At 33.2% G+C, this 288,358-nt stretch overlaps 10 protein-coding genes, 7 non-coding genes and 2 pseudogenes across 29 annotated transcripts; 5 read left to right on the top strand and 14 right to left on the bottom strand.

Moving 5' to 3' along the window:
- Positions 1–2,589: 2,589 nt before the first annotated feature.
- Positions 2,590–23,557, bottom strand: LOC148616809 (uncharacterized). 2 transcript variants are annotated; one of them, XM_088583895.1, is made up of 7 exons: positions 23,382–23,557; positions 10,325–11,815; positions 8,560–8,641; positions 7,404–7,608; positions 5,756–5,900; positions 4,773–4,894; positions 2,590–4,236 (listed from the first exon to the last, which is right to left on the bottom strand). In XM_088583895.1, the coding sequence occupies exons 1-7, from the start codon at positions 23,461–23,463 to the stop codon at positions 3,979–3,981; spliced, it is 2,385 nt and encodes a 794-aa protein (XP_088440021.1). In that variant the 5' UTR covers positions 23,464–23,557; the 3' UTR covers positions 2,590–3,978. The 2 variants fall into 2 exon arrangements, with proteins under 2 accessions (XP_088440021.1, XP_088440022.1); XM_088583896.1 differs by lacking the exon at positions 23,382–23,557 and adding an exon at positions 17,874–18,013.
- Positions 23,558–25,843: 2,286 nt separating this feature from the next.
- On the top strand, positions 25,844–46,282 carry LOC148616808 (lysosomal alpha-glucosidase-like; annotated as a pseudogene). Its single transcript, XR_015922301.1, has 20 exons — positions 25,844–26,032; positions 26,967–27,361; positions 27,740–27,888; positions 30,018–30,186; positions 32,123–32,219; positions 33,060–33,304; positions 34,007–34,138; positions 35,375–35,479; positions 35,972–36,085; positions 36,809–36,893; positions 37,658–37,772; positions 38,069–38,202; positions 39,128–39,279; positions 39,658–39,809; positions 41,368–41,452; positions 41,776–41,951; positions 42,224–42,312; positions 44,390–44,439; positions 45,076–45,222; positions 46,170–46,282. The product of XR_015922301.1 is annotated as a lysosomal alpha-glucosidase-like (transcript).
- Positions 46,283–48,909: 2,627 nt separating this feature from the next.
- LOC148616807 (CD151 antigen-like) lies at positions 48,910–70,113 on the bottom strand. Of its 2 annotated transcripts, none has more exons than XM_088583893.1 (7): positions 69,880–70,113; positions 58,611–58,850; positions 58,191–58,265; positions 57,384–57,488; positions 53,546–53,659; positions 52,420–52,503; positions 48,910–51,022 (listed from the first exon to the last, which is right to left on the bottom strand). In XM_088583893.1, exons 1-7 carry the CDS (start codon positions 69,943–69,945, stop codon positions 50,960–50,962), a joined length of 747 nt encoding a protein of 248 aa, XP_088440019.1. In that variant the 5' UTR covers positions 69,946–70,113; the 3' UTR covers positions 48,910–50,959. The 2 variants fall into 2 exon arrangements, with proteins under 2 accessions (XP_088440019.1, XP_088440020.1); XM_088583894.1 differs by having other exon boundaries at positions 48,910–50,792.
- A 157-nt stretch (positions 70,114–70,270) lies between these two features.
- Positions 70,271–76,756, top strand: LOC148616806 (uncharacterized). 4 transcript variants are annotated; one of them, XM_088583888.1, is made up of 3 exons: positions 70,271–70,446; positions 73,523–74,525; positions 75,980–76,756. In XM_088583888.1, exons 2-3 carry the CDS (start codon positions 73,577–73,579, stop codon positions 76,159–76,161), a joined length of 1,131 nt encoding a protein of 376 aa, XP_088440014.1. In that variant the 5' UTR covers positions 70,271–70,446; positions 73,523–73,576; the 3' UTR covers positions 76,162–76,756. The 4 variants fall into 4 exon arrangements, with proteins under 4 accessions (XP_088440014.1, XP_088440016.1, XP_088440017.1 ...); XM_088583890.1 differs by lacking the exon at positions 70,271–70,446 and adding an exon at positions 72,224–72,438; XM_088583891.1 differs by lacking the exon at positions 70,271–70,446 and adding an exon at positions 72,224–72,443.
- Positions 76,265–80,303, bottom strand: LOC148616805 (uncharacterized). The gene is made up of 3 exons (XM_088583892.1): positions 79,863–80,303; positions 77,254–77,430; positions 76,265–76,992 (listed from the first exon to the last, which is right to left on the bottom strand). Exons 1-3 carry the CDS (start codon positions 80,236–80,238, stop codon positions 76,760–76,762), a joined length of 786 nt encoding a protein of 261 aa, XP_088440018.1. The 5' UTR covers positions 80,239–80,303; the 3' UTR covers positions 76,265–76,759.
- A 25,193-nt stretch (positions 80,304–105,496) lies between these two features.
- On the top strand, positions 105,497–105,603 carry LOC148616804 (U6 spliceosomal RNA). The gene has a single exon (XR_015922891.1). It is a non-coding gene; the product is annotated as a U6 spliceosomal RNA (small nuclear RNA).
- Positions 105,604–110,079: 4,476 nt separating this feature from the next.
- Positions 110,080–117,816, bottom strand: LOC148616803 (macrophage mannose receptor 1-like). The gene is made up of 3 exons (XM_088583886.1): positions 114,624–117,816; positions 112,153–112,329; positions 110,080–110,618 (listed from the first exon to the last, which is right to left on the bottom strand). Exons 1-3 carry the CDS (start codon positions 114,940–114,942, stop codon positions 110,377–110,379), a joined length of 738 nt encoding a protein of 245 aa, XP_088440012.1. The 5' UTR covers positions 114,943–117,816; the 3' UTR covers positions 110,080–110,376.
- A 146-nt stretch (positions 117,817–117,962) lies between these two features.
- LOC148616802 (serine hydrolase BPHL-like) lies at positions 117,963–126,895 on the bottom strand. Of its 2 annotated transcripts, XM_088583884.1 has the most exons (8): positions 126,725–126,894; positions 126,172–126,228; positions 125,295–125,395; positions 124,460–124,626; positions 122,221–122,374; positions 121,712–121,843; positions 120,837–120,960; positions 117,963–120,145 (listed from the first exon to the last, which is right to left on the bottom strand). In XM_088583884.1, the coding sequence occupies exons 1-8, from the start codon at positions 126,853–126,855 to the stop codon at positions 120,055–120,057; spliced, it is 957 nt and encodes a 318-aa protein (XP_088440010.1). In that variant the 5' UTR covers positions 126,856–126,894; the 3' UTR covers positions 117,963–120,054. The 2 variants fall into 2 exon arrangements, with proteins under 2 accessions (XP_088440010.1, XP_088440011.1); XM_088583885.1 differs by lacking the exon at positions 117,963–120,145 and having other exon boundaries at positions 120,833–120,960; positions 126,725–126,895.
- Positions 126,896–126,911: 16 nt separating this feature from the next.
- On the top strand, positions 126,912–203,159 carry LOC148616800 (5-oxoprolinase-like). 6 transcript variants are annotated; one of them, XR_015922299.1, is made up of 38 exons: positions 126,912–127,057; positions 130,840–131,016; positions 131,243–131,434; positions 132,482–132,607; positions 132,986–133,092; positions 134,010–134,125; positions 134,561–134,640; positions 134,855–134,907; positions 136,625–136,728; positions 138,667–138,755; positions 139,640–139,757; positions 140,330–140,472; positions 141,377–141,505; positions 141,664–141,776; positions 142,390–142,478; positions 142,941–143,022; positions 143,967–144,110; positions 144,847–144,985; positions 146,747–146,859; positions 148,292–148,355; positions 148,641–148,741; positions 149,945–149,981; positions 150,714–150,824; positions 151,571–151,672; positions 152,165–152,339; positions 153,335–153,444; positions 154,425–154,499; positions 155,373–155,519; positions 155,875–156,009; positions 157,327–157,476; positions 161,667–161,741; positions 174,964–175,046; positions 177,460–177,620; positions 179,364–179,461; positions 193,928–194,327; positions 197,479–197,618; positions 198,431–198,534; positions 202,578–203,159. XR_015922299.1 is itself a non-coding variant. In XM_088583881.1 (36 exons), the coding sequence occupies exons 3-36, from the start codon at positions 130,846–130,848 to the stop codon at positions 194,105–194,107; spliced, it is 3,912 nt and encodes a 1,303-aa protein (XP_088440007.1). In that variant the 5' UTR covers positions 126,912–127,022; positions 130,353–130,433; positions 130,840–130,845; the 3' UTR covers positions 194,108–194,511. The 6 variants fall into 6 exon arrangements, 4 of the variants coding, with proteins under 4 accessions (XP_088440007.1, XP_088440008.1, XP_088440006.1 ...); XR_015922300.1 differs by lacking the exon at positions 197,479–197,618; XM_088583881.1 differs by lacking the exons at positions 197,479–197,618; positions 198,431–198,534; positions 202,578–203,159 and adding an exon at positions 130,353–130,433 and having other exon boundaries at positions 126,912–127,022; positions 193,928–194,511.
- On the bottom strand, positions 188,361–189,251 carry LOC148616801 (M-phase inducer phosphatase 1-like). The gene has a single exon (XM_088581606.1). It carries the CDS (start codon positions 189,190–189,192, stop codon positions 188,365–188,367), a length of 828 nt encoding a protein of 275 aa, XP_088437732.1. The 5' UTR covers positions 189,193–189,251; the 3' UTR covers positions 188,361–188,364.
- On the bottom strand, positions 203,077–233,054 carry LOC148616799 (neuropilin and tolloid-like protein 2). The gene is made up of 9 exons (XM_088583883.1): positions 232,748–233,054; positions 223,140–223,193; positions 219,245–219,412; positions 213,171–213,425; positions 211,740–211,769; positions 211,125–211,273; positions 210,610–210,838; positions 209,028–209,165; positions 203,077–204,509 (listed from the first exon to the last, which is right to left on the bottom strand). Exons 1-9 carry the CDS (start codon positions 232,764–232,766, stop codon positions 203,707–203,709), a joined length of 1,845 nt encoding a protein of 614 aa, XP_088440009.1. The 5' UTR covers positions 232,767–233,054; the 3' UTR covers positions 203,077–203,706.
- Positions 233,055–238,508: 5,454 nt separating this feature from the next.
- LOC148616798 (transmembrane protein 231-like) lies at positions 238,509–251,540 on the bottom strand. The gene is made up of 7 exons (XM_088583877.1): positions 251,384–251,540; positions 245,504–245,670; positions 244,374–244,502; positions 243,229–243,372; positions 242,290–242,371; positions 241,368–241,473; positions 238,509–239,845 (listed from the first exon to the last, which is right to left on the bottom strand). Exons 1-7 carry the CDS (start codon positions 251,520–251,522, stop codon positions 239,680–239,682), a joined length of 933 nt encoding a protein of 310 aa, XP_088440003.1. The 5' UTR covers positions 251,523–251,540; the 3' UTR covers positions 238,509–239,679.
- A 6,045-nt stretch (positions 251,541–257,585) lies between these two features.
- Positions 257,586–259,328, top strand: LOC148616797 (uncharacterized; annotated as a pseudogene).
- A 16,362-nt stretch (positions 259,329–275,690) lies between these two features.
- Positions 275,691–275,773, bottom strand: Trnal-uaa (transfer RNA leucine (anticodon UAA)). The gene has a single exon. It is a non-coding gene; the product is annotated as a tRNA-Leu (tRNA).
- Positions 275,774–276,219: 446 nt separating this feature from the next.
- Trnal-uaa (transfer RNA leucine (anticodon UAA)) lies at positions 276,220–276,302 on the bottom strand. The gene has a single exon. It is a non-coding gene; the product is annotated as a tRNA-Leu (tRNA).
- Positions 276,303–276,747: 445 nt separating this feature from the next.
- Trnal-uaa (transfer RNA leucine (anticodon UAA)) lies at positions 276,748–276,830 on the bottom strand. The gene has a single exon. It is a non-coding gene; the product is annotated as a tRNA-Leu (tRNA).
- A 444-nt stretch (positions 276,831–277,274) lies between these two features.
- Positions 277,275–277,357, bottom strand: Trnal-uaa (transfer RNA leucine (anticodon UAA)). The gene has a single exon. It is a non-coding gene; the product is annotated as a tRNA-Leu (tRNA).
- Positions 277,358–284,185: 6,828 nt separating this feature from the next.
- On the bottom strand, positions 284,186–284,268 carry Trnal-uaa (transfer RNA leucine (anticodon UAA)). Its single transcript has one exon. It is a non-coding gene; the product is annotated as a tRNA-Leu (tRNA).
- Positions 284,269–284,714: 446 nt separating this feature from the next.
- Positions 284,715–284,797, bottom strand: Trnal-uaa (transfer RNA leucine (anticodon UAA)). The gene has a single exon. It is a non-coding gene; the product is annotated as a tRNA-Leu (tRNA).
- Between the last annotated feature and the right edge of the window lie 3,561 nt (positions 284,798–288,358).

Raw genomic sequence — 288,358 nt, 5'->3', positions numbered from 1 at the left:
CCAATGAAAGGGTGTAGTTAAAACAATGGGAGAATTCATACACAAAAATAATTCTCCAAAATAAGCAACAAATTTTAATGTTTAGTTTGTATTCAATTAAAATGACATAAGTCTTATTTTCTTCTAATAACACACTCATTCACTTACAAAATAATTCTAGACTTAATTTTCGTATAATTCACCATATGTAATGAACAAAGATTTCTAGAAGTACAGATAGATAACACCAGAGACCTATAACTACAGTACTATGCTTACAATGCTGAAATAAATTATTTCTAATTACATGCAAATTGAAATGGTCATACCTTTGAAAGGACAACATACAAGACAGATATTTTTTTCTAGATAAAGTTTAACAATACTAGTTTTTAAGTTTCCCACAATCACTTTCTATCAAATAAAATAAAATGTTTCCTGTTTACTAGAATATATTAAATTTATCACTTTCTTGACCCAACAAAAATAATTCCTTGGTTCTTGGATAATCCTTCATCTCAATCGACAATGTCTCAACTAAAAAAAATGCATCAGAACCAGGTAAACAATTCTGAATGGCCTCTTATTTTAATACATTTTTACTTTAATCATACTTCAAAATACCCTACTGGATTTAAAGGGACATTTAGAAAATAGCAAATATTTTCATTCCCACATGGTATGAAAACTGAGCTCATTAATATTAGGTTCTGAAATCAAACACAATACTTGAAGAAACCTATAATTGATTTCCTCACCAGTCATTTAAATTTCAATGCCAGTCATATATATAACTTTAAAAAGCCAGAAGAAAATTTAATTTCTTAAAAAAGTTACTCCTAGTTACTGTACATACTGTACTATTAGAATAATACATGTACTATATAACAAGGATGATATGATGAATATGTCAAAGAGACAACAATTCCACTGTGGTGAAAAATGTTAGCTCAAAGCCACCTTTGGGTCCTACATAAAGGACACCACAGGTCAGGCTGCAGCTGACCATAAGGTCATTTCAACTTTGAACAGTCATGGCAACATTACTTTCAATTTTTGTTTTTTTTTCATCTGCTGCTAATTAAAGGGTTAGAATATATATACCACTTGAAATTCTAACCCTTCAATTAGCTCAACATTGAAACAACAAAGTGTGAGTTGAGATTAATCCATGTTTTTTATAGTTCAGGCCTACTATTATTTTTTCAATTAAACTTTCAGAGATAAAAAATGGTCTGTCCTTAAGTGTACCTACGATTTACAAAGAATTTAAATGAAAATACTTCATACTTCCTCTTCCCTTTGATCAATTGAGGAAGTAATATAAAGTTACAAAGAAAACTTAATATTTGTTCAATTAGGTAAACACACCAAAGCGGAAAAAATGGAAAACAATATCTACAAAAAGCACTTCATACATGGCACTTGTAGTAAATTGAACAATGAAACAAAGCATGGAGTTACTTCCTAGTCCAGGTTTCAAATGATATGTGTGACCTAGTTTCGTAAACGGAAATCCTGAATATTTCACCTTTGCCTTTTAAAAATCCCATTAATTTCGAAGTATATTCACATATAGAGAGTAACAAAAGAATAATCTTCATAGACAGAAATGGAACATTCTACTATTCTTATTTAAATTGCATCTGCTCTATCACAATTAATACAATGACCTTCCTGAATAGAAATTGGTCAATTTCCCAACAGTAAGAAAAGGATGGGCTTTTATTTCATCTCTATAATTAAATGAAATATGAAGGTTCCATGCAAGGGTAAATTACAGAAACAAAGGAGGTTGAAAATTGGAGAAAAATGTTGACTGGTTATATAATAATCTGTAGTGAAAAATGGAGGGAAATAAATAAATTCAATGGAATTAACCATTTTTTCATAAACTGTTTTCATCAATTTGATTAATGGTATAACTAATTCCTAGCATAAGTTTGATTTTCTGATTTAGTTTGTTTAGAAAGTTGACCAAAATTCCTGGCTTGTTTTCTTTTTTTTTGCCTGATTATTAGGTGAACCTGTACCTAAATTCAAAATGTTCTATGGCAAGTATGAATATTATACCCTAACTGGGAATAAATTCAGAATACGGCATTAAAACCCTTGGTTACCAGATTGCTACATGTAGACACATCCCCCACCACAACAAAAAAAAGACCTATAACTCCGGTAAAAGATGCAGAATCAAAATGGCGGTGTAATATGCTCAACTAAATATGGTGAGCATACAATTCCACAAAATTTGAACAAAATCTGTTGAGCAGTTTCTGAAGAGTTACATCCATTAAGTCGTGTGATGGACAGACAGACTGACAAACAGTACTTCTATGCCCCTTCTGCGCAAACAAAAAGAACTTTAAACAAAACTTGAAAAGAACCATTAGTTAATCTACAACACATTTACCCCATTGATACTGTAAACCTTATTACAACATTCCTAATTGTGTGTTATCAAGTTTCAAAGCTAAAATACACTTTAATAGCCCAAATCTGATCAAGACAAAAAATGTGTGCAAGTTCATCAATAACAATTGATACTTATTTAACAAGACGTAATTAACAAAACAAAACCATACTAACAGAAGCAACAAAACTCAAACATAACAATAAATATTAATTTATTCGTGAACTACGAAATATATACATTTTAAAAATAACAATAACTAACTATGATAAAACAACAAGTTACTGGTGAAATGATGTATTTTACTTCAATGAAGTTATAGGTGGTCAAATGAGACTGACATCACATTATTTAATTTACACAAAATTTGACACCCGAGAATAAAAGCATTTTAATACCTTTTTATTTCACATATAGCTTCAAAAGGATGTGTTAAATGTCATGGTTGAGTAGAGGATTGCTGCCATTCACAATTTTAAAAATACTTGATAAAATGATGGTAATGAGCAATGCCAGTGAGATTATGATACATGTACAAGAAAGAACAAAAAGCTGTATGAAACATGTAGATTTTGTGACCTTAAATAGGATAACCAAAGCCTAACTTTTCAAAATACCGTCTTACTTAAATCAACAGGCTATAATGAAAGTCACAATACATTTTTTTTTGCCTTAACATATGTTCCAATTAAATAATACTGTATGCATGGGAATTTTTAGGGTTTTTGACGAATTTCTTTATTTTTTTTTACATTGATCTTAAGAAGACAGCTAGTGACAAGTGTTGTTTGAAAAAAAACAGAACATTTTGCCAGTATTTGGGGAAAAAAGAAAAAAAAGATCATTTAAACACAAAAATCAAATATATATAAGTCTAGCACAAATGTTATTTTATCACAAAAATATCACGTTATTTATAATAAAACATCTTTACAAAGCAAGAAAAAATAAGCATGGAAAAACACACATGAGTTTCCACACACTATGCAGCAGTAGACTCATTGCTGCAGACAGACCTTTCAAATTCAGTGATATCACCTCAAAATTACATTTAAGTTGTACATATATTGTTTGACAATCTGATAAGATCACATAAAATCATTCTTTTTTTTCCAGACTTTGCCAGATTCTTGCATTTTCGGAGATGTCTACCTGCAGCTTCTAGAGTGAGTTTTGAACGTCAGACGATGTTCTGAGCTTGAAGAGTTTATCTTAAACTTCTATTAAATTTCAATAATTTTGTCTATTGAAGATGAACTCTTGGTATTCAAAGTAAAAATTTAATTCATACATGTAATAATTCATACCTGTATCTTGTACAAGAAAATAAACATATCAAATAAGCAAAAACCTCATGCATTAAAAAAAATTCTTTATCAATGTTTCAAATTGTCACAATAGTCTCTCTTCACCAGTACTGATTACAAAGTTGAGATTCTCAAACTTTTGTAAGTTCCTGATCAATCAATGCACACTTGTTTTCAATCTGATCAATAGAATGTTTTCAGTCTTCAACAGTAGCATTTCCATGGTAACAGACTACTAAACACAAAGATATCACATTTGGTCAGTTTTCACAAGCAACATCAATAAACTGGCATTGATCTCGGCAGCTCTCCCGTACATGCCTTGTTTAATAAGTCCCACAATTTTTGCCACTCCTGAGGGTTAAATTCAGACTTCCTACCTTCAGCAATCCTTAAACAATTGCTTCCATCAAATGTTTGTGACTTGACAACATTTCTTAATTTTTTGGGGTCAAAAAGCCGTAACATTCTTTCGATCAGCATGCAGTCTCTTTTTTCTATAGCATACATCAGAGGTGTTTTTCCACTCTTTTTATCCTGGAAAAAAGAGAAAAGTTTTTCAGTTTACAAACGAGAATACATTTTAGGTTTACAATCAGGACAAACTGTAATCAATTGTTCAATATTGCAGACAAGGAAGCAAATCAAGATATTAAAACCTACTGCAGGTAAGGTTTTTTGTGGATACTACCAAATAAACAAACAAATCCATTAAAAATTGTAATAAACAGATATTAGAATAAGTTTAATAGTCTCAATGTACAGGACTGCTAAACTAATTTACTTTTGTATTTCAGGTTCTGCGAAGCAAGATTTTTCTTGGTGTAAATGTGTGAAAGTCAAAATTAATAATGATTTTATGAGTATAGTTTGTAACAAAATCTATTCCAACCCCTACAACTGGATGATACCTGTCTGCATGTTTTCCAATGTAAAAATTAGATGTATTTTGACTTGTTTTGAAGGCAAGTTACTCTAGAGATCAAGTTGCCCCTGCCATTTTCAACTTTACTGCGAAAGAGGGCAATCACAGATTTTTTCACAATTATTTCTGGAGTACAAATGCAAGTTACCTGTGAGTTAGGGTCAGCTCCTGCCTTGATAAGTGCTTCTATAGCGTTTAGACTGTTGATGTAAGATCCACTGGGTCGCTTTGTTCCATGGGAAATGATAGCACTGTGAAGAGCAGTATGACCTAGAAGATAAAAAAGTCCAAGTGAAGGAAGCCATATTAACATACACATATGTAGAATACTGTATAAAGAAGCAGTAAGCAAAGTTTTTAGGAACATAACAACTGCATTCTTAACATCTTGACTAAAATTATCTTGACAATTAATGTCCTAGATTTTGACTTCAGCAGCATCTTAAGTATGAAATCAAAGCAATATGTTGAGACAAATAGTGTTTCTCAATATGTTTCTTGTTTCAGAAGAATTTCTGCAATTTAGACAAATTTTATAATTGTGTATGATTTACTGGTTTTTCCTAACAAAACCTACTTCAGTGAAACCAGTCCATATCAAATCCTGTAAACCAGACATCTAGTGAAGTTCATTTATATCAGTTTAAGGAGGTAGACCTAGGGTAAGTGACATAACTTTTGAAATCAGTGATATGTTTGTATCATATTCGATTTCACCAACACCTGTCAAGCTTTCATTTGAAACAGAATGAAATCAGTCTAACTTACTTTGTTGCTTACATGAGATTGATGTAAAATGTTGAATAAAAAAACGTTCCAATGATTTGTAAGAGTTGTGTCCCTTACCCTAGGTCTACCTCCTTAAAAAAACAATTTAATCAGTGTAAATCAAACACCTACCTTAAACAAACAAAACCTTGAGTCAAAAAGTGGTTCGGCCAAGTTTCATTGAAAATCACTTCTTCACACAAGAAAAGTAGTATATATGTAGGGTTTAGTTAAGACAGGTTTCACTGTATTTGTAAAAGAATATTCAGCCCAATATATCTAAAGCTTAATAGATTTTAACCCTGCTAAGTTTTCAGTATCATCTACCAACTTTGATTGTTTATCAATGCACATAGAACTAACCTTCAGAATTATAGATATTTAGGGAAATGTCTTTATGAGCCAGTAACTTCATCAGAGTTTGTACATATTCATCACCCCCAGCTGCTGCAACATGTATAGGGGCTTTGACTTCTTTAGATTTGCCTTCCATTGGTGAACTGGCAGACTGAAATACACAAAAAAAGTCACATTAAATAATTACTTAGTACTTTATTTTAAGACAGTATAATCATGGTATAACATAATTTTAGAGACTCAACAATTGTCCAGTATATTGCCTGGTAGCAACTGAAACAGATATCTAATAGACATATGCTATTTTTTTGGGTCGAGTCCAGAGTTGTCTTTAACTAGAACTAGATAAAGTGATGCACCCGCATTTAACCTTCATACAGCTATATCATAATTGTAAAAAGCACTTTGTCAGATGTGTTATTGTGTCTGTGAGACACAAATGATGCCCCTGCATGTGGTTTTGAGTAAAACTCAGCATAGCTGAACAGAACTTAAACTCAATCTGTAACTAATCATGGCAGACTCACATACCAAAAACCAGTCAAATATCTTCAAGCATTTACAAAAAAAAACGAAAAACTATTATTTCAATACAATTTTTAAAGTGCAGGACCCATTATTTTGGTAAAACTCAGTGTAGAAGAATGATATTTATACTCAATTTGTAACTAATCATGACAGACTTACATACAAAAAATCAGTTCAATATCTTCAAGGATTTACAAAAAAAGTGTGGAAAACTGTTATTTCCATGGAATTTTATAAGTCCAGGGCCCATAATTTTGGTAAAACTCAGCGTAGCATAACAAAACTTAAACTCAATCTGTGACATGAAACACTCACAAACAAAAAATCTTCAAGGATTTTCAAAAAAGTGCAGAAAACTTATGGGACAGACGGACAGGGGTAAAACAATATGCCTCCCAACTTATCGTTGCGGGGGCATAAAAAAAACCTTATTTATGCACATTATACTCAACACTGTAACTAAAGCTAAGAAATCTGTTACAGAAAAGGTCATTGTAACAGACAGGCAAACATACTGGCAGACAGACATGGTGATTGCAATATAGCCCCATATCATGTGTGGGGAATGTGACAATCTTTAAATGACATTTAACCTGAATTGCATAAAGTGCTTTTTTATTATGTTAAAAAATGTACAGGTAAATAAAAAGCTTAAGGAGTGGTCTCTTCATTCAGAGTGAAGTATTATTTATGAAGCTAATTAATTCTCTTATCTTATGCATAATTTAGTAGTATATGTTAAATCTGTCAATTAGTTATCTACATGTGTCTACCATTAAACACCAGTGCAAGTCTTAAGGTTTTTATTTTTTCTATTACTGCCACAATTAAAGTTTAACATTAGTGATCAACTGAAAAAAAAATTGTATTTTTTTCACACAATCATCAAAAACATGTCAACTTTGCATACAGATTAACTTAACAGAAAATGTACATGTACATACAATCACCTGAGTCAAAGGCCATTGTATTTGGCAGACTTAATATTAAAAATTACATGCCAGTCTCAATCATATGAGAAAAAGCATGGGAATCAGTAAATAAAGTTATCAGATGTACATGTAAATTCACCTGAGCTAAAGCATTGGGTTCAAAAGGAACTTATCAAAACTACATGTAAACTCACCTGAGCGAGAGCATTAGGTTCAGCATTGAACTTCAGGAAAATCTCAACCATTTCTGGCTGGTTATTAAGAACAGCCAAATATAGTGGAGTCATTCGTTTCTTGTTCTCCAAATCAATCAACCAATCCAAGCCCTCTCGCTCCAGGCGTTCAAGTAACGCCTGAATCATATTTGGATCATTCTTACAGGCAGCAACATGAAGATATCTAAAAGAAAAAGATAAAAAAAAATATATAAAAATCAGTTTTATCTGTAGCCTATAAGTGAGTTTGAAACCAATGTGGGGAGTAGCACTTGTTTTGAATGATTTTTTTAGGTACCCTCCCTTTTCTTGTCAATTTAATATGTAAATTAGAGGCTACTGTTGCGTCAGACTTTTTGGGCCCAACTGTCAAATTTTGATACTAACCCATTGGCATTAAATACTAAGACATTGCAGTACATTAGCCACAAGTAATAATGGTTTTTTTTTTGTTTTTAAGTAATGTACTTAAGTAGTACTCCAGCTAAGGATCATGCAAAATGTGATTCATGGGTAAAAAGCCTACATATTTTTATTTTTGATATTTTGTTTGAAACGTCATAGTAAACAGAAATTAACATGTGTTTTTTCATATAACCTCTGCTCATAGGAGATATAAATTATATAGAATGCACTGTAGATTTCAAAATTAAGGGAGATAACTCTGTAAATGATGCTGAAATACAATAGAATCTACTGGAACATCAATGTTGATTATCTCACAAGAGCAGGCAGATTTGAATGAATAATTACACATTTCATAGTATAGACCCATAAAACAACTTAATTACAAAAATAAAAATATGTAGCCTTTTTTAGGGTGTATCACATTTTTCAGATTTTGCATGGTTCTTAAAAAGACAGCTACTTAATTATATTCTGAAAATTTGCTAGTGAAGCCACAAACCAGTATAACTAGTCTACATTGATTTGCAATTATTTATCTGACATTAATTTCAAATTAAAAAAATTTTCTAACCTTGATTTTAATTAAAGAATAGTCTTTTTGTACAACATTTATTTTTAAAACATATCATGGATTGAAACTTGGCCTAATTTCCATTATGGGTGAAATTGCTATAATTCCCAGCACTAATACATTAAAAATTCATACTGATTTATTTAGAAAACTTACGTGTCTCCTTCCTCATCTTGTGTTTTCAAATGATCTGAAGGGATAGCAGCAACCATTCTACGAGCCATGTTTAATTTCTTTGCTGAAAAAAAAAAAAAACATTTAGTTTACCGGTAATTGCAGTTGCCTACTTTCTGACAGTACAATCCTTCCAACAAGTTTTATCATGGATAGGTCTACAAGGCAGTCATTCTGTGATAAGCATGTGAAATAAAGTTTGTTTCTCATCTTCATAAAACAGATTTCTCCCCCATTTTGTACTTCAAAGGAGTATAACTTCCCTCAAAATTTTTGGTAATATTCACAACTAATTACAAATAATGTCCTTACTATGTATACCTACAAAGTTTCATGAAATTTGATGCAGTGTTTTCGATAGAGTTGTCCTTACAAAAGTGAGACATAGAGCAAAAACAATATGTCTCGCCACCAAAGTGGGGGTGACATTAACCATGGCAGATATATTAATACATCAAAAGTTCAACTTCACCATTCTCTCTCCAAAACTGGAGAAACTGTGATGGTACCACGGACATTTCTTTATTCCCTATACAACATTTCATTACTTTTGATTCATAGAGTTCACACAAGATCTCATACCATGTATTTCTTTCAAATTAACAAGCAAGAGGATTTAAAGCAGCCACCATTTAAAAAAAACCCTAAGTCATTAAACATAATACTGTGAAAGTACTATTGTTCATGGGGTACCAATTTTCGCGGTTTTCATGGGTAGGCCAAACCACAAAATTTAGTTCCCAACGAAAAGGAGATTTTCATTTATGTGTATACTGAAAACCTCAAAACCTCGAATTCAAGTATCCACAAATTTGTGTTTCTTCCCTAAACCACGAAAATTGGTATCTACAAATTAAAATACTTTCACAGTATGCATTTTACAATTGACTTAAGTAGCACTCCAGCTAAGGATCATGCAAAATGTGATTCATGGGTAAAAAGCCTACATATTTTTACTTTTGATATTTGTTTGAAATGTCATAGTAAACAGAAATAAACATGAGGTTTTTCATATAACCCGTGCTCTTAGGAGATATAAATTATGTAGAATGCACTGTAGATTTCAAAATTAAGGGAGATAACTCTGTAAATGGTGCTCAAATACAATAGAATCTACTGTATTTTCAATGTCGATTATCTCCTAAGAGCAGGCAGATTTGAATGAATAATTACACATTTCATAGTATAGACCCATAAAACAACTTAATGACAAAAATAAAAATATGTAGCCTTTTTTTGGGGTGTATCACATTTTTCAGATTTTGCATGATTCTTACAAAAACAGCTACTTAAAAGATAAATCAGACCATGAATCAGTTTGATCAATTTGGGATTTATATGAAATTCTGTTGGTACAAGGGCATTTAATGTTTTACCAGGATATATTTCTGTCAAAAATTCTTTAAAATGTAATCTTCAGAAATGCAGACCTGATGAAAAAAAGATTTTCAAATTGTCTGACCAAATGGCATATTTTGAAGTAGATTGAACTAAAATATATATGTATTTTCATATTTGATCAAAGAAAATGACTGAATCTTTTGAGTTTTTTGAAGGATTGTGGTGAAGAGCTGTTGTTCCATTTTGTCAGACACAAAAGTAAAGGCAAAGTTGAAACAATTAACAAACCATGTTAACAATTTTGTAAAAATCTAAAATGTAAATAAAGGGACAATACTAAAACAAAACACCGTCTTAAAAAAATCTACTTTATAACTTAGCCATGGTTACTATAATTAAAACTTACTGTTGTTCTGTTGGCCCTGTTGATTATTAACTGGTCTCTGTTGCTGGGGTACACTTGTAGGAATAGGGGCTGGGGTTGGCTGGACTTGGAGAACTGGTGGAGTACGTTTCTGAATTGGTTCAGCTTGCTGTTGGGGTCCAGCTTTCTTGATAGGAGGCTGTTTGTCTGTCTTAGGAGCAATAGGTCTTGGCATTTTCTTATTCGGTGCCTGGGTGGGAGTCTGTTGAATTATGATGATCTGAGGCTGGGTATATGGTGTTATTGTCCCAATAGGAATGGGACCTCCCATTATTGGTCTGACTATAGCTTGATTCTGTGGAATACATCCTGGCTGTGTAACCCCTGGTGGCAGAATTATAGAATTCTGATTCTGAGTTCCAAACACTTGTGGTTGTTGGGGTATAGTTCTCTGATCAGGAAATCTCTGTTGCATGGGCATTGTATAAATAGGAGGAGGAGGAGTTTGATGTTGGGGACTGTTGAATGTATTCATCTGAGTTATTACTGGTGATTCATTCTTAATTGGGTTGTTGGGCATTGAAATTGACTGCACTTCATGCTGTGTCATTCCTTTATTTCTCTTTTTCTGTTTATCTTTTAACAGGTCATCACCAATCATATCCAATACAGCCTGCAATTCCTCCTCTCGGCCTGCTATAGGATCAGCACCATTCTGCTCTTTAAAAGTGTCAGTGACTTGAGGAATATTCATGACCGGTGGTTGAGGGGAGAAAACATGTTCTGGCATGTGAGGTGGGGATGAACTACTTCTATTTGAAGGATCTGGAGAATGTATGTCTTGGTATGGACTATAGGCACTCATCCCACTAACTCCACTATCACTCTGATTAGAAGGGGGTCCAGATTTCAAATAAAGGTTGTTTGGGCTAGTCTCTTCTGCCAAACAGCTAATGTCAACTACATTTTTATCCAAAATTTCATCAATGAAGTTCCCAGTCTCTAAACTGTCAAATTTCTCAAATGAATATGCTTCTGTTTTAACAGAAGGTGACTTAATGTTAACAATTCCACCATTCAAATGGTTAGTGAATGTGTTGAACTGTGTCACATCATTCACAGGTGGTTTGAAAAATTTGGGAGGTTCATAATCTTGCCCGTCCCTAAAACATCTCTTATTATTGCTGCAGGATTTTAACTCTGGCTGGTTGTACAAGTTGTATCCATTAATTTCATATGATCCATTTCTGGCAATACCTCCATTTGGACCCCTGGTCTGTAAATCAGTAGCACTAGAACTACTTTTTCTTTTACCATCTTCTTGGAAGTTTTCATTAATCTCAATGGCACCAACTTGGTCTGTTAAATCATCTATGTCATTGTTTGTCTCTTTTTTAACAATCTGACATTTTTCTACTAATTCTTGGGATAAGTTATCCCCCTTTGTACTAACTTCTTGGTTGTCTTTCTTTTCGTCTTTTGTCATTGTTCCTTCTGACAAATTGTTTTTTTTCTCAAATGTGGCTATATTGCCTGAAAAATAAAAAAAACTTTAATACATGTACATACATGCCTAAGTTTTTATATATATTTTGATACATGTATATTGGGGGAAAAAATACCAGTTTCCATGGTTTGACGCTAACAGTGGTTGGGTAGTCCTGTGCCTACCTAATTTGTGAGAGGACCACCTTGAAATTATAATTGGTAGTCCTTAGTGCTAATTCAGTCAATTCTAAAAGTTAATTACAACTAAGGACAAGACCACAAAATTTTGAGGACCAACTAATTCATCTATCAAAGAGTCCTGTGGGCTACCTAACGAGAAAAGCTAGCGTTAAACCCTGGTTTCATAATATTATTAGCATACATTTTGAACTACTTTACAAGCATAAATCAAATGTACTTAACCCCAAAAAATAAATCTTGGAAACGAATGAGGAACCATTAAAGTGACTTAAAAAAACAAATCCTGACCAGACAACCTTCACCATTCATGTAGCCTCCAATCCACTTTACACATGCATGGTGTGACACCATCGGTGTCAGCCAATTGTTTTGAAGAATTAGTCCAATGGTTAAAAGTGATCAAAATTGTGCTATATACATCTAATACTGGTAATCATATAGAGACATAATTAAGTAGAATATGCACTGATCATTACAAAATTAAAAGTAATGTCAAAATTTTTTAAGTAGGAAGCGGCAGTTTTTATTTAATTTACCACAGATTGCAAAACATACCTTAATATATTTTTACAAAATCATTCAAATGACAAAAAAAACATATCACTTTAATTCCATATCTCCAGTTCATAGGGAACAAGACATGACAGGATATAAAGCATTTTGTTGACATGTAAACATATAGCTGAGAGTTATACAAGTAAAGGATCATATCACTTTATGTTTTCAATACTAGTGACTTATTGACCTATTGAAGAATCCATGTTTGTCAATGTCAAGGTTTTCAAAAAAGCATACTGAAAATTTAGAATCAAAGTTTTTGCGAAAAATGTGACTGGCTGAAAATGGCAATGCCAAATAATAAAAATATGTTTATTTTTTTTTGAAACATCAATGACAGTTCCTTGTTTTCCTAAAAAAATTGCAAAATTTAATCACATTTTTTAATGAAATGAGAAAATTGCCAAAAATTTCTGAATTAAAACATTCTTTAGTGAAACCTAAAAAGATGATCAACATACAGCTAATATTACATATATAGAAAATTACTAGTATTGAGTTGTATCTTCAAAGAAGACAATTTTACATACATGCCATCTAGACATGACTTGCTTACAAAAAGGGAAAGTCCCTCAATGGTAAAACCTTAAATTTATACAGGTGTTATATGTAGGTATATAATTTACCTGTGCCAGACTGAATTTATACCTATTGTTTTACAAAGTATGCCTGAGGCTATGTAAATTAAACATAAATTAAACAAAAATACAGACTTTTTACTGAAGTAACAGCTAAAAAAAAAAACACTGTGTAATGTCACATATGACATCTATTTTTTATACTTATATACACAGGCAAAATTATTTCACATGATTTTCATACGAATTTCACATGATTTTCACCTGAATTGAGCAAATAAACTAAGTGACAGAGTTCACGTGAAATGTAGGTGAATGGAGCCTTCACGTGAAATTCACACAAAATGTTCACATGAAACTTGTTTTTAGTGAATTTCACATGAAAATCATGTTAATTTCATGTGAATTTCGCATGAAGCTCGATTAAAATGAATTTCACGTGAAAAATATTTGCCTGTGTATTTAGTAACTGTTTAAAAAAAAGTTGATGTGATTTAATAATTAAGGACAAAAGAGAATAGAATAAACTCTTTTCAGTGTTACAATATCATCAGAACAGTATTAAAAGGCATATACCTCAATTAAAATGCAATGAAAAAAACAATCGCAAACAAAATAAAATCTTAGGGGACTAATAAATTATTAAACTGCTTCCAAGCAATTCTAAGAAAGTATGGATGACAGACATATTGCATCTTTCTAATGAAGGTAATATAAAGGACAATGTAACAGATGTCAGACTATCTGCTAAACTAAACAATAATCCTTCTTCAAAAAGAGTCTGATTCAATTAAGTCTCACTAATTAACATTTCTCTGAAAGAGTAATCAAGGTTCTAAGACTCTAGCGGAAGTCAAAAGAATGTAATCCAGGGACAAACACCAGACATGGAAAACAGACACACACACAAAGAACGTAAAGTAACTAAAATAATACATACAAAGTAACAAAAGTAAATGAGCAACTCAGACTCCACTAAAAAATGGGAGCATGGACCAGGTGTACCGGTAGAAAACACCTGTCGAGTTGCTCATAAAAAGTCAAGTCCGGGGTAGACGAAAAGGAAAGGAAAACTATGACACGTTGAACAAATCAGTTTTCATAGTGCAGATGGATACACTGTAACGATCCACGAATTCATGATGACGACCATAAATTTTCTGTAGTAATAACTTCAATCTTGGAAAAAGTAAAAATATACAAGCTAGATCTAATCTAAGACTACAAACTGTACAAATGAACTCCTAATGTAAACCAATATGATGAATTACCTCCACTTACAAATCTCTGACAGCATATACATGTACATAAATGATTGTAGGGGGAAAATAATGATCAAATTTGAAAAGTATAAAAGTGACTTGGTTCTAAATTTACAGAATGGAAAATTACTTTATTGACAGGGGATTGAACAAAACAGCTACACAATTAAACCAGACAGGAAAACAAACTTGAATTGTAATATTTTTGTATTGTGTGGGAGTCTGACAGCGTGGTTCATCATTCTGATAATTAAAAATGACAGAATTAAATTATGCTTTGTATTACCACCTCAAACCATAATGTGTTTATTCTTTCACTTGACTTTTCACTTTTCAAATTTCATTTTCAATGACTTTTGGTCAGGTACCCCACCTACATAACATTTGTCATCACCTTCATTGTAAGAGCATGCATATGTTTAGTACATGTATACTGAAATCCATTTGTTTTTCACAACTATTCTACTCATTTACTCCAAAGTCCAATTAACTTAACTTTATGTCTCTACATTGTTCAATTAAACTACATAATGTATTCCATCTGCTGTACGGTACTGCTGATGGATAGAGAATGAATATTTGATAGTAATAATATTAATTTAAAAGAACATACATTACAGAAAGACTTGTAGGAAGTCTACTTTAAGCCCCAATCTCTTTAAATAAAAATAAAGGTTTCTACAAGTACCCAATGATAATAACTAAACAGTTATAAGTGCATCTAGTAGATCCTACTACCTTTATTTTCATCTTTGAATAGCTGTTAACAATAGTAATACGATCAAAATATGTTCAGAAATTTATAGTTTGATCGAGTCTTAACACCTATTTCTGGAAACTTTCAATATTACTATACATTCAGTAAAACTTAAAATTACATGTATATATGGGGTACCTATAATTGGAAACTTTCAACATTACTACACACTTAGCAATTCTAAAAATACCATATCAATTTTTCAAAAGTGAAAGTAGAATTATTTTCAGAAAAACAAAAACCCTAACAACCTAACAAAGAGGTCCCTAAGCCAGGGGAAGGGGAAGGGTACACCATTTATCCCATAATGATAAACAATAATACACAATCTAACAAAAACAAACCAAAAAATGGTTACATCCCATTAGAAAAATCATAGAATCTGCTTATCAAACACCTAAATGCACAATATGCAAAATCATGTACAATTGTGGATATACATTAAGCATGGCTGCAAGACCATTCCATCAATCTCACCTTTGATACATTACATAAAAAATAGGACTTTGAATTATATTTGTAAATGTACAAATCCCTTCAAGTGTCTAATTTATGTGCTTAACAATTAACAATTTACTAAATCATGTACATGTACCGGTAATAACAGGTTTATGACATAATTCATGAGCATCTTTCTGTTTATTAAAATTACATAAAACTAAAGTACATCAGGGGCAGATCCAGGATTTTATGAAGGGGAGGCATAATTACAAGAATCAGTATGAAAGAAAACCAGACTTTGACATAATTGATGAATGAATATGATAAACTGCCATATTCAATACAACGTTAAGCAGATTACAACAGTTTCTTTTTCTTTGAAAAGGGGGCATATGTCTATTATGCCCTCACCTGGACCCATCTGTACATCCCAGCAAAAAAAGCCATGTTTAAAAATGTAATGCATTTTGGGGGGTTACAGATTCTAAAACAAACTGTGCATGTACATGCATATATGTAAATAACAATTTAACCCACAATAACTTTTTCAGACTTAAACAAATGTTTTTTTCATTAATACATTTGCATTGATGTAAATGTAGTTGTAAATAACAAGAGGCCCCCTGGAGTCTGTATAACTCACCTGGTTCAATTTTCGCCTTTAAAGGGCTATAACTCTAACAAGGACTTTTGTATGTCTGATCATAATGATAATTTCAGTAATTGAAAGTTTCTTTCTATCTATCATAGTTTTCAAGATATTGGCTAAAATCTTTCAAAAAAATAAAAAAAAAAATTTTTTTTGGCTTTTGAAGGGCAAGAACGCTAACAAGGAGTTGTTCAACATCTTTTATTCAAAGCAGACTTTTGTAGGCCTTATCATAAGGATTACCTCGCCAACTGAAAGATTTTGGCTAAACCTAACAGTTTTGGAGATATATATGAGATACTTCCATATGACCCCTACATTCTATTTTTACTAACAGTGGCCATGTTTTTCAACAGATCAAAAATCCCCAAATCAGTTCTATGCAGAATACCCCAAGGAATATGTAATAACATTTATATCAAGTTTGGTTCTCATTGGTCCAGTAGTTTCAGAAAAAAAGAGTTTAGAAAAATTGTTAAAGATGACAACAAATGAAATGATGAGGGATGACAACAGATGCCAAGTGATTAATATGAACTGAAATGAAAATTATAACTTCTGGACTTAAATGTGCAAGTCCAATTTCCATGCACTTAAATGTTTCCTTTTTTTCGTATCTCCTGAATATGGATATATTTCACACAAGCCCATACAACTTTACTGTTTATGGTCTAGTTAATTAGGCTTGGCACAACAAAGGAAAGGATGCACCCCCTACCTTTTTGGTTTTCCAGTCCTTAGCTTAGTCAAGAGTTTATTTTCATTGGACCAGATATTCCATTAAATTAGAAACCAGATATGCCAGCTGAGAGTACCAGAGTAATACAGTTTGAGCATCCCAAGATCATATGGTATAGAATATAGAATACCAAAATAATGTTTCAGTTTGAGCATCCCAAGATCATATGGTGTAGAATATAGAATACCAAAATAATGTTTCAGTTTGAGCATCCCAAGATCATCTATTGTAGAATATAGAATTTAAGATACACATACACTTTAAATTGTTTGCAATGTTTCAGTCAGGAAATTATCATAATGGGATATAGAAAAACTTAGCCACATTAGAACATTTACATTAATTAAACAATTTTTTTTCAGTTAAAAATTACAACTTTTACTAAAGTTTGTTGTTAAATTATTATTTATCTAGTACATCATACAAGTACATTTACGAGTACCTGATGGAAAATTACCAGTTCATATCTGACAAGATTATCCACTACATTGTAAATAGTGATAATTACATGTATGTTTACACTATTCTCGTTTCCTTTTTTCATAAATTTAAAGAAATTGAAATTAGGTAGGTACACATTCAGCAAGTCATTCCATATTTCATATTCAAATAGATCGTTTTTATAGTCAATATTAAATAGATTGGAGATAAATGTAACTACTCAACTACATGTATTAATGAATATTTGCTGATAAAAACAGCAACCATTCAACATTTCAAGATAGAAAGTAGCAAAAACAGATTATTTTCATAAAATAAACACTCTGCATAGACAAGAAATAAAAATATACACATATTTATTATTCACCTGTATAGTTATTGACTGGAGGCCATTTGTAAGCTAATCTGATGTTATTATTATTGAGGCCAATACACAATAATATTTCCATAAACAGGTATAAAATCAATACACATTACCTTGGTTAGAAATAAATCACTAATTAGATACTGATTAACTTGCAGAGGTGTGTATTTGTCTTCTGATTATTACAACTTTCCTCTTAATGTATAAAAACTACAGATTGCTAAAAATACCCATAATGGTATATATTTGTACGAACTATTTTGATTGGTTAAATTGTACCCAATGGCAAGCCCCAAAATTTCTTATTGTTTACTCTGCTTAAATGATGTTTGAGCTTATAAGTTACTAAAGGATTTTATTATCAGTTAATTTTAGATTTTTCAATAGAATGGGCTTTTCTGACTAAATTGATCAGAACTTTATTTAACACTTGTCAAGCTCATTCAAGCTTTCCACTGAAGTAGAATATTGCTTATTGCATTTAAAAGACTCCTGGTTGTTGATAATTTTTTAACCATGAGGAAGTTTTTTTTAAGATATTCAATGTTAAAAGAATTAAATATAATTGGAATGTAAATAAAGAATGAAATAGGGATGTCCTTTATTGGGCACATCTTAATGATTTGTAAAGAATTTCAAGTCCAGGGGAGTAGCTTGAATCTTATACCATTTAATTAAGGTCTTAAATCATTATCTAGAATTGGAAATAGGGGGTTTCCAATGGAATTTATATACACTGTTTTAACATTTTCATAAAACTCAAATTCAGAATCATTTTAAAATTTGATTTAAAGTTTTATATGCAAACTGTCTATCAAATGACTAAAAAAAAAAACAGCAATTTGAATCCTTCTTTGGTTTCTTTTTCATAAATAGTTCCAGCCACAAACTCCAAAATAAATCCTAGCCTTCCTATGGTGGTATGGTTCCTTAATTGCTGTACAATTTCTGTAAGATCCATTCATTTAAATCTGTAATTGTGCAGAAATGATTAATGAAAATGATTGTTTCTTACCACCTCTTGGTCCATTATTCCTAAACCATTCAAGTCAAAACCCCAAAACCAATCACAGTCTGTTTTTACAGCATGATACTATTTGGTGCAATTTCAAAGAGACCCATTAACTTACAGGCAAGTTAAAATTGTAAGAACATAATTTAAACGCTTGTTTCAGGCACCTTCTTCCTAATCCTTTTGTGGTATGGCACTTTGCAGTACAATCGATATTCACATACACTGAATTTATTGTCTTAAAATCAACAAAATGCTTGTTTTAGGCCTCTTTATGGCTCTTAATTCCAAAACCATTCAAGTCACAACCCCCAAAATCATTATTAGCCTTCCTATCATGGTATGACACTTTGTGGTACAATACATAGAGACCTATACTTTTATTTTCATACTCAAGTTATAGTAAGGAAAAGACATGTTGACTCTACAAACAGTCTTGCCTACTATATTTTTGGGTTCTGACAATTTTATTTTTAGCATAGGAAACCACAATTGGATTCATATGCAAGCAGAGTGAATGTGCTTTAAAATGCAGCTATCTTATGTAGGGTTTTATCAAAAATAGGGACTTGAGAGCTGAACAAGAGGTCATGAGGTCATTTGTGGCCACAAAAGGTTGTGATTTTTATAGGGGTAGGGCTCATTTTTCGGCCTCTTAACAACAGCAGAATTGACCCATAGTGCTTCATTTCACCTGGTTTCTATTGAATAATGATGTCTCTCACCACTCCCATGATGTCAACGCTTTATACTAACCACTTCTATGTTTCAGACCAACCTGAAGCCAAAAATTCAAAAAAATCCTCATTTTTTCTCATGAGTGACCCTCCAAAGGACCCCTGACCTACCATTAATGACTGTAATGAACAATATTTGGCTTAAATGACCAACAGAGTAAACAAGCTTTAGAAAAATTGCACTTTAGAATTTTAATGTAAAAAACATAGGTCACTGATCTTGATTCCCAGATAATTGACTAAATTGAGCTTTGGTACAGGATGGTATGGATTCTGTGAGGAATTTTCTCATTTCACGAACTATCCAAGAGTGGTAGTTGGAATTTCTGTTGATTTCATATAAAGAACACTTAACTGACATTCTTTCATATTTCAAAAAGAAAACTGGGGGTCACCAAACTCTTTTTCTTGTAATACTATAAAACTAAACTCCCTTTACATTTCTATAAAAAAGTTTCCACCAATTATTTTCCCTTAAAAGAGTTTTTATACAACTAATGTTTACCATACAATATTTTAGGTCAAAAATTCTATTAATAAACATGTATTTCCACCATTTTAAACATTATTAACTCATTGAAAATGAATACATATGTCTGTTTGATTTTCTAAGATGACAGAAAAGAATGCCTAGTGTAATTGGTATGATCTCTCTTATTGGCAAAATATGTTTTTGACCTATCTGACCAAATGGCATACTTTGATTTTTTCCCACTATGTTCAACAAGAAAATGTAATTTTATAGTTTTCCTTTCCTCTTGCGTCTATGCAGACTTGACTTTTTATGAGCAACTCTGCAGGTATTTCTAGAAGCTTACCCAACTGATGCACCGGGGCCATGCTCCCAATTTTTACTGCTAGTCCTAGTTGTTCATTTATTATTGTTGCATTGTATGTGTCATTTTTGTTGTTTTATGTTCTTTGTTGAGTGTGTCTGTTTTCCATGTCTGGTCTTTGACTCAGGATAACATTCTTTTAATTTTCGTTAGAATCTTGGTTCCTTTGATTACTCTTAGTAGGTAATATGAAGAATAATGGAAGAGTGGGTGGGCCACCCTGAAGGATCATTCATGTGAAAAAATGAGGTTTTTTTCCAATTTTTGGCCTTTGTTTGTCCATAGACCGGAAGTAGTCAATAAAAGGGGTTGACATCGAAATGGCGATGACTGAAATCATTCTTAGTTAGTTTCCAGGCAAAATAGAGTACTACAGATTAATTCTGCTCTGGCGATGGTCCGAGAAATGAACCCTACCCCCAATAAATCTCATTTTTTTTCAACAGCGGAAACTTGTGACCTCTTCTTTCAGCTTTCAAGTCATTATTTATTAACAAATTCTTTATCAGATAGCCTCATTTTAAAGCACAGTCACACTGCTTGCAGATGGACACAAATTGTGCTTTCCTAAACTCAGATTTACACTGCAAGTACCGATAAAGCGGAACATGGTCCAATCCCAAACAGGTCAGGGCATAGCATGTGGTCCAATCCCAAACAGGTCAGGGCATAGCATGACAAGGGTTAAAATCAAGATTTCCTTATTTCCAAAAAGTTACAGGATGATAATGATTGATTGAATTTCTGATAAATGCATTAAAATAGAGCATGCAGAAAAATTACTCCAAGAAAGTTGAAGACAATATGTATAAGCCTAGTGACTTTATACTATGTCACATGTATATTGTAGAGTGAAGATCGTTTAATAACAGGAATCGGCACTAATAGGAGTCTGGTAATCCTAGGCCACCCTAATTTTGGAGTGGACTAGCTGAAAAATGTTGATGGTCTTTTGATAGTCCTATGGATTATCTTAATTTTGTCTTATTTTTCATAAGAACTATGATCAGATCAGTCATTACCGTCTGCAGACTACCTGTTTTACTTCTGAAGTACATAATGTAGTCCTGCGGACCACCGAACAAATGAAGTTAGTGTCAAACCCTGTAATATGATTTTAGGCTATGCCTATGATGGACAGAGCTCAATGTCGTATTTTAGACAAGACGGCACCTCTACACTTTGTGCAATTGTCTACTTCCATGTCGACAATTTCATTACTTCCATCAGAATATTTTCTAGCCATTCATAGTCCGGGCCTTACTTTCTACATGTATAGGACATTGGTGACACTCCGTCCATATAAAATGGAGATGAGGTATGATTGCCAATAATCATACAGTCAAACCAACAGTTTAAGTACAGCCAATAAAGTCAGGCAACATACAAGTGAAATTCTACAAGTCACCATACGCTCGACATAGTCTTCAATGATGGGCAAAACCCTTTATCATAAAGCAAGATGTAAAAGCCCCCAAAATAAAGTGAAACTATTCATAAAATACATCTATAATAATAAAAATGTACTAAATAACAACAACAACCACTGGACTACAGGTTAATAGCTTGGGAGTTGAGACTGGCACATAATGTTTATGGCAGGGTTAAACATGTTTGTGAGAGCTCAAACCTCCCCCTAACCTGGAAAAGTGTTGGAAAAATACAACAATAAATTAAAAATAACAATAAAACTTTGTTGAATTCAGATTTACATTAACTCTTGAGATCTGTACAGAATACAAGCACTTAAACAAATAACCTGTACCTACCTGGAAACAGTACATACATTACATGAAGACTCAGACATTGTACTTTTTAATCAAAAAAATAGCTATCTAATTTGAAGTTTATAGAATAAATAAAAATCCAGATGAAATTATTGCATACAATAATAAAATGACCTGTGGAATGCTCTACAGACTACAGTGTACTGTATGTGTACACATACTTAACCTTGAATAATGGTACATGTTGATAGGGCAAATTATGATGGACTTAAATTTCAAGATTGATACAACTTTGAATATGATAGTGATTAAAATTTGACACAATATACGTAAGAATAAAAAACTTGCAATAATACAAAAAACCAAAACATATCAAAGTTCAAAATTGATTGAAGCGCTTTGAAGTTTCAGTGCAATTATGGGAAATCCTCCCTTTTACTTGTTTTATTAATTAAATCCCAAAACTTAAACAAAGAAATTGGAAAATTTCTGACAACTGAAGAGGGAGCTAACACTAATAATAAAAACTATTTTCTAAAGATTCATGAAAATGGGTAATTCACAATTTCAAGTTTGTATTTAACTGACAGTTAGTTCTTTGGGAGTTATGATTGCAGTTCAAATCATAAAAATTTCTACTCATTATAAAAAGTTACTTACTTATTTTTAGCACCGAAAAATGCATCTAATGTTTATTTGGACCCAGCCCCAGGTGGCAAGTGAAAATAGGTTTAAGGCAGAAAAAAACTTTCTCGGATCAACTAAAATATTTTCAATTTCTTGAGACTCATGCAAGTAAATGCCTTATTTCTAAGATATAAAGATGTACAAGGAACAATTAACAGCCAACACAACTGATGGCAAAAACTGTTCAAACTAACAATCCTGGCAAATTTACTGACCTGTAACTAACTTATCACACTACATAGTAAATGCTCAACGTTCAAAGTTTAATACAGCTACATGGACACATGTAAGTGGTGAATATGTTTTATATATACATGTACATGTATATATACATTCATGGGGTGAACCTGCTTGTGCATCTTCATATTTTAAATCCACATTAATTGGCACAAATAACAGCACAACTTACATATATCTCAGACCAAAGATTTTTATCAATTGCCAGTTTTTGATATCTATATCATGCTACATACTTATATATTTTGTCAGGCATGCAGCTTGTCAATGCCATTGCCAACTGAATCTTCATCTGTCATGATGAAAACTTAGATACTAAAGTAAATACAAATGAAACTGACAGGTGGCTGAGGTGCCTAAATGCGTATTTTCCTCTTATTCCTACCTTTCTCTCCAGGCGGAGAAGTTTGATCTTCACTTTTCACTTTCATCGTGTTGTCCTTAGCACATTGCAGAGTATCTTTCATTCTATGCGATATATTATTTGACAGAAACCGTCAAACGTCAATTTGTTCAGTGATAAAAACAAGGCGGAAGTTATTGGTATTGGACAACAAAATCAACACGTGGTTTGATGACTTCATGTGGGAATTTCCCGTAGAAAAAGTTGTCGAATTGACCAATCAAAATGATGCATTCTATTTATAGGTCCAAAGTTACCCCCACTTTTCCCGCCATCCTTCAAAAATCTGAAAAGATTAAAGAAATCGACTGAATAAAGTTTCTGTTGAATTATAAATACATTGTTTATTTGTTTTATTCATTTGCTATAGGTAAAGAATGTTTGGGACCCTTATTGCTTGGAGCAAAGTGTGGTGCCCCATTCCACCGACTATGATTTCGCCGAGTCGATCAGTCATATATTTGATGTATAGGGGTCAGTCGAAAAACCAAACTCTGGTTGGAATAATATTTATGTTACGTCGGCTCTGAGAGTCATTCACCATTTTAAGACCTCTATATATCATGGACCTGTAACTTTATGTATAAGTTAAATTACAGGTCTATAGATAATGCCTTTATAAACTGTCCTTTACAGCTGTTTTTTTTTCTCTGATTGATATGGTTGTTGTCTCTTTGATATATTAATATAAAGGCGGGAACCAATTAAGGAGGTGCTGAACAAGCACGCTCGCTGGGGGTTGCTAGGGGTGCGACAGTAACCCTCTTTTGAAAACAACAAGCACTATTCAACTAGACTTTTTGATTATTGAACTGTGTCTATTCAAGTCGAAATTTTAGAAGAAAAACTCCTGGCTTTTCAGCGCTACCGCTTTCAAATTTTGTCTGATGGTTTTCTTTACATTTTTACAAGGTTTATAAAATAATTAGAACGATGCATACATATTTCGTTTGAAAAAGAAAACTACTAGTTAATAAAGCAATACAAACTTAAAAAGAACCAAATAGTAGAATATAAAAATAACGTAAATCAAATCAATAAGTTTTGCCTTTACTTTACTATATTACTGAGCTGTGCATAGAGTCCGATGCATTTGAATTTATTTTTTTGACATGCAGTCTACATGTACAAAATGAAAAATTAAAAAAGCAAGTCTGAATACATAATGAAAAAATATATATGAACCAAAATTGGATCCGGAGACAAAGACACAGAGACAGATTATTTATTTTCAAAACCTGCCGCCCCCCCCCCCAAGAATCTTATGGTCGCCCCTTATTATTATTAATGAGTCTTAAAGTGCATTTGAATTTATTTTTTTGACATGCAGTCTACATGTACAAAATGAAAAATTAAAAAAGCAAGTCTGAATACATAATGAAAAAATATATATGAACCAAAATTGGATCCGGAGACAAAGACACAGAGACAGATTATTTATTTTCAAAACCTGCCGCCCCCCCCCCCCCCCCCAAGAATCTTATGGTCGCCCCTTATTATTATTAATGAGTCTTAAAGTGCAAGCTGTATGCAAATCAATTGGCATTGTTAAAATATGGACTATTGCATATCAATCATATTAATAGGAACCAACTATTTCGTAAAGATCACAACATAGCACTACACCAAGCTCCGAACAGCGCCTGACGTTCGAAATTTGCTGTAGACGCTGTCGCAAGCCATCTCAGAAAATACAAGAATCTTGCAAAGTCGGAAAAAAGTGAATGGTTCTAACTAAATATGACGTCTTCATATCGTCAAACAGTATATGTCGGTACAACCACACCTTTAGCATCTGTCTTTATTCTTTCGCTGTCCCTTCGAGACAATACACTCATTTAAAAACGTTTACGCGATGATTTAATGGCTGAGAGATTATCTAATTGAAATAAATTAAATACAAGTAAATACACGCATTTAACACATACGATGACATAAATATACAAATTTAATCCTACTCCCATAGGGGGGGGGGTAAACTGAACAGCCGTTATTTTGGCTTTACGTCACAAAAATTACCGTGTTTGTCATATTAGAAAAGAAATAATTCCTTCCGGGGGAAGATTTCTACTCATTTTAACATGGGTTTGGCATTTATATTCTCATTTAACACCTCGCTGTCCCTCGGTGTTAAATAATCGAATATAAATGCCGTACCTATGTTAAAATGAGTACAAATCTACCCCATCCACATATTATTTCTTTTATTTCTTTATTTTATACGACGTTTTCCGATTGTCAAACGACTTATTATTTGAATAACGCCTGGAAATTTCGACAGGCTTGTCTGTAGCGGTTAGTAAGAGAGGTAACGAACGTCTGCTGCTGCGTGGAGCCTGGAACTACACGAGCTCAATACCATCCGTTCAAACAACGTTTACCCACAATATGAAAGTGCCTCAATTTACTATGGGATAGATAAAATTATGCCTATCATTTATCAGTGGAATTTATTATCAGACCAAGTTTAAACATATTACATGAATATCGACCTTTTGAATTCCCATTGATATTTTGGCATTAAACCATGTGGCTGGACGTTTTCATTTTGATCTCTAGTAGTTTAACTGCAGCACAAATAGTTTGCGACAACAACAACCCATCTTCCCGTGTGGACTGCCATCAAGAGGCAGGTAGGGAATTTTCATTTACCAATCAATATAAAATTCATATTATGCTTATGGTTAAAATGATTCAAGGTGCAGGAAAAATACACGGAACAAATAATGTTTTTTTATCTACATATACGCCATATTTATACGGAACTATTGTCCATTCTGCATTCAGATTAGTATTTTGGAGAAAACCGTACATTTATTTTCTTTTTAAGGAAGTAGACCTAGGATAAGGGACATAACTCTTAAAAATCATTGGAACGTTTGTATTCAGAAATTTACAACAATCTCATGTAAGCATCAAAGAAACATGGATTGATTTCATTCTGATTCAAATGAAAGCTTGATAGGCTTTGGTGAATTGAATATGATACAAACATGTCAGTGATTTCAAATATTGTGTCCCTTACCCTAGGTTTACCTCCTTAAATCAACCAAATCAAGAACGATCATAACGCTTGCAAGGTACCAATTTTATGTACAATTTACATGTGTGTAATTTTATCTCATAAGCACAGCACCCTGATGCCAAACGGATAAATCTATATCTGTATAAGAAATATTTAGAAAATTACCTCCTGTCTGAAATTTATAGCCTGTTACTTAGGGTATAATTTTATACTACTTCAGTATACAATCCACTTCTTTGTTTACCGTTTGCGCTGCACATAACAATAAGCAACTCGAGCAGCACTTTTGTGCAAAAAAGAGATGCTTACCACACCATTGCACCTGATTCATAACTCCATTTTTGGTAAGACTTGTTGTTTCTGTACTACTTTGTTCGATAGCTATAACACATTATAAAAATTCATCACTTTGCTTACGACTTTGTATATACTGCTTTAGCCATCGTTCTCATTTTTCCGATCTTATTTCGGAATAGTTTGAGTTTCTTCTATTTTTAAATAATAAAAAAAAATCTATGAAAACTTTATATATATTATCGTAGGAGCAACCCAAGATAAATGCAGAGCTAGAGGCTGTTGTTGGCATGAAACACAGCCTGGTACACCATGGTGTTTCCGGCCAAAACCTAAAGCAGGACAGAGGTGCAACGTTCCAGATATATCACGTGGTGATTGTCACCCAGAACCTGGGTCTTCTGAAAGTACATGCGTTGCTAGGGGTTGTTGTTGGATGAGCGCATCAGCATCTGGGGCCTCCTGGTGTTATTTTCCTTCAGATTACAAGGGTTACAACTCAGAAAATGTGCAAGAAACGAACCTTGGGCGTACCGCAGACCTAAATATATCACCTTCATCAGTGGCTTTACCATTTCCTAAAGTTCTTCAAAAACTTAAAATTGATGTTTATCAGGAAACAGAGACAAGACTTCGAGTCAAGGTTGGTGCAGACACGTCATTAGTTGAAATTTGGAAAACTTTTGATAAAGACAATCATTTGCATGTAATTACAACATCAGTGGTCAAAATCATAACCATTTGTGGAGAATTTATAAACTTTTGAAAAAAAACACAACTAAAACAAGTACTTGACTTATTTTAAAATAACAGACAATATCGCCACTAGTATTTCAAATTTTATAACAAGACACTCATATGTACAGTAATCGATATTTGATGAATAATTATCTTTTAAGTAAAAAAATGTGATAGTTTGCATTCGTATATAGAAACTTGAAGAAAAACATGACTGCTCTAGTTTCGTTCCCGGTGATATTGACAAAAATAGATTAAGCCGATTTACAATTTTGAATTTCAGATTTATGATCCAAACATGAAACGATACGAAGTACCATTGGACAAACCCAAAGTCCTATCTAAGGCTTCTCTACCGGCTTATCAGTATAATATTAATAGTTCACCCTACTCAGGGGTCAAAGTGACGCGGAAGTCATCATCATCTGTAATGTTAGTGCATACTGTTATCTTAGGCAACGATAAAAACAATTTTTAGTCAAGAGGAGCATATGATAACATGACGTTACTACAAAGTAAAACAGTCATTAATGATTACATATAGCTAGGCACCGCGCGAACCAATTTGTCATCGAGTTAGGGTGGTCAACTTCATACTTGAATTCTTCCAGTAAAGAAGGATATTTTCCTTTTCCTTTTGGGTGTGATATTAAGACTTGATTTTTTTTTTTCGACAAAGATACCTTTTGTATGATATGTTTTCATGATAAAATGTAAAACCTTTTTAGATCACCTGGGCGAAAGGCCATGTGAGCTATTGCCATCACTATATGTGTCCGTCGTCGTCGTCCGTAAATTATTTCAAACATTTTTCTCTGAAACTACTCGACAGATTGTAACTAAACTTTGCATGAATGTTTCTAAGGGAATTTTTAACAACCCTTGTGTGGGATTTTTTTAACTGAAAAAAAAACATGTCAGCTTTTATTGAAAAAAAAAGACCATAGGGGTGAAACTGAAGAATTATGCAAATAACAGTTAGGTTTAGCTTAAATCTGACAGAGACTAAGCTTTAAATTGTTCAGCATGAAGGAATGGACCTATGCCGAAATTTTCTGAAAGATCCGTTAACAAATGAATGGGTGATGTATCCTGAAATGGATTTTTTCCCCGAATTTTACATTTCCAATTTTAAAATTCTTCTCCTCTGAAATTACTGGATGGATAGAAACAAAATAGAGCATGTTTAACAACAGTTACTATGTGTGGTGATTTTTGATTTTGCAATAACATGACCGTCGTTACTAAAAATAAACCATGGGGAAAAATTGCAGAATTATACAAAAACTCAAACAGTTGGGTTCAGCTAAAATCTGGCATGGCGTAAACTTGTTCAGCATGAGGGGATTGACCTATGCTGAAATTTTCAGAAAGATCTGTTGACAAATGAATGAGTTACTGGTACTGAAATGGATTTTTAAGCCTTCTCCTCTTAGACAACTTGTAGTATGGATTGTAACCAAACATGGCAGGAGTGTTTGTTAGGATACCCTGGACATTGTTTTGTCTGCCGAAAACGTGGCCACCACTTGTAGAAATTGAGAACTTGTTAAAATTAGTCGAAAGCCAAAGGTTTATCCAAATTTTCTAAGGGGAAAATTGAGCAGTGTGGTGAGACGGACTTATGCCAAAATTTTCATTAAGATCTGTTGCTCAGTGTTAGAGTTATTGCCCTTGAAGAATCTTGAAGAACAAAAAATTACTATGAGTGATTTATTTTATAATATGAAAACCGGGTGGATAACTAAGATGCTCTCTATTGATTGAATGATTCTTGTAGCAATAGTACGGTAAGGTCAAACATCCAGCTTTAGAAAACTATAAAGACTATTTTTGACCAGGTGAGCGATTCAGGCTCTCTTGAGCCTCTAGTTTTAAATACCAGCCCTGCTCGTAAAAAAATTTGCCCGGATTTTCTATAATAGGTGTCAGGAGATACGAACAAACCTAAAAGAACGGTAAAAATATAAATTCACGAGAACAGTAAGCAAATAAAAAGACTCAAATGTAACAAACGATCAAGCAGTACGGTGATAATTAATCGAGGGAAATATTCAAAACATGAGGTACTATATGGACAATTAAACAAGGTCAAGAAAACGGAGACAGAAACACGGCTTCTGTCGGACAGCATATAGTATCTAAAAAGAAAGCACAGGGAGGCGAATGTAAACCGAAAAAAAAACAGTATGATATATGAACTCAGTTTGAAGGAGAGGGAAGAACAACACAGTTCCTCGTGTAAGTGGAAACTTGCCGATACTAAATTAAAAGTACTCGACGTTTTTGTTGTTGTTGTTGTTTTTTTGTTTTTGTTTTTTGTTTTTTGTTTTTTGTTTTTGTTTTTGTTTTGTTTTTTGTTTATTAGTATAATTTTTTTATTAAGTATTTTTTTCACGGAAATTCTTGGGACACAAAACGATTTGATGCTGACATGATATTTTCAAAGTATGTGATTTTTCTTTTCTCATCGTCTTTGGAAAGAATAAAACATGCATGGAAAAATGAAGGGAGATGACACTTTGTCAATATTCATATGGCAATCATCATTTATTTTTCAGTTTTGATAGCACCGTTGCTCCATTGACGTATACGGACCAATATATTGAGATCTCTATTGCTGTTCCCACAAGCTATTTGTATGGTCTAGGAGAACACACTGGTTCTCTTTTATTAGAACGAAAGACTGGTCTAAAATATTCCATGTGGACAAGAGACCAACCACCCAATGTAAGTGTGAACCATGATTTTATAACGAATTATTTCAGTACCAACCCACATAAAATTCCAATAGTAAAGTGATTTATGGTGAAGAAAACCCACCAAACCAACAACTCTGTGTTAATCTATATATACTATATATTTACATAACGATATGTATTTTGTATTCAGATCTGCACTTGTGAGAAAATAATGTATACTAATCTCCCACTAAAATCAACCAAGTCAAACAAAATCGAGAACGGTTACTTTTGCAAAATTCCAATTTCATGTACAATCTATATATTTTTTATCTCATAAGCGCAACGACAAAATGAAAAACTAAGGCTGTAGTCCATGGGCTGGGAAGGTCCACCGTGCACCCCCCATTCATCAACTTCATGGTGATTTTTAGGTACCTCTATACCTCCCATTACCGAATCAATTTGTCGCCAAAGAATATTCTCGGATTCTTTTTCAGTATAAGCCTATATTTGTACCCCTCTCGGTCAAAAAGCCAAGATTTTTGTTACTCTATTGTTTGAGGGTCTTAGCCATCCTAGGATAGCAGGTGTTAATAAACTAGACAAATACAGGTATCATCGTACAGCCCAATGCCTCAGCTTTATAATAGTTCCAAGAAAAAAATTGTAGTAACACTTAGGGTTTTGCGGTAAAATGAAAAAAAAAATGTACCCATTCCCCGCCGAAAAATCGTTTAAATTGACATATTTTTCAATGTCAAAACCCCCAGAGTATTAATGCTTCAGTAAAAAAATGGCTTATTTGATGTTTCCTGTTTAGTTTTATCACAATGTATACTTCTGGGTTTTTTATGACTTTTGGCGATTTTCATAGAATTTATCCAAAAAAAATGCAAAAAATAGGATTTTTTATTTTTCGGTCAAAAGTCACATAAATTCGACTCTACACGTTATTGCCCAACTAAACCGTCTCAAATTTGGTATCATTCGATAGATAATTTAATTTTCTACATAAATGAACCACGAAAACTAATTTTACCGCAAAACCTAAATATTACCGAAACTTTTTTAGTACTATTATAAAGCTGAGACATTGGGCTACATGATGATATATACAGATGTCAGTTTACTATGTTCTGTATAAAGGAGAAGTTCGTAGAATAAAAAAAGACTTAAAATAGATTATTGCCTCCACGAGGTCTACAAAGTAGCCAAAAATACAAAAATGCTTCAGTTTATTTTTTGGCGACAAAAAGATTCGTAAATGGAAAATATAAGGGCACCTGAAAATCATATTTTGGTTGATGAGTGGGGGTATCTCAGCCTACGCACTACTGGTTATATTATCTAGAACTGATTCTGAACAAGAAATTAAACTGAATTCAGTGGGTTTTGACATGCATGAATCACCTTCTAATTTGTCTGATTTTCATAAAAACTTACACTTAAATACTCAACGTTTTCCTTAAAGTTTATTGTTCGGTATAATTAAATGATTCAGCTTTTCAAGAATGGAAAGTTTTAGACTGTTCCAAATTTCAAATCAACGGTGCACAATGAAAAGGGTTAAAGGTTTTTATCTCTATTTGTGTTTAGTTATATTTTCACATTTAAATGTGTCTACCTATTCATATGGATTTGTTAAAATGAAATTCAAAGGTCATTCATTTTTGTTAAACTGTCATTTTATTTACTCTCACTAGCTTTCGTCTGAACACCATACATTTTGTTGTACGATGACAATACTCGTTCACCGTTATTGGTACCTTCATGGATGCAAAAAGTTCTTAAATTTGATAGATTCCAACGGATATTCTGTACTTACCAACCCCTGAATAAAATAAATATCTGTCAAAAAAAAAGACGTAAATGTGGTCAGATCATATCGGTTTATATGCATTATAAACACCATACAGCCCCATAGAATTAGTTTGCATTATACAAGTTCGACTGTATTAACATAATAATGATTCTGATTTTAGCCTGATAGGAATCTGTATGGATCCCATCCGTTTCTCCTTGGAATAGAGTCAAGTGGCGATGCTTTTGGTATATTTCTTCTTAACAGCAATGCGATGGGTAAGCAAATAGATTCAACGATTCAATAATTGTTGGGGTTTAACGTCCGAGCAGCAATATTTCAGCTATATTCAGACGATGAACATGAAATGGATGATAAAATGAACATGAAATGATGATGAAATAAGAAAGAGATGGGACACAAGGGCAACAGGGCCGACAAATTTATATTACCACTAGAAAAAGGGAGGGATGGGTAGGGTCGGGCTATTTAGCCTCCTGTGGCGGAGCGCAAAGGTTCCTACTCCTATCGGATACCTCTGCTGGGTTCTTTAACGTACGAGGAACGTGGCATCTTTCCCAACACGGTGCACCATTATTGTTTGCGGTCAGGTTTTCCGTATTATAGCCTGACAACCCCAGCATGTAACACGCCAGGGGTACCCCATTCCACCACCTGGGGCACACATCCCAGTTGCTCTGTGGGCAGAACGCCTAGCCCCCGGCTAGGTTTCTGAGCACTATTTAGTCGCCTTTTACGACAAGCTTAGCGTTGTTGCAGGCATATTCTTTGGACACCCGGATCTGAAAATAGAAAACAAACTAAAGATAATGTGTTGTTATAGATCAGTTTCGTACCCGAATTTTTTTTCTTTTCCGTCCATTGTAGAACGAAGTGGATTCTGAACGGGGCAGATCCAAAGATTTTAATACATCGGATTCCGGGCTATTACGTGCTCATTTTCGTCCATATTTTGCACGAAATTAACAGATTTTCACAAAGGGAATTCTAACGAGCTATACCTGTTATATCAGAACGGTGTCTAAGTATTCAAATGCACTTGGATTTTGATAAAGGAGATTGTTGTCAGAACTAATTGATCTAATTTGTCCTTTCAGAGGTCGGATTAGTAGATACAACACCGGTATCAGTCAACTATAAAACGACTGGTGGAATTTTAGATTTTTACATTTTCCTTGGACCAACTCCCGATAAAGTCGTCGAGCAATATACAGAGGTTATCGGCAAACCGATGTTCCCGCCATATTGGTCGTTCGGATTCCATCTCTGTCGCTGGGGTTACACGAACACGGCCAATTTACGACTTATTATCGAAGATATGAGAAGAACTAACTTTCCTTACGTAAGCCAAACGAATCTAAATGGCCTTGAAAATTGTGGGCTTTGGGTGAAACTTTTTACCACTTTTTTTGCTGACAAATAGTATATACAGTTGTATTTTCTAATGCACATGTATGAAGCGCTCCTTATTCCTTAGATAAAACGGTTACACTACGATCCTGTCAAATCACGAAAAGTTTGAAAAACTATATGTTACTAGATTTCTATTGTAAACTTATTGTACAGGCGCAAAACCGACCTACATATACAACGTTATAGAACGATGCTGTATGTAAAATAACAATGGTTTTGTATTAGTTGCCGTGGTTTTTCGATTTGTTATGTGTTTTGTTTATTCCTGTTTATCATAGCTTTTTAAATTGTGTTTTTTTTCTTAATTATTCTTTACCAATGGATATTTACTACTTTCGATTTGAGCGACGTAGGTATCAATGTTATAGATTAGGATAAGCACCATTGAGCTATACGACCTGTTTCAATGCGTAAACAGCATTATATTATAATTAGAACAATTAAAATAAGACAATTGTTCAACTGATTACTATATGTTTTTTTCACATTTACTTCTATGAGTTATACATGTATATTAATATTAGTACAAGTTGTATTAGGATTATTTTACAAAAAAAATATCTTCTTTCGACAAGTTCCCTATCAAAGTTGGATTAGCTGGCTTTTTATTACATTCCTTTCGTTAATACAGGATACACAATGGGTCGATATAGATTATATGGATCAATACAGAGATTGGACTTTGGACCCGGTCAATTTTTCCGACCTTCCTGCTTTAGTAGACGATCTACATAGCTATGGAATGCACTTTATTCCAATTGTTGTAAGTTGAGAATAATAAATCAATATGAAACGAAGGAAGCCTGGAAACAATTTAGTTATAGTGATATACACAACTTAAAAAATGAAAGTGTGTGCGTAATTGAAATTATACCGTCACTTTTGTAATATGAAGGGTTCCAAGATGTTTTTTGCTAGAACATGATCCTGTTAGTCGTCTATGCTCGATTTCGTTATATTTCTTCGCTGTGTTGTCTGGTTGTGCTAAGCAACTACTACAAAATATAGATGGGGTATGATTGCCAAAGCCATTCACCAAAAATCAAGCAACGAATGATTCAAGGCTAGAAACCACTAATTCCACTTCCCATAGACTTCTATGCAAATTTCACAATATTCAATGGCTTCTCTGGACTTTACCTTAACTTTAACCTGCAGAGGACTATATATCAGAATGATTCTACATATGTCAGCTCACAATCCTCAGAATGGCATGTGAGGTTAGCAGACTTGCAGTGCAGTACGGGTCACCGGAAGTGAAGTGTCTATAAATAGCATGGGAAATCCCAGTGTTTTCACAAGATAGGGGTATATTTAGAAATCATTATGGAGATCAGGCTTTACATCACAAGAAGCAAAATGCACCTATAAATTGTACAGAAATGTTTTTCCTTTCAGAAACTGTTTAAATTTTTTAAATAAGATGAGAACTTTTTTCACAGCACTATGAGGAACAGGAGTAATTTCTGCGTAGGACTATTTTTGCGTACGTTCCAAATGCTCATTGGTTGAATTGGTGGTCTGTAACCTAAACTTCTACAGGTCACCACACGGTCTTCAATGATGAGCAAAACCCATATAATAAACCAAGCTGTCAAAGGTCCCAATAGAAATGAAGTCAAACTATTCATAAACAACGGAAAGAGTTCTCGCTTTTTTTCTGTTAGCAAGTTCAAAATCCAAACACAACCGATAAACACAACATATTTACTCAAACAAAAATATCAAAACAAACACGTCCAACCGGATTTAGTGAAATATCATACAATATCTAAGTGCAGGCTTTGTTTTAAAATATTTAAAAGAACATCATGTGCTGCACATCTGAAATTAAATCTCTGTGATTTTGTAAAACATTTCTCTGACATGCCATTCTTTTTATCTTTTGACTAAGTTTGAAAAACAATATGCAAATAGGGGATACATTTTGTTCCTATTGGAATGACAGCTTGTTGAAAACAATTGCCCAGCATATTTTAGTGTATCATTTATCTTTTAGGATCCAGGAATCAGTAATACTCAGGGATATGCTCCTTATGACGACGGTGTCAATAGAGGAGTGTTTATCAAAACAAAAGACAATTCTTCGTATATTGTAGGCAAGGTTAGCCAAGATAAATTAATCATCTACAGTACTGCTAACGTTCACTAAATGCAGATTGTCAGTTGCAACAAAAACATAAAATTCGATGTATATCTACAATTTCCCTTTTGGTGATATTTAATTGAATCATCCATGTAGTATAGCTCAATGCTGTTCCAATTGTAATTTATATCGCCTATGTGGTTTCCGGGTAGAGATTACGTCGCCTCGAGTGCGTGAGGTCAAAGGCCGAGTCACAACAAATACCTTAAAAATTGGTAGTCACTCCTTCTCCATCAAGTACAGTCACGATATTAGAGGGGAAAGTTGATTCGCAGTCCTAGAGTGGTGGCATGCTTACCTACGCGCTGTAAACGTTGTTCCTGTAAACTAGCACCACAAACATATCAGACTAGTACCAAGCATAATACGTTCGATTGGTCACTTGAACTCTGTCTCAAATGTTACTTGCTAAGTTCAAGTGGTTATAATATGGAATTATTTTCTTCACAGGTTTGGCCGGGTAATACGGTATTCCCTGACTTTACACACCCGGATGCTTTGAATTACTGGTACACCCATGCTAAGTCTTTCCACGACAGAATCAAATTCGATGGATTGTGGATTGTAAGTTTATCTTGGAGAAATTATTATTCATACAGTATACTACATGTATATTGTATATGTTTGCTTTAATTTAGATCTTTTTCTACCGTGTGCGTATTCTCATCCTAATTGGAACACCTTTATCTTTCTAGTTACACAAAAGAAAAACCTCGATGGCATTAGGAGGATCTGTCTGGAATTTTGACCGATCCGATTCTAAAATTATAGTTAAACTGGTTGATTTTTTTACCATTACATACTGTACTTTTTTTCCTGGCTCCTGGCTTCGTACCAAATTTAATGGAAGAGTTGTTGTCCTTTATATCCAGTGCTATACAACTATTTTTTAGCACCACCTGGTGGATAGTACTACTTTGATTCGTGTATGACTTTAATTCCGGCATTTTTTTTCAAGAAGAAATTCTCCTTTCTGCATCCGAGGTTATTTTTTAGTGTAGCGGAAATGGCCGAGTAATTCCGATTGTTCTCATCCTTGCAGCTTATTTTTATAGTTGTCAAAATTTCTTGAAAATTAATAATTTACAATTTTGATGAAAGACTTCATGCATGACAAAAAAGGACTAGAATTGTGACGGTTTATACGTAATTTCGTATGAAATATATATTTACTGAAAATGCTTGTGCTAGAACTAAACAAACATGTATACATTTCATTTCCTTGTTTTTATTTTACAATGAAGAGTTGTATGGCTTTTTACCACAGTTTGGTTTATTTCATCCTAGGATATGAATGAACCAGCAAATTTTGTTGTGGGATCTACAACAGGGTGTTCCACAGACTCCTATGACAACCCGCCATTCGTACCCCGTTAGTATTGAGTTATTTTATTTATTGATACGGACTTCATGATACTCTTCAGTGTCGATAAATTTGCCTTTTATTATATGCCTGTTAAATCAATTTTGCCATGCAATCGAACACTTAAGACAGTGGGTACCATTATGTTTTATAATGACCGTAAATTATAATGTAGTGTTGCTAAAATCGTCATGACAATATTGCAAGGTACAATATTTACCGACACATTTGTCTGCGTATAGTAATTATAATCATGAAGACCTACAGATGTACGTAGGAAGATTTTGTTATTCGTACATTCCTTGAGTTTTCCTGACAGACGCCATCTTGTTTGTTCCACTTGCAACAAACTCTGCCTTTTAAGTGCCAGTCTCTGTAAGAATCAGGCAGTGGATGGAACATAGTTTGAAAATAAAACAACCATTTTGAAAGTTTAATTTGACGATTTGATGCATCAAAATCAAGAAAGGAAGAGTTATAATTTCTTAGAAATGCTCTGAAAAAGAACTTTTCAAGGCAGATAGCTTTATCAAAAACCGCATTTTTCTAACATTCTATTGAAAAATGTCTATGCATATCCAGTGAAATAATGGTCTGTTCAAATAGTGAAAGCATCCCAGAGTCAAAGTTATGTTCCTGATTTTTCTTATTTTGCATGATTCTTTAAAAAGAAAATACACTATGAAGTAATACACAACTTTGTCTGTATTGAAAATCTTTAACATCAGCATAGCATTGAACGAGAATGTTTACATTTCCTCAAATCATTGTAGCCATTACAGGGACAATGCCGGATAAAACACTCTGTCCATCAGCCCAACAACATTTATCATCCCATTATAATCTCCACAGTATGTATGGACACTTCGAAGCCAAAGTAACTTATGAGTAAGTATTGTAGGAAATAAAAATTTAATGCACATTATCTTGTAGACTATGTAAAGTGGAACATGCCCATCATTTTTTATGTACAGGTAAAAAAAAAAGACATTCAATAATTTTGTTACTATCATTTTGTAATCACATAATATATGCTTCCCATGAAAACATTTTTAAAAACTGGTGCAAGTTGAAACAAATATAGATAATCGCAATAACTAAGGGCAAAAATTGTGAATTTCACTCATATTCTTTGAAGGCCATCTGTAAAGAAAAATTTATCTTTCCGTGTTATTTTTGTCTAGTACAATGAAAAGGATACGAGGTAAAAGAAGTTTGATTATTTCCCGATCAACATTTGCTGGTAGTGGTAAATACACTGGACACTGGACGGGTGACAATTACAGTAGCTGGACGGACATGAAATACTCGATTGCAGGTAAATATATCTCGAAGACGAGCCATACATAATAAGCTTCGGAAGTTGTTACCGATGTTCTAAGATTATGAATAGATCGGAAAAGACTTTAGCGTAAGGACAAAGCAAACCATAGAAATGTACTAAATAGATTCATATCATTTTTGAAATTTTAGAAAAGGCTATGAAACCCAGACTTGGCTATTTGAATAAAGACTAGTTTTACTCTAATCTGTATAATTTATGTTCTAACTTTCATAAAAAGGACTTTTCGTTCATGTTAATAAAAGCTATACATTTTCAGCGTTTTGTTACAACGTTCATACAATGTAAAAAGTAAAACATATTGAATAATGGTGTCATAACATCAGCAGCAGCGATTTCACTACAATGCAATATAAAACCAAATTTTATGGTGTTTGCAATGATGTCTTTTCTATGGTTTCAATTTAAATTTTTGTGAATTAATGCCAGTTGACAAATAATGTTCATACTCTAGTGATGTCTGTTTTTATTGGGAATTGCTGTTATGTTCAATGTTAAGCGTACATTTAGTTTAGTCATTGCAAGAATCAGGCATTTTGAAAGTGCATTTGACTATTTGCGCCATCAGAATCAAGGAAAAAAGACACGATTTTCCATATTATTTTGGAACATTGATTTTATTTAATTTCAATGAATATTTCAAGGGCAGATAACTCTGTCAAAAACCTCATTCTTCTATTGAAAAATTCTGAGCAACTTCAGTGATGCACAGATCAAATATTTTTTTTTCAAGTCTTTTCAAATAGAGAAATCATTCTTGAGTGTAATGACATCGTCAAATCGGTGTGTTTTTTACATGTAAGTTTCTGATTTTTCACATTGTGCCCGAATCTTACCAAAACCTACCCTTTTATATTCAATTACTGAAATAACTAAAGAATTACTTTTTTATCATCCTTAGGAATGATAAATTTCAACATGTTTGGTATTCCAATGGTCGGATCTGATATTTGTGGCTTTGGTGGAGAAGTTGATGTTGAATTGTGTACAAGGTGGATGCAGTTGGGTTCATATTATCCATTTATGCGTAACCATAGAGATCAGACGGGAGACGTAAGACTAACTATTCTTATTTCGAGAGTGCTAAATTTTTACTACAAGTTACCTATCAATGCACAGTATTAAACGGAAATAAAATGTTTAAGGGTGAAACTTCTTGTTTCATATTTTAAATTTTGATGTTCACAATGACCTTTATAAAGAGAACTATAATTGCATATTGTTAACTTCAGAGAGATTTTTTGTAAATTACAGAAGCAATTCAAACAGTCGAAAAATCTCTATAAGAATATGTTTAGTGTATAATTATTTTTTGTATTACATAATTTTCTTAGATTTTAATGACATATTCTGGTTTTAAAAGGATACAAGGAAATCCAATTTATTCACATTTTATTAGTTTAAAAAAGCGACTACAAAATATTTGTATAGGGCCAAGATCCAGCTAGTATGAAATTTAGAAGTACCTTACCTGCAATGAAAAATGCTGTCGAGCAGCGCTACCGACTCTTGCCCTACCTATATACGTTGTTCCGTAAAAGCCATTTGAATGGAAGTCCAGTTATAAGGCCGCTGTTCTTTCAGTAAGTGTATAATATAGTCATTTTATTAGTCTCTATCAGATGTGCTTTAGAGCAGAGGTTTGAATTTTGAAATAACATCCATCGCTTCAAAAGTTCCACAAACGCTTTTTATGACATATCTACAGCAAAAAAATTGGATTTCTTCTGCGCAATGAAAAATTAAAATAAGCGGTTGGCAATTATCTTTGAATACTGAATTCCCATTAAAGATAGGAAATTACCAAATATTACGTTTGTATTTACTTTGATGTCCGTAAAACGCATAAACAGGTTTCATCAATTCAAAGCCGTTTTAATGAAAATTGGCAGAGGAATCTAGTCAGTACGATATGTATTTTCGTACATAGTTTAAATGTTCCGTTTCATTTTTTTTTCTTTTAATTTTAAGAAGTACATGAACATGAATGTCGTTATTTTCTTGTAATTTAAACAAATTGTGCTTAGATAACATGATTGTTTCAGGTGTTTTTATACTAGTTTGTCGAATCCATTTTTGGATATCAAAACGAAAAACAAAATCATACTTATACCGTTGAATACTCCTTTTCATATTTTTCATTTGGCGTCACACATAAATATATCGGAGAGTCTTTTTGAAGTCAGGTAAGTTAGCGTTCGAAAACGTAATTGAATATTCAAATAACACTAGATGTTTTAATTGAGTCCAATTTTTTACTCAATTAATACTTTCAGCTTCCGGTGCATTGTCTTTTGTATATTATAATTATTATTTCTCTTTTTACTTTCATTGTTTTATACTTGTTTTCTTGTTTAAGCAATAATCGCTTAGTCTACTACGTCATGAAATTTTGGTTAAATTTTCAAATGTTTTAACCTTTTAAGTTGACGGAAGTTATTTTAGACTTACCAGATATATATTTGTATATTTTTTTGCATTTATACCCATTGAAGCATCGATTTTGTTTAAACAAAGATGAAATCGATTTTCTTGCCTTTGGTATTAATAATAAAAAATAGGCAAAAGAACGTAACAAATCCTTGTAACATGAATTGAGATATTGCATGAAAGGTCCCTTGTTCCCATAGAACTCAATTGGAAAATGCCATGCAATTTCCAACCTCATTAACATAAATATTGCACATGGACAACTCCGCCTCTGACGAAAATGACTCGCTGCGGAACGAGAGCACGAGGTGTATATCTCTCATTGGTCAATAATCGATTAATGTGTGTGGTCAATTCATGTTACAAATCATTTATAACACATCATTCTTCGTTATCTAAATAGACTTTTTGCCCTGTGGGCTCAAAGTCTATTTGAATAACTCGTAAGACCGTGCTATAAATGTAACTTTATCCAAAATAGTAAATACTTTTAGAAATCACCGAAAGGTCATCAACAAGGGTTAAGTTCCTGATACATATTTTGATTGAAGACCATTTGTATATATTTCTACAGAACAAATAGTATTATTTACTTAATATTTTGTCTATACATGTAATTTAATGTTATCATAGTGTATTTTGTTCTGGTCTCTATTTATATATCTTCTGTCTTTTATTATATTATTTATTGCATTATAAATACTGTTCAAGATTTCCTCAAGATTCCAAGACTTATAATATAGATGAACAATTTCTCTGAGGAGACGGCTTGTTGATTTCACCTGTACTTAAAAAAGTAAGCATTTCTCTGTGGTGACGGTTTGTTCATTTCTCCTGCACTTACAAAAGTAATAATCAAGACTGCTACAAAAATACATGTACATTTAAATTCTATACATGCAGGTTTCGTTGTTCTGAAAATTCTAATTCTGAAACTAAAAAGCTTGAAGTGCTGATTCGTTACACTTGGTTTTTATCATGATGTAGATTAATACAACTGTATAGAACTTAATTTTTTTTTGTGGTAGGAAATTTTTGATATAGTTTTGTATTTTGACGGTCCGTTCAGTTTGGAACTATAAGACGTGATAGCTTCGAACGTGTTTGCCTTTTTCATAGGGTGCAACTACTGTTCAAGCCTACATCCCTCAGGGTAACTGGTTTGATATTGAGATAGGAGCTGAAGTTATGGGAGGAGTTCATATTCTCGATGCCCCGTTGAACAAAATCAATGTTCACATGCGTGGAGGTGTAATCATTCCCACACAAGGACATGATGTCACTACAACAAAGAGGTAATTTTTTCCCACTTCCTACAAGACCTTAATCTAAAGGAGATACAAGCATAAAACATACACTTGGTGTAATTTCTCGTAACTATACCGTTATAATTTATAGAAGTTAAACTTAAAGATGCATCAATAAGTGAATATTTTTTTTTATCATGAATACTTTAGGTTAAAGGTAGACTTTTCACAAAAATAAATATAATGATAAGAAAAACAGCCATCAACATTCTTCTCTTACATAAAACTTGATATCTAATTTTGTATTTCCTTGTATTTAGTCGTACTAAGGACTTCACATTGTTGGTAGCCTTGTCATTGACGGGCCAGGCTTCAGGAGAGTTATTTTGGGATGACGGCGAATCATTCAGTAAGTTGAACTTTTGATAAAATATTTTTGTAATGATTTCCTTCAGACCCCAGAGATGAAGTGTGTAGGCCTATCAGAATATGGATATGCCCTATAGTACTCATCAAAAAGTAATCAAGGGAACCAAGTTTCTAGCGGAAACCAAGAGAAAGTAATCCAATGACAAACATGCAACAGACATACACAACAAAGAACATATAGTAACTAAAATCATACATACAAAGTAACAAAACAAATGAGCAACTCGGACTCCACTAAAAACTGGGAGCATGGACCAGGTGCACCGGGTGGGTACTATAAAACTTAAGCTTCGCAGATATCCTCGACAAGAAGAAGCAAAACGATGGCTTGATGTAGACAAATTAAAGTTCCCAGACATCAAAAAGTCTTGCAACTTGTAATTGAAAAATAGATTTAAGCCACTTGAAGACATTGCAGATGGAACTGAGGATTTTCATGGAAGGTGGGACACCATAGAGATCAAAAGAAGTGCAAGGAATGTCAAAAGAACGTATGTTAACATGTTAGAAGCTAAATAAGGATGTTCTTGTATTTTTGTACATCTGGAAAAATCAAACCATACCACTTGATTGGGGTAAAGGACTGATTGTAAAACTCTGAAAAAAGGAGTTCACTATCCAAATCTGTAACAACTGGAGAGGAATAGCACTGCTTTCATTCGCAGTAAAGTTTTCTGTAGGATAATTTTAAATATAATAGATAAAATGGTTGACATAAAATTGAGAGGAACAAGCTTGATTCAGAGGACTTCAAGAAAGTATTTAACAGTGTGCACAGGGAAATATTGTAACATCATATGGGATACCAGTGAAAATGTATAATCTTATAAAAGCATTCTACTCAAACTTTGAATGCAGTGTCATTTCTGAAAAGACAGTATCAGGTTCATTCAGTGTTACATCAGAGGTAGATGGCGGCTACTTTTAAAGCCTTACGTCCCATACGATACGAAGAGGATAAATAAGTACCTTCATGGAAGAAATTTATAGAAATAACAATCAGCGTCAAATGACGGAAAATTCCCAAAGGATAACAATGGTTGGTGCTTAACACATACAAGGGATGATTTCACACAAGACAAACTCCATACTCAATGAATAAGTTCATGTTAGGTGAAAAGTTTAAATAACGGGATATGAATGTAGAAAAACAAAACCAAACAAAAAAACGATATTCAGAATAAGGGTTACAACAAAATTACCGATAACTAATCCGATTCATAATCAAATCAAGTCCGAAATAAATCTGGCAAAATAGATATTACACCACCGGAGAAGCTTGTACCACAATAGTCCTTACTTGGTACAGGCTTTTCAAACGAAATGGTAGGTTAAACCTAGATTTTACAATGCGCTAATCTTCCCTCTTAGGAGGGGTTTAGCGCCCTGTAAACCTAAATTTATTGTCTCCAGAAAGGCGAAAATGAAACAAAGCCTAGATAGTAACTCTTGCCTATATTTAATTTACTTTTGTTATTGTCTTGTATTATTCGAAAAGAAAAGGACAAGCGATAGCTTTTAATGTATGTGCATTTATATATTTACATTTAACTAGAAAGTTTCTAACAAGATTATGCGCGTGCTACTGATTTTTACGCAGATTTTGTTTGAAAAGGACAACAGATTGCAATTAACTCTTGTTCTGAAAAAAAAAAGAAAATTTAATTTTAACAAGAGTTATCTTTCTTTTGCCACATAATTAAATTTCACGAAATGTCAAGTATCTTATAAAAATGCGTGCTTGATTTGGCATTCTATTTCAATATTTTCGTTCTGAATATGTCATGTATAAAATTTCTTTTTGGTGCTAGATCATTTATGTTTTTCTACTGCCGCTGGGTTGAGATTACTCCTTTTGACACGTGTGCCGAAATTTATAATGTTTACATATCTTTATGATAGATATTTTTTTTTTAAATTTATCATTCGCCTATTTCTGCTTAAAAGCGAAGACAGAGCACTCTCTGTTACATTGCCTATCAAAAGTATTTTTCAACAATTTTGTTTTACAATGCATAAGTGTGAAATTCTAAGGTGCTCCTTTTTCTCCATTGTAGATACCATAACTGACGACAAATATAATTTAATATCGTTTACAGCAGAAAGGGTAAGAATGGTTATTGGTAAACCGGCTGATTTTCTTTTTGCAAAAAGAAGAGATATGAAATTTAGCCTTTGATTAAAGTGATTGTAAGTCATAATAAAAAAAAACTAATTATTGCAACAAAATTTTGAAATGTCATATTGTGGTGCACATATTTTTATTTATAATTACCTTTATCCATATTGGACATTGACTTACCCTAAACCCTTTAATAATTTATTTAGTTTGAAATGTATAAAACAGCTAATAAACCCTGTCATATGCATGTAATGTGATATTTGATTTATTATTATCAAATGTTAAAAAAGCTGAAAGAAAAAAATACAGACGACTAAACAAACATTCAATTAAAGATGATGAATTAGAATAATATAATAATAACTTGGTAGCAAACTTTGATATGGAATTCTAGTTGATGGGCGCCTAAATTATATATTCAATAAAACTTTATCAAATTCAAGAAGCATCAAGCATTACACGCATATGTTTTGTTTTGCAGAATTTTCTAAAATTGTTAAGTGCTCAAAGATCATGTAAACTCAAAGGAATTGGAAACGACGGGATGTGGAAAGCTAACTGAAAATTGTGATTTGCAATGTTTCAAATTCATTTGTATGATGTTTGTAGTTATTTGTTTAGGCAAGGCTCACATCACAGATAGTATTGCAAGGATTTGCTGGGAAAATGACACTGGGATCAATAGTAATGTATGGCGTTCATTCTCGTCCATCAACTGTTGATTTCAACGGTCATCAAGCAGCATTTACATATAATTCTACTTATAAGGTAAATTAAATTAAAACGATATATCGATAAACACCACACTCGAACATAACTGCTCTTATTTTGTATAGAAAATATAATGATATGAAACAATGAAAGTTAATCTTATTTGTGCTGGTAAGAATTCCCAGAACTAACGGTGAAAATAAAGCCAACGATATAATACCAACCGCTCCCATTCTCAAAAATTTATCGTTATCAAACATGAAATTATAATGATGTCAATCGAGTCTTGATTCGGCATACCTTCCAGTATTCAGGATTAAGGGGTTTAATAAAAATATATAAGGTAAACTGTTACGAAACATTTGTATTAAAACCATGCATGTGGCCAAAAATATTAACCATGAGCCTTCAAACAAGAAGTTGACCTTGATTAAATCTAAAATAAGTGTTAGTCCCCAAACGAGATCAGTCAGATTGAACTATATTTTATGAAGTTGCAGTTGCTAACTTCAGTCGCCTTTTTGTATATTCCGTTAATTTATAGATGGCGTAATCAATTTGAATGATTTTGACATATGAGGTTTTCGACATCCATTTATGTTTGGATTCCGTTCACAAATTATTGTCATGCTTAGTCAAGTTTAGTCAAGTCTGTTAATTGTTTTGTTGGATTTTTTTAAGTATTAGGTTAGGTTTCTTTTTAGGTTAGGTTAGTTTTAAATCCTATTTATGGTTAAAATGCATAGTATACAAAGAAAGCTATATTATGATTTGTCTCCTTTTCTTTTATTACATTTTATAGAAATATGTCATATTCAGTTTCACTTTTCATCATTTTACTTACGTGACTCTGCGTTCCAGACAGCTACACAATTTGTCATATTAGACCACACCTAAACCCGTTCGGTTAACTTCGCGTCCGGTAAAGGTTCTAATATGTCGTGACGCAGTAACACATGATTAATCTTTTTATGAAAAATACATTCTTGTTTCACTGTTTACAGGTTCTTACAGTTCAACATTTAAATTGGAGTTTACTCAGACCAATCACGATAACGTGGTGATGTATCTAATCAAATAGTGTATACATTAAAAAGCAACTTTTATTGTTATCGAATCAACGAGTTTCATTTTATTAACCCCATAATTCGTACAAAACAGATTAAAGTCACAAAGAGAACAAATACACTAAATACTATGACGATGATTATCAGAAGCACATGAAATCTAAGAGAGGAACAGCTTGAAACTTGAACAAAAACAAAAGCAACCGATTAGTATGTGTTTTCTCATTTTTTCGAGAACTTTGTTTCAAGGCTGCAGTTCAATTCAAAATAGATAGTTCAGATTTAAAGTATAGTATCCTTAATCATTATTTCATTTATATACCACGTTTGATCATAAATTTGCATTGGTGAACATCTTTTCAAAACCTTCAAGGAAAACAGCCAATTGATAAAATCTGGTAAAAATGTTTTTCGACACAGGAAACTTAATCTACAAATTTAATAGAAATGTAATGAAATCTATCTAAACTGAACAACACAGTGTCGAACTTTAAGATTGGATTGGTTAAGACTGGTACGTGGTTTGAAATACATTGATACATGTATTCATATTGAGGGACTTTCAAAAATTGTCTGCTTAAGACATGTTTTCGGATTATTCAGGGATTATGTAAGGTTCACCGTAGACAGTTTTTACTGTATAATAACACATCTGTCAAAAATAATACGAAATCATCACTGTGAACAAGGCTTATGACACAAACAGTACCTACCGTTAAGACACATTCAGCTTAGTAAATAAAAAAACTGTGTTACACCCAAAAACTACGAGATACCATTTATCGGGATCCTCCTTGGTCTGCCCACCTAACCTAAAATAACGACTAAGAAACACAGGAGGCCAGTTTTAAATGTATTCGATTATCGACAGTTTGTCTGTCTCGACGATTACTGCACATCGAAACAACACTAATAAATGTTACTTTTAACCTACTTTCAAGTCATGTTGCAAAAATTGTGTATTAAATTCTAGTGCTGTATCTCTTGAATGTTTGAATATGCAGAATATGTTTGCAAGTCTAATATCGTTTGTTTCTTCACACTGGCCTGGATTGTTAATTATTGGTTTTGAGGAACCTCGTCATTTAAATAAACCATGCAACGCAAATATAAGGGTCTAAGTTCTGCGAAATACCGGATTATTTTCTCTCAGGAAAGATTTGGGGGAGTTTCGGATAAAAGAATTACTCCAAAAATGTAGCAAAACAAAATGTTTTATGACTAATTATTCTTATATTCGACAACTATACTTTTGTTCGTCTCATTTACTAAAAAGAGCGATTGAAGTTCAGAAAGTGTCAAAGCTAGTAAAGTCTGCTTCTCTTCTAAATTGACAAAAACAAGAGGCTTTAGAAGAGCCTGAATCGCTCACCTTGCAAACCATGCCCTATTCACTAAGTATGTAAAGGTATCATGCTTTGTTACAGTGTTTGACAAAACATTGCTGAAAAATGGAAATGTTTATGAATGCTGGAAGTTCAAAAGAGTACCTAAGGAACTGTAAAATGTTGGAAATGCCTTCAAAGTGTTTTTAATATCTATGGAAAAAAATTTGGGCAGGGGTCCCCTATGCCTTGTAATTCCACAGAGCCTGAGGGTGTTTTCAGTAACGGAGGCCATGTTTTAACGGATGAAAAATTAAAACGGTCATTTTGTGCAGGATATTCTAAGAAACAATAGTATTAAGTTTCATTTACATCCATTCTCTAGTTTCATAGATGTTTTAAGAATTGTTAGCGACGACGACGACGGACGCCAAGTGATGGCAATAGCTTACTTGGCCGATTGCCAGGTGAGCTAAAAAGGAAAAAAATAGTTTCTCTGTGACAAACAGGACGATATTGTCTTGCCAATTATTAACTGTTCACCATTATCCAGTAATATTACAACTGCGTCATATTTTTATGCCTCTGTTTTTTTAATGTATTCTGTCGTCGACGATTTAAGTTCCAAAATAACGAAATAAGATAGTAATGCAAATTTTCGTGTTTTCTTCATTTTAATTTTTGTATTAACCATGTATTAGGCCTGTAATCCAATATCTATTTTCCTATTTTTTCCGTTGTCTGTTTTTGTCGCTAATCTGCATTTGCCCTAGGTGTAAGTGTTGAATGGACATCTTTTTTATACAATCCCATTAGTTAGCAACTTCTCGATGCTGATTTTGGCTACCTATTTCGGTATTTTGTTTTGTGTTTATCACTTCCTGTATAAAATTATTTTTTTTTGGATTCAGATCCAAAAATGTATTTGGTTTAAATGAAGATGGTGACAGGTTATTCTTTAAACATGTAAACAGCATACTGAATTTTACTATATTGATAAGGCTGATATTTAGTATTTATATGACTGGTAACTCAGTATTATATCTTCAATGGACCAATTTAGAAATTAAACTTCCGTCCTCGTAAGTAACGTTACCTCGTCGCAGCGTACTCGTAAAATACGTATTGAACAATAAGGAACGTCACGAATAAATATTCTTCTACCACTACGTGAGTACCGTCATCAGATTGATGATACTGTCACTGCGGCATGCACGTATTGGCATATAAAATATTGAAATTTTGAAAAATGGAATTTGAAAATTACAATTCCAGAATTCCATAGTATCTGAATCGGTCCATTCTATTTTAAACTAATAGTATAATAATACGACGTAGAAAAAAATCGAACATGTTTTCTTCAAAATTTTATTATAAAATAGAACCTTATATAAATCGTATAATATAAATGACTGACAGATACAACAACAGAAAATGTTATTAACGAAAGTAGATTATTTACAATACAAAAAAGGGAAAAGATTATCTTTGGTTTTGGTTATATTTAAATCAGAGAGAATTGCAAGTACTTCAAGTTAGAACTCCATTTTACAGAGGAAAACGTCATGTTTACAAATGTTTCAACAGTGTAAACAATTATACCAGATGTTCAAAAACAATTCGTTTACATTGACGGAGAGTTCATACAAAAGATTTTCAATCCATTATCAAAAGGGATAACTTATATTGATTATATTATGCCAAAATAATAATACACATGTAGTCGTTTCCCGCTACGAGTAAGAAAAAACAGTGTAGGTATGTAGGGAAATTATTATAATTTACAAAAACATTTTACATTGAGTAAATGGGACAACAATCTAGACTTTGACAGTGCTTGAGCCAAAATGGCCAAACAAATGTTTAGGGTAGGGGCAAGAAATTGGATATGTAGAGTAGCAGGAAACAGACATAATTTTCTTTGGCCATAGAACAAAACCTGGTTTTCTGTTTAATTCGAAATATATTAAGTGTCTGAATAATTCTTTATCATAGCCAAATAGCCATGGAAATTAGATGAAGGTTATCTTTTTGAGAGTGAATATTTAATCATTCTTCATTATTTTATTACCAAAATATATACACACATTATATTTGAAACGTTATGACTCTAATAGTTAACAACGTTGTTACCTGAATTTCATAGTTGTTTGGTTCTATCTTTTCCCGATAAGATAAACTTGTTAAATATTGATTTCCGTTCTAAATCTTCCTGTACAGACACAATTGACAGAGAAATAAAGTTGCACAGAACGCATTATAAATAGTTAAATGGCACTGCTGATGTTATTGAACTCGTGTATGACAGTTACAAATATATACAAAAAATAATGTATTTAACCCCTTTGACTATACACATAAGCTAATCAAAACCTAATCATGAACTCTATAGCGAAATTGAAACTATAGTTGTTGTCAGTCTCGTTCTCGACTTAGTTTTATCTTAAATTTTTACAATTGAAAAGCACTCAAAAACAGAAAAATGATTGTATCCAGCTTCTACTTCTGAAAATATCAATATGATGCAGTTATCCGAATTTCAAATTTTGTGTTATTAACAAACGTTACATTTGTGTCATCGTATTATGCGTAAAGGATTTTTGTTGATAAAGTTGATGAAATTGTAGTCTTAGTATAAATATTCATTACATATGCTTTTGAACTGGACGTATTCACATGATTACCTGACGAGACTTGCAAGTCATACAGCATTGGTGTTAAAACCACCCAAATGTTATCCAAAATCACTAGCTTTGTTCATTCATATTAGGTAACAAGTCTTACAAAACAACTCGAATCATATTTATAAAGATTCAAGATCATTCCATAATTATATAAACATATATTTGGGGAAGGTTAACATGTATCATATCTAATATTTTTTTAAGATGATTACACACCTTTATATGATTTACATCAAATGGTTTTTTTTTAATTTATCACATTTAAAAACTTTGCCTAGAAATAAAATACTTCATAATGAAAAAATAAGCATTGGTGGCATTTAAAGTACATGTATACGATTACCCAAGCTTCAAACCACGTCTGGAGGAATTCTCAGCATATTTAATTTTGATTTGCAAATTCATCCATGCAGCAGTATTAAATAAAGATTGTCTATCTAAACAACACAGTGTAAGGTTGGTATGTACTTAAGAATATGAAGGTCTGTTTATTTCCTCTACTCATCTCGAATGGCAACACAAAGGCAGAATGAGAAAATGATGCACAAAGTCTGCAAAATAATTTATCAAATTGAACAAATCTGAAAATGCCGTATACCGTTATTGTTCCCATAATAACGGTCACTGGTCCACACAGCATAACATTTGGAAGATATTTTTTCAAAGATATAATTCGTTTGAGTTTTTAGAAGTATGTACATGCACAAAATTTCTGGGTCTATGCAATATCATCTCGTCCAATGGCAACGCATAAACAGAATGCAAACAACACGCAGAGTAACTGAAAAATATAAAGACAGACATGCAAAAAATGACATGATCTTGACCAAAGTCTTCAGAAATAGCTAGGCATGCAGTCAAAAACTAAGCTTAGTAATAGGTTTTGACAACAACAGTTTAGTATTATAGAAACAAAGGTAAAAAAAAAAGTAATGTTATATGGAAGAATGAAACGTGCAGTTCAGTTAATTTGGTTAAACAAAGCATTAAGAAAAATACAGATGTTTATTTGATCATTAGGAAGCGGATGGTCGTATGAAAATTAGCTTATATACACTATGTATTGAAACAAATACTTTGAAAGCAGCACAGCTCGACATGCAATGAGACTAATTCGTTACTTAACATTGTATTTTGAACACAAATCAATTTGATGCATATTTTTCACATATTTTGTAAGGAAACATTTGAGTCCCCTCGTTAAATCCCCATTTTGTAAATATGTGTTCTGACACACACCCTCCGCTCTCTTTACGTTCTGATTTGTTTTCATTGTCAACACTAACACAATGTACGAGGGCGACTTTTTATTACAAATGTATCAGTGGAAAAAGAACTATAGAAATGTTTATTTTTAAGTTTCAATTCAGAACATAACTTATACATTTTACAAACAATAATACTTCATTTTATCCATGCTTTAAATCAATGAACATGTCTAAATTATAATATATCATATAGGGCACACGCGTTTTATTGCACAACCAACATACGACATTAACTTTTTTCGAAATTTTAGAAGATAGGACAAAGGGTTTTTTTAAATGAAAACATGAAATATCCCGGTTCCAACCCGCCATAAATATTGACCGGTCCCTTTTCTTTATTTGTTCACAGAACAGATGTCATATTCAGAATTCCGTGTTATAACACATTGCAATAGAAACACAACTTCGAAGAAGAACAGGAAAAGAAAGTGGTTTCAGTTTCACATGCATACTGAAGAAATATAACAGTGATAAGTTTGTATACTAGAAGTAGAGACGAGATTTAAATAGTAACAAAAACTGTAAGAAAATAGAATATAGATTGAACACCTCTGTTAGAATCGTGGAGTGTTGTTAAAATGAAATGCTGTGCAGACCAACACCAGATCATTAGTAGTGAACAATTATATAGAAGCAATAAAATAAGATTCTACTCCAGTATACGTTAGTGTGCGTGTATATATATGAAAAAACTGCAAAATATGTTGGATTTTTTTTATATATCTTAAGGACCAACACGGATGCTATATGGCAATTATTTTTTTTCTAGAAGAAGTTGATATATATATTTTATTATTACGGTTATGGGTTTACATGAAGTTCTACATTATGAAACAAATATTATCATATTGGTCGAAAACACATTTTTAATGAGTAAGAATACATTGGTTATTTTTATCACTTAACTTACCTGGAAAATAAGAACAGATACACCCACACCAATGGTGGCATTGTTATACTGACTTATCTGGTCTTTCAACTTTGTGTAGCATCCCTATATCATATAAATATAAAACAGTAATATCATTATAAATATACAGAAGTAGCATTCATAAAGAACAGTCACATCTGTTTAAAATGTAAATACTATAGATATAGAACAGTCACATCTGTTTAAAATGTAAATACTATAGAAAAAGAATAGTAACATTACATCAGATGTAACATCTCTATAAACAAAGCTATTTACTATGTATATCTCAAGTTAAAATCTGGACAATCAGCATCAGTGGCGGATCCAGAGGGGTACAGGGGTTCGCTCCCTCCTCCCTTTTTATTGGGAAATTGTCATTTTCATGTGTAAAAGTGACAAAAAAATGGTAAATAATGTCCTACAATCCCTTTCTCCCGATGAACCTTGGCTAGCACCCCTCCTTTTCAAAGTGTCTGGATCCGGTCCTGAACATGACGGACAGATGAACGTACAAACAAAACATTAATATATATTCCCCTAGCTACGGTTGTAATTCAAGTTAACAAATATGCACATTGAATTTGTTTTTACAAAAGTTGTATTTTAACAAAATACCAATCATATTTATATTGCAATGGTCGTAACACTGTACACGTGTTTCAATGAGTAACTGCTCATCAGCAGCACTAGAATCTAATTAATAGTAGATGTATACAAGAAATACTCATACCAAACCAAAACAATCCAAAAATAAATCTCTGCAATTATTGTCATGTTTTGTTTCATGTCAACTGTTTAAAGTAACAGATATAACAGTGTTCCTCTTACTTTCTTCTGCATTTCACTGTAACTTGCCAAATTAGTAGAGTGTGTGTAGAAAACCTGAGAGTACATACTTTTCGAAACTCATCAGGACAATTGTCTAAATCTCATCAAAATTGAATATGCTTTTGGTGTGATCTAATAATAATAATACTAATTCTTTATTTCAAAAGGGTTTTGTCTGTGTTACCATGGTTCTGATTGTTTTTGTCTCTGCTTACTAAACTACATGTATGTAAATACCTTTAAAATGGAGTTGAGTGTATTTGTGTATTTGCTTGTGCATGTAGTAGAAACATACCGGATATGCATTTGGTCCACCTCTTGTACAAGACTGACCAGCTGGACAACACTCAGGTGGAAAAGTGACTGACGCTGGAATGTCATTAGAATCATCAACTCCACAGCATTTATACTGTAAATAATTAAAGAAAATAAGGATTGTTATAACATAAGAAGCTTTTAGAGAACATTTGAATTCATGAAAAAGTTGAATACATTTGAGATTTTTAAGAAACTTCAGTCTTGCCTCCAATCTGTTTGCAAACTTCATTTTTCAGAGTGTATTGTCTGCCAATGGTCAAATGTTTAATAATACTATATACGTCATCTTTATGAATTCAATAGATCCCAAATCAGATCTTGTTTGTATTTTGATGTTTGATGTTAAAACACTCGTCGTCTCGGATTTCTCATCTTCTCGTTTTAACTGAATTATTTGACTGATTGAATGAATATAGTTTTACATCCTATGGGAGATATTTCATGCATTTCAGGACGAGAATGTTTGATCAGTGAAAGACACCCTATCGGTACTAGTCAGACACGCTGGGTATTTTTTATTCTGCTAGCTCGGCAAAAACAGTCCATGGGCACGTAATACACCTACTTTAACTTGGATTAAATATTCTGACTCCAAGCCCACCAGTCGGATGAGAAGCAGTGACTACAAGTTTTAAAATCTTTGGTATGACTCGACGATTGCATGGTTGAACCGACGACACCCCGCACGCGGGGCTAGAAAACTATACCACGAGAAAAACCTAAGAAAATGAAGGCGGTAAACAAATTTGATATATATATATACATATATATATATTATATGCAGGGGGGTGACTAAATATCATTTATATCATCATGGCGGCGCATCATTTACGAAGTCGCTATTTGAGTACAAACTGGTCCTTCCCACACAGACAAGATTAAAAAAACATACTAAAAATCCAACTACTAATTTATATTTATGGAGTACTGAACAAATTTGGGTGGATATAACTTTGCCAGTGTGAATTGCTCAAAGTAGTTCACTTCCATAGGAACTTGACAAAGTGGTGCTTCCACACCCCACATGAACACAAATCTTTAGCCGAAACATTTTTGTGTCTGTGAGACCCAGATGATGCCCCCACACGTGAAAAATTTGTAATGGCATTTAGGCAACACAATAAACAATATTTCGTTGAGCTGCTTGGTAGATTTTCTATCAATTCTAGATAAGCATATGCATGTGCATATACATGTAGATGTAAATGGGTTTTTTTTAAATAGGATATGTTTCGCCATGCTGATTTGGAGTAAATATTACGGAAATTCTAAATAAATGAATCACTCAGGTCAAATGAAAAACTTGATTTTTTAAAAAATTTAAAAGGAGCTACTCACAATAAATATATACACTTTCCCAAAGTTCAAAGTTTCACCATAATTGGCGAAATCGTTTTTGAGTTTTTGTGCAAAACATGATCCCCTTTTGTTATGAATAAATTTCTGTAAACTCGAAAATAAAAACAAAAATTTTGTTTAAAATAACCCGTACACTTTTCCATAGTTTCATTCTTGAGTTCTTCATTTTGAGTTATTGCACAAAAAGCTGGAACACCCTCCTTTCTTATGAATAAATATCCTTAACTCAAGAATGAAAAAAAAATAGAATTTGAGAAATAAACCAGTACTATCTTTAAAAAAGATAGCCGACGCAGTAAAATTTTTTTCATTTCACTTGTTTTCTACATTTCATTTATGGCACGCATGCAATTTCAATTTTCGCTATTTTTTTTCGAACGCCACTAAGTTATCAGTATTTGGTCAATCGGGAAAAAGAATTGCGATCAGGTGACTTGCGTTTCTAAGGGAGAGCTCTTTTAAGGTCAGAGGGTGAAAAGTGAAACTATGCCGAATGCTTCAGAAAAACAAATGAAGAAAGCTTTCCACAATGAACATATCCACTATCCCACAGTTTCATTATAAATGCTGAAAGCGTTTTTGATCGAGGTGTGCAAAAACTGAAAACACCACCCTTTTTATGAATAAATTTCATTCACTCGAAAACGAAAAATTAGGATTTTTTTTTAAAAGAAGAGAGTTTTCCACAATGGACGTATCCAATTTTCCAGTTTCACTACAATTGGTGAAAGCGTGTTTTTTTATCGAGTTGTGCGTAACTGGAATAAATTTTAATGATTCAAAAACGAAAAATTAGGAGTTTTTTTTTTTTTTAAAGAGGCTCCCAGGAGCCTGAATCGCTCACCAGATTGAATTTTGCCTTTCAAGGGCATTAAATTAAACAAGAAGTTGTCCAACAATTTTGGCTCAAGAAAACTTTGATAGGACTTATCATAAGGATCATTTCAGTAAATGAAAGTCTAAATCTATCATAGTTTTCAAGACACTGGCTGAAAACTGTAAAAAAAAAAAAAACCTGTCATTTTCCCCTGTCAAGGGCAATAACGTTTATAAGAAGGCGTCTCACATATTTTATGCCTGAAGACTTTTGTAGTCCTAAAAATAAGAACCATTTCAGCTATTGAAAGAATTCGGCTAAACCTAACGGTTTTGGAGATATATGCGAAAAACTACTGTCTGACCCCTATGATGTGTTTCCACTAACAGTGGCAATGTTTTTCGACGGATCAAAAAAACCCACTTCAATTCTATGCAGGATACCCCAAGGTACACTTATACCGAGTTTTGTTTCCATTGATAAATGGTGTCAGAGGAAAAGACTTTTGAAAGAAATAACATTAAAATAGCAAAACTTTGAAAAAGGGCAATAACTCCAACATGACTTAAAAGATTAAAATGAAAATTTGACCGCAGACAGATATCATGCTGAACACCTTTACTCCTTTCAGAATGGGCTAAACCTTATGGTTTAGGAGATATATGCGAAAAACTATTGTCTGACCCCTATGTTCTATTTTTAGTAACGGCGGCCATGCTTTTCAACGGATCAAAAATCCCCACATCAGTTCTATGCAGGATACCCCAAGGAACATTCATACCAAGTTTGGTTCCAATTGGCAACGTAGTGTCAGAGGAAATTTTTGAAAGAAATAACATAAAAAAAAAAACAAACGTTGAAAATGGGCAATAACTCCGACATGACTTAATAGATTAGAATGAAAATTTTACCGCAGATAGATCACATCATGCTGAACACTATTAGCCCATGTCAGAATTTGGGTAAACCTAACCGTTTTGGAGATATATGCGAAAAACTATTGTCTGACCCCTATGTTCTATTTTAGTAACGGCGGCCATGTTTTTCGATGGATAAAAAACCAGTTCTATGCAGGATACCCCACGGAAAATTCATACCAAGTTTGGTTCCAATTGGTCAGGAAGTTTCAGAGGAGAAGAATTTGAAAAATTGTTAACGACGACGACGGACGACGACGGATGCAAAGTGATGGCAATAGCTCACCTGGCCTTCGGACAGGTGAGCTAAAAAAGCAAAGACAGCTTCTCACTATAGATATGCACAGTTTCTTTAAAATTCAATTTAATTGGTACCAAGCCTATTTGAGTTATCGTGCGAAAGCATGCGAGACAGGGGACGACAGACTACGTTAGAAACTTTTAGTTGCGGGGTATAAAAATACTGCCGCCATTTTACTTAGATAACTTGATATTTTTCTGTCGTAAAATGCAACGATTGGAAAAATCATTCCGGTTACAACAATATAACAGACTTTTCCACGACGTAAAAAGAAATAATTGATAAAAAATTTGATTTGTACAACCAAATTTGATATTATAATTGAAATAAACGGTAGGGGCCTTATAATTCATTTATATGTCCATACATTGGAGTCCATGCCAACCGGTTGGAAACGAAATAATTAGGTATAAATACTTACCAACTCGAACAAGGAATTAAATGACTTAGAAATATCCTCGCTTCCAGTCTGGTTGTACTTTTTTGTTAGGACATCTTTGAATTCCTTCTTAAATGTGTCATCAAACTAAGGAAAATAATTGAATATGGATTGATATGCATGTGTACCCATTGTTTCAATTCTTTTATGAAGTTCACAACTGCTGCCAATGCATATAATGTAACTAAAGTCGAACGTATCGAGGATATGTAAAATACCAACACTTTTCACAAACTGTGTCTTCTTTGATACAATAAAGAAAATCAACACATATAATACATATATATATACCTATTCCAATTAGGAATTTCTGCCCTCTGTATGTATTGTTTCGTTTTCACCTTTATTTTTTATGTTACTAAATTATATAGGGGCAACTATTTCGCTGTACCTGTGTATAATGGTGTTTTGGGAACAGCTACAGCCTGCCCTGTGGTATGAGGGTTTCCTCGTCGTTCATTGAAACCAATGGGTGGCCTTGGGCTGACATTTTCATCCCGGTGGGGTTGTTGTCTCTTTGACAAATGCACCATACTTATTCTCGTTATTTCTATATACATCAAATTGCATAGTAAAAGTAGAGTTAAATTTTTACATGAAAAAAAAAACATTCCTCAATACCCTAGAAGTCAACTCAATTTATGGATAACATCAACAAAAAAACGAATAAAATGATAAAACTATTGTTTTAATTTAATGGGTTGTTTCTTCGTTTTATTAATTTGGCTTCTGTTTGGACATATTGGACTCTGGACTCACAAATCCTGTCCTTTGTAAACTGATACTTACTGATGATCTGAACTGCGCAAACAAAACAACAGCAGCAATCTGTACTATCAGAAGCAGAATAACAATAACGGCGTACTGTAAAATAAATGGGAGATAATTCACTTTTCTAGGTTTTAACAATGACGAGAAACGCACGGATGCCACATTTTGATATTAAAACAACGAACTTATTTTACACTACTTTAGCAAACATTTTGAACTTAATATCTTGCTGTAATGCCTATACATAAAACGTTAATGAAAATGTAAATAGAAAAGTAAATCGGTGTTCGGAGATTGACCAAAATAATTTTCACTTGAGTTTAAAGTTAAAAGTTTAGTAATACATGTATTAGTATACCTCTTAAGTCTAGCAAGATGAACATTGTCACACGTAATTAGGTCGTTTAAAGCTTATTACTTGAAAACAAATATACATACAATTATTAACAGTACTCTGTTCTGGCAACAAGCACCGCAACATCCTAAGGCTCCGACGATAAAGATGAAAAATCCGACGATGATGAGAAGCAACGATAGGTTATTGGCTATCTGATAAATGTTGATACCACCGACAACATCGACGTTCAATTCCTTTAAAGCTGTCTCTATTTTATCACCAAAAAGATCAGATCCAAATCGAAACACCAGACCGGTTATTCCAATACCCAAGCCAAGCAACTAAAATGAAAAAAAAATGAGATAAAAAATTATCCGGTTATAGTATGAACATAAGATGTGATTTATTGGTCTTTCACCCATTTATAGGTTTCACTCACACCGCACGAGCGAGTGATTGAAAATTTGTAAATTCCCGCCACGTGCCGGAAAATTAAAAAGTCACGTGAAGACTCCCATGCTTACCATGTTTACAGCTGTTATTCATATTGTTGATCAATTAAACACTTGTTTATTTACGAATGTTATTCCTATTTAAAAAGATTAGTTGGTAGTGTATCAACTATGATGGGCTAAAATTTAAAATCTAACTATCTCCAGTGGAGAAATCCAGTAATCCCCTCGAGGCTGAAGGAGAATCTTTATATAAATACACTTTCATGTTAATATACACTTCTGCAAGTAATTTTTTGCTCTATTGTCCTAGCTAATCTACCCCAAACCGTACTGAGTGGAAATGTACGTCAACAATGCCCATGAGCTACCCTGCAGTCAACACCAACACGAAAGGGTGTGTTGGTCCGTGTGTAATAGCTATTGTGTGAAATACTCACGATTGCACGTGCTACTATCGATAAGGATAAATAATTACTGTTCACTTTCAGTGTAGATACTTTCGCAGACTAAGCATTAAAAAAATAGTATTTTTCAATAAAGACTCATTAAAAATCTTGGTAAAACATTGTAATTCTATTTTTACTTAACCAAATGCTAAAAAGAAATGGATGTCAATATGTTGAAAACAATGGATATGTTTCCCAATGTCGTCAACATATTTTTATTTGAAATATTGTAAATATTGAGTATTTGTTTTACACTATTATTACAGTGTATACTAAAAAAACTACTTTCAGCTCAGGAAAACAATTTCTTTGATGAAAATAAGATTTTCCAAAACTAGACACTTTTTATCAATTTAAATTTTCCGGCCAATTTTACGTGATTAAAATCCCTCCTCTTCACTTTCTGTTCATCAATCGTGAAATATGAATGATAGAATAAATATTTGGACTGATAACTGTGTTAATATGCTTAACACATTTAATGTTTCTTGACACATTGCTGCAAGAACTAAATTCCCTAAATGAATTTTATTACTAAACATCTTTCAAGGAAAAAAAGAAGTCTCTTAAATCTTCAGTAATCTTCAGTTGATTTGAAGAATAGATCTTTATTTATTTTGCAGAAATAACAGAATATTATTGAGCTGAATAATTGCAAGAAAAAGAGATATTGAATGATATAAAAGGAAATACATTTGGACTATATTTTTTATGTGGAGTTTAGAAAAAGGAGGCAAGTTCCAGGCATGGATCGGTGATATCAGGCATTTTGATCCTGAAGGATCAAACTCCCAAACAAGAAAAGCATTCCCCAACAAATGTTAAAGTTTAAGCTGACGAAAAGACATACACACTCACATCATAAATTATACATATAGAAAATTCAGCGAGATTTCCGGTTCGGGTGACCAAGAACTGCATGTGAAACCGACGAAATATATATATATATATATATATATATATATATATTGGAAATGGAACTGATATTACAAAATGTTATGAATGTCCAACTTCAAACCATGGCATTCGGAAATTGTCTAGGAGGTATTTAAGCAATAATGGTTGAATTGTAATCCAAGATAAAGCTGTATGGGTCACTAAATATGACCAAATACTATTTAAATTGTCATTATTCTATAACACATGACTATCAATAACTATATAAATATTTAAACAATTTGTCACACCCCATCAAATCCGAAGTAAGCCTGTTGTCCTAAAAAAAATTTTTATTCTATAGCATTGCATAGGGGGCGATCACTTGATTTTTTTTAGGGGGGGAGGCTTTAAAGATTTTCTTCAGAATCAGATCCAAATCTTTATTTGCACAATGTTTACGGTTATTTTTTTTATTATTTGTACTTACTTAGTACATCGAATCAAATCATTTATTTTCATATATATATAAAAGCGTAAAGTACGATCGGATCAGAATGGTATGAAAGGATCAAATCTTCACGGTCAAAATTTTATTCTACAATTCTTCCATCTTGGTCGTCCACTTAGAATTGAGTTGAACTTCTAAAAACTGGACACTGGAGACCTTCCTTTAATTCATACCATAATTTTGTTTTCGACACTATTTATTATGGTTACGATAGTCTAAGAGTGAAATATGACACAATGTCGAATTTATCATGGGTATATATAATCAGATTTCACATTTTGTCTTCTTTTTTCGGGTCTTGACTTGGCACAATGTACATACATGAAAGTTGATTTATGAAAATCACTACATTTACTATTACTGTAAATGTATTGTTGAATGGCTCAAATATTCTAAATGCGGAACAAAATGTAGAAGTTTTTCTTAAAGTTCAGCCCCTTGCAGGTCCGGGTGTCAAAAGAATAGGCTTGCAGCAGCGCTAAGCTTGTCGTAAAAGGCGACCAAATAATGCTCAGAAACCTAGCCGGGGGCTAGGCGCTCTGCCCACAGAGCAACTGGGTAGTGCGCCCCAGATGGTGGAATGGGGTACCCCTGGCGTGTTACATACTGGGGCTGTCAGGCTATAATACGGAAAACCTGACCGCAAACCATAGTAGTGCACCGTGTTAGGAAAGATGCCACGTTCCTCACACGTTAAAGAACCCTGCTGTGGTATTCGATAGGAGTAGGAACCTTTGCGCTCCGCCACAGGATGCTAAATTGCTCGACCCTACCCATCCCTCCCTTTTTCTTGTGACAATCAAAATTTGTTGACCCTATTAGCCTTGTGCCCCATCCCATTTCATGTTCATAGCTGTATATAGCTGAAATATTGCCGCTCGGGCATTAAACCCCAATCAATCAATCAATCAATCAATCTTAAAGTTCAGAAGTTTTTTATCAAAAGTAAAAGGTTTATAAATGCTTGACTTCCATGTACTGCATCTCTTCACTAATTTTGTAATTCCATTTTTGTTTTTCTTTTCGCTTGTCTTATTTACTAGTAAATTATTAAAATAATTCCACATGCATCTTATTTATAAGTATATTCTTGCAAGCTTACTCTTAAGAACACGAAACTTTGTATAAGCTATCTAGCTTCTTTCCGAGTCCTACCATGAGTTTGTATGTAAATGTTTATACTGTATTTGCTTGTACTAATATACTTGAATAAATATGTTTAAACTAAAAGAAGAAGTCCAATTCCAAATTTTGGCAAAAATTCCCGTAATAATTTATTTGTTTTAAAAATAACCTCGCATTTTGCTTGTACGCTTTAGTTAAGAACAGATGAATGTAACAATCCAGCAAACATACACTAAAATATTTCAAGGGACTAGAAAATGTAGAAAATCTAGAAAACGCTCACAGTACACAGCTATGACTAAGAGAGACATTTTTTATTTCGAAGAAATGGAACGTCATATTAATGATTTTTCAGTGAATTTTAAAGGAACGGAGCGTCAGACAGCGAGGTCCTGCACATGTAAATTCTGTGTCAAAACATGAATGGCTCAAAATCTTTCTGTCCAAAGTAACGTCAGCAGTCATGATGCGTTTGTTTGAACTTTTAACGCAGACGCACAGCGTACGATTTAGGAGGTCTGCCATGTTGGTCTAGACATCATAGATATATAACAACATATCGGTGAATTATCAACGAAGTTAAATGTAATTTGAGTACGAATACCTCTGCCCCTCACAGCCTTACTTCATATTATATTTTCAAGTAATTTTACCACCCTCGATCTTTCCTAACAATAGCTCGAGTACAGAATGATCTAAGCAAAATGTCAACAAAGATGTATCATGTCAACAATTATTGGCTAGGTGTATTTGCTCTTACCATCGATTTTCTTGGTTTTATCACTATTTACTTCATTGATTTTCAAATAGTCAACATCCTTAAAATTTACAATCAAATAGAGCACCTGAAAACTATATCAACTCTATGTAAAGGTGTTTACCCTTTAGTTTTTACTAGACTAAATATATCACACTCGAAATCGCAATCAGGTGCCCGAGTTACATGAATTTATTACGACCATGTCTGCCAATTAATGAAAAGCCCTCATATAGTTGCGAAAAGCTCGAAATTTTATATTATAAAATGCGTTCAATCCTCGTGCAAGTTTCGATGTGTCCGTTGAAACAGTGGACATTTGCTCGGTCCAGACACTTGTTCGGTCCAGACACTGGCTCGGTCCAGACATTTGCACGGTCAAGACATTAGCTCGGTCCAAACACTTGCTCGGTCAAGACACTGGCTCGGTCCAGACATTTGCTCAGTCTAGACGTTACCTCGGTCCAGACACTTGCTCGGTCCTGATACTTGTTCGGTCCAGACATTTGCTCGGTCCAGACACTTGCTCGGTCCAGATATTTATTTGGTCCAGACACTTGCTCGGCTCAGACACTGGCTCGGTCCAGACATTTGCTCAGTCCAAGCACTTGCTCGGTCCAGACACTTGATCGGTCCAGACACTGGCTCAGTCCAGATATTTGATCAGTGCAGACGTTAGTTCGGTCCAGACATTTGCTCGGTCCAGACACTTGCTCGGTCCAGATATTTGCTTGGTCCAGACACTTGCTCGGCCCAGACACTTGCTCGGTCGATCTAGACACTTGCTTGGTCTAGATATTATCTTGGTCCAGACACTTGCTCACTTGTTCAGTCCAGGCACTTGCTAGGTCCAGACACTGGGAAATGAGCAAATGATAAATTATAAATATACATATAAATGATATGTCCCACATGGTCCCTTTTTCAAGATCAAGAAGATGTCCGGTAAGATTATGCGACAACTGATCATATTTGTTTTCATAATATGCACTTTTTGAATTAATATCTGTAAAAAGAAGAGTATACACAGGAACTAATTATTTTATAAACTTAGTTTGAACCATATACACGGTACTTTTTAGAATTGTTCAAAATATGTACAGAAATGCAAAATCTAAATTTGTATATCATAGTCAAATGCTTATGAGATTGGTGTTCGACACGGTGAAATGTTATTTCCTTTGCTTCATTTTTTATTTGTGAACGATTTACATGGATATTTGGAAAACCTGAATGTACCAGGGCTTCAGTCAATTTCTAGAGATGTAGAAATTGAGTCCGAAACATTTATTTAATTTTTTTGTGCTCTTATGTGCTGATGATACTCTTCTAGCAATAAATAAGGAAGATCTTCAGTATTTGCTTCATATTTTTTTTCGATTATTGTAAAAAAATGGGAAGAGAAAATTAATACCATTAAGACTCAAGTTCTACAGACTTTTTAAAAGCAAAATTAAATTTGAACCTTATTTTTTTATATATTATCGTAAAATTTTGCTGTTATTTTATGTAAATTTAGAACTGAAAACCACCGACTACCGGTAGAATCGTGAAGACGGTCATGCCAAGGTATTGAAGGCAGAATCGAAAATGTCATCTTTGTCGAGATGAATTCTATTATACATTGACATGTTGTTCTTTTGAGACAAAACGAAATATTGCCTCATTTTTGTAGTAATATTATTAAATTTGGAAAACTTTTTAATAGTAAAACATTGTAATTTTAGAAAAAAATATATGTACATGTATTTATAAAAATTATTAATGTGTAAACTTGTAAACTTTATTGATAGTGCTCAGACACATAATATGTGTAACATGAGGTCAAACATATAATACAAATCATATATGACAGAAAGAACAGACAAACAATGCACATACTAAAATAATTGAGTGATTTTTTTTATAAGAGAGTTAGTTATTTGTAAACGATAATATGACAGTAGGTTTGTAATTTTGTCTGTCTGAGAGTCAACCTTCCTGGTTAGCATTTATTTATCTATTCATTTAGCACTGCAATCTTGATGTACCATAACACATGCTTTATAATTATGTATATATCATCTCTGTAGCTCTGTCTATAGACAATGGGAATAAAGTATTCCCTAAACACTGCATCAAGTTTTCCTGTTTAACATTTCAAGGAAACTTTAAACAGGACAATCGTGACATTCAAAACAGCTGACAACATTTTTTTTCGTTCATTTACACATTATACGTATATCAATGCACTCTTCGTAAAAAAAGATTGCTATTCACTGGTCTGTTTACGATAATAAACACCATGCTCAACTCAAGACTCTCAAAGCCATTATGCCATGTATTACTTCCTTCTACCTTGGTAGACGAATGATTTCGTCGAAAAAAAATTATTAGTGCCTTTTTGATCTTTTCGAAATAACACAACAAAGGCACCGAGTCTTCTGCGGCTTCAACGCCAGATTCATTGTTTTTTTCTAACGCTGGTAGTGGTTTATTTACAGTCATTTCCTGAGACAATTATAATAGTTAATCTAGGTAGCAATACAAGCATTTACCCCTAAAAGCGGTTGCTTGTCTACAGAGGTAAAAGTGTACCGCAATCAATCGTAAAAATCGAATGTTTCGAAAAAAGCAAATTTGCCTCATATTTTGCTCTTTCACTTTAAAATGGTCTGCCAAGTATCTTAAATGCAGGCACTCCTTTTGCCATCTCTAAGTCAGCAGATTTCTCAAATTTCCCATAAATGCTCTCATATTGGCAAAATCATTGAATTTTAATTTAATGCTGAGTTTGACTGTTTTACATTCGGGTTAAACAAGGTGAAAGAAATAATATTTAACTTGTTGGTGTATGTATTAAATCTTTTTCATATAAGTGTTAAAATGAGTTAGAAACGTAAGTTTCAAATGACCTATTTTTTTCGTTATTTCAACACCAGGAAATCACTTGTTTGATATTAAATTATCCGCGTATTTCGCAATGTTTTGTTGTCAACACGTGAATTTGGGAGAGGCGATTTTTAGCAAATCCTTGTATACTCAAAAACTAAATACCAACTGAGTTACGCCCACGAAGAAACACATTTCAAGCAACTCGATTAAGATATTAGTCTACAGGCTTTAAAAAAGTAGTTGGCGTCATATGACTAAAACTTTTCGGCACACATCTTTTTTTCTCCTTGCGATTTTGCCTTGTTTTGTTTTAGCCCGGATGAACGATTAATTCTATAGCGACGGCCAACAAGCCAGGATGAAAGGTTTGTCAAATGTAATATTGTCTACTTGTATACAAGTCTGGCCTCGACAATCGACCGGAATGATTATGCTGGAACAAAGTTTACAATCACAGTCACAACGGAAACTGAGAACAATTTTCAAGCCCATTTTTCGACAAAAAATATGCTTGTATATGACAATGAATTACTTCATATCCTGGACCACAGTGTTGTGAATTGTCTTTATTAATCTAGCTAATCGGGGATATTTTGTTTGAAATGTCATAGTAAACAGAAATAAACATGTGGTTTTTCATATAACCCGTGCTCCCAGGAGATAAAAATTATATAGAATACACTGTAGATTTCAAAATTAAGGGAGATAACTCTGTAAATGGCGCTAAAATACAATAGAATCTACTGTATTTTCAATGTCGATTATCTTCTAAGAGCACGCAAATTTGAATGAATTATTACACATTTCATAGTATAGACCCATAAAACAACTTAATTACAAAAAAAAAAATTATGTAGCCTTTTTTGGGATGTATCACATTTTTCAGATTTTGCGTGATTCTTACAAAGGCAGCTACTTAAAATAGCAACAATGACATTATCACGACAAAACAACAAAATAAAAATATATTTGTAAATCGATAAGAGACAACAGCTGTAAACAAGCAGTTGATCCGAAAATTATCATGATTGATTTTTAGGTGATAAATCATCATAGCACTGTTTCTAGGCGACTCAATTCAATTATTTATAGTATTTTCTGTCAGATGATAACTGATACAACAAGCTTTCATTTAGTGTGATAGAATACCAGCATGCAGCAATCAAATTACCGAACACATTTTAATGAATATTTATTTGAAAATTTATTTCAAGCTTTTTAAAATGTTAATGGATATTGTCAAAAAGTGAGACGATGCTAGTTTGTTAAACACGTTCGAGTGTATATTCAAACTAGTCTTGCACAAAAATATCACGTTCTGCTTCACTTTGGCAAAGAAAAAGTTCTGGTGTTTTGATGTCTAAATTTACAAGCTCCGAAACAGCGTCTAACGTTCGAGGAAACGAACGACTGCGCCGCATGGACCTTGTCCAGTCAATTGCAAACAGTAAGTGCTGAGTAGTATCGAAACTGGTTCATGGTATGCATTTTGGTCTGTTTCGTTAAATGCATACTCTCACAAGGCTAAAAAGAGACCCATTTTAACTCGTTTTAACACATTTACATATTAAGTTCTATAATGTTTGATAAACATGGAGTTAAAGGATGTACACCCTATACTATCATCCCTATATCCTGCATTTTTACGTAAGAGATACTTTTATATACATATTGAAGCTAAGCGGGTTACTTATACGTATCACTAATCTCTTTAGCATCTGGTGAACTTGTTTATTCAGATTTGCGAAAATGTGATTGATAATAGAAAATAAATATTGGAAACCAATCCTTCAAAATCACAATATACCAGAAATAATCCAGGGTCATTCTTTCAAAGTTCAAATATGACTGAATTGAAAATAAACTAAAAGCTTAGGCTTGAAAAGGGATGGTCTACATGTACATGTAGATTTACTATACCTATAACGCACGATTGTGTGAATGATAGGTAAGAAGGAATTCTTTATGAACTCCTATCATCATACCTTGTGAAAAAAATGGCGTGCAACGAATACCTAGAATATTCTTATGATGTATATATATCATTGAGATATCCGAGCGAAAAGACGTTTTGAAGCAAACCAACTAGAACTCTCCTCTAGAAGGAAGAAACAAACAATGAACTGCGTGATGTGTGTAAGCTTACCAAGTCATGATTTTCACTTACACAAGGAAGTAATCTTAAACAAGTTTGATATACATGAAGGTTACACGAATAACAGTCCTATACAAAAAAAGAAAACGCGTGTTTATCTGTGAATTGAATCAATTGTGGGTAGTTTATTTTTTAGTTATTCATGTTTGTTAATTTCCGAAATTAACCAGCCCAATAGTGTCGGTTATTTACGCATTAGTTTTCACATGTAAAAATAATGTTATGTTTAGAAATGCAAAAGAATGTGTGTACAATTACAATACTTCTACGTGTATTGTTAGTACAGTAAAATATTGATATTGTGCATAAAATGTCAAGATTCTACGAAAACAATGCTTAGTTTTTTCATTGGTAAAATATTGACATTGTGGATACAAAACTACAATCACACATTGAAAAGAATATCTGTGCAATTTATTTACGTTTAAACCAATGACACAAAACATATATATAATTCATTGACTTTCAATTAACCAAGTTTGATATTCTTTGAAGATAGAATTTCATATGGCAGAACAAACAAGAATTACCAAACATAGCCTTATCAAAGTTTACCGGATTACTAAATACCAAATACAGTAAAACTTCTGATAAAATGGTAGGCGATTGAACTATCTCAGACACACGCCTTAATTTGGCAATTTCTTGACGAGTTTATTGAATGACTAGTGGCTCCTATATACCTAGACACATGGATGTGCTGTAGTGCTAAAATAAACGCTATTTTTAATGGGGATGGAATGAATTTAAAGTATGACAAATTCTTCGTCTTTCAAATGTATGGGTTCAGATCATACATTGTCTCGTTGAACACTTGTTTAGATTTATACACTCTACCATTCAATAACAAGTGAAAAATAACAAATGTCTTACTGTATTAAGTAAAATGAAACAGCGGAAAGGGTTAACATTCAGAATGAACCACAACCGGTAGTATACTTTCCGTTTTCACAATAAAAAGCTTTGGTTCGTTGTCATCAAAACAACTTTTTTTTAAATTAATACACATTAAACAACATGAAAAGCGTCTTAGAAAATTGGAAATTTTATGATAGGGACAATACAGTGCTTGTCGTTTCTGAAGACTTTTTACTGGTGGATCGGGGGGGGGGTGTTCAAGTGTTTAAACTACACCGTTGCGTTAATTAAAACAAATATTTGTGTTAATTAAAACAAATATGAGCAAATGATGGCCTTGACCAGCCTCACCCCGTAATTACAAAAACTGACCCTACAACTTGCAACTGATTACCTTATAAATCATCGACAGTAACCTGAATGGCCCTAAAAATCTAAGACTGACTCAGATCTTTTTAAGCAGTACTAACATAACAATTATACAAGTCATTAGAATTATATCATAAACACAAGTTGACTCCAACCTATACATAAAATTTATAAGCAAGATTTTCAGTTTTCCTTTCGTTATACACTTATAACAATGAGATAAACCTGTCTTGAGTTCTTTGTTTTTATGCTCATACAGTAATACATGTAACAATACTGATAGTTAATGAGAAGTTTTTATCAGTGTTCTTGATTTTTTCGGCCAAACAATTATTAAATAATATACTTCACCCCCATACTACAATGTAGAAACATTGCCAAAGGGCATATATAATACACAATTATCACAAATTTTTACATGAACACATTGTACGTACATAAGTATAAACCAGTGGTGCGAAGCTAGGTAGATTGGACGCATTGATAACAAAATAAAATGATAAGTACACATAGGACTGTCAATTTTTATACAAATGAGGGGTTTGACTTGAAAACCGGATTAGTAAAACTATATTTAGCTATCGGGTGGGTAACGAAGCTTGAGAAACAAAACGTTGTATTCTGCAAGTATTTGGACGTAAATGAGAGCAGGATATGGCGTCCTTAAATACTGCGAAGTAACTCGGCCTTGAATTACTAATGACTATTTATAATGTCTACTTGTTCTTGTAAATAATTGTGAATTGAAAGAATAGATATTCGCTCAAGCATTCAGCTAAAATTCAAAACTCAAATACCATTAAATATCCAAACCGCTTCCTTTAAATAACATTTAAATAATTAGGCGTGTCCACTGTCCAGATAAAGAGCAATCTAATCCAAATGGATTTCAGCAAAATCAACAATGGAACTCTATTCAAATAAGGAAAATAATAACAACTTACCAGGAAAATTGTATTCACTACAACTAAAACCACTTTTGCCACTGATGCACCACAGCCTAAGCCCATTTTCACTGTTTTCCTGTTTAAAACTTATGAAATAATTAACTGCTTAAGTCGTCAACCAGTAAAGTAAGTATACGAGAAAGATGAAGTGACAGTGCACAGATGTAGCAGCAGTTTCAGTCGACCTGATCTATTTCACCTGTGTTTACCTGAAGACCAATCAGACCATGTGATCTGAGATATTTTGAAATGACTATATAAAATCGCGGCGTCACAACGCGGACTCGCCCAATGACGTAAAAATCTCGTGTCTATGAACAAATGCAATGTGTATTTTTTTTTTTACTTTATCTCTATTTAGTTAAGAGAGATTTAAACGTAAAAGCTACAATCGACAGAAATATGTTTGAAATGTGATTAATGAGTAATAATTCAACATAATTATTACAAGATCAATGAATTCAACACGGAAATGAAGTTTTACGAAGCTACATTATAGTCTAGGATTCGTGTCCAACTGCAATTGTGGTCTTAATGACAGTCAGGGCGGATAAATGATTTTAGGTATATAATAGGGCTATATAGAATTATAAAATTTGGGAGAAGAATTATGAAAAATCGAGATTTACGCAAAAACACCACCCCCTAATTACTGGGGCGAACGCCGGTCCCGCTCCTGTCCATGTACACAATTTAGTTTCTTAGGTCACTTGTCTTTGAAGTTGAACTTGAAGTTTGACTTGTACATGTAATATTAAATTTTAATTTAACCTCAAAATAATCACAAGAAGTTTCATTTGGGCAGGGGTAGCTTGCCTTCATGGATATCATAGGTACGTTACAGCTACAATACAAACACATATTTGAACCGAAAGGAGATGCCAGGAGAAGTTTCAGAGTATCGGCTTGTACATGTTCCGCTATATTTTGTTATAGGCGTGTATACAACGGAAAATAATAATTACAGACGATAAGAGCCAGGGTCCCTATGAAAATAAAAAAAATCAAGATGTTATATTTTTAAGGAAAACATTTGAAAAATACACTCAGAAAGAAATTTGATGGTTAAATTTTATAATAAATGATTAAGGTATTCGGGTGTTGTTAACACAAACGAATATATACAGGATGCTTTTTATGGAGAAAAATTTTGGGGCTCCAGGGGGTATCTATTGTTATTCTCCGAATCGACCGCTGTACCACTAAATTTTAAGACCGAGCATACAAGTTAAAAATCATGGATGACATGTGCACTGCAAGTTGGTCAAATAAACACACGAACAACAGTAAAACACGGGCACTTGGGACCAGGATTTTTTTAAGTTTAATTTTTTCCAAAAAGAATTTTTAAAAAAAGCATCGTTTTTAACCATTATTAGCATTTTTAAATTCCCCCAAATTCATATATATATACCATACTTAGTATAGGGGGATCAAAACTGCGATTGATTGATTGACTGTTTTAACGCCCAAGCAGCAATATTTCAGCTATATTCAGGCGATGAACATGAAATGGATGATAAAATGAACCTAAAATGATTATATGAAAAAAGGGATAGGACACAGGGGAAATAGAGTCGACAAATTTTGATTGCCACTAGAAAAAAGGAGGGATAGGTAGGGTCGGACAATTTAGCCTCCTGTGGTGGAGTGCATAGAACCGTTGGGAATTTTTCAGACCTTGATATATATATGTGTGTGTGTGTGTGTGTGTGTGTGTGTGAAGATAGGGGGAAGCATCAAAATTGCGGAAAATGGTAAGATTTTCGTCAGAACTTGCTAATAATGGTTAAAAACGATGAATTTTCGATTTATTATTTTTTCTAAAGATATTAAAATTGAAAAAAATACTGGGCCCAATTGCATGTGCTGTAAAGCATACTTGTGTAGGATATCTGGGGTTGAAAACAGTCAATTCTTGGCCGGATAATGAATTTTGATCCTATATCGTTGGCACCTTACAACTCAAGGATTAACTCCATACTGAAAACAAGTACTGTCTTCAAAAAAGATAGCCGACGCATTTGCTCGCTTTGTTAATACCTATATGTAAGATTATTGTACTATGTTTTGTATTTCAGGTATTTCATTGTTTCAGCAAGTAGGCTATTTCCAATTATTCAATATATTAAAGTAATAAAAAATATTCCAAGTCCCAATGCCCCCAATGGAGCTTTTAATATCACATTTGTCCAATGAAATGCGAGATTGTAAGCTACATCGTTAAGGTTGCCATGGTTAAGCATCATGAATTGCACGTGATGTCTAAGCGAACTCAATACCGACTGCGTCGGAGCAACCAAAACAAAATCAAATCAAAAATTGAGTTACGAGTTCGGAGTTGTAGCCATTATCATAGACAGAATATTAATCTGAAAGTAGAAAATGAAAGTAGACCGCCAATGTTAAGTATATATGTATAACTGTTGTGTGTTCAACTTTCTGCAACCTCCCCGATTCGAAACCGTGCCATGGAGCGACATATTAATTCCATCCGTCCGCTCATCCATTGTGGATTCGTCTTATCAGATACGACCATAAGGAGGTATACCTAGGGTAAGGTAAATAAATCTTGAAATCAGTGATATATATTTTTGTATCATATTCAATTTCACCAAGGCCTTTCAATCTTTCCTTTAAAACAAAATGATATTGGTCCGAGTTACTCTGATGCTAACATGAGATTGATGTAAAATGCTGTATACAAACGTTTCAATGATTTGTAAGAGTTGTGTCCCTTACCTTAGGTCTACCACCTTGAATGTTGGACACTAGCCTTTTTACTGAATGTTTGAGAGGGTATGCATGGAATTTTTAACAACAAACAAAATAATCTTGTTCAAGTTATTGATGTCTATTTCCAAATACAATTTATTCATAAGTCCACGTTACTCTCAAAGATTATGAATATTTATCAAAATAGGAAAATACAAAACGTGAATAAGAAAAAAAAAAAAACAATCCAAAATGTGAAGAAAAACAGCAATCCACACACAAATAAATCATTTCGGAAAATGCTTATGAATCGCCGATCTAAAAGAGAGGGGTAGGGGAGACAACCACAGAACCTAGGCCTAGTGACTGAGTTTCTGTCATAAAACAGTTGTGCAACTTGTGAAATACTTTCATTTCACACACGTAAGTAATAATTTGAAATATTGATTCACTCAACCGTTGTTTTTAACAGACAAAATTTGTATACACTTAGGTTAACTAGTATTTATGAGGCGCGGAATTCAGGATCTCCTTAAAATCTGTATTATTTCAGGAGGTCCTGAAATCGAATAGTGAAGGTCTAGAAATATTTGACATTCGATTTCAGGAGCTCGTCAAATATTTCAGTAGGTCAAAATTCCAATTGTTGAGGTTCAAAAATAATTGAGGAGGGCCATATTTAATAAAGTACTTCCATAAATATTGAAGACTGTCATTAAATAATGATGATATTGTCTTATTCCGCGCCTACCAAGTATTTATTTAATCCCAGTAAAATTATTCTATTTCGAAAAGTACGTGCAATGTCAAATTTTAAAATAGTAATTATTATACATTTTTGTAATTTTTTGTAAATCAGGATAATTTTTTTTCAAACTTAAGAACACAAAATTGTCTTACATATATTATCCTTCTGTATTTTTAGTTCCTGGTATTTGTGTGCATTGCAATATAGCTGCGATATACCATTAAAGAGACAATGGTTTCAGTAAACAAGATATTTGGGTTAAGGACGTCCGTGTTGGGCCGTGCTGGCTTCTTTTTAAATACAACATGCACTAGAATGAGTTTCCTATCGCCACATTCTAACTTTTATTCTTCGTGTAAAATAATAGTGAAAGATGCCGCGAGAAAGCATGTTTTGGCACACTCAAGTGTTTTTCTGAGGAAATACAGGTCATGGAAGACACCTAGCAGGCACTTCTCTTCTAATGACAAAGGACATTTCAATGATAACCTAAACGATCAGGGCGTAACCATAGAAGTTGCACTTATTGCTTTTATGGACAAATGGGAAATGGAAAAAGCTGTGAAATTCTTCAAAAAGTCGGTTGAAAATGGCAAATTACCGAATCCAACAGTTGTTTTAAATCTCCTCCAACAACTCGGCAACTTAGGAGATTTCGAATGTCTTTTTTCACTCCGTGAGGTACTAATGGACAATAAGCTTTGTTCTAAAGATAATTTCTTCGCTTGTCTCAACGAAGCGTATCATAATAGTGGTAGAATAGAAGAAGCTGTATTATTACTACGCATGCTCTATCATGATATTAGAAACTACGAAGATGTCGACATTTTTTTTACACTAGTAGGGATTATGTTATTAAATCATTTTCCCAATCGATTTGATTTGCTAGAAAGTTTTGCCATAGATTGCCGTCTCAAAGAACCCCCAGATTACCTGCCTACTGCAGGGTTATGGAAATGTCTGGTTCTTGTCGGGAGTTTTGACGAAGCTAACAAAATTCTTAACGAAAATAGTGCCATTCGACAACATGTACCTAAAATGATTAATGAAATCGCAAGCAGAAAGAACAAGGTCAAAGTTAATAGGACAGAAGCACTCAGTTGGCTTTCGCAACTTCCACCGGATGTAATGAAAGAGAAGTTATTGTGTCATGTTATGGTAGAACTGGTGAAAGAATTAGGTAGGCCAGATTTAAAAAAAAAATCAGAGAAATCGCTGCAAGATAAACTTAGCGTTACATTTTGTACGGCAACATTGAAATCAAAATGAATTTTCTGTCCAACAAAATATGTTCGCGTTTTTTTCCCAATTAATCTTGGTTTAAGAATTGGGAGATAGGGATAGCATTGAGAACTTTGGAAAGTTTTAGCGTAGTTTTAAGGATTACTTACAGTTGATCTAACCAGCTGGCTTGAAATCAAAGAGATTAGTGACGCATGCTCTACATCTATTCATACCTACACCTAACTTATGTAGCAAACATTTGATTTTTAGGGGGACGAGGATTAACTTTTCTATCTTGGCCTTTTCTTATTAAGAAAATTAATGTCTCGCCTTTTTTTTTATTCCAAATGTGTTCTGTTACTGTCATGTCTGTAAATTGTAAACTTGACTTTCTATGTAGATCGAGGAGAAGCTTCTATGTCAGGGGATGTTCAGGCTTAATGATAACTGCAGAAGTTTAATGGTCGCAATTTGTTTTTGCTGAATACAAACGTTCCAATGATTTTGCAACCTCCCCGATTTGAAACTGTGTCATGGTATTTTGGCATGACATGGGTTGTGTCCTTATTGTATGACTTATGATGCACCGAGATTCTTGACCCTGCATGAGAAGAATTGGTATTGATTTTACATACGATGGGGATATAACTTTCTGTAGGCTTTAACCAGTCTGGAGCTGGCATGTTAGTTAACTGTTAGTAGTTCTTAGTTTGTACATTTGAGTAATTTATATTCAGTTTCTTTACTCCGTTATAACAAGGGACTCTGACCTTTTTGAACTGATTTTTAGGTGTGTTTAATTATGCGATATTTTTTCCACAGTGGCCAGATTTTGAAGGGGGTTGTGATGACGCTAAAGTACTTTAACCCCGCCGCATTTTTTTGCTCTTGTCCCAAATCTGGAATTTTTGGCCTCTGTATGCATTGTTTCGTTTTCACCTTTAATTTCTTGAGTATATATGGGCGATTCATTCGCTGTACCTGTGTATAACGATGTTTTAGGACCGGCTACAGCCTGCATGCTTTGTGGTATGATGATTTCCTCGTTGTTCATGGAAGACCACTGGGTGGCTTTGGGGTGACATTTTCATTCTGTGGGGGGGTTGTCTCTTTGACATATACACCATACCTATTCTCGTTATAAGATATATGAAGATTTAAGTACACTTACTAATATTTAATTAAGTATCTACTGAAGCTCCACCAGTCCTTCCTTAGAATGTACTTGGTTAATTAATGCCAGTTGAACTGCATTTAAATATAATTCCGTGTTAAAATGACTCAGAACTTTAATTTCCATTTTACTATGCATTTTAAACATTGGCATTGATGGGGAAAACTTCGCAGTAGACCTATGAGTTTTACCAATCTATCAGTATATAAAATGTAGACTATTTTTTCCTGTTTCAGTGGCGAATAAACACTGGGATTCTCTTAGCAATTGCCTAGATACTGTATCAGCAAGGAAAGTAAACTTACCGTCGGAACAGATCAGACACCTCATTACAAAAGCAGAAAATGTTCTTTTCCACGAAGATTTAGATAATTTTTTACTAATACTATGCATAGACAAGTTAAAAGGATTTGTGTAATATTCATTGCGTTCCTGCATACTACAATCTAGACTGAGGATGAAAATCGAAGTTAAATGTTTACTTTGCTTATTAAATCATGTACACTGCTTTTTATATGATCCACAGAAATTTTGAATTAAGTGGTTCATTTTTGGAAAAAGTTTTTAATCTAAGTAATGTAGCTTGAGGCATTTTCTTTCAAAAGAGGGGCAATGCTTTTTCATATGAAAAGTCTTATAATTGATGATATCCTACATGTTGATATCTTCAGTTGCAATCATCATAAAATATGTTGGCAAATCCAAAGTTATCTGTTTTTAAAAGAAATTAGAGGGCATTTTATTGATTTTTTTTTGCAGGTCACTGTAAGAAATAATTAATTCAGGAATATTGCTGTTTGTACTTTGAAGCATTCTTAACAACATATATCTGATCTATTAACTCAACAACCCCTCTGGATGATTCTTACCTGGGTTGCTACTTTTTTTTTTAATTTAGAGACGCACAAAGTTCCGCTTCAATTGAAAATAAATGTGACAGCCAATAATTATGCATGCATGTATATGAACAAGATTCAATTCCCGTTCTGCCTAATAAAATATATTGCAAATTATATTTACATGTTAATTTCACAAACGTACGTACAGCTTTGAGAAAACGAACATGATGAATCAAACCAAGCATCGCCCATTAAGTTTGTTTTCTTTATCACAAGACAAGGTTGGTTTATCGATTCCGGTTGACCAGGATACCACTGGAAAAATGTAAGCTTTGTTCCGTCGTCAAGTTTCCACGTTCCATCAGGCTGCTCTTCTCCAGCTATACAAATTCTGGAATGTGGTCTTCCAGCTTAGAATGAAATGTAAGCGTGGTGTAAGAAAGCGGTAACATGGTGACAATATGACAGATCCAGAAATTTATAAACGGGAGAAGGGGGCATACAAAAATTCAGGTAAATGGGTTCCATTGTTTAATTTACCTATTTTGGACAAAAAATACCAAAAATTCCAACAAATTACAGTTACGTTGATGTTTGTTTTGTTTGTGTGTTTGTTTTGTTTTTATTTTTGTTTTTTTTTGCATTGAATATAACATATACCCCCAAATTACCCAGCATGTGTGTGAAGTACGCTTGCATTTCCGGTGTCCTGACAGATGCTACTCGTCCATTCTGTTTGGAACAGCTAGTTTTGATGGTAGCGAAATCAATTGGTGTTATCTCTGATATCATATAGCAGAAGTCAAGGGGTCTGTAATATGAAGCCGTGGCCGGACATCCAACTGAAACTAAATAGAACAAAAGAAGTCGATCTGGTGATTACCTTGCATTGTTTGTGATTAAACAAATTCAAGATGATTTTTTTTATAATGTCATCATTGTATCGTCTGCACGGTTTTGACTACTGACTTAACCAACTTTTCCCGGTGATAACAACACATTATTGCAATTTACCAGAAACAGTTAACCAAGTTGAAAGCAGGATGTTTGGTGGGCTGGTTTTACCCACCATGTCCATCGGAAATGCTTGTACGAAATAAGGACCATTGCGATTGTTTCCAACTTTCAATTTTTTTCCGTGATATGGCCATTTATTATATTGACCTTTTTAGTTATACCTTTTTGACTAACTGTTAACTTTTTATATAAACCCTTTATTTATAATGTTCTTTTGAAGTGATAAAGGGGCAATAGTTTGTGGACAGTTAGTTATGCAATATACACCGTGTACATGTAATTAATTTTTGACTGACTTGTATTGTATGTTTCATATCAAGATAGATTTTGTTTTGGTTTTAGCATTTAATGAAATATTATGCGGAAACCATATAAGAGTTACATGTACGACCGGATGAACGGACATGCATTCATGGTACTCTGGTTGAGCGGGATAGAAAAATAACAAGTAAGTCTTTGTTTCGAGAACGGTAGAAAATTCAACATTTCTTTTATCACGCAAAATATGTATTGTGATATCGAACAGAGACCATACATCGTTATTGCAGAAACAATGAATGCAGTGAAAAAGAAACGTTATGGTTATGTTACCAGAAAAAAAATAAGTGGACGAAAATTTCAAAAAATATAATAATAGGAGATGTGGTATAATTGCCAATGAGACAATCACCATCGATACTCAAGCAACGAACAATTCTATAGGTTACCACACGGTCTTTAATGATGGGGAAAAGTTTATGCATACCATAAAGCAAGCTATAAAATGCCCCGAAACAAATGATTTGAAATATTCATAAATGAATGAGAATTCTGTTTGATACTGAGACCATTTTTCTAGGGGTAGGGGTAATATTTTTAACATTTTTTTTTTAAATTCCTTCTTGAAAATTAATTTTTCGTGATTTATTTATGAAGAAAATAAAATTATCTATCGAATGATGCCAAATTTGAGACGTTTCAGTTGAGTAATAGTCGAATTTATGTGACTTTTGACCGAAAAACCGAAAATCCCATTTTTTGCAATATTTGATAAATCTAAGAAAATCGCCCAAATGCATCAAAAGAACCCCAGAAGTATAAATTGTGATAATACTAAACAGAAAATATCAAGTAAGTTATTTTTTACTGAAGCATAAATACTTTAGGGGGTTTGACATAAAAATATATGTCAGTTTAAGCGATTTTTCGGCAGGGTAGGGAGTACATTTTTTTTATTTTACCCCCAATCCGAAATATTACCGCAACTTTCTTGGTACCATTATAATGCTGAGACATTGGGCTACATGATGATATATATATTTGTCAGTTTATTTCGTTTTGTAGAAAGAAGTTGTTCTTAAAAAAAAACTTTAAAAAATGATTTTTGCCTCAACAAGGTATACAAAAACGCTTCAGTTAAAGATTCGTAAATGGGAGATATAAGGATATCAAATAATCATATTTTGGTTGATGAATGTGGGGATGCACGGGGGTGGGGGTATCTCAGTCCACGTACTGAATAGGACAAAAGACAAGAAGCTGTATACGTATCTACCTCGAAAGAGTACTCGCTTTTTTGTAAGCTAGTTCAAAATCCAAAAGCAATTCGTAGGCACACCATGTTAACTAGAACAAAATATATATAAAAAGACCCCAACACTATTTAGTGAAACTATATCGTAAAATGATAGATGAACAATGTCCTTTTGCGGTAGGATTAAAGACAAACACGCCCAACGCAAAACAGAAAAGGACTTAGAAAAAAAAACAAAACATAATCGTGTAGTTTTCGTCATCTGTTCACATTTTACAAATATTCTGCAAATTTGAAAAATTTACTTAAGGTAAAGTTCTGAAAATTCCTAACATTTCAATTTATGTTTAAGTCAGGAAAAACAGAAGAAAGAAACTGCATGCATGTTTGAGAATTGACAAAACACTCAAACCTAAAAATAAATGAACAACCCAAATCTTCCATAAGTAGTGATATGTGGACGAGGTGCACTGGTCGGGTTAGCATGTTCTGATTTTCCAAAGAAAAATATAGAAATACTCCGTCGTCTTCTTTACTCACATGTCCGTTGAACCGAACAAAAAATTGACAGATCAACCTTATTTGTTTTTGTTTTTTTGATTTTTGTTTTGTTTAGTTTTGTTTGTTTGTCTGTTTTGTTTGTTTTTTTTTTTTTGTTTCTTAATTGTATCAACCATGTTATCTTGAAAAGACGAAAAAAATGGCAATATAATAGGTAGAAATGTTCTGCTCAAAAAGCTTGTTACTCACCATCATTCATCTTGAAATATTTCCACCCGCTCTCTGTTCCGCTTGGTGGGTCAAATGAAGGATAGAAATGTTTTGAATGTAGAATACACTGCAATGAATCCTCCGTATAAAAGTATGCTACACAGCGATTATCACGAGCACAATCCATCATACAAATTGTTAGAGATTCCGCGTTAGTCATGCCGATAGCCCCGGTATATTCAATAAGATTATTTAAATTTTCGTCTATGGTAGCTTTCAGAAGTACTTTGTCACTGATTACGACAGTGAAGCTTATAAAAAGTAACATTGTTATGCAGTGACAGTACGGTGTAAGAAGGATTTTTTGTGCCATGCTGATACGAATGCCAATTTCGATAAATCCTTTAAACAACATTAAAAGTGAACTCTTAAACTATTAAAGCTTAGTACTGATAACTCATAATTACAAACTGTATCTACTTTCCTAGTGACACAACAAATTATATCTTGCATATCATTTGTATTGTTTGCAAATTGCTTCAGCATTATTGGTACCTGTCATTAGTAATTTTTGTTTTAAAATAAATATGTAGATATGCATTGTTTTTAGAATGAAATGCTGGTTATTAAAGACAATTATTGTCTCTTCTTTAACTTTGAGTAGCTGCAATTTACCTAAATGTATTTGAAATGGTTTAGGCTTTGTTCCTTAGAAATTACTACTGCTTCCAGAAATCAAATATTCTAATTAATAAAAAGCTCGTCTATCGATCATTGATGTAAAATATCAGAAAACACCATTAAGTTTCAAAACGAATGTCAAATTATGCATAACTATTTGTTAATAAAAATGAAAAATCGATTTTGCTAGGTATGAAAAGAAAATAGTTCTCAGTACTATGTATTAAACCGCTGTTAGCGTAACTAAAACCTGGCTGTTGTCGGTAACGCATGCTACTTTCTTTACACTCGAACCGATAGTTTGAACATGTCGATTGAAAGAGTCTATTGAGTAAACACATTCAGCGTTATCTTGAAACGTGCTGGCACATATAGTTATTACCTGCATTATTCGGACTTGATACGTACAAGAAGGAAATGGTCTTTAACAAACACAATTTGACAGCAGAGAGCAGACATAGATATGAAATTCATAGGCAAGACGGAAAAACGAAGACTGGGCTAGGAAGCAAATAGAGTGACAGCTAGTCAAAGCAGTACAAGGAATGTTACAACATGAGTTAGGAAAAATGGGAGAAGAAATGGATCAACCATGCCATGTAGAGGTAGGAAGCAAAGGAACCTCGACAAGATGGAAAACTTATGTGGGAAAAGTTCGGAAACAAATCGCATCCAGATAAGATGATCAATAAACATCTACGACATTCTACCGAGACCAACAAACCTACATAGATGAATAAACGCAAAAAACTTACACTAGGAGTTATATGAAAACTAATGCAACTTAAGAACAAATTCCTATTCTCATGTAAAGAAACCCTGATGCAAGGGTGATACCGATGGCGATATATCCATGTCCGGAAAGAGCTAGCTGATATTTTGGAAAAGGAGATGTCAACAGAATAGGATGCAGTACATCAAATTTGTGATGGAAAATCAAACAACTGGAAGAAACAAGTGCATTTTAGGTCCTTGTGTTGTCAGAGTACAGCTGGAAATTATAGAAGATGATTATTTTAGATTTAGCTGTAACCTCGAAAGTTAAATGTGAAGAAACTAACCAGGTGTCTCGGGAAATCGCTTTGAATAAGAAGCAGAGGTTTAAGCTGTATCAGTACTCCTGTAATATACATTCTAGAAAGAGTAATCAAGGGAACCAAGATTACAGACATTAAAGTAACAAAAATAAATGAGCAACTCGGACTCAACTAAAAACTTGGAGCATGAACCAGGTGCACCGGTAAGGTAAGCATTCTCTGCTTTTTTAGAAACACCCACCGAGTTGCTCATAAAAGGTCAAGTCCGGGGTAGACGAAAGAGGAAAGTAAAACTATGACACGTCGATCAAATCAGTTTTCATGATGCAGATGGATACACCGTCACGACCCACGAGTTCATGACGACGACCATAAAACTTCTGTAGTGATGACTTCAATCTTGAAGCATCATAACCCTGTTCCAGAAGCCTAACTGTAAGAAGTCTAGCGCGACACAAAACGTCTTCGTAGTTATGGAAGGCTCTGGCATAACGTATACGTTATGATATGAAACCTTCATACGCATGTGCTGAAGGGATTTTGCCACAGGGACAGGAATGTTGACAATACCGAATGAAAACCCATCACGTTTGTCGTATAGTTTGGTCAATATTTTGCCTTTACCATCCATCTCTAAGTGTAGGTCAAGATATGAAGCTGAATTCACAGCGTCTTTAGTATCCTTTATCTCAGGTTCTTTTGGGGTAGGGGCGATGTGTAAAATCCCCGGATCTAGGATTGCTTAACGATAATACGCCATCTGTATAGCGTAGACTGAGATTAAAGGAACTAGCTAAATTTTATGCTAAGATGCTAACGTCAGTATTAAAAATCGCCCTTAAACATGCCAAAGGACGTCCTTCAGGTTAACTTTTTTACTAGGCCACTTGTCATGTAAATGTTTATATCATGCCACTTCATCCGCGATAATAAAAATCTTGGAATTCATACAGCAGTAAACAAATTTCTCTAAAATACTAACACTACAATGTTTATTTGTTTGACAATTCGACTTACTAAAGCTGAAAATAGAAATGTCTCTCCCTACTTCATCACATAAATTAGAATTATATCGGAAATGCTTTGCAGATTTGAAATTGGCTATGTGCTTATTTTGCAAAATTTTCACACCTATGGTAGCCAAGTACAATTTACTGTGCATATCCTGAATATGCGATTATTTTTTGGTTAATCGGTTCACTTTAGAACACTTTGTTTAAGGAACATATGCGCACACAAAGCCAACCTGTTTCTCTCTTTATATGTTGTCTACTGCTTCATAGATACTATTAAGAATGAACTCGCAAAATACTTTTCTTGGGACCGGTAGCAAAGGTTTGCATTTAAATTTCCTGTGACTAATATTAAGTCATGGCGTTGCTGAATATAGGAGAAGACATTGTGTAAATGTAAGTAAAATTCGATCTTGTCTTTTTCATCCGAATCATTAATAGGATCTTGGCAAAATGATTATTTAATGATCATCTTGCAGAATTTAGAGTTTATAACCTGCCTATTTTCACTTAATTTATTGGTTTTTACTATAATAATGTTTTATCTACTGCGTTAGCCATGGTGACAGTACTCCATTTTCATAGTGCTTTGTCCTGAGAACAAAATTGTATGTTAACACTGGCACTACCTTGCTTATGGTTGCCTCAAACTAGTTGTGCTGTCAGGGTTTATTTTTGGTCTTTGGTAACCAATATCTATTTCATAACAGTGATTCTATTTCACTCATTATTAAGGCAAGGTTGGTGAAAGTCAGGGCATGTTTACACACAGATAGCCCTACACAAGTCATGCTACTTAAAGGTCCAAATACAGTTACTGCCTGAGATACTGATTTATTCAACGGGTCATGGTTTTCCTTCCCTTGTTTGTCTACCCCGGACTTGACTTTTTATGAGCAACTCGGCGGGTGTTTCTAGAAAAGCCTAGGACGCTTACCCTACCGGTGCACCTCGTCCATGCTCCCAGTTTTTAGTGGAGTCCGAGGTGCTCATTTACTTTTGTTACTTTGTATGTATGATTTTAGTTACTATATGTTCTTTATTGTGCATGTCTGTTTTCCATGTCTGGTCTTTGTCCTTGGATTACATTCTTTTGATTACCGCTATGACCTTGGTTCCCTTGATTACTCTCTCCCAGCCGTTGTGCTGGTGTAGGGAGACACTGCAAGGTTTATTGAAAGTTTATAGGCTTTGAACTGGCAGTGAAGACTAACACACTTGGGCCCTTTTTCACTTCCATATGAAAGCTAGTCTATGGCAATAATATCAAGCACTAGACAAATATCAGTGTCGTGTGGATACACCAGCACAAATAGTTATCTGCCACAACGGACACTTAACACACAAATCAATTAGAGAAACGCGTTGATAGAAGCACAGTTAAAAAAAACTTAGTCCAATGTTTTTATGCCAATGTGAAACATCTGAATTGTATGCTTTGTACAGTTTTAAGTTACACAATGAGTGCTCGCATTGGTTGGCTACAGGAGTATCTATCCAGTCCATTCTCCTGATTAGATAGTGAGTTGTGTTCACAGACCATTTACTTTCATACACACTCAGTTTATTTAAGGCACTGAAGAAGGTCATTTGTTGACTGAAAATTTTGCTCATTATAAAGTTTATTATAGTGTATTAACATCTCTATCGGTATCGTTGTACAATGTTGTTTGTGCTGCATCGTCATGACTGGACGATCCGATACCCATACAGTTTGCTGGTTGGCAGATTTCTTTAAACTTTATATACTTTTTGAACTACCTGTATTGTGTTTTTACGCGACCCCAGTAGACGTAACATTTTCCATCTCTATCCGTTATGAACTGTGACGAATATTTTAAGAAATTAAGGATAATTAAACAGAAGCAATTGTGGACTAGTCACCATTTATCAAATTTTACTCAATATATCCAACAAGATGCCATTCCTAAGGGTCTTCACATCAAAGCTTTTGTCTCAAACACCAGGCAGGGCTTCCAGCACCCTATCTCGTAGATGGGATCAGACACTTTTCAATTGTTCAAAACGCCTATTGATCCTACTGAATAAACACTGCTAAGAACATCTTAAGAAACTAACTACAGAATTTAATCGATTAATAGACTCATTGAAGAAAGAACTCACAGTCTCTGATCATGACTTTATTATTAAGCGTCTTGATGACATCACAAAAACTCAAAATCAGTCCCTTCATGACAAACAGAAACGTAAATTCCAACGTGATGGCATGTCACCAATAACAATCTCACCATGTGCAAAACAAAGCAAAAGACGCAACAGACATTTTAAACGAAGAAACAAACCTGACAGTCAACCATCCAACACTGTCATTAATCTTTCATCACACAACCTAACTGAAGATGAAACATCATTATTAGCTAAGGGTCTCAATTTCTGCCCAATTCTAGGTCCTGCAAATGAAACCATCCTGATCGAGGAACTTGACAACTTCGCCAGAAGTTTGAGGATTAAAGAGTACTTTGGCTCAAAAGAGAGTGAGGGTCAAAATGAGAGGGATTCAGACGATGAAAACAACTATAAAGAAAAGTGAGTGGGTCCCTGAAAAGAGCAAAAATTTATCCTTGGAATCATTTATAGATAATGTAAAATCTGACTTAATAAGAAATGTAAGGGTCAACATAGAGAGTCACGATAATTTAACAATAGGGGAACGTGCTGCATTTCAAGATCTAAGGACCAATGACAATATCATAATAAAACCTGCAGACAAAGGCAGCGCTGTAGTGATCATGGACAAATCCTCCTACATTAATGAGGCGGAGCGTCAACTTAAAGACGACCGTTTTTATATCAAATTAACAACAGACCCCACTCAATCCTTTGCGGACGAAATAAAAACTGAGTTAAACAAAATGTACGAAAATAACCACATTGACATTAAAACTCTTGAATATCTCAAACCTGAAAATCCTAAACCTGGTCGATTCTACCTACTCCCTAAAATTCACAAAGTTAACAACCCAAGTAGACCTATAGTCTCTGCTAACGGCCATCCAACAGAGAAAATTTCGGAATTCGTGGACTTTCATCTACGCCCACATGTTGAAAAACTATATAACATTTATAAAAGATACGACTGATTACTTACAGAAGATACAGGCTCTGAATCCCCTTCCACCAAACACAACTCTGGTCACTATGGACGTTACATCTCTCTATACCAACATTCCTCACTCTGATGGTATCGAGGCTTTCAAAGATGTATGGGACTCTCGGGAGGTCAAAGTTCCACCTACTGACTGCCTAGTCACTTTGCTCACAATGGTTTTAAAAAAGAACAATTCTACTTTTAATGGAGACCATTACTTACAAATAAATGGCACAGCTATGGGTACCAAAATGGCTCCGTCTTATGCCAACATTTTCATGGGAAAGTTTGAAAAAGAACTACTTGAATCCTCTATAGAAAAACCTTTGTCCTGGTAAAGGTTTATTGACGACGTGGATATGAAGTGGACACATGACGAAGAAGAACTAAACAATTTTATCGCTCGTGCCAACAATCAACATCATTCAATTAAGTTCACTCACGAAACATCTGCTACTAACATCTCATTCCTCGATACCTCCAGCACCTTATCGGGGGAGAGCTCTCCACGGACATATAATCAAAACCAACTGACACACATCAATATCTTATGTCTAAGAGCTGTCATCCATCTCACCTGACTAAGAGTATACCATTTAGTCAAGCTCTTAGGCTAAGACGCATTTGTTCAAATGACGAATCCTTAAAAAACGTCTATGTCAACTGAAGAACAATTTAAGAAGAAGGGGATATAGATACAAGACCATCAAAGAAGGGTTCCAAAAAATTCACAATACTCCAAGAAGTAGTCTGTTACAATACAAGGCAAAGAAAAAATGTAAAAGAACCCCTTGTGTTCTAACATACCACCCCTGCCTTAAAAACAGCCACAACACCATTCGTGAGCACTGGGCCTCTGTCGAAAGAAACTCAAAATTATCTAGTCTTTCCTGAACCACCTATGATTGCTTTCAGACAGCCAGAAAGTTTGCGTAGTCTGCTTGTGAGGGCTGAAATATCTAAGGCCAACTTGACTTCAGGCGAGAGTCGCTCCTGTGGTGACAAAAGGTATAAATGTTGCAACCAAATGCACTATTCGTCATCGTTCACCAGCACAGTCACGGGGAAACACTACAATATATACTTAAAAAATATTTACAAGTTTTTCCTATTTTGTACAGTTTCTTACAACAGTGTTTGTAAATATTTTTAGTTTTATAGTTCTTCAGTATTCATGATCAACACACAACGTGTGTCTATAACACAATGTTCAAGATCATTGTTACTGTCGATGAAATTTTATACGTCACAGGTATTCACCTGATTATGTAGAGAGTTGTGTTCACAGACCATTTACTTTCATACACACTCAGTTTATTTAAGGCACTGAAGAAGGTCATTTGTTGACTGAAAATTTTGCTCGTTATATATTTTATTATAGGGTATCAACATCTTTATCGATATCGTTGTACAATCCTTTAGACTTATATATAGTTTTTTATATCCGATGGAGCAGTGTAGCAAATAGAGTCGTCACATTCTGAGACGTTGTATAATATTGATTTGTTATGATATGCATCATTAATTTGATCCTCTATCCTACATATTAACATCTAAATGAACTGTCCCGTACCACCTTACATCGTGTACTAAGTTACAGCCCTAGATTAATCCTACGAGGAGGAATCACCCGGCCAGCGAAAGCTATATTTTTATATAGCCTAGCTGGCCGAGTGGTCTAGGGCGCTGGACTTTGTGCAGGCGGTGTTGCCATAGAGGTCACAGCAGTACGAGTTCGAGTCCCGCGGAGGGAACGACAAAAATTTGCATCGCAAATTTGACAGTTCTAACATCGTTGGGAATTTTTCAGACCTTTCTATACGTTTATATCTTCCCTGTATCAATTTGATCCGATGGAGCAGTGTAGCAAATAGAGTCGTCACATTCTGAGACGTTGTATAATATTGATTTGTTGTGACATGCATCATTAACTTGATCCTCTATCCTACATATTAACATCTAAATGAACTGTCCCGTACCACCTTACATCGTGTACTAAGTTACAGCCCTAGATTAATCCTACGAGGAGGAATCACCCGGCCAGCGAAAGCTATATTTTTATATAGCCTAGCTGGCCGAGTGGTCTAGGGCGCTGGACTTTGTGCAGGCGGTGTTGCCATAGATGTCACAGCAGTACGAGTTCAAGTCCCGCGGAGGGAACGACAAAAAATTTGCATCGCAAATTTGACAGTTCTAACATCGTTGGGAATTTTTCAGACCTTTCTATACGTTTATATCTTCCCTGTATCAATTTGATCCGATGGAGCAGTGTAGCAAATAGAGTCGTCACATTCTGAGACGTTATATATATATATATATATATATATATATATATTTGCGATGCAAATTTGGTCGCTCCCTTAGCGGGATTCTAACCCCTTCTCTTTTCTGACATCTATGCCAACATCGCCTTCACTAAGTCCAACGCTCTAGACCACTCAGCTTTCGTTAACCAAGTGATACTTCCTCGTAAGTAAATATAGAGCGTGAACTTTAGCACATGATGTAAATGAATAGGACAACCTCTAATGGAATCGAGTAAGATAGTAGAGGATCTGTAACAGTATATAAATACAGCCACGCCAATTATATAATGCATATAAGAAATCTAATGGGGTGAGACAACTCCACTATCTTACTTGCTAGTAATTTACAATGTAGATACAGAGCATGCACGGCGTAGTATGTTATACAAAGATGCATACATATATATTATCTAAACTACACCCCTGTAGAATCGACACATATGTGTGTGTGTGTGTGTGTGTGTGTGTGTGTGTGTTTTAAATGGCAGATAATAAATGTGACGTAGCGTCAGGTCAGGCAAGGCTTCTCCAATCTTTGTTCAAATCAGGAAGAATTCACTTATATGGAATGTATTACTTCAGAGTCCCCAATTAGTTCTACATGAAAGGGGCATAAGTAGCAATTGCAGTGCATTTAAAAAAATTAACACACAAATGTTTCACAATAAGTTATAAGAGACAAATATAGGTGTTTGTCTAAAACAGTAACACATTTATTGATTGGATAACATAATAATCCTTTATCGTCTTATTTGCATAACTTTGTCACGTAACGGTGACGTCATCAATCTTTTTTGATGATATACTTGTGAAATATTTTTAAAATTTGATTATAAGTAATGACTTTAAATGTTTTTTTTTATTCTGTTCATGTAAAATAGTCTCAACACAAATCCTTTGGTACACACCATTGTTTAAACAATTACACTCATTTCCCTAAATATTATATAATGTACTTTAACTCAACTATAATTTAAAATTTAAATGAAATTTCAAAATTGTTCTCAAAATAAAACTCACAAAAAATAGATTATCGGTATATATCAATACAGAGTAGAAAACGCAAAGAAAATATCACGAAAGAGCATAATGTTGTAATTATATAATTAGTTTAACTACCCAATATCAAATTGAGAATTTGTTTGTTTATTTTATATCTTGTTTATACTGTCATTAAAATGTGGCTACTTTATTCCATACTATGTTCAGTCTTTCACTATAACTACCAATTTGTATATGGTATATTCTTTCTTATTAAGAAGACATCTATTTTATACAGTTTAATTCATTTAGTACTACAAAACTTGTAGAATAATAACTACTAGTATTTGCCGTTTACAAAACACCATGTTATATGAATTATTTGGTTCCGAAGTGGAATTCTTTTTAACAAATGATGTGCTGACATTGGAAAGACAATGTACAAAGATTTACGCGTGATTTTACAATAAAAAACAGCTATCTTGTGTTTTTTAGGCTTAATCTTGTACGAATGAACAAAACCAATGTGTTTCCTTTACGGCATTCCGAGCATTATCTAAACAAATATTTGGGAAATTGCGACGTCGAAAAAAAGATGTCTTCTTTTTTATCCGAAAGCGTATTTGGCATGAGACGTTAAGCACAAAACGGTAACTTTCATAGAATTTTGTCAACTATTAACATATACTAAGTGAAGACTTTGTGAGTTGAAGAAAGTTTATTTTGTGCACGGATCATTAAATCTTGAAAAAAAGAGTAATCAAGGGAACCAATATTCAAAAGAATACATTTCAGGAACAAAGACCAGACATGGAAAACAGACAAACACAACAAAGAAAATAAAAAACAAAATAATACGTACAAAGCAACAAATGTAAATGAGCAACTCGGACTCCAGCAATAACTGGGAGCATGGACTAGGTGCACCGGTGGGGTAAGCGTCATCTGCTTTTCTAAAAACACCCACCGAGTTGCTCATAAAAAGTCAAGTCCAGGGTAGACGAAAGAGGAAAGTAAAACTATGGCACGTTGAACAAATCGGTTTTAATAGTGAAAATGGATACAACGTTACGATCCACGAGTTCATGATGACGACCATAGAACTTCTATAGTGATGACTTCAATGCTGTAGCAACATAACCCTGTTCCAGAAGCCTAATGGTAAGAAGTCGATATCGTATTTACGGCAAGCTCTAACATAACGTACATTATGATATGAAAACTGCATACGCAGGTGCTGAAGGGATGTTGTCGCAGATGAAAGGAAAATTGACAATACGGAATGAAAACTCATCACGTTTGTCGAACAGTTTGGTCAATAGTTTGTCTTTACTATCGATCTTTAAATTTAGGACAAGATATCAAACTGACTTTAAAGCGTCTGTAGTATCCTTTATCTCAAGTTCTTTGGGTAGATATGATGTATAAAATCCCGAAACTTAATCCTTACCAGATTTCAACAAGTTCCCTGTTGAACATGAGGACAGTGTTACTATTCATCTTTATTTTGTTATTAAACAAAGTACCATTATCATGAGACATGCTTAGTATGACGTATCTTGATCATTCTACGATAACGAAATTACAAATGAAAATCATAGAAATGACATATTAATTTGGTAAATTGTGTTTCCTGATTATTGAGATGTAATATATTAATGTGAAAATATAATATTGTAAAGTATTGTGCGTGTGTGTGCGCGCGCTCATCATTCATAAGTAAAGAGTAATCAAGGGAACCAAGGTTATAGCGGCAATCAAAAGAATGTATTCCAGGGACAAAGACCAGACATGGAAAACAGACATACACAACAAAGAACATAAAGTAACTAAAATCATACATACAAAGTAACAAATGTAAATGAGGAACTCGGACTCAACTAAAAACTAAGAGCATGGACCAGGTGCACCGGTAGGGTAAGCGTCCTCTGCTTTTCTAGAAACACCCGCCGAGTTGCTCATAAAATGTCAAGTCCAGGGTAGACAAACGAGGAAAGAAAAACTATGACCCGTTGAATAAATCAGTTTTCATGGTGCTGATGGATACACCATAACGATCCACGAGTTCATGATGACGACCATAAAATTTCTGTAGCGATGACTTCAATCTTGTAGCAACATAATCCTGTTCCAGACTCCTATTCGTTAGAGTTCTAGCGCGATACAAAAAGTCTGCGTAGTTTCGGCAAGCTCTAGCATAACGTATGAGTTGTGATATGAACACTCCATATGCAGGAGCCGAAAGGATGTTGCCACAGATGAAAGGAAAGTTGACAATTCTGAATGAAAAGTCATCACGTTTGTCGTAAAGTTTGGTCAATAGTTCTCCTTTACCATCAATTTCTAAGTGTAGGTCAAGATATGAGGCTGAATTCACAGTGTCTGTAGTATCCTTAATAGAAGTATACAGTGTTGAAAAATCATAGTTTTAATGCTATTATATTCAGATAATAGTCTTGAACTTAATATCTCCAAAAGATCTTTCGAATTTTTCAGGATCCACATTGAATTAATACCACTACGGGAGTAACAAGTGTTGTGGTAGGACTGCAGACCCTCTTTGACTGTTGTGAGTATAGAAGTTAAAAGTTTGGAAAGAAGTTTGGTGGTACATTTTGCAGATCCAGCTATGAAACGTTGTTTGTATTGATTCTTGTGAAGTTTAGGAATCCAGTGCATAGACAGTAAATCACAATCATCGTCCTTGGTAGAGAGACCAAAAGAGGATAGCACAGATTTATGGTTTTCCACAATCTCTTCTTTGGAGAGAGTAGTAGCAGTATAGATCTTATCACTGCTATTATTTTCTACGTCTACCTCTGATAATAAACATTGGATATAAAACGTTTTGCAGACAAAAACAATGTCGTTTTGGGCTTTGTCTGCTGGTAGGACAACATACTTTTTGCTACATCGGGGTCTTTGAAAACTGATGTAGCCTTGGCACTCATTGACCTACTTAAAACTTTCATTCGTTTTAAAATTAAAGACCTCACGGCCTTTAACCACTCTGACAGAGAATCAATGTCTTCTTGTTCTCGTTTTATCCATTTTCTTGCATAGTCCTCGATGGCATCCATAAGAACTTTAAAGTAATAATTCCAATTTATGGAGCGTGGTTCACGGTACTTGGGACCTTTAGAGAGGATATTACGCAGAGATTCGTTTTCGATAATGGTTAAATCTCCCGTAACGGTGTGACCAGAAGGACCATATTTGAATGGAGAGGTTTTGCAAGAACAGTCAGGTGGTTTAGCCTTGAAGTCCTCAATCTCGAGGTTCTGCAATAGCCTTTTATAATTGAAAATTTTGGATGCGATGGGTGAAGTATAGGAATATGAAATAATTGGTATGGCTTTGTCTTTGAAATATGGGGGAATTTTGTTGGTAACGTTTTTGTGATGGAGGATGTTAGCCAAATTAATTGCATCTATACCTTTGTTGACAAACGGTAGTGGAAGAAATGATTGTTTTTCTTCATCTTGACTTTTCACACAAACTGGTTTAAAGAGTCTCTGCTGTGGAAACCAATATCCAAAATGATGGCAACAAGTCTGTATAATGATGACGTGGGGTCAGAAACAGGAGTGTCAAGACTTGTTTTGTAAAGGGAGTGTAGTAGAGTGAGAGGTATAGAATAAAGTTTGGTTCTAATGTGATGAAGTCCAAGCGGTGTTTGTATGAAAGGAAGGAGACCATATATGGAGACATCATGTAACTTAGGTGACGTATAGTGGCGATGGCCATGACTCCTTTTCCGTCTTGGATTTTTGTCAAATAAATTCATCACATTTATGCTATTGTTATATTGGCTTGAAAGGTTTCCTCTACTTTTGATGTTGTCATTGCATCCGTAAGGTATTGCAGTACCTAGTCTGCGTATCCAGTATTCCTCTCTTTCCCTACGATAGTTTTTACTTAGAACGGGACTGTTCGTAGGATGGTAATTTTTTTTTAAATACTAACTTTCATGGAGAGGATTGAATGATCTTGTTGATTAAAGTGTTGATAAACTATCGGGAATTTGGTGGTGTTAATTCCTGAACGATGACCGCACATTCTTTTTATTTAATCGTTCTTGCGTTTCTCCGACATATATTAAACCACATAAGTTGCATTCTAATCCATATATTAAGTTTGTTGATTTGCATCTTAAGCCATCGTGACTTCTTGTATGGAAGGCTTTGTTTGTAAGGGAACTGGAGAAGTAAGATTCGGTTATAAGAATGTTGCATGTTTTGCAATTTTTAATACCACATTTTGATATGGTACAATGTGGTTCGTCATCGTTGTAGTCAAATATATCGTTTAAAGTGATGGAACATGGTTTGATAATTTTAAAATAGTCAGAATTTTTGTACTGGAATAGATGGTCTGCAGACTGAATGTGTGATTGGGTACTTTTAGTTGAATTGGTTGGGGCACTTTCCATACCAGATGTGAGTGTGCTAAGATTCCCATCTGGGGACACCACATACTTAGAAGACAACAGAGTGGCCGATCTGCTGTCAGGTTTGGACCTTTTTATTCTGGGCGACGTCCGAGCCAGTTTTTCTTTCATTCCTTTTTTTAAAACCATCAATTTAAAACAAAATTTTATTACAGGGTTGATGATACCCTCGGGGACAAAACCCACCAGCAGAGGTATCGACCCAGTGGTGTGAAAGAGTAATCAAGGGAACCAAGGTTATAGCGGTAATCAAAAGAATGTATTCCAGGGACAAAGACCAGACATGGAAAACAGACATACACAACAAAGAACATAAAGTAACTAAAATCATACATACAAAGTAACAAAAGTGAATGAGCAACTCGGACTCAACTAAAAACTAGGAGCATGGACCAGGTGCACCGGTAGGGTAAGCGTCCTCTGCTTTTCTAGAAACACCCGCCGAGTTGCTCATAAAAAGTCAAGTCCGGGGTAGACAAACGAGGAAAGAAAAACTATGACCCGTTGAATAAATCAGTTTTCATGGTGCTGATGGATACACCATAACGATCCACGAGTTCATGATGACGACCATAAAATTTCTGTAGCGATGACTTCAATCTTGTAGCAACATAATCCTGTTCCAGACTCCTATTCGTTAGAGTTCTAGCGCGATACAAAAAGTCTGCGTAGTTTCGGCAAGCTCTAGCATAACGTATGAGTTGTGATATGAACACTCCATATGCAGGAGCCGAAAGGATGTTGCCACAGATGAAAGGAAAGTTGACAATTCTGAATGAAAAGTCATCACGTTTGTCGTAAAGTTTGGTCAATAGTTCTCCTTTACCATCAATTTCTAAGTGTAGGTCAAGATATGAGGCTGAATTCACAGTGTCTGTAGTATCCTTAATAGAAGTATACAGTGTTGAAAAATCATAGTTTTAATGCTATTATATTCAGATAATAGTCTTGAACTTAATATCTCCAAAAGATCTTTCGAATTTTTCAGGATCCACATTGAATTAATACCACTACGGGAGTAACAAGTGTTGTGGTAGGACTGCAGACCCTCTTTGACTGTTGTGAGTATAGAAGTTAAAAGTTTGGAAAGAAGTTTGGTGGTACATTTTGCAGATCCAGCTATGAAACGTTGTTTGTATTGATTCTTGTGAAGTTTAGGAATCCAGTGCATAGACAGTAAATCACAATCATCGTCCTTGGTAGAGAGACCAAAAGAGGATAGCACAGATTTATGGTTTTCCACAATCTCTTCTTTGGAGAGAGTAGTAGCAGTATAGATCTTATCACTGCTATTATTTTCTACGTCTACCTCTGATAATAAACATTGGATATAAAACGTTTTGCAGACAAAAACAATGTCGTTTTGGGCTTTGTCTGCTGGTAGGACAACATACTTTTTGCTACATCGGGGTCTTTGAAAACTGATGTAGCCTTGGCACTCATTGACCTACTTAAAACTTTCATTCGTTTTAAAATTAAAGACCTCACGGCCTTTAACCACTCTGACAGAGAATCAATGTCTTCTTGTTCTCGTTTTATCCATTTTCTTGCATAGTCCTCGATGGCATCCATAAGAACTTTAAAGTAATAATTCCAATTTATGGAGCGTGGTTCACGGTACTTGGGACCTTTAGAGAGGATATTACGCAGAGATTCGTTTTCGATAATGGTTAAATCTCCCGTAACGGTGTGACCAGAAGGACCATATTTGAATGGAGAGGTTTTGCAAGAACAGTCAGGTGGTTTAGCCTTGAAGTCCTCAATCTCGAGGTTCTGCAATAGCCTTTTATAATTGAAAATTTTGGATGCGATGGGTGAAGTATAGGAATATGAAATAATTGGTATGGCTTTGTCTTTGAAATATGGGGGAATTTTGTTGGTAACGTTTTTGTGATGGAGGATGTTAGCCAAATTAATTGCATCTATACCTTTGTTGACAAACGGTAGTGGAAGAAATGATTGTTTTTCTTCATCTTGACTTTTCACACAAACTGGTTTAAAGAGTCTGTGCTGTGGAAACCAATATCCAAAATGATGGCAACAAGTCTGTATAATGATGACGTGGGGTCAGAAACAGGAGTGTCAAGACTTGTTTTGTAAAGGGAGTGTAGTAGAGTGAGAGGTATAGAATAAAGTTTGGTTCTAATGTGATGAAGTCCAAGCGGTGTTTGTATGAAAGGAAGGAGACCATATATGGAGACATCATGTAACTTAGGTGACGTATAGTGGCGATGGCCATGACTCCTTTTCCGTCTTGGATTTTTGTCAAATAAATTCATCACATTTATGCTATTGTTATATTGGCTTGAAAGGTTTCCTCTACTTTTGATGTTGTCATTGCATCCGTAAGGTATTGCAGTACCTAGTCTGCGTATCCAGTATTCCTCTCTTTCCCTACGATAGTTTTTACTTAGAACGGGACTGTTCGTAGGATGGTAATTTTTTTTTTAAATACTAACTTTCATGGAGAGGATTGAATGATCTTGTTGATTAAAGTGTTGATAAACTATCGGGAATTTGGTGGTGTTAATTCCTGAACGATGACCGCACATTCTTTTTATTTAATCGTTCTTGCGTTTCTCCGACATATATTAAACCACATAAGTTGCATTCTAATCCATATATTAAGTTTGTTGATTTGCATCTTAAGCCATCGTGACTTCTTGTATGGAAGGCTTTGTTTGTAAGGGAACTGGAGAAGTAAGATTCGGTTATAAGAATGTTGCATGTTTTGCAATTTTTAATACCACATTTTGATATGGTACAATGTGGTTCGTCATCGTTGTAGTCAAATATATCGTTTAAAGTGATGGAACATGGTTTGATAATTTTAAAATAGTCAGAATTTTTGTACTGGAATAGATGGTCTGCAGACTGAATGTGTGATTGGGTACTTTTAGTTGAATTGGTTGGGGCACTTTCCATACCAGATGTGAGTGTGCTAAGATTCCCATCTGGGGACACCACATACTTAGAAGACAACAGAGTGGCCGATCTGCTGTCAGGTTTGGACCTTTTTATTCTGGGCGACGTCCGAGCCAGTTTTTCTTTCATTCCTTTTTTTAAAACCCTCAATTTAAAACAAAATTTTATTACAGGGTTGATGATACCCTCGGGGACAAAACCCACCAGCAGAGGTATCGACCCAGTGGTGTGAAAGAGTAATCAAGGGAACCAAGGTTATAGCGGTAATCAAAAGAATGTATTCCAGGGACAAAGACCAGACATGGAAAACAGACATACACAACAAAGAACATAAAGTAACTAAAATCATACATACAAAGTAACAAAAGTGAATGAGCAACTCGGACTCAACTAAAAACTAGGAGCATGGACCAGGTGCACCGGTAGGGTAAGCGTCCTCTGCTTTTCTAGAAACACCCGCCGAGTTGCTCATAAAAAGTCAAGTCCGGGGTAGACAAACGAGGAAAGAAAAACTATGACCCGTTGAATAAATCAGTTTTCATGGTGCTGATGGATACACCATAACGATCCACGAGTTCATGATGACGACCATAAAATTTCTGTAGCGATGACTTCAATCTTGTAGCAACATAATCCTGTTCCAGACTCCTATTCGTTAGAGTTCTAGCGCGATACAAAAAGTCTGCGTAGTTTCGGCAAGCTCTAGCATAACGTATGAGTTGTGATATGAACACTCCATATGCAGGAGCCGAAAGGATGTTGCCACAGATGAAAGGAAAGTTGACAATTCTGAATGAAAAGTCATCACGTTTGTCGTAAAGTTTGGTCAATAGTTCTCCTTTACCATCAATTTCTAAGTGTAGGTCAAGATATGAGGCTGAATTCACAGTGTCTGTAGTATCCTTAATAGAAGTATACAGTGTTGAAAAATCATAGTTTTAATGCTATTATATTCAGATAATAGTCTTGAACTTAATATCTCCAAAAGATCTTTCGAATTTTTCAGGATCCACATTGAATTAATACCACTACGGGAGTAACAAGTGTTGTGGTAGGACTGCAGACCCTCTTTGACTGTTGTGAGTATAGAAGTTAAAAGTTTGGAAAGAAGTTTGGTGGTACATTTTGCAGATCCAGCTATGAAACGTTGTTTGTATTGATTCTTGTGAAGTTTAGGAATCCAGTGCATAGACAGTAAATCACAATCATCGTCCTTGGTAGAGAGACCAAAAGAGGATAGCACAGATTTATGGTTTTCCACAATCTCTTCTTTGGAGAGAGTAGTAGCAGTATAGATCTTATCACTGCTATTATTTTCTACGTCTACCTCTGATAATAAACATTGGATATAAAACGTTTTGCAGACAAAAACAATGTCGTTTTGGGCTTTGTCTGCTGGTAGGACAACATACTTTTTGCTACATCGGGGTCTTTGAAAACTGATGTAGCCTTGGCACTCATTGACCTACTTAAAACTTTCATTCGTTTTAAAATTAAAGACCTCACGGCCTTTAACCACTCTGACAGAGAATCAATGTCTTCTTGTTCTCGTTTTATCCATTTTCTTGCATAGTCCTCGATGGCATCCATAAGAACTTTAAAGTAATAATTCCAATTTATGGAGCGTGGTTCACGGTACTTGGGACCTTTAGAGAGGATATTACGCAGAGATTCGTTTTCGATAATGGTTAAATCTCCCGTAACGGTGTGACCAGAAGGACCATATTTGAATGGAGAGGTTTTGCAAGAACAGTCAGGTGGTTTAGCCTTGAAGTCCTCAATCTCGAGGTTCTGCAATAGCCTTTTATAATTGAAAATTTTGGATGCGATGGGTGAAGTATAGGAATATGAAATAATTGGTATGGCTTTGTCTTTGAAATATGGGGGAATTTTGTTGGTAACGTTTTTGTGATGGAGGATGTTAGCCAAATTAATTGCATCTATACCTTTGTTGACAAACGGTAGTGGAAGAAATGATTGTTTTTCTTCATCTTGACTTTTCACACAAACTGGTTTAAAGAGTCTGTGCTGTGGAAACCAATATCCAAAATGATGGCAACAAGTCTGTATAATGATGACGTGGGGTCAGAAACAGGAGTGTCAAGACTTGTTTTGTAAAGGGAGTGTAGTAGAGTGAGAGGTATAGAATAAAGTTTGGTTCTAATGTGATGAAGTCCAAGCGGTGTTTGTATGAAAGGAAGGAGACCATATATGGAGACATCATGTAACTTAGGTGACGTATAGTGGCGATGGCCATGACTCCTTTTCCGTCTTGGATTTTTGTCAAATAAATTCATCACATTTATGCTATTGTTATATTGGCTTGAAAGGTTTCCTCTACTTTTGATGTTGTCATTGCATCCGTAAGGTATTGCAGTACCTAGTCTGCGTATCCAGTATTCCTCTCTTTCCCTACGATAGTTTTTACTTAGAACGGGACTGTTCGTAGGATGGTAATTTTTTTTTTAAATACTAACTTTCATGGAGAGGATTGAATGATCTTGTTGATTAAAGTGTTGATAAACTATCGGGAATTTGGTGGTGTTAATTCCTGAACGATGACCGCACATTCTTTTTATTTAATCGTTCTTGCGTTTCTCCGACATATATTAAACCACATAAGTTGCATTCTAATCCATATATTAAGTTTGTTGATTTGCATCTTAAGCCATCGTGACTTCTTGTATGGAAGGCTTTGTTTGTAAGGGAACTGGAGAAGTAAGATTCGGTTATAAGAATGTTGCATGTTTTGCAATTTTTAATACCACATTTTGATATGGTACAATGTGGTTCGTCATCGTTGTAGTCAAATATATCGTTTAAAGTGATGGAACATGGTTTGATAATTTTAAAATAGTCAGAATTTTTGTACTGGAATAGATGGTCTGCAGACTGAATGTGTGATTGGGTACTTTTAGTTGAATTGGTTGGGGCACTTTCCATACCAGATGTGAGTGTGCTAAGATTCCCATCTGGGGACACCACATACTTAGAAGACAACAGAGTGGCCGATCTGCTGTCAGGTTTGGACCTTTTTATTCTGGGCGACGTCCGAGCCAGTTTTTCTTTCATTCCTTTTTTTAAAACCATCAATTTAAAACAAAATTTTATTACAGGGTTGATGATACCCTCGGGGACAAAACCCACCAGCAGAGGTATCGACCCAGTGGTGTGAAAGAGTAATCAAGGGAACCAAGGTTATAGCGGTAATCAAAAGAATGTATTCCAGGGACAAAGACCAGACATGGAAAACAGACATACACAACAAAGAACATAAAGTAACTAAAATCATACATACAAAGTAACAAAAGTGAATGAGCAACTCGGACTCAACTAAAAACTAGGAGCATGGACCAGGTGCACCGGTAGGGTAAGCGTCCTCTGCTTTTCTAGAAACACCCGCCGAGTTGCTCATAAAAAGTCAAGTCCGGGGTAGACAAACGAGGAAAGAAAAACTATGACCCGTTGAATAAATCAGTTTTCATGGTGCTGATGGATACACCATAACGATCCACGAGTTCATGATGACGACCATAAAATTTCTGTAGCGATGACTTCAATCTTGTAACAACATAACCCTGTTCCAGAAGCCTATTCGTTAGCGCGATACAAAAAGTCTGCGTAGTTTCGGCAAGCTCTAGCATAACGTATGAGTTGTGATATGAACACTCCATACGCAGGAGCCGAAGGGATGTTGCCACAGATGAAAGGAAAGTTGACAATTCTGAATGAAAAGTCATCACGTTTGTCGTAAAGTTTGGTCGATAGTTTTCCTTTACCATCGCTTTCTAAGTGTAGGTCAAGATACGAGGCTGACTTCACAGTGTCTGTAGTATCCTTTATCTCAAGTTCTTTTGGGTAGATGCGATGTATCAAATCCCCGAAATTAGGATTGTTTAAAGATAATACGTCATCTATATAGCGGAAACTGAGACTGAAGGACCTAGCCAAACGATATTCTGGAGATATTATCTGCCTTTTTTTTTTTGACTTTAAACGGTAGAGTGGTCTTCCTTACGTGAACGTTATGATATAAATGTTAACAGATTTTTGAACGATACATTTATTTCAGTATTTAAAAATATTATCGATCATATCACAAACTACTGCAAATGATCGTAGATACATTGCATGGAAGGAACTTTAAAAAGGATTAAAAGCGAAATATTTATTTTTAAAACACAATGTCTTGTCAATACTTCAAAAAGGAGAAGGGACAGGATTTTAGCAAAAAACAATTACAACAGGAGATGACGTAAATCTTTAAAGATAGACCGATATTTCAGAAAAAGACTACATATCTTTTTTCCGACGTAGTCGTTATAGTTTCGCTTTTTACCATTTGACGTTAAAGACGCCCTTCCATAGAAACGAAAGTCATCTGGTCGCAATTCTGTATCCCGGTAACTAAGTGGCGTTTGAAAAAAAACTGTATAGAAATGCTGAATGAAATGTGGAAAATTATAAGTAAATGAAACAAACTCTACTGCATCGAGCACTTTATTTTGGCTCTGATAAGGATTTTGCTTCTCCTATAAAAAAAGATTAACAGGATTGTCTTTGCTTCAAAACAGTTTTCGTGTATTTTATGTCCCATAACATCAAAAAGTTAAGAAAGCAACTGTTTTCATTGTTTTCAGAGCACTTTAGCACTATGATGTTTTTAAGTATTTGCAAAACGTCGAGGTTATTGCACAGCACTCTGATTTTGTCAATTGAATAAATGTATGAATAATTTATTAATTTCGAATTTACAAAAACCCTAATGATTCAATCATTTCAAACCCCCTTTTTTACGTTTGTTTGTACTAGTCTGTTAGTTATCTTAAGAAAGGCAATTCAGCTTACGACTTTTATGTTCAAGGAATAAGACTGAAATTGTTCTACTTTACAAATTACAATTTACAATCCCTATGTAATATACAAAATGAAAGGTAAAGTACTCAGAGACTGAAATGACCACAACTGGAAACTTATATACATTTGAAAAGATACACTGATTGCGTGTTATACAAAATGTATATTTTACGATTGGTACTCGGTCAACGTTTTGAACAATCACTAACAACTCTGTCTTACTTAGATATTTGGTAAAGTTCATGTCTTCGATCCAGACTGCTGCAAGTTGTCCATTCTCGTTTATACAGTCAGTTTAAATGCCCTGGACGTTTGAAGTAAAACAGAACTTAATGTACCGGTGGTGAACGAATGTCTCAAGTTATTTCCTTAAAGTTGTCAATTTTATCAGGTTAGTTACATTTTATTGTGAATTACAATTTTTCATAAAAAAAGTATTAGTTTATTTGGCTATAGTTGCTTTCATTTTTTTTCATCACGTTTTTGTTATTAACATTTTTTAGCAAATAGTGAAATTTGTACATTCAGAACTGTGTAAAAACCGTGTTCAATATCAGTTTGAATATATCGGCTTTTAATGATTGAATTTAGATATGAAAATGCAATTTTTTTAAAATTTTAGTGTTTCTGAATTTAATTTTCTTTTTGTTTCTTCCCACAAAAAGTGAGTTACTTGCGCAAGTTGTTTTCGTAATGAATTTAAGAAACGATCAAACTTACCCAATCATATCTTCATATTTTGTCAACCATTTACTTTGGTGTGCTACTCTTCACGATCGGTCCGTTTATGATTTTCCTCTCAACCATAGAACACTTTTTGGGACTTGTGTTCTAATTTTTAATAGAATGCTGGGGGTGGGAAATTTTAATTGTATATGCTTAACGTTGATAGTCAGTCCGTAATAAAACAATGATAAAATGGAGTTTCCATGACTTATTTCGGTTCTTATAGGGCGGTTACATGATTTTTTTTTCAATTGGTTTCAAGATCTGAGGTTACCCGAAAGTCCTACATGAAAACGTAGGCAATTTTCCATTCTAATCACGAATATATCCTGTCAGTAGTAGGCAAAATATGTTTTACATCGTTAGAGTATATGACAACATTTTATTTTAAAATGTACATTGAAGTAAGATGACATACTGGGTATACAATTCGATGATTTTCAATTACAATAAAACCAGATCTATGTTGGTCTTTCAACTCGATTACTTAACTAAAGGTGTGGTATTAAAGTTGTAGAAAATAATATAAGAACTTTGTATAAAATCTACTTTTCTGTGACATGTCAACTCAATCTAAAAATCAAGTTTTATTAGAAAATGATTGGTATCCTTCTGTATGAAGTATTTATTAAACTTTGAAAATTCATAAAGTGATTAACTTAATGTTATAAAAACTAATCTTATCAATTTAAACATGCCGAGTTTATCATCCTTTTACAGAGTAGTTTAATCTATACTTTCTCAATGCACAAAAACAAAATAACGGACGACAAATAATATGTGAATGTTAATTGAAATCTTTATGTCCGTTCTCGCATAATCAAATATAATTACATATGGATGAAAGTAAATGAATATAAAAAAAGCAGCAACACATATCTTGTACCATTGTTATTAAAACACCAACTTACGAAGTCAATGCGTCATTATAAAGGAGCTGTCAAAAAATGTTAACTACGTGGCAAAATAAACTTCTACTTTATAATAAATTAATTTGAGATAAATACTGTAATCTCATTGGTTACAATAATTTTGTTATATCTCAATGGATAAAAAAATATTGACACGCCCCTATTCAGTTAAATTCAGCGCTACTTTTCTCGTGTTTAAAGTTAAAAATATGTTTAAAATTAATTTATAAGAATTGGCTATGACATAAATTTTCCACGTACATATTTTGTGTATTGCACTTCACGCAATAAACAATATGCACATGGAAAACTTATGTTATTTTTCAATAGACAATTTTTTTATTATTGCCAATTCTTAAATGATACTAAAAACATGTTTTAGATTTTTCTCGTCAAGCTTTTTTGGTCATTCGATGTTATATTCATGTAAAAATTACAGTAAAACCTGTCTACACCAAACCCTGAATAAACCCAAAAAACCTGTCTTAGCCAAACACTTTCAGGTTTCACTGTATTTCAATTCATAAGAGGAAAAATTGAAGAGAATTATATTGAAATCATTTAATAAAAAATATGGTCGACAACAAGAATGAGACGTTGTGACATGCATCATTAATTTGATCCTCTATCCCACATAATAACACCTAGATGAACTGTCCCGTACTACCATACATCGTGTACTAAGTTACAGCCCTAGATTAATCCTACGAGGAGGAATGACCCGGCCAGCGAAAGCTATATTTTTATATAGCCTAGCTGGCCGAGTGGTCTAGGGCGCTGGACTTTGTGCAGGCGGTAATGCCATAGATGTCACAGCAGTACGAGTTCGAGCCCCGCGGAGGGAACGACAAAAATTTGCTTCGCAAATTTGACAGTTCTAACATCGTTGTTGCCATAGATGTCAAAGCAGTACGAGTTCGAGTCCCGCGGAGGGAACGACAAAAATTTGTTTCGCAAATTTGACAGTTCTAACATCGTTGGGAATTTTTCAGACCCTTCTATATATATATATATATATATATATATATATGTGTGTATGTATATGTATGTAAAATAAATCGACAAACAAATATAAAAATAGGAGATGTGGTATAATTGCCAATACTCAAACAACGAACATTATCTTACATTCGCCTTCGTAAAAGAAGGGTATAATATAGCATATTAATTGAGCTGTGTCGCAAGACAAGCCATATCAGTCTCGTTTAAAGAGGTCAAAATCATATACCATGACAGTGACCTTAGGCCCGTATATAAGACCTGTTCCACATGTTATCTTCACATTTTTAATTGAGACGCAAGGCAAGCTATTGTTAGTGAACGCCGTTCACATTTGATAATTGTTTTTCTTTTTAAAAATTTTACATTTACTGTATTTTGTATTGAAATTTAGCATGTTAACTTAACGAACATTCACTTTTTCTAGACGTAGTCTAGGACTTTTATATTATTTTATTACATTAATTTGATTTTATGTTTACAGTTGTCTAGACGTAGTCTAGAAATTAAGACTTTTTTATAACGAAATATAATTGTAGTTTTAATACATCCATCTATTGCTACACGTAGTGTAGCTTTTGCAATGACTTTGTAGTGAGGTCTATAAATAGAGTACATAATTTGTTCTAGTTTTTGAACTGTTAAAGGCCGATAGAATAACCTTTCCAAATTGTTCTATGGGAATGATTAATAAGAAGCTGTTAGCATAAAACATGTATATATTTTACTTTGGATTTTTATTGAGATTAATCCTAACACGAGTTTTGTTAGGACTTAACAAATTTAACAAGTGTGTAACACTTGATTGCCACGTGGTTTGTGGATAGTTATTGAAACTAAAATAAAGAAGAATTAGCCATTTTGAATTCATCGATTTTGCAGTAATTATATGTTCGAAACCCAGTATATAGAACAGTTTTCCTTTTATGCAATCTCTTTCTCCATTTTTTGGTTTCTTGTCCCATTTCTGTTTATTTATTTTTTGGTTTTTGTTTTGACCCCCTGTACTAGTCCCCTATTATTGACCCATGGCCAGTAATGACAAAATTTGGTTATGAATCTTTTAGAATTAATTATTCAGTACTTTGACTGAGGTATTTTTACATCTTGAGACCGTTTTATAAGGTGTCATTTACACTGACAACTGCAACTTTATTTTTATACCTTAATGGTTGAGTTCAGATCAATCATGATAGTAATTATATGATAATAAATATGTTTGGGTATACTCCAACTCTAAATATTAACATGTGATATGTTAGTGAGTTATAGTTTTTACCAACTTTTTCAGTTATTTTCTATACTGCTGGAGCAACTGATATCTGATAGCTCTTTTGAACAGGATATTTTACAGATGTATATCCCATCATTTTACATTATGTCAGTAATATTTTTGTGACATTGTTCCATTAAATGAGTTCAAACATAATATGTTAATTAACAAATTCACTTTCTGATTTTTAGTGGCTGGAGGATGTATTATTTTCCATTTGATATTAGAATCAGACATTCTAATTTGAGAAACAAAGTATAAACCATAACTTTCTTCAGTTTTGGCATTCACTAAATCAACTGGTACAGTTGGACTGAGGTTTCAACTATTTGATTTCTTATTAAATCCAGAAAGCTGAATCCAACAAGTTGATGGATTCTATTTTAAATTTTCAACCATCAAGTAGTACTTGCTTCGGCAGTACATATACTAAAATTTGAATGATACAGTGAAGATTAGCATGGCCCCTGCGCAAGGATGACACGCAAATTCGTGAAGCGTTTCATATTTTTGCTCCACCAAGAGAGGTCTACAGTTAGATCTCTTGCAATCAGATCTAGATTATTTGTAATTATACTGATTTTCATTATCTTAACCTAGAATTTGGTTATTTGCATGATTTATATTATACATATTTACATATGCAATTGTAGGATCAATAGTGAAAAAATTCAAATTTCAATTACTATTAAATAGTTTGTGCCTTTTACAGTAATATTTTGTATTATACATATATCACTTAAGTTATGATTATTCTATGTATATTTCAGCTGTTCTGACAAAACTAGATATGGGTAGACATTAATACCATATAAATCTTTCAAAGAGTTTTTATATCTCATTTTATAAATGCCAAAGTTCGAGTGTGTGAGTGTTCGTTTCTGAGCACTCTGTATTTTGACATTATAAAAAATCTTATTTTTGAATAAGTTGGAAGTGTTGATTTTAGTGGAAATATATCTATCTCTTTTTAGCTTTTCTAGTGTGTTTATTTTTATATGTTATGTTTGTAGAAGCAGCTTCAATGAATATAAGTCTGTACAATATTTGTATAGAACAATCATATGAATGAAACTGCTGTGGGTGTTTAACTAAAGTTTCAAGTTTGGAAACTGTTCAATTTGAAGATTTCTTTTAGAAATTAGTCATCATAGCTATATTTACAAGCATCATCAATGGGCCTTTTGGCACTAAATTTTGTTTCTGCATGTCCCTTGACCTAATTAACTGTAATTTGTAGTATGTGATAAGTTATGGTTTAGCTCTTCAGAGTTAATAGTACATGTGCATTTATCGAACATCTTTTCATAGAGACGCTTTACTAAACCCCAAATACAGTTAACCATATTCAATCAATCAATGATTTTTTACAAACCAATCGAGGTTTATCTGTTGTACAATATATTTTGAAGAATGTTGTTATAGGGTAAGTCAATGTTTTTTTATAGGATCAGTTTGAAACTGTTTCAGGCTATGTTATGTACTTGTGAACACTTGAATTCACCTCAGTTTGTGCTTAAAGCCAGTAACCTTACATGCCTGAGTTTAGTAAGATTGGTTCAGGCTTGTAGATTTTAACTTATTTGAAAAAGTAAATTGTTGGAATTTATAATTCTGACTAGTACGAGCAATGGTTTTTTGGCTCAGATTTGAACTTCTAGAAATATTGTAAGGACTTTGGTTTATCCTAGAATGTTGATTTTGTTTTCTTGATTCATTTAGATTTGATTTCTGCATATGTCTAATTCATGCTTATATTTTACAAAATGGATATTTTTTCCATATCCATAAATACACAATTCGTATTGTCAACATGCAAGCTAAAAGAAGAAACAATTCACACATACTTATCTATTAAGTTCTTCATTAGTATTTTTGTCAGTAAGTTTGGATGATTCTGTAAATTACTTTTTGATTAATATTTCACTTATTTGTGTTTTGAATAAGTTTAAAGATCTCACTTGGATGAGTCTTTTAAAAATTCTGGTAATTTCCAATACAATTTATCAGGAAAATTGCTTAAATAATTTGATTTTTTACATATGGACATCTGGTTTAAAGTTAAATCCTCATTGAGAAAGATATCTGTCGTCGGAAGAGACTGTCTAAATGACATGTTTGTCAGAATTGATATGTAATCTTTTTTACTTTCTACTATGTAATGGATAGTTCATATTTTTCTGGTCAGCTTCATAAGCAAGACTGGTTTTTACTACAATGATTTCTATTACTTTAGGTTTTGAATTGTGTTTTTAGACTTAATATCAGTCCTTACACAAGCAGGTAGAAGAAATTGCTCCTACTTTTTGAAGTTATTGTTATTGTACTGCTTACTAGTACATCTTTTTATGTATGACAGTTGTTTACCTTATTTTGATTCTTGGTATTGCCTCCTACACATTTGCAACAAGTCATACTTAAAATATTTTCTGGCATTTATTGTTACTTTTGATTCAGCATTTATAAGAATCTTACAACCAGAATACTACAAGGGGATCTTGTGTCTCATATTCATGGCATTTTGAGATGTGAACTATGGAGTATATTCACTTCATTTTATTTGCTTGATGTCTGTGGATTTAAGGTTATTTTAGATTCAATCTGTTCTACCTAACTCTTGCTGCATTTTTGTGCAGCATTATTTTTGCTAGTTTCTATTTCATAAATAGTTATCACCACTCTGATTATGATGTATAAAATAAACTAAGGTTTCTTTTCTAGCCTTCAATTATTAAAGTGGTATTTGTGTTTTCCTGTTTCTGCAAAGATGAAAACACATTTGATTGCGAGGAAAATGGAACCATGACTTTAATTCTAACTGTATCCACATGAATATTTGCTTCTTGGTTTGATGCTTCAGTTACATTTTGTTTTATTATATATGTAACTCATAATGTATGTATCATATACTTCTTTAACCCATTATGTAGTGGAGAATAAGATATGAAGACTGTTGAAATATTTTTTGTCTTCAGAAGTCACCCTAAATAAAATGATTGTGGTTGGTGACTGTTATTTAGTGATTTGAGGTATAGTAACTGCTCATTGTAACATTTATAAAATCTTCATGGTTTGATTGATATAACGTAGATTATTAACAGAATCTGACCTTTTTTGTATTTGATGGTATATGTTTATAAGCATGTGTAATTGTTACTAAACACCATTAGTACTGATCATACTCTTTCATCAATTTCTATTTCCTTGGCCACACATTTTTGTGAAATATGTTTGGTTACTATCATATAAATTATGTTATACAATCAAGTTTTTATTTCTTAGTAATATGTGTTGATAGGGTGAAGTAATTGTCTTAGGTCATGATATGAAGAATATTTTAGTTGATGTTGGTCTAAAAACTGTAAACTGTTTTTGATTTTAACTTTGTTTAGACTTGTATTTTTCAGACTTAAAAGTTTAGACTTGTAATTTTCATCTTCGGCTCTATTATGGTGCCTTTTTAAGTCTGATATATATATATGTGTGTGTGTATACATGTGCCATATTGACAAACAAGCAATACAACAGGTTGATTAGTTAAAATGTTTTACTTTATGAGCTCAGAAACAATTTTATGATGGTTCACCTGTTTAAATTACTGAGAAAATAATTTAAGATTTTCTATTTTGATTTTATCAGTATTGTACTAAACTTTATTTGGTGTAAAGCAGCAAAGTTATCTATATGGTATTCTTGCTACAGTCTTTGCACTCATTACATAAATTCTCATACAATAAATAAGGTTATATGTTCAACATCCTTAATAATATTAATTTCAAATTTTTATGTTTGAGTATATATGGATCTTTCGATTATAATGTTGAATTATATACTTATACATTGTAATCTTTTATTTTGTGACATTTTTCTGAGAAGGTTCCTTATTGGTCAGTAAAAGGTTTGTTTACTGGCAGCAAACTCATTTTATGTATTACTTAGTTTGTTCCAACTCTTTGAACATGCTATAGTATACCCTTCTTTAACGAAGGCGAATGTAAGATAATGTTCCCTCATCCAAGCATATCGTAGAGATGTAAAGGATGAGGGGCATTATCATAATGAGCCTGAGGCTCAAGAAGGGTATAATATACCCTCCTCATGAGTTTGTCATATTTATTGTGACTGTCTGGTATCTCGCAATGTGATTGCTACTAATATCAGTACACTATATTTAAATATCTATTAAGTTGTTTCTTCTTGTTTCATTAATTCCCACCCTGTCTTTGCACTGTTGGAACAAACTCTCTTTAAAAAGTGAAGATAACACGTGGAACAGGTCTTATATACGGGCCTAAGGTTACTGTCCTGGTATATGATTTTGACCTCTTTAAACGAGACTGATATGGCTTGTCTTGCGACACAGCTCAATTAATATGCTATATTATACCCTTCTTGAGCCTCAGGCTCCTTATGATAATGCCTCTCATCCTTTACGTCTCTACGATATGTTTGGATGAGGGAACATTTAAATCTCTATAGGTCACCTCACGATCTTCAATGATGGGCAAAATCCATATAATAAAGCAAGCTGTAAAAGCCCCCAAAATTATTGATATGAAACTATTCATTTCATAAAAGACAAAAGTCGACCTAATCTAAAGAAAAAATGCGTAAAACAATTAATATAAAAAAAAACCACGACAACCACTGGACAGCAGGTTTAAGCGAACAACAATGAACATAAAAAATATAGACAACCCTTGAAATACAGATTCCTGGCTTAGGACAGGCACATAAAATATGTGGTGGAGTTTAAAAAAATGTTTGTGAGCGCTCAACCCACCCCTAACCTGGGATAGTGGTGGGAAAATACAACAATGAAACGAACTATAAAAATATGTCCAATAAGGATTTAAATCTTGAGATCGTAATAGAATACAAAAACCTCAGCGTGTTGCCTAGAGACAAGAAGCTGTACCTACTTCGAAAGACTACTCACTGTTTCTGTAAGCAAGTTCAAAAACCAAAGCAACTGATAAGCACACCCAATTTTCTCAGACAAAAGTAACAATAAAACCACGTGCAACAGGATTTAGTGAAAACATATCATAATATGTCTAAGAAAAACAAGGTCATCTTACAAATACCAAGATAAAAGAGTATAAAAAAGTTAATTAAAATTCAGTTCATCAACAAAGAGGTTCAATATTAGAACCAATAAAAACACATTTCAAAGATTCAACAATGAAACGGTGAAGATAACACCAACGGATAGTTTTAGAAGTTTATATTTGTCAGCAAGTCCTTTCTTGAGGACTATTTATTCTGTACAGACATATACGCAGTTAGTATGGAATCTCACAGACGTATGTACAGTTTATCGACTCAGAGCAAGACGAATCAAACCATTTGTCTTCCCGAAACTTTTTGTCTTTGAACACAATACATGGGCTATCAATATGTGCAGACGGATGAGGCTGATTTGGGTACCACTGAAAGAATGTAAGCGTTGTTCCGTCATCTAATTTCCACGAGTCATCAGCCTGTGCTTCCCCAGCAATGCACACGTTGTTTATGAATCTTCCAGCTAAAATAAAGCACAATGTTATCTTTAATTTCCAAATAACATTTATGGATAAGTTGTCTCATACCCGGCCAATTTCGATCTCCGTGCATTAAAGTACTTACATGTGACGAATCCGGATAATTCAATCTCGTGCATCAACGTGTGCGCGTGCCTTTTCGGATGTCACTATTTTATTCGTTATAATCAAATACACTAAATACATACTCATAATAAATCTGACAGGACAACTTCTTGACAAGTTTCTGTTTAATTGTTAGAATTGTTATTGTTGTTGTTTTGGGGGTTTTTTTTGTTTGTTGTTTTTTGTTGTTGTTGTTTGTTGTTGTTGTTGTTTTTTTTTTGTATCAATAAAGGACTAATTTGTTCCTACACGAGTCCTTATTGAAGACCTGGGATATCGGACATAAGCGTTGTAAAATTCTTTATTTTACATGAATGTAAAGAGGAAAGACGATGAATTTCTCAAAGAGTAAAAGAAATCTAAGAGTTTCACAAGGAACAAATGTTAATATCTACAATTGTATTTCGTTGTAAAACGCTGTATTTGATACCTCATGGAGAATGCAAAACATGTTTCAGTACTGTAATAGTGACGTCACGTTGCAAAATCACTAAGCGCCTGTCACCTTGCTTGTGTTTGATCAATCAATGAAGAGGAAAGACTTACACTGGTTGTCTTAACTCGGAAACGCCCATTGAAAAGTCAAACCAAACAGCGGGAAAAATACAGAACTGTTGTGCTAATATAATTCGGTCTTGAGTAATGATACACGTCAACTAGATTAGGGGATTGAAGACATAAAACAGGGTTATATACAACGAAGGTTGCATATATGTTTTCGTTCTTTGTTGAATACAAGAGGTGTAAGTTCAGATTTAATTTAACATATTTATCAAAATTTCCAGGATTAAAAATTTCAAAATACACAAAACTCTAAGACTTCATTTTTTGTACTGAACATGACAGAACCTCCCAGTGGTGGATTTGGGTTCTTTTTTTTTGGATAGTTTTGGTTTTTAGTACCGGCACTTATATACAATTTTGTATTTTTCAGATGCGTTCAGTGTTTAACAGATCAACATCTCAGAACATACACTGACATCTGACTAATATTTTCACTAAGTTTAATGTATTATCGAGTTCTACCATAAGTTTAATCTGAAGACAATTAGTCACCCCAATATTGCATGCATACCTTGATATCCAAAAATTCCAAAAAGGATGCGAACGGACCTACAGGGAGGGCTCTAGTTTATTTTTCTACTTAATCAACTAAAACTTTTAATGTGGACGGGGCAAGTGCATGCACTTTAAACGCCAGCAAAGGCTAGTTTCAATGTATTTTTTATACAAAAAATCGGAGAGAAGAAGACATTCACACTGCCGAATCTAGTTTTTAATATACCTATGATATAAGGAGAATCAATCGGCCAGTTCATTATTAGTTGTCTTAGCATTAACCCAAATGATTAATTCTAATATTAATTCAAAATATCCATCTAACTTATAATTAACGTCAAATTATTAAGTTACCTAGAAAATGTGAGAAGTAAATTTGCATTTGTTCTGTCCTAACTGGAGCATGCTGTCCATTCTGGTTAGTACAGTCAGTTTTAATGTATTCGAAATTAATTTGCATGCCATCAGACACGGTATAACAGAAATTGGATGACCTGTATAGCACTGCATCCTCTGGGCATCCTCCTGAAACTATTGACAAACTTACATACATCTATTCATGTGTTCTTCATTGTAAAATCAATATGTATAATTTACATGTAGTGTGTGACATGAAGAGAAAATCGACAGAAACACAGCGAAATGCCAGTTGGAAAAAGAAGCAAATACCAATATGCAACTATGGATGCTTTACAGCCTAGATAACCGAAAGTACAAAAAATGTCAGTCGTATATATTGGAAATTTCGATATGCTATAGAGATGTTTCAAGGAGTTACATTAGAATCAAATATATAGGAATACCTCAATAAAAAAAAACATAGTATACAAGTTGTACACAAAAGCAAAATATCGAACCAGGAAGATGCACATGTAGTTTGCATAATTTCAATTTCAGAGAAAGAAGATTAAAAAAGTATGTAAGTTGCTGAAAAAAGATTACTGCTTTGCATGTTTTTTTGTAATCTACATGTTCTTAATTTGTTGAACGTATAGTCATAATTGAATAAACTGCACTCAGCTACTGAATTATTCAATTTTGCTCTGTTTTTAGATTCTGACGTATTTGAATCATCCAATGCTGACGCTTCGTTATTATTATTATTATTTTTTTTTTGCTGAGTTTATGAAGAAAAAAAATACTTTCATCGTTTTCACCTTTAGTTTAATTTTTTATGTTATTTAAGTATATAGGGGGCAACTCTAAAGCTATATCCGCGTATAATGATGTTCAGGGGCTAGCTGCAACATGCTGTGGAATGAGAATTCCCTTTGAAGACCAAACGGTGGCCTTGGGCTTACATTTTCATTCCGGTGAGGTTGTTGTCTCTTTGACATGTACAGCCCCGTGCAGGTCGGGTGTCAAAAGAATAGTCCTGCAGCAGCGCTAAGCTTGTAAAAGGCGACTAAGTAGTGCTCAGAACCCTAGCCGGGGGCTAGGACGCTCTGCCCACAGAGCAACGGGGTTGTGTGCCCCAGGTGGTGGAATGGGGTACCTCTGGCGTGTTACATGCTGGGGTTGTCTGGCTATAATACGGAAAACCTGACCGCAAACCATAGTGGTGCACCGTGTTGGGAAAGATGCCACGTTCCTCGCACGTTAAAGAACCCTACTGTGGTATTCTCCCGGAGTAGGAACCATAGGGCTCCGCCACAGGAGGCTAAATTGCCCGACCCTACCCACCTCGCCCTATTTTAAGTGGCAATCAAAATTTGTCGACCCCATTATCCTTGTGTCCCATCCCATTTTTCATATCATATTCATTTTATCATCCACTTCATGTTCATCACCTGAATATAGCTGAAATATTGCTGTTCGGGCGTTAAACCCCAACAAACAAACAAACAAACAAACTTTGACATATACACCATAACTATTATCGTTATATTTCATATTATGAATTTTGTCCTGCTGTTAATTAAATGAAAAATATGTAAACAGATTAATTGTCAGTAATCGTCGCAATGCTATTTCCTATCATGCCGGCATAATTTTTAATAACACTTACGACTTTCAGTGAATTTATTTTTAACTATTCATATTCATTTATGAATTACAAGTAGAGTTTAATTGATGCATTTTTGCACTTATTCTCTTCCTCGAAAAAAAAGGAACATTAATTATGTTAACTGAAAATCAGTACTACATCTTTCCAATTGCATGCGCTCATATCCTGCAAGTATGATTATATACAAGTACCGCAGTTGCAGAAGGTTGTTATATATAATAATCAAACTAATTGTTGAAAGCAAGAAATGTAAAACAAGCCTGATATCCTACGTAATACTTAAATTGAAGAGAATATATTTCAGATATTAGCGACACAAAATTGTGTTTTAAATTATTGGTGCATGGTCCGGATTTCAAGTATATGATGAAATGAATCGTTTTCAAAATTCATAAAACACCAAGGCTTCATTCCTTGTATTGCACACGGTGGAACTTCTTGGTGCTGGGTTTGGCTTTCTTTTTCGATACTTTTGGATTTGAGAATATATTTTGGGATTTAGATCTTCCTTTGTATTTGATTTAAATGCTGCTGATGAGAGGACGTGTACAGAATATCGAAATTTGCAATATTATGAAGTCGAAACAAAAAAGAGCCCAGGGGCCCAAATAACAACTTGTGATGCTCTGTCGTGACGTTCCAAACTGACGTTATTCTGCACAGTCAGATCGACGTAACGATGTCAATTGGAATTGACGACATGTCTTTACAGAAACAGATACAAAAATAACTTCATTTATAAGCACTCCGACAACATTTATTTAATATTTCTATCTCATTTTGTAATTACATTTGTATAATATATTATATTGCTTACCATCGATGATCTTGTAGTATTGCCAGCCGTTTCCAGATTCAGATGGGGGAACGAACGAAGAATAAAAATGTTTTGAATGCAGCAAACATTTCATCGTCAATTTATTATAGAAAAATGAAACGCATCTATATTCGGCCATACATTCAAACATACAAATTGACAATGTACTACAGCTAGTTACTGTGAGAGCCCCAGTGAATTCGACAAGTCCGTTTAGATCATTGCTCATCTTTGATTTCATGATAGCAGGTCCACTGCCTGCTAGAAGCGCAATTACGAAAAACATAAACATTATCGCAATCATATATAAGCAATACATGGTGCTCTCTGAAATAAATTAAATAGCTCACAGCTTGCTTGAAACAAGTAAAATCAAAACATAGTTCGTGTTTTTAAACCGAGTTGAGCTGTGTGAAAAAAGAAAGCTCAAGTTGAAATTATGACATTTTTATATTCAAAACATAGCCTGCCAATGCAAAATGTCAATATTGTCAGGTTTTTCCTTAGATACATATGTTAATGTCTCACAAAAACATATTAAATGTACTAATCATTGTTTGAAATATTTGAAGAAAGTATTAATTATTGGAATATTTCTATTTTCTAATTTCATTTTGATAGAACTACAAATTAGAACACCGTGATAAAGTTGTTTGCATGATGTTCTGAGATATACTTTTATCCTATCCAAATTAATGGGCAAGAAAATATCATCGCGGAAGATCGAATTCCCCCTGTCTTTACATATAATACAAATTATTTTTACTCAAAAGAACAAGACATGATTGTATATGATTATTTGTGATTATGGAACCAAGGCGAGGGCGCAATTAGAGTATATTTCTAAATCAATATCCCGGGTATTGTTCTATAGCTAAAAGTGTAAAGTTAGGAGTAATGTGAATATCAGACATTATGATACAGCAATGCACTGTTATCATTTACGTTCATTCTCGCTTTCAAACATGAATTACTTTAACCAAGGAATAAGTTAAAACTACAAAAACGTTTTATGAAACGTGATGTCGTAAAATTCTGATTTTCGATCATCCAAAATTAGTTTTGCGTTTGCTAAAAAAAAAATTAATATAACGCTTATTCGTTGTGTATTTTCTGAAATACAGGATTAATTAAATATTCTTTCTTTTAATCGAACTCATTCCGAAACTTTCGTCATTTTTATCAAGAATTATCCTCGAGTCAATTTCGATAATATCACGGGACTCAAAGAGTAGAGACACGATATGGACGGGCTATTTACAGGGACTGTTCTCTTCTTACAAAGTTTGAACAAAAATAACTGTGCTCCCCGGTCTTTTATACTGGGTAAACTTTAAAGCCTTTAAGATTTACATTTGACCATCGCATACTGAGTGAAAGAGCAATGATTCGGGATTTTAGTTATACGAGTTAAAAAATAAATTGACAGTGAAAAGTTATGATAAAAATACGGAGGAAAGGTGCTGTCTCAAGCCCCAACTTTGAACTGAAAAATATTTACATTCCTCTTATTTCCAATAAATATAAATATATGTTGCTAATCTCCAAAATATTATAATTGGGTACATGATTGATTATTCTTTTTTAATTACGTTTTGGTGACCATGGCCATATCACGGCAAGAGCATTTAATAATTAATCTGAAAACATTAAAGACAAGATCAAAGTCTCTTAAAAAATACTGAAATTAAAACGAAATTCTATATTCATTGAAAAGGTTACGTGAAAAGGTAAATTTAAGACATAAAAAAACATAGAAACATTACTTCGATAAAATATTAAAATATTGAAAAATCAAAAGCGTATAAAAAATTAGATTTTAATAAATAAATCATGTCTTGCAAGAAATTAATGTTTTTTTATGAAACGGTCTTGAACAAATCAAACATTGTTTAATTTGGTACATCACTCGTCAAAATTCATCCAGCGTTTTTTTTTTCAAACACTCTTAGTAAGATTGCCATATTTTCAACAGAGAAATTTGGCTAATAAACAGTCAAATAGCAACGGCAGTGCTCTATAGATTATTACAAGCGACTTCTCCCCCTCTAATACATACCCTAGGTTATTGAATGTATGTTCATTAGTCCTCATTTTCAATTAAAAAAAAAACAGTATCAAAATGCAATGTGTGTGCTATTAAATATAAGTATTACATTCTTGGAATTACCATAGGAAGTTTTTGATTCAAGTTTTAGAGTACATGATAAAAATAGAGCTAAAAAAACAACAAACATTTTGTTACCCTAAATTTGTTTCATATTTAAGCTTGACAAATATTTTCCTTTAACCCCCAAATATTGAAAATGTAAGTTTTCATTTATTTGAAGGTCACATGCTTACCCTATTGATGGCCCTTTTCAAGCAATCCAGTTGTTTATGTTTGACATTTGATATGGATTTAAAATGTGCTAATCAATGTCAAATATGCAAGTTTACTTTTCAACAATAAAAAAAATAATGTATTTTTTTTATTTTTCTTATTTAAAATACCTTTGTCTATTAATTCTTAACAAAATAGTAGTTCAAAATGCAACAATAAGTTCTATATGACCTTTCTTTTCTTAAACACGCCTTTACTAGCTTAGTCAAGCTTTGACTCTTTTTTAGACCAACCCAAGTTATATATGTACATAAAATTATGTTTTATTCTGGCTCATACAATGTGCATCTAGATATTCTTTGTTTACTGTTTTCATATATTGAGCATGGCTTTGGATACTGATGTTACTAAATTGTCCTTCTATTCTAATGCTTTGGTAATGTTATGGATATTTAAATAATAGCAAATTATGATTCTATTACAGTATTGCAAAAAATGTATTTGTATGTGCAGTAAATCCTAACAGAAATTTTCACGTTTACAAAAAAGCAGAATTTTTTTTTGCGATATCCCCAAATTAATATCAAATTCTGCTCAAAATTTACCAAATTGCATTAGAAATACAATACAGGACTGTAAATAAATTATACATTTTATTTTTCTTCAAAAACATGTTTGTTTGCCCTATGATTCAGAATCTGGAATCTTTTTTAAAGGCATGAGCCAGGCGCGTAGCTGAGGCCAAATTGAAGTGTAGGCAAAATTACGGCAAGGGGTCTGCACCCCCCAAAGCCCCAAAGATAGCGTTTTAGAGCATCATTTGTGCCTCTACTGGATGTGTTTTATCTCAAAAAAAAAAAAAATGGCAAAATTAAGTGCAGGCAAAAGCTTTTTTGCCTAATGGCAGCTACGTGCCTGTGAGCTAACCATTTTATTTCCTCTCAAGGTAGGTAGAATCATAAACACACAGTCGGTATATCATGAGTATGTCAAGTATCTTGATATATAACACATGATTAACTTTTTTCTTGCCCTTTAATATTGCTAAATAATTTCAAAATATATATATGCAACAATGAAAATACATTAAAACAGTGATAAAAAAACTTACTTTATGACAAAGAAAAAACAAACATTCATCAAAAATACTGTGTAGTATATGCCTTTTGAATGACAATGTTGATGCACAAAATGGGTCATTTTGGGTCACCTGAAAGGAAAATTTTTTTAACTTCCCAAAGTTAACAGTCCATCAAAGAAACATTTCTAACAATTTTAAATACCTAAATATAAAAAATTATTTGACATGACACAAATTTTGCTTTGAATAGTAATAAACATACACATGCATGCAGATAACAGTTTAAGATCTGTGAATGCATTTAAGGTAGATCATACCTATTACACAGAGCACTCATTTTTGTGATCTTGCAAAATCATACAGATACAAAGTATGTATTTTAAATGAGCAAAAAGTGTTTGAAATGATATAAAAAAACTAACTTTATATTATTTTAAGATGGAGATAACCGGCAAGAAAATGTTCATTTGAAATGTAATGGGAATTTTAGTTTTTTATATAATAAGAAAAATGATTTCAGTGACCCCTTACTTCTTTTTAAAATGTGATGAATGCCAGATAAGAGTTATCCGTACAAGTTTTTAAGAGAATTAATATCCATACCAGCTTTTTAATATTTTCGAGATTCTGTATTTAAATATGTTTTTCTCACCATGAAGAGAATTTGTGTTTGAGCTTTTTAATATTAATAAAATAGTGAAAAATCTCTACAGAATCTATATAAAATGTTGTAAAAATACTGAAACTTTTCAGTATGTTCATTTAATGTCATCTTTGAGAAAAAATAAGAAAATCTAACAACAAAAATATTAAATATGGTATGACCTATCTTAATGTGTAAGTTCTGTAATTACCTGTGTAAGATCTGTGAATGGAGCTAACTGTGTAAGATAAAATGAGATAAGAAAGTTTTAGTTGGATTTGGCATACTGTGAAAGTACTCTTGATTGTGGGGTACCAATTTTTATGGATTTCATGGGTAAGGTAAACCACGAATTTCAATTCCCAACAAAAAAGGTTCATTACTTTAAATTATATGACAGGATCATCAAAACCAAGAATTCAAGACTCCACAAACTTGCAGGGATTGAATTTCAAATTTTTTTCCACTAGCTAAATTTTGCAAGTACTGAAGATTCACACTCGCCAAATTTAAGTTTTTTGGGTTATATCTGGACTTTACCTATATTATATATAAAATTCCACTAGCAAATTTTAGCAAGTGGAAATAATTTCTACTAGCAAAATCTAATTTTAACTTGCATTTAGCAAGAATTTCCCCTTAAATTCGATCACTGACTTGTGCTTTTCCCATAAACCAAGAAAATTGATACCCACAAATATTAAGTACTTTCACAATATTTCAGTTCTACAAAAATCAGCTCTAAAGAGCATTTTACATAGCTGAATTATTTATCAGAGATCATTCTCAGCAGCTCAAGGTTTACAAAATAACAAAATAAGTATTCGACTGTAAGAACTGTTCAACAGTTTAAACTAAAAACATAACAAAAAGGTCAGTAGATGTTGGATCAAATCAGTTTATGTTACAGAATAAACCTACCCAAAGTTATTTATATCTAACCTACCCACCAACAATTGAAAACAATTCTTAAATTTTGATAAACAAAAATTAACAAATAACAATTTTTTTTTCTTAACACTAAGAGTATGAAATCAACATTTTTTGAATGCAGATCATTATGATTTACTTCCATACTTCAGTGTATTGGGATACCATTACAGTACTTTTGCAGTTGGTGGCATGGTTTAAAGAGCAGATATATTGCAGGAAATGGACATTGTCGCTCAATAATACTGAACTATTCAGACTTTGAATTTAAATCAATTTAGTATTATCTAGTTCTCATGAATTTAATACAATCCTGTAGAAGCACCATTTAAATATAATACCATTTTGGATAAAAGCCTGAGTCTGACATGATTACATTACAGAATTCATCTTTTTAAAAAGCCTAACAAAACATTTTAAGAAGAGATGTTCCATTCAGCAGATGTAGAAGTGTTCATTCCCTAAGAAAATGCTCCACCATGAAATTAAATTCTCGGTGATACCTGATATGAAGATTGTGTTTTCCCTCTGGCATTATATACAACCTGCAAAAAAAGATTTAAAATGAAAAAATTAGGATGAACTTTATATCTCTTGGCATATAACATGCATATAATTGGTAATTTCTTTTTGCAGATTCTTAGTTGGAAAATACTTATTTCCTATCAGTGTAGTTGATATTCCAGGGAGACATATATCTGAGACTTTAAAGTCTTTGGAATACTTAACAAAGAGATGGCTAAAAATAAAACACAGTGGAACCTGTCTAAATTAAACACCTTTTTGACTTCTAAATTGGTTTGGTTTAGACAGGTTTTCAGTTTACCAAGATTCAAAATACATTTTTAAAAACTATTGTATAGGGGCATTTTAAAGTGTCTGGTTTAGACAGGTTTTCAGGTTCTTCAGGTTTGGTTTAGACAGGTTTTACTGTGTACACTCAAAAGAACTTTTTATAGTGAACCAAGTGCAAGTTTCGTTGATCATTTTAGTGTTGTGGATGATATTTAATCATTTGGTACCCCAATATAGAAAATGGAGAATCCCAGGTATATAGCAGTTATTTCATGAGGTATCTTATATCAAGATACCCATATGGTCAGAGCTACAGTCAAAAATGACAGTAAAGAAAATGCATTTGGGCCTATGGAATCAATAATTAGGTTACTTAAGCCATCTAAAAGAAATAATACAAATCTGGCCCTTCATGAAAGATTCAGTATTTCTAAAACTCACCTTGAACCCTTAATATGTTGATGAAGATAATCAGGATGTTCCAGGGGCACCAACGGGTCTTTTAACCCATGAATGATCAGCGTCTTACAATGTATATTCTTTAGATCATCCATACATACATTACCTTAAAAAAATCATGTATATTTATGAATACAAGAAATCTGTGACCTAATTGAACAATAGTAATAACCCCATCCCAAATTTAGTAAATTGTTAAAATGTAAACAGTGGTGTTAATCAAGGAAGTTGTAATTGCCAAAGCCCAAAATTTAATCCCACTATATAATACATAATTAAGTTTGTGTCAAAATACCAAGTGACTGTGACAAGTAGGTGCAATGGAAACTGCTGTAAAAATTTCAAAATACAGACAGACAGATCAGTACAAGTACACCCCATTTTATCACAGCAGGATATAATGAATATTGAAAAATATTGTGCCAAGTTGTAAGTAAAATAGCGCTGTTGCACAATATAGCTAGTTAAAATTCAAAATACATAAAAAGGAATATCACCACTCGCCCCTTATGAGTTTTTTTTTCATGTATAACTCTTTAGTTTGATTATATTATTTTTCAGGCATGAGACATTAATTATCTTCTTCAATGCACATCTAATTTCTAATTACCTAAAATCATTATTTTAAAATCAAATTTCTATTACTTTATCATTTAAAATCATTACGTGGTTTTGAAGGAGTTATACTTACAATTTATATTAATTCAAAGCAACATATCTTTAAAAAAAAGTGACAGAACAAATTACTCCATCATCCCAATACTTTCAGGGAGAGAGCATAGGTAACAATTTTGAATTTAAATTCAGTTAGTCTAAATAACCTACATATTTTTACCTATCTGCTGTAACCAACTTACCATTTCTCTTAGTATAATATGCCTCATAAGCATCCACCCATGACTCCCATGTTTTCTGAAAGTATTCCTCTCCATATAAAGCCATAAACGGAGATCGCATTTTCTCACTCCATTTCCATATATCCCTAAGTTCTAGAGAAAAAAACAGAACAACACTTAATGTTAACTAAAATTACTGATAAATCATTAAAGGACTCCTCATATCTGATCAATGAAATAAGAAAAATATATGTATTCCCCCTCTAAAGCTGATTAAGAAAAAAATTATTTACCAAACAGCACTTCTGAAAAAAATAAAACCTGTAATTTATTATTCTTTACACAAAATATACTATTCTTGTTTAAATATCATTTATTAATAGAATATTTTTAAATGAAACGTTTCCAGGTCCCTGCTCCCTGACACAAGTTTCTTCATCAGCATCATCATCAAAAAAAAATTAAATCTGACATTAATTTTTTCTGATAGAAAGTAATTCCAAGTTAAGATCCTGATTAATTATACACACCCTTAAATACTTTCATATCTTTCTCAGTGATGTAAGCATTTGCTCCCCAAATTACCAACTTGTTTACAATATCTGGATGGCGAGCTGCTAATATCATAGCAGTAATTCCTCCGTCACTCCACCCAAGTAATGACACTTTACTGATGTTGAGTTTCTGGAAGATAGATGGTGAGTGTTCAAACTTACAGACATATTAACTTACATCCTATAGGAAAAAGCTACCAGTGTATTTTTTAATATTGTGTTTGATATCTAAAAAAGTATATGTATTTAATTTTAAAAACTAAACCTCAGAAAGTTGAGACACTGGCAATGGTAGAGGTGATACACAGTGCAGCAATATATTGAACAAACAAATGATGATTTTTTTTTGTCTACATATGCCCTGTTTTTTATGTCCTTATTGTATTACAGTGAAAAATCATACTTATATCTCACTCGTAAACCAACCACATCAATATTAACCCTTGAAAAATCAAGAACAATAACTCTTGCAAAATACCAATTTCACACACTGTATACCACTATATACTAGCTATTTATCACAAAAGTACAACAATAAAATGAAAAAAAGACTAGTTATACGGTCTATAACTGTATCAGAGTTTCAAATAAAATTGAATTTTGTGGGTTTTTGATATGCATGTATATCCACCTGTTAGATATTTATAAAGAGTGCCACTTAAGATTTCAAGGAGTTAATGAAATACACCTTCAATGAGTGCTGCAATTTTCACTCATTCATTCATTTATTTGACCTTCTTCATCTCCTCAATTGACCTTAGAACAATGTCCATGTATTTAATTTCCAGTATATAATACAAAATGTACCACAAAAATAAGACAACTCGCCTTTTTATCATTTCACAGAAATATCTTCTTTTTTATACAAAACTTAAACAAAAAATTAAATTGAATAATGCCTATCTTTTAGTGTTCATGTATACTATTCTATTAAAAAACCTGTAAATATCAATCTTACTAGAAGTACAAGTCCTTGTAAAAATCAGGCAAAATATGAATAATCTGAAACATGGATTTTAAAACCCCAACAATCTGACAATAAACTTTCAGTTAAGAAGTTTAATGTTCTTGAAATGACAACCATTTTATCTCTTCATCACAGGATAAATGTTGAATTCTTGATGTTTTGACAAAGATATCTGCCCTCGAAATTTTAATTTGTACTGCAAAAAAACCTAAGTTGTGTGTTTCCAATTACAGCTTTGAAAAAGATCTAGCAACTAATGTTCATACTATCAAATGAAAACCAAGTGTCTACAGACATGATGCTGACAGGGACACAGACGTGGATGGCGCTGAACGATCATACCACTCGTCATAAAAAAAAAAAACTTCAGGGTATACTACGTGAAATTGAAACGAGGCTCAAGAGAGCCTGAATCGATCACCTGGTTAACCATTTACTTATTTGAAAAACTTGAGGAATGAGACAAGCTAATTTAAAATCAACTAAATTGTCAAATGCAGGAAATGCTTTTCATAGCTTTTGCATGACCTGAACCAGAATTTTGCTAAAGGCAACAATTTTTGAATTTTTTTCAAAAACCTGTCTAATGACCCCTAAGTTCCATTTTAAGTATAGGCAGCCATATCTATTCACGGATTACAAATCACAACAGTCATTTTGAGCACAATACACTAAAGAACTATTATGCTTATTTTCATTCAATGATCTTAAATGGTTTTAAAGAAGATGATTTTCAAAGTTGTACACGTGAAAAAAAAACAACAAAAAAACTGTTTCAGGGGTCGTAACTCCTTCATTAGTCAATGAATGGTTTTGAAAATTTCGGCATAGGTCCTTCTCATGATGCTTAACAATTTTACCTGGACAGAAATTTGGTAAAGGCAACGCTTTTTGAGTTATTTGCAAAAACTGCCATCTGACCCCTATGTTCTATTTTTAGTAATGGCGGCCATGTTTTTGCATGAATCAACAATCCCAAGAATCATTTTGTGCAGAACACCCTAAGAAACAATCATGCCAAGTTTAAAATCTGTCAGTCCAGTAGTTTCAAAGGAGAAGATTTTTCAAAATTTGTCTGCAATGACAACAATGACGATGATGATGGATGCCAAGTGATGGCATAAGCTCACTTGGCCTTTGGCTAGGTGAGCTAAAAATAGCGTGGGTAGGGTAATAGGAAACACACATTTTTTTTAGTTTGGCCTACAAGCCTAACTGCTAATTCTTCATAATTATCCATTTGTGTACCCTAATTAATTCATAAGCATCATCTGCATCTCGTTGTAGGAACTCAAGTGGCCATGTTCTTGCTGGAGGGATACTTCTTCCATAGCCTCTAGGATCAAAGGCAATGGCTGTGTACTCAGACTTATTAAACTCTGACATCTGTTTCTCAAAGTCTGTTTTACTTGAACCTGTATAGAGAAAACTGTTGACATCAATTTCCATTGATTGAGAAAATTTCTTTAGTTAGGACTTGGTGGGTTTTAAAGAAGTTGTCAATTTTCAGATAGACCTTGAATTTGTGTCTTGATTGATCTACAAATACATTGAAAACTGGTTCAAGAATATAAATTTTATTTGCATACATTACAATACAAACAAAAGCATCAAGTCGGGAAGCCAGCATCATGCTTTGGAACGATATTACATAAATAAATTACAATGCATTTTATGTGGTACATCAACTATAATCTTTACATTGCACAAGAAATGATGAATTTATGCACATGAGCTCTGACTTTCTCTCAAAAAGAACTGATAAAAAAATCATATTGTAACAGTTTTTCACATTATTTCATACAACTTCACATCATCAAACATCAGTACTGATATTTTTCATTTCTAGAGCTTATTTTCATTACAAATTTTCAGCTAGTATGTGATAAATGGTGTAGTTAGCCTCCTGAAATGAACCACAATTATAATAGAAAGCAGTGAATGATCCAATGTTTCCTGTGTAATAAATTTCAATAATTCACATGTGTAATAAATTCTGAATTTTCACATTTTCTCCTACCAAAATATCACAACACTTTCCCTTCATGAATTTTGATGTTACATAATCACTGCTTATACATACCTAAAGCTCCTGCTAAAAGTAGTAATGTGTGGGGTCCATCTCCTGTTGTCTCAAAATGAATTCGGACTCTGTTAACTTCCATCTTATGGGACAAAATACCACTAGAATATTAATCAAATACAGTATTATCAAATATTACAGAAATAGCAGGTGATTTCCTTATCAATCAATATGGTGTCTCAATTTCTGGCATCATAGATTTATCCCAATGGTCAAAGTTTTCTTTGTTCCTATCCCACAAGACATACCATAAGCATCTTGGTGACAGCTTTTTTAAAAGCAAATGATGTTCATCAGCACTCTAAGATTTTTTTCCAATTGTAGGTTTTCAAGGGGAAACTAATAAATGAAAATTATTTTTCCAACACTTGAAGTCTGCCTTCCCAAATCAACAAAGTCTTCAGAAATTCAGTTTTTTTCTACTTGATAAACATAAAGTGGAATATAACAAACAACTTTCCTACACCAAAATTTTACACTTGCCCTGAGGTAACAGGAAAGTGGAATCCTAATCAGTTGGTAGTTTTGATGGTATAGTATTGTAAATCTTTTTATATGTTCAAAGCTAGCTTTCAGAAACTGCAAGTATTCCTTAAATGGATATCTCCTTTTGGTACATGTTGAGGTATTTAACTGACTGAATGGAACAATTGAAAGGTCTTCTTCTACATGTAATTAGATTGAACAACCCTGGACATTACAATTTTTATATCTTGAATATCCTTTAATTATAACTTTTGACAACCTGACATGTTGTGTTCAATGTTTCAGGGTTGTAATTAAACCAATGCTAGCTAATTAAATTTTTATTTTGGGGAGTTGAAATGGAAAGTTGCTTGCTGAATCAACAAAATTTCTTAAATTTATACAAACTTACCTTCTTCTCTGTTCATCCAAAAATCTACTCTTCGCATGTTGAACAAGTGTGAAGTACCTGCAATATGAATAAAGGATTTATAATCTATGTGCCTGTAGTTTACCTCCTGGCATGTTGAACTATTCAATTGTGTGGAACCCGCAATATGCTAAGCCTAAGTGCAGTTCAAATCTTAGTATATAAGCGCTGTTGTGAATCTGTTGGGCATATCCTACTCTCCAATTTCAACTTGGTATCTAAGAAAATTATGTAATAAAACTGATATTTCAAGCTTCAGGTAGCTTTTGATTTCACAGTTAAATACATGTACATTACTGGCTTAATTATTTAATAAAACTATTGAGATAAACCATTAGTGGAACTAAAACGGTAAAAAAATTGTGTGTATATCAAAAATTAATTTTCTTTCCTGAATTATGTTTTGTTTTGTTTAAATGAGTGCCAATAATTTTCTTATGTGGGTTGAGATATGCTGTTTTCAAGAAGACCCGGAATTTTTTCAAGTTTGTTTACAATATTTTATGGAATTCTTGCAGAAGAATGCCATGCATACCTGGGATCAGTGTTGGCCTTTATGTGTGTTCGTGTTTGTAATGCAAACGCTGCATTAATTTTTGACGTGAATAGTTCATTATTAATCTGCTTAGCACATCTTTTCAAAGCTGTTCCTAGTGTCCTCTGCATGTCTGGAAATTGTCCCGTAAATGGTTTGTCTTTTATATCTCTTTTGTATTTGGCTTCCGGTACATAATCTAGAACGTTAATTTACTCAACCATACAACATTAGTGAAATCTAGGACTAAACAGTTAAGTTTCAGTAGCTCCAGATTCAGGAAAACTAGTCAAAAGAGGTTTGCAACGTTCGTTGTGCTAGTTTCGTTTGGAAGTATATTTATGTTTAGATGTGCAAAGCGTATAGTGACATATGATATATAGCCAGCAATGTTGGTAGGGTCTTAAATCATAAATGTGTATAACCGTACCCGTGCCAACTTTACCCTGTACTGGTAGGAATTATACATTTTAGCCCTTACTGATGTTGTTGATGTTTCAAAAATAGTGGAATGAAAATGAAACAAATATTAGTTTATGCGAACAATTAAATAATACTATGTCAGACGTCCTATACATTTGATAACATTCAAAATCCTTTGAAGGATTGACTGGTACAAGCTTTGAATGCAATCCAATGTAGTTTGTATTCCAATATCCTTAAGTTCACAGGATAAACTTTCTCTAGATTTACATGTAATATGAATTTAGGCTTTGACTAACTGAGGGGGTTTTAACGTCCTTTATTACCCTGACAGTTTAGGCTTTGCCAGTGAGCGGGGTCTTTATACTACAAGGACTGGTCACTCCTAAAAATGTTTATATAATGTGTAAAATTAACTGTTATACTGGTTAAACTTAAACCTGTAAGATTTACATTTGACATATGCATACTGAGGGAAGGAGTTTAGTTATATAAATTATAAAATTGACATATTGATAATTTTAAGTAAATAAAAAATACATATTGCCATTCTCAAATCTTTTTTCTTTAATTTTGGACATCACTCATCAAAATCCATTCAATGGTTTTTACAAATACCCTTGCAAAGTTACCCTATTTTCAACAGAGAAATTTGGGAAAATTGGCTTATAAACAGCTAAATAGCAATGGCAGTGTTCTATATAGATTATTACAAGTGACTTCTCCCTCTAGTATAACTCCCTGATATGAGGGACAGAGCAATTTTTTTTGTATTAAATTTAACCCTGTTGAAAATGCACTGCTATGTTGCTGTAATGCTAATTTCTCAACTAACAACAATATGCAAGACTGCCTATAACATAGATTGTGCATTTGTGTTAATACTTCAAACAACCATTTCCTAACTACTGACATCACTTCAGAAATACATAATTTCAGACAGAAAGATTTAGAGTCATTCATATTCAAGAGTATCTACATATAGATAGATAGCTGATAGTCTTGGAATTAATATGTACCTGCTGGAAAATGGCAAACAAAAGTTGTCCTTAAAAATATTAATAACTTTTCTGCATTGATATTTCCCTGCGCTTGTGTAATTGTGATGACTCCATACCAACTAATATATCGCCAAATCATAACCTCGTCTTTTGGTTGGCCTTATGTGTCAACAAGATCTGGCCTCCCTCTTTCTTGAAGCTTCCTCCAGATACAAATGTATATAACTTGCAAGTCCTGTCCATTTTGCATAGCAATTTTGCTTTTGTAAAAAATGGAACCCTTTCAATTGTAAATTAACAGCCCATGAACATTTTTGTTTGCACAATACCATTATCTTTTTCCAGTTAATTTCCTGAACCACTACTTTCTTCTTGCACACTCGTCTGTAGTATTCATGTTTGTGTAGATGTTCCTGGAGTGTACATGTAAGTTGGATTCATTCTTTGTTCATTGAAACTTACCAGTTATATCATTTGGAGAAGCTCTACAATAAGTTCTTATGTTTTTATCAATAAATGTGGATTTAAGAATTTTCAAAACATTTATAATATTCCTTTATGAGAAACCACTTTGAAAAAAATTTCAAAGTTATTTTTAATAACATCTACTGAAAGCTTTTGACCTCTTATAGCTATCTTTAAATTTCACCATTTCTAACTAGGAATGTAGCGATGACAATAAACACATATTTCTATGACTTATCATGATGTTACAAAGAAACTCTATACATTTCATAAGCATGGAATGAATACAATACCATATCAAGGTTAGTTTTGCTTTAAAGTGTAAACAAAGTTGCCATTTTGACCAAACGCTTTTTGTTTTGCACGTCTTTGTACAGTCTGCCTGAATATAAATTTATATCCTTGATGATACATGCATGTATTCAGATGTTTTGCAACAGAGATGGGGCATCCAAATCTGGATTGGTACAGTAAGAATGATGTCTTACAGGGGGTTTTGGGGGCTTGTAAAAATTTTTACAAGAATTTTAGACCTGTATGGTATGCCATACTAACAATAATTTTTGGAACTGTGATACTCACCTGAGATTGACACACATAGGTTTACTGTATACAAAGTTAATGATTTGTAGTTAAATTTGGGTGTGAGTCATATTTGCATTTAGTTAAATTGGTATCTTGTAGAATTTGCACTGGAAATAGTTAAATCAGGACTTTGTGAAATCAACACCAAGTGAAGTCAGTGTCAATATTAGTTAAATGGGAATCAGCATTACCTGGAATATAATGCTATGTTGTGAGGTGTAACTGTAATAAATGTTTAATCAAGTACAACTATTCATGTACATGTATTAAGAATTTTATCTGTAGAGGGAGATACATATTAGACTTAAAATAAAATATTGGTAGCATGTATACACTTTTTGTACATTAATTATACAGATATAATGTAAAAATTCTAAAAATTACCAAATTTTTCAAAAAAGGGTAAAAAAATTATCCTAAGTTAGGTAAACTACATGTATTTCCCAATTGGTAATCAAAGGGTAGGATTTGGTGTTTCTGTTCAAAATTACACTGACTAGAAGTTTCTGAATCATCCATTTCTTGACGTCCTATATGAGTCAATAACTTAAACTACAATTTCAAGGTTAAAAAGATAATGCATATTTTACCAATGAAAACAGAATATAAGGTAGTTTTGAAAAAGGCCAACAATATTACTGAATGATTTCCTTGAAAAGAAAGTCCAGTTGTGGACATTAATCAAAATCTACTGATTGATATGGCTTAAATGCCCCAATAAGGGGGCGACCATTTAAATATGAGAGTGGCCTGGTAAATTTCATGGGGGACAGAAATCAGAAAATTTATTTATTTTCAAGGTGTAGGCCAGAATATTTATTTTAAAAAAATGGTCATCCCCTTAAGTTCTACATGTATAAACATTTATTATATTTGTCTCATGATAATTAGATTCTAATTGATTATTGCTTTGAGACACGTCATAGTATAGATGTACATGTACATGTATTTAATTCTGTATTATACAAGTGCATTTATAAGGCTGACCCACATGTCAAAATCTTTGTGGATCAAAGTACATGTAGATTGCAATCTACATGAGAATGAATTCATTGATTCAATTATCATTAACTATCCTGCATTATTTATAATTGATTTAAATATGTTTAGTATATACAGAGTATTTATGTACACCTGGCTTATCAATTTTCCAGATGAACTGTTACTGGATGATGTCACACTGCTAGATGTATCTAAATTAATATGCATACAGATAAAACGAACAATTTAAATAGGTAATTGACACAACCACTGAATCCAAAATGTTTTACATACTTTATCTGAATGGAATTCAGTGGTAAAACATTCATTTCTGTAAGTCTATCAACTTCTATCAAGTTTCATTTGTAATTTAAAAAAACATTATACAAAACAATTTAATTAAAATTTGTACTTGCTAAAGGGAGTAAAACTAGGGTAAGAGACACAATTCTTACAAATCATTGGAACGTTTGTATTCACCTTTTTACATCAACCTCACAGAAGCATCAAAGAAACTTGGACAGATATCATTCTTTTATAAAGGAACGCTTAAAGGCTTTGGTGAAATTGAATATGATACAAACATATCACTGATTTCAAGAGTTATGTCCCTTACTCTAGGTCCACCTCCTTAAATTTTGCCTACTATTTCTTTTTCAGAAACCAATGAAAGTACTAAAGGATAAGTACAAGTTTGCCATTGACAGAGGAGGGACATTTACAGACATTTGGGCAAAATGTCCTAATGGAAACGTTTGTGTGACAAAACTACTCTCAGTTGACCCACAAAATTACCCTGATGCACCAAGGGAGGGTATTAGGAGAATTATTGAACAAGTAAGTATGATATTACATGTAGTAAGTAACAAGGAGGGTAAAATACATTAATATATGTAAAAACACTATACTTAATGTTCATCAACTATAATTGTTACAAATAAATTAAGTTGTGGTCCAATAAAAGCGTCCTACCTTCCAGGGTGAATGATAATGATGTCAACTCCTAAATTATGTCAGTGACTTTAGAAAGTTAATAATTCTCTGCAATTTTGTTGACTTATAGGATTCTGGAGTAAAACACCCTCCAGATGAAGCACTTGACTCTTCCTGTATTGAGTGGATCCGAATGGGTACTACCGTGGCAACCAATGCATTGCTGGAGAGGAAAGGAGAAAGAATGGCGCTTGCTATAACTAAAGGATTCAAAGATCTCCTTCATATTGGAAACCAGGCCAGACCCAAGATATTTGATCTAGTTAGTGATAAGGGAAAATATAAGGTAGTCGGGGAAAGTGGTCAGATGGTGAAGTGAGTGAAGCCAGAAACCACCATATCTTGCCTTGATTAATGAGAAATGTTAGGTTGTTATAAAACATTTAGATGCTTTTAAAAATCTTTAATTATGTTTCCATTGGTTAAACAGCAGACAAATTGCCCTTATCTTTTGGTTTGTTCATTAGCAATGTATTCACTACTGATGACTGCAATAAGATATTTGCCATTTTGATATACATGTATCTTATTGGAAACATCAGTACTGAATACATTGCCAATGAATGGTGCTAGTTATAACTAGTTACGAAAGCAAACTTTTCTTATATTTTATTAAATATCTTCCAATTTCTGCATTGTTGTAAGGATCAAAGATTTGTATATACACGTAGCTCTTTGACTGAGAAGGGATTATCAGTTTTGTTGTTTTATAACTTGAATATTTTGTCAGATCCTTACTCTTCAAACTAAAAGTAGACTATTTTCCACTCACTGATTGATTGATTGTTGGGGTTTAATGCACGAGCAGCAATATTTTAGCTATATTTCCACTCACAATCCCCACCATCCTACTGAAGAGGACCAGTTTTAGCAGAATTGATAATTATAAACTGTACAGTATTCAGTTCTAGATAACTTTGGTTTATTTGCACTTCACTGTATCATAGAAGAAAAAAAGGGCTTGTTAGAATTTAATTTTACCCCTGCTTCTAGTAGGAGGGGGAACTGTTTTGTTTGTACATATTTTGTTATATTCATAAACCCTGCCACACGAATGTAATACCCATCCAAAAAGTTGCTTTTCTGTCTGTCCATCCCTCAAAGTTTTCCAGATGATAACTTCACTACAGGTCAATGATATTTTTTAAACTATTCACCATTGTATAATACCATAAAGTACCATACAGTTTAAGTTCAGTTTTTCATTAGTAGTTTTCGAGTTTTAACATTTTACCATCCCCCTTTTTCCATCATTATGTGAAGATGTATTACTTAATGTTTCATTAATGCTATATTTTGGACATTTTAGGAAATTGCTACACCTGATCAATTATATGAGGACGTGATAGAGGTGGAGGAGAGAGTTGTCTTCCTCCAAGACTTGTGTGAGCTAAAGAAACAATGTCCTATTGTGACTGGGAGTACTGGGGAAAAGGTAACCAGTTTGTTCTAAAGAGTGTTCTTCTGTGGTTTTGAAAGATAACAATCATGATTTAATATGGTAATAGTTCATAAATGAATTTGATAAATAAGAATAGTGTTCTACATACCAAATTGAGGGCAATATTTGATTTCAAACAAATGATAAGTACAACGCATATGCTGAAAACATTATGCTCAGTTAAATTTATACAGCTACTGGTAAATAATTGAAAAACAATAAATGTGCATTTTTGTATGCATATATACAGAGGAGTCAGACACAAACAGTACTTATAAGTTATATTTTCAAACACATGCAAAATTGTATACTTTAGAACCTGTCTCACCCCAGTGGTCAAATATATAATGGAAAAAATTTCCCTTTTTACAGCTTGAAATCTGGGAGAAAGTTAATGAGAAGAAGTTGAGAGAAGATTTAAAGAAGTTGGTGAACAAGGGAATAAAAAGTCTTGCAGTTGTATTGCTGCATTCATATATGTAAGATATAAATAAACTAGTAAGAAAGTAGATCTCCCCATCTTCATGGAAAGCAAATTTTTGCCAATATTATTTTACAAAGAAAATCTTTATGTGATAGCTCATTTGTGAGAGTAAGAAGTACTTTATTTATTAATATTTTGATAATGAAACTATTTTTTTTTTGAAGTTGTAAGTATTATTTTCTTGACGAAAACTCGTTTTTAGTGTCCTGTAAAATCTTTTGTCGGTATATATGTGTATTAGGACAATCTCAGTTATACAGTAATTCTAATAAGAATGATAATTTTATTCAGTATGTGGATCAGTATAACATTCTTAAAACTGAGTAGGTATATTTTTAAATGTTTGTAAGTTTGTAGGCTGATGGACTCATGGTAGTGTGGTCTCATCAAGTTTTGTAGGTTGATTGTTCAATTGCCAGTCATATACAAGTCTTTAAAATTAGTAATTACTGCTTATTGGTCAGTTGTGTGGATTATTGGAAATAGGGTGACAGCTGGTTAACTCAAAGTCAGTATAATGTGTCTGTGTTGGGTTACATGTTTACATGAAGGCAAATTCTGTGAGTTAGCACATTGAAAAGCTAGGTATGCATGTTGGACTAGTACCAAGCAGGGTCAGTTTAATTTCCTTTAAATGTAATAAACAAAATATAAGCCATAGGAAGTTCAATCAATCAATCTGAAAATTATCACTTTCATGGATTCTTTTAAATCCAAAAACTAAGACTCATGTATGATCTGAAGGTTTTCTGTTATCCTTGAATTGACAATTTTTAAAATAGCTTTTCTTCTTGTTTTCCAATAATCTGTCTTTTCTAAAAAAACATGTAGTTTTCTTTTTACAATGGAAATGTAAACATCGAGAAACCATAAGCATTTTACAGCATGTTCAGTATGCATATGCATTTTCAGGTTCTCAGAACATGAGCGTCAGGTTGGGAAGGTTGCCATGGAGATGGGTTTTACTCATGTCTCAATGTCATCAGAGGTCATGCCAATGATACGAGTTGTTCCTAGAGGATATACAGGTATGATCTGTTTCCTGCCTTTTACAATAGCCTGAAGAGAAAATATTTCTGCTTCCCTTACATCCTTGTACATCAGTGGTTTCATCCAAATATAGACAAGTAATGTTCGTGTGCCTTGATGTGTTTTCGTGCACCTTGCACAGAAGCTAGCTGTTGTGACATATTTACATTCAAGGTTGGTAGGACTAAGATTAAGGTCACCATTGTTGATTTAATATCAGACTTGTGCAACAACAACTTTCTGTTTACAGACTCAGACCATAGAGTTTTGATATAAAGTTTTCTCTACAACACCTGTATTTTGACACACAGCTTAGACTTGTGCAACAGTAACTTCCTGTTTGCTGACTCAATTTATATTTTGATATTAAAGTTGAGGTGGAGGAGTGTCAGTAATGTGCATTGGCTGACAAATTTCTTGTTTTTGTTTTGTAGCTTGTGCAGATGCTTACCTTACACCATGTATAAAAGACTATGTAGCTGGATTCTCATCTGGCTTTCAAAGAAATATTCAGGTATACTCCTATGAATGAAACCTTAATACCTGTAAATATCAATATACAACTTAACTAAAAACATTGACACCTAGATGATGTAGCACAGTTACAGCTATGGTTTACAAGTAAATGTAAAAATATTTTACCTATCAAAAGTTCTATGGTCATCATTGAAAATTACCTATTTGTTCTGCTTATCTGTCTGTCATAATGACAATTTGTTTTTTAATAGGACACAAAAGTTTTGTTTATGCAGTCAGATGGGGGACTGACACCAATGGATCTGTGAGTGGAATAGTAGTATGGATTTGTGTTGTGATATTTGGCTTAAGATATAATTCCTGGATACTGGGCTTTATGCTTATTTTAACATGGGTAGGCATGCTGGGCTTTATGCTTATTTTAACATGGGTAGGCATGCTGGACTTAATGCTTATTTTAACATGGGTAGGCATGCTGGGCTTTATGCTTATTTTAACATGGGTAGGCATGCTGGACTTAATGCTTATTTTAACATGGGTAGGCATGCTGGTATTTATGCTTATTTTAACATGGGTAGGCATGCTGGGCTTTATGCTTATTTTAACATGGGTAGGCATGCTGGACTTAATGCTTATTTTAACATAGGTAGGCATGCTGGACTTAATGCTTATTTTAACATGGGTAGGCATGCTGGACTTAATGCTTATTTTAACATGGGTAGGCATGCTGGACTTAATGCTTATTTTAACATGGGTAGGCATGCTGGACTTAATGCTTATTTTAACATGGGTAGGCATGCTGGGCTTTATGCTTTATTTTAACATGGGTAGGCACTTAATTTGTTATTACTTTTCACAGTGTCAGCAAGGTGTAAAATCTTGACAAATATAGTGCTTACCCATGTTAAAATAAGTATAATGTCAGGCATCCAGGAATTATTTCTTAACAAGACACAAAAGTCATTTTTGTCACTGAGGGGCTCTTTTGGAAAACAAAATATTTAGCTCTTCAAAATACCTCTCTATATCATTTTTTACAATAAAGTACAATTTTTTCAACTGATTCAACAATAATATTTTAAATGCAATGTATATAATTATGATAAGAAGTAACATTTATAATTAGAAGACGAAAATTGAATTTCATTTACAAATAAATAAACCAACAGAATCATGTCATGATGTCACATTTGACACAGATAAAGGTTATTTGATCATAGTGGAAATGCCACACTAGGTTGCTAAGGTTAGTGTAAAAAAATATGAACAAATCACGGTCTTCTGAGACACATATCATTCCTCTTGAATGACATTACAATGTCAATATGCTAGAGTGATCATGTCCATCAATGCTTGGCCAAAATCAATGTGTCCGAAACAGTCATTTTACATGCGTAATACAGCCACCTGGTTTTTTGAACATGTTGATATTTCTATGTGTTCTTATGTAGTACGATCGTAAAAGAATAGAGATGTTTCTTAAGAATTATTATTGACTTTGTTGCTTTTATAATTAGTAAACAATTACAACCGATGAATACAATGAAAATTGCACAAGGGCGAGCATGGTTTTATACTATTCAGAAGACTCCTTTGTTTACAAAGGGAATGTCTCACACCATGTTAGAAATTATTTTAAGGCCTGCTAAAATTACCTTCTTGGTTTTCATTTAATCTCATAACAAATTGTCTTAGAAACAAGAAATTAAATTTGAGTGGCTTGTAAATATTAAACGACCTAGTATACAAAGCAAGTTTATTTGTTGACTTTTATATCACAAAATATTTTTTGGGAGGGTGGACAGAAAGAACAAGGTTATAAAACACAGTGATAAATGATTGAAAGGAGGACAATCAAACATAAGTGTCAGCTAATTTAAATATTATCCACTTAATTCTTTTTTTATTCTAAGTTTATTGATATTTATGCCAACATCTTGAAATTGCCAAAAAGGAACAAATTCTTTAATCAATCATTGAATTTCTAGTTAAATATTTTCACCTGTATGTATTATTTTCAGATTTAATGGTTCCCGAGCAATAGTGTCAGGCCCAGCAGGTGGTGTTGTAGGGTATGCTATGACAACATATGAAGATCAGCCTGTCATTGGCTTTGATATGGGAGGTATGAAATTTCATAAAATCTATCTAAACAGAACTCTTAAAAATCTGAAAACCTGCCTAAACCAGACACATTTAAAAGTCCCTTTATATCAATTTGAATGTAATATATTTTGAACCTTGATAAACCAAACACCTGTCTAAACTGAATATTTTGAAGTTCAGCTGGCATTCATTTTTGACTGGTTTCCCTGTAGTATATTGTGAAAGTACTTTAATTTCGTGGATACCGATTTTCGCAGAGAAGGAGAAAAACACAAGTTTGTGGATTCTTGATATCATAGTTTTGAGGTTTTTAGTATACACTTAAATTGAAGTCTCTTTTTTTTTGGGAACCAAATTTCGTGGTTTGGCCTTCCCACAAAAACCACAAAAACTGGTACCCTATAAACAATAGTACTTTGACAATAACATTTTTCACTGTATCTGCTACATCTTATTAAGATAGTAAGGTCTTGTAAGATTAGCAAATATCTGCAGTAGTTACAAATTTTGGTACTTTGAGAGTAATTGTACCTATTACTTACTCTACTGTATCTCAGTGAGTATTGTATCAAATGTTGTTTCTATGCCCAATGAGCCGGTTATTTTAATCATCCTGTCCATCCATTCAAATTTTTTTTCAGTTATCTTTGCTTATAATGGATGGAATGATTTTGAATTTGGTTTATGGCTATATATAGATAGGGCATACACTGTAAGTGATTTTGGTTGCTGTCCAATATCAATACCATATTTTATGTGGGTGGAGGTTTACTTAGCACCCTAGCAAGTCCTCATGTGCAACAAGCTAGATATTGTGAAAGTACTTTTATTTGTTGGTACCAATTTTCGTGGTATAGGGGAAAATTATCAATTTAAGGATTCCTGAATTCATGTATTTGACAATTCTGTTATACAAATGAATGGAATATTTTCTTTTCGTTGGGAACCAAGTTTTGCAGTTTACCAAATCCACAAAAAATGGTACCCCTCAAATAATAATACTTTAACAGTAAATTGTGCACAAACATAGCATAGGAAAGGTACATTGTTTCTTTTTATTTTAATATAAAGTTCTACTTTTGTTACCATACCCTCACAGTTTTGTTTAGTACTACATACATGTAAGGCAAAGACTAAGAGAATTTTAGAACAAAAATAATGTGATGAAGAATGAAATTTCTTATTTAGCAAAATAGGTTCATTTCACTGCAGAAGCTGAAGTGATAATAAAATCTCCATTTTTGATATTTTAATTTATAAAGCACTGGTATATGAACTGTGCATGATTTGAAAAATATAAAAATCACATTTAGCTTAAGGAGGTCGACCTAGGGTAAGGGACGTAACTCTTTAAATCAGTGATGCGTATTTATCATATTCAATTTCACAAAAGCTTTTCAAGCTTTCCTTTGTAACAGAATGAGATCAGTCCAAGTTACTTTAATGCTTACATGAGATTGTTGTAATATGGTAAATATAAATGTTCCAATAATTTTTGATAGTTGCATTCCTTGCCTTAGATCTATTTCCTTAAAACAACAATATTGCAATAGAAATGTAATCTGTTTGAAGCCAAATACTTTTGGAATTTATAATGGGTTCAGTTCAGAGAGATGTTAAGTTTACTAAGGCTAAAAATACACTTAAATTGATAGAAGAAACTTTAAAATTGTCTGGTTTAGACAGGTTTCTAGATCATTCAGGGTTTGGTTTAGGTAGATTTTACTGTTTCTGTTATGAAACAGAAAAAAAACTTTTATTAATACCTTTTTGAATTAAACCTTGAATATATTGAAAAGGTCTAATTAAGACAGCTTCTAAATTCACTTTATGTCAGTTTCAATGAATTTAGGACCTGTATAAAGGGGTTTAGTTTAGAGAGGTTTCACCATCCAATTACTTCATCACCTATTTCATACATATCAATTTACCATATAAGGAAATGTGTTTTTATCAGGTACATCCACAGATGTCAGTAGATATGCAGGGGAGTATGAACATGTGTTTGAGTCAACTACCGCTGGGGTTACTATACAGGCTCCTCAGGTAAGTCAAAATATGTAACCTCAAAGAGTCCATATCAATACACATGAAAATATTATGATTAAAAAATCAGATTTTAAATGGACAGATAGTGCTATTAATTACTTATTTCACTGAAATAACATTTTTTGCATATGTAAAAAGGACAATATATGCCCTCCTGTGAACTTTACTGAAATCACTTGCACACAACTGTTCAAACAGGGTGACATCACAGTCAATTTGATGCAACATTGTCAGTTGAAATTGTGGAACAAGCACTTTCATGATCTTTCTTTTTTAAAAGAAAAAATTGGTAAATAGTTCATTACTGGTATAAAAATATGTGATAAACAGATTTATACATCTTCTTTTTAGTATTCCCCTTGTTATAAGCCCATGGGGCCGATATCAAACTCTAAAGCTGATAACAAGAGCAATATTAAAGGTCATGTATTAATCTATTATTATCAAACCCCTGAAATAAAAAATAAAATTGGTGTGATTAACCATGTCTCTCTGTCTGTCCTTCAATATACCTGATACTTACAAATCATCTGAAACTGCTTTTTGGATTTTGATAACGGTTACTCATCACACATAAATATGAATGAAACTCATGTTTGTGAAGGGAGATAATTTAGATGAGAGATTTTACATGACATGCAAACTTGTTTTGGAATCTTTCATTAAACTGAGTCACACAGTTCTTGGTCCTCAATAAGAAAATGAAAATTATTTTATACAGTTGTGCTTCAGAATAACAAAATATAAATCAGCTCGTGTTTCTTAAGGTAGTTTGTGGTAATATGACTATGTTATAAAATTACCTTTTTTGTAGCAGCTCTAATGCATAGTACCAATGATGCACAGTAAACAAATTAAATAATTAGATAATATGATTTCAGCTGGATATAAACACAGTGGCTGCAGGTGGGGGTTCTAGGTTGATATTTAGAGCTGGTATGTTTGTTGTTGGTCCAGAATCAGCAGGAGCAGACCCTGGTCCAGTTTGTTACAGGAAAGGTGAGAGACATGAAGCATGATTTGGGGAGGAATGTGATGTGTAACTTCACTGCTTTTATTTCTTCCATCTCAAGTCATTTTCTTTGTACATGTATCTGGCCTCATACATTAAACTTGACAACACCACAGTTATAGCGAAATCCATTTCTTTGTTGCAAAATGTTTTTAGTATTTTTGCTAACGCAAGAATATATTTGCATGGTTATATTCTAAGGCTTTCCTATGAAAATTAAAAAGCAAATATTTCTTGCTATATGATAGGATAAAATACCTCTTTATACCTTTATCTATACCTATATCTATGTGTACTGTAAACTGAAATTTTCGCAACAATATTGTTTTCGCTATTTTCGCAGTAAGACCTGTAATGCGAATTTTAAAATGTCATGAATATTTTCCTCGAAGAACAATCTAATTTAATTTTAGGATCGATTATGATTTAAACCATGCAAAAGGAGATTGATTGCGGAAACTGTGAAAAAAGGACGGTGCAAAAATTATCCAGTTTGCAGTATTTAACTGTACAATTTTTATTATTGAATTTATAAACTCATAATGTTTTCCTACTACAGGTGGTCCATTAACTATAACTGATGCCAACTTATGTCTGAATAGGTTATTGCCTGATTACTTTCCTAAGATATTTGGTAAAACTCAGAACCAACCACTAGATACAAAGGCAACCATGGCTACATTTAAGACATTGACTGATGAGGTAAAGTTTCTGTTCCTGTTGCCCAGGTCAAATTATTTTGTACAAAGTAAAAAAGATGATACATGTGTACATGAATTACTTTTATTGTCCCTGCAAATAATTTTTTGTAAAAGGTTGGAATCATCCCTGTCCTTTTTCTCATCTGTCTGTCTGCCCAAAAAAAATTAAATGAATTTTAATGAAACTTTGTATTAAGATTAGCACTATACAAAGCTGTGCATTTTGCTAGATTGTTGTTTTTCTCAAGGTGCTTTTATTTGAAACTTTTCACACATTTCCTTAAATATTGAATTGATTTTTATAAAACTTTATTATGAAGTATGGATATTTTTTGGAGTTGCAATAAAATAGTTAGCTTGTAAGGGGAGATAATTCAGTTTAAGAGTTGACAGATGAAGCTTCATATAAGGAGTGGGGATATTTATTTTGTGAGCCTGCTTACAATATTTTCTAGTTCTTATCGATATTATACTACAATAAATTAATTGATTTGTCAGACATACTGATCAATGTCATGGGTGTACATATTGATTCAGATGGTCTGAAGATAAAAAATAAACTTAAGAAAACGAAATGTTGATCATTTATCTTACTGTGTCTCAGAAACTATTTAAAAAGCAGTTTGTACCATTATTAAACATAGATAATTCATGTGTGTCAAAAACCCACCATTTTTTTATTTCTAATTCAGAAACAGTTACAGACCTCAAATTAGGTCTGGGTTTATCATTCAGTAGTTAAACTTTGGAGATAAAAATTATAGAGATTGTATATTAATTGCTACTTTTCAGAAGTTATTGTTCTTGGTTTGGTTTATGACATATCAAGTAGGATCAAAACGATATTGGTGGGTTCACCTCTACCAATGTATATTTATTGGTATATAAATATTCTTTGTTTTCAGGTTAATACATTCTTGTCTAGCCAGCCAGCCACTTCCCATCAGGATCCTATGTCTATGCAGGAAGTAGCCATGGGGTTCATTAGGGTTGCTAACGAAACAATGTGTCGACCAATTAGAGCATTAACTCAGGTACATGTTAATACAAAATCATGTAAAAAAGTTTTTTAAAAAAGAAAATGAATTATAAAAGAAGGACAAGACAATCACCAAGCAATTTTTCAACTTAGGACTCATAAGAGTTTTATTTATGACAGAATCATGAAATAAATTTTTCTTCAAATTTTCAGGCCAAAGGTCATGACACCTCAAGGCATGTATTAGCTTGCTTTGGTGGAGCTGGAGGCCAACATGCATGTGCAATAGCTAGATCTTTAGGGATGAGTCAAGTATTTGTTCATAGGTAGGACAATATCTTAGTAATTCTATACTTTCTATAGAATCCAAAGTGATTGGACTATTTCTTTAGATTTTGTATTCCAAAGCTCATTTGTATCATAAGAGCATCTTAGATATGAAACAGAATTCTATATCACAAAAAGTCATAAGTGTAAGCTTTGTCATAAAATGTGATGTCACAATGCTATTTTTCATTATGACTAGTGACTAATTTTACTCTTACAAATTTTTGTGAAATCAACTGTTTCATTTGAATGGGTGAATTGGTTGAACTACAAAAATCATTAAAGTATTTTCCCATGCTTAATATATCTTCTACAGTATACATCTTGGATGGGAGAAAAAATTGCAGGTAATTTTTGCAGATGAGGGTCATGGTATTTATACTCAAATAAAATTTGATTTTGTTTATAATGCACCATTACATTGTTATGTTAGACTTCCTGTAACACACACTATATATCTGTTTGAAATATTCACTTCCTACCTGCATATATCATTTAAAAAATATTTCACTCTCAACAGAATGATGTTGAGCCATTCAAGTTTGAGAGAATCAACATATACAGGACATCCTTGAGGCTCTTTCCTCTATAAATCACAATTTATGTTGTTAGGTATGCAGGAATTTTGTCAGCCTATGGTATGGCATTAGCTGATGTTGTACATGAGGAACAGGAGCCATGTGCTAAAGTTTATGCTAATGGTAAGATTTTTACTCTAAATTCTTTTAAAACAGGGGTCTGCATTTAAAACTTCCTGTATATTCAGAAACAGTTGAAATGTTATAATGCCTCAAACAGTGTTTGGTTTACAAATAGAAATTGAGTTTTGTACGTATTCATCTGTCATATTTTTCTACTTTTCTAAGGTATGAGACTATCAATACCAAGAGTAAATTTATTGTATCAAACAGAGATTCAAGTTGTGCTAAATATCAACAAAAAAATACCAAACAACACCAATGGGACAATTCAGATACGTCATAATCCATGTAGATGGCCTGAACATGAAAACAGGATACAAATCCATCTGTGTTTTAATTACATAGGTTATGACTCAGTTAAACAGATAAACATACACACATATGTACTAGGGTTTGGAAACTACACCAAATAAGTTGTGAATTGAAGCCAATTACATCTGCCTTTAACCATTATTCTTTTAGAATCTTTTGAATATCTTGAAAAAAGAATTGATCACCTGGTAGCAAAATGCAAAGAGGAACTTTTAAAGCAAGGTTTTACAAGGTAGTTTATCTGTATTTGTTACAGGGCACAATTAACCTGACTCCTTTGTTCTTGTGCAATACATGTATTTATTTTATTTCTTTAGAATAAATTTATAAAACTCTTTAACTCATGTAATTTCTTAATATTAACATAGTGTACACAACCAAAATTCCAACACATGAGAACAATTTGAAGTGCTACACATGATCATCGACCATGATATAATTAACATGTGTTTCAGTTTACATATGATTATCATATTATTACCACAGGATAATCATATGATTTTTACCAACATATGTTAATCATATGGTAGCCAGTCAATGTTTACATTATGACTCATGTTTTAATTTCAATTTATTTATCATATAAATCAAGCAATGTGTGATTATCATATGTAGCACTTTTGGCTGTGAAATGGTTGAATCCCACTACATTTTAAGCCTAATAAATGTGATTAAATTGATTTTCATGGTATTGTAGTTAATTCGTCAGAAAAAAACAAATCAATGAAATTATCTTTTATTGGGAGGAATGTAAATGATAAGATGACTCATTGTAAGAGAAGTGATTCTTTTAAACACTTTCAGTCCACTGTCAAAATATCAAGTGTTTTTACCCCTGGAAATATATAATGCTGTAATTGTATTTATTATAGCTGTGTTTATTTTCGTGAATTTCACATCAAGTAATTATTTATGAAAATAAGTATCCATGATTATGCAAATTAAGCATTTAGCATATGGCCACTTTAGAAGTAATGCAAACTTTGGTACTCACATGATGTTTGATAATCACCAATTTTGAAAATAATTACAGTAGTTCTATAAGTTTATCCCTTAATCAAATGAACTAACAAGGTGTACTTTAATACATCTATCCAATAGCTAAGTGTTAAATATGTTACAATTTAAAAAAAATTTGAAATCAACTTTAATTCTATTTCATAAAATCTGTTTCAGTAACCAGATCTCACACACAGTCTACCTCCACATGAGATATGACAGAACTGATTGTGCATTGATTGTCACCTCTGAACCTTCACTTTCAAGCTCAACTTCAAAGTCATTTAAATATGGAGATTTTTTTGTTGCCTTCCAAAATAGGTTTGATTGAAGTTTATTCATGCTATACTTTAACAGTGAACTTTTTGATATTAATAGGATAATTAATTGGAAAGAGTGAATACTAGTAACCAAAATATTATCACTAGTGCCAAAGAATGCCTAGATTTAATGAGTGTGCAGAACTTGTTCCTCGTACAAGTTAAATCATCAGGTGTTCTTGGCATGAGTGATCATTTTTATGTTATTCACATTAACCAATCGGTTATCTTATTTATTATATAGATTTTATTCATAATTTGTCAATATTTTCAACATGAATTTTAAATTCTGTGATTGGCGGATTGATGATGTTTTTGCAGGAGGAAAATCATGAGTGAAATTACCGAAATTATTTCACAGTGTGAATTATCAAAATTTATTACCCTGAGAACATTCGATGAAACACTGCTATCTATCTATGATTTAATAATTTATTTTGTGTACCAATCTGTATTAAAATTAATAGGATTTCAACTGTGAATTTGTTATTGTACTTAAATGTTTCTATTTTGAGTGCACTGCATCCTTTTACCAGAAATGGATGAATAACACTTTCAATACCAGTACATGAATTATTAAAAGATACTTTTTATTGAACATTTCTTTACAATTAATGAATAAAAAAAGTTAGAAAATTGTTTCCTTAATATTTGACTAACAAACAGCCCATCAGAAAAATTCAAAAATGTTCATAATTTTTTTTTCTATAGGAGCTAATGAAAAAAAATTTTTCCAGGTATAATACAGAGTTTGGCTTTACATTGCCAGATCGTCCAATAATTGTTGATGATATAAGAATTAGAGGTGTAGGGAAAGCAGTGGGTGAAACTGAGCAAATAATAGACAAGGCTGATGGTCCTCCAGAAGAGAAAATGGTAATTTTAGATAGTGATAACTTCTTGTGTTAACATTTATTCAGGGATAGTTAAAATATCAAACTTGGATTGAAATACCTATGAAATGGTGGAAATTTTTAATCTCCTTCTTAATGTCTGAATAATTCAATGAAGACAATTGTCAGGTATTAGCAATTTAATAAAAAGAAGAAATTAATTATGATACTGGCTGTTACTCATTGAAACGTTTATATTTCCAATTTTAGTATCCATGCATCTCTTATTGTGTGCTTTCTGAGCATTTTGCCTGTATCTAAATGCATGGTAAATAATGATAAACACACATAAGAAGCGTTCATTTAAGCACATGATAGCAGTGTTCATTTAAATGCACAATACAAGCGTTCTTGTAATTCATAATAGAAAGAGTAAACAAGGGAACCAAGGTTATAGCGGTAATCAAAAGAATGTAATCCAGGGACAAAGACCAGACATGGAAAACAGACATACACAACAAAGAACATGAAGTAACAAAAATCATACATACAAAGTAACAAAAGCAAATGAGCAACTCAGACTCTATTAAAGAACTGGGAGCATGGACCAGGTGCACCAGTAGGGTAAGCGTTCTCTGCTTTTCTAGAAACACCCACTGAGTTGCTCATAAAAAGTCAAGTCCAGGGTAGACAAACGAGGAAAGGAATACTATGACCCATTGAATAAATCCGTTTTCATAGTGCAGATGGATACACCATAATGATCCACGAGTTCATGATGACGACCATAAAACTTCTGTAGCAATGGCTTCAATCTTGTAGCAACATAACCCTGTTCCAGAAGCTTATTTGTTAGAGTTCTAGCGTGTTAGAAGTGTTCATTTAAATCTGTGGTTTAAGTTCGTGTTTAAATGCACGATGCAAGAGTTATATACCAAAATATTCGTCTTAAAAATCAGTATGAAGAATAACTGACTGAGTGGGAAATTATTAATTTCCACAGAAAAAAGTAAAAAAAAAACAATTTTACGGTAGCTCAGTTTATACCATAGAAGGTTTTATGGAACATTTAAATGCGATATCACCCTCGATTGTGGGCCTTTGGCAATGTCTCTTTTAAGTATTTAATAAAATATTGTATTGCATACACTGAGCTGTCTTAATTGTAAAATATTACATGGATCTGATAGAGTGATTTTGCTCAAACATCACCTTCACAATCAGTCTACTACTGTTAGATTCATACACTTTTGAAATGATCCAAATAAACTACTGTACAGTGTACATTACTTTGAAAGTACTTTAATTCGTTGATACCAATTTTTGTGGATTAGGGAAGAAACACAAGTTCGTGGATTCTTGAATTCGTGGGTTTGAGGTTTTCAGATTACACAACTGTGGAAATCTCCTTTTCGTTTGGAACCAAATTTTGTGGTTTGTCATACCCACGAAAACCACAAAAATTGGTACCCACAAACAATCTTAAAACAAAGCTTATCATTGATAAACAAGTTTTATCAACACAATTTTAATATACATATTAATTAGGCTCTATCTTTAGTAATATTTGCACTGCATGCATACAAATTAATCATTACTTAATAGCATCCTGAAAATTGCATCCACAAAAATTTGAAATTTATATAGCATTGTCATGAAATAAGTGCTATGTTAGACAATACATTAAAAAAAATGGCAATATTTTTTACATTAAGATTTATTTGTAGGGGATTAGCGATATTGTATAATTAATTCTACAAGGTAAACAATTTCATAAATTGTTATTTATCATATATTTTTTCAGACAACCCAGTGTTACTTTGAAGATGGGTTCAAGGATACACAAGTCTACATCCTTTCAGATCTGAAGGCTGGTCATAAGATCGAGGGGCCAGCTATCATAATGAATGATACAAGGTTTGTTCTCCATTGAAATAATCTCAAATTAGAATGTTATCAGAACACCAGAAACTTTCAATGGAAGTTTAAAAGTTACAATGAATATTTTATTTAAATGAATTTTATAAAACCTATTATATTATTAGTTATGTTAGTTAATTTCTCACAATTTATTATAGGGCCATAGACTGACCTTTTTCTTTTTTTCCAACTGTTTGATAGGATTGTTGTTTCTTTAAAAGAATATTGTTTCAACTTTATTTTCTGTGTAAAGTTGACTTTTTTTTCAAATTTAAGTACTGTGTTTCCAAAATTCTAAAGTGATAAAGGGCCATAACTCCTGAACAGTTACTGCAACATGTATACATCATACATCATTTTTTTAATATTAGAAATTGATTTTCTAATATTACAAAATGGATTTTTTGTATTCTATAATACGATTTTTTAATATGAGAAAATCATTTTGTAATATTAAAAAATGTGACTGATTTTGCAAAGTGATTTTCTAATATTACAAATTCAATTTGTAATATTACAGAATGTGTGATGTTTGTAGTATTACTAAATCAGGAATTTGTAATATTAGAAAATGAATTTTTAATATTAGAAAATAAATTTTTAATATTAGAAAATGAATTTTTAATATTAGAAAATATTTTCTGATACATGTATTAAAAAATGATTTTGTAATATTAAAAAAGTATGTTTTCTAATATTACGAAATAAATGATTTTTCAATATTACAAATTCATTTTCTAATATTACAAATTGGATTTCTAATATCACAAAACACTTTTTCTAATATTAAAAAAACAACTTTTTAATATTAGAAATCGATTTTCTAATATTACAAAATGGATTTGTCATATTCAGTTGTGATTTTTTTAATATTAGAAAATCATTTTGTAATATTAAAAAATGTGACTGATTTTGCAATATTGCAAAATGATTTTCAAATATTACAAATTCATTTTCTAATATTACAAATTCAATTTGTAATATTAAAAATCTGTGATGTTCTATAATATTACTAAATCAGGAATTTGTAATGTTAGAAAATGAATTTTTAATGTTACAAAATGAATTTCTAATATTAAAAAATCTTTTCTAATATTAAAAAAAAATGATTTTGTAATATTAAAAATTCATTTTGTAATATAACAAAATATTAATTTTTGTCCACTTTGGCTTGCCATAGATACATAAACTTAAGATTTCTTATTAAGGTCATACTTATTATTTTGGCTTGATGATTTCTTTTTTTAGAGTGGATTTTTTTATGAACAAACTTTAGTATCATTGTTGTCAACTAGCATAAAGTAAGAAAATCTGAAAACTTTTTGTGAGATGATAACTCGGGTTAAGACAGTACAAGTCACTGATTTTATATATAGCAAGGTTTTTTAACTAATGTGACATGATAATATATTAATATTTTACATTACAGTACAATTCTGGTTGAACCTTCCTGTTGTGCATCAATAACAGACCACGGTGATGTTAAAATTAAAGTGAGTCAAACATATATAAAATTGTATACATATATTATTGCATAGACAAGTTTACAAATGTAACTACTTCCTTACATTGGAACAACTTGTCAGCTAAATTGTCTGTAAACTGAAACAATGTCCTTCTGTGTAAAAAAAAATACTGTATTTAATCACTTGAATTTGTATAATTTTTGGCCACAGTAGTTCTTTCTTTTAGGTGGTGCTAAGAAATTAAGTAATCTGTCAATTTAAATCAAGAACTATATCTCTACAGTGAGTTTTGATCAGGTAATATTTCATTAGGTAGAAAATAGAAAAGCTCAGAAAGTAGGACCAGACTTGGATGCAATACAACTGTCAATCTTCTCACACAGATTCATGTCTATTGCAGAACAAATGGGCAGGTATATTATACTTTATCATATACTTTGTAGAAATCAGCCCAGTTTTGATCAATCGGAAGTGAATAAGTCATAATTTTCCAACCTGGGCTGGTAACCCTTATAATTGCCTCTCATGCTATTTATGTCTCAGGCTGATATGATTGTCAGGATGATACACAGGCCAATATGTAAAAGGTCTTGTATTCATCTCTATGTAATTGTGAAATTTCTGCAGCAATTTTATTTTTGATACATTCATTATAAGACCTGTACCTTTAGAATTAAACTGCTGTGAAAGTTTTCTTGGAAGAATATTATAATATAATTTCGTAAAGGATAGCAAATTTGAAATTATGAAATAGTAGATGGATCACCGAATAGCAAAAAGAAGACTGCACGGAAATTACCATTTTGCAGTAAATGTTCAGAAAATTAAAGTGTAGGTGATCACAGATATCCTTGCATTCCAAAATTCCAAAGTAATAAAGGGCCATAACTCCTGTCAGAACAGTTACTGCAACATGTATACATCATAATTGAACTTGAACTGTATGATCAAAAGAATTTGGGTTGACATTTGATAAGAGTTTCTTAGATCTCTTATTATAAACATACAATTTACTGTACAGTTAAACCTATCTAAACCAATATGAAAAATATATTCAGTTTAGACAGGTGTCTGGTTTACACAGGTTGACAATAAATTTAAACTTAAACACAGGGACTTCAATAATTATCTGGTCTGGACAGGTTTTTGGTTTACATGGGGTAAGATTTAGGCAGGTGTCACATTATATTATGCATTACTATATCAATTGACAAGTTTTTTTAGGGGGGGGGGCTAAATTTGGTATTAATAGTTTGAATTTAATTAATGAGTATGGGCAATATTTTATATGATTAAAGAATGATTCAGTTCATTTTTAAATTTCTTATGGAGTTTAAAAAACATTTTTGTCTGTTCACTCTAAAATCTACCTTGTCAAGTATACCAAATATGAACTGTCAAAATTTTAATTTTTCACCGTCATAATAAATTTTTAAAAATTAAATACGAACCATATTCTTTAGTATTAAGATTTGGAGAAGTCAATGTAATATTCTCCTCATGCATACTGTAGTAAATGAGATATCTTTTTCATTTTATGATTACTGTTTACCAGCGACATTTAAAAAATTTTATTAATATTTATGATGTAAAGCAATGTTTATCTTATGTTTTAGGGTCCTTCAGAGGACATCTATTTCAACAAATATTAAGGCAAGTCTTATTAGTGTGAATAACAGCAAATTTCAGAGTAGAAAAACTTATTTTATACATGTTAAAATATAATACATGTAGTCAACTTATTTCAAGCATTGATACTGATGCCAACCCAAAACACAAAAAAACAGAAACATGTATGATGACAACATAAGAATTACTTACAATACAAAATGTTCTTATATTTCCTCTTTTTTTTTGGGAGGCATGCAAACAATTGTTTTTATTCTCATGTTTATATATGTACTTTATATAGTCTGTTTAGTATGTCATGTATGTTTTTTGGTAACATTCCAACTGTATGGATTTTATTCCAATAAAAAAATCTGATTCTGATTACAAGAAGGTTGATCACTAATAGGGGCATAAACAATATATGGTCTTAAGGAGGTAAACCTAGGGTAAGGGACATAACTCATGAAGTCAGTGATATGTTTGTATTATATTCAATTTCACCAAAGCCTCTCAAGCTTTTGTTTAAAGCAGAATAAAATGAATTCAAGTTAATTAGATGCTTACATAAGATTGATGTAAAATGCTGAATACAAACGTTCCCCTTATTTTTTTTAGAGTTGTGTCCCTTACCCTAGGGCTACCTCCTTAATTTGTGAAAATCAAAGTTTCATATGAAATAATTATGCATATTTAATGAAAGAGAAGAGCTATTTAGCTGTGACAAGTTTGATTATTTTAATTTTAACAGACAGCATATTATTCTGTTATTTGTAGGAGAGACTAGACTTTTCCTGTGCTATGTTTGGTCCAGATGGAGGCCTTGTGGCAAATGCACCACACATACCAGTTCATTTAGGGGCCATGCAAGAAACTGTTCAGTACCAGGTAGTTATTAGCTCAGAAACAATCAAAGGCAAATCAAAGGTGTTCCCAAAGGTGGTTTAAATGTAACTTTTTCAAATTTTGTTGAAATTTACTTTAACATGTTTTATTAATGAGAGGACCCTTTAAAATACTCTCATAAAAATGTCAGCATACCTTTAATAGCTTATAAGAAAGAAGGGTGAAGTTTACAATAGGAAGTTACTAGAGTTACTACTTTTGTTTTGAAAATTAGACAAATCAAGGGGGATAACATCTAGGCTATAAACAAATATTTTATTAATCTATGTTAAAATCTGTGGAGGTCAGTGTATATCTGGAATGATAAGCTTTTAGATAATAACAAGATTGCATATACATGTACTGGCTAAATTACAAACAAATTACCATGCATCTTAGGAACTACTTTGTTTTTACGGACTACCTTCTGGTATATGCAGGCGACTGGTTCCACGTAATAGCGGTATTATTCCTTTAGTAACCAGTACATTACACTTTTCTCAACATCAAGGAGTCATGCAGGAAACAGATCAATCACCAAACACAGTCACTATCAAATAATGATTGGGATCATAATGGTGGTCTAGTAGCCAATGCACCACATTTCCTGTAGATGTATGCAGGAAATTGTACATGGATTAATACAGCATTTCTTTCAAATAAAAGTTCACACAATGCAAATATTAACAATATCGTATGTGTGAAAATACATTTACAATGATTGTTAACTAGTGATATGCTATTTACAGATGCAACAACTTGGTGATGATATTAGACCAAAAGATGTGATATTATCCAATCATCCACAAGCTGGTGGCAGCCATTTACCTGACCTAACTGTGATAACTCCTGTAAGTCTTTACAATGCACATGACTATGAATCATATGGTCATCCCATGATTATAGACCTTATAGTCAAAATTCATTTCCAGTTTTTCAATTATAATTAATTTATAATACTATAAAAATAAACATTATTCTTTGAAACATGCTTCTAACATATACATGTTGTTGACTTATAAGGTCAGTATTTGGGTCATTTGAATCGAACTCTTTTTTGTAGTTTATTGTTTTTCTACCAAATGTGTGGTACATCAGATACAACTAGTTTTTAAAGCTATAATTTTGAATCTTGGTGGAGTGAAGTACCATTCCACAGGCTGTTGTCTTAGTAAGTTTGTATGTTATAAATCTGCTTCACAGAGTACATACTGGACAGCAGCATTAGCTTGATATCTTAAAAGATCTTAAACTGATATAAATTGTAGATATTGTCATCTATTCATTCTGAATAAAATGTACATTTGAAAGAATTTATTTCTCTATTTTTTTCTTTATTAAAGGTTTTTTACAAAAATGAGGGCAAGCCCGTCTTTTTTGTGGCAAGTCGTGGCCACCATGCTGATATAGGTGGCATTACCCCAGGATCCATGCCACCTCATTCTAAATCTATACAGGAAGAAGGTGCCGTCTTCAAATCATTTAAACTTGTGAAAAATGGAGAATTCCAGGAACAGGGTAATTAATTTATTATGCAAATGAAAGAAATGGGTGTTTGATAAGAATGTAAGAAATACTGTAAATACAGATGTTATTTTTTCATTGATAATATAATTGGGAATTTGTTATTCTAGACAGAAATGTGATTTTAATGTCAATAAAATTTCCAAATTGTATTATTACAAATTATATTAGCATGTTTTTATTATTGCCATTTTTAGTCTTTTTGCAATTTTAGAATAATTCACTTATTTCTGAATTTACAGTTTAAATGAAAACTTGAATGAACTTTAAGTCTCTCTATGTTATATTTGATGCCATTTGAATCTGAGTGAACCTAACACTTACCTTAACTGAACAATGTCTTCAATCTGAAGGGGATTTTTTTAGACATTTTTCTCCATATTCTTGTTCTGATTATTATATGAGGGCTATTCAAGGAAAAATATATAGGGGGTTGGATAGCATCTTTTAAACAATTGTATGGATGGGGGTATTTCTAAGCATACATACAGTGTAATCATACTTTGTTGTGAACAATTAATTTTAATTCTATGGGTGATGGGTATAAAAAATGTGCTGTCCAACCCTCCCATACACTTTTTCCTGGAATATCCCTGCTTACAATAATATGTAGTCATATGCTTATAATATGATTCTCATATATCAATATTGGCATAGTAAATATATTTTAAGTGAAACACATGTTAATCATATATTGCTCAATTTATATAATAATTATATGTTGCAAATCATATGATTATTATATGTAGCACTTTTGATTTTGTATAAGACTGCGAAATGTAGAAAAAAAACCCTAAGAAATGTGACTGAAAATGTCCTGGTTTTGCTTGTATTTCCAGTTCAAACTAAGCCTTAATGTGTTTTTTTCATGCATTCAATTTACAGCCATTTACTGGTAGTCACATTCTTTATGGATTGAATTTTACTGTTTACTTTACTTCAAGTATTTTTTTTCCATTTTGTATCTTAGACCTGTTTTATTTTGACAGCTGTTACTGAAGCTCTGAATGCCCCAGGTTTAATACCAGGTAGCAGTGGTACTAGAAATCTTGCTGACAATCTCAGTGATCTCAAAGCTCAAGTTGCAGCAAATCAAAAGGTAATCATGCTACCAGTGATCTCAGAGCTGTTGTTTTTGGTCTTCAAAAAAATAAGGAATCCAGATTCAAGCTATAAACAAGTCTTGAAAAATAACAATTTCTATGAAAAAAATATTTTAGAGGTACATATGCTACAGTACTTTTAAAAGACCTTCAACAATGCACTATAGAATCATTACAAAGAAAATTCTTGTATTTGCCAACAGGCTGTCACATGATCAACTGATTTTATACTCCTAATTACTTATAGGGCATATACAAGTATTAAAACACTTCACAAGCTCACCTGGGCATAAGCCATCATTGTCATCGTCTGTCATCATCCGTCATTATAAACAATTTTTCTAAACTTTTCTCCTCTGTCACTACTTGACCAACTTGAAGCAAACTTTGAATGAATGTTCCTTGAGTTATCCTTCATAGAACTGTGGTGGGGATTTTTGATCTGTTGAAAAACATGATAGCCATTACTAAAAATAGAACGTAGGGATCAGACAGTAGTTTTTCACATATATCTCCAAAACTGTCAGGTTTAGGCAAACTTTTTCAATTGCTGAAATTATTGTTATAAGGTCTTCAAAAGTCTATAGGGATCAAAGTTGTCAGGCAACTCGTAAGAGTTATTGCACTTGAAAGGGGGAAAATGACTTATTGCCCTTGAAAGATAAATTTTAACCATGTGAGTGACTTAGGCTCCTGGGAGCCTCGTTTTGTTATTTTAATCACAATTCATTGGTTACTGGTTCTTAGCTCATCAGTGGACCTGATACTGCAGTTCATTTGTCTGTATCTGTACACATTTCATTACTCAATAGGAAAGGTTTAACTTTTTGGGATTCCCTTTTAGCTTAATGACTGGAAGCTCTTTTTTTATTCATTTTTTTTCTCTAATGCAGAACTTTCAACACCAAGAAAGGCAGATGGGCAGTTTGTTGAAAAAAGTAGATTCTTTGTATTATATAGCTTGCTTACCTTTCAGGGTATTAGACTGATAAACTCCTTGATAGATGAGTATGGATTAGATGTGGTTCAGGCTTACATGAAACATATTCAGGTATAGTTAAGATTTAGGCATGCATTTACGAAATACTAAGATCAAAGCATTGGAAATGTAAAAAAAAAATCAATGTGCATTAATGCCTATGTTTCCATTATCATCAAAGAAAGAGTGGAATAAATGCTTACTAATTGAGTTTCTGTGCATTGGAAATTTTCAAAGAATTCAAACCATAAAAACTGCTAAGTGGTAGAAAAAAGGCATGCACAATTCTCTTCTCAAAGAGGGCCTGGAATTTATTGTTGTGTTTGAAAAAATTTTCATACAGCAATCAGAGTTAAAATTTTGGCTAAAATTTGGAATGAATATATTTTTTTCAAAAGAATCTCACCCCTCCCATTTGCTAATAAAATGGTTGGTGCCTAAGTATGTCTATTTTTTTTATTTAAAAAAATGAGTAATTATAAGAGGGATTACTTGTTTCAAAATGTTTTCTCTCATGTAACTAAATGAAGCTTTCAGGTACTCTCTGAACAGGTTTTTGTCCAAAATAAGTAATTATAAGAGGGATTACTTGTTTCAAAATGTTCTCTCTCATGTAACTAAATGAAGCTTTCAGGTACTCTCTGAACAGGTACTCTGTAAACAGGTTTTTGTCCACATTTTTGGTCCATTTTCAAATATATGTTTGATATGAGAAGTGGAGTCAATTTGAACAAAACCAAATTCATTAAAAATCCATTTAGTCCTTAAGTTTTATAGGAATGATCATCCACCAAAATTATAAATGCCAAAATTTTTGATATACCTTTTTACTTTAATCATTCAAATTTTACGCCAGCCAAAATAACCTGCTAGACGGTATTAGACGGTGGGGCTATCGTTTTGTGAGGTTATACTAACCAATTAGTTATTTGTTTGTTTTACTAGGACAATGCAGAGATAGCTGTGCAAGAAATGTTACGGGAGATTGCTAGGGAAACCAGAAGGAATACAGGGGGAACCAGTCTGATGGCTGAAGATTACATGGATGATGGAGCCAAAATTATGATCAGGGTTGATATAGATGAGGAAAAGGTCTGTAAAATTAAATAAATGGGTATAGAAATGAAAGATTAACATTGATCAATTTCATGTTATCTATGTGCTTGCTCAAACAAGCATATCAAGAGTTGAGGGAAGATGAGAACTGTGTTGACGGGGAAAGATAATTTCATAAAAGGGATGATTTGATGATTTAATTTAGATACTGTTCATTTCCATTGAACATTTTTGGTTGTACAGTTAAATCCTATCAAGCCTTCACTTTAGTACCATTCAGTGAAATCTGATTTCCAGGAAAAATACATTTGTTCAAAGATACTTCAGATGTATCAGTTAAAACCTCCTTTTTAGTAATTCTAAACAGTAATGATTTTACCTTATATTTCAGGGCACAGCTGTTGTAGATTTCAATGGATCATCCTATGAAGTTTATGGAAACTGTAATGCTCCAAGGGCAGTAACTCTTTCTGCACTAATTTATTGTTTACGATGCATGGTTGGTCATGATGTTCCCCTGAATCAGGTACTTTGCAATTGATATCATATTTATTCAGCTTATTCAATGATACTTACATTGTGCACGCATGTGTAAGGATGACAGGATTTTATATGTCGTAAAAGTGCAGCAGCTTGAGTGCGGCAGTTCAGTCTTAAAATATTTTCCCAAAATGAAACTGTGTTTTCTTTGCAAAACTGAAAATATTTGTATATTTTAGTATCTGCAATTGATGGAATTCTCTAAAAATTAGCAGTTGGTAATATTATGTGGTTTCTTTATTAATGACGTTATCTGTAACCTTTAATATTCAAGTTCACCCAAAATTAAAATAAAAATCAGGATGGCCCAGTTGAATGATATAATTTACATTGAATCTTTTATACAGAACTTATTATTACTGGCATTTGCTGCACCTCAGAAACTTTGTACCATACTTTGTAGTGCTAGTCTTGCTTGAGGTAGAATGATATTTAAGTACAGGTTTTGCTAAGAATCATGCAAATAAGGAATACTGCAACAAGGTGAAAATTGTTGTCAACTTTCTGATTAGCTTGAAATCTTACAGAAAGTCATTTATGATTTTATTTGATAAAATACCAATTATAGGTGTTATTAAGGTTGGGAAGGTATAAATGGAAAAAGGGGAAACAATACATGTATTCCCTCTTTATACATGTGTTATCTCCCACTTGTAGTGTTATTTTCTCTTTCCTGTAGATACATTATACTGGTAAATGTGAAAACATGATTTATCTGCTTATATTTTTCAATCATTAATGGCAGAGTCAAAATGTTGGGAAAACTAGTTTTACAGATTTATCAAATTAAGCGGGGGCTACCAGGCCCTTTAAATTAATTTAAAAAACATAAAAACTAATTTTCCCCTAGATACCTACTGTAATGAAAGACAACTCTTGAAAATGGGAGATAACTCATTAAACTGAAAAAAAAATTCTGTACAGGTCACTATAAAGTAATTATTTTCTCCATTTACTTTACCTCCTTCATTTCTTTAATTGGTTCACAAATTGCTTACACGACATATTAAATGGATTTGCACTATTAAGAAGTTGCCAGATACAATGAAATTATCGCTTTTTGCATGATACTTATATGAACCTGTACTTTAAAATTGATTAAATATTTTGCACTGCAAATTTTCAGGCATTATATCATTTATAAACAATTAATCCAGGTGTTTTCTAGAGGTGATGAGTGCATTTCAGCCATGAAAAGTTATGAAAAATTTAAGTTTCAGTGTATCATTACCTACCTGATTCTTACATATGTTTGTACTGTAAAAGAAAAATGTTGAAACTAGTTTTCATGATTTTTTTCTAGGGATGTCTAAAACCTGTGATAACCAAAATACCTAAGGGGAGCATCTTAGATCCATCAGAAAATGCTGCAGTGGTTGGAGGGAATGTTTTGACATCACAAAGAATAGTGGATGTCATTTTCAAGGCATTCAGTACATGTGCTGCATCTCAGGTAAACATACGGTCCCACTCAGGCCGTGCTATTGCCATCACTTGGCGTCAGTCATCATCTTCCGTCGCCGTCCTAACAGGTTTTTTAAACTCTTCTCCTCTGTGACTACTTGACCAATTTGAACGTAACTTGGTATGAATGTTCCTTTGTGTATCCTGCATAGAACTGATGTGGGGATTTTTGATCTGTCGAAAATCATGGGCACCATTACTAAAAATAGAAAATAGTGGTCAGACAGTAGCTTTCCGCATATATCTCCTAAACCGTTAGGTGTAACTAAATTCTGGAAGGGTACATGATACGATCTATCTGTGTTTAAATTTTTGTTTTAATCCGTTAAGCCATGTTGGAGTTATTGCCCTTTTTTTCAACGTTATTTTGCTATTTTTAGTGTTATTCCTTTCAAAAATTTTCTCTTCTGACACTACTTGACCAATTGAAACCAAACTTGGTATAAATGTTCCTTGGGGTATCCTGCATAGAACTGGTGTGGGGGTTTTTTATCCGTCGAAAAACATGACTGTTGTTTCTTAAAATAGTATATAGGTGTCAGACCGTAGTTTTTCACAGGTTTACAGTTTTCAGCAAACATCTAGAAAACTATGATAGATAATTGCTGAAATGATTTTTCTGATAGTGGAAGTTGAGGCAAAAATTAGATGACTGCTAGTATGAAGATTTTCTTTTTGAATTCTAAACTTTCATACTTTTACATGTATCATTTAAGTGGCATTAAATATAGTGGATCTATGGCTTTGTCAGCCTTGTAAATATTAAGGAGGTAGACTAAGGGTAAGGGACACAACTTTTAAAAATCCTTGGAACGTTTGTATGCAGTATTTTACATCCATCTTATGTAAGCCTCTAATTAACTTGGATTGATTTTATTCTGCTTCAAATGAAAGTTTAAGAGGCTTTGATGAAATTGAATATGAATCAAACATATCACCGATTTCAAGAGTAATGTCCCTTACCCTAGGTCTACCTCCTTAAGTAATATTCTATTTGAACAACAAAATATTGATTTTGATGTTGATTGTTATTGGATTATCTCCCTTTAAACATTAGTTACCATTAGGGTATGCTGCTGTGATAGTTGCAGTTTTTTTTTACCAAAGTTAAGTAAATTACCTTTAGACTGTTATAAACATTTCATCTTCAAATACTAATAAAGATAAAGCTATGTTTTAAAGTGAAAGGCTAGTACTTTCTTACCCAGCATGCCAAAATCTCCTTCTGTGATGTTTACTGAATTGTCACTTATGAATGTTTGTTAAAAAAGCAAATTGTTTAATGTTCATTCATTGCTCTGTATTGTTGACTGAAATATTCTTCTTTATTGTGAAAGTAAACCACATTTGTTAATTTATCCAATTTATGTAGGCTATATCCTTTTCCTATGGGCTAGTTTACCCATTATTTATAATTACCAAACAAAGATTTAGGACTGATTAACTCAATGGTGTGGGCAATATCAAAGTAGGGTGCATCTTGCCCCAGTTGTGTAATACCTCTAAATATTTGCTCCATATTTTTATATACTGGTACCTGTTATCACTGACATATTTATTTGCCCATGTTTGAATGGATATATTATGTTATACCACTGTCTGTCAGTCTGTCCTCATGTTGTAAAATTTTAACTCAATTGAATAATTTTATTGCACAATGCTTGTAACGAGAATGAATACAGTGGTTGTGTTCATAGAAAGAAGCTCTCTTTTATTTTATTTTTTTCTATTTTAGGTTTAGAAGTTAAATGTGATTTTAAATACTGAAAAAATGGGGGTTGATACATGTAGTGGAGCTCATTTTAAGGGCAATATAAAGTTTAAACATTTTTGTTTGAACAGTTTTTAGACAGTGTTTGTCTGTGTGCAGTAAGACAGAGAGACAGACTTTCTACGGCTAAAAATTTTAAGGAGTAGGTGCATTAAGGATCATATCCATCCTAAAAACTTGAAAGTTTTTTTCATTTGATGTTTAGATTTTGTAAAGTATTCTGTTTATTTATTGATATATTACCTGTAGTTGGTATTGGTATTCTGTATATCAAGGTATGAACTGCAATATAGCATTTTTATTTAAGGAACAAAGGAATGCAGATTCTTAAACTTAATTTTGATGAAAATCTTTTTTAAATTCTGTAATCCAAAAGGGCACACACAGTTTAGGAAGGAATTTCAGTCAACAAATTGAATTTTTTATTCACATTCATCAGTTGCACATTTAGATTAGGGCTTATGTTGCTTTTTTTTATCCCCACAACTTGAAAAGTGGGAGGTATATTATTGAATGATCATGCCGTATGTCTGTCTGTTAATCCGTTTATCAATATCCTGTTCCAATCCACAACTCCTCTATAACTGCTGAATGGAATTTGATACAAATTTCTCAGATTCTTTATCACCCAATGCCATTGTGCACTTCCTATTTTTTTTCTATCTGAATGACTTATGAGATTTATATGGATTCTGTGGAGAGGGTATCACCGAGTGAGCTTTGCTCACAGCTTTTTAAGTTTTAATGATTGATGAATATTGTGTTTTTCCTTGAAAAAATGGCTTCTTAGGATATTTCCAATATGTTATCATCATAAAAAAAATAATATGGTCTATACTTTCATAGTTATGACTCTATATCTTTTGATGCCAAGTAGTTTTTCTGTGTGCGGAAGTAAAACATCATTGCAGCTACATTACAACATTCTTTGAACTGTTAATACTGCAGTATAAAGTAGGATCCAAGCCAGCTTAACCTTGTTAAATCATATTTCATTATCCCCAAGTATTGTAAAACAAAGAGGTATTATCTACACAATCAATGTTATCACTAAGACAATAATAATCATGAAGCCCAATCTTAACTCCAAACAAACCTCCATAATGATATCTGCTTTATAGTCTATCACGATTATATAAGAGTCGAGTTAGACGGATGTCTATCCAAACACAAGATGACAGAGAAAAACCCTAGAGTCAATTAAGCGTGTTTTGTATAAATATGCAACATTATTGTTACCCCTAACATCAAAGAAAATATTGTTTTATGATAACTGATAATTTGTAAAATGGAAACCATTTGTAGCACACCTGATTAAACACACCTGGGTGCCGAGGGTGAATCTTTTTATACTGACTATCTATTTACCTATTATTACAAACACATGTGGTTTAGTCAAGGTATTTTTTGTACACGTCAGGTAAAAATGGTATCTGTCAATCTACAATTTACGTTTATATATAAGGTCTGGAGATGCAGTATGTGTGCATCTGGTGGGATTTGCAATCCATCAATTGTTTTGAAAGGTAGAAAGGAAATATTCTATTACACTTTTTTTAGAAATGTAATTGCAGTTAATTTTACAACTGTTTTCTTAAGTTGAGTTGTATATGTAGTAATCTGTCACCTGGGTAAGGAAATTCATTCCTGCCAATACAACCATTAATTTGAATAGATTTTGATGATATAAGATTTTTGACTGGATTCATAGGGGCCGCCTTAGTGAACACTACAAACCATTCCCTAACCACCCCCACCCCATTGCACCATTTTATTTTTATTTTTTTAATTGACCAAAACAATTGTTTGCCATGCTTCATCTGCCCTTTTCTTCTATTTACCCCCCCCCACTTCCTTTACACATGAAATCCTTGACCCCAAAGTGCATGCTCAATGTGCAGGAAGTCTTCAAGATTTATTTATATTGAAATTTTATCTCAATTAACTGGTCAGTCAGATGTTCTCAACCTGCATTAAGTCATAAATACAAAGCAAAAAAAAACACTTGGTAGAAGATATCATGGATTGATTAGAAATTAAAGAAACTTATCATATAATCTTACTGGAATTTAAGACCCTTGTTATGCTTTTTTTATGTAATTTTAGAAACAAAATCACATTTGTTGACTAATATGCACATACAAATGTGATTTTGAAAAAAGTCACCTGTGACCTCCTCAAGTAGATCATAATCAAGCTAACATTAGACAGGTAGGCCTTTATATACAGGTTTATTACACAGAATGCATTGCAAATGGATATTTTAATCATAGTCTTTTAAGGTTATTGCTTAATATGGGTAATAACTAAGACAGATCTGATTGGTTTATGCATAAAGTGTATAGGACTTTTCCCTCCTCTAAAGATAATGTTAAGACTACTGATTAGTATGTCCCTTTATTTTGCAGGGTTGTATGAACAATGTTACATTTGGAGATGACAAGTTTGGCCATTATGAAACTGTTGCTGGTGGTGCTGGTGCTGTAAGTAGTTACATTATCATTGTCCTCAGGTAACTAGAGAGCTGGGGTATATGTCTTCTTTTATATATTGTCAGTCTGAATGTCGCTCTCTTTATCTGCCCCCTATTCAATTATAAGTCCCTAATAGTTTCAATTTCAACTGATCCAAATGGCAGGTAATTTTCACGGAGCACTAATTTTGGCGTACTTTTAGGGTCTGTTGAAACATGCCTTAACAAGATCTGCATAATGTACTTAGAGATGGTTCTTGTAAAGGTCATATATTATTGTTGCAGCTGATAATTTGTATCTTTTTTCAATTTTAGGCTAACTCTTTTTATCTGCTTTGAAATATTAAAATGGTTGTGTTCTTTTAATGCCCCACATTTACTTCTCCTTGTTTTTCTTTTATCCTTCCATGCTTCTACAACAAACAGTTTACAGATGTATTTCAATAGACTGGTATTGAGTCAATTTTTGCTCAATTTTATTAAAATTAGACCTATCAATTATTCAATTCAGTCTTTGCATGTCTTTATGACCTTTTTAGAATCTACAAATTTTCCTTTTGAACAATGCTTTCAAAATCATGAAAGATGAAATCTGATTGGCTGATCAGAAAGGTCACCAGAACAGAAAGTACTGGTAGAATGGATTGTTGTTAGGTCATACATGCAGTGACTGAATAGGCACAATTTATAATTAAATCTAATTTTAATGAGATTGGTTTTTGTTAGTCTAGTATTGTACAATCCTCAAATTTCCCAATTGGCAGTTGGGTACACTGTAATGATAAGACACTCAGAAATTCCAAAACATGACTTTATTTCCTATAACTGTCCTGTTGCATTGTTCTGTTGTTTGTCTGTATTGAAATTTATTGGCAAAAAAAATTCAAAGACTGACACAAAATACATTAACGTTGTGTCTTCAAACCAGGAATCTGGCAAAATTATTAGACCAATCAATCTATAGTTACCCTGGAATTTAAATTAATTATCTTTTCAATAGGTTATACTGACTGTGTTCATATTTTTAATTCATTTAGATGTGATTTTTGAAATATTTGATGATAGCAGCTGATAATGTAAATGTTGAAATGTCTATTATCATTGCTTTTTGATATTTTTCATAGATCGTTTTGGTTGTTGATTTCATTGATAACACTATGAGGGAGCTACCATTTGTTTTTTAGAGGGGGGCGCTAGGATCAAATTTGAAATAAAAAGGCAGTACGATGATGTACGGTTAAAAAAAATCTAGGATGAGCAATTTGAGCTTTTTATGCTACATTTCTATGTGACAATAGTCCTCTCTGTATTTAGATCTGTACTTTTGAGAAAACTACACTTTAACCTCCCACTAAAATCAACCAAATCAAGAACAATAACTGTTGTGAAGTCCTAATTTCATGTACAATCTATGTAAATTTTATCTCAAAAGCGCAACACCCAAATGAAAAACGGAGTCTGGTTATGTGGTCTATTGGTGTTTCTGAACAAGAAATAAAAGTGAAAATGGTGGGTTTTTGACATGCATGAATCACCTCCTGTTTGATATTTATGAAGACTACTACTTAATACACCAGACATCATCCAAAGTCCTTACTTATAAGATTCAATTTGTTTTGAACCTGTTAAAACCAAAAACCTGCTTAACCCAAACAAATACTTCAGTCCAAAAGAAGTTTGGGTTAGACAGGTCTCAGTACTGTTCTTAGATTTGAATTGAGCTGAATATTGTGCTTTTTTAGCTGTGAATTTATCATGATTTTATATGAAAATTGATACAAAATATAGTTATCAGTTGTCTGTCAGAAGAAATGAACCTTTGATAAGGGGATGTCTACAAATAATCAAGGTACTAAAAGATGATTGCTCATTATGAGTTATGCTAGAATTACATATTTTCTGAAAAGGTTTACAAACTTGTCAGATTTAGGAATAAACCCTTTCCTGTTAAGTGTGGGTTAGTCCATGAGCTTAGCAAAAGTTAAAACCTCACGAAAATTTCCTGCTATATGGTATAAAACATAAGTGTTTAGGGGTTATTGAAACACTGATTATTGAACCTGAGATATTGGAGCTTTAAAAAAACTTTTGTTTGTAAATTATGATTTATTATGACATTTTGAAATATAGAAATACATGTTGTTGGTCTAGGTTGTCAGTCTATAAATCTACAATAACAATTTTAAAATGTCATTACACTATCTGGCCAGAGTGCCAGTGAACTCATCTGATTAAACCAATGATAAATACTTTATCACTTTCTTATCTTTAAATCAGAGAGCTCCCACTGCCATGGTACAAGTTCTAGCCAACCCAATGGTCATCAGTCAACCTATAGATTAATGAAACAGATAATACATGAAGGGTTACTTTGGTGCATTACCTCTTTAAAATGAATTATGTTTCTTGTTTTGATTGATCTTCTAACATCTTACACTTTTCTGGTTGAAACATTCTTTTAACTAAAGATGTATAACCCAGCAAGTGCTAAAAAGATTTTCAAATGTTTTCAATAATCACACAGTTTTTTGTGGGTGTGCATAATTTGCATATGCCTATCCTATATCCCCTTTTAAGTTGTTTTCTTTAGCTTGGTGTACCTCTGCAGAGCTAGTTAATAACTGAAATATTTTCTTTAATTTTGTCACCATGTTCCCCTTTCTAATGTCAAAAGTATGATAATTGTTCATTCAATTCTTTTATTCAATATGTTTTTCCCATATGTTTGAGAACATTTTAAAGGATATTTTTTTGTTGTTGTTTTTATACATTTTTGTTTTTTTTTTTATTGTTTTTGTTTTGATTATCATCATTTAACACTAGCATCTTAAATAAACTGGGCCAAAGCAGTCTAATCAAAATAATCCCCTCCAATTTTCCATTGTTTCAAAAAAAAAAACCAAAAAACGCAAGGTCTAATTTTAATTAGACTGTGGGCCAAAGGTTAGAAAAGCAAAAAGGGCACATGATGTAACTTTTTATTGGTTATTTGCCACCCAAGCTCAGCAAAATTTTGCTATCTTGTTTGCATTAAAATGTTTGCCCTTTAGGTTACAGACCACCAATTCAACCAATGAGCATTCGGAACGTACGCAAAAATAGTCCTACGCAGAAATTACCCCTGTTCCTCATAGTGCTGTGAAAAAAGTTCTCATCTTATTTTAAAAATTTAAACAGTTTCTGAAAGGAAAAACATTTCTGTACATTTTATAGGTGCATGTTGCTTCTTGTGATGTGAAGCCTAATCTCCATAATGATTTTTAAATATACCCCTATCTTGTGAAAACACTGGGATTTCCCATGCTATTTATAGACCCTTCACTTCCGGTGACCAGTACTGCACTGCAAGTCTGCTAACCCCACATGCCATTCTGAGGATTGTGAGCTGACATATGTAGAATCATGCTGATATATAGTCCTCTGCAGGTTAAAGTTAAGGTAAAGTCCAGAGAAGCCATTGAATATTGTGAAATTAGCATAGAAGCCTATGGAAAGTGGAATTAGTGGTTTTTAGCCTTAAGATGAAGCCATGGCAAAATGAAAAGTTTCTTGAAATAGCTTTAAACTACTTGAAGATCTTGTTAACTTTGCCATGAGAGGAATACACTACAAAAATCCTTCAAAATATGCATTTTTTTAAGTTATAGGTCCAAATTATGGAAAATTGGTCTTTTTGGCTGATTTTTATGTCCTATCTTGTAAAAAGTGTAGAAAATTTAGTAAAAATATCAAATATTAAACTTTGAGGGCTATATTTACCTAAATATGGTGGTAATAAGCACTTGAAATCAAGTTTTGTGTAGATTTGAGCAAAAATTAGGTTAGAAATGAGGAAAAACTCACTTTCATTACTGCGGTTAAGGCCATATCAGCATTCCCCTATGGCAACATGGAAAATCCATTATTGAGTACTTTTTTTGCTTTAGGTGCCCTTTACTGGTCATGTTTTACTGTGAAAACACTGTATTTACAAATTGAAAGCCAAATATATCACCTTTTGTGAAAATTTAAAGATTTAGGATTTTTGACATGTGATCAAGAAAAAGGGGGAGGCATCTCAGAAATAAATTTTTAAAAATAGACCAATTTCTCAGAAAATGATTACTTTTAAAACTATTTCTTCATTAATATTGTTAAAAAACAAGTTGTGATTGATATTTTTTATTTGAAAAGTCAGAAAAAGTTCTTTGCAAATATTTAATGCATTTAAGTATGGTAGAATATTGTCACTTTTTTGCTCGCACAACTTGGTTACCCTATATTTAAAAATCAAATATTTAAAAAAGTGCTTGTCACATTTCACTGAAACTTTGCAAATGCATTCGGTATGTGTGTAGGAAGATACCTGTATAGTTATTTATTTTTTCTAAGACAAGAAGTGACTCTTTAGGTTACAGACCACCAATTCAACCAATGAGCATTCGGAACGTACGCAAAAATAGTCCTACGCAGAAATTACCCCTGTTCCTCATAGTGCTGTGAAAAAAGTTCTCATCTTATTTTAAAAATTTAAACAGTTTCTGAAAGGAAAAACATTTCTGTACATTTTATAGGTGCATGTTGCTTCTTGTGATGTGAAGCCTAATCTCCATAATGATTTTTAAATATACCCCTATCTTGTGAAAACACTGGGATTTCCCATGCTATTTATAGACCCTTCACTTCCGGTGACCAGTACTGCACTGCAAGTCTGCTAACCCCACATGCCATTCTGAGGATTGTGAGCTGACATATGTAGAATCATGCTGATATATAGTCCTCTGCAGGTTAAAGTTAAGGTAAAGTCCAGAGAAGCCATTGAATATTGTGAAATTAGCATAGAAGCCTATGGAAAGTGGAATTAGTGGTTTTTAGCCTTTATACTCTCAGAAGTTTGCTTTTTTCACAATTTTTTCAAACAAGTCAATTCCGCTGATCAAACACTGGCGACCTCCGTATACTTTCAGCTGCAAGCCTGAAATGTTCTAACCAATACTGGTTCATTGGCCCATATACTCCTTACTCTTAATTATCTTAGACCTTTCAATGATCCTTAGATGTTTTATTCTGAACTTGTAAACTGATCCTATTAATGTCACTCAAATTCTTTTTTTTTACCAATTCTGTAAACAAGACCAATCAATTTCTTTTTTTTTCACCTATGGTGTAAACAATACATCACATCCCTGCTCCTTGCAAACTTCTTTCATTTACAAGCACATCATTTGTAAATTCTTATAAACCTATAGGATATTTATCAATAATCTCCAATAGTATAAACGATTTATGAATGAATCTTTATACTTTGGAGAACCTCCAGGAAAACATAACATGATTGACCTTTACAGAATAGCAATCAAATAAAACAAAAATCTCAAAGATAAGAAAAAAGATAAAATCTAATGTTTGATTCTTTCCTTTTCTTCACTTAACTTTGTGATAGCTAATTACTTGAGAAAATTACCACTTTTATTGAGTTGATGAGATCAACCCTTAAGATTCTTGGATGAATCACAAACAACTGTCAACTGCAGATTTTTTCAGACTTCTTCCTTAATTTTGAATGACAAATAGGAGCTTTACTGCAGTTCTCTGTATTTTTTCAAAAAAAAGAACAGGGAATAAATATATATTTATTTCCAGGATTGAGCACATGGTTGAAATAATTTTCTAATGGTAAAATTTAAATTTCAACATGTGAGCTTTGGCGAGTATGTTAAAATCTATATTTTGCCTTTGAGAGCTGGGAAAAATTTCAAATCAAGAACAGGCTAATTAGTTTCTCCCATGAAGTCTTTAGAAAACTGTGAAAAAATTAAATGACAGGAAACCCCTTGCAAAAATTACCGACTGCCATAACTTAAGTCTCAGTTACTCAAACTTTATCTGCTGGATAAAGATTTACCATTGGATAGCCTGTATAGATTGTATTAGACTTATTAAATGGATATCTTCTTTTTTTTTAAGGGGATAAATCTCTTCAAATACTGGGCCCTGGTAATCAAAAATTCATTTGCATATTTAATCACTGGTTTAGAAATGGAGAAAATTCTTAAATTTATCGGTTAGTGGATGATGGAGCACCCCTGTAGCCTGTATTTGGCAGAGTTTCTTAAACTCACCATCCTCAGCCCTTTTTTCATTGCTTTTCAGAGACTGTGTACAAGATTTATGTCATCCCATCCATTGAACGAACATTTGGCAAAAATATGTGTACGCACTTGCTACAGTGACTTCTTGCTCATAAAATATGATAAAATGCTTTTGACGTATACTTGCATAATTCTGCATCTCCTTTTTCCATATCATCTTAATTTATGTTTTTAAATGACAGTTAACAGGAATTAGCACATTTTTTAAACCTTGAATGTATTTTCCTCTTGAATATTTACTCATATTTGTGTGAAACATGTATTTTTGTTCAAGGCAATTGTATTCAGTAATGTAATTGGAGTTTATTGGTGGTTAAACATAAATTTGAATCACTGGAATAGATTTTTTGGCTCTTCACTTTAAAGATAGATTAAGTACATTAATAAGACATGAATCTTTCAACATTTTATTGCTCTTTGCTTTCACTAGAGCAATGTCAAGCATTCTTTATCTAAGCGTTACTCTATTAATGGGGCGGGTGTACCCCTTTTTCCCATGAAAACTAGCTCTGAATTTACTATTAAGGAATGTATTATTTGCTTGATATCTGAATAAAATTTCAACTCTTATTTGAATAAATTGCATTCCTGTTCTTAAACTAAATGCTACTTTTTTCTCTGCTGTGAAGCAACAAAAAGATTGGTAATGGAATCTGTCTGTCTCTGTCTGCTGTGCTATATTGGCATATCCACTCTGAAACTATTTGCTTTATTGCTTCCATAATTGGTAGGAGTTATTGTCATGAAGAAAGATATACTTACTACACCTCATTTAGTTTAAAAAAAGAATAATGGAGTTTAACTGCTTTAGCTGGACAATTAATCCAACAAAGAAAAGTAAGGAAATTTGCTTTTTGAGGGGAAGAGAAACTGTTTCATCACTGTATTGACAAAGGTGGTAATTTACATATTATATTGAATATTTTTGTTACAGATTTCAAGTATTGTGATCAGTACATTAGAATTTATTAAACCACAATGACTATTTGATTTCAAATTTGGTGTATAGTTTCATATAGATGGGGCACATGTAGTAAGCCATTTTAGGTGCTGTCAGATATCAACTTCCTGTTTTGTGGGTCTTTGCCACTTTACATTATATGGAATGATAGAGAAAATATCTGATCAGATCTATAGTATCTATAAGTAGGATGGTCCTGTTTGATTTCTGCATGAGCGTTTTCCGTCAATTTTCATGGGAGAAACAGATTTCCCTTCAACCAGGCCTTATATTTTTCTACTCTCATTATTAGAATTAAGATACTTTAACGTGATTGCCAAGACTTGCTAGATAAATTTTTTGAAATTTTGATACTTTCCATTGGAGAATGTTTTTACAACTTAAAATTGAAAGATATCTACACTCAAACGACAGGGATTAACATACACCTACAATGTTAGTGGTTGGAATTCCATTCCTCCATACCCCAAAGATGGCACCAAGTCAGAACCAGACAACCTCTAGCACTGCTGCAGTAGGGATAAACACAAAGCAAAGAAAACATACACAGAAACAACATAAAAACAAAAAAATGAAACACAAGTTGTTTTTTCTTCAGATATACAGCTTTCTTCCATCAATCTGTCATTCTTCTCCAATGGATGGATTAGAATTGTTTTCAGAATGTTTTGCAGAACTAGATTTAAGTAGAATATGATATTATGGCTTGATATTACATAAGATGTAAAATGATGCTTGTGGTCAGATATGCAACAGGAAACTTCTGTTTTATCTTTATTGATCATGACACAAACTACAGGAAATGTTCTAGAGTTAATATTTCCTCAAAATCATTATGTTGTTTCAAAGCATTTCAGGATTGTACCAGTAGAATACTCTTAACAGATGGACATCTAAAACATTTTTTGATGACACATATGGTCTTTTACTTCTTGGGGAGTCAGTAGTTCAGGTGACAATAAAAGTTTTTCTCAATTGACATCATCAAAGACAACGATATCATTCACTATTGTTATGCACAATGTTACAAGATTTAGGTACCAGTTAATCTAGACAGTGACTGGACTATCTTTTCATCTGGTACCTTTAATCTAATCCACATGTTTTACATGTCTGTTTCTTGGAGACAAAGGAAGCCCAGCTGTCTGGAATATTTGATATTTATTGTGTTCAGGAATTGTTCTATAAGCTTAATGGCATATATAATCAGGAATTATAGATTGATTTATAAAATTAGATACCCATCCTTCTGGTTCCATGTTCTTTGTTGATGGCTTGTTTTACCTCACTAGTCTTTATCCTTGGATACTAATATGATGTGCTTCAAAGCTCTTTAGACCACAGCCATGGTAAAAAGCACATGACCAACATTCCAGCAACACATAGGCTGCGCCTATTAAAAAAAGATGAAGAAACTAGTCATTTTAATAAAAAAAATCACTTAAAAAAACTCCATTTTAACATTGTTTTAACGTGGGCAGGCCTTTTATCTCATTATTAAATCCCTCACGATCGCTTGGGGTACCGGTAAATCAGTGCTACATTAATGGCCAGCTGATGGTAATACAATGATCAAATGGAGTTTTCATGACTTGTTCCTTAATATATTCTTTTGATTTCCACTGGAATCTTGGTTTCAATAGATTTGTTGTCAAACCCACCCCTGACACCATGGCTATAGACCTTTTATAGACAATGCACAACAAAAGCTGAACAGGTGTCAGGGGTGGGTTTGACAAAATGTCTTTGAAAGCAAAACAGTGTTAAATACAGTTAAAAACACGCTTAGACTTGTTTAACCACTATGAAAGTTTGGAAAATTTTATATAAATTATTCACTGTGAATGCCACTTTAAAATGTTCTGTTGTGAATTGCCCCAACTGTATGTGGTAGGTTTAAGTCCTTTGATATGGCCAGCTGTAGACTTGTTTTACCAACTTTTAAAGATTTTGACACACAGACAAAACTTACTATGCATTTATATTGCTGGTTGTCCTCTGCTGCACAGCAACAGAGATATGGTATTTGTACTTACCGTCTTGTGAATCCACATTACTCCTCTTTAACAGCGTGGCAGATTGCCCCCATGTTTGTTGGTATATATGACATGTAGATTTGCATACTACACTGCCATGTTTTGTAGGAGTTATGGGACCTAGGCTCTTTTCAAGTTTTGAAATATTTCATCAGCTGCAAAACACATCCCTGATTTTAACATGGATTTATACATCAGATAGAAGCTTAACATGCCAACCAAGACTGTATATATGTACATGCAGATATGAATTTCAATGCTTTTACTTTGTTTTTAACCAGTACTGCATGAATATGATACCTAAGCTAAATATTTCTAAAAACGTTTTAAATATGATTCATACAGAGATAAGTGTATAACTCTAAGTATTATTAATTCTTGCCTTATCTGGTTTGGGCCTGTTTTCTGCTTTGGAGTTCTTGCTGTTTAAATATTTTAAGCTTTGGAAAGTACAATTTGTTTCATCTGAAGCAGAGTGAATGTGAACTTGTATAGAGTTTGGTAAAAAAATATATTGGTCATGTATTTATGTTGGCCATAAAAGGTGTAATTTTTTAGGGGTATGGCTCATTTCTTGGCCCTTCACCACAGCAGAACTGATAAATGGTACTTTACATCCCCTGGAATCTACAGAAGAATAATGTCTCTTACCATTTGAACTAAGTCAACCTTTGTATTAACTTAACTTCCAGCTTTAGGCCAAACTGTGGCAACAAATTGAAAAAAAAAAATCCTCATTTGGTAATATGAGTGACCTTCTGGGGACCCCTGACCTTTTGGGGACACCTGACCTTCTGCTCATGACTTTACAAGGAATAAGCTGTGGCATAAATGCTTTTTTGATTCTGTCTTGCCCCTTATGGTGAGACTCACAGCTTGCAAAAAATTACCATTTCTGGGTGATAGATCCAGTTTTCTTTTTCTGACATTGGCTAAGTGCTGTGAATCTACAAAGTGTTCTTAAAAGTTAATATGATTTTATACCCCCCCCCAAAAAAAAAAATCTAATTAAAGGTAACGATCAAGTTTTTGTCTGTTTCTATTATGAAATATGACATAATTCAATCTTTCACTTTCTTGCAATATGGTTTTAATTTATATCTTCAGTCAGAGCTGTCATAATGAAGTAAAACTTTTAAAGCAGTTATTATGTTTTCGACCTCCCCTTGATTTTCATTAAAACCCTACAAGTGAACTGCAGTCTGGCATGTACTAAAACTTGGTAATATTTATTTAAGGTTTAAGTGTATAAGAGAAATGTAAATACAGGTGTAATTATAAGCCTTTAAATGTGAATTTAATACCATTTTTGATACCGGTTATTTTTTCTGAACTACTTTCATAATGTTTAATGTACAGGTCTTTGGAATAATAGGGTAACCGTAATTGTCCCCCACCGCTTCACAGAAGAGAACATAGAAATATCGGTGTTGGACTGTCTGTCTGTCTGTCTATCTGGTCACACTTGTGAACTCAACTCCTCAAAAACCACTGGTTGGATTTTGTTCAAATTTGTAGGATTGTTAGTCACCATGTGTAGTTGATCATTTGGCACCACCATTTTGATTCAGCAAGTTTTACAGGAGTTATGGGACTTTGTTGAATTTGTACATGCTACACTATTGAAATACTTCGTGGGTGCAACTCTTCATATACTGATGAACAGATTTTGTTCAAATTTTGTAAGATTGTTAGTCACCATATGTAGTTGATCATATTGCACCATAATTTTGATTTGACATATTTGACAGGAGTTATGGGACTTTGTTGGTTTAAACATGCTACAATATAGGGACACATTTAAAAAGTTTCTTTAAGCCAGATATATCTTCCTCCCAAAAGAATTGATCAATTTTGACTTCTAGTTACACGTATAATTCACTTTATACTTAACTTCAAAGCCATTTGAAGGACTTACAGTTCATTATCAATTTTGTGGATGTCTTTATGATGCATTTATGAAACAAATACTGATGAATAAAAAAAACAGAGTACTCATGGAATAAAGGTTATTAGATTTTTATACCTGGCCATACAAAATGGGTGGGTGTCCATCCACCCCATCCATTTGTCTGCCCTTTTCTAAATGGTTTGCAGATAATAACCTGAGCAATGAATATTTTTGAAACTGCAAAGTCATTTAATACCATAAAATACTGGTAAGTTCTATTTTCAGCAAAGTCCAAAATGTAGTTTTTGAATTTTGAACATTTTGCCATCCCCCTTTTTCACTATTATATGGTAAGGTATTTCTCAATGTTCTATTGATGCTCTATTTTTATGTCAGTGAATTGTACAGGGATAGTAAGTTTAACTGGGTACTAGTAATAACTGATCGCTTAAACTACAGTAACTGACTTTTCTACAAATGATACCACTCCAATGGAGTAGACTATTTTTTATAATATACCAAATAATTTTTTGCTGTATAAATGTCTATCAGGATGAAGCCAGCTGGTTACCAGCAATAAAATTCTATGTTAGTGCACATTTTATTGCAATCTGTGCACCTTTTGAATAAACCTGCTTCAAACTACAAGATTAAAGAATTGAAGTTGTTAGAGTTATCAACACAGAGTCAACCCTTACAAGTTTTTAACAGAATACAGCTGAAACTATAAATTCAATTTTCTGTCTTAATTTTCTCAGCAAGGATAACAATCTCATGTCACACTGTTCAGAAAAATGTACTAGTACCTATTTGTTGTACATATGGAAGAAAATTAGAATAAAATCAAAATATGAGCGATAAGAAATATAAGGCAGACAGGTGTGTCCATTAAAATTACATGAAATCGTATTTTTGTGCCATTTTGATAACCAAGGCGGGAATATTAGAACTTTATTTAATTACTTTTGATAAATATGTTTTAATACTTTCTTAAAATTTTATACAAAGGCATATTTCCCCTAAAGATAGTAGGTTTATCTTTTTCTTGTTGTTAGGAAGCTAGCATATTTTTATGTAATATCAGTCATGTACATGTATAAAAATTAAATGGGAAAAAATAACTAAGTATGACGTTGGTATGGTTATAAAATTACATTTTGCAATCTTATCACTAGTCAAATTTATTTTACTAGACTTTGTTGTTATGCTGATTTTTTTTTCTCAGTGTAAATATGGTAGAGTTCTTGATATGAAATTACTTTTTAGTTTGTGGTATATTGGAATCCTCTTGTCTGATCATCATTCCGTTCATCCCTCCATCAAATCCAATTTTCATCACAATTATCTCAGTTCCCAATGACTGTATTGATTTCAAATTTGGTGTATAGTTTCATATAGATGGGGCACATGTAGTAAGCCATTTTAGGTACTGTCAGATATCAACTTCCTGTTTTGTGGGTCTTTGCCACTTTACATTATATGGAATGATAGAGAAAATTTCTGTCAGCTCCCAATGAATGGATTAATTTCTTATTTGGAGTATGGCTTCATATTGATGGGACATATGTTGTAAGTGATTTTCATCACTCTACAATATCAGCTGTCTGTACAAGTGGAGGTATGCCTAGCACAACAATGTGTGCAATTTCATGTTTGACTCCTTCTTCATTTCACTAACTTTCCAAAAATCTTATGGTTGGGTTAACAAGTATGTCTTGTCTGTACATACATGGTTTTTAGACAATAATTTGATTTGTAAACACAATTTATTTGATGAACCAAACAGGATTTCTTTCTTACATTTGGTTGTGCCCTGTCAGATTCAACAGGACCTAACGGATTCTTATCAGTTACATCTTTTCAATCCATCATTTTTTTTTCATCCAAAACTAGTTTTACGTATTATCAATCTTTTTTGTTACCCACCACACAGAGTGTTGAGGTCTTATGTGATACCCTTCAAAAAGTTGCATATCTGTCCTTCTGTTCCTCATTGACTGTTTCCAGATTAGTTCAGATTGGATTAATGTCATTTTTGGTACTTTGTACAGTTGTTTATTACCATAACACACAGATCAAGTTAAAGTTTCAGCAAAATCCAACAAGCAGTAATGAGTAAGGCTATTTTGAACATTTTACCATTTTCCTTTTTTTTTCACCATTACATGGCGGGGCATCACTTTATGTTCTATTAATGCCCTTTATTTTTTTAGGGACCAACATGGGATGGAAGAGGTGGAGTCCACTCACACATGACCAACACAAGAATAACAGACCCAGAAATCCTAGAGAGAAGGTAACAGTTTCTTTCTTTGAAAGTTGAAATACTGAGAGTTCTCTTTATCCACTTCTACCAATATGTGTATACCCCCACCCCCTGACCCCCACCCAGACTAGTCTAGGATATATTGTGAACCACAACACTTGCAAATATACACTTCAAGGAGGAATTTGGTGTATATTGCATTTATGGAGTTATGGTCCTTTATTGCTGAGAAATTTGGAATTTAGTGTTATCTTTGATTACTAAATAAACTTTCTATAGTTTTCCTGTGAGTTTTCTGAATGACCTGAGTAAGCATGCATGCTCAAAGTATCTTATAAAACAGCATGTGCCTAAATAATAATCTGATATCCATATTTGTCCAAGTGGACAGTGGTAGGAGGTATGAACATGTAGATTACAGAACTCTTTTGAAATTTGAAAAATATGAAATTTTCGGTACTAAATGACCCCTATTAATTATTCTTAATGACCTTTAATGACCCTAGCCAGTGTGAACTCACCATTTTTCTCTAAACATCATAATCTGACAGTATATATTAATTTCAAACAGCCCACAGAGTAACCCCGTTAATTGTTCTTAGAATGATAAATTGTCTATCAGGTAAATAGCATACTGATTAAACTAAAGCATACATAGATGAAGGGAAATTTTTGTAGAATAGAAATTAGCCAGAACCAAAATTTCATATTTTTTTGGGGGGGGAGTGGGGTATGGGGTATAATGATAAAATCTAGATTTCGTGTAATAAAATTATTTTTTGAAGTTCACGGCCAGTGTTCACCCTTTGATTCAGCATCAGAAAATCATTCAATAGTCTTAACTAATTCAAATTCAGTATTCTTGACTTCTGTGCATCTTATATATTTTAACACTGTCAAAGATGAGTACTGGTATGGTTTAAAAACTATATTAGTCTGTGTACACATCTGCTCATCTATCTTTTATTCTGTAAAGTCAGCATCTACCATATGAAGTTTGGGTCATGTTGACTTAATTGTAGCCTTCATTTCACTTGTTTATTTGCTATTGGCAGATTCACCCTTTTTTTTTAACATGTATCCTTTTCAAACCAGTTTTAATTTCACAATGTTGCCAGTTTATAATTAAAGAGTGATTGAAAGGGAAATGAATTCAGCTGGCATCTTCCATGTACTCTGTCGACATATAGAACTGAGATAGTTCTTCATACCTTGTATCAAAGGCAACCGAAATTAAATTTTAACTAAAATAAATAGATAAACATAATTAGTAAAGTAAGATTTCCATGTCATTAGGTACCAGCTACCTATTTTGATATGGAATACTGGTATGCTACACACCCAGAACAGTCCGCCTTCATTGGTATTTACAACAAACTCAGAACAGTCCGCCTTTCACTGCCATTGTCTAGAATGCATGCAGCTAATTGCATGTTCATTCCATACAGCGAACATGTTTTTGGTAGTTAGTGACATTTCAGTTATCCATCACATGCCTTGTATACTTGTACGTTGTCAGTACCATACATTTCATGGTTTTCATCAATGTTTTGCCAAATGTTAGTTCGTTCTACATTTCATGAACACTGTTCAGGGTGTAGCAGGACGCCAGAGTTCTTTCAGTGCAGCGTTAGATCACAGAGTTGTTTATATCAGATTACTTGGACAAGACACTGGTGTTTTAAACAAATATCAATTGACACATTTTGTAATTCTAAACACAGTCTAAACAATATGTATTACATGTGCATTCTTTAACCAAGAAGTAATGTCTGTTTATTTGATCTTTCTTTTCCTGTTCATTTTTTTTTTCAAAGTGATTTGGCAGGGACAAACTAATCTACAAAGGTATTTTCAATATTAAAAGTACATATTTTCGTGTATTGGCGTGTATATCCTCCTTTTCATCACAACTCAAAATTGTAGATTTCCTTTGAAAACTGGATCACTTTGTCTAGAACCTTAAAATATGATTAAAATGTACACCATTGTATGATTCTGTCTTAAAAAGTGTGGGTGTGTTGTATATTTGTGTGTGTTGTGTCAATTTTATTTTTTTATTCTGAAGTTCAAGGTGATGACTTTATGTTTCTTTAATGCACTTTTTTTGTGCTTGCTCAAGCAGTTTGAGAATATAGTGATCCTCATGTCTGTCCATCTGTCTGTCATGCTTTAAATTTCTGGATTATTATTGAAGAACTGTTCAACCAATCTTTCCATCTTAAACAATTCAATACAGGGTATTCAAATGTTACATATTAAATGTTTTCTGTTTACTAATTTTTACATTTTTTCACTTTGAAAATTTAAAATGCTCAGTTGGGGTGTCTGTGATCCAAAGATCAATATCCTCATGTGACTTTATCTATACTAGTATAAAGGTCTCATTCATTTGTTAAAAAATTAAAATTTTTACTGTAGTCCACATGTATTTATTTTACAGATATCCAGTTGTTTTAAAGAGATTCCACCTGAATCCTGGAACAGGGGGTAAAGGTCGTCACAATGGAGGTGATGGGGTCATCAGAGAGTACTTATGGAGGAAATCCTTGACATTGTCAATATTAACAGAGAGGAGAGTGTTCCATCCATATGGTTTATTTGGTATGTAGATATTAACTAACATGTTTTCAAGGTTAGATTTTTTGTGAATATTTCCAGTAATTTCTTGTATTAACTCATCATGGTTCAACTCCTTTAGCATGATCAGTCAAGGGCAAACTGTATATATTCATTTTTAGCTCACTTGGCATCCATCATCGTCATTGTTGTCCTTCGTTAACAGTTTTTCAAAACTCTTCTCCTCTGGCACCACTTGACCAATTGGAACCAAACTTGGTATGAATGTTTCTTGAGGTATCCTGCCTGCATAGAAATGATGTGGGGATTTTTGATCCATTGAAAAACATTGCTGCCATTACTAAAAATAGACCATAGGGGTCAGACAGTAGTTTTTTGCATTTATCTCCAAAACCAGTAGGTTTAGTCGAATTCTGATGGCGTAAAAGTGTTTAGCATGATGAGATCTATCTGTGTTCAAATTTTCATTTTAATCTGTTGAGCCATGTTGGAGTTATTGCCCTTTTTCAGTGTTTTTTTTTTTTTTTTTGCTATTTTTAATGTTATTTCATTAAAAAATTTCCTCCTCTGACACCACTTGACCAATTGGAACCAAACTTGGTATGAATGTTTCTTAGGGTATTTTGCATAGAACTTGTATGGGCATTTTGATCAGTTGAAAAACATGACCATCGTTACTAAAATAGAACATAGGGGTCAGAAAGTAGTTTCTTGCATATACCTCCAAAACTGTTAGGTTTAGCCAAATTCTGACAGCAGTAAAAGTGTTCAGCATGATGAGATCTATCTGTGGTTAAATTTTCATTTTAATCTGTTAAGCTTTGTTGGAGTTATCGCCCTTTTTTAATATTTTTTTGGCTATTTTTAATGTTATTTCTGTCAAAAATCTTATTCTCTGACACCACTGGACCAATTGGAATCAAGCTTTGTATGAATGTTCCTTCAGGTATCCTACACAGAACTGATGTGAGGATTTTTGATCCATTGAAGAACATTGCCACCATCACTAAAAATAGAAAATAGGGGTGAGACTGTGTGTTTTTTGCATACATCTCTTAAACCGTTAGGTTTAACATAATTATTTCAATTGCTGATTTGACCCTTATTATAAGGCCTTCAAAAGTCTTCAAGGATCAGAGTTGTCAGGCGACTCCTTTTGAGAGTTATTGCCCTTGAAAGATGAAAAATGCCTTTCTTTTTTTTTTACAGTTTTCAGCCAATATCTTGGAAACTATAATAGACAGAAAGAAACTTTCAATCGCTGAAATGATCATTAAGATAGTCCTACTATAGTCTTGTTGAGTCAAAATTGTTGTACAGCTCCTTGTTAACTTTATTGCTCTTGAAAGACAAACTTTAACCATGTGAGCGATTCAGGCTCCTGGGAGCCTCTAGTTTTATTTTTTGTACAATTTTATCTGATTCTATGTTTGAGTAAATGTTAATTTTTTTTTTTTACTGTAAGTATGGAATGTTATCATTAGTAACTTTATAATATTATGTGGATGTGTAGTAAACACAATTTAAACATGCATGCAATAAACACTTATTGCTCTTTGTTTTAATTTTAATGAACTTTATGCAATTAAATCAAAACAAACAAAAAATGTTTGCATAGTTGCTGTTAATTTAAAATGACTGAATCCTACATTTTTAGCTTGTTACAGAAAACAAACATTTTTTTCAATTTAGCCTGACTTGAATGAATTTCCAGCAAATAAGCATACACTTTTATAAACAATGTAGTTAAGTACACTTTTGATTCAGGTGGTGAGAATGGTACAAAAGGTCAGAATCTAATGTATTATGGTGATGGCAGGATAGTTAGTCTGGGATCTAAAACATCAGTTGACTGTAGTGCTGGGGTAAGTATTTGTCTCTGTCTTTCATTAGAGCAGCGGCTGTAGTGCAGGGGTAAGTTTTTGTCTCTGTCTTTCACTAGAACAGCGGCTGTAGTGCAGGGGTAGGTTTTTGTCTCTGTCTTTTGAAAACAGATCGGACACTCTGTTGTCTTGTAAGTATGTGGTGTCCCCAGATGGGAATCTTAGCACACTCACATCTGGTATGGAAAGTGCCCCGACCAATTCAACTAAAAGTACCCAATCACACGTTTAGTCTGCAGACCATCTATTCCAGACTATTTTAAAATTATCAAACCATGTTCCATCACTTTAAACGATATACTTGACTACAACGATGAAGAACCACATTGTACCATATCAAAATGTGGTATTAAAAATTGCAAAACATGCAACATTCTTATAACTGACCCTTACTTCTCCAGTTCCCTTACAAACAAAACTTTCCATACAAGAAGGTACGATGACTTAAGTTGCAAATCAACAAACTTAATATATGGATTAGAATGTAACTTATGTGGTTTAATATATGTTGGAGAAACGCAAGAATGATTAAGTAAAAGAATGTGCGGTCATCTTTCGTGAATTAACACCACCAAATTCCCGACAATTTATCAACACTTTAATCAACAAGATCATTCAATCCTCTCCATGAAAGTTCATATTTTAGAAAAAAATTACCATCCTACGAACAGTCCCGTTCTAAGTAAAAACTATCGTAGGGAAAGAGAGGAGTACTGGATACGCAGACTAGGTACTGCAATACCTTACGGATGCAATGACAACATCAAAAGTATAGGAAACCTGTCAAGCCAATATAACAATTGCATAAATGTGATGAATTTATTTGACAAAAATCCAAGACGGGAAAGAAGTCATGGCCATCGCCACTATACGTCACCTAAGTTACATGATGTCTCCATAGATGGTCTCCTTCCTTTCATACAAAAACCTCTTGGACTTCATCACATTAGAACCAAACTTTATTCTATACCTCTCACTCTACTACACTCCCTTTACAAAACAAGTCTTGACCTCCTGTTTCTGACCCCACGTCATCTTTATACAGACTTGTTGCCATAATTTTGGATATTGGTTTCCACAGACTCTTTAAACCAGTTTGTGTGAAAAGTCAAGATGAAGAAAAATGATCATTTCTTCCACTACCATTTGTCAACAAAGGTATAGATGCAATTAATTTGGCTAACATCCTCCATCACAAAAACATTACCAACAAAATTCCCCCATATTTCAAAGACAAATCCATACCAATTATTTCATATTCCTATACTTCACCCATTGCATCCAAAATTTTCAATTATAAAAGGCTATTGCAGAACCTCGAGTTTGAGGATCCAAGGCTAAACCACCTGACTGTTCTTGCAAAACCTCTCCATTCAAATATGGTCCTTCTGGTCACGTCATTACGGGAGATTTAACCATTATCGAAAACGAATCTCTGCGTAATATTCTTTCTAAAGGTCCCAAGTACCGTGAACCATGCTCCATAAATTGGAATTATAACTTTAAAGTTCTTATGGATGCCGTCGAGGACTATGCAAGAAAATGGATAAAACGAGAATAAGAAGACATTGATTCTCTGTCAGAGTGGTTAAAGGCCGTGAGGTCTTTAATTTTGAAATGAATGAAAGTTGTAAGTAGGTCAATGAGTGCCAAGGCTACATCAGTTTTCAAAGACCCCGATGTAGCAAAAACATTGTCTACTAAACATGACAAATATGTTGTCGTACAAGCAGACAAAGCCCAGAACAACATTGTTTTTGTCTGCAAAAGTTTTATATCCAATGTTTATTATCAGAGGTAGATGTAGAAAATAATAGCAGTGACAAGACCTATACTGCAACCACTCTCTCCAAAGAAGAGATTGTGGAAAACCATAAATCTGTGCTATCCTCTTTTGGTCTCTCTACCAGGGACAATGATTGTGATTTACCGTCTATGTACTGGATTCCTAAACTTCACAAGAATCCATACAAACAACTTTTCATAGCTGGATCTGCAAAATGTACCACCAAACCTCTTTCAAAACTTTTAACTTCTATACTCACAACTGTCAAAGAAGGTCTGCAGTCCTACCACAACACTTGTTACTCCCGTAGTGGTATTAATTCAATGTGGATCCTGAAAAATTCGAAAGATCTTTTAGAGACAATCAGTTCAAGACTATTATCTGAATATAATAGCATTAAAACCTATGATTTTTCAACACTGTATACTTCTATTCCCCATACTCAGTTAAAATCCCGACTTAAAACATTATACATCATTGTTTTTCAAAAAAAGATGGTACACTTAGATACAAATATATAGTTATTGGTAGAGATTCCTCATACTTTGTAAGGAATAACTCCAAATCATCTTCCAAATATACAGAGGAAGATGTTTACAAAATGCTGGAATTTTTAATTGACCACATATTTGTCAAGTATGGTGGACATGTTTTTCAACAAACGGTCCGCATTCCAATGGGAACAAATTGTGCTCCTTTACTTGCTGACCTATTTCTTTACTCTTATGAGGCTGACTTTATAGCTGATCTGATCAGAAAGAAAGAAAGAATATCGTTTGGCTAGATCCTTCAATCTCAGTTTCCGCTATATAGAGGACATATTATCTTAATCCTAATTTCGGGGATTTGATACATCGCATCTACCCAAAAGATTTTGAGGTAAAGGATACTACAGACACTGTGAAGTCAGCCTCATATCTTGACCTACACTTAGAAAGTGATGGTAAAGGAAAACTATTGACCAAACTTTACGACAAACGTGATGACTTTTCATTCAGAATTGTCAACTTTCCTATCATCTGTGGCAACATCCCTTCGGCTCCTGCGTATGGAGTGTTCATATCACAACTCATACGTTATGCCAGCGCTTGCGGAAACTACACAGACTTTTTATATCGCGCTAGAACTCTAACAAATAGGCTTCTGGAACAGGGTTGTGTTGCTACAAGATTGAAGTCATCACTACAGAAGTTTTATGGTAGTCATCATGAACTCGTGGATCGTTATGGTGTATCCATCAGCACCATGAAAACTGATTTATTTGACGGGTCATAGTTTTCCTTTCCTTGTTTGTCTACCCCGGACTTGACTTTTTATGAGCAACTCGTTGGGTGTTTCTAGAAAAGCAGAGGACGCTTACCCTACCGGTGCACCTCGTCCATGCTCCCAGTTTTTAGTGGAGTCCGAGTTGCTCATTTACTTTTGTTACTTTGTATGTATGATTTAAGTTACTTAATGTTCTTTGTTGTGTGTGTCTGTTTTCCATGTCTGGTCTTTGTCCCTGGATTACATTCTTTTGATTACCGCTATAACCTTGGTTCCCTTGATTACTCTTTCACTAGAGCAGCAGCTGTAGTGCAGGGGTAGGTTTTTGTCTCTGTCTTTCACTAGAGCAGCGGCTGTAGTGCAGGGGTAGGTTTTTGTCTCTGTCTTTCACTAGAGCAACGGCTGTAGTGCAGGAGTAGGTTTTTGTCCCTGTTTTTCACTAGAGCAGCGGTTGTAGTGCAGGGGTAGGTTTTTGCCCCCTTCTTTCATGAGAGCAGCGGCTGTAGTGCAGGGGTAAGTTTTTGTCTCTTGTCTTTCATAAGAGCAGCGGCTGTAGAATTTGGATTTATATTTTACCTTAGGTCCGCAAAGTGGTTTACTCCTTGTAACTTAAGTTTCCTTTGAAACATCTTTTATTAAACTTGCAAGAAGGAAACTAAGGTGACACATATTGATTTGAGGTCAGTAGGTCTAAATGGATTTTTTGCAAGAAAGAGGACCTAAAGCTTTGCTCCTCTTTACAATGGCAAATGTCAGCTGTTTAGTGAGTAGGCTCATCCCCCTGTGAAATGTGGGATCTGCAAACAGAAAAAAATTACAATTTTTACAGCTTCAAAGGGAGAAAATGTGAAATTATATTTCAATGACAGGTCAGAGGATAATAATCACTTTTGTCCAGTCTGTATGTATTGTTTTGGTTATTTCGTGTTTTTTGTTGTTTTGTCTTTTTTTCCCTCTGTAGTCTATATCCCTGCAATGTTCTTTTGGTAACTGTTCAAATCTTGGTTCCCTTGATTCCTCTTTCACAGATCATTTTTCATAAAAGAACAATTTTTTTTCAAATTATATCAAAGCTTCAAAGTTGTAAGTTTTTCATCAATAATTCTACCTTTAGTATCGTTTTTGTAAGACAGCTACTTAACTCATGTAATGTTATCAAAAGAGCTAATTAGCTCAAGGCATTCACTAGTATATTCAAAATATACATCCCATATTATAGTACATATGTAATAAATTTTATTGTTGTAGGGGAGACACATAAACAACAACAATTCTAGAAAACATGTGTTTTAGGAATTAAAATCAGAATCTCAGATTGCAAAACAAAATCTTCACTGATTTTGATTGAATGCATTTATCTTTTATGAACCCATTACCTGTGGATTAATTACTTACCCAGGTTTCTTTTTCAAATTCATGATCTTGTTGTAATAGAATTTAATGGGAGACATATGATTTTCTCGTTATTTTTAAGTTTCTCTCCATCTTTATATTTTGGTTCAGAAGAAGCTGGTTGAATAACAACCCACAATTTTATATTCATGTACTCAAAAGTCTTACTTTCATTGCAATGAAATTCATATAAAGGTTTTTTTTTTTTTTATATTCTCCCAATTCAGAGTTATTGGGTGTCAGTTTGTCTGTCTGTTATTCCTTTCATTTTTTTAGCTCACCTGGCCAATGGTCATTTGAGCTATTGCCAACACTTGGCATTAGTCATTATTGTCCGTCAAATTTTCAAAACTCTTCTCCTCCGATACTACTAGACCAATTTTAACCAAACATGGCATGAATGTTCCTTGGTGTATCCTGCATAGAAATGGTGTGGGGATTTTTGATCCATCGAAAAACATGGCCCCTGTTAGTGAGAAAACAAGGTTTCAGATAGAAGTTTTTGGCATATATCTCCAAAACCATTAGGTTTTGCCAAATTCTGACCTGGGTTAAGGTGTTCAGTATGATGAGATTTATTGCTCTTTTTAATGCTTTTTCTTTCAACAGTCTTCTCTTCTGACATTACTTGACCAATTAGGACCAAATTTGATACAATGTTCCCTAGGGTTTGATTTTAAAATAGATTTTGGGATTTTTATTTATCCATCGAAAAACATGGCTACTGTTAATAAAAATAGAACATAGGAGTCAGACGGAAGTTTTTCACATATATATCTCCAAAACTGTTAGGTTAAACCAAATTATGACATAGGTAAAAGTGTTCAGTATGATGAGATCTATCTGTAGTTAAAGTTTCGTTTTAATCTGTTAAGCCACATTGGAGGTATTGCCCTTTTTGATTTTTGTTTTGCTCTTTTTAATATTTTTTCTTTCAAAAGTCTTCTCCTCTGAAACTATTTGACCAATTAGAACCAAACGTAGTATGAATACTTCTTAGGGTGTTATCCATAGATCTGGTATGGGGATTTTTTATCCATCAAAACACATGGCTGCTGTTACTAAAAATAGAACATAGGGGTCAGTCAGAAGGTTTTCTCATACATTTCCAAAACCATTAGTTTTATTCAAATTGCACTGCTGATAATCAATATTTGGAAAGAAATAATGACCAGCATGGATCTAAAGAAAATGTCTAGCTGAACATCAATATTACCAAAGATATACATATTCTAGTGTATTCTTTTGTTTTATTTTAATGATTAACCTTTTTACAAAATCACAACAAAATGAGGGGAAAGTTTTTATCTTAGTTCATTAGTCATCAAAATGTAGGATTTTTGTGGGTAAACAGATCAAGTATGCAGCAGCTAATTAAGCAAGCCATTTTCCTGCCATGACGACTTTGATGGAGCGCTGTTGCACAAAATACCATGCATTTCATTTGTGAGAGACAAAAAGCATCCACCGCAGGGGAAGATGAAACATAAAATTGTCTTACTATAAATACATACATTTTGAATTTCTAGCTATAATAATGACATAAAATTGTAATTAGGATTTGGTGAATTTAATGCTGTAGTGGTTATAATGAATTATCCAGATATGGCCTATGCTATTAATGTAATAGACTGACATTTCTATCTTCAGTTTTTTTAATGCATAATGAAATAAGAAGTTTTTTGAGATTCATTTTTTGGAGAATCAACAGTTGTAATCAAAAGTTCAGATAAACTAGTTGGTATTCTAAGCACTAATTGGGGAACCAGTAGATTTATATTTTGAACCAGTAATACCATATCTATAACAAAATAATTGTTCATGTTATATTTATTTTCAATTCAATCACCAAAATGCTTGACTATCACATAATGCATGTAATTTAGAATACTACATGAAATCAGGCACAGAGTTTTTTAGTGTATGGGTAGTATAAAATTTATGATCCAATTAATGGCAGGTCCAAGTTTAGGGGTTTTTTTGTAGTGGAATGTAAACTACCCCAGTAATTGCAGAGCAGAGCCAGGTGCACAATTATTTCAGATTTTTTTTTTATCACAAACCTTATTTTTTTCAAATATTTGGACTTTCTTTGGGAAAAAATGTGTAAAATCAAGATTTCAAGCAATGAAATATGTTCAGTTGGGGGGGAAACGGCAAATGTCCACTGAACCCCCCCCCCTTTCTCTGAATCTGCCACTGCAATTGGGTGCAGCCAGGCCATTTATTTTTCTCAGGCTATAGTCCAAGGAACAAGAAATATTTAGCTGAATTACACTTGGGAACTTCAAAAACAGCTTAATATGTTTATTATCTTGCATATGAAAACTATGATGAAATATTAATTTTCACAAGCCAAATGCTTTTTATATCTGTTTTTACCATGTTAAATTATACAAAAGTTTAGTTTAATTATAATTTTAATTTCAAAAGCAGCAGTAGCCTACCAGGTTTCTCATGCAGAATTAATAACATGTGTATGAAAGGAATTTTTAATGGTGTTTAATAGGAAAAAAAGTGACCCAAGAAATTCTCCTCCTGCCCGTCTTTGTTGCTGCTTACAGTGAGGAAATTACATAATTGCAAACAAGCGGAACCATTTTATAATTTTATATCTGGCTAGCCTTTAAACAATTAAATAGGTGGAAACTTTTAATACATTTTCATATTACACTATTTGCAAATTGAAGTTTGTGTTTCATATTGAGTAATGTAGCATTTTGAAGGTTAAATTTGTGATTGTAGCATTTTGAAGGTTAATTTTGTGATAGTAACATTTTGAAGGTTAACTTTGTGGTAGTAGAATTTTGAAGGTTAAATTTGTAATAGTAGCATTTTGAAGGTTAACTTTGTGGTAGTAGAATTTTGAAGGTTAAATTTGTGATAGTAGCATTTTCAAGCTGAAGTGTGTCTGTATACAAGCTATTTACACTATACCTTATTGTAGCAATGCTTGAGATTGGCTGGCAAGCTAATTTCTTAGTGCTATTTTATGCAGAAACTGAGTTCCAACTTCTTATACCTGGAGTAATAACAAAATAACGAATTGATAAACTCTAGATAATAGTCAAAAGGAGAATCAAAAAGTAAAGTATAATATAATATAACAATGTCAAGGCAAAAAAGGAAAGCGCGGTGGTCCTAACTTGTTGCAAGCATTTACGATGGAAATGGGGGGCCGGGTGGAAACCACGTTTTAAAGGACGCTGAAACTTCCGCTTATGCATATTTTTTGTTTGTTTGTTTGTTTGTTTGTGTCCGGAAATATTATGCAATACAATCTTGCAGCACGAAATTGCAACCAGGGGAATGTGGTAAAATCAGTAGTATGCAGAAGATATATTGATAACATTGTGAATGTCCATCCTCTATTATAATCTTTGTCATCAAGAGAATACCCCTGATATTTTTTTTTCAGGCAGCTTAGTAGACATATCTTTATTACCTTGTCCAAAAGCATGTCTCTCATACACCTATGACACTTTTTAAAGGATGTCAGAACAGTGGCTACAAGCTCTTGCATACCTTACATTGAAGTACACCATACCTAGTGTGTTCATTTGTGCATGTGTTTTGTTCATAATTGAACCTATTGTAGTTCGTAGTTTTGCAGTTGGTGCTGCCTATTGAAATGCAAATTGGGTTGTCTATTGCAGGAGTTCGGGTACAAAGGGACAAGCGTGTTTTTTTCCTATCCTAAATCCAAGAAAGAACTAAACTATTTATATTGAGCTAGAAAAAATGGCCTGTAGTTATAATAGACATACTATGTTCATTTTTTTTACCTTCCTTTCCCCTTCCTAAAAATATGCCCTATCCCATCAAATCGCCCATGCATTTATTACCTAAAATATATTATGTCTGCATCTTTCTGTGGGCTTTGGTTCAGACAGTACTTTGCGAACTGCAATGTAAAATATTTATCAGACTGCATTTCTAGCAGTCTTGTGTACCGACAATTTCCGTCATTTCTTGATGATACATCATTTAGTGTTGTCTTATTTTTTTCATTTTGCCTGAATGAATGACAAGAGAATTATATATTATCTTTTCATCTCTCCCTATTGTTCTAAAGTAATAGGGTAGAAATGGTTTAGGGTTATGTAATCGCCAGCATCTGTGGCAATGTTCCCATTATGCTGGGATTTTTAGAATTTCAGTGAAATAGGTGGCTGTATTTCCTCTGAATATATTTTGTTTGAAATAGTTCGATATACTTCTTGAATAGAAGACTAACTTTCAATTAATCATTACGTTTTTTTTTTCACGTGAAACACTTGTGTCTACGAGTTGTCCAAGAAGTTTACTTTCAAGTCGTCACGTTGATTAATACATAACGCACTGTATAAACTATTTTACATTTTAATGTGTTGTATAAATATGTACAATTTCTTAATATAAATTAATGTATACATTACAATAGCACTATTATAATAAGTTCTTAGCAGAACAAACGGCTAGACGAAGTTTTAAGCTTCTTTTGTCCGGCGTACCAGGATTTTGATTTGGTGCGGAAATGGCGCAAGTCCTCTTTGTGGTCTTTGCTAAGCATTGGTACGTAAGCCATTGGTGTGCATAGCTCTTTATTGTTTTCATAGAATTCCTTGTATCCACCTTTCATGATGTATAATTCAGGGTAGTGCAGTGCAGGATAGTTTTCTGCGTTTACTTCTCTGTCATTGTTTCTCAAGAAGCGGCACATTTTTGGTCCCCGTTCCGATGAAAACTCGCAGTGAAATATTATAATTTCGCGCTTTCCATCCATGTTGCTTTTGGGGTATTTGAGGAGATCGAGAATGTCGTCTTTGTTGTGAATGTTTTCGGCACCTGCAATGTGGCCTCCGTCATACTCATAGGAGTACCGACTGTCTATGATGCGGAAGCTTCCAATGACGTCATCATATTTTCCGTCCACAACGTCCTTCATGGTTGAATGAGTTATGTATCTAAGGTCATGAAACCGTCCTTGAACCGTCGGTAAGCAACACTCTTTGCTTCCGTCGCCCGTCAAAACCGCTCCCTCAACTGAAATGTCGTCATTAGCGCTAGAAATGACATTCATGTCCGTTCCAGAACTTTTGGCCTTGCTGTTAAGAATGTTGACATCGAATGAAAGAGATTTCTTCAGATGTTTTGATTTAATGTACCTTTTCTTGCTGTAAGAAACTGGTGTGTCGGTTACATCAGGCCTCTTTCTTTTGTTGGTTTCTTTTTCCTTGAAGAGACTTAGTGTTGGAGAATCTTCAAAGTCTACAGGGTTGAACTCCATACCAAGCCCAGAATCTTCATCAAACAAGCTCCGTATGAATTGTGGTGTCTTAGCTTGGTTGTAGCATGGCGATTCTAGCATTGGGCTCTCCATTTTGCTAAAAAAAAGTAAGAGAACAATGATAAGTAATTATAATTTTTGATTTTGAAATGCTGAATTGTTAGTGCTGAAAGAAGAAGGTTGTCTTTTTTTTTTCGCTAAATATTTCGATATGCGTTCAATATGATAATGAAGTAGTATTCATTTAATTCAAATGTGTGTATGATTGGTATTTATGTATTGATCAAATAAAATTCTCATTTAATCATTTTCGAAAGTTAAAGTCAACTTACATCTTTTTCTCTTGAGGATTTTCTGACTTTACTTGTCAGATGTCAAACTCAGAGTGACTACAATTTTAATTGCATTCAATTTTATACTCAGCATGGTATTATCAAATTATGAAATCTCCGCGACAAATAAATATTTGTAATACATTTATTAAACATAATCATCACTAATTATATTGTAAAATCCATTATCATAATTAAAGATATTCGTGATACACATGTTCGATTATGTTGTACAACATTGTCTCCGAACGGTACATCCCATAATTGGTGACTTCGGGCGGGACATGGATAAAACCGCGAAACTTTAAGACGGATTACTGTTAATCTCTTAAATATTGAACCATAGGGGTTTACATTTTGTATACATCATAAAATATAATCGTTGTAGATGATCAGCATTCTGTATTTACATGTAAATCTTTTAATTTCATAAGATCTCCGAAATCAAAAGAATTCATTTTTATCGATAATTTATCAAAATTAGCAGTAGCAATTTTCTTAGAGGTATTTGACAATTTTATGGAACTGTCAACTTTTATTATCCGATCCGGTGCAGTTTTACAGGCTTCATTAACCAGTTACCAGGTAGAGATACACACGGTTTCAAACCGATCAATCAGTCCTTATAATCTATTCATGTGTACACAGTAAACATCACGACAGTTGTGGTGCTTTGTTATTTTGTATGGTAACAGTTCTAATAATGGTCAATGTGCCATTGTTCAGTTGTTTCTATTTGGCAATGTTACCTGGTTTTATTGTGTGAAACTGAATAGGAATTAAATAATAAAACTGCAATTATCGAAATTTCTTGTCCAATTAGGCTGGAATATAGGTACACTGTATTTTTTTTCTTTCTTTTACATTTCTGCCTCATATTCATTTTATTTTATTTAGAATTGCGAAAGATTTGATAAGTTTATTGCTTTGTCATACATAGAGTGGGTGCAGCATGGAAAAAAAGAGTACGGTGCATGCTGGGACGGTTATCATTTAATTTTTATATTGATATAATAACTTCAAGATTTTTAATAATTTAATATTTATTCTGGTAGTATCCTTCTAGGTAAAAATGATATATTTTTTATCAAAAGTTGTAATCTTTAAGCAGAGTATGGATACATTTTGTAAAACAACATATTCCCTCCAGACGGATTTCTATTAATCTCTTAAATATTGGTACCATAGGGGTTAAAATATTGTATACATTAAAGTTTAATTATTGGAGATGATAATCATTTTGTGTTGACATGTAAATCCTTTAATTTTGCAAATCTCCTTGAAATAAATTTCATCATTTTGTCGCCCATAACAATCATACGGTTTTTTTTTCAAATGTATAAGCATTTTGGCATTTTTATTTGTATGTATTTTGGCATGTATTGGAATGATACATGTGGTTTGTTAATAACTAGGCTGCTCTGAAGTAGTCCGACAGAGTGGTTTTGCCTGCCGATAACTAAAAGGCTAAAGTATCGTTGTAATTTGTCTCAACTGTATTGTATGTTCTGGTTATTTGACAAACCTGTAAATGGTTTATTTTGCAAAATAAAAATATAAGAGGTAATATAATGTATGTTATATAATTTGGATCTGTATAGCGTCCATTTTCAGAAAGCTAAAAGAATGTCAAATGATTTTATAAGAAAAAAACTAATGTTATGGATTACTAATAGAATAAAAGTGCTTACTGTTTTTCTGAGTATTCTGTTGATATATCTTTATCTTTTATCTTTGAAATGCTTCTCAGTAAATTATGAAGGCAGAAAATGGTGAATTATGAAACACTTCATGCCTTTTATACCTTATAAATTACTATTTCTTCATCAGATTGAAAGAGGTGAGAAAATTAGGGAAAAGTACTTAACGAGTTGAAAGTAGGTACTTATCGAGTTAGAGCAATTGTTCAGGTGTGTCTGTGTAGTTGTACTGTGTTGTTTTAGTCTAGTTAATTGGTGTTATAATCAGTGTGTTTAGAAAAATTGCAATTAGCAACTCTCACCGTCTGGTAGGAAAGTATTTTTGAGTATGCTTCAAAATTGTCAGTTTAACTCATTTTACTTAAATGAGGGATGTTTTCATTCGTTAATTAAAAGGATTTTTAGTGAAAAAAAGTTTGTTTGAACTCCATGCTTTTGATTATGTTTACGCTTTTAATTTAAAATATACGGTATTTGCAAGGATCAAAAGGATGAGCGAATGAAAAGAGATTTTTTTGGCACGTTAAACATATTAACTGAAATTGAAAGTAATTTGAAATTAAACATCGACTGTCTTTTTCATTCATTATTCAGAAAAGATAGAATCTCATCTTTCAAAATCCATTTATAATTGAACCACGTAACAGGAAGTGGTTCAAGTGTTTTAAATAATTATTAAATATTAATCTTCAAATTTATCAACACGAGATAATAAGCACAAATGCACCCACATTTTACGCAGGTGTTGCGCTTGATAAATAAATTTGCAAGTATATCACACGTAAACGTATCTTATAAACTTAAACATTTGCATAAGTGATCGCTTTCAAAGGCATTGTCTATCACAACTTTAAACAGTTAACATATGGAATTCATTTATAATTATTTTATTGCGTATGACCAACGCTTGCAAGAGTTCTCCAGCACGAAATGATTCAGAAATTGAGGAATACATCCTGATGACGAGCTATTATTTTAAGATAAAGGGACTTATTTCTCTGTGAAGACATAAGCATATCAACATGGTGACTCCTTATACAACTTTTCTGAAGGTATCTCAGAACAACTACATGTATCTAGAGTATCCCGTATTAAACCTCGAAAAGCAAGAGGTTTTAAATTATAGTAATGTGTACGACCGTCCGTCCCCAAATTTCCATCCGCAATTTACTCCTTTTGAAACGCTGAAAAGCACCTAATGCTATTGTGTACCTTACATTTTTCCAACAAAACGACTTTTGTGGTTTTTTTTATTTTTGGGCACGTAGCTATCAGCAAGCGATCTTTGTTCATAGTTTTCTATTTTACATATAACGCTGAACTCGCTTTTAATTTATCAAGAAAATGAAGTCATTTCTTATCTCGGGCAATTCATTTAAATATAACAATTTCAATGTAATCAAACAGAGAAGTAAAAAAAAGAGATTTATTTTGAGATGTCTGTCAGCAATTTTTATGATTACGCCTTTCATCTTAAGTAAGTACATAATCTATTCCGGTGGCCTCGGACCTCTTCCATACATCTTGATGTACAATCTACAAAATAATGCTTGTAGCACTGTTTTGTTTAATGCCGTAGTTTTTCTGATTGATTCAGAAATAACATTGTTATACACTTAGCTGGTGTGACAACACCCTTTTGAATGCTTGAAAGGTCAGGACTTCAATTTGTCTGAATACTATCAGTAATTTGTGGCTTTTGAAAATTGTTATCTATCATACGGGTTACGGTCCTATGCTCTGTAAATGAAGATGATTGTTTTTGCCTTTGTTTCGACCGTTCGACAAAAACTTTCAAAACTATACACAAATATATAATACTTAATAAGAGTGGGTTGACATTCGCCGTGATACAGTAGTGTACATGTAGTTAGTAATATATATTCGTTGCTTTATCATGGGGTTGCATATCATGATTACCGTATGTGACCTTGAGATGGGGAGTGTTGTTGGTGGCCTACGTGCCTCATCGGTACCAAATGTACAAGCAAAAGTAAGCAATGAGACCTTGGCCTATAATCTCGATTCCAAATTTATGTTTTATTGTTTTATCCTCACTTGCGTGGGAGTACCAAGTGATTGGGGCGTCTGTCCTTCCGATACACAGACGGGTGCCCAGTTCTTACCCGTTACATCTCCTACACCATTGTATGTAATTTTAATGAATATGGGATCACATAGTACCCATCTCTTATCCGTACTCCTCATACACCACTGAATGTAATTTGAATGAAACTTTCACAGAATCTTTATTAGACGTCCCCGTTGTGCATCTCGTAATTAAGATATAAATCTATTTGGAAAGCAAAGTAAACCATGGACTTTTTCATTTACGAATATTAAAATATGGGGTACCCATCCCTTATACGTTAATAGAATTTAATGACACTTTCACAGAATCTTTACTACATATTCCCTGTGTGCACCTCGTATTGAAGATTTTTGAAAAAAAAGTCAAGGTGCATGTTATAGAAGTGGGAAGTGGGGATACATGTACATGTGTACATAATTAAAGTAAGCATTGCTGATATTTTTTCTAGTCTTTTTTAAATTGTTCTACTAATTATATTACCAATATCATTCTCCTGATATTGACTCGCATGATTTATCAATGAATTTGAGTAGAAGGCATACTGTCAAGTGTACTAAAACAGTTCTTTCTTGTTCGACTGGAGTTCATGATTATATTTTTTTAATTTTTAGGATGTTTTTCTTCTGAAGACACCAGGCGGAGGAGGTTATGGTCCAGTTGGCACAGACGACGATGACTACAAGGCTAAGAGACGGAAACTGGATGTTGGTCAATACCGCCAGAAAACAACATCGTCAAAAGTTGGTCGAGGGAGTGTCTTCGAGTATAACAGAGCTCAAGAGTCCGCTTAATATGTAATGAGGCTAAATTATTTGTTTTGTTTTAGCACATAAAGCACAGCTTAAATGGCTAAATCTATTTTTAGATATACATACTGGTATAAGAACTACACATTTACACAGGGAATAAGGTTTCATTTTACTTTTGATTTATTTGTTAGGTTTGTTGATGAATTGCACCTTGATGATTGAATCACTGCAACATAATTATGGAGGGGAGTGTTGTTACAGTGTGAGTACTGAGTTATAAAACGAGGATAATTAAGAAGTAGGTTCTGCAAATGGTTTTTATGTGTAATATTCCAGACATTGTGCAGTAAATTTACTTTTACATTTGTAATACATGTATTCAATTCTTGTAAGGAGTTTACTGTATCAAGAGTTTAAAAGTGTTTTAATACAGTGTAAATGGAACATTCCTTTGTTTTTTTCTGTCATCTACTGTCACCTGATAAATAAACTCATGTTAGAGGAAAGTCAGAGATCGTACGTTACCTTATAAAAGCAGACATTACATAAAGTAGGTATGAGCACATCAAAATGCTTCCGTTGTGCCCTAGAACCTTCAAAAAGGGGGGGTCATAAGTCCATGTAACCATATGAAGCCTGAATTGACAAATAACTACTAGTAAGACGTGTTCTACATATATATGTATAATGATACCGTGACTGCAAACTAGCACGTAAAAACCAGAACAGAAAACAAATCAACATAGAATGAATCATTCCTTCTTCATGCACGGATAATTTGTTCAGATCAGCGGTGCTTATACATAGTTGTTGATTACCCCAAATTTTTAAGTCTTCTTTTGACTAAAATTGAATCCGACTATGACAAAAGATTTTTTAAAGAATCGTTTTGTCTTAAAGTCATGCAAATAGTAATTACTTTTTAATTTAGTTGCTCTTAGGAGCATATACATAATGTATGTACTAAACAATACGAATACTGTATCTGCAAAGTTTTTGCATTATATTTTTAAACCATTCAATTTAAAGGAAACGATAGTTCTTGAAAGCTTATAGAAAGAAAAAAGAAATTTCTGCGATTTTCATAGTGCAAACTGAAAGTTAAATATTTCTGAAGCCCAACAGTTACCAATAAATGGATCTACGTGAACATTATTACAAATGTCCATTCTTTGTTTTTGTCCCTCGCGACGCATCGCGAGGGGACATGGAAATGCCGGGTGTCCGTTCGTTCGTCGTGCCGTCCCCGTTTTCCGCACCTTTCTTTGTTTTGCTTTTACCAAATAAGTTTCTTTTTGGTATGTGGCCTTATTATGAAGAGTTACGGATTAACGTCGACTTAGGTTATGGTGGAATGATTTTTACGGGAGTTATGGTCCTTGGACTTAGAAAATTTCAGTGAATTTGCAGTTTTCTGCACTCTTTTTAATGCTTTCACCAATTGACTTTATATTTTGTATGACTTTTTTGTGGTTTTAATGTGAGAAGTTACATTCAGATTAAGTTCAACTTTGGTTAGGGTTGATTGATTTTTATGGACGATATGGCCCTTGGACTTAGAAAATTTCAGTGAATTTAGTTTTCCTCACTTTTTTTCGGGGAGGACATTGGAACGCTGTTCTTTTATTGTATGTTACTACTGTAGAACCATTCGTAACCTTACTTCATGAAATGGAGGACAGTCGTTTTAAAATTCAATAGCAGCCTATGTTGTCTAATTTTATTAAATAACTCTCCATATAAAATTCAGACACTGCCTATGCACGATAGCGGCAATTCATGATGTAAAAAAATACCGAACAAATAATGCCTTGTCAATCTACATATAGGCTATATTTTTTACACAGCTATAGTCTTTTCTGTATTCAAGTTTCAAGTTTTTATTTCTCAAGACCCTTAAACAGCGTACGTGAACATAGGTATAACACAAAGTAACACAAAATAACAAATATAGTGTGGTGCGAAGAAAAATTAAACATATTATCAAGGTTTGATATTGGCCCAAGATCCGCAGGTTCGAGGGCCAATATCAACCAAGGGCTAATAATACATGTGATATCAAAAATGTTATGTGATGTTCTTTTTATCATATGCTTCACAACAGGAGTGCAAAATAAGGCTATTAAATCATACATTTTGAGATATTTCAGTAGTGAATGGCACAGACTCGTTTTTTTTATTTCCAAGGCCCTTTAACTTCAACTCTTTCAGTTTTGATGATAGAAACTCCCTTGAGTGATGAAATCCTGGATCCCTGATTATGTTAATGTTTTTTTGAGAGATATCTGGCGATACTACTTTGAAATGCTCTTATAGCTCCGAGTTCATATGGTGTACCATCACTTTTTGAAACTTTCATGAAGAACCGAGCCAATATTTTATCCAGTTCGGGAACTGCAATTTCTTCAATTCGTCGTTTTTTGTATTAATATTCTTCATAGACTCTATATATTCCATGGTATCGTCAATCTCTATTTCCGTCATACCCAGCTGTTCGTCTGCTTCGTCGCTAGACGCCATATTGTAAAGAAATACGATAATTGCCGAGCGCTTACGGAAAGGGATGTAATATCACTTACGGACAGCCATGTAATATCATTCCGAAGCATGTAATAACATTTTGATATCAGCCCGCTTAGACAATCTTGAAAAATATCAAATTTTTGGCTCTGAAGCTTTATTATACAGTAAGAAATGATACTTATTTTCTACAAGTATAAGATAATATATATTATTGACTAAAGTTCGAGTATTAGCCTAAATATTATCAAAACTACCTATACAATACAAAATACAAAAGTGCGCCAATACGGGATTTAGCCGTCCAATGCGGCTTTTATTGGTCCGAGGCTAGCCACATTGGACTGAGACCTAGCCGAATTCCATTATTGCTAGCTGAGGACCAATAACTCAGCCAACATGGAAAACCTTGCACAATAATACTATTATTTATTAACTAGTCCAATACGTCATATTGGCCTAGGCCAATGTGGATTTTAACCAGGCCAATATGACGTATTGGACGACTAAATCCCGTAATGGTGCACTTTTATATTTTGTATTGCATTGAAAGTTTTGATAATATTTTGGCTAATATTCGAACGTTAGTCAATAATACGAAATGTTAATCATGTCTTACGTGTACATAGAAAGCAATTGACAATTTTATTACATAGAAAGCAAATATGACTAAGAATATTACATTATATGTTAATAAATATGTATATGTATATAACAGGGCCAATCTGAAATTACTTATTTATTGACAATTTTATTAACCAACTGAACTAGATGATTTGTAGAACAGTTGGTTTCGTGTTTTACCAAGAGTGTGTAGGTTTATTTGCATTAATCAGTCTTCAATATCCTTTTTGTATAAAATAGATCTTTTTTTGTATTTCTGCGGCTTTTAGTCCAGGTGATGAAAGTTCATGAAATCCAATTCGAACGCAAAATGGCGGTGTCAGACGACCGGAAGTTATGAAGCCGTATTGGCTTTGGTTTGATCCATAATGGCCCTGTATAGATGCCCGGTTTAAATTTATATCAGTTGGTCAGTTTTTGACATATTTTAACCTATTTTGGGTAGATGGTTAATAATTATTTCTATAGAAATACAAGCATTTAATTACAGAAAGACTTTACAAATAACATTATAGATATTAGAGTTAAACAATTCATGAAATTTTATAAATTTTGGAGAAGCAGTGAAATGTTTCGCTAGCAACTTTTTTCTCTCGTTCTTGAAAAATGGACAAAGAAAAAGATAATGAAAGTCATCTCCTATAGAGCTACAGTTACGAATATTACATATTATATCATCCCTAGCTACACCCCAAAACACCTGTCTTTTTCCATTGACTATTTATTAATAATACAAATAAAATTTCATAGAGGTTTCTTTAAATCAGTTGGAAGATTTAAATATTTTTCAAAACAATGGCGCGTAATTGTCTTTAAAATTCTATAATTGATACATTTTGATGATTCATATACAGTAGTACACAACTTAATATGTTTAATTAAATAGGTCACAAAATCTTCATTTATAATCTTGTTTACGTTCAGAGATTTAGGTACATTTTGGAGTAACCAATATTCAAAACATAAACATTCATTCAGAGTTTATTCTACAAATAACATCCGTTTTGAATGATAAATATTTCTATGATGCATGGTATACAGAAGTTTATACAAAATATATATAGATGAAATCTTATCCTTTTTACTACAAACAAATCTTTACCATAAACCAACAATCCTGTTTTTGATAAATAAGTCAATAGGAAATTTACCAAGTTATCCATATAAAATACAATAAGGAGTGGACTTTTTAACATTCATAATTATTTTATAAAATTGTAGGAATAAAGATCCAATTGTGCTGTTGTCACATTAACCTCATACTTCACATACGTACAGTGAAATAGGTCCAACCATTGTGTCAAATATATTGTAGTTGCAAATCGGTAAGTAAACCTGGACTTCGACTGTAACGTTACATACTAAACATAGCTTTTCTGCCTTGTTCTAACAATTTATTCTGGTTATTTTTAAGAGAACCATTAAACATAAATATAATACCTAAATAAGCAAATTCGTCAACAACATTTAAAAACACCATTAGAATCAAATACAGGTCAGGGGCTTTATATACAACAACTTTTGTTTTAGCAGCATTATTTCGAGTTTCCAAGTTTTACAATACAGATACATAGAATTAAGTGCAGCTTGCAACTCAGCCTTATATTCAGCAAGTATAACAGTAGTATATATATATAAAATATACAAAATGGACTAAATCATTAAGAAACAATGAGAAAAGTATAGGGGTCAGGTTTTCACCCAGTCGAACACCAACTTACTTAATCTGGAAATAATCTAACATTTGACTACCTTGTACAAAAGATTTAGCATAACTGTCCAGAAGAGTAAAGTCAGCTTTAGTACCCGTACTAGTATTACAATCTCCCAGCAGGCAAAAACTCTGTACTCTTTTAATTCAGCAGTATGCCTTGTCATATCATTCTCGTATCAAAAATGTCAAAATTATCATACTGGCATAGTCACTATTTTCTGGTGGTATATACACAAAACTAAATATAAGTCTTGCTGAAAACATTTTCAACAACAAACCATTATACATTTTCATATCAGCTATGCAATGCTTTGACATTCTCAAATACACATTCCCTTACATATACTATTATCCCCCAGATTAACATTATGCATTTGAACGGTTCAATGGTGGCAATGCTTTGATTTTCTGTTTGTATCACAACATACTGCTCACAAAAGCACACCATATCATAACGATCATTTAATTCCTTCAAATATGGTGCCTTTCATTCAGACTTAATAACACTCACATTTAAGCATACGATTTTAACACTATGGCCGAATGCTACATCAATCTGGCTGCTTTTATTTCCCACATTATTTGCATTTTGACCAAGCATAGAATTTTGTACTCGAACATGACTAGATTGTTTTGGTACAGAATTTATGACATTTACATTTCCTCACAATTCTGGAATGTATCTTATCACAAGGACTAGAATTTTCAGGAAGTTGAAATTCACTTATTTCATGCGTGTTGTAGCCGGAGTTAAAAATTAAAGGACTTCCATTCCAATGCTAATCGTTTAAGTTTCCCATACCAAATTGACTGTAATCGACTTGGTCCAATCCCATCCTGAACAAATCGTCAGGCGATTCAATACGAATTTTGAGTTATTTTTCATTAAAAAAAATGGATTATTTTTTTTTGCAGAAAAGCATACATTCATATACCACTCAAACCAAATCAAGAACGATACCTCTTGTATAGTGCCAATTTCATACACAATCTATATTTTTTTTTTATCTCAAAAAGGCAACAACCAAATCAAAAACTATATGGCAGTTTATGTGGTCTATAATTGTTTCTGAATGAGAAACAAGAATAACATTGTAAATTCCGCGGATTTTTGATATGCATGAATCACCTACTGTCTTATTTCCATAATGACTTCTATGAAAGGTTTTCTCCGGTTATAAGTGGACGCTCTTGTGTAAAGTGCTTGCCTCCTGAACTGGGGGTCGTAGGTTCGATCCTTTACCTGTTCTTACAGAAGACTTTAAAACAGATAGTTACTACTTTTCCGCTTATATAAGCACGCGGTATATAGGATTTAGTGACTCGGAGTCAGAATAATAATGTCTGAAATAACTGCCATATGACTATAAATTACATGTACAATCAAACAACCAAACAATCAATCCTATCTAATGCGGGTGAATGTGGGGACCCACCTTAGGTAGCCTCATAATGAAGACCATCAACTGCTTGTTGGCTAGGACTAGTACAGTGTAATTCGTTTTTAGGACCATGCATCCGATTTGAATGACCAAATTTTTGGGCCAATTAATGTCTTCTTGCGGACGGTTGCATGAGCAAGCAAGGTGGAACACTATTTAAGAGTGCTGAGCTAGTGCAAAGCAGGTGCCACTGGATCTATAGGCATTTAATTGAATGTTTCTCGAATGTAATTGTCTGCCAATTGACATTCCATACGAAGTTAAAACTAATTTGCACATAACTGTATTTAGAATTAAGAGACACTCACATAAGTGCTGAAGTAGACAATATTCGATCATGAAAAGAAGCCACTTTTGTATGTGTGATTTTGGATAAGTCTTATCTTTTAGAAACCGATAAATACCTGACACTTTATGGCACATTACATGAGTTTTTTTTAAGAAGCTCTGAGATACTAATTTTCGCATCGCACCTGTGGTACAATAACATTTACTGCTCCTAACATAGCAATACACGACGTATTAAAATGTAATCATTGGCTAATAATACGGAAATTTCCGTCAACAACATCTTCAAACATTTTCATTTGATGGTAATTATTGTGATTGTAACAGACTTGATTTAGACACTTATCAACGCGTAGTCGAACCGACCGCAGTAGGTACAGGTGGTAAAACACGCACCATGCCATCGGAGCGAAACGAGTTTACCGATCAGGTATCATAAGGGTTTTTATATTCCAGTTAATCTTGGCACGGTTGCGTGATACGTGTTATAAATCAAACTACATTGCTCGATGTGTTGTACATCATCGGTAAGCATGGTATTGCTATACTGAAACACTGCTTTCTGACAAATTAAACAGATGCAGAAATTCTTTGATTAAAGATGGGGATGTTCGATTCTCAGTTTGACATCCGGGTTCTTGATCGAACGTATGCCAAAAATTGAAACGGCATTTAAATTACGGCGGTTAATCATTCTCCTGATTATATCTTGATTAAGTAAAATGTGTTCATTCATGAATGCGTTTGCAGTGATTGTTCCGTTCAATCTCCAAGAATAGTTTAAAGTGAACTCTTTTCTACTCGGTGTACAGATGTTATTTTCTGTAACATTTTTTTTTGTGGCGGGTTCCTCTCGTTTGTCTTTCGGTTTCTGAATATTTTTCTTTCTGTCTCTGTTTTGCACGCCAGTATTGCTAATCGTGTTCTGGTATACCTATCTCTACCCTTCTATAGATCGTCCCCATTTATTACAATAACTCAAAACGGCTCTCACCATTGTTCTTATTTGTTAAATTGAGCTCCGAATCAATTTTTGTTAGATTTCTGATTTACGTTTTTCAATATTGGGACTTTATTATACCCCTCCCCCCAAAAGAAAAAAATAGGCAAATTCCATGTTTTCAGACAGAAACTAAAAAGGCTTCAAACGATTTTTAAGTAACTTTTGGTAAGTGTTGCTCCTACATCGTCTGTGTTACTTGTCTTCGAGTTCTGCACATTGCATTAATCGTGGTTCCCCTCGAATTTTAATTTTAATGACCGATTTCGTTTTGGTTTTTTAAATAATTTAGCAATATGCAGTTTATACATTTACTTCTACAGCTATTAACGACAGATGAAAAACTTGTTTTATTGTTAAAGCAAATAAGATAGCCAAAGTCAAGGTTTTGTTCAATTTATTGCCAACTCTTATAAAAGCAAAAATCTGAAATCCTGTTCTTGTTGCCAAAAGATGTACGATATCTTAATTAGGGGATATTTATTACCATTACGTTAAGTTATCTTTTTCGTTTTGTTTTGTATCGTATTTTTTTTCTGAAAAATGTGTTTTCCTCAGTTTTCATGTTCATTATAAACCATTGTAAAAATACCCCATCTCATAATGTTATTACATATTACTTTTACTATCTCTATCTTTCTGTGTGTGTGTGTGTGTGTTTATTTTTTTAATGAGAGCCTCCGTTGATTGTTTTACAGTGCTATGATTGTTTTACAGTACATTCATGTCAGTCGAGGTACATTGCAAATACCATACTTGTTTTGTACTCCTACATTGTGTGAACGTAAAAATATAAATACAAATGCCATGTAAAAAAGATCCATGGCAAAACACCTTTAAAATGTTGAATCGACCTACACAATTAAGCTACCAGTTTTCTGTAACACTCTTTATTCACTGATTATCCACAAATTTCTTCTGTAGATATTCGGCAGCTTTTGCCTTCAGGGAAAATAAGATGCAGAAACCATGTCTGGGCGAATAAGAACCAAGATAACAGTACAATACTGAACAACCCAAAGAAAAAGTAAAAAAATGTCAAGCATGAAGCATTTCATATTTGTCCTTAGTCCCTTATGGAAATTGCTTCTCATTAAATGCGTTGAGTAGCTTCTTGGATATCAACAAGAACTGGAAGCATCTAAAGACCAGGCATAAAACTAGGACAACTACGCTAGAAAAAATTAGCGTTACTAAAAATAGAAAATTATTGGAGAAGACTCTCCCTTACATGCATACCGGTGAGCATCCATATTCGGATTTTTGGGTCTGCCACTTTATCGACAAGTTAGGTATGACGACAAAAAATGGCTTGAATTTTTTTCAAGCGTCGACTTGTTCCACTGTTGAAGACTTAAAGTTCGTTTATAGTAGTGGGTTTCTCTAGGTAACAAATAGTATTTATAAGTCAATAAAGTCAACATTTGTACATCAAATTTATTATTATACAAATCATGACACTCTGATCAATGTTGGTTTCTATGAAATAAATAGAAAATGAAAGTACTTGATAGTGAATGATTAAATGAACAACTCGAAAATACATGCATATTGTCTTTGATATCTAAATTTGATCTATTTGTGTACTTCGACTGTCTAAATTCTAGATTGATGCTCGCATATTTGGTGTTTGTAAGTTCAATAACTGGTTCATATACAATACATGGTCCGACAATAAATAACACTAAAAATCTTTGAAACTATAATTGCTGATGCATTTTGTAGAACTGTAGACGAGTTTACGATTTTCAATCAACGGTGATACTAGTCCAAATTCATTTACAGGAATGCCTGCATCTTTAAAAGTTGTAATCTAGATTTTTTCCATCGAGTATTTCCCTTGGAGATCATGAATGGAACATACTTTTTCAGCAATATTCAGTTTGGACCTTTGAGTCAGATTTCAACGAAAGTAAAGCAAATATTTCTAATGAATGTTGGTCCTTCTTGTGCCCTATAATCTGCGATCTCGTTATTCGATTCCTGAGTCTTAATTTTGCGGCATTGTCTTTACCGCTTATATATAGGATTCCTACTTAGAAATTCTATCATTTTACGTTACTTCTAGATCCCTAGTTATATCTGGATGTTGACTTGATATTTTGAAAGGTTTTTGCTGTTCTTTAGTAGGACTTGTCAGTTCTGGTCCCTGTTGCCCATACTTCAATCTAGCATAGTCTTTAAATCGTAATTCTGGATAAAGTTCGTATTTTGGATCTGATGGATGCACTTTATAGTCTGGACTGTATGCTTTTTGAGGAATGTTGTATTGAGCAAGTTTTGCAAGGTTTTCAGTAAGACTCATCGACGGTTTTGCATCACTCTGAGGCTGTTTCCATCCATATCCGGTCCAGCCATAGGACCCGTCAATTTCCTGTTGATGTTGCGGCGGAATATCATGGCGTTCTATTATGGTTGTTAAAACAGGACCTTGGCTGTAAACTGACGGTACGGGGCTTGGTTCCTCTTCCAAATACTGATCCATAACCATATACTTCTTGTAATTTCCCGGGTCGGAGTTATGATCGGGAACATCGCCCTCAGACGGCACACTTGAGTTAGTATTGCTGTCTCTTCTAGTGTATTCTCTTTGCCCGCGAGGTTGTCTGGGCAAGGAATAATAATTAGGCTGAGCTGAACTCTTTTTGGTCAGAAGATTAGTGTTAGTGTTTATGTTTGACATCTCGAAGTTTTCCTTCAGTTTGTCGCGTTGTTCCTGTCTTTGTTTTTTCCGTTTCTGGCTCTGATATCGGCACACCAAACATACACCGATGACAATTATCGTCCCTAACACTCCGCCCACAGCTCCGATGATAATTGCATGTAACGGTAGTGATTCAACCACTCCTTCAAGACCTGAAAATAAGAATTAAATATCATGTAAACACGACTCGGTACAAATTTACGTCAAACACTTTGAAATGTTATAAAAAATCGAAAATTGGAAAATAATTTATTTTCATTTGTTTTGCGGTTGTCATGATTTGCAATGTATTTGTTATGACAGGGAATCTTTTAATAACATGAAAAAACCCAATGAGTGATAACCCGATTACAACATGTAGAACCCTTATCTTTAGTTATTTCCCTTCCTTAGGGATAGGAAATTAGCATCTAACTTCCCGTACATTTACCTACATGTACCACTAACCTAATTATAAGGTTTCAACCAATTCCACAGAACGGCTTACGAGGGGTTGTGCTTACAAAGCACTGATGGGACCGACAGACGTACAGACACATGTACTAAGATAACGTTATTGTATTACCATTTTATCATTATGTTTCGTGTTTTCTGTTGTACTGGGCTCCTTATTATGTTACACCAGAGGAAATAAAGGGACATGTACTAAGGGTTTACGAAGGAGTGCACTTATACAGCACATATTGGGAGGGGTCGACAGCAGTACGGACAAATGTACTAAAATATCGATATTACCATTTTATCATTATGTTTTGTGTTTTATATTGTACTGTGTCCTTTGTTATGTTATTACCCGGTGATATAAATAACCTACTTATATTAAGCCCAGCGAAATGTTAAGTCACTACTTGGTATATAATTTGACAATGTATCACAAAGAAGCTTGTTTCAAAACGTGATAGATATTGTTCATTGTTTTTATTGTATTTTTAACGAATCCTACCAGTTTCAAATACAACCATGTGCAATGTACATTTTTCAAACATAATTATATTGTACGCTTTCATTTCTTAATACTTAATTTTCCAATTATCTCAATTTGAAAGACAAAACCCAGATGCGCAAAGATGACGGGCGGTTAGCCATTTCGTTTAACAGCAAAGGCTTCTGATATACTTGTAGCTACCACTCTCACCTCTGCATATTGTAAATAAGATAAAAGAAAAGTTTACAACAAAAGGCTGATGAGTTGTAAAGAACACAATTAATTTTCAGATTATAGCCTAAAACCTTGCAAAAGGCTTAAGAAAACGTGACTTTTAATAAACAAAAGATGCAATCTGAGATTCCAAACATTGCTAATTGTTATTAAAGAGTCGTAGGTGTAAGGACCGGAACCCATCAGAAAAATTGAAACATAGCTGGGTGCAACCAAGTAACACATCAATCTATTACTTTGGGAATGTGTTGAATCGACTACAAGCTGTTAGGTCGCCGTTTAAAATTCCTGAATGAATTGGACATTTTAAAGTACACATGTAAGCTAGTAATTGAGTCATCTATAGAAAACATGTTTTATGTTATTTTTTTTTTACTTGTTTTACCAAAAAGTACACACTATTCTTGAATGTTGAACAAATACCATGTATACGTTTTGCTTTCTCCAATATACTTGTGGAATCCTAATTATGACCTCATTTAGTATATGCTTAAGTAATGTATCCTCGGATAGCCCGGGATTGGAACCATAAAGTGGCAAGAAAAAAATTGAAGTGTGCATAAAGTTTCGCGATGATGTGATCTAACTATCACAAAAAATGGATCCTTATCATGAGGCTCGTGTCTGACTAACGTATGAACGAATGGACGCACGGACGCACAGACCGAAATCAAATTTAACAGAAACAGGCAAATCAGTAATAAAACTGTACATTGAAACAATAAGTAGAACAGAATGTCTATAACTGCACATCTGCTTTGATGAAAGGATCAGATAATTTAGATGGACAATCAGAAAACATGATTTTGCAGGTATTATCTTTATAATTAGAATCTTCCGGGCGACGCCATCTGGCTTTACACATGAGCAAAACTTATTCTTATAGAGGTGTCAGTTTAAATCAGAATAATTGTTGTATGAAATGAATGGTAGATTAAGGTAGATAAATATTTAGTCTAATTAATCATCACGATAGTACATCTGTTATGTTCCCAATTCCATCTATTCTCTAACCTCCTACGAGCTTCAAGTCTTTTTTTCTACTGTTAGTAAAATGAAAAAAATACTTTTTGATCTACTATCTAGCTCCTATCAGAAAATGATATGGTTCTAAAAATGAATTGATAGGTTTTATGAAAGGATTGACAAGAAAAATGAATGGTTGGTATAACCCAGAACGTTCTGTCTTTTTATCGTTCACTGCGGTATTCGGTACGACATGACAAATCTATTACAGTCATACTCATCTGACAGATTTACGGAATAGTGCTGCACCACATGTCTATTCTTTAAACTAACTATATCAGAAAATTCTTGAAGTATAAAGAACGTATGCAGTAGTTATATGTACATGGACTCGTACTTTTGTAAAATATTGAATGATTACTTGTAATAGTAGTTGCCTATAGTGGGCAATTCAGAATGAGAACATTTGAACAGACAGCTCGTACTAGTCCCTCTGATTTATAATGTGCTAGCACACAGAAGCAATAGCACATAGAAAGACAAATGCAGTAACAACCAATTTTTAGGTTTTTGGTATGACTCGACCAGGAATCGAATCAACAAGCTATTATACAGTTATGGGTAAATATTAAAATAGAGCTTGACAAGTGTGGTTGATCACAGAAGCATATGACCACTTCCAGGGGAGTTTAATTCCAGCTTTGTAGATGACAAAACGAGAGAATTAGTACAAACCTAAAGAAGTTTTCACTTTATTATTAATGCCAATAGCGCATCCATGGAGTAGTTGCACCCCAAACGTTTTTTGCCTGTTACTTAGTAAGAGGCGTATATATAATAAATGTTTTAACAATCGCCACCTGAGTACGCTAACATCACATTATTCATACTTATCACGAATGCTTATATTTTTTTTATTAACTGCGTCAAAAAATGGAACTAAAATAACTTATTTTGTCAAATTTATTTCATACAGATCTAAAAAACAAACAAGTTAGATATCATAGAACATTGAACCTAAATTTTCTGTCTGATCTCTATAATTTCTTGTATTTAGCAGTGACACACAGGTCGCTCGGTCTAAATCATTTTTCCCGTCTGAACCAATTAGATGATACCATCTTGATGGAAAAATTACATAACAGAAGAGGAAATAAAAAAGATCCGTCTCGAGGTACTCAGTACAACAGCATATTGATTGTAACATTATGCTAACATTGTAGGGAACCCAGAACAACAGAATATGGATTGGTAACATTATGGTAACATCACTGGGGTAAATCGAACGGCCGTTACGGTCATTCTAAGATGGAGATGGAAATTCAGGTAAGAATAATTTTCTTTGATAAAGTCGTCTATGCAAGTTATTCAACAAAATAAATCGAGCCAGTCTCTTGTTCTATTACGGTCATCCCACCGATATTTTTACTTTGTAATTTCTCATTAATTAAATATTTCACCCATATGCTTCCCGCTTCAGGTATCAATCATTGGTGAATGATTAACTATTTGTCATATTTATTTCGTTGAATAACTAGAATAAACAACTTTATTAAAAAAAATATTCTTTCCCGAATTTCCATCCTCCATCTTGGGATGACCGTAACGGCCGTTACGGTCATCCACTTTACCCCAGTGAACATGGTGATATCGGCATCAGAGGGAATCAAATACAAGAGAATGCATTGTAACGTAATGTCAACTGTTAACAAAGGGAACTTTGTACAACATCATATGCATTGTAACGTAATGTCAACAGTTAACAAAGGGAACCTTGTACAACATTACATGCATTGTAACGTATGTACAACATCATATGCATTGTAACGTAATGTCAACTGTTAACAAAGGGAACCCTGTACAACATTACATGCATTGTAACGTAATGTCAACTGTTAACAAAGGGAACCCTGTACAACATTACATGCATTGTAACGTAATGTCAACTGTTATATATAACAAAGGGAACCAAGTACAACGTTGCATGCATTGTAACGTAATGTCAACTGTTAACAAAGGGAACCTTGTACAACATTATATGCATTGTAACGTAATGTCTACTGTCAACAAAGGGAACCTTGTACAACATTGCATGCATTGTAACGTAATGGTAAAATGGAGATACCGGTATCCAAGAGAACCCACTTCATTGGGAGATACAAAACAAAATGTCACAAAATGGTGACCAATACCTATACCAATACAAGCTACATTGTAGCTCGGAAAACCTCAGTCACCTAGACAATTTAAGTCAGCAAAATGCATTTTTTTTTCAGCCTCTCGATAAAAGTACGACAATTATCATGTAATTTGAACTTTTTTAATAACTATACCCTCCACCCAAAAAATGTTGTTTTTTTGTTTTGTTTTTTCCCTCCTCCCTTATATCGATCCTTTTTTCAGTCCCGATAATATTGACTAAGTTGTCTATTTGGTACAATGTATTGTATATGTATGTTCGATACGGAAACTGAGTACGAAATTTTTTTCTAATCTTGCCTGATAGAATGTAAACAAGGTTTTTTTTTTTAATGTTTATACTCACCAACTTTGTCACCACTTTCATCGGTGTCACAACCTTCTTCATCCATACCATTTGGGCAGTTACTCATTCCATTACAGACAAGGTCTCTACTGATACATCGCCCGTCACATGATAAATACCTAGCGTTGCAAGTGTCGTCTGCAATAGAACAAAGAACAATTTAGGAATTGCTCACCATAGGCCTTTTTCAAGCCTACCCACCGATGGACATATTCGGAAACTTATATAAGGGCGGATCCAGATATTTTGAAAAGGAAGGGTGCCAGTCGGAGTTCCTCAGAAAAAGGGGGTGCTAGGACATTATTTGCCATTTTTGTCAATTTTATACATGAAAATGACAAATTTTCCAATAACAAGGGGGTGCCAACCCCCTACACCCACTCTGGATCCGTCATTCGTATAGCATTCGTGGATTCCTATAACTGTTCATGGCGTTCATGATTATTCACAACCTACTTCACTAGTACGCTGCGACGGCGCAACATGGAGACGTGAACGGAACTGGTCCATTGACCTAATTTATGAAGAGATTCATTTGATTTATTTTTGTTAGATGTTTATATTTTAAAACATGGTAAAATAAAAGTTTGTTTAGAACAGAGCTGTCAACATGAAAGTGGAATTCGTGGAGGTATTTATGATATAATAATGTTAAGATAAAGCTGATCCAGCAGGTATATAGACATACCGACGAGAGCTTTAGAATTTTCAAAATATTTTTGTATTTTCATCATGATTATTTAATCGTTTGATTGATAATTCATTATGGGTTTATTTTCACGATAATCCTTCGTTGAGCTGGCATATAGAGGAAATTGCTATCAGCATGCCTCATCATAATCTTAAAGCAGGAGTGGAAGTGTAATGATGAAATCCGATGTAAAGCAACCTTATTGTAGCAACCAAAATAAACATAGATGGTTTTAATCTTAAAAAAGTATTTACTTTTGCAGTGACCGGAAATTGTGTACCTTTCCGAGTACTAACACAGTCCTTACAACGTTTGAGGGTAATGATGAAAGAAATATTAACGGTCTACAATTTCTAGAACTACACTTGCTAGTCTTGCGCGGGCTGTATGGTGTACGTTTTTTTTCTCCAAATCAGGGATTCGCAATAGCTATTTGATCAATATACCAGAGGGTTTCTGTAATGCAAATATTCTCTAAACACTCTTTAAAATAAAGAAACAATTTTGGTTACAAGAAGAGTAGTGCAATGAAAACAGCCCTTATATAAAATACACATCATGAAGCCATATTCTAGCTATGAACTATTCCTAAGAAAGACAATTCTAGGGGATACCCAATTTATTCTGAAAGGGAGGCTGGCAAATATTTTGAGGTCAGAATATTCATTTTTCAAATATTGCAGATCAGAATTTTATTTCCAACCACATCCGCGCAACATTATTGATTCAGTTTCTGTTTCACATCTTAAATATCTGGACTGAGGTCATAAAATGTATCGTGGGCCAGAATATTTATGTTCAACTTTTTCAGGGCCAAAATATTTATTGAATTGTCCTAACAGATAAGAGAGTACAGTGGTTAGAACATACCCCATCTGTATAATTACTTACTGTACATGAATTTCGTAAATAACAGCTTCAAATCTGGTTTTGTGTTTAAACTGGAACTGAAAATCCTGACAAATACTTTGTTAGAGGCAGAGTCATAGGGTACGAAAGGTCCATGTCCACAGTTCTTGACCTTTGTGTCCTTACTTAACGTGGAACCATCAAATATTTCTATATAATTTTGGTTGCAGCTACTTCCATGGAAATATGTACTTATTTCTGAGATTCTAATCTGGAATTAAATTAAAAGTTAATACAACAATCATCTAGTATATAAGGGAAATCGTAGTTGAAGGATATCAAAAGTTTGTAAGTCAATTAACAAAGGCAAAACAAAGAGAGAAAGGAAGAATAACATGCAAAAACATGCAGAAACTGAAAGAAAACAAAACGGAAATGAGCAATCGGTGTATTTAGAGACTGGAGTAATTCAATTTAAACCGTCAATTTGAAACCATCTGCATTTTCTGAATGTTATGAGACTTTGTATATACAAATGCACGTGTCAATTTATTTACCCTAGAGTTGGGCTTGGAATCTATCTCCCATGTACAGTCTATAGGTGTATTGACTGGATATCCGGGCGATGACGTATCAGCTATTGGAATTATATCAGTTGTGATTTCTCCTTCCGGTCCCACTCGATCATTGTAATGAATCCGGCAAACTGAAATAAAGAAAGTCTCCCATGTAAAATCGCACTTAGTTTTGGCATAAAACGAAAAAGAAAAAAAACATTCTGAAATAACAAATGTTTAGATACAAGAACTTTTAAGATACAGATATATATTACTAAAAAAAATACATCAAATGTCTCTATTCCTGATGTACTTCCAGAATTAACCATTAAAAGTAACGATCTAGCACTGAATGTACGAAAATATCAATTTTACTACAATGTATATGAACATGTAGAATCATTGATAAAAACCTTATGCCCAAATCATGTGAGAATTGGAGTATTGTAGGATTCTGAGATTTAGTTGTTATAATACCAAGAGAGTTGACTTTGGCAAGATCTTTTATGTTTTCTTGGCCAACTAATGACTAGATTATGTCATAACATCAATATTCCCTGAATCATATTCCTCCTACAAAGTGTTTTTAATCTTTTTACAACTTCATCAAGTTACCTTTTTTCTCTCCTTCTCGTCCTCCATCATCTAAAAGAGATTTTGATATCAGTTATTAAACCACTTACATCAATAAATAAACTGGCGTAAAAAAACCGGTGGTAAAAACATAACGAAATTATGCATTACGTTTTAGAAAAAAATAAGATAAATAGAAAGAGTAATATCGAATGCCCACAACAACTGAAGAAAAAAACATGATTGCTTTACATAATAGCCCATATTAAACTAAATATTTGTAATGATGGGTTTTTATACACATATTGCATGCAGTAAAGGGTGATACACCGAAGTAACACACAAGTTATATATGTCATCCGAGACGTAGTGTGCATCGCAAATTTTGACAGTTCTAACATCGTTGGGAATTTTTCAGACCTTTCTGTGTATATATAGAATTTTTTAGACCGACCTATATATATATATTTATATTTGCGATGCAAATCTATCCCTCTTAACCGAAAATGCCGTTTCTTTTCCGTATGCGCACCCTTTTTATTTTCATTTAAGAAGACTTAATTTAAATAAAAATGAATGGTGGAAGTGTTATTTTTTTTTTATTTTGCTATTCGAACTCGTACCGCTGTGACATCTATGGCAACACCGCCTGCACAAAGTCCAGCGCTCTAGACCACTCGGCCAGCTAGGCTATATGAAAATATAGCTTTCGCTGACCGGGTCATTCCTCCTCGTAGGATTAATCTAGGGCTATATTTTTATATAGCCTAGCTGGCCTAGATGCCACAGCGGTACGAGTTAGAGTCCCGCGGAGGGAACGACCAAAAATTTGCATCGCAAATTTGACAGTTCTAAATCGTTGGGAATTTTTCAGACCTTTCTATATGTTTACGTATCTTCCCTGTATCAATTTGATCCGATGGAGCAGTGTAGTGAATAGAGTCGTCACATTCTGAGACGTTTATATATATATCGTAATGCAGTTGATATAACGCGATGATATATCTTAACTACCAATCATTTTTATGGGGTGGAGCTAAAAAGGAATTGACCAAATAAAACAAAATGCTTATCCAATAGAAATTAGTGATATTTGTATGACGTATATTATAAATTATATACCTCATATACACGTAGGGAGGAGGGTAAAGGCCAAAAAGGGGAAATGGTAAGCAGAATACCAACCGCATTTCACATAATCTACAAAGGCAACTTATCAACTAGAATGCATCACTTTGAGTGACGCAGTATTTTTAATGAACATTCCCAAATGAGAAAACTGAAGCGCTCATGTGTGTGATTACTAAAATGTTAAGCTAGTAATTTATTGATGCTTTTTGCATTTAAAATGTAAGTTTTGCAATGAGCATACAAATGACCTCTACGATGTAAATGGGTGTGAGCTTTTACTATGAGAAATGTTCAACAAAATTGTCACTCTAAGAAAATACATAATTATGCGCATGTATGTACCTATTGCCTTGAATGAGTATGTTGCCTTGAATCCTTTGTCGCCAAGATTTTTGTCACTTTTAAATTGGAGCCACATGAATCTGGTTGTTGAAGTGATGACTTTTGAAGGGAATTCCTTTCCACACAATTTGTTTATCACTGGAGAATAACCAAATGGACCGTCTCGAACTAACAAGAAGTCAAATTCACAATTTTCGCTACCCTCAATTTTGAACCATTCACGGAAGTCAAGGTGTATCCTGTAGCCTTGTGGAGCTGAAAAAAAAACATGCATTCGTGTTATTTCTATCAAGTTATTAATTTTTATATTAATAGGGCTGTGATAAACTTTTCTAATGGTAAATAATTTGAACGATCAATAGCACAATTTTAAGACGGTGATAAGGAGGCAGGATTGAAATTAATGAGGAAAAAAATCCGGATAAACATTTGATACTCCACGAACAAAAAATATCGCCCCTTAAATTATTCTCATTACTATTCATTTAAAAATGATACGATCATCGACTTTATGCTTATGAAATTTGATTTATGTATGGAAAATCAGCAAAACGATTGAATATACTCTATCCCATCGACAGCTGCATAAGACAGCCGTCCGTCTGACATATCACAACCTCTTGTGATTTTTTTTTAAAGCAGCCTTTGCCAGATTCTGATCATTCTTAGTAATAATAAATACCATACGCGGATCCAATAATATCCCATTATGGATTTGAAAATTTATGAAAATAACACACTTTTGTGTGTATATGCACGCATAAAAAGTGCTCAAAACAGATTTTTTAACGACCCCTTGGGTCCCCTTTTTAGGAGATTCTCTGGATCCGCCACTGAATTTGTACGAAAATTTGCAAACCTATGGAATTTCAAGATCGAGGAATACCTCGAAAAATAAAATATTTAAGGAACTTGGAGTTCTCCAGAATTTCGAACAATTTGAGGTAGAAATTGTTCGAATCTGCATATTTACTCTACCCACCGAATCAAAGGTTATATAAGAAACAGCATCTGCCGTGTGCCCTCATCCGAAATCTGTGCTATCTGAGAGCAACTGCTTACTCCCTCAGTTGGGAGTTCATATCTTTAAATTACGAAATAACTTATTGTTATCAAATTATATCTTTTCACTGTGATGATCACTATGTTTGCGTACGCGTTCCGGAAATGTAATAAAATAAATAGTAAATTGTAACCTTCCAAATAAATAAATTGGCGTTTTTATCTATAAGACAATATAGTTATCATGATTTCGAACGAAGGTAAGAGTCGTGGTGATAGCTGGACTATATATCTCTCGTCCGATTAGATAGCTTTTAGGCATACTATGATATGAACAAGTCAATGATTTCATGCCCCTGGTAATTATCAAATCCTGAGAATAACGAGCCAGTTAGCTTGCTTTAAAGAGAGAACCCAAGGTCAGGTACATGTATACTCATACTTGAACAGTTGCACCAGTGTTATGGATCAGCACATACATGCACAAATCACTAAATACATGTAATTCACGTCCAAGATTTTTGTTTGCGTTGCAATGTTTCATATACAATACCAACAATTCGGGTAGTTCTTACCATATGCAAAGATGCACAGAATATTACAGAGGAGTGCTAATATTGTCTTGAAAGATTCAACTTCAATTAAACTATTGCAGCCTTACAGTCGAAGCTATAACGTTCAGAGACTCCAGGATTTCATGTTAGAAGAATAGTATAATTCTAGAAAATCAAGATTCAATTCATTATAAATTTCCTTCATTTTAGGAAGGGCCCTAACGCAACTTATTATGTAGTCCTATCTACACGCGATTGGTTCTCAAAACGTTTTCTACGTGTATTATCTAGGATAAAAAGAAAGTCCTACCACGTGTCATCAACATCATAGATGTAAAATAAAATCAAAATAAAAACAGAAATAATCTCAATTTTACCTGCCATAATGATTAAATAAAAAAAAAATGGATTAAATTACGGAAAAAAATCTGACCACCTACCGTGATTTGCCAGACCCGTGTTTATATCAGAAATTTCCGGCACGCGTCGGTTCAATTAGATTGAAGTTGGAAACAAGCTAGATGATAAAAATGAAGATTTGATTGTGTAACTAAGAACTGCAGATGATCACTGGTGTATCCAATTTGGCATTTTATTTATTTCACTTAAGTAAACGTGTTTACAAGACTGAAGTGGTTGGATATGCTGCTTCTTTCCTCTTCGAGTGCTCTTAACACCTGATCGTACGATTCCTTTGATCATTCAGGAGCGAACCCAGTTTTTAGTTAGGGCTGGCGTAAATACACGAAAGGCAAAGCAAAGCGAAGTAACAACACTTCAAAGTTTCAGGGTATAATTTGTGATAAAGCAAGATTTTATGCAAAGAAAACTATTTTCCCAATTTCAGAGAGGCATTAGCCCGATACATTCTCATGGTAGTGCCTGATCATGGACAAACATTTAATACAGAAACATCATAGAAAAGGACTTGCTTTGGTTATAAATGGTTTATGTTGAAGTGGTACATGTGTATAATTCCTAAAAAAAATTTCCCATTTTGAACAAAACTTTTTTTGGAAATTCACCTTCGAAAGTGATCATCGTCTTTTAAAAAGCCCGATTGAGCAGGTTGGAATCAGTGAAAATATCAAATTTTGGACGACTCAAAAAAATTCAAGAACTGGATTTAACAGGTTCAATCGGCCAGATATCTTAGCTTATCTTAATTTTGAAGACGTCATCAGCAATCAAAAAGCTAGCAGTTTCAACAAACGCTTTCACCAAATCGAAACGGCATATTATAACTTTTATTAATGTTAACCATACATACATTTTTAAACATATGCACGCTTAGACCCAAGTTAGAACTGTTTCGAAGCTGGGCTAGTGTCTTTCTAGATTTGTGATTCTCTACTACATGTAGTGGTTTAAGTAAACTATACTTAATCCTCTGTTATAATGCATTATTTCATTATATTTTGATTGATCTCTTTCTCACGCTGTTATTTTGTAGTGTATCAGTTCGAGGGAACACTATGGTGTTTTAATTGATGATTTTTTTTCGATGATTCACTTGTTTCATATGAAAAATTCATTAAAAATTCCTTATCGATCTTTGATGGGTGCAAAGCTCTACTGAATTAAAACTGATAAATTAGTAGATTAGTAAGACTACATCCTGCCATACCAAGTGTATTGTATTTCCTCTGTGACTTTCTTTTTATAAATTGACTGTTAATTTTTCACAAATTCATTGTGATATACTTCTCGTTGGTATCTAATTCACTACTTGAAATTTAACTTTTAAGAAAAAAAACATTTATAGTACAGCTAAGTTCTATCTCTTTAAACAGGTTTAAATTTAAACAAAAGGCGTTTAATTCTCGATAACATCCGTCTTGAAGTGGTCACATGCATGTCACATTAAAACTACATGTGTACTAGACTGAAATATAACTCAAAATTAATCAGGCTTCCTACAAGTCCTTTCAAAAAAATCTATATGGATCTTATATATTTGCATATGCCTCTCTGATAACAGTTCTATGGAATGTTGATATTATTGAGGAAACAGAAATTTTATTGTGGGAGAAGCAAAAAATAAATTAAAATACAACAGTCGTAATCTTTAAAATTAGAAAAAAAATTAACTTTAACGCCATTTTTTTTCTCATTAAATTTTGTTTTCATTCCGAAGTGAAACATCATATTTATGCAAAATATTCAAAATATTAGCAATGGTATTTTCGGTAAGGCGTATCTTTTAAGAAAGATGTGATAACGGTTCCAAAGAACGTTTAGTAAAGGCCAATCGAAAGGAACCCGTGCGGTTACGGATAAAAGAGATTTCAAAAAGGGGGTCCCATCTTTAACTTGTTACTTTATTTTTTGCGGACACCAAACTCCTTAATCAACAACTAACTACGTCGTTACGATCAAATTGTGTACATTTGCCTAGTGTGCGAAACGAAAATGCTGGTATCATAAGGGTAAAGGAGTTTCAATAATTCCGCTATCATCCCAGTACAGTGTTTTTAGCTTATGGCTAATTACTTTTCAAGACTCAATGTTTAATAACGTAAGCGCGTGTTGTGTTTACATAGTTAATCACCCTTTCAGCATAATCTGTTGAAAAGAATCTTAAACATCATGAGAAAATAGAAAAAGTTTTTGCCATGAGGGAATGAAAACATCTGTTGTCGCCTCCCTTTTGGTCGAAGTTAGACGAATAAGCGATTTTCCTGAAATTCATTTTGATCAAGCAGATTCCAGTGAAATTATTTCAACAGTGAGAAACTCGTGGGGATTCCAAAAGTGTTTGAAATTAACGCCTTATTGTGCACCTGCTTTTGTCAGATGTTCGAAGCCGAAATTTCAGATGGCGTTTTAAAAAATCCAGGAGGATTTTTGGGATACTTTCGTATGTGTTTATCAAATCGACAGGACGACCAACTTCAATCTGTTGCAAGTAAAACAATTCAAAAATGCATGTTTAAACAATCTTTGAATTCTAACGAAAATAAAAATAATACACCGGTCTCTCCTTTTTTGATAATAGAGTACAATTTTGCTTACAAACGAAAATGGATCTCTGCTATGGAGACTGACGTTTTGATGCACCGTACAACTTTTGGCCGGGACGAACGGGCAGTGACATACATGTACATGCACCATAATACCTCCGTCAAGAAGTGAAAGAGCATGTGTATTTATTATGTTTTCAGACAAATAATGAAAACCGTCGTTCGTGTTAACCTGTACACTCGAGCTGACTAAACTTGAAAACTTACAAACATTGCGTACTGACAAGACTTTCCAGCAATTGTGCAGTTGTGATGTATGCATGTACGTCTTTACCAATATAAGGCGGATATAGGAAACATTTGAAATGAGTTGGGAAGTACAAAATATAAATTCAATGTAGCTTCAGCGCTTCTACAGAACTAATTACTCTCTTCTGAGTCAAATGCAAATATTACTCATCTTGTTTGGGGAAGTCGACTATTCTTCAGAAATGTCAATCTGTGTGTAGTAGTTATCCATCATTTTGAATCATCGCAGAAGAAGCGAAGGAGCAGGTCATTGGTGTAGCACTGGTTCTACCGCGTTCTTCAATCAAAACTTATGTCTTCTGGCATAGCTAGAACTTCCTCTGACCTTGCACCCTTCATAAATCTATTAAGATTATGAAGTTCATGGATAGCTATATAACATTTGGATGAGTTTTGGACCAGAGAGAATTCGGTTTGTTTCCTATGGTATTTGATCTCGGTTCAATCAATTTACATTAGTCTACATTATTCATCTATGGTACTATGGTGAAAACGGCTTCGGTAGTATGTGATATCTGACCGTTATTATAATACTTAGACAAAAACTATTCATTACGAACAAGGCCTGCGATTTTCCATCTGACTTGATAGAGTATTATTTTCTGGTCTTTTAGACACAAACTATTCATTACGAACAGGGCCTGCGATTTTCCACCTCGGACTTGGTAGAGTATTATTTTCTGGTCTTTTAGATACAAACTTTTCATTTAAATACTTGGACTTATTGTAGCCAACCTTCGATGCTTTATTTGGACCCATTGTAGCCATCCTTCGATGCTTTATTTGGACTCATTGTAGCCAATCTTCGATGCCTTATTAGTGATTTGATTATATAAACGTATTGACGATGATTAAGTACGATGCATATCAAGCTATTGGTTAAATGCACTTTTATTATTTAGAAAATGAATCGAAAGAATGGTCCCAAAACAGTCAGATTTTTTACCTGTAGTTAAGAACATATAAAACCTACAAATATTCTATTATATGGCCCTTGGTCCTCGTTTTATCGCGAGATTTATCCTCAATAAGCATATAGAACATCAGCATCAGAGGGTCACTCAAGAGAACAGGGTAAATTTGACTACTAGGACCTGTGGTTTAAAAGGGTTCTAATGTCTCGATTTAACAACCATGAAAGTAGTACATATACCTACATGTACCAACTGACAATAAACATATTAGTCATTTTAGCAGTCCACCCTGAAAACCTTATTGTAGACTTAAAAAAATACATCTGACTCACCTTCTATGTATCTCGCACAATTCACATTATTCGGGTAGTCGCCTGGGAAATTTGGACTGAAAAATTCCATTTTAGATGGATTCCCATGCGTAAAATTCCAGCATTCTGGTGGTACGGAATCGCTTATAGATGCCTGCTCTGGTATCAAGAGGTTTAAGCTCGGATTTCCTAATAAAATGTATATAAAATTAATATATGTGAATGATTATTAAAATATTACTGAATGATATCAGTGTTAGACATTACTATCAATCTGCAACTGCATATAATGATGAGAAAAAGTTTTGTATTTGATTTCTTTCATTCTTAGCCTGTAATTAAAAATACACCTGACTTTTTAACCTCTAGACCGAGATTCGATTTCTGCGAGAGTTTTCCAGCCATTTTCGAGTTTTCTACTATTTTCAAGGAGGAACCGATTCTCCTTCAGTCTATTCTTGACCTACAAATGTATTTATTTCTCCACTCATTATATGATAAACTTAAGATTTTAACATACTCTCCAAAGCTCGAATGCTGAAAGTCTTAATTTTACCATCTCTAGTAGAGAAATAATTTAAATTGATGGGGAATCCACACCTACATATACTTTTAGTTGATTTCATAATATTTTAATTTGATGAGAATAATACCATTCGATTGGTTTGATGACAAAAATCATCATTGTTTCAATTGTATAAACTAACTTGCTATTTAAGCAACGCCCACCTTTTACCGAACTACTTTTTGTTTGTCAACATCCGAAACAACGTTTTCAGTCACATTGTAACGTTGAAACGTTTATGTGACAATAAATCATTAACTAACTTTACGTCCGCCGGGTTTATGTCAAATTCCTGCTTTAATAACTGTGTCTTATTTTGGAAAATAACAGAACATTTCCCAGTGATGAAATGACAGCGTCTTGCCGCTGATTTTAAAATGGCGGCAAATTCGTTTACTAAAATTACTACACGGCGGGAAAATTAAAGTTGCTGTTTACTCAGTGTCAATAAAAGTGATGGATTTATCAATTTTTTATTTTTAATTTAAATATAATGAACGCATTCAATTTCTGATTAGTGTATACGCTATAACCTAATTTGGGACCGTTTACGCTGAAACATAATCCTCTTCGCGGATTATTCAGCGTAAACGGACCCAAATTAGGGTATAGGTATAAACTAATCAGTAACTGAATACATTCATTAAATATTCTGTTTTGGCTTATACAAGGCTTTGAAAGGTTATCCATTTAAAATGCATAACTTATACACTGTCAATTCTGACTTATGTACCACAGATACAAAGCAAAGACACAGATAGACTTGTACCAATTCTTTTGCATGTTCTTAAAAAAAAAAACCGATGTGCTACAGATTCACTAGTTAGGTCAAACAAAATGAGTTGAATGTGGCTAAAAGTCATGAAAAAAAATATATACATAATGTCTTTTATGTAAAAGTTCCAGGTCTTTTTTTATGCGTTTAATCTTGTGTGATCTATTGCATAATCCATATCTTACAGGACATAATGTAAAACAAGTTAAGAACATTAAATCTGGAGAAATGATAAGCATAGAATGTGTCAAAATATGCATCGCCTTCACACCAGTGACCTTAAGTGGCGATAAGACAAGTCAGCGGTTTTTGAAAAATGTGTTAAAATAATATTTCTGAATTAACGAAGTCAATTTGCTCGTTCGTTTATCTACTAAAATAAACCTCGAGAAATAAAGTTTGTTAAAAATGCCGTTTAACATTTCTTGACATTCTGGCGCAACAAAACACGTGCTCCTTTGCAAGACGCTATATCTTTGATATCTTTTAAATGTTTATATAATTTCATCAAAATTTATTTGTATAGTTCGCAACGTTTTAATAAATATTCCGTGGCTGTTATAATTGTAGGTTTTTACTAGACAAAGTTTATTTACGGATATCGTGCTGTATTCTACTACAGTCTTATAATCTTTTTTTCCTACACTTGATACCTTAAATTGATTATTAAAGCAAACGAAGTTTCGCCAAATCAAGTTCATATACATGTACTTTATACACATTACTTGAATGTAAAAGAAACGGTGATATACTGAATATTACATGTCAAAATATGTATCAACCGCGAGACTCCTATATCTCCCCAAGGGTCACCGGCCCGCGGGATGTTATAGATCGAGAGTTGATAAAGCATACGGTACAGATTTTGACATGTTATTTTCATTACTTGTTTATCATATATTTTAACCATGCTTCAAGTATGGCCTGTAAAGGGGTGTGATATAGGGTATGCGATATAGGTCTAGAGTTGTGATATAGGGTATGCGATATCGGGTAGACGATATAGGGCAGACGATATAGGGTTTAAACAAACACTTATTATGCATATGCAAAAAAGTTATATTTTAAACTAAAGATATGATATATATAGTTGTGATGACAATTAAGGACTTATTAGTAAGAGGTCTGACAAATTTCCTAAAACTGTCGGTACGAATATTACGAAGGCTTGATATCAGCTCCATGGTGATTTATTTATATGCGCAATCTTTAGGAACGGTTTCACAGAAAGATTTTCATTTAACTGTCACATTATAATTAACGATAACCTTCTCTCAGTTGTATCAGTAGGTTTTCCCATTGTCAAGGTGTCACTTCGATTACCGTTCGAAATGTGACCGATTTGTGATTCGTAGTCAACTTGTAAATTGAGATACATATATCTTCCAGTAACATAGTGGCCATATAAGCAGAAAAAGTTGTCTACGCCACAGGGACTTGAGATCGTGAGTTAGATCCATTAAATGGACAAAAAACTGTACGGCCATGGATATCAAATATTAAAAAATAGTTAAAACACCATTTTAGTATATTTTTCGTATATTTAATGGATCTAACTTAGGACATCAAGTCCCTGTGGTCTACACATACTAAACCTTAATGTCTACTTATACATGTACAGGACTTGTACATAAGCACAATGTGTGACTTTTGTGATCTCACATAAGTCATTAGAATGTATGCGTGTGGCTTCCAGGACAACCTTTTACCGTGCAGCTCTTTTTATAAAATGATATATCATGTCAAAACATAAAACTTTATTAATTACAGCTTAGGCGAATTGAATAAGAACATAATTTAGTAGGGATTATTTGTAACACGTGTGGCGGTATGGCTTCTAATGGGTTTCTACAGGTGTACAAGACAGGTAATATTGGAATACTAAATAATTGCTCTCAGCATTGCTGAATACATATCATAAGATATCAATTCAATGAGTAAGAGCCAGTGCGAACTTTTTTTGTCTAACCACAAATTCCACTTACCTTCTATAACCATTTCTACCACTACCGAATTACTTAAGTCAATTTGACCGCGAAACCACGATGATATGACGTTAAACCAATCGACCATATTTATTATCGATCAAAAATTGAACACACTTCAAACGGTAATCGATTCGTTAATTTTACAAATTGAACATATATATATCTCCAAGAAGAGTTTAATTCGATTATTATTAGTAGTTGTAGTAATATTGTCGAACTACTCAATTATTCAGATCTTGACAATTAAAAGCAGAAAAAATAAATTGACCGATCATTTATCAACAAAATGTTATATATTTTTTTCACCTAAATCATCGATCACACTCTCTGGCAAGTTTGATCAATAAGAATAATAATATTCAAAAGAGCTAACCAATAGATTAACGTTCGATTTATGGCCAATTAATGATCGATCAATTTGAACATGTGTGATAATCTCTGGTAGCTGATCAATAAATGCAACATACATATAGTCTGAAATCCCTCTTTTGTGAAAATATGTAAAAAAATACACAAAGAAAAAAGAAAAAACAAAACAAAACAAAACAAGATTTTTTTAATCTTATATATAATAATATATATATATACCTTTCTTTTGAGATGATGACGATCTGAAGTTTAGGAAGAAGACTATCGCAATACCTGAAACAGAGAACGAATCATCTTTTACATTATGTTTTAAACAAGAAAGTCATAACAAAAGAAATACCAACATATGTGCATGTACATGTGTAGAGTCTATAATCAGTAAATTACTCACAGTACAAGACATGCTCTGAAATATGACCTGGCCCAGATTCTTGCTTTTCATATAATCACCAAAAGGCTATTGCTTGTCACTTTTTTTATGAGGAAATACTACCTTCGAAAAAGATTAGCAAAACCTTACTTCCGAATTGTTAGTCAAAATACTAATTTCTAATTGTTTTTTTTAGAATGTATATAAATTAGGTTGTGTTTTTTTTTCATGATTTTTTTTTGGTTATAATGTTCTTTATTGCAGCCTAGTTGTTTTTAGCAGTCAGGTGTTGCAATTTATTTTGACATTGAAAATGTTATCATGCGTGGCATACTAACGCCTGACTAGAATTGAGGTATTCTAATGTTCATTGACAAATTGTGAAAAATTGAATATGAAGTTCAGGTTAAACGCCTGCTTATAGATTCGAAAAACCTCTCTGGTAGTAATTTTTCTTCAATAAAAAATCAAGATATCAGCTTTATTAGATATAAGGTTATCTGGTTGTCTTGACATTAATAATATTCGCCCTGTGGAAGTAACATATGTATTTCATCTCAATATTCCCAGGCATGATAGAAAATGCGCGCCTAATATTAAGATCGGTTCTACGGTTGGGTTAACTGGGATAAGTATAACCGGATTTTTTTTTAAGTAAAATCCAACTTTTGGTCTGTTCCACGGAAATCAAGAAATAACAAACTTCGAAATCGCACAATATATATAATTTCAATTTATGTATATCACGAATAGCTTTAGATCGATGGCAAGTTTCCTTAGTATATAACCTTTCGAATGATTCTCAGCTTGAATTGCTTATGCAATTAAGATTGAGTTGTGTAAGGACAGAATCTCTAATGTTTTGTCCTCAGCTGTACAGACAAGATTTGTTTGCCAAGCCAAGGGGTCAAACCAATAATTTACAGCATGCCGTATTATACACTTTTACATTTTTACACTGTGCATATGGTTCTCATCTATCAGAGAATAATTTGCAATAAGAAGTGAATGATATGATTGTATAATTCTGATTATGTGTATACTTGATCTCTAGATGTCCAGTGTAAGAGATTTATAGGGTGGCATTGTCAAAAGATATCATCGTAATGGTTTATTTTGTTAGAGTACAATTGTTGTATTAAGTGCCATCTTGATAAGGCATTTCAACAAAGATCCTGCTACCTCCTCAAAAAATAATAATAAAAAACCAAATGTTATAGTGTTTAATGATGTTTTGCGAGGTAATATTTTACTTTTTTGTTAATGTTAAACGAAATTTTGGTCCATGCTCCCAGTTTTTAGTGGAGTCCGAGTTGCTCATTTGCTTTTGTTACTTTGTATGTATGATTTTAGTTACTTGATGTTCATTGTTGTGTATGTCTGTTTTCCATGTCTGGTCTTTGTCCCTGGATTACATTCTTTTGATTACCGCTATAACCTTGGTTCCCTTGATTTCTCTTTAAAAATATGATTGCATGCTTCTAATTTTGTTTTCTTGTCAAATCTTTAATTTTGGTCAATATATAAGCTAACTATGAAATCTGACACCGGAACATGTTAGTTTATGAACCTTACATGAACATATGTCTAGTTGTAATACATGTAAATTCATTGTTGTTACAATCGATTGACAAATTTCTCTTTCGTGTCGCTGCGGTAATACACTCACATAAGCTGTACCGATCATCTCTGGCTTCTGTGTCACAAAACTTCAGAAAACATCTAAGTCCGAGAAAAAATTCAGAACTGTTTGTCACCTTATAAAACTCCAGCAAAGTTATGAATATCTTCAGGCTTCCAGTACTTCTGATGTTTTGTAACCATGTACAGACCTGGTAATCCTTTTTATTGTGTATTCAACGACAAACGTTTACTAATCCACGTAGAATTTTACATTTTGGGTGGGCTTGGGCGAGGTTCACATTAAGAGTTACTGATCCGTAGACCTAGCGTTAATTCTATTTTCAAAACTGTCATTGTATGTCTGATACCAACAAAAATTGAGGAAAATTTCAAAAGAAAGAAGACCCATCTGAATTTCAATGCATTGTTATTTTCTGTTATTCCGATTAAATCAAGAATAGTCATTCATTTTACGTTAGATCAGAAAGCGTAATAAAATTGACGAGAAAGTTTCCTTATTTTTTTCGTTCCACCTCGTGTCTGTTTCCTGTATTGTTATGATATACGAATAGCAGGGGTAAAGCCTAGGGTAATTCATCAACTGACGGCCTATATATCTTAATTTCGAAACGCAGTAATATCAGCAATGATAGTAAAATTCTCACTCATTCTTTGATTGAAATCGGTTGATTGATTGTAAGTTAACGTCCATAGGCAGATATTTCATGCATTTGAAGCCGAAACCGCAAGATGATGTGCATTTTTATGCTTTATCTTATTTGTTTTTTTTTTATTTTGTCATGCATCTAGTTCACACGCATCGGTAGATTCTGATTTCGAGTCCATTCAAAGAGCTATTTTATAATATGCCGAGCACTGAACATAGAAACCGTTGTCAAACAGATTTAAAACATTAAAGCCGAGCAGATTGTCACCAGATCACCAATATAGTTCTCTGCGTTGATTCCAAGGATTCGGCAAGAAAAATAAGACTTTAGCATAAACGAACTACCGTTACAATTACTTAGGATATACAAGAGGCACCTAATTATCTGATCATGAGGAAAAGAACGATTGACGGGGCCTTTACAAAGCTTATATAGCCAATGGGGTGTAAGTTTGTAAAAGACAGATAAAAAATTGAACGCTTGTGTAAATTGTCTCTTTCTAAGGTACCTTAAGCACCGCTTAATTGAATACCAAAGTGGATAACGCCAAAAAAAAACTACAACCGCGTTTGGGAGTTATAAAATTGATATGACATGCCTCAGTTCCATTGTAAGGTATTACAATGTACAATATACTAGCTCCCCCTGAAGTAGGACCTGTTCGTAAGTGTTTCAATCCATAAATAAGAATTATGGAAACGCCAAATTGAATGATTGAACAGAGGATTTATTCCCGCCATGATAAACATCCCGATTTAAAAATAGATATGTCCTTTTTACGCTTTATACGACGTTTCGTTTGCTGTTCAGTATACAGTGATTTCATTTTCTTTGTAACATGCATTTAAGAGCAACGTAAATTTACGTGTATCCATAAACACATGTATAACTTCTATTATATTGGATATGCATTTACGTTTGTCATTCATCACACAATACATTTTTGGCAACAGCAGGGAAACGTTAATAATACAAAATCGGGAAAATAAACTGCTTATAACATTCAAGCATTTCGACCTTCGATTATTAGTACTGAATAATATGTATTAATTGGGGATTTTTTTTAAGCAACACACACGATGAGCTAGTAGTCTAATTGATTCGTCAGTGTTCGGTAAATATTATTTTCTCCTGTAGAACTTGGCAATATCCCGCAAAATCTGCTCATTCTACAATTAATAAGTTAGGAGCAAGATATGCACGTCAACTCTCATTCATCTAAGTGTTTTTTTACGATGGGGTGCACGTGTTAGCGTTGATAAAAAATACATGTTAAGTATTAATTTTGTATTTGACTACTGGTAATTAGTTTTTAATATTGTCTTTTTTTTTTACTTAGAAGTGATCTTTGAACTTCAGCATTCACATCGATGATCATAAAATAGCATACTTATGAAATTCGTTGATAGTCTAACTACGCAAGCGATCGAACCCTAGGCCATGCCTGTACTGGTAAAGTTGTCAAAAAGAATTGCATAGGCTAAAGTCGGATACGGGGTGGGGTGGGGTGGGGTGGGGGGGGGCTTTATGTTTGACAAGTTTGATTGATTACATTATATAAAAGATGAAAATTACTAGAGTAACCCCATTTTGAATTTCTGGATCGACGCAGTGCCGGATTCAGAGTTTTAGGGTTAGGTAAGGGGGGACACCAAAAAAATTCCTGACAAGGTAACCGGTGATAATTTTGAAATATTAAACCTCAAATCCTGCATCCTGAGGGTAACTATCTTAAACAAATTTTCAACAATTTCAAAATTTGCAATTTTCTAAGGGGGCGGGCCCCCGGGCCTCCTGGATCCGCCGCTGCGACCCCTGAACTTTCAAATGCATCAGTTGATATCTGATGCAGGACTTACCCATCTTTTAGGCGAGTCTAAAACGTTAAATTGAACAACTGTTGTACAACATTAAAACAAATCATGTTTTAATATCTCACTTGGGAAGTGAAACACATAACGAGTTCTACACTTGGGTGTTGCACATAAACAATTTCTTTCAAATTAGAAACGACCGTGAAATTCAAGCTGCACACCTCTGGAATGTCAAAGATTATCTCTTAAGCATATTTAAACTTTGATCAAGTGGGAGGTGCCGTTAAATTTGTTTCACCCCGCTCTTTTCTGCTCTTCGACTTTTCGATAATCTTGAACTTTATGTAACTTTATCAACTAATACCAATTACAACTATCGATGCAGTCGGGAGTGGACGAGGTTGTACCACTCATCCATAACTGATCACTGTCAATTAAAGAGAGAATTAATGTGTCACCTCATCATTAAAACATTTATTTTCTGATATTGACTTTATTATCAGCGACTTTAAGCGTGGAGTTATCACTTGATTTATTGTGTTTTTGAAGTGGTTAATTTTCTCATTGATATGATAGCTCGCCAATTACCCTCGCGTTGATTGTTCAAACAGATACGGCAATGGACGCGGTCTGCACTATGTTTCTTGGATAATATCAGCTGTTTGATTGGCAGTGTTAGGCAGTGTTTGTTCAAATTAACTCGACGAATTTAACATGGCCAGCTTTGTTCAATTCTGACAATGATTAATTAACGGGAATCAAGTTCGCTTATCTCATGTCCAGTTGTTTTGATGGATGTTGTATCTGACATAATAATGCATAATAGAGAGCAGACTGGTCAGTTACCACTCTCGATTGATCAAATTAATAGCAAGGAATGCGTACTTGGTTATGTGTCGGAAAACAGAGCATTTTACGTACGATCATCTCATCCCTCACAATTATGTACGTTCCAAATGAAATGGGACTTTATTTAAATGCAAAAAAAAAAAAAAAATCATCGGCACCATTTACATCCGTACATGGCGCGAGAAAAAGTTAGGTGTATGCACTGCGCCAATCAAGATTCCAAACATTAATAAAAGAAGTGCACCATCCCGTTCTTTGCTTTAACGGTGCTAAAGGAAATTTCTTCATGAATCAAATTTAGATTTGTTACTAGGCGTATCCTTATATTTCGTCAACTGTCAAAGTCATTATAAATACTGCTCAATCCCACATTTCGAGGGATAATTTTGTATCTTTATTAGTTTCATAATACCAAGATATAATTTCTAACAGATACATTAATGTATTACTAACTTCGATTCTTAAATGCCTAATTTTACATGTACTTATCTCGTGGATCGTTACGATGTATCCATCTGCACCATGAAAACTGATTTGTTCAACGTGTCATAGTTTTACTTTCCTCTTTCGTCTACCCCGGACTTGACTTTTTATGAACCACTCGGTGGGCGTTTCTAGAAAAGCAGAGGACGCTTACCCTACCGGTGCACCTGGTCCATGCTCCCAGTTTTTAGTGGAGTTCGAGTTGCTCATTTACTTTTGTTACTTTGTATGTATTATTTAGGTAGCTTTAAGTTATTTGTTGCGTTTGTCTGTTTTCTATATCTGGCCTTTGTCCCTGGATTATATTACATTCTTTTGATTTCCGCTAGAACCTTGGTTCACCTTTATTACTCTTGCATACAATTACACCATACATCCTGTCCATGCAAAGTCCTTGACAAGAAGACAGAGAAGTCGTATGACGTTTCCTTTGTTACGATATAAGGAAACCGTTGCCCATAAACCAATGGAATTACAAACCGTTAAACACACCGTGGACCTTGTTTCTAGGGTGGGAAAACCGCTGAACATATGAACTGACCAGTGTTTTAACAAAATATTTGTCAGTATATTTAAGTCCCGTCCCAATGAAGACTAAGACATTGAGCAAAAGTTCTTGTTCCAGAATTGACAAGGTCATATGCTTTAGGTAGTGATCAGAAAATGACAAAAATACTGTGAATCCAAGGGACGACACAATCGTTGGTCATGAGCGATATCCTTTTTTGGGGAAGAAAGCCCAGGACAAAAATCCCTGTTCCAGCTAAGGTGATGTTCTCAGGCGGTTGGGACTGGAGCTGGTAAAGAGACTACGAAGGTTTGGTCAAAGGAAATTAACATGCTTAGCATCGTATCAAGTACTTAACGAATTAACCAAGCATCAATTTTTATTTGCTTTAAATGTTTTGAAATTTTTATCTGGTAATGCCAGAAAAAAGAAACCGTAATCAGAATCATGACAGATGATGTAAAGTTATCTTCATTACGGAGAAAGATGTTTGTTTGTAATCAAGACGAGTTGATGTGCTTACTTGTCATATGTTTATACATAATAATATTTTGGCATTATGATGTATTGGATGTGACACTCCCGACGAGAGTTGGATAATCGGATGGCGAGGGTAAGACTAGGGTGTAGATCGCACACGATGATTTCTTTGAAGCAATGAATGAAAAAGCAAGGAGACCATAATTTAAACGAGGGAAATAATATTCATTATCAAGGGACAAAAACAAGACCAAGAAAACAAACCAAATAGACGAAACACAACCACCAACGCAAATTCTTTAAAGAAAACATACAAAGAAAGCAGTAGAATACATAAGCATCCAAAACTACATAGCTGCATCAGAAGGGTAAATTTCCGTTGTCAAATTCAGGTAAATACGAACATGACGGGAAACTCTGTTGTCAAGGTGAACATGACCACACAAGTGTCTCAAACCACGGACGAGACCTACATGTTACCATGGTTACATGTACCGACGTCTAAACTGTAGTATCTAATATTTATCATTGCACATTGATATTCAAATTACTACCATCACAAAAACATTTTTATAGTGTCAAAATCCACAGTGTTTAGTTATTTGCCCGATGTGAACCAGGAGAAATCGGTTCGTTTGTTAAGTATATTGCTAACTGCTAATTTCCAGGACGGTCTTTATTAATCATAGAGCTAATGAGCAATGTCTGTGTTTATTGGATTAAAATGCAAATAGAATTTCATCTAATTAGCCCTGTCTCAGTACAAACTGATTACACATGTTCAAATAGCAACAAAGATTGATTTAATGTATAGCTAATTGTCACAAAAATGAAAATGTGCTTTAGAAAGGTTCCGGGCTGATTTGCAGAGAATGACTCCTAGTTAGCCCATCCGATGTAACCCAGAGCAACGACTTGAACTAATGCATTTACTGAGGAGTTCCCAATCGATAAAGTTTAACTAGAAATTAAAAACAAATCCTCTATTTAGGGCGCCGATCCCTCACGATGGTTTCGTAGTGCAGCGTCATATGCGGGTCCCAAAGTGGAGGTTTGGAAATTTTGGTAATTTTGTGGAAAATTAGGACAAAATTTAGCAAAAGATTGTCTGGAACTCTGTAAGCCTTCATTTTAAAATCTTCTGGTCCGTCTTTGAAGTGTATACTGACGATACTTTTCCATCTCTTGGTATTTAATACTTTGAACAGGTGCCGGAAGTGAACAATTATCGAATTTCCAAAAAAAAAAAAAAAAATAATAATAATAATAAAATAAAACAAAATCCGTTAATTTTTTTTTTAATTAAGAAAATAAACCATGTTAATACATGCATCATAATAGGCTCTCTTAAAAGTTAGGATTCGTCTAAATGTAGTGCTATCATGCCTCTTACAAAAAAATGTAAGCTTTAGTCAATATAAAACTCTGGACGGATTACGTATTAATGTCTAAGTGTATGCAACTTCCAGTTAAATTTATGACTATTTATTAATTGAATTGAAGATCTTTATCAACAGCTAAAATAGAAACCATTACTGGGAATTTATAATCCTTATCGCTTGGCCAGAGCGGGGTATCATATGGAAATGATACATGATATAATGTTTGATAATATTATTTATCTCTAGATTGATATGCCGTTTCTGGTAGCCATCACAAATTTGTTGGTTGTTGCTTGGAAAGAATTGGGTTGCAACCCTCAATGAGATACTCTATCATCACCCATTTGTCGATAAAATCACCACTCAATTGTCACAGAATATAAGAAATACGTAAGGGGTAGAAATACTAAACCATTCTTTTAAGTAACTCTCTATTTTAATTGAGAAGTGAGAACTTGGTTTCTCGTAAAATTACATTTTTCTTTAATTAATGAAATTATGTAGTACTTGATAACTTGTTCCTTTAATAGACACTACTAAGAAAAAAAAATCGTATTTTTAATTCCATGCCAAAATTACAACACACTTAAGAATAAAAACCTTGAGTTCTATTGTGAATGCACATTGACTACATAATATGACGGTTTTGGTGCTCCATAGTGATCCATAGTAAACAACAGGTAAAAGTTGTAGAGTATTTTCAGCTTTCTGAAACAATCTATACACCAAATCGTCTCTAATACCAGTTTAAATGTAAAATGGCAATCAAATTCCACTAAAAAACTTGTTAAAATTTCATGATGCAGAGCGGTAGGTACTTTAATACTGCATAAGTGGCTTGCAGATAATGAGGAAATGAAAAATTAAATGTGCATTGCTTATGTCAATTTGTTTCATTCAAGTCTCGAGTCATTTAAAGTACGGTCTATAAAAAATCCAAAATCCAGAATCAAATTCGTGGGAGGAATAATGAATGAAAGGAGCGACGATGGAAGAAACCGTATGCTGTCTAGTGTTTTTATATGATTATTCCTTAGCAGTTGAACAAATCGACCCATAAAAATGCAAACATACGGTGTGTGCTGACACAATCCACACTCTCACAAAAAAAACAAAACCAAAACAACTAGAACACAAACAAATTAACAAAACCAAAAAACATGAGAAAAAAATAATAAAAGTCATAGATCTTGGAATGAAACTATTTTTATATGCCCATCAATCCTTCTTTAAACTAACTGTGATAGGCTAACGAATTGCTAAGCAATGCATGACATATCATAAAGAGTGTTGGTTACACACGCATGACGTCCGTATGACACTTTGGCACAACTGAAGCACAGATTGTCGCGAAGATGATAAAAATGATTTCAAATAACTTTTTATATTAAATGTGACACAAGTCAAGTACCCTCTTTGAATGTTACAATGTAAAACTTAATTGAAAAGATAATTTAACATGAAATTCCATAAATGATATAGTAAGTAGTATTTTCGCTTCATTATATTATTCAATTTATAAGAATTTAAAAGACATTTATTTGTAAAAAGTACGGTTTTTCTTTAAATATTGGGTTGGTTTGTTTGTTTGTTGGTGTGTTTGTTTTTTGTGTGTGTTTTTTTAGACAAGAAATTAAAATAATTACTTACACAACAAGACATGCTTCATTTTGTATACTCCTCAATAAAACAGAAAAAATCCAAAAGGTTACTCAAAGTATAATCCAAAGTTTCTATTCACTTCAATGTGGAACAAGTGTACATCCAAACTAAAAGGTAAAATTATGCTCCAAAAGTATGAAATGAAGTCCATAAAACAATTAAATTCACGTCATATAGTGATCAATGATCCTTTCCATGCAAAAAAAACAGATTCAGAAAATATCGTGTGATGCACGTGCAGGAAATCGAGTCTGCTCCCATATGATTCGTCACAGCAATGCCGATTAGCGTATGGGGTAAAACAGAATCTGGATTTAAGCATCATCTTGGTAATTAGGTACCGCCCCTTTTGATAACGATAAGTAAATTATTATTTTATCCATAGGGGTCAATTAACAGTTGTTTTAGTACAGAACTTTGGACGTATTATAATTCCCTGGTGTGACCCCAATGGAGTCAATGTTTTCCTATTTCTAGAATCAAATTGAATTTGAAATTCGAAATTAATACAAGCTTCTTTTTTTCACGTGCCTATTTTTAAATGAAATTGAAAAAAAATATGATAAGCGGTTTGTATTAATTGCTGTTTTTTTTCAAGTTTTTTTGTTTCTCTTGCTTTTGTGTTTCTTTTCCTAATTCACGCGCAATATGCGGACTTTTAGCACTTTGTAATGTTACAGGTCCTTATCCCGTCCCATCTGCGTTAATTAAGTCGATGTACCCCCTACAGATGTGAATAGTCAGCTCCATTATTTATCGCAATATTGGAATTGTGATATTTAAGTGATAATGGATGTTAATGTCAAAATTAGATGTATATTTTATATGTTAATATGACTATCCCTCCCAATCCTACCGGGTAATAACGAGAAACAGAAATGTTTTTAGACTTTTGGCTGAGAAGCAGTGTAGATATTTCGGGGAAACGTTCACTGTTAGAATAATTTGATGGGTTTGTCATTCTCTTTCTGGAACTGACGCCAACAAATAACGATTCCGCAATTTTTACTTTTGTACAAAATTGTTACAGTATGGCGCGTTGTGATTAAAACAGGTACATATCTCCAACTCTACAGTGTTCTGTTCATGAATGAAATAAGAGTTCTTTAGTTGAAGTTATTGTTATACCAGTTTATGTTAGGTCCATTAGAGTCCATTCATTCCTTGCAAAAAGACCTGCTAGCAAGTGACAAAATGATTTCCAACTACAAACTATTCAAGCCTTACGGTCAATGCATGCCCAAGTGTAAATACAACAAGGTTATAGTTTCGTTGGCATTAGTAGTATATGCCAAGACAAATTGCTAATATGCCTTCATTAATAAGAAGCACATGGCCAAAATACCAGAAAACGTTGTATACATGGAAAAGCGAAAGTATTCGATCAATCTTAAAAACACGGTACAGAGTCGGCTTTCATTTTGCTATACAAATCTATGATTGATTATGTTCTTTGATCGACATGGTAAGAGGTAACAACGAATTTTTGAATCCATGCAATTTGGAGAAATATGCCAGCATGAAAGCATAACTTTTTTTATCAATGATGCTTGTGTGTTTCATTAAAAAGTGTTTGAAAGAACATAAATATGTATGTAAGAGCAAACAAATATGCATTAAAAAGCAACGACTTTTAGACGACACCCTTAAAAATGAGTCTTACATACAATGAAGAAAATATGTATGCAGAAAAAAAAAATTCAATCCAGCACTCCTTTATTGATTAAGGTGAAGTTTTTTTCCGACTTGGGAAATGAATTTGCGAACTTCCGTCAAACGGTAGAATGTTTTCAACCAATAATCGTAATGCTCTACCTGCAATGCGTTAAATATTTTGTTTAAATAGAGTACGATCTGTTCCCCCCCCCCCATTGTTAGATTTTAAGTCAGACATTTCCGAAATGGTTACAAGGAAAACGAATTTTTGAAACCTACTCTTCAAAATAATAGTACCATAGCAATGCTTTTGAGTAACTATTTGGCGATTAGCAGCACCGCCGTGGAAATGATGAATACATACAGAAAGAACGAAAACCGGTAGAATTAGTTACACTAAACAATGCACATGTACATTCTCAAGAGAAAAGAGAAAATTTATTTATTTTGAAGAGATATATTTTGACAGCGCTCTGTCATGGTAGTTGATAAAGCTATCATCATCAATTTCTTGTTGCAGATACGATGGTTTGGGTCATGCTGGAATTCAGATCAGGAATTCAAAACAATATATGGGGGAAATAAACAAAATTCTTTTACAGTCATTTCAACGTACATGTACTAACATCGATAGAATTAGTAACGAAGACTGTATCTATTTCAATCAACCAGAACATGCATTTATAGAGAGGACTGAAACAACTGAAAATTACTGATTAGTTTGTTCTTGAACGTTAAACGGTGGGTGCTACTTGTATAACACAATGCATACAATGAAAAAAAATACATTAAATTAACAGTTGGGATCGAGTCCGAAACTCTAGACATTTGTAGGGTAAACACACACACACACACACAAAATAAACACAAGCCAAGTTGGTGCTAAAACAAGGTCTTCATTAAACTGGTTTATATGAAATTTAGTCAACATAGTTAAGAATCGTTGCACTTCTTTTAAATCGAAATATAGTATAATTTAGAACTTAAAACAGGTGTTAAAGACTCATTATACAAAACGATAATCCAACACAAATCGCTTCCCATTCTAATAAAACTGTATTTCGCACTTTAAAATTCAGATTAATGTCAAAACCAATAGATGAAGAAAGATATTTTAACGCCTTTCCGATGGACCCGCTTACACTTTGAGTATATTTTAATGATGGAATTACGATAAAACAATTTCCCCTGGAGGTTTTCTCTTATCGTTTTGCGTATGACCGACCGCATTGCTGGAAATCAGGCGTGCACTATGTACAAAGCATTTTGGATGTGCAGAAGATAAAACAGTTCCCAGTATAGTATAATACGTCACGGTGCATCGTATGCAGATGTTTGTTTATTCAATAAATAGGAGTATTTTGTTTTTTGTTTTTTTTTCTTGTGGGATGCCTTTTATCACAATTTGATAAATGCAAATTAAAATGCACGAAGCATCGAAAATGTAGCTAATACGCATGTACACTGTACATGTAATAATGAGTATTCGACGCTTTTTCGAGCTGAGGACCAACAATTGAAATACAAATAAATGTCTGTCTCTTACATTAACGGTTAGTCTTTGCATGGAGCCCGCATTCAATAACATGCAGTTTATATTTATTCATGATGGTAATAGTATTTTTTTTGTTATAAATATGACCCCCCAGGTCTCGCATGCCTGCCCCTTACGGGGATTCTATTAGTAACTAACTAATCAGTGGTTGTTGGTGCTGGAGGCCAGCCTTCGGGATATGTGACCGAAGACAAGCGACTGGACTGCTCTGTTGACGCTCTGGCCTACCCTTAGGTCCCACGTGGCTCTGACAGCGTATGCTACCTCACTCTATCTGTCTTGACGTATACTCAGTTTCGACATTGTTTTAAAATGCCGGATGCACAGGCTCTTTTAAACGATTAATCCCATCTATAATCACTGTGTGAATTGGTTATCTTTAAGACAACGAGAATAATGAGAGCTTAATGACCGTCTGTAACAGTAGGGGCGTCCAGCTGTCCTCCCAACGGGTGGCTTCTGTTTCAAAACAAATCATCTCTACAACCTGAGATTAGAGAGGTCTAATTAAAACCAGATACGCTAATTAGCATAAAAAAACGAAATTTAGCCGCGGTTCATTTAATGTGTTGGTTCGGCTCTAGTATGGGGGTTTCAGGATGGCGTAAATTAGAGGCATAAATAAATGCGAAATGATTAAGTTTAACTCGGAATTATTATTTGCATTTTTCTTAATTTACGTTTTCAGAGTCTTGTCTTACGTGAAGAGGCAACCCCGACTACTGTCAAGAAATAAACTAAAGCCCATGTTGCAGAACGGATGTCTTCTAACCCATATAATAACTACTTCAGACCTACAATAAATTATTTTGGAATAAAACCATACATGCCGAGATGAACTACGTCAGTTTAATCTTATTAAAATAAAATTAGTAATTAGATAAGATTTCTCAGCATCAAAGTTCTAACATCGACTCGTTAAATTTCACATCTATGAATGAAATATCATCAAATTAACATCCGTTATCATCATTGCCTAGTAGGTTCAACTACAGGTACCTGTTCCAAATACAATGTATCAACAAGTCCACCTTTATAAACGCCCTGGGGTTTATTTTAAAAGTATGTTGTTTTCAGAGACTTTAATTGAAATCTTTGATCAGTAGTCAAGCTTATTCGCACGTGACAAAGTAAGCTCTTATCTTTGCACGAGAGAATTTTCTCAAATCAAAGATGCTCTTTTGACTTCGAAACTTTCACAACTTGGTGTATTTTTGGCCATTACACGTTTTGAGGTATTTTGTTATAACATTGACACGATGAAACGTCTTCATAGCAATAGTCAGACATTTATGTATCCGTTATTGAATCTACTTTTATAAGAACTCGGATGCCAGATGTCTTGCAGCAAATAAACGGATTAGTATATTATATCTAGCAGAGATCACAGATCAAAGGCCACGACATAATTTACCTGTAAACATCAAAGGTTCCTCCTGTCCATATTTCTACGGTGCATAGCATCCTTAACGGCTACTGGCATACATATTAACAATGATTTATCAAACACAACATTAATGAATTAACATTGCCACCGGTATAACTCTATGGTCGTCTGCATACCATTCTGCTGTCAATTCGCGAAGAGTGAACCAGATTGCACCCTATTAACTTGACACTTGCATACCATTTCTATTGTAAATCTTCACTTCCTTGATTCATTAACCAGAAAGATCCCATTCTTCAGCAGGGACATACTACAGCATAAGCTTAGGAAATGGCATTGACTGGGTCACAGTAGTACATGTTTACCCCTATTTCATTTGCTATATCATGTGATTTTTGTTCATGTTCTTAAAAGTCTTTAAAATCTCTGTGTTTTAAGTGCAACGTTTTGGATGAAGCTTCATTGAAAAGATGTGTGTATGTAGGCCAGTGAGCAGATAGACTGACACCTACATGTATATACCAATAAAAAAAGATTCTTGAGGATAATTATAATGATGGAAATAAGAAGTATGAATTACAAGTATTAAGGGTAAACACATCCCAAAGGAGAGACACCCTTGTATTCCAAATTTTCAAGGTGTAAATGGCCATAACTCCTGAATGGAAAATGCAACAAACACCATAATCACACTTGATCTATATTTTTTGAAGTCCACATCACTGTTTGAAAATATTTGAGTACTTCTTAAATTATCATCCAAAAATCGAATAGGTACATGAAACAGATGAACATACAAGAGATTTTTATCAATTTCATGATGTTTTTTATAACTGCAAATTCATCTGACTTGAAAAAGCAAGATAACTGGAAATACCCCTAATATGTCCCCGATCACAGAGAAAAAGAAAAAAAAGTTGAAACAAAATGTATTACATGGCAATTGACCTGGTTGGAACAATTAGTGTTTACCCTTGAAGGGAAGTGTAATGTTTTATGATGGAAAAGTTTAATTAAGGGTATATAAAAAAGAGTAAATTTAGTTCATGCCCAATACATTTTGAAACATAATTATTAAGCACTTAGAGCATCAAGACGTGCATTTCACCATCTGAATGAACTTTTATAAGTCAAAAAATATAACAGAATGATCTTTTCTACCAAAAATTTATTTATAAATAAATAATGAGTTACTCTATGTACAAATAGAGGTATAAAATCTAACTGATACACATACACTTAAAAACACTTTTACTCACTTGTATTCATCTTAAAAAATACTCGCACATTCATTTCAATTGCCTTAAAATAATAGGGTCTAGCTTCATAGTGAAAATAATAAGAATTTACCATCAAGTTAAGCATTTTTCATTTATCTTCCTGCTTGATACAAAACAAAGGCTTTTACTGATAACAATGTAGTATACAGTGAAGCAGTGAAAGCTAAACTCAAAGGACCATCCAATACATTGTATGTCAGACAAGAATGCTTTTTAGTCTCATTTTCTTAAGTATATTTTGACTTTTTTTATAAGCAAAAGCTACATGTATTTAACATGTAATATATACATGTAAACATGTATGTTAAAACAAAAAGTCTAAGTATATGACATACAATGAAATAAACAATTGGACGGATGATGCATGTAAATTATATACATGTACTAAGTAATCAATAACAAGTAACAATGGTAGGATATGTATTCTGTGTTTTGCAAAAGGTCATGACTTAATCTATCTTATAAAACAGCATGTGAAACTGGGCATGAAACAAAATTAGCTTCACATGATTAAAATGTTAAAAGAAATTTCCTTCAAAAAGAAATAAATAGACCAGCAACAAAATGAGAGACTAAGTCACATTATCAAGAAAGGCACGTACAAAAATAAGAATTTGAAGAAAAAACAAATTTTGGAATCTTTAAATACATTTTTAACACATTAAAAACTGAAAATGAAATTGATCAATAGCTAACAGAACTTATAATTTTAAAATAATTCTTGTATTATACTTTACATTTTAAGAAAAGATACAGTACATGTGCAAAAACAACAACCTGCATTTACTGCAAATATGCAAAATAAGAACTTTTCAAATCGTAAAACTCAACTATTTGTCTATTGTTAGAACTATCCAATCAAGTCTTCTTTCACTGTCATCTTACCAATAGTTTCAATACAAAAATTGTAAACTTGTGCCATTAGCCCATATAACATCTTTGAAATCCTTGAAAATGGAGCTAACCAAACATAAACGCTGTCACAAAATTAGTTCCTTAAACATTTAAATTTAGATCATCATAAAACTAAGCACTATTTGTATCACAGCATTTTTTCTTTTCTGACAGGTGTTTCCACATAAGTCTGTACGAGCTGGTTCTGGTAAATAAAGACTTTGATTCTATCGAATACAAAGATAAAAATGAGCAGGACTGAGATATACTGAATCCATCCCCATTTGATCATGTACCAGAAACCAGTGTTGTATCTGATGAAATGTTAAGAAAACATCAATATAAAATGGTTGAAATTTTAGATCAAAACAAGAAAATATGTTGTATCAACACTGAAACCGTGTTCTTCATTTTAAGAAATATAATACATGTATTTCACAAGTATTACATGAATGAAGTGTTTGTATAATCAAAGTTCATGAAAAATGTATTTTACTTAAAAGTTCTATGATGATTGATAAAAATACTCATATAAAAGAATAATCATGGGTCATAGGAATGCTTACAAAAATTGAAGACACTTCAGTTTCCTAGGGAGATAATTCTCACAATATAATCCCGTCATCATTCATATTTGATGCTGTTTAGGAAATTCATGGTATCAACATTTTATATAAATATTATCCAAATCCATGGAGAAATGTAGGCATGAAAGCATTTACAAAACACATTTTGAACCAATTTTAACTTCAAGGGGTGATAATTCTCACAAAAATTGTCAATCATCATTGATTTTCAAATTTGCCTGAGAGATTTACAGCAGAAAACTTTGGTATAAACTTTATGAAAATGTTGAAAAAGGGGGGTAATTAGAGTTCTTACAAAGTGTGACCAATAAACACACAGACGTCTTGACATTTTATGTATGGGACAAAAAGATAAAGAAAAGGGTTGATCAGCCAATCATAGTCCATTGTTTAATTGGGAATATCCATTGCTGACAAACTTCCTGTCAATTTTAATATACAAAACCTACACATGTAGCTGCTAATAAAATAGACAACTGGTTATTTTTGTCGCCAGATCAAATAAAAAATCGCAAATTGTGACATTGATTAAGTCCAGCACAAAACTTGATCATATATATCCATCCTTTCAATACAAATGTATTTCAAGGCAAACTACTTACTCGTACTGTTAATTATCAGTGATTGGAAAGTCATTGATTGATGCACACTCTGCACTGGAAAATCAAATACTAATTTTTTTAAAAAGGGTCTGTTTGAACAAAAAATCAATAAAAAATTAATAATAATAATAACAAAATAAAAAAAAACAAAAACAAAGAACTAAACTTAAACTATCTTTAACAAAAAAATGTTACAGATCAAGTAACTTAACTGGAACATACAAAGGGCAGTAACTCCAATCTTATTTTCATATATCTTTCTTACAATACTTCAAAAAATACACTCCACATGGTTTTGATTTTTTCTAGGGTGAGTTTGAATCTGGGTATATCAAATCAATGGAAATGAATTTAACTGATCTTCAATTGTATTAGTATAATTATAAGTCAGGCTTTATGACAGTCGGCCATTCTTCTGTATAAAGGATTAATATAATTAATGAAAGCCCTCTTAATCTAAAAGCAAAAATTACTTGGCCCAAATTTAACAGATTGTATTATGTGACCATCTATTTGCATACTCTAAATTGTAAAACAAGACCCCCCCCTGACTTTTTATTGAATAGCTAGCCACAACCCCCTGTTTCAAAATGTATGCACTGAATCATTTTATGTTCATATGAAATGTTGCTGATACAAAAGGATACAGATATCTCTGTTCTGGATAGGTGATATTAGCGCTGATAACAAAAGGTTGTCCTGCTGCTCTTCCTGAGATCCAGGATACATATGGGGCATCTAGGTATGTTGTCACTGTAGATAAAAAACTATTTTTAAAAAGTATTTTAAAAAAACCATGTCATTCCACATTTATTATCAAATTTTGAGGGGGTTATCAGTTATATCTTAATGAATTATATAATGTACTAATATTCCTAAATTGCTGGTTTTTGCATTCCATTTTTCTGATAGGCATTCTTTATTATAATGAAAGTAGGAAAGGGTGAAAAAAGGTATACTGTGTTCAAGAGTCAATATATTTTTTCTTTTTAAAAATATTCTTTATTTCAATATGGTTTTTTGGTATATTAGCATATTTTGCTGAAAAAAAGTTTTGAATCATGAAACATTTCTTGTAAAAAAAAACTCAAATTAAGGTTTTATGGATATATACCTACATTGACCCAGACTCATTTCCTTACAATATTTTGTTATGGTGAGTGTTATTATTGTAGTTACATAAAAGAATATATAGAGGGTTATTTTGGGAACCTATCAAAACATTTACCATGTAACCATTTAAAAAAAGGTATTCTGCAAATGTGTTATAGGATCTACAATGCCCAACAGGTTGATACCCGGTATTCAAAATTTCAGCATTGGAAAAAATCCATATCACACTCTGATGGATTAATATATGTCAAATTAATTTAACACACGATAAAAAATGTGGACTTTTCCATATCACATCCAATAACACCTCCTGGACTCATACCAACCAATGATTAAGCTTTTTGTTTATATTGGTGTCTTAGGATTGTTATGACATGTGATATGAAAAATTCCATATCATATTCTATAAATATTCCCTCTTTGATCTGCAAATCTTTCACCAATAACAGTACCTACCATTTCTACCTGTATATAGCTTGAAAATTGTAGAAAATTCATAATCTTTTGCAAATACACTGGTGGAATTTATCACTGATTTCTAAAATACAAAGACAATAAGAGTAAGATGATCTGGTGATCACAAACACACAGGTATTCAAAATTTTTTTTAAACAATAATAGAACAGGGTTCCAATGTCCCTTGCGTAAAAAAAAAGTTTGGAAAAATTTAAAATAACTGAAGTCTATGGGCCACAACTTCTGTAAAAATTATTCAACCATAACTATCGTAGAACTTATTCTGTAACTTCTCAAATTAAGACTACATACAAAATATATTATTAATTGGTAAAAGCATTACCAAAAAAAAGCGGAAAACTGTAAATTTACAGAAATTTTCCAAGACCAAGGGCCATAACTTCAGTAAAAGTCATTCAACTGTAAGTCAAACTTAATCTGTAACTCTTCATAGTAAGGCTGGCAGGCGCATTACAAAAAAATTGTGGATTATGCGGACGGATGGACACACAGCATTTCCATGTCCCCTTGCAACATGTCGCAGGGGACAAAACATTGGCGTAACTTCCGAATGCCTAATGGAAAGTACATGTACATATTACTTCTCGAACACAACTTTTGTTGTCAAAATTGATCAGATTTGGACAAGTGGCTTCTTTAAATTCAATCTAGAAACCAAAAGTGTTAGGACAGAACAGATAGACTGGCAAGAGATCACCTACCATTACTACCTTGACTCTTTAATTCGGGTATTAAAATCACAATACATATATATTGATACCTATATAAGCTAAACAGCGAATAATCTACTGTCTGTGAATTTTGAGTAATTTTAACTATCATAATAAAATTTCCCATATTTTTGTGAGGCTTGCATTAAAATTACCGGTATACAATAGGAATACAGTCACTACAAATGCGATATCAGAATCAACATACATTAAACCTAGAATCCAAGCCTCTATGGCTGAGTGGAGTTCTCTGACTGATCTTCAAGTCACCAAACACCTCATATCTAGCACCAGCTTTAGCAGAGTCATAGTTCATATAAGCAATGCTCTCCATTGTAAAAGTTGAATATCTCTGGAAGTAAACAACCAGTGCATAATTTAATTTTCAAAATAAGACAATCAAAATTTAAAGCACAACATATATATTTTTTGAAGTTGATGGGATTTTTTTTAGTAAAAAATCATGTACAGAAACAAATGTACTATTAGAAAATAACCATTTATTGAAATAACGGAGGTTTCTGACACTATCTAAACATATAGTTTTTTTAAGGTGATAAGGTAGAAAAAGGACAACAAAACTAGATGATTTAGACTTTGCAAATGACACAGCCCTATTCTCAAGCAAATAAGATCAGATGGCTGAAGCATGGAAAAGTCAACTGTCCTACTAGTCATGCAACATCAACAGGACTGAATATAAATGCTGCAAAAATAAAAACACTTTGTTAAATGTAAAGAACGATCAACTCTTCACAATTATGGAAAAGGAGATTGAAGATGTCAACAACTTCATCTACAATGTATCTAGATGCTACTGTCACCAAAACAGAAGGCACAAACAAGGACATAGGGAGGAGGCTTGGACAGGCAAGAACAGCCTTCTTCAAGCTAAATAAGAAATGGAGCAGCAGCTGAATAATGAGAAAGACCAAGATATAAAAACTCTTCAAATCTAATGTAATATCCATTCTCATGTATGGCTGTAAAACATGGATGATGACAAAGGGTGAAGAAAAACTATCTAGACAATTTCCAGCACATATGTCTGAGAAGAATATTAAAACTATACTGGCCACAACAGACAACAATCAAAAGTCTGTGGGAAATGGCAAAAGTTAAAACCATCAGTTTTCAAATCAAGATCTGAAGATGTCAATGAAACACAGCAGGATTTTTTCTTTGTACCACAAAAATCAAGGTTTCTTTGCTACAACTATATGTAAGGTTTGTGTCAATAAAGGTAGTACTTTCAAGGTTTATGATACAGTGCATGAACTCTCTATTTTGTGTGAACTCATTCAATAAGTACTAACAGTACTATTCCACAGCTACAAAGCTACACTAACTTACATATAACTTGTACTCAAAGAAAAGCATCAATTTAACACCAGTGACTTTTTCTGAGTCTTGTAGTGGCATCTCCAGATTAAAGTCTAGACCATCAGCCTTTCCATCTCTATTCCAATCCTCTTCTCGAGACTAAAATCAGATATGATGAATATTCATCAATTTAGACCCCATGTACAGTACAGAGAGAGACTAACAATGACTAAATGCCAACATAGTGATATACCCCTCTTACAGTGGTACCAAAGAACTTTTTTTTCAATAGGAAATTTTTTGTTACTTTCTTTTGTAATGAGAGTGGTGAGCCCTACCCCTTTTAATAAGAAAAAATAAACAATGTGAAAATATCTAAAAAGGCAAAAAAGGTATTTACTGCCACTCTTAAGAGTGGTACACCACAATGGCAGTGGTCAGTCGCGGTAAGTCTCTTTTTGTACTGTAACTATACATTATTGATTCCTTTAATCTACTGAGTAATGAACATTTTGAATTACTTTTAAATTTTTTTCCCCAATTTCAATGAGAGGCTCAAGATTAAAAAAAAATGTCAATGACAGATCATGTTAGGTCCTGTGTATAATCATCTTAACCTTACTGGTAGGAAAAAAGAACAGACAAGGTGAAACATAATAAAAGCACCAGTGTATACTGAAAAATACAATGTATTAGTCATAACTAAATCATTCTACATAAAATATTGATACTTTATAAATCATTGTACATAAAATATTGATACAATAAACAAAATATATATAAAAAATGCAGGAAATGGTTACAAACTACATATAATGATAATATCAATGTCTTCACATCTGCTTTCTTTGGGAAGGACCAAGAATTTTGACCTGATAGTGTTTTCTCCAGGCAAATATAGCACTGTGCTTTGCAAAGCTATTATTATTCATAGTACTGACATTTATTGAGTATTCAGAATGCACTGTAGGTACTTTGCTATAATTTTGGACAGAAGCCTTAAAGGTGTGCTAAGCAAATACACAGTATGCTATTTCAAAGTTATGGGAAGATCATATGACCAAAATTATGACAAATATTTATTCTGGCCTCATATAAAATCAAGTGGGATGTTACATGTACCTATATGTACAATGTAATTCCTAATCTACAAAGACTACCTGAATCAAAGGAATCCTGAGATTCTGTTGCTGTAGTTGGTTGTATCTCTGATAAGTACTGTATGTAAGATAACTCCCCTCATTTTCTAATTCTAGTACTAACAGTAACTGTCTCTTGTAGTCGACATCTGGTGTTTCTTCATAGAAAGCTTCCTTTAACCAGAATCCTGATATTAGATAAAAAAATGCATTAAGGGAGTTTTCTTACATTGTAATTCATACATGTTCATGTGACCTACCTGCCTGGAGATAAAAAAAAAGAAACCTTTTTCAAGGTCTCCTTCTGTCCTCCTGTGGTTATGTGATCGAAATAATGTACATGTATAATTGAAGGCTAATAGAATTAAACAAAATGTTTTGAACTGTGATAAATGTGTTAAATAGAGGAATATGTCCTCATATTTGTAACTTACATGAATTCAACCTATAATCTTTGAACCACTGATTTCAGACTCGTAGGAAATGGAAAAAAATGCAGAAATTTGAAAGAGTACATATGTACAAGTAAAGTCTGCTGAAATCTACATAGTCACTTATTGTACAAGGACCAAGTACAAGTCTATGACAAGTGGGACCAAGTGCAACAACAAGTTGGTTTCTGTACCAAAGAGTTTAGATTAACAATTATTAAATAATTAATTTAAAAAAGGATATACATGTAATATCAGTAAACAGTTATGGAAGAAAATGTCAACTCATATAATGCATATTGATCACCTGATAAACAATCTATCTCCAGTTGTAATTACTCTGTTACAATTATTCAGTCAGTCCAAGGGTTTGAAAAATAACTATGGATACAAGTTGTACTATTTTGTTAAAAAAAGTATTTAAAAAAAATAATACCTCTGAAAAAAAATAAATGAATAATAAAAAAAAAGAATAATATTAAAAAGTTCGATAACATGTCAAGAAAATACATTTTGTTGTCAAAATTTACAAAAAATGAAATTTGTATTAAAAAGTTTAACTTTTGTTCCTTTGGCAGCATTTCAGTATCCTTCTAGTACACGAATTATAGATAAAATTTTTGTGATTAAAAAACTAATATAAAGGCTCTAGAGAGCCTGCATTGCTCATCTGGAGAACTTGAAATCATGTGGTCATATTTGGTCTCTGGCAACCATCTTGTTTAATCAAGCAGAACAAAAATTCTATCAGATGTAAAAGTTGTCCCTTCCATCAATCTGCCAAGTTTAGTTACTGTTGGATTAGTAAAAACAAAGATATAGGCCAAAATGTGTTTCAATATGGGGTTTCAATGGCAACTTTGAGTGGCTGCAGCCACTTGCCAGCCACCTGAGCCACGCAAAAAGTGGATCATTTGTGGAAGGCATTGAGGTCATTAACCCTATAAAGTTTCAAGACATTACCACCTGTGGTTTCAAAGAATTTATCTTTGAAAATTGGCCAATCAGAGGCATAAGTGACCTCTAGTGACCACCTTGTTTAATCAAAGGAAACCAAAATTTTATCAGATTTTAAAGCTGTCCCCAATTTTGGTCACCATTGGCTCAATAAGCAGACACATGAAGGCCAAAATGTGGTTCCCCATAGGGTTTCAATGGCAACTTTGAATGACCGCAGCCATTGCTGAGCCACCTAAGCCACACAAAATGTGGGTTGTTTGTAGAAGGCATGGAGGTCATTATCCCAAATCAAGTTTCAAAACATTGGCACCTGTGATTTCAGAGGAGTTGATCGTTAAAAATTGACCAATCTGAAGCTTAAATTGACTCTGGCGGCCATCTTGTTTCGTCAAGCGGAACTACATGTAAGATTGGAAATTTTGGAAAGGCTCTTGCATACATCATTTCTGCAAAGTTTGGTTAAAATTGTTCATGAAGTAGAACAAACAGTTTACAGATGACAGACCCAATGTGATGGCGTAAGTTCACTGGGACTTTTGGTCTAGGTCACTGGTGAGCTAAAAAGTCAGCATTATAAATACAGTTGACAAATTAAACTCTCGGCTTGACTTTAACTGAGAAATCACTTACCTGATGCTTGTCATTTTTGCACTGTCTACAGAAATAATGATTTTTTTTTAAACAATGATCTGTCAGAATTTTTTTTAAGGTCAAAGTGCAATAATAAGCTGCATTCTATTGATTTCTGATTAGACCTACTCCTACTTTAGTCTAGGCATGCCCCATCTTAATACATGTAGTAAATGTATGTACATGTACTGGTAAACATTACAAACCTCAATAAATGCAGATCTATTAAAAGTCAATGGCTTTCTACATTGTTCATGTATACACAATATATACTATACTACCAGAAAAAAATCATCTTAAAAGTAAATATTCAGGAGCATGAGGAAGGAGTTTGAATTTTCATCACACAATGTACTGTATTTGTTGATTCTACAACACTTGACATGGGACTTCCACATTTGAGCTCTATCTCCAACAGATCGTGGGTGTCTGCCATATGGGAGACCAAAAACTTCCACTTTTGAAAGATTTCTCCTGCATTATATAGCTGCCATTGAATTTTTTTTTAAACTCCCCAACCAAAGCACCATTTGAAAATGGACAAGTGCACATACATTTACAATACAAATTCCCTGAAATATGTATCCTTCCATGAAAAATCCTTTGAATTAAATTATTGTTACAGTTCAACTTCACGTCTTTATTTTGCAATTTACATGTATGTTAATTTTTTCAAAATATCTAATAGTTTTGGTGTGAAAAAAGTTTGTCACACAAAATTTCTCCCATCAAATATTTGAAATGTAAGAGACCATTTTTTGAAGTTAACAGGTATGATTTTAATTTGAACTTCAGACTACATGGACAACAAGCTGGGCTTTAAAAGGTCCAACAAGTGATCCTTTCAAAAGTAAACATTAATGAAGTGCAGATTGCATGCCTTCTTTAAGTTGATATTTCATTAAGATCAGGTACATTGTACATGTATATTGAAAAACTGCTTTCACAGTTCTCCCATAACAATTATTTTCACTTGTTTCAATTAAGTACAATGACAAATTCTACTATTCTTTCAATTCATGTCCATCATCTTCAAATTGCATTGTGGGTAAACAACACAATCACAAGAGTCTGATCTTGTCTTAAAATCCTTCACACAATGTACAAGTATAGGAGAGTTCGCCAATCTCATTAGTAATGTTATATTCACTAATTTGCATATCATTAAGTGTCAAATTGGTTGGAAAATAAACAATAAAATGAAAAAATGACAAATTTCATGATTAGAATCCCAATTTTCAAAACTTAACTTCATTATTTTATGTCAAATTCTGGTTCTGTAAAATAAGTACATGTATATGTAAACCTTAATTTTCATATAAAATTATTATCATAATTTAAACTCATTTACATTAAAAGTCTAATTACTGAATATTAATTTAAAAATTACATGGATAAAAGATTAATTTGCAGTTAAGGGAATACAGGGATCTCCATGGATCAAAATGGACACATGGCTCACTCTCCAGTTGGACAAATTTTCATTGTGGCATGTGTCCTTTCACACAGAAAATAACTTGCCAAAGAAAGTATGATAAGGTTGAATGTGAAATATTCAATAGCACAAGCTTTCACAATTATGGTAAATCTTTCTATCTGTACTGTCTAACTCAGTTATACTAAGGTCAAGTTTTCCCTTTTCTATAGGCTTGACCATAGGTCCACAATGGCACATCTCTACAGAAACTAAAATGACTAGTAGGTGTGGTCATTTTGTTGGTGCCATTAAAAAAGTATTTTTTTAAAACTTAACCACAACAACTTAGACAGTCAAATGTCGTTTTCGTCCGAATCTGTATCATTAAACACTATTTATGACCTTTTGGGAGTCGATCCATCAACCTTTCAAAAAAGTAAAGCAAACTGGATTGCTTTTCTGTGTCAGATAAAAGCCGAGACCATTTAGACATTGTATAAATTCAATATAGTCTTCCCCCTCTCTGATCGTTCTCAAATTTAATTCAACTCTTGATACTTTCTATATTTTATTGAATGAAAAGTTTTCAAATTTTATTCATTAAAAAACAGTAGAAACATTCAGTTTATTTGAATCTTAATGATTTTGCCGATGGTGATAATTGCGAATTTGACCAATCCGAGATATGTTTACACACGTTTCATTCCCTGGCACATTAAACCCCCGGAAATTGCCAATCAAAACATTGTGTTACCGTTATAATAAGCACACGTGCCAATCATATTGATTAATAATGGGTATAGGCGACCAATAATCACGCATAATTAGGAAATACATTGCTGATTTGTAACGTGTGACACAAATTTGAATACATGGTACTCGTCTAGAATTCATTGCGCAGGGAAAGTAACACATGGCACAGCACCATGCAATAAGAGGTCATGGAGAACCCTGGTATGAAAAGAGTTTTTCAATTATTCTAAATAATAAAAAAAAATGAAAATGATTTTATATTTATGTCCCATGCCACTTAATAATTTTTTGCCTAAAATTAAAGAAAAATCAAAGACTTAAGTCTTCAAAGTAGCTAATCATCAAATATTCTCTGCCACTGATTCGGGCTTACTTTCTACATCTAAAATGGCACGAATGTGATATGCTCTAAAATCAGTTGACTTCAGCTAGAATCTTGGTTCCCTTGATATGATTACTCTTTCGTAACCATGATGGCCAGAATGTTTTCAATCAAAACAACTGGTTACCAGCTGGAACCAGATTAAACAACTGGCAACGACTATTTATAGATATCAGGGTCCTGATAACGTATATGACCTATATAGTCAAATGTAATGAGCCCCTGTGTTTGAATTGGAAACTGGGTAATATTAAATTTGTACATAAATTCAATGCTAACCGATCACTTTATCTTTTAATGTAAACTTCCCACTCTCATACAAGCAAAAAACACACATAGACATGTGTATGATATTTTTTTAAAAGAGGTACATTACAGCTGTCTTTGGGTCGCTTATGATATTGACCTGGGAACCAGATTAGGAATCAGTGTAAACAACTGGCAATGAATATATATGGTATAGGTATGGGGCCCTGCTAATGTATATGACCTATATACACAAAATGTAGTCTTGTAACAAGCCCCTGGGCATGAATCGGAAGCTGGGTAATGTTCAATTCTAACCATTCATTTCATGTAAACTTCCTGTTCTAATAAAAGCAGAAAAACACGTAGAACATACATGTACATGTTGTACATGTATGATATTTAAGAGGTACATTTTTGAACTCGTATGAAGTTGGAACTATGATGCTATGGCAGTAAACATAGAACAGATCTGCAGCATAACGTGGAGTAGTGATATATAGTTATGCAAATCACATGCGAATAAACTGAAATTGCGAGTGCAAGAAGTTACTAACAATATTAGTGACTTAAAAACCATCTTTAAGATTGCTGATATTTGGATCTAAAAATGAGCTTTCAAACATTGAATCACATTAATTTTCAGGAATAAAATTTTGGCAAGCAGATTGCCCAGAAATGGTCAGGAGGTTTATAAAATTGTACTGGTGCAGGAGTAGATTGCTGATGTAGTTCCTCTGAAAAATGGGTTCTCATTCAATGATTTTCGTTGAGGAATGAAATTTTTGAGAGCTGATTGACGAGAATTGCTTCTGTCTTTAAAATGGCGAGATCTACTCCCTGACCAGTAAAGCCCTAAAGGCTAAAGGCAGTATCAATTTGTCAACAAAAAATGTTAATGAAATTTCTCTGTGACGAACAGTATTACAGAAATCAATTATTTTCAAATTCAACTTGTGAAGAATGCAGCTCAAATCTTTGGGATACAAAGAGTATCAAGGCATAAACATGACTAAACTTGACGTTTCGGCGTGTAACTATAAACTAATGATTGTACCCGATATTCGTAATACAGTACCTACCAGAGCTTCTGTAAGCAACGAATAATGGAGGAATTACTGTTACAAATAAAACTATGACTAGAATAATAGAAGCCTTGGAGCAAATATTTGTCTTATATCGACGAAGTTCAGGATGGGAGAAAACTTCATACACCGCCATTTTCAAACAAACCAGATTCGCACTAAATTTATAGTGTCACATCGGCACAAATATATTTCGTCTCTTTTGCGCCACAGAAGGAGTTTAAAAGGACCCGTGGGGGCACGTAGCGTCACATATATTACAATTATAAAATAACATTAACAATTACTATGTTTTGTAAAGAACATTTAATTTCAAAATACTTAATTTTTGGATATAGATCTACCTATGTATTTGATTATAATGCTGCTGATGAGAGGTTACTCCTTGAAACAAGTCAGCTTTTCGAAATTTCAATATATATGATTGGTATTTTTATATTTAATTCTTCGTCCAGTCAACGTACATCCAAGACAGAATGGGGAAACTGGGAGTAGGCCAGAGAGTCGACACAGCAGCCCAGCTGCTAGTTACTCCTGCAACGTAAGAGGTTGGAATTCCGTTCCTCCATACCATGGCACCGAGTCAGAAAATAGCTTGCCAGACAACCTCTAGCATTGTTGGAGTAAGCCGCTAGTAAGATATGTTCTGATTGAGATCTTCGGTGAGGTATTCAAAAGGCTAGGCTCTACCACCCACATCTGTGAGTTCACTAGCTACTAACGCATACATACCAACGTTCAGGGTTTCACCCTGATCCTAAGGGATTTTGGCCCCCCTTTCAAGGTTCAGTGTTGAGAAAAATATTCTCATGGTTTTCTGAAATTTCTCAGGAAAAAAACACATCCCTTTTCACATTAAGATGGTACCTAACAGAAAAAATTAGTTGCCCAGATCCAAATTTCCTTCCCAAGTGTTCCTTGGAAACATCATTCCTTATTTTCGTTTTCAGCCGGGGCTTCGTCCCACTGCATGAACCCCCCAGCAGGGCTTTGCCCTGGGCCCACTGAGGAACTAAAGCGTTACCCAGTCCTCTCGCCGATTTTTTCAAGGTTTTCATCATTTATATTTTGGTAAGTGTGCTAACACTGACCGTGCGAAAACTATAAGGATATATAAGGTCGACTTGTTATAAACCCCCAGTCATAATGCCGCTTGATCGAGGCCCCGGTTTATCACCTAATGTTACATGATTAGGCCATAAAATTTCTAAAGGTGATGAATTGGGGGGAAACCAATATGTGAATGGATCGTAATTTGGAGTATTATAATTTACATTGGTACAGAGAAAATCAACAAGTACATAACATACACATTTAAGAACAAACACAACTATTACAAAATGTACAAAAAAACTGTGACAAAGTGACGGTACAGACAGAAAGTAAGCCAGAAGATCAAACAGTGTCGTTAATATGTTTAAAAGAGTAATCAAGGGAACCAAGGTTCTAGCGGTAATCAAAAGAATGTAATCCAGGGACAAAAACCAGACATGGAAAACGACATACACAACAAAGATCATAAGTAACTAAAATCATACATACAAAGTAACAAAAGCAAATGAGCAACTCGGACTCCACGAAAAACTGAGGGCATGGAGCAGGTGCACCGGTAGGGTAAGCGTCCTCTGCTTTTCTAGAAACACCCGACGAGTTGCTCATAAAAAGTCAAGTCCGGGGTAGACGAAAGAGGAAAGGAAAACTATGACACGTTGAACAAATCAGCTTTCATGGCGCAGATGGATATACACCGTAACGATCCAAGAGATCATGATGATGGCCATAAAACGTTTGTAGTGACGACTTCAATCTTGTAGCAACATAACACTGCTCCAGAAGCCTATTTGTTAGAATTCTAGTGCAATACAAAAAGTCTGCGTAATCTCGGCAAGCTCTGCCATAACGTATGAGTTGTGATATGAACACTCCATACGCAGGTGCTGAAGGGATGTTGCCAGAGATGAAAGGAAAGTTGATAATTTTGAATGAAAAGTCATCACGTTTGTCGCAAAGTTTGGTCAATAGTTTTCCGTTACCATCGATTTCTAAATGTAGATCAAGATATGAGGCTGACTTCACGGTGTCTGTAGTATCCTTTATCTCAAGTTCTTTGGGGTAGATACGATGTATCAAATCCCCAAAATTAGGATTGTTTAAAGATATTGCGTCATCTATATAGCAGAAACTGAGATTAAAAGATCTAGCTAAACGATATTCTTTCTTTCGGATCAGATCAGCTATAAAGTCAGCCTCATAAGAGTGAAGGAACAGATCAGCAAGTAAAGAAGCACAATTTGTTCCCTTTGGAATGCCGACCGTTTGTTGAAAAAAGCGTCCACCACACTGGACAAATATGTTGACGATTAAAAATTCAAGCATTTTGTAAACGTCTTCTGTATATTTGGAAGTTTATTTGAAATAATTTCTTACAAAGTATGAGGAATCTCTACCAAGAAATATATACATGTATTTGTGTCTAGGTGTACCATCTTTTTTTGAAAAAAAAAAACAACGATGTATAATGTTTTAAGTCTGGGTTTTCATTGAGTATGTGGAATAGAAGTATACAGTGTTGAAAAATCAAAGGTTTTAATGATATTGTATTCTGATAATAGTCTTGAACTGATTGTCTCCAAAAGATCTATCGAATTTTGCAGGATCCACATTGAATTAACAATTGTTACGGGAGTAACAAGTGTTGTGATATGACTGCAAACCCTCTTTGACAGCTGTAAGTATAGACGTTAAAAGTTTTAAAAGAGGTTTGGTGGTACATTTTGCAGACCCAGCCATGTAACGTTGTTTGTATGGGTTCTTGTGGAGTTTAGGAATCTAGTACATAGACGGTAAATCACAGTCATCATCCTTGGTAGAGAGACCGAAGGAGGATAGCATAGATTTATGGTTTTCCACAAGTTCTTCTTCGGAGAGTGTAGTAGCGGCGGTATAGGTCTTATCACTCTATTATTTTCTACATCTACCTCTGATAATAAGCATTGGATGTAAAACGTTCTGCAGACAAAAACAATGTTGCTTTGGGCTTTGTCTGCTGGTACGACAACATACTTGTCATGTATAGTAGAAAATGTTTTTGCCACGTCCTTTAACCACTCTGCCAGAGAATCAATATCTTCTTGTTCTTGTTTTATCCATTTTCTTGCGTAGTCCTCCACGGCATCCATAAGAACTTTAAAGTTATAATTCCAATTTATGGAGCGCGGTTCACGGTACTTGGGACCTTTAGAAAGGATATTACGCAGAGATTCGTTTTCGATGATGGACAAGTCTCCCGTAACGACGTGACCGGAAGGCCCATATTTGAATGGAGAGTTTTTGCAAGAACAGTCAGGTGGTTTAGCCTTGAAGTCCTCAATCTCGAAGTGCTGCAATAGCCTTATATAGTTGAAAATTTTGGATGCAATGGGTGAAGTATAGGAATATGAAATAATTGGTATGGATTTGTCTTTGAAACATGGGGGAAATTTGTTGGTAACGTTTTTGTGATTGAGGATGTTAGCCAAATTAATTGCATCTATACATTTGTTGACAAACGGTAGTGGAAGAAATGATCGTTTTTCTTCATTTTGACTTTTCACACAAACTGGTTTAAATTTACATAATTTTTTTCAATAACTTTTTGTTTTTACTTGACATTAGTTCAGAAAACTTAAAGATGTTATGAGCTTTCTGATAATACCTAGGTAAAAGTCTAAAAACGCAAAAGACTCCTTTTTAATTTGGACTTTATTCGCTTTAGAAAAAGGGGCCAAAAGGGTAATTATACGTATTTAATTAAAACCCATGTAGATTGTTTTTTTTTTTCGATTTTAAATATTCTATTTTTAATGTGTTCTTTATTTAATTCGGTTAAAGAAATGTACAGCAGATTTTATGTGTTTTTGGACCGTTTTCAAGTTATAGGGGGTCAAAGTTGGCCTAAAAACATTTTCATAACTTTTTTTTTTGTCCGACTTCGAAATTTTTTTATTTCATTGGATTCTTCATGGGATTCCTCGTTAATAATCCTGCCTGCCAGATTTCGGATATCTCTTACGGTTTTCGAGTTATAAGGGGTCAAAAAAGCCACACCAGAATAAATCATTTTTGTTGTTGTTGGTCCAATTTGAATAAAAAAAATTCAAAAAAATATTCTTTTTTCTGTATTCTTTTCAACATTTCTTTCATTATTTTATCAGATTCGCTAAAATCGTATTTTTTATTCATTACGTCCACAATCGTAATAATTTAATCTAGTATCGTAACTTTTCAATACTTTTTATTGTTTTTAAAATTGACGCTAAAAGAGTTTTTACGTCCCAAACAGAACGTCACTTTGGAAACGTCAAAAATGCGCTTTGTGACATTTTTGTTAGACACGGTTTTATATACATATATATGACCCATTTGTTAAGCCAAAGAAAAAATGAAATGATAAAACCATAGAGGAGGATGAATACATTTTTAAGTATATGAAGAAATCGACTCAACAGCATTTGCCTTTTTGAACAATTTGTTCGAATTTCGCATGGTGTTCGCGTGAATAAATAAAATAATATTATACAATTTTTAGATTTTGTGACGTTTTGGTTAGACACATGTTCAACCATGTACCATTATTTTTAGAAGATACTATCTGCAGCATATATACATGAAAAATTCAAAATTTCATAGTTATTAGTTCACTCAAATCATCAAAATAGATCTCATTTGAAAATAAATATTTCCGTTCGGCATCTGCAAAAATATTTACTATGATCATTATTATACTGAAAATAAATATTTAGGCCTGCAAAAAATCTTCCAAGTCCCACTCAAAAACAAGTGGTCGTTACCTTGTCAACATTAGGAGACTTGAGTGGTTCCTTAAAAGCTTGTTTTTCTTAATCCTATTGCGTTTTTTTTTCAGTTCTTTTTGTTCTTCTGTTTAATATGACCAAAAAACGTGAGCTTCTCGACAAATTAAAACACACATCGAGTTAAACAGACAATATATAAAGATAGTTATTATAACATTTGATTCCATGATTCATATATCGCAAAGACTAAAGAAACCAACATAACTAGGTTTTGTAAATGAAGATTGAACTGCGCATATTTTGTTCTTCAGCATATCCTACTGCTTTTAACAAGCATGTTTTCTCTGTTAGTGTCTTACTACTATCAACGTTTCGGTGGCCAACGGTTACGATTTCACGTGAAAAGTAGGCGGATATCTTAACCCTTGGCTAGCAAAGATTGTAAGTGATTCAAAGTGCAATCGATTATAGTGCACGGTTTCGACTCCTGGGCAATGAAGGTATTATATTTTTAGTATTATTATTATTAAGATTTTTATTTATTTATTTTCTCCTCAAATACAACTGAAATTGAAGACTTTGATGGTTAAACCGTGTGCTGCATTTTATATTGCATGTAAAGTTACTGGTAATGACGGATGTACTTGTTTTTTGTTTGCTTGGTTTTGTTTTTAAAATATCACATTTCTTCGGCGCAATTCGATAAAAAAAGCAACATCCTTTGAAAATTAATTGCTTAATCCAAGACTATAATAATTGGATTTTCTTCGTGTGTGTGGTCATGCTATTCTTTTATGGCGGCATGGTGAATTCAGATTTGTCTCATTTTAAAATCGGACGTATGTAAAAAGTTATGTACAATGTAGTATGAATATATTCTTGATTTTTGCCATTTTTGTTTTTTATCATGCATAGGCGGTCAGGTATAAGCTTTATTTTATTACTTAACTGTGTCCTAGCGTGTTGTTTTAATAGGTACAAAAAAGAACAAATAAACAAAACAAAACAAAACAAAGTTCAACAAAACAAAACAAACCCACCCAAAAAACCAAACCAAACCAAAACAAAACAAAGGCGAATCCAAGAGGGGGTGGGAGGTGTTGATTATATATGTAGTAAAACTGGAAAATCACTGGAAAGTTACACCTTAGACCAATCAGCGGATCTCTCTTTTCTGAATTTCTGGATCCACTACTTCCTTTCGATTCAATACAGTTCAGATGTATCAGCTACACAACAATTCCGTTCTTGTTTATTAACATCTTCAATATATTGATATTTATGTAACTGTGAACATTGTATTTAAAAAATCTGTATTTTGTTATCTTTTTCAGGTCCACATTTTGTTTTCTTTTATAGTTTTAACAAATCTCATTTCCGTTGTGACTTTCAATCCAACATGAATAATAATTTCGCAGTTGGTAAAATACACAAACGACCTAAGAGACGCATATTCAAACAACGAAATACATGATGTTGGGGACGTTGCCATATCTTTAGTGACTCCTTTACCTGTTATCGGAAGTGTCGTTGAAATACTTACTAAAACGCCAGATGAGCCGTTTAACATACGGAGAGGCGTTCAAAGCATAAACAACAATCTGCATATTTTAAACAGGGATATTCAGAATGTCGAGAAGAAGATTGAGAAGCTTGGAAGAAAAGTAGAATTTTCGATCGTTCCGACCGAAAAGTGAAGTTACACAGCTGTTACCAAGACTTCCTTAACTTCTTAAATAGACCAGACTCGAAGGCAGACCAAGATCGAGTGAAAAGCTGTCACGAAAAACGAGAGGATGTAAGGCAAATAGGCCTAATGTTAACTAATAAAGAATCACAGACGTTCAATATAAAGCCAATTTTTGACGAATTAATGGACATTGTATGTTTCTGCGACGGGGAAGTAATTAATCACATGTACCAGTACCTCATTGGTTTATATACTGAGGGCTGCTCTGCTATAACAATGGCAGAAGTACTTCTCTACGGTAATGACAACAAAGGACAACTTATGTCAGAATGTAATTATACTCTTGTCTTGGCAAAAAAGACCATCGCAAGCATTTACCGGAAATGTCAGACTGAAGATTGTGACAAATACATTCATAAACTAACAAAAATTGTCAGCGGAAACAACATACGAAACATCAAAACAAGTCTTCAACAAACGTTCCCATGGTTTTACTTTACTGTTGTTCTGTTTTCAAAAGACCCCGTCATAACGTATTATCCTGGAGAGATAACCGAATTGATAGTAGATTTTAAAGGGCACATTCGAAAAATAGCTTTGTGGTCCACTCAAAGGTCTAGAAACGCCTTAGGTACCAATAACACTTCCAAAACTGGCTTTAAGTGTGAAAACTCTACTATTCTATAAGTCTTTAATGATCTGAAGTTAGATCAAGACAACTGGGTACTCCAATCCGACTGTACGTTGATGTCGTCCTTCAGCGGATATTTGGCGCCAAACCAGCCCATCTGTGACCGCACGATGGAATTAGTGGAAGATGCCAGTTTGGACCATAAGATTAACCAGTTCATGCAAAGCGACATAAAATTGAAAGGTTGGCAAACAGTTTTAATCGCCCTTGCGTTCATCATTGTTATGGTTTTAATCGGACTTGGTATATATCGTTGTGCAAAAAGGAGGTAGTCAATTCTTGAGAGGACATTGACCCAAAATCTGCAACAGACTTAATTTTTATATTATTACATTTGTGTATAGACAGGAAGGATTCACTTTAAAGTATAGAATTTTTTTTTATATTGTGGGGGTAATTCCAAAATATTTCATTTTGAATAGTATTTAGTGTATTGATACGGCAATGTAAATAATCTCTAAGATGTCCGCCAGTTATAGAATCAAGAGATTCAATCAAAAAGTATTGTAACATAATTTCATTTTGGACGAAAATTAGTAGCAACAGTACATCCTAATTAGAATATGAACTCAAATATAAACCCCCAAATTGCAAATGAAAAATTGCAAAGTCATCTTGTCATCTTGAATTCAAGCGGACTGCGAACAAGAAAAAGAAAGTAAATGTTGAACTTGTTTGTTCTAGCAAAGGGTGATAATTTCAGACTTTTTACTACTGTATAGGAAGAATCTTTGTGTTGAAAAGCGTAATCATTATACATGTTTTTGTAAAGAATGTAAACCTACAGTTTGCATACGTTGTATCAATCTAGGAGAAAAAATACAGTACCTATATTTTCTCCAAATAAAAGGTATGATAGAAAATTTCATCTTAACCCATCGCAAGTAAAATCAAATGGTTGCTCCATTACGTGACACAAGATTTGTAATTCAAGTAAAAGTTCTATTGTTTAATTAAAGATTACGACGTAAATATAAATCAGACCTTTTATTCGGTACCCTGTTGTGTCTTTTGAAGTAAGCAGTGATGGTTTCTTAGGTGGCGCAGGGGGCATGTGTCTTCTTAAAAATATATGAGGAAATGTATATATATTTATTAGCACGGTAGTTTGATTTCCACAAATTTTATCAAAAACAAATCTAGGCCTTGCTCCGCTCGGCTATTTGTTATAAATACCAAGACCCTTTAACCTGGTTCTTTCTCTCCTCCTCTAGCTGTTAAGAGGTTAACAAGTTCATAAAAAATGAAATTTGGTCAGCCCGCAACTATTATGATATTAAGTAAAAACTAAATATTTGTACATAGCATTTTTAAAGATCCTAATTTAGTGATCACAAGCATGCTTTAACTCTCCAGACAAAACCCAAATTAACTTCGTTTTATGGTTTAAAAGTTTTATTTTCAGTGCACATAATCGCATTGATACTTTGCCACGCAACTACACGTTTTTACACATACCGCTTTTCCACGCGGTTACACATTTTTACACATATATGTACCCCTCTGACACGCAGTTACACATTTCTACAAATTGCATTGGAAAGCTTGTAACCTTGTAACTTTGCGATAAGTCCGTTTTGAGAACAATAAAAAAAAAAAAAAAAAAAAAAATAACATGAATGTGTGATCGGGTATTTTTGCAGTATTTTCTAGTAATGAAATCACGCTAAAAGGGCATTTGAACGGTACTTTTTAACAGCAGACCATTACCGGTTCAGAAATTTTTGATAAAAATGGCTGCCCTCATGGCTGACGTCATGTCTGATTTTTCGGAAATTGAGCAAGATCCTGATCTTGATAGAGGCGAGGAATGGCAGCAAAGTAGCGACGATGAATCTCTAGACACATCAATAAATCCTAGTTCAATTCCATCCGATGAAGAAAATGAAAATGTCGATGAAATCCCAAACATTCCAAACAATGAGCCAAATGACGCATTGACATAGCCCTTTTCATCCAAAATACTGGCACAACTCACAATCTGTGATCAACTGCGAATGAGTTAAACTTCTTTAAATTATTTTTCAATGATGAAATGATCCAAAACTTGGTAACTGAAACCAGCAGACATGCCACGCAGCATGGACCTGTATGGCAAGCCCAAGTGGACAAAAATGAGTGTTTTCTAATATTTAAAAAAATGAATTTTTTGATATTACAAATTCATTTTTTTGATATTACAAATTTGATTTCTAATATTACAAAACCTCTTTTTATTATGAAAAAAAAAAATCATTTTTGGTATTAAAAATTTAATTGAATTTCTAATATTAAAATTGATTTTTTGATATTAGAAATTGATTTTCTTATATTTGTAATATTAGAAAATCATTTTGTAATATTAAAAAATGTGGCTGACTTTGCAATATTGCACAGTGATTTTTTAATATTAGAAATTCATTTCTAATATTACAAATTCAATTTGTAATGTTATTAAATGTGTGATATTTTGTAATATTACTAAATCAGGAATTTGTAATATTAGAAAATGATTTTTTTATATTACAAAATGAATTCATAATATTAAAAAATGTTTTCTGTTTGTGTGCCCCAGGTGGTTGAATGGGGTACACCTGGCGTGTTACATGCTGGGGTTGTCAGGCTATAATACGGAAAACCTGACCGCAAACCATAGTGGTGCACCGTGTTGGGAAAGATGCCACGTTCCTAACACGTTAAAGAATCATACTGTGGTATTCTCCCGGAGTAGGAACCATAGGGCTCCGCCACAGAAGGCTAAATTGCCCGACCCTACCCACCTCTCCCTATTTCCAGTGGCAATCAAAATTTGTTGACCCCAGTATCCTTGTGTCCCATCCCATTTTTCATTTCATCATCATTTCATGTTCATCGTCTGAATATAGCTGAAATATTGCTGCTCGGACGTTAAACCCCAACAATCAATCAATCATTTTAAGCGCATGATACGCCCGTTGCCGTTTTAACTTGTCCTTATACTTCTAATGAATTCCTATGATTAAATAGAAATACTGTAAGCCCTGCCAAATAACCCCCCCCCCCCAAAAAAAAATTAATAATAAAATAAAATAAAAATGCACAAAAAATTTGGTACTATCAAGGCTACCTCAAGTTTAACTAAGTTTGTTGTCTTGATTTTCCCCCGTACATTTCTATCTTATTCAAAACACACTTTTCTGACAAGGTTATCAAGTACCTTTTATATTTATTAGTCAATCATCATAACAAATGGTCCGTTTTTCGACGATTTTTCAACTAATAAAATTTCCTTGGCGTTTCCGCCTTTTTTTAAAGAGTAAAATTTCATAACACGGAAACGTAAAATTTGACATTTATACAAATCGGAAGAGAGCTTACTTCAATAGATATTAACAATTCACCAGTTTCATAAAAGTTGGTGAAAGTGTTTTTGAGTAATTGTGCGAAAACTTGAAAAATCCCTCTTTTTAAATATATAAATTCATAACACGGAAACGATCAATCTGAAATTTTTAAAAATCGAAAGGTAGCTTACGTCAATAGATATGAATTATTGACCAAAGTTTCATAAAAAATTGAGTTATTGTCCGAAGTGTGGACGACAGACGGACGGACGGATGGACAACGGTATAAGGTCCTAGACGGGCGTATAAAAATGATTTTGTAATATCAAAAAGCATGTTTTTTAATATACAAAATAAGTGTTTTCTAACAAAAAATAGAATAATATTACAACTTCATTTTCTAATATTACAAATTTTGATTCTAATATCACAAAACCCTTTTTTGATATTAAAAATTCAATTGAATTTCTAATATTAAAAAAAAAGATTTTTTAATATGCAAATATTAATTTTCTAATTTTAGAAAATGGAATTTTTGTATTCAATAACGACTTTTTAATATTAGAAAATCATTTAACACGAGACAATTTAAATTTGCAAAACACTAAATTGCAAATCCTGTGCAGCTTTTTCTGCAACCTACCATGTCATGTGAGTAACCATTGGATGCAGATTTGCATGGGATTTAATAAAATGCATTTTGTTTTACAATATTAACTGAAATAAATTTGTAGTTACAATTTTAAATTCATGGAATTTTTTTATCCCATGGGATTCTTCATAATCCCATAGGATTTCATGAAATCCCATGGGATTTTTTGGTGTCCGATGGGATTCTTTTTTCTCCCATGGGATTTTAATTTCTACCATGGGATTTTTTTCCATGGGATATCTTGTGTTAAAATACAATGATAGTCATAGAGAGTGTATGCCTTACATATTCACTTAGTGCATTTTTCTTCTGTGCAGTATGAATAAAAAAGCTAAATGACTAAAAGAGAGAGGTTTTTTGTATTGTTTGGGATGTTTTTGAAGTTTTTAATCTTTCATAGCTTTGAAATGAAATCGCTTTTAAAATTCACTAATCAACCACAAATGTAAAACAACAAAATAGAACAAAATATTCAAAGACATTCTGACTATAAATATGCTGTTTAAGAATATAAACTTAGAATGCTGTATGAGCAGTACTTTTATCTTAGTATTTAAATAAATTATAAAAATTCTAATGATAGTCTAAATTCAGGTCCATAATCAGCTTTTTGGCACTTCTTTTTCTTCTTGGTCAGCTTCAACCCATGAAACATGCTTCCTTTCTCGTCTCTGTAGAATAAAACAAGTAAAAATCTTTATGCAAACAAAATATATAAAATATTTTACAATTTCATTTTATTTGTAATTAAAGTGATCTTATTTTTTCTTACTTGATATATGTTCATTTCTAATATCAACAGCTGAAATTACTTGCAATCAGACATCTGAAAGATAACATGAACAGACAAACAGACATGCAGATACAGTGCTTTCTATATAAGTTGGTGGCAGCACTTTTGATTTATTGTGCAAAGTATGATGAACAGATGGAAGGACACCAGTATGCTATAATATGTCCGTCTCAAAAAACAGGAGTACAAAAATTCTGGAGAACAGTGTATACCTGATATGATTAGCTATCAAGTTTGCATATACATAGAGGCAAGCAGGTGGCTGGTCCCTGAAATGGTGAAAAACAATTCTGCATAATACATATGGTACCTTTCAATTTAGTTGAATTAATTTTCATTGCAAGCATCCTTAAAGCAGTTATCTTGTAATGCACATAAGTAACATTCAATGTTAAGTCCAACATGCTGGGGGTAAGTTTAATCAAAATTAATTAAGAGATTGTGGAGAAAGCTGTCGTTGAACTTTCAAAAAATGTAACAATTTTAGTGTAGTCTGAGTTGCTCATTTGCTTTTGTTACTTTGTATGTATGATTTTAGTTACTTTATGTTCTTTGTTGTGTATGTCTGTTTTTCATGTCTGGTCTTTGTCCCTGAATTACATTCCTTTGATTGCCGCTATTACATTGGTTCCCTTGATTACCTTTGAAACACAAGGTATGTTAGTGGTGCAAAGAGGAGAGCTTAAAAATAATGGTCCAGTTCAACTATAATTTTAGAATAGGACTTGACAAACTCTATTTGCAATTGAATATTCACACAATAAAGATATTTGTTTTTGGCTTAAGCATATAACAAAAGCATCTGTATATAAAATATGCAAACTATAAAGTTTGACTGTGCCACATTTGCCCCAAAAATGGCAAAATATTGAAAGAAAAATCCAACAAAATATTTTGCAATATTGCAAATTGATTTTTAAATATTACAAATTCATTTTTTGATATAAACAAATGCATCCGAGAAGTCATGGACGCTAAAGTGACATCAGAAAATTAAGTTATGAAATTGAAGTCAACAAAAAACGTTTAAGAAATGTTTAATTTTTTCATCTAGTGTTATTTTAATTGAGTAAAATATGTATGCATACATCAACATAATAAACTATGATCGGTTCTTCACCCTTCAAGCTTGCATAGAAAACTTAACGCACGTTTACGGATATTGTCAGCAAAAAATAAAATACCCATACGATTATTTTGAGACCATTTCATAACAAACACAAATATTTGGTACCAAGTTACATTAATTGAAATCCCATTAATAATTTATATTCATCACTATTCTATTAACAAATGTGCACCACAAGGCGAGTACATTTAGTAACAGTGTGGTGGCCGAGCGGTTAAGGCGCTGAACTGATGATTCATTGTGTCCAGTTTGTGATGATATGCATGAGGACTTAGAACATCTTATAATTTCGTGTAGATGTTTAACTCGATTCAATGACTTTTTTAAAGACTTTTTACATAATATATTGTGTAATAGTTCAGCTAGCTTTATCAATATGTTAGACTTTAATTTTCTATGTTATTTCGGTCTACTCAAGAAAGATAAAAAAGTAAACTTTTATTTTGTTAATACTGCTTTATCTGTTAGAAGGTTTTGTGTTGTAAAAAGAAGAAATTTAGTCATGAAAGATGAGAAAGTTTTGCACATTATTTCTTATTTTAAATCTGTTCTTCAAAAGCATGTTAATTATGCTTACATGTATTATATACAGAAAAAGAACTTTTCTTTGTTTCAAAAATATTACTTGAATGACAATCCTGTTCTGCGCATCTCTGATGATAATGTTGTGATAGACTTTTAAATATACTTATTCATATATATACTGTCAATGTAATTTAAGGACAATTTGTGATCTGTGATATGTGAATTATTGGGAGATTAGCCCAATAATTCTTTTATATGATGTTTTACTGTGAATAAAATTTTATCAAGATAAAAAAAGGCGCTGAACTTAAGTTCCAATGGACGTATGTCCGCGTGGGTTCGAACCCCACCCGCACTAGCTATATTTTTGGTACCTTGAAATCGTATAATTGTATTCAAAAAACGAATCGTATAGGAGATCGAGTATAATGGATATTTTCGATCAAGAATTGCACAAACCAGTAGAAAAAAAATTGTCTGCGGTATTTATCTACAGTAATTGTGTAGAAAATATGTTGCTGTACATTCGGGTTATAAATTGATCTGCTATTTTAGTCAATTTGTTTGTTTGTTTGTTGGGGTTTAACGTCCGAGCAGCAATATTTCAGCTATATTCAGACAATGAACATGAAATGAAAAAAAAGGATGGGTCACAAGGATAATAGGGTCGACAAATTTTGATTGCCACTGGAAAAAGGGGGATGGGTAAGGTCGGGCAATTTAGCCTCCTGTGGCGGAGCGCAAAGGTTCCTACTCCTATCGAATACCACAGCAGGGTTCTTTAACGTGCGAGGAACGTGGCATTTTTCCCAACACGGTGCACCACTATGGTTTGCGGTCAGGTTTTCCGTATTATAGCCTGACAACCCCAGCATGTAACATGCCAGGGGTACCCCATTCCACCACCTGGGGCACACATCCCAGTTGCTCTGTGGGCAGAGCGCCTAGCCCCCGGCTAGGTTTCTGAGCACTATTTAGTCGCCTTTTACGACAAGCTTAGCGCTGCTGCATGCCTATTCTTTTAACACCCGGACCTGCACGGGGCGCTTTTTTAGTCAAGGAAAATGACCAAAATGCTTTACGAATATAGTTCCATTTAACAAAGTTTGGACCATCTTAATACAGCCAAGACATAATGATTGTGGACGCATTGAATCCAAGCTAAAAAAAAAAGCTCGCAGGAAAAAGGGGGGGGGTTGCGGTGTGTTTGATTTGTTTTTCACAATATGTCTGATTCTCGGATCAATGCACCTGGAAATTCTGGAGTTGGAATGAATTCCGGAAGGAAGAATGGGAATAATTCATTTGGAAGGAAGGGAACTTATGTTCACGAAAATAAGAGATATCTCAAAGAGTGTACGTTCCGCATTGAAGGAATAGATACTAATATACGCGGTGAGAGGATTATCATAGAGTCTATTGAGAATGTTACTGGAATCAATACTGTATTAGCAGTGGTGAAAAATGATTCCGAATGCTATAATATTACGATGAATACACAAGAAAACGCTTTTAAATTAGCTGATGGTATTGATTTAGCAGGTCGCAGATACCGTGTGTACCTATTATTTTTTGTAATGTTGTTATAGTTTCATTTATGCAACTCCCTGCATTTATCGAGGATGATGCCATTACAATGAACTTAAGTAGTAAAGGAATTTCCGTAGTGTCTCCAGTTTATAGAAAAACAGTCCCTGGAACACAAGTTGTCGATGGCACTAGAATTGTGATATGCAAATTTCCACAGGGAATCTCTGCATTACCATGGACAATGCCGTTTAGAGTAGGTTCTACCACTCGATATTTCCGAGTAAAACATAACAATCAAGCTAAAGTGTGTTCAGAGTGTTTTTCACCTGATCACATGCGCAAAGAATGCCCTTACATTGAGTGCGATGGCTGTGGCAATAGAGGACATATACTTAAGGATTGTAAGGCTGACAAATGTGACAGATGTAAGCGTTTTCCAAAATTGTGCGTTTGTGTAAATGGGTTTTTGCATAGAAATCAGTATCCCCCGACGACGGTTGGCTGCAACGATTGTGGTTTATTCTTTTGCAATTGCAAATGTTCAGTGTGTGGACAAATTACATGTACATGCGCTTGTTATGTTTGCGAAACTGAGCCATGTCAATGCAATTTGAGAAGTAATTTGTGTTCACTTTGTAGAAGTGAACCTTGTGTTTGTCCTTGCCAGGACTGCAATAGTCATCCTTGTTCGTGTGATAGTACTAGTTCACAAGAAAAAGATGGTGAAGTTGAAAACTTGAATCCCGAGGTGTCCACTAATGATGAAGTGGATACTACTCTGGTGAAAGAAGCAGTGGTTGAATAGTCTCATTTGAGTAATGAGGTTTTTTCAGAGTATGGTGTTGATGACAAAGATGAATAAATGGAAGTTGGTGATGATAACAGAAAGAGAAAACTGGATGTTTCATCTAGTGAAAACGATTATAGTAGTGAGGAAAGGGATGTGAATGATGAAGATGACTCTGACAGTTATAAGAATGAGGCATCACGGCTATGAAAAGAGGGGAAGGATGGTAAAAAGATTAAAATACAAGATGAAGATATTTCGTCTGGTGAAATATATTTTTTAGACCAGATTGCTAATTTTGTAGATAGTGCTGAGGCAGCAAGCACCTTAGTTGGTGACGAAGAAGTCACCGCAGAAGGTGCATCTGATATTTTATATTCGGGATGCTCTGATGAGGAATCACAGAGTACTCCTGATACTAGTGATAAATTTTCTTTGAGTAGTAGACTTAAAGAAAAAGAGGAAAAAAGAAAAGCAATTAGAAAGAAAATTAGAAAGAAAGGGTAGAATCAAAGTGACACCCAATCTTAATGGGAAACATTGTAGAAAATCCAATGAAAAAACTGAACTTTAAGATGATGGATAAGATTATATATAAACTATGTGCTTTTGTTTTTGTAATGGTACTTTTATGTTCTTTTAATTTTGAAAGACTTGTAAGTGTTATTGATGATAGAAGATTTGGTATTGTATTTTTACAAGAAACGTTTTGGAGTGATGATTATATAAATGGTGTTAATCACTTGTTTAATAGTGATATATATATTATAGTAATGGACATAACAGTAGACAAGGTGTAGCCATACTTGTTAGTAATTATTACAAAAATAGAGTAACATTTGTGCATAAAGATATTGAAGGTAGATTTATACATGTAAAATATACTGAAAATAATATCGTGTTTAATTTAATTTCTGTATATGCACCAAACATTAACGCAGAACGTGTTAAGTTTTTTTCAGTATGTGCAAACTTACATTGATTCTTTAAAAGATGTTATTGTTGGTGGTGATTTTAATACTACTCTTTCTAATCTTGATAGAGGCAGTAAAACAAAGCATCTTGTTGATGAACCATGTACAAAATTGTGCCAGAAAAAGTAGTCATTTATATGACGTATGGAGGCCTCGAAATATGTATTCAAGATTGTTTTCTTGGAAAAGAGTATCAAATGGGGAACTACAACAAAGTAGAATAGATTATTTTTTTAATCAGTAGAGGGTTGTCTTCTTTTGTACAAAATGTTTACTACAATGTTACATCACTGAGTGATCATAGTTTTGTAATTATGAATTTAAATTGTAATAATGTTGAAAGAGGTCCTGGACTATGGATTTTGAACAATACTGTTATTTAATGATGAATATGTTCGAAAAAATTAGAGAAATGATTGTTAATGAAAAAGAAAATGAATTGTATACTAGAGATATTGTAATATGGTGGGATAATTTGAAATATAAGATAAAGAAGTTTTCTCAGATATTGTCATCTAAATTAGCTAGAGAAAAGAAAAGAGAGTATTATAGATTACAAAATCTTATAGATAATATATGTTATAGGGCTGCCAATGGTGAAGTTATTGATGTAAGAAAACTTGAGAGTATTAAATTAGAACTATCAGAATATGAGAGTGAAAAATGTAAAGGTGCTATTCTCAGATTTAAAGCTATATGGGCAGTTGAATCTGACAAGAATACTAAATACTTTTTAAATTTAGAGAAATATAAACAACAAAATTGTTCAATTAAGGAGTTGTTAACTCCTGACAATAAAATTGTGTCAGATACTGATAGTATTTTACATTTGCAATATGATTTTATAGAAATTTATGTTAATATTGATATAGATAGAATTGATGAATTTTTAGCATGTGTAGATAAAAAAGTTGAAGGTGATGATTGTTTGTCTTGTGATGCTGATATATTTCCTGAAGAAATTCACAAGGCTATTTTAGAAATGTCAAAAAATAAAAGTCCAGGATCAGATGGATTGACTGTAGAGTTTTATTGTACTTTTTATGATGAGTTGAAAGATATTTTGTTACAGATATTCAAAGCCATTGAACAAGAAGGTGAATTGTGTAGATCCATGAAATGTGGTGTTCTAAGTGTTTATTACAAAAACAAAGGTGACAAAAATGTATAAAAAATTATAGGCCTATATCTCTACTGCAGGTAGATTATAAGATATTAGCAAGAGTGATGGCCAATAGATTTAAGCATATTTTACCTAAAATTGTTTCTGAAGATCAAACATGTTGTATTTTAGGACGAGATATTAGTAGTAATATAGCAAATGTGAGAGATATCATTGAACTGGTTGAACAAGATAAACTTGAAGGTTACATTGTTAAAATTGATCAGGAAAAAGCCTTTGATAGAGTTAGTCATTTTATTTATTATAAGTTATTATTTATAAGTTTTAAAGAAATTTGGTTTTTGTGATAGGTTTGTAAAGTGGATAGAAGTATTTTATAAAGGAATAAGTAGTTCTGTAAAATGTAATGGATTTCTATCAAAATATTTTATGTGAAAAATGGAATACGACAAGGATGTCCGATTAGTGCTCTGTTGTATGTACTTGCTGCTGAACCTTTACATAGTAGAATTGTACAGAATAATGATATTCAAGGTATAAGTATTCCAAATAGTGATAAATCTGGATTAATATATCAACATGCTGATGATACTACTTTGTCTGTTTGTAATAAAAAAAAATTTATATGTGCAACTTTTGATGATTTTAAATTGTATGATAGAGTAAGTGGTGCAAAAATTAATAGACAGAAATCAGAAATTTTATGTATTGACAGTGATTTGCTATCTGATGTAGATAAAACTGAGTATGGTTTAAAAATTTGTGAAAATATAATTCAGCTTATAGGTGTTTTTATTGGTAATTATAAGAAGCTTTGTGAAGAAATGAATTGGAAATCAAAAATTGACAAATTGAAGCGTTTATTGTACATGTGGTCACAAAGACATTTAACAATACATAGTAGAGTTATTGTTGTAAATTCATTAATGATGTCAAAATTTTGGTATGCTTTGTTTGTGATACCTTTACCAGATTGGGTTAACAAAGAGGTGACGAGATTATGTGTCAATTTTATCTGGAGTCAAAAATTCAAGATTCTTTATTTCACTCAGACACAAGTTATGTGTAACATGAGGCAAATACAAATACAATTAATGAAAATGGCAAGGTAGACAGATATACAAAAATTACATAAAATATATGCATTAAATTACAATATAGCTGACAGTTTTTTGATAAACATGGAAATTTTAGATAACAAAGTTGTATGACAATTTGAAAACATACCCTTGAACTTGTGTATTGATGGGTGGGATGAAAAATACTTTGGTACATATAGCTTCCTAAGATTTACAACAATAGAATTTTTACATACAAATAAATAATGAAACTCATCTCCTAATAAACCTTCGTTGCATAAGCTACATATTCGTTCATGTCTAGGTGTATTGTGCCATCGTCCTGTTTCTATAGGAAATTTTATATTGGACGATCTAAATTTGGTTATCCAGATTCGGGATTTCTCGGGTAAACGAAGTAAGTAAGTTTCAAGACCAAAGTTTTGCTTAAATAACTCATAGAAAGATCCTCTAGAGGAGTTATCAATGTCACTATGCCATTTTTGAACGAATTGATCTTGCAATATCTGCTTAATTAGTTGTTTGTATAAAGAAAAATCTATAAATTGTTGATCGGTGAATATATAGCTTGATCCACATGAATCAAATATTGACTTCAGGAACGAGATCCACTTAAAATTACAAACATTATCAAAATGTAAATTAAACATAAGTTTAAATACAATACAACTTAGTTTATTTTCGTTTTTGAGGAGGCGAGAGTAAAATGACACCATCCTCAGCTTTATATCTATGTCTAAAGGGAATCGCCCAAGTTCTCCATACACCATGAAGTTCGGCGTACTTTTTCTAACATTAAGAATGCGCTTGCAAAATTTCAAGTGAACCTTTTCTATGGAATTTTTGTTTTCGAATCCCCAAATTTCAGATCCATATAATAAAATAGGAGCAATCATAAAATCAAAAAACTTTAATTGAATGTCGATAGGTAAATTCAAGTTTCGAATTTTAGTGTAAACGGCAAATAATGCCTTTTCAGCTTGTTCAACCAATTTACTTTTGGCATCAGTGAATGAGCCGTTATACCTAATAATTATAACTGTCGACAATTTCAAGTGATGCATCATTAAGTTTAAACTCTGGCGGTCGCCGTGGTTTGCGTTTGCAAAATATCATAAGTTTAGTCTTATTAGTCTTGTTAGTATTAACCGATAATTTCCATGTATCACAATATGCCGAAAATATGTCTAACGATTTCTGCATGTTGTCGCTCGTTTCTGCAAAAACAACAGTATCATCCGCATACAACAGTGCAAAAATCTCTAAATATATCTGCAGAGCATCATGAGATTTATCTAGAATAAAGTCTAATGGTCGACAATCAGCATTTCTAAAGAATTCTTCCAAGTCGTTCAGGAAAATAGAGAAAAGGAAAGGCGACAAGTTTTCTCCTTGACGGACTCCTATCAAACAAGAAAAGAATTCTGAACGATCGTTTCGTTATTGAACGCATGATCTAATATTGTTATACATATTAAAAATGACATCAAAACATTTACCACTAATATTACTACGCCTAAGTTTAGTCCATAGTCCGGTGCGCCAAACCGTATCAAAAGCCTTTCTAAAATCTATAAATGTACAGAAGAGCTTTTTTTCGCTTGATAGATATAATGATAGATATAATGAAATCAAAGCATATAAGACAAATATGTTATCAGCAGTTGAATGGCCTTTCCTGAATCCAGCTTGATTCTTTGAAATCAGACTTATCTCATTTGAAAGATCTGTTAGTCTTTCATTTATAATGGAAGTAAATAACTTACCCAGACAACTAATAAGTGTGATAGCTCTGTAATTATCAGGGTCGTTTACATCCCCCTTATTCTTATATACTGGTTTAATAATTCCAACAAGCCAGTTCTCTGGTACAATTCCGCTGTCTAATATAACATTGAATAATTTACAAAATGTACCAATATGATCTACGGGTATATTTTTCAAGTATTCATTAATAATTTGATCTATACCGGGTGCTTTGTTATTTTTAAGATTTGAGATTGCTCTCAAGACTTCGTTTTCACAGATCGGAGCATTGAGAATATTATTAGCTACCTCTTGATCAGAGGCCGAAAGATTAATATCCTCATCATCTAAATCGAACGATGCATCATTTGATTCATCGGCATTTAAATTCTTGAAATAATCATAAAGAATGTCAAGAGGAATAGCTGGTGAATCTTTTCTATAATTATTAAATCGATTCAACAATTTTCAAAATTTTTTCGGATCTGTAGAATTAAATTTTCGCAATTCATTTGCACATTTATCCTGGTATTGAGCAAAACTCACATTTAACTGAAGTTTATAGTTTCGCGCTGCTCTTTGCAAGCGAGTTTGAACATTTTTACTCTTATTTGTATTGTATTCTTTCTTCGTGCTATGAAAAACATTGCGTTTTTCTTTACATTTCTTGTCGAACCAAGGTTTATCTCCTTGGTTAGCTTTATACTTATGATTTGCAGATTTAACACCACCCATAACATTCTTACCATTATAAGTAAGAATATTTACCAATTCATTTACTAGTTCATTTACCTTTTCATCAGTTATTTCGTTAGATTGTAAAAGTTCATCTAACTAAACATCAATATCACAAAGTGGATTCGTAATAGCAGGCCGGAATTGTTCCGACTTTTCGGGGCCCATCTCACACGTGTAGATGAATGAAGTGTATCATTTATTTTGGGATTTAATTTTTCTTTGGTGAATGACAAGGTAATTTTTATTCTATTGTGTACATCTGATATCATAAGGTCAAAATCTAATACACAGAATTCTTCAAACAATGAAAACAAATTCGGGCTTACAAGTACATAATCAATCAAACTAATAGTTTTACATGTAGTTTTTCCAATATCTCTATCTTCGGAAACTCTACCATTTGCTATATACAAAGATAATCGTTTACACATTTCAATCAATTTATGACCGACCAACATCTTGAGTTGATCTATTAAGAGATATATTAATCTCTTGTAGTATTTTATATGAATACATATTATCAATGATATCATCATCAAATTCATTAAGTAAATTAAGGTTTTGAAAAAGCGCATCATCAGGAATTACACAAAATTATCTGCTTTTCCTGATCTTGCATTAAAATCACCAAAAAGGGAAATGTAGTTCAAATTATGTGAAAATGAAATTAATTCTGATTCTAATTCCTCAAATGCAGAATGGCATGCATATTTTGAGTTTTCTGGCGGTATATACACACAACCGTATAACAGTCTTTGTGGAAGACCTGTATAATCTGGCAAAATTTCAAACCACTGTACTAGTTCAGATTCTGTTTTTATAAAATTAATATATTTCGAAAATTCTTTTTTATACATAACAATAATACCAACAAACTTTCGTTTGATATTTTTCCTATTTTTAGTAACGTATTCGTAACCTTGTGATACATCAAGAACATAAAATTTATCTAGTTTTGTTTCTAAAAAACATATAATATCATACTCTTGAATTAGTTCAATAAAGTCAACATTTAGAAGCTTTGATTTTAATCCGCAAACATTAACGAATGTCACTCTCAATTTGTTTACCTGTCGTTGTGTATTGGGTCGTGATCGTTCATGTGTGTCTGATGTGATGTCCTAATTCATACCTGGAATGTGAGGTGTTTCACGGGGTTTCGGAACGTACGGCTGACCGTCTACAATAAGGGTACCATACACTATTTTTGCATTTCGCTTGAGCCTTTGAAATTCTTTTAGTTTAGGTATCAGTGCTTTCCAGCGCTCGCTAATCTCAACTGGATACTGTTGGAAAACAGAATATCTTGGGTTATTTTTAAGTTTTTCATTTGCTTCTCCAAGAACTTTCTGGTGATCATCATATTTTGTAAATCTTGCGATTATACTACGATGCTTTCCGTCACGCCGTGGCTTTAATCTATGAACGTTTTGGAATTCAATTGTGTTTGCACCTTCAATTTTCAGTTCTTGATTAATAAATTCTTTTACTAAATTTTCTGTTTCTTCTCCAGTTTCACCTGTATTTTCAGGAAAGCCAGTAAAAATTAGATTGTACTTCATAGAATGGGTTTGAAGTTTCAGATATTGTTCATGTAATTCTCTATTTTGATTTTCCAGTACCCTATTTTGTTCCTCAAGATATTTCATTCTATCCTCTATAACATAATGATGCATTTCCTCATTTGCCAAGGTTCTTGAATGCTGGTCTTTAAGTGTTTTTATATCATTGATTTCTTTTTTCATTGAGTTTATATTAGCTTCAACAGTTTGTAGTTTAGTATTTATTTCTTCCAGCATATCAAGTTTTTGAAGTTTATTTTGAATCATATTGTTGGTTGTGTTTACATTTTCAAGTCTATTATTCATAATATTCATGTTTTGTATGATGACCTGTAGTGCCATATCTGTGTTTGATGTAACTATAGGTTCTGTGTTTGACATACAGGGATTGCCTTGAATGTTGGATACTATGGGTTGTTGTTATTGGTGTACTAGACTGTGGCTGGGTAGGGTACATGGGTGGTGGTGGGATTGGAGACCTGAATCCAATTTGTGAAGTATTTTGTGGAATTTGCATTATAGATGGCTCTATGTATGAACGTTGAGGGCTATTCGTACCATATATACTCTGATTTGCTTGTGTTATGACTTGGGATAAGTCCATATTGGGTAAACTTGGTATCGTTGTGGTCGCCGCCATGTTTTTGTTTTTGTTTACAATTTACTCGGGTGGGGTAAGTCCTGATTTAGACGAGTTACTCCTATTTCCTTTCTTTTTACCCATTTAATGTTTTAGCGAATTGTCCATGAAACATCTTCAACAACACAGAGTCACTTAAACCTTGTGCCACCAGGTATAATTACACTTTTTCGTAGAGCTATCGTGAGTACGTCTTGTCTACCCCGCCATTTTTCCAGAATCAAAAGTCACATCTTGTAAAATATAAGAGTATTATTGACTCGAAAGATAATGGTGGTTTACAATTAGTTGATATGGATTGTAAAATGTTTCCTTTTAGATTAGTTTTTAGATAGGTTAATAGATGAACATTATAATGTGTTGTGGAAACATACTTTTAGATATTTTGCTTCCAAGATATATATACTACTCGGCCACCACACTGTTATTAATACGGCAGCTTAAAATGTTTAAAACTATCAGCAGAATTGCGCAGTACATTATACTCGATCTCCTATACGATTCGTTTTTTGAATACAACTATACGATTTCAAGGTACCAAAAATATAGCTAGTGCGGGTGGGGTTCGAACCCACGCGGACATACGTCCATTGGAACTTAAGTCCAACGCCTTAACCACTCGGCCACCACACTGTTACTAATACGGCAGCTTAAAATGTTTAAAACTATCAGCAGAATTGCGCAGTAGGATGTTGCATCGGAATACAAAGGTTAACATTTGTCATATGAAAAAAAGTTAAGGGTCGCAATTCTTTTCAATTACTAGTCATTTTGAGCTTGGATTCAATGCGTCCATAATCATTATGTCTTGGTTGTATTAAGATGGTCCAAACTTTGTTAAATGGAACTATATTCGTAAAGCATTTTGGTCATTTTCCTTGACTAAAAAAGCCGATCAATTTATAACCCGAATGTACAGCAACATATTTTCCACACAACTACTGTAGATAAATACCGCAGACATTTTTTTTTCTACTGGTTTGTGCAATTCTTGATCGAAAATATCAATTATACTCGATCTCCTATACGATTCGTTTTTTGAATACAACTATACGATTTCAAGGTACCAAAAATATAGCTAGTGCGGGTGGGGTTCGAACCCACGCGGACATACGTCCATTGGAACTTAAGTCCAACGCCTTAACCACTCGGCCACCACACTGTTACTAATACGGCAGCTTAAAATGTTTAAAACTATCAGCAGAATTGCGCAGTAGGATGTTGCATCGGAATACAAAGGTTAACATTTGTCATATGAAAAAAAGTTAAGGGTCGCAATTCTTTTCAATTACTAGTCATTTTGAGCTTGGATTCAATGCGTCCACAATCATTATGTCTTGGTTGTATTAAGATGGTCCAAACTTTGTTAAATGGAACTATATTCGTAAAGCATTTTGGTCATTTTCCTTGACTAAAAAAGCCGATCAATTTATAACCCGAATGTACAGCAACATATTTTCTACACAACTGCTGTAGATAAATACCGCAGACAATTTTTTTTTACTGGTTTGTGCAATTCTTGATCGAAAATATCAATTATACTCGATCTCCTATACGATTCGTTTTTTGAATACAACTATACGATTTCAAGGTACCAAAAATATAGCTAGTGCGGGTGGGGTTCGAACCCACGCGGACATACGTCCATTGGAACTTAAGTCCAACGCCTTAACCACTCGGCCACCACACTGTTACTAATACGGCAGCTTAAAATGTTTAAAACTATCAGCAGAATTGCGCAGTAGGATGTTGCATCGGAATACAAAGGTTAACATTTGTCATATGAAAAAAAGTTAAGGGTCGCAATTCTTTTCAATTACTAGTCATTTTGAGCTTGGATTCAATGCGTCCACAATCATTATGTCTTGGTTGTATTAAGATGGTCCAAACTTTGTTAAATGGAACTATATTCGTAAAGCATTTTGGTCATTTTCCTTGACTAAAAAAGCCGATCAATTTATAACCCGAATGTACAGCAACATATTTTCTACACAACTGCTGTAGATAAATACCGCAGACAATTTTTTTTACTGGTTTGTGCAATTCTTGATCGAAAATATCAATTATACTCGATCTCCTATACGATTCGTTTTTTGAATACAACTATACGATTTCAAGGTACCAAAAATATAGCTAGTGCGGGTGGGGTTCGAACCCACGCGGACATACGTCCATTGGAACTTAAGTCCAACGCCTTAACCACTCGGCCACCACACTGTTACTAATACGGCAGCTTAAAATGTTTAAAACTATCAGCAGAATTGCGCAGTAGGATGTTGCATCGGAATACAAAGGTTAACATTTGTCATATGAAAAAAAGTTAAGGGTCGCAATTCTTTTCAATTACTAGTCATTTTGAGCTTGGATTCAATGCGTCCATAATCATTATGTCTTGGCTGTATTAAGATGGTCCAAACTTTGTTAAACGGAACTATATTCGTAAAGCATTTTGGTCATTTTCCTTGACTAAAAAAGCCGATCAATTTATAACCCGAATGTACAGCAACATATTTTCTACACAACTGCTGTAGATAAATACCGCAGACAATTTTTTTCTACTGGTTTGTGCAATTCTTGATCGAAAATATCAATTATACTCGATCTCCTATACGATTCGTTTTTTGAATACAACTATACGATTTCAAGGTACCAAAAATATAGCTAGTGCGGGTGGGGTTCGAACCCACGCGGACATACGTCCATTGGAACTTAAGTCCAACGCCTTTTTTTCTCTTGATAAAATTTTATTCACATAAATACATTCATAAAAGAACCATTGGGCTAGTCTCCCAATAATTCACAATATCACAGTATTAGTTAGAATTGTAACAAATGTTAACAAACAATTATATGTCAATTAAAAGTCAATATGTACTTCATCATTACTTATTCTTAATACAGGATTTTTGTTTAAATAATACTTTTCAAATAAATACATGTACTTCTTCTGTTTATAATACAAGTATGCATAATTCACATGTTTTTGCAGAACATTTTTAAAATATGGCACTATGTCCATCAATTTGTCATCCTTCATAGAGATATTTCTCCTCTTTACAACACAAAATCTTCTAGCACATAAAACTGTATTTACAAAGTATAAGTTTATATTTTTAGCCTTCTTGAATAGACCAAAGTAACACATATAATTGAAATCTAGTGTATTGACAAAGTTTGCAGAACTATTACACAATATGTTATGTAAAAAATCTTTTAAAAAGTCATTGAACTGAGTCAAACATCTACACACAATAATCAAATGCTCCAAGTCCTCATGTACATCTTCGCAAACTGGACACATAGAATCAGCAGTAATATGACATCTCATCAGTTTCTCCCTAGTAAAGAAAACTCTATGGAAAATTTTAAATGATGACTCAATCCAATCACTCTGTAAAAATGAAAAGTTCAAAACTTTTTGAACTTTTTGAACATCAAAATCTGAAAATAATTCACTCCAGTATTTTACAGAATTAGGCTCCCGTGTTAATGTCTTTAACAGTATATCATAAAATGATCTTGTTGTATTAGGCAAAGCACACTTTCTACCATTTACACTGTAAATAATATTTAAAACAGGTAGTTTACAAGTGTTGGCATTTTCTTCAACTAAAACCATATAATCTTGTGGAATACAATTCATAATACATTTCACTACTTTAATAATTTTATCAACGGAAACGTCAGGGAACTTTTGAGATACAATATCTTGAATATATGTTTCCTTCATAAAACCTTTCTTGCATTCATATGCTAAGTCCTTAATCTTGATAATACCTGCATCAATAAATGTTCTCAGATATAACATACTACCACCATTTACAATCATTGGATTACAGAAAAGGGGAACATCAAAAACGTTATTCACATTTATTTCTATTTCCATACTATGACGTATCTTCCCCCATGAATACAACATGCTTTTATAAAAATCAGGCAAACATCCTAATTGTCTATGAGTGAAATCACAAAACAATATTTCAACACCAAGATTCATTTCTTGTACTTTAGAAAAGAAATAAAGACATGTAATTTTCCAAACAGCATTATAATCCACATCTAATAGCCTACTTAAAAACTTTAGTCTAAATGCATACATTTTATGAAAAATGTCTGGAAAATTTAAACCACCATCTAACACCTTATTAGTTATTACATCATATGCAACTAGAGATGGTTTATCATTCCATAAAAAATTAATACATATCTTCTTAATTTCTAAATAATGTTTTTCTGGTATATTTACAACCATAAGAGTATACCAAAGTTTGCTCATCAATAATGTATTTATTACAGTTAATCTACCATGTATTGATAAGTGTCTCATTTTCCAAAAATTCAGTAACTTCAAAATAGATTGTACTTTGCAATCCCAATTCAAACTATCACAAAGAGATTTATCCTTGCCAATCCATATGCCTAAAATCTGTAAAACCCCATCACACTCTCTAATACTCCAAGCATCTAATTCATTTTTTGAAATAGTTCCAGTCCCCAATGCCAAAATTTCTGATTTATCTTTATTTAATTTTGCCCCAGATGCTTGTTCATACAAATGTAAAACTTTAAAGGCTTCATTTACTGAATTTTTGTCAGATAATATTAAAGTGGTGTCATCAGCATGTGAAAAAATCTTTTCTTCAACATTTGTATTAGGAATATTCAAACCTCTAATACTACTATTCTTTTTAATCATTGTACTCAATGGTTCAGCTACTAATACATATAATAAAGCTGATATAGGACATCCTTGTTTTACAGAGTTCTTTAATTGAAAATATTTGGATAAGAACCCATTACACTTGACAGTGCTGAAAATGTCTGTATAAAATATTTTAATCCAAGAAATAAATTTCTCCCCAAATCCAAATTTCTGCAAGACAGAAAATAAATATTCATGTCCAACCCTGTCAAATGCTTTTTCCTGGTCACGTTTCAACAAATAACATTCTAAATTATCCATTTCAACCAATCAATAATATCTCTAACACTTGCAGTAGTGTCAGAAATATCTTTACCTATAATACAACAACTTTGAGTAGGTGATATAATTTTTGGTAATACAAACTTAAACCTGTTAGCCATTACTCTTGCTAAGATTTTATAATCAACATTTAATAAAGTTATAGGTCTAAAATTTTTCAACATAGACTTGTCACCTCTATTCTTATATATCAAATTTATCATACCATATCTCATAGATCTAGATAAAACTTTATTTTCTTCAATACTATCATAAATATATTTCAATACAGGCGTCAGTTCATCTAGAAAATAAAGATAAAATTCAATAGTTAATCCATCAGAGCCAGGCGTTTTGCCCTTTTTCATTCCTTTTAATGATTGTACAATTTCATCAATACATATATCATCATCACATTTAGTAATATCAATATCATCAACTTTAACATCAACACAATCTAACATGTCATTAATTGCATCATTGTCAGTATTTACACATGAAAACAATTTTTCATAAAAGTCATGTACAACATTTAATAATTCCACAGTACTATTAACAGCATTTCCATCACAATTTTTCAAAGTACATATTAAATTCTTATTCTGTTTATACCTTTCTAAACTTAAAAAATAAGCAGTATTTTTGTCACTTTCTAAGGCATGTTGACATTTAGATCTTAATATAGCACCATTACATCTATGTTTTTCTATAGTCTCAAGTTCACTCTTTAATTCTAAGTACTTTACATGGTCAATTTTTATACCACAAGCAGACTTCACAGACAGTTCTTGTAATTTATTTTGCAATTTGAAGTATTGTCTGTTAATCTCTTTTTGTTTTTCTTTACCATATATTTGACTTATTCTCTTGATACTAAATTTCAAATTGTCCCACCAAATGAGTGGATTTGAATTATAAAAATCTGTACCTATTTCATCTTCTAACAATTTTCTGATCCTAGCAACATACTCTTCATCAGCTAATAAGGAGTGATTAAAAATCCAGATCCCTAGTCCTCTTTCAACCTCAGAAAAATCTAACTTCATACTCACAATACAATGATCACTAAAACAGGTATCTCTATAAAATATATTTTTGATACAAGACTTAATATTACTAGAAACTAAAAAATAGTCAATTCTACTCTGTGTTAAAAAACCTTGAACAACTTGTTTTCGTGAAAACATTTTAACACCTATATTTCTATCTCTCCAGACATCAAACAAACATTTTTCATTCATTATACTAGTAAGATGCTTCACAGACCTATCTGCATAAAAAGCAGTTTTTCCACTTTTATCTAAAGGAGACAGAGTAGTATTAAAATCACCAGCCACTATAACATAGCCATCTCCTTCAATTTTACTTTTACAAACTTAAAAAAAAAGACATTTCTCACTTACACTATTAGGAGCATATACATTAAAAATATCAACCGTTCTATCATTAATTATACCTTGAATATGGATAAATCTACCAGGTAAACATTCACAAACTTTAAATACATTTTTAAGACTTTTACTAACAAGAATAGCAACACCTTGTCTATTACAATTACTATTACTTGCAAAAATATCACCACTCCATAAAATCTTATCCTTCTTTAAATCTTCAAATGTATCATTATTCCAAAAAGTTTCTTGTAAACATACAATATCATATTTCCTTTCACTACATAATGAAAAAATACAATCTCTTTTATTTCTATCACAAAGACCATTGCAGTTAAGGCTTATAAAATTATAAGTAGCCATCACAAAAAGTAATATAATAATATTAACAATAGGACTCTCCATTTTTATTTACCAAATTTTTTTTGTACATTTGATAATTTTGCTGCCTTTATATTAGGCGTAACCTTAAGCTTACTTCTTCTTTTGATACCTAAATACTTCTTTTTCTTTTCAACGACAGTAAAATCATCTCCACTTGCCCCTAGACATTCATTAGTCAAAGGAAAAGTGTCCATACTAATCTCATCTAGAGAATCATATGAATATCTGACTCCCTCCTGGCTGCTTTTATCTTGTTCCAGGGAGGAGACAATATCATCTACAACTAATCTATCCGATTTAACATCATCTTTTAAAATATTTTCAGCAGAAAATTCAACACTTGATTTAACAAATTCAATTGATTGAGTATTACAATTGTTCAAGACTACATTATCATGTTTTGTACTTGTATCTGCCTTTACTTTTTCGCCACATTCACAGTCATCAATCACATCATCTTCCATCTCAAAACATTCATCATCTATGTCATCCCCACTACCATCATCACCAAGTTCAACAGTGCTAAGGTTAGCAACACCTAGAGCACTTCCTCTCGACACAACTTTACCAGCATCTTCAGAATAATGACTAGCATCGTCATTCACCTTTGCATTTCCATTTTGATCTACAGGTGTACTTTCATTTTGATCAGTCATATCATCAACATTCGTACAGCTATTTTCCTTTACATTGCAATTCTCATCAATATAATCAATATTCTCGTCACACTCCTTGCTATCTTTCACATCTCCCTTCTTTGCAATGTTATCTCTAGACATTGTCTCCTGTAAACTTTCCATCTGAGATAATGGTGAGTATGTATTGTCAATGTGCAATTCCTTTCTAACACCACAGTTACATTTGTCTTTCTTATGAAAACAAAACGAACACTTGTTTTTCAAACATTTCCTACTTATGTGGCCCTGTTCACCACATTCAAAACATATAAATTCAGGGCAGTCTTTGTGCATATGTTCTGGGCTAAAGCATCCAGGGCAGACCTTGACTTGTTGGTTATGTATAACCCTGTAATAAGCTGTTTCTTTTTCATTTACAGAAAATTTCATGGAGTATGGTATTGCTACCATATTAGGCGGAAGTTTAGCTTTGAAAATACGAGTGCCATCATATACATTAATTTTGAACTTCATTCTATGCTTCTTTATTGGAGAAACAACCTCTACACCAATTTTAGAAAATCTGTCAATAATCTCTTCATCTGAAACATACATACTAAGATTCAATATCGAAACATATTTGAACTTTGCCTCCAGTTCGTTCACATTACAGATTTTGCCATCAAGGTTTAATTCACCAAGAATTGGTTCCATCAATTGTCTCTCTCTAAACACCACTTCAAAGCCAACTCCATTTTTCATCACACATGCCACAACGCTACCTATACCACATTTACTTTCAATTTCATCAATTAGTTTTTCAGCCTTAACTGCACCAAAACCATCAATTACACAGCTTACTAACACCGTTTTCTCTTTAGAAAATTTGTCTTTAGAATTGAACCAATTCCGTTGGGACCTTTCTGCCCCGTTGCTGTCAAAGTTCGCCATTGGGGTTTACTTAGATCAACAAACAACAAATCAAACACACCTTTCCTCCCCCTTTTTCCTGCAACGAAAACGCAGGAAAAGGGGATACTAAACGAATATTAGTCTGTAATATATATCACATACAGTCATATAATACAAAATAAACTTCAACAACTGTTTATAAACACATATGTGGCGAATAACTCACCAAATTCAGAATAATTTCCGGACGACACTTTGTTTACATGTTGAACATGGTACATCCAAAAATCACCCACCTAAGTCCAACGCCTTAACCACTCGGCCACCACACTGTTACTAATACGGCAGCTTAAAATGTTTAAAACTATCAGCAGAATTGCGCAGTAGGATGTTGCATCGGAATACAAAGGTTAACATTTGGCATATGAAAAAAAGTTAAGAGTCGCAATTCTTTTCAATTACTAGTCATTTTGAGCTTGGATTCAATGCGTCCACAATCATTATGTCTTGGTTGTATTAAGATGGTCCAAACTTTGTTAAATGGAACTATATTCGTAAAGCATTTTGGTCATTTTCCTTGACTAAAAAAGCCGATCAATTTATAACCCGAATGTACAGCAACATATTTTCCACACAACTACTGTAGATAAATACCGCAGACATTTTTTTTTCTACTGGTTTGTGCAATTCTTGATCGAAAATATCAATTATACTCGATCTCCTATACGATTCGTTTTTTGAATACAACTATACGATTTCAAGGTACCAAAAATATAGCTAGTGCGGGTGGGGTTCGAACCCACGCGGACATACGTCCATTGGAACTTAAGTCCAACGCCTTAACCACTCGGCCACCACACTGTTACTAATACGGCAGCTTAAAATGTTTAAAACTATCAGCAGAATTGCGCAGTAGGATGTTGCATCGGAATACAAAGGTTAACATTTGTCATATGAAAAAAAGTTAAGGGTCGCAATTCTTTTCAATTACTAGTCATTTTGAGCTTGGATTCAATGCGTCCACAATCATTATGTCTTGGTTGTATTAAGATGGTCCAAACTTTGTTAAATGGAACTATATTCGTAAAGCATTTTGGTCATTTTCCTTGACTAAAAAAGCCGATCAATTTATAACCCGAATGTACAGCAACATATTTTCCACACAACTACTGTAGATAAATACCGCAGACATTTTTTTTTCTACTGGTTTGTGCAATTCTTGATCGAAAATATCAATTATACTCGATCTCCTATACGATTCGTTTTTTGAATACAACTATACGATTTCAAGGTACCAAAAATATAGCTAGTGCGGGTGGGGTTCGAACCCACGCGGACATACGTCCATTGGAACTTAAGTCCAACGCCTTAACCACTCGGCCACCACACTGTTACTAATACGGCAGCTAAAAATGTTTAAAACTATCAGCAGAATTGCGCAGTAGGATGTTGCATCGGAATACAAAGGTTAACATTTGTCATATGAAAAAAAGTTAAGGGTCGCAATTCTTTTCAATTACTAGTCATTTTGAGCTTGGATTCAATGCGTCCACAATCATTATGTCTTGGTTGTATTAAGATGGTCCAAACTTTGTTAAATGGAACTATATTCGTAAAGCATTTTGGTCATTTTCCTTGACTAAAAAAGCCGATCAATTTATAACCCGAATGTACAGCAACATATTTTCTACACAACTGCTGTAGATAAATACCGCAGACAATTTTTTTCTACTGGTTTGTGCAATTCTTGATCGAAAATATCAATTATACTCGATCTCCTATACGATTCGTTTTTTGAATACAACTATACGAACTTAAGTCCAACGCCTTTTTTTTTTTTTTTATTTTGATAAAATTTTATTCAAATAAATACATTCATAAAAGAATTATTGGGCTAGTCTCCCATTAATTCATATTATCACAGTGTTGGTTAGAATTGTAACAATTATTAACAACAGATCGCAATTAAAACTCAATATGTACTTCATCATTACTTATCCTTAATACAGGATTTTTGTTTAAATAATACTTTTCAAATAAATACATGCACTTCTTCTGTTTATAATACAAGTATGCATAACTCACATGTTTTTGCAGAACATTTTTAAAATATGGCACTATGTCTATCAAATGATCATCCTTCATAGAGATATTTCTCCTCTTTACTACACAGTATCTTCTAGCACATAAAACTGTATTTACAAAGTATAAGTTTATATTTTTATCCTTCTTGACTAGACCAAAGTAACATATATAATTGAAATCTAGAGTATTGACAAAGCTAGTAGAACTATTACACATAATGTTATGTAGGAAATCTTTAAAAAAGTCATTGAACTGAGTCAAACATCTACACACAATGATCAAGTGCTCCAAGTCTTCATGCACATCTTTGCAAACTGGACAAATAGAATCAACAGTAATTTGGCATTTCATCAGTCTCTCCTTAGTGAAGAAAACTCTATGGAAAATTTTGAATGATGACTCAATCCAATCACTTTGTAAAAATGAAAAGTTCAAAACTTTTTGTACTTTTTGAACATCAAAATCTGGAAATATTTCACACCAGTATTTTATAGAATTAGGTTCTCTTGTTAATGTCTTTAACAGTATATCATAAAATGATCTTGTTGTATTAGGTAAAGCATACTTTCTACCATTAACGCTGTAAATTATATTTAAAACAGTTGCTTTACAAGTGTTTGCATTTTCTTCAACTAAAACTACATAATCTTGTGGAATACATTGCTTAATACATTTCACTACTTTAATAATTTTATCAACGGAAACATCAGGGAACTTTTGAGATACAATATCTTGAATATAAGTGTCCTTCATAAAACCTTTCTTGCATTCATAAGCTAAGTCCTTAATCTTGACAATACCTGCTTCTATAAATGTTCTCATATATAACATACTATCACCATTCACAATCATTGGATTACAGAAGAGGGGAATATCAAAAACGTTAGTCACATTAATTTCTATTTCCATACAATGACGTATCTTCCCCCATGCATACAACATACATTTATAAAAATCAGGCAAACATCCTAATTGTCTATGAGTAAAATCGCAATGCAATATTTCAACACCAAGATTCATTCCTTGTACTTTAGAAAAGAAATAAAGACATGTAACTTTCCAAACAGCATTATAATCCATATCTAATAGCCTACTTAAAAACTTTAGTCTAAATGCATACATTTTATGAAAAATGTCAGGAAAATTTAAACCACCATCTAACACCTTATTAGTTATTACATCATATGCAACTAGAGATGGTTTATCATTCCACAAAAAATCAATACATATCTTCTTAATTTCTAAATAATGTTTTTCTGGTATATTAACAACCATAAGAGTATACCAAAGTTTACTCATCAATAAAGTATTTATTACAGTTAATCTACCATGTATTGATAAGTGTCTCATTTTCCAAAAATTCAATAGCTTCAAAATAGATTGTACTTTGCAATCCCAATTCAAACTATCACAAAGAGATTTATCCTTACCAATCCATATGCCTAAAATCTGTAAAACCCCATCACACTCTCTAATACTCCAAGCATCTAATTCATGTTTTGAAATAGTTCCAGTTCCCAATGCCAAAATTTCCGATTTATCCTTATTTAATTTTGCCCCAGATGCTTGTTCATACAAATGTAAAACTCTAAAGGCTTCATCTACTGAATTTTTGTCAGACAAAATTAAAGTAGTGTCATCAGCATGTGAAAAAATCTTTTCTTCAACGTTTGTATTAGGAATATTGAAACCTCTAATACTACTATTCTTTTTAATCATTGTACTCAATGGTTCAGCTACTAATACATATAATAAAGCTGATATAGGACAACCTTGCTTTACAGAGTTCTTTAATTGAAAGTATTTGGACAGGAACCCATTACACTTGACAGTGCTGAAAATGTTAGTATAAAATATTTTTATCCAAGAAATAAATTTCTCCCCAAATCCAAATTTCTGCAAGACAGAAAATAAATATTCATGTCCAACCCTGTCAAATGCTTTTTCCTGATCAAGTTTCAACAAGTAACATTCTAAATCATCCATTTCAACCAAATCAATAATATCTCTAACACTTGCAGTAGTGTCAGAAATGTCTTTACCTATAACACAGCAACTTTGAGTAGGTGATATAATTTTTGGTAATACAAACTTAAACCTGTTAGCCATTACTCTTGCTAGTATTTTATAATCCACATTTAATAAAGTTATAGGTCTGAAATTTTTAAGTTCAGATTTGTCACCTCTATTCTTATATATCAAATTAATCATGCCATATCTCATAGACCTAGATAAAACTTTATTTTCTATAATACTATCATAAATATATTTCAATACAGGTTTCAATTCATTTAAAAAATAAAGATAGAATTCAACAGTCAATCCATCAGAGCCAGGCGTTTTGCCTTTTTTCATTCCTTTCAATGATTGTTCAATCTCATCAATACATATATCATCATCACATTTAGTAATATCAATATCATCAACTTTAACATCAACACAATCTAACATGTCATTGATTGCATCATTGTCAGTATTTACACATGAAAACAATTTTTTATAAAAATTATGCACAACATCTAATAATTCCACAGTACTACTAACAGCATTACCATCACAATTTCTCAAAGTACTTATCAAATTCTTATTTTGTTTATATTTTTCCAGACTTAAGAAATAAGCAGTATTCTTGTCACTTTCTAAGGCATGTTGACATTTAGACCTTAATATAGCACCATTACATCTATGTTTTTCTATAGCTTCAAGTTCATCTTTTAATTCTAAATATTTTACATAATCAATTTCTATACCACATGCAGACTTCACTGACAATTCTTGTAACTTATTTTGCAATTTAAAATATTCTTTGCTTCTCTCTTTCTGATTTTCTTTGCCATAGATTTGACTTATTCTCTTAATACTAAAT

The sequence above is a fragment of the Perna viridis genome, chromosome 5 (assembly GCF_037379345.1).
Source record: "Perna viridis isolate PV_CMFRI_1.1 ecotype Kerala chromosome 5, ASM3737934v1, whole genome shotgun sequence".
NCBI classification, from domain to species: Eukaryota; Metazoa; Mollusca; class Bivalvia; order Mytilida; family Mytilidae; genus Perna; species Perna viridis.
Note: the sequence above shows the minus strand (reverse complement) of the source record. Positions and strands in the feature narration are given on the sequence as shown.

Bases quoted from the DNA above. Each gene is read 5' to 3' on its own strand.
- LOC148616809 (XM_088583895.1), bottom strand. From the start codon at position 23,463: ATGAAAGATACTCTGCAATGTGCTAAGGACAACACGATGAAAGTGAAA. The intron at 8,642-10,324 runs GTAAGTTTTAAT...TTTTTTTTTCAG, and splicing joins ACAGGGCCAACAGAACAACA to CAAAGAAATTAAACATGGCT. The intron at 4,237-4,772 runs GTAACTTGCATT...TCTTTTTTCCAG, and splicing joins GAGCTGACCCTAACTCACAG to GATAAAAAGAGTGGAAAAAC.
- LOC148616807 (XM_088583893.1), bottom strand. From the start codon at position 69,945: ATGGGCTTAGGCTGTGGTGCATCAGTGGCAAAAGTGGTTTTAGTTGTA. The intron at 58,851-69,879 runs GTAAGTTGTTAT...TTTTCATTTTAG, and splicing joins TAGTGAATACAATTTTCCTG to TTGCTTGGCTTGGGTATTGG. The intron at 53,660-57,383 runs GTAAGTATTTAT...AATTATTTACAG, and splicing joins TTAATTCCTTGTTCGAGTTG to TATAAATGCTGTGGAGTTGA.
- LOC148616806 (XM_088583888.1), top strand. From the start codon at position 73,577: ATGGTTTCAGTAAACAAGATATTTGGGTTAAGGACGTCCGTGTTGGGC. The intron at 74,526-75,979 runs GTAGGCCAGATT...TTCCTGTTTCAG, and splicing joins AGAACTGGTGAAAGAATTAG to TGGCGAATAAACACTGGGAT.
- LOC148616805 (XM_088583892.1), bottom strand. From the start codon at position 80,238: ATGTTGTTTAAAGGATTTATCGAAATTGGCATTCGTATCAGCATGGCA. The intron at 77,431-79,862 runs GTGAGTAACAAG...TGTTCTATTTAG, and splicing joins ATATTTCAAGATGAATGATG to TTTCAGTTGGATGTCCGGCC. The intron at 76,993-77,253 runs GTAATTTGGGGG...TTTCATTCTAAG, and splicing joins GTACTTCACACACATGCTGG to CTGGAAGACCACATTCCAGA.
- LOC148616803 (XM_088583886.1), bottom strand. From the start codon at position 114,942: ATGTATTGCTTATATATGATTGCGATAATGTTTATGTTTTTCGTAATT. The intron at 112,330-114,623 runs GTAAGCAATATA...GTTTGTCAATAG, and splicing joins ATACTACAAGATCATCGATG to TTTCAGGAGGATGCCCAGAG. The intron at 110,619-112,152 runs GTAACTTAATAA...GCTTTATTTTAG, and splicing joins TTACTTCTCACATTTTCTAG to CTGGAAGATTCATAAACAAC.
- LOC148616802 (XM_088583884.1), bottom strand. From the start codon at position 126,855: ATGCAGAGGACACTAGGAACAGCTTTGAAAAGATGTGCTAAGCAGATT. The intron at 126,229-126,724 runs GTATGCATGGCA...TTCATATTGCAG, and splicing joins AAGGCCAACACTGATCCCAG to GTACTTCACACTTGTTCAAC. The intron at 125,396-126,171 runs GTAAGTTTGTAT...TTAATATTCTAG, and splicing joins TTGGATGAACAGAGAAGAAG to TGGTATTTTGTCCCATAAGA.
- LOC148616800 (XM_088583882.1), top strand. From the start codon at position 130,846: ATGAAAGTACTAAAGGATAAGTACAAGTTTGCCATTGACAGAGGAGGG. The intron at 134,126-134,560 runs GTATGATCTGTT...TTTGTTTTGTAG, and splicing joins TGTTCCTAGAGGATATACAG to CTTGTGCAGATGCTTACCTT. The intron at 144,111-144,846 runs GTTTGATTGAAG...AAATTTTTCCAG, and splicing joins TTTGTTGCCTTCCAAAATAG to GTATAATACAGAGTTTGGCT.
- LOC148616801 (XM_088581606.1), bottom strand. From the start codon at position 189,192: ATGGAGTTCAACCCTGTAGACTTTGAAGATTCTCCAACACTAAGTCTC.
- LOC148616799 (XM_088583883.1), bottom strand. The intron at 213,426-219,244 runs GTGAGTCAGATG...TTTTTTTTTCAG, and splicing joins TTGTGCGAGATACATAGAAG to CTCCACAAGGCTACAGGATA. The intron at 210,839-211,124 runs GTAAATAAATTG...ATTTAATTCCAG, and splicing joins ATTCCAAGCCCAACTCTAGG to ATTAGAATCTCAGAAATAAG.
- LOC148616798 (XM_088583877.1), bottom strand. From the start codon at position 251,522: ATGGCGGTGTATGAAGTTTTCTCCCATCCTGAACTTCGTCGATATAAG. The intron at 244,503-245,503 runs GTAGTCTTTGTA...ATCTGATTTTAG, and splicing joins TCAGGATTCCTTTGATTCAG to TCTCGAGAAGAGGATTGGAA. The intron at 243,373-244,373 runs GTAAGTTAGTGT...GTTTACTTCCAG, and splicing joins TCTTTGAGTACAAGTTATAT to AGATATTCAACTTTTACAAT.